General features: G+C 37.9%; 17 protein-coding genes and 2 long non-coding RNA genes across 26 annotated transcripts; 9 read left to right on the top strand and 10 right to left on the bottom strand.

The window, feature by feature from the left end:
* The first annotated feature begins 21,742 nt into the window (after positions 1-21,742).
* Positions 21,743-24,912, top strand: LOC117993742 (uncharacterized). Its single transcript, XM_034981560.2, has 4 exons — positions 21,743-21,898; positions 22,949-23,107; positions 23,535-23,744; positions 24,658-24,912. Exons 1-4 carry the CDS (start codon positions 21,812-21,814, stop codon positions 24,910-24,912), a joined length of 711 nt encoding a protein of 236 aa, XP_034837451.1. The 5' UTR covers positions 21,743-21,811.
* A 4,465-nt stretch (positions 24,913-29,377) lies between these two features.
* Positions 29,378-44,286, bottom strand: LOC117993739 (uncharacterized). 5 transcript variants are annotated; one of them, XM_034981556.2, is made up of 12 exons: positions 44,065-44,285; positions 43,697-43,865; positions 43,347-43,544; positions 41,668-41,790; positions 40,804-40,886; positions 39,419-39,615; positions 38,144-38,239; positions 35,247-35,381; positions 34,165-34,275; positions 33,482-33,687; positions 31,341-31,438; positions 29,378-30,448 (listed from the first exon to the last, which is right to left on the bottom strand). In XM_034981556.2, exons 1-12 carry the CDS (start codon positions 44,182-44,184, stop codon positions 30,404-30,406), a joined length of 1,581 nt encoding a protein of 526 aa, XP_034837447.1. In that variant the 5' UTR covers positions 44,185-44,285; the 3' UTR covers positions 29,378-30,403. The 5 variants fall into 5 exon arrangements, with proteins under 5 accessions (XP_034837447.1, XP_069363051.1, XP_034837448.2 ...); XM_069506950.1 differs by lacking the exons at positions 29,378-30,448; positions 31,341-31,438; positions 35,247-35,381 and adding an exon at positions 36,442-36,576 and having other exon boundaries at positions 33,328-33,687; positions 40,807-40,886; XM_034981557.2 differs by lacking the exons at positions 29,378-30,448; positions 31,341-31,438; positions 35,247-35,381 and adding an exon at positions 36,442-36,576 and having other exon boundaries at positions 33,328-33,687; positions 44,065-44,284.
* A 338-nt stretch (positions 44,287-44,624) lies between these two features.
* sp3 (phosphatidylinositide phosphatase spermathreecae) lies at positions 44,625-72,384 on the top strand. 2 transcript variants are annotated; one of them, XM_034981553.2, is made up of 18 exons: positions 44,625-44,792; positions 44,924-45,303; positions 45,996-46,280; positions 46,986-47,170; positions 47,662-47,773; positions 49,620-49,692; positions 53,312-53,504; positions 54,007-54,172; positions 54,728-54,889; positions 55,117-55,187; positions 55,731-55,854; positions 56,620-56,747; positions 57,888-58,056; positions 58,146-58,308; positions 58,958-59,064; positions 59,974-60,097; positions 61,876-62,657; positions 63,196-72,384. In XM_034981553.2, the coding sequence occupies exons 1-18, from the start codon at positions 44,696-44,698 to the stop codon at positions 63,295-63,297; spliced, it is 3,423 nt and encodes a 1,140-aa protein (XP_034837444.1). In that variant the 5' UTR covers positions 44,625-44,695; the 3' UTR covers positions 63,298-72,384. The 2 variants fall into 2 exon arrangements, with proteins under 2 accessions (XP_034837444.1, XP_069362930.1); XM_069506829.1 differs by having other exon boundaries at positions 55,731-55,869.
* LOC138404023 (uncharacterized) lies at positions 50,891-52,261 on the bottom strand. 2 transcript variants are annotated; one of them, XR_011238124.1, is made up of 3 exons: positions 52,047-52,261; positions 51,500-51,721; positions 50,891-51,121 (listed from the first exon to the last, which is right to left on the bottom strand). It is a non-coding gene; the product is annotated as an uncharacterized lncRNA (long non-coding RNA). The 2 variants fall into 2 exon arrangements; XR_011238123.1 differs by having other exon boundaries at positions 50,891-51,721.
* A 548-nt stretch (positions 72,385-72,932) lies between the features above and the next one.
* On the bottom strand, positions 72,933-85,857 carry LOC117993740 (zinc finger protein 93-like). The gene is made up of 3 exons (XM_034981558.2): positions 84,695-85,857; positions 83,691-83,807; positions 72,933-74,670 (listed from the first exon to the last, which is right to left on the bottom strand). Exons 1-3 carry the CDS (start codon positions 85,772-85,774, stop codon positions 73,621-73,623), a joined length of 2,247 nt encoding a protein of 748 aa, XP_034837449.2. The 5' UTR covers positions 85,775-85,857; the 3' UTR covers positions 72,933-73,620.
* LOC117993741 (zinc finger protein 660-like) lies at positions 77,628-79,865 on the bottom strand. The gene is made up of 2 exons (XM_034981559.2): positions 78,672-79,865; positions 77,628-77,860 (listed from the first exon to the last, which is right to left on the bottom strand). Exon 1 carries the CDS (start codon positions 79,730-79,732, stop codon positions 78,695-78,697), a length of 1,038 nt encoding a protein of 345 aa, XP_034837450.1. The 5' UTR covers positions 79,733-79,865; the 3' UTR covers positions 77,628-77,860; positions 78,672-78,694.
* LOC117993412 (zinc finger protein 260-like) lies at positions 80,392-82,964 on the bottom strand. The gene has a single exon (XM_034981205.2). It carries the CDS (start codon positions 82,802-82,804, stop codon positions 81,791-81,793), a length of 1,014 nt encoding a protein of 337 aa, XP_034837096.1. The 5' UTR covers positions 82,805-82,964; the 3' UTR covers positions 80,392-81,790.
* A 6,171-nt stretch (positions 85,858-92,028) lies between the features above and the next one.
* Positions 92,029-98,878, top strand: LOC138404019 (zinc finger protein 721-like). Its single transcript, XM_069506755.1, has 3 exons — positions 92,029-92,356; positions 92,893-94,344; positions 94,995-98,878. The coding sequence occupies exons 1-3, from the start codon at positions 92,072-92,074 to the stop codon at positions 96,708-96,710; spliced, it is 3,453 nt and encodes a 1,150-aa protein (XP_069362856.1). The 5' UTR covers positions 92,029-92,071; the 3' UTR covers positions 96,711-98,878.
* A 35-nt stretch (positions 98,879-98,913) lies between these two features.
* On the bottom strand, positions 98,914-100,351 carry LOC117993490 (zinc finger protein 723-like). The gene has a single exon (XM_034981292.2). It carries the CDS (start codon positions 100,096-100,098, stop codon positions 99,046-99,048), a length of 1,053 nt encoding a protein of 350 aa, XP_034837183.1. The 5' UTR covers positions 100,099-100,351; the 3' UTR covers positions 98,914-99,045.
* Positions 100,352-101,207: 856 nt separating this feature from the next.
* On the top strand, positions 101,208-102,575 carry LOC117993492 (zinc finger protein OZF-like). Its single transcript, XM_034981293.2, has one exon. The coding sequence runs from the start codon at positions 101,489-101,491 to the stop codon at positions 102,506-102,508; it is 1,020 nt and encodes a 339-aa protein (XP_034837184.1). The 5' UTR covers positions 101,208-101,488; the 3' UTR covers positions 102,509-102,575.
* A 1,254-nt stretch (positions 102,576-103,829) lies between these two features.
* LOC117993489 (zinc finger protein 660-like) lies at positions 103,830-106,260 on the top strand. Its single transcript, XM_069506763.1, has one exon. The coding sequence runs from the start codon at positions 104,098-104,100 to the stop codon at positions 105,439-105,441; it is 1,344 nt and encodes a 447-aa protein (XP_069362864.1). The 5' UTR covers positions 103,830-104,097; the 3' UTR covers positions 105,442-106,260.
* Positions 106,261-109,975: 3,715 nt separating this feature from the next.
* LOC117993411 (uncharacterized) lies at positions 109,976-116,065 on the top strand. The gene has a single exon (XM_069506758.1). It carries the CDS (start codon positions 110,320-110,322, stop codon positions 112,489-112,491), a length of 2,172 nt encoding a protein of 723 aa, XP_069362859.1. The 5' UTR covers positions 109,976-110,319; the 3' UTR covers positions 112,492-116,065.
* Positions 116,066-123,202: 7,137 nt separating this feature from the next.
* Ent2 (Equilibrative nucleoside transporter 2) lies at positions 123,203-178,089 on the top strand. Of its 2 annotated transcripts, XM_034981345.2 has the most exons (10): positions 123,203-123,404; positions 127,218-127,351; positions 151,196-151,309; positions 162,713-162,953; positions 163,214-163,359; positions 164,360-164,592; positions 164,968-165,166; positions 166,688-166,803; positions 168,023-168,234; positions 169,334-178,089. In XM_034981345.2, exons 2-10 carry the CDS (start codon positions 127,252-127,254, stop codon positions 169,467-169,469), a joined length of 1,497 nt encoding a protein of 498 aa, XP_034837236.1. In that variant the 5' UTR covers positions 123,203-123,404; positions 127,218-127,251; the 3' UTR covers positions 169,470-178,089. The 2 variants fall into 2 exon arrangements, with proteins under 2 accessions (XP_034837236.1, XP_069363022.1); XM_069506921.1 differs by lacking the exons at positions 123,203-123,404; positions 127,218-127,351 and adding an exon at positions 149,183-149,227.
* Positions 178,090-184,209: 6,120 nt separating this feature from the next.
* Positions 184,210-185,687, bottom strand: Osi20 (DUF1676 domain-containing protein Osi20). The gene is made up of 3 exons (XM_034981428.2): positions 185,237-185,687; positions 184,968-185,156; positions 184,210-184,591 (listed from the first exon to the last, which is right to left on the bottom strand). The coding sequence occupies exons 1-3, from the start codon at positions 185,631-185,633 to the stop codon at positions 184,305-184,307; spliced, it is 873 nt and encodes a 290-aa protein (XP_034837319.1). The 5' UTR covers positions 185,634-185,687; the 3' UTR covers positions 184,210-184,304.
* Positions 185,688-193,254: 7,567 nt separating this feature from the next.
* Positions 193,255-195,297, bottom strand: LOC138404014 (uncharacterized). Its single transcript, XM_069506745.1, has one exon. The coding sequence runs from the start codon at positions 195,295-195,297 to the stop codon at positions 193,255-193,257; it is 2,043 nt and encodes a 680-aa protein (XP_069362846.1).
* A 2,734-nt stretch (positions 195,298-198,031) lies between these two features.
* On the bottom strand, positions 198,032-199,628 carry Osi19 (DUF1676 domain-containing protein Osi19). Its single transcript, XM_069506773.1, has 3 exons — positions 199,131-199,628; positions 198,639-199,049; positions 198,032-198,167 (listed from the first exon to the last, which is right to left on the bottom strand). The coding sequence occupies exons 1-3, from the start codon at positions 199,338-199,340 to the stop codon at positions 198,033-198,035; spliced, it is 756 nt and encodes a 251-aa protein (XP_069362874.1). The 5' UTR covers positions 199,341-199,628; the 3' UTR covers position 198,032.
* Positions 199,629-206,796: 7,168 nt separating this feature from the next.
* On the top strand, positions 206,797-208,929 carry LOC117993623 (uncharacterized). Its single transcript, XM_034981424.2, has 2 exons — positions 206,797-208,665; positions 208,702-208,929. The coding sequence occupies exon 1, from the start codon at positions 207,036-207,038 to the stop codon at positions 207,822-207,824; it is 789 nt and encodes a 262-aa protein (XP_034837315.1). The 5' UTR covers positions 206,797-207,035; the 3' UTR covers positions 207,825-208,665; positions 208,702-208,929.
* A 33,843-nt stretch (positions 208,930-242,772) lies between these two features.
* Positions 242,773-243,646, top strand: LOC117993410 (uncharacterized). Its single transcript, XM_069506744.1, has 2 exons — positions 242,773-243,532; positions 243,582-243,646. Exons 1-2 carry the CDS (start codon positions 242,773-242,775, stop codon positions 243,644-243,646), a joined length of 825 nt encoding a protein of 274 aa, XP_069362845.1.
* A 15,194-nt stretch (positions 243,647-258,840) lies between these two features.
* LOC138404060 (uncharacterized) lies at positions 258,841-277,496 on the bottom strand. The gene is made up of 2 exons (XR_011238163.1): positions 276,797-277,496; positions 258,841-260,056 (listed from the first exon to the last, which is right to left on the bottom strand). It is a non-coding gene; the product is annotated as an uncharacterized lncRNA (long non-coding RNA).
* Between the last annotated feature and the right edge of the window lie 10,862 nt (positions 277,497-288,358).

Genomic DNA, 288,358 nt, shown 5'->3' with positions numbered 1-288,358 from the left:
AGTGAGAAGGGTTTTGGCCATAGTCTACCACGCTGGCCAATGGCCATGTGCGGATTGGTAGACTTCACACACCTTTGAGAACATTATGGAAAACTCTCAGGCATGCAGGTTTCCTCACGATGTTTTCCTTCACCGTTGAAGCAAGTGATATTTAATTAATTAAAACGCACATAACTCCGTAAAGTTGTAAACTTACCGTAAACTCCGAGGTGCGTGCCCGGGATCGAACCCCCGACCTCCGATTGGAAGGCGGATGTCCTAACCATAGGCTACCACAGCTTCACAGCTACCTACATCAGTATCATAAATGCGAAAGTGTGTTTGTTTGTTGGTTTGTTGGATTATTAGTTTGTTGGTTTGTTGGTTTATCCTTCAATCACGTCGCAACGGTGCAACGGATTGACGTGATTTTATGCATGGGTATAGATAAAGACGTGGAGAGTGACATAGGCTACTTTTTTTAGGCTTAGTAGACTTAGTAGCTTTTTAGACTTAGGCGATTTTTATAAACCTAATTCCACGCGGACGAATCGCGGGCATCAGCTAGTCAGAAATATTAAGTATCCAACCACATGTCCTACGATATAATAGGTGATCTAATCAACAATATTTCTCAACAATCTCTCCCCAGGGCCCGCCATTTCGTTCGTTGCCATATGGGCGGGCTGTAAACGCCTGCCATTAGAACTAACTGACTCCCAACTCTCTGAGGACACGAGTGTCGTGTCGTTTATTTTAAATGATGCAAAATTATATCGCACGATAACATGATAGGGGGCTTTGATAGGACAATGCACGAAGTCAATTGTGAAAAGAGCAACCGCTGAGTTTCTTTCTAATCCTTTCTTTAGAAAGGATATTCTGAATCAGTAGTGGTAGATCCGTAGTAGATCCGCTTGACAATTCAAAAACACTTTGTAAAAGTACGTAAAAAAACTATTCTAAAATGGAAAAATCCTGTTAGGTAAGTATTTAATAGGTAGGTATAGTACGTGACAGGTCGACATGGCAATCGAGGGGACGCCTCGCACACCCGTTCGTCACCCGCGCTATCCCGCACTAGGTCAGCACGGGGGCTGTGAGGGTTTGCGGGGCGTCCCCACCCCGATTGCGATCTCAATCTGTCGCGTGCTAAGTACCTAGAAGTACTTAAGAATATGCAATAGAAGGAAATAATCATATTTAAGTACTGTCAAAATAAAATACTTACTTACCTAAAATACCTACGTCGTAAAAGTATATACCTAATAATAATCATCATCATATAACTTATTATTTCAAACTTTAATAGTAAAGTTTGTAGAGATTTCTGTAACGGCCTCCCCGGTGCTGACTGCTGGTGATCCCAGTGCATATTCTTGACAGTTAACACTGACGAAAGCAAAATTAATGATCCTGACCATTGACACAACTAGAGCGTAACGGTAGGTATTTACTTTACAATTTAATGTTATTATAAGTTCAGCTAAACCATATTAATGATCCTCAGTAGGTGAATACAGTCATTAGGTCCGTTTCTATCCACAATAAGTACACGGCTAAACGTCGAATAAAGCTAAGCGATAAACTAATGACAAAATAAAATATTTTTCTTATTTCATTAATCAAGCTTGTAAACTTATTTAAATTATAAAGCTAGCTTATGCCCGCGACTTCGTCCGCGTCAACTACCTACCTATACAAATTTCAAAGCCATATTACTTATATCCGTGTAGGGGTTGCATTTTTAAAAATCTTTGCCAACATGCCAAATTTCAGCTCGATCCGTCCAGTAGTTTGAGCTGTACGTTAATAGATCAGGCAGTCACCTTTTCGTTTTATAAGTATATTTAGATATTATACCTGTATAAATTATGAATGATTTATGCACACAATTATCTGTAATGTACACTTGACAAAAACATGCAACCCCATACCTACATTCCATTGTCATGTAAAGTGTAAACGTCGAGGCAAAGTGTAAGTGTAGTGCTTCAATAATTCCAAAAACAGATAATTAAGTGTCTTCTAATAAAAACTAGTAACTTTAAACTAAGATATAGATAAGTATAAGTCAATGGAACGATTCTGATAAACAAAAAAATACAATAACAGATGAGTACCTACTATACTTATACTTATTCACAATTTTTATTTTAACTTTTACCTACACTTTTTAAGTAAATTCCTAAAAAAATTTTTAACACAATATCAAAAATACTGCCGGTTCTTTAATTTGTGATATACTTAGGTAAATTATTCAGATAAAAGAGTACCTAGCCAACGAAATTACTTGGTGTAGGTAGGCAAGCTTAATAAAGCACCCCGTGCTCTAAGCTCGGAGCATTACCACCTTGTAAAATATACGGTGGCAACCCGAGAGCTTGAGATTGGCTCATTAATTTAACAGCGAGCAACACTTAAGCCAGTCGTGCCAACATTCACACAAATGAAGTGCTCGCCGAGGTTGCTTATACACGATAATATTATAACCTCCGAATACAGGTAAGTTTTATTTTAGACTTTTTGTAAAATAACTGCGTGCGTATATAGTCCGTACAAAATAAGAACTCACTCGCCATTTTAACTCTGTGTGCTAAGTTCCATGTCATAAGTACGATTTCATTCCTTATTATAAAGGTGAACCGTACATTTGACACAACAGTTAATACATAGAGTTAAAGAGTTAAAATGGCGAGTGAGTTCTCATTTTGTACGCATTATAAGATCAGAACACGCATAGGATTCCATAGTCATGCTAAAAACTTTACAGTAGTAAGTTTAGTAGGTAGTTTTTTTAAACTGACTAACAAACCTCATAATGAATTTAAAATACCTATGGATAAAGATAAATAGGTATGATGACAAAAAATTGACTCTTTTTTCACTTTCAGGAGATACCTTACCTAGCCTTTTTTTATAAATTAATAATGCCTTTGTGGTCGTTTTCGATCGTCCTTTTGAATGAGATTTCGGCTTTATAAAGCGTTGTCTCAGTCACTTACACCTATGTGACGTTTTGTCAGTCTCAACGACAGAGATAATGCTCTACAAAACCGCTATCTCTTTCTAAAAGTCAATGTACATTATTTTCTGCTACGTACTGTACAAATCATATTCAAACAAACTTACGACAACTACCATGGAACACTAAGATTGCACTGTAGTAGTAGAGTAGTTTGCAAGTTGCGACCTACAAATGTAGCAATTAGCCACCCCCTTCCCCCCTTCCCCTGTTGAGTGATAGCCACCAGACCGTGATTAAGACGCTCGAAGATAACGAATGTACGGGGAGGTTCCAATTACGTGTAGCGATTGCGATAGTAATCACCATCATAAAGCCAACGCCGACTCCACGAGGCTCCTCTCGGAATGAGACAATAGGCTTAGGTCATTGGCAGACTTCACACACCTTTGAGAACACCTTTAATAATTGTGGAGAACTCTCAGGCATGTAAATTTCCTTTATTACGGTACCCCACTTTGAGTTTGAGTTTGCTTGGCTGCGTGAGTATAAGACACTTTTACTCACGTAACAACTGTAACACAGTTTCTTACTAAAGCAGTTGTTACCGTTCTTTACTTTTAAGGCAATGTAAAGAGAACAATAAAGTTTTTTTTCATTTTTTTTCATGACACTCTCATGTCTTACTAGACTAGAATTACAAGCGCGATGTGTAAAATGTGAATGTGTTGTACTTACGTTCCAGCTCTTGTTAACAAGCTGTAAGTAATATTTTATAATAGACAATACGTCTCTTTTTTTCAAAAGCTTTTATTATCTCTATTTTATTATTATTATTATTATAGAATATAGATAGATACTTGGTACGCTTACTACAAGTTAGACTCATGACTAATGACTTATAGCTTATACTATTCAAATTCACAGAAGTCCTTATATCCTCTATATATCCTTTTATTCTGCTTCATTTAAAATAATTGTGATTTTTCATTCCGACACGTAATAAGAACTTCAAAGCACCGATTTCAGAGTCCCTACAAGGTTGATAAGTAGTATGGTGAGCTCTTATTTGTTTCGCTAAACAGCTGTTTGTTTCGGAATGACCCTATTAATATTGGCATCGGATAGATTAGCTAATTCGGGGAAACAAGGACCTTTTGCAGTGATTCTCGGGCGATTATTTATTGTTTACTTTTACTTTTCTTAATCAGAACATTAGTTTTATTCAACTTCCGTCTTTGGCGATTACTTTTTTCACAGGCCACAGTGTTATATTTAATGTAAGTACTTAATTATTGTTAGAGCCGATTTTCACGCTATTTTCTAATGCTAGTGAGTAGATACTTACTAAGTACATATAGGCTCATAGTTTAATGAGATATTCCGCTCCGTATGAAATAAATTTTTTACTAGGACTTCTCTTTATTATTCAGTTTTTCATATTATTTTTTGCCAATAGGTTAAAAGTTAAGTAGATACAATTGATTCAGCACTTCAGCACGAACTAATGCTTAGGTACGCAGTTCCGTACTCTCCTTGGTAACAGAAGTTATTTTAGTCCGTGCGAGTCGGACACACCCTGCCAGTCGGTAGAAGTCCGTAGGGATTTTTTCCTACTCCGAAGAAAAAAAAATTGATTGACAGATCTTATTAAAACTTAGGTCTCCTTTATGAATTTTTAGATAGAAAGTACTTATAGGTAGGTATATCATCGAGCATTCATACAAGCCCTATCGATTATTGACTGTACATACAGAATTCCATTTAAGTAAGTGCCATCAAAACACCAACGAGGTACAAAATCCTAACATCCAAACACGAAAATAATCGTATGCAAACGAAAAAAAGAAACCATTGCAAACACTAAAATTTGAGTTCAATTTAAATGGAACCACCCAAAGGATATTACTGTCCGGACTTACAAACTTAAACCCTACTATTAGAATAACTATCGTCAACCTTAATTTCATGAAATACAGTTGAAAATCGTGTATCATTTAGTTTTCCAAGTGTTCAACATTGTCGGTTTGTTGAAGGACTCAATCAATTTTACAAGGCGTGTTTGACCAGACAAGAGCCCTGTTAGGAACTTGCAGTTCAAAGTTATTTTGCATGAAAGGTTTGCGGGTAGTTGATCTATTTGTGGACTAGTGGGATGGGATTTTTTATTTAGCAGAATTACTCTTGGAGGTTTAGTAGTTACTAGGTACAATTGGGAACCTATATGTAAGGATCTCTTATTTTTTGACTAAGCTAGGCCATAGCTTTCTAGTGGTGAAAAAAAATTCTAAATCGGTTCTGTAGTTCCAGAGATTACTTCCTACAAACAAACTTACAAACTTTACCTTTTTATAATATTACTTAGTAGGTATAGAAGTACCTATAGATAAAATATTTGGCCGTATAAATATTTCACGCTTAGTAAAGCTTCATTCAAGGCAATTCAGCCCAAGGTGCTAGACTGGCGACCTCACACCGGAAACCGCAGCGTTGCAGATCCCTCCACTAGGTGGACAGACGGCATCAAACGAGTGTGCTCATCCCTAACACTCTATTCTCTATTTTTACACTTTATCTACAGCAAGACGCCTTCGAAATATCAAAACCACAAAACTGCGGGTAAGAACACATCTTGTGTCGGCCATCTTTTATTATTTAGTAGATGATGCCCGCGACTTCGTCCGCGTGGATTTCGGTTCTTAAAATCCCGTGGGAACTCTTTCCGGGATCAAAAGTAGCCCCGGGATGCGAGCTATCTCTATAATAAATTTCATCAAAATCGGTTTAGCGCATGGGCCGTGAAAAGCTATCAAACAGACAGATATACTTTTGCATTTATAATATTAGCATGAATTTACTTCTTTGATTATTTATTTCTTCTAATTAACCACACAGCGAGTGCAAAGCGTGCTGTAGGTACATAAACATTTGTTGTTGTTCAAATTGGTAGGGTCAAGAGGCCATCAGGCCTGATCAGGCTCATCACTACTATCCTCTGTTTCTACAGCAAGATACTTACGTGTTTTTTTACAGCAAGATGCCTACGTGTTATCAAAACCGGGATTGTCGCGGCTCGCGCAATAATTGATGAGTGCATTAGACACACATGTCGGCCATCTTTTATTCAACGGCGCAGAGCGTCGCGGAAGGAGATTATGTAGAATTTGCGATCGCGTGAATATTTTTGTTGAGACCTGTGAAAACTTTCGGATTTAAACCATTTTCAGCGCAACGTTTTTGTGTGTTTTAGCTACGAAGAATTATTATTTCCTACGTCCATGATGTACCTACACACACTAGACAAATCAAAAATGACTAAGTACTTAGTTGCATTAAATTATTATGTACTAATGCTTAGTTGGAATGGTGCGCTTACATGGGCAATTTTGTAAGCAATTGTCGAACGAGCAATCTGGAGCAATTATTTCGCCTAAAATTGCTAAAATTTCCAGATATTACTGGGTATTGCAGTAAATTGCTTCAATGTGGTCCTTTGAATTGAAAAATAATAATGCCGCTGAATCGGTTATATCTCTGTCTTTCCTCGCGCGGCTTACAAACACACAGACTTACAGATTGCATAGATTATTCTACATGTATGGCAATGCAAGGGTATATAGACGTAGAGTTACCAGTAAGTTAAAACATTTTTTCCGGACAATTTTTTTCTTCCTACTTGCTGATTTGCATGAATCATATCTAAAGGAAAACCATCAGTAGGTAGATACCCTTATTATAAATGCAAAAGTGTGTTTGTTTGTTGGCTTGTCCTTCAATCACGTCGCAACGGCGCAACGAATTGACGTGATTTTTTGCATGGGTATAGATAAAGACTAATTAATAACCTGGATTAGGGAACTTTTTATCCCGGAAAATCAAAAAGTTCCCACGGGATTTTTAAAAAACCTAATTCCATGCGGACGAAGTCGTGGGCATCAGCTAGTAAATAAATATTTTGGTGCGGTGCACTGCGTTGCGGTGTGCAGCGCTGCGGTGCAGTGCGGTGCGATGCGCTGCAGAGAGGGATATTCATATAAATAATCCCTTGAGCCTTCACAAAAACATGGTCACCACAGTTTTAAGCGTGTGAAAGCATGCAGTTTTTCGCCTAAGTCCCTTTTTTCATCGCCGCGGGGCGAGCGGTCCCGGGTATTAAAACTTGTATATCGGATTAGACGAAATTACTAAGTGCTGGATAGAGTTAAGTGTGTTGAGTGTCCCTTGTCCGTAGGGGTTGCGTTGAGCTTGTAGCTTTCAAATTGAGTTTTTTAAAGCAGTTTAAAGTTGCAGGAAACATTAATTTCTCGCTGTTACTTTTTGAGATAATTATAGCTTTCCTTTTTAATTAAATCTGAGTTTGAAACTAGTAATTAATTAAATAAAAATATATGTACAGTAGCTGGCAAAAAATATTGTACATCGACCTTTAGAATGAGATTTCGGCTTTGTAGAGCGTTGTCTCCTGTCACTCATACCTACCTACCTAAAAAAATATTATTTTCACCCATCACCAGCTCATTAAAGAGCTTGGGTCTCCTCTCAGAAAGAGAAAGGTTTAGCTATAGTCCACGACGCTTGCCAAGTGCGGATTGTTAAACTGCACTCCCTAGAACACTTATGGAGAACTCTAACTCTAACTCTGAAAAGTTAGAGGTGCCCGGGATCGAACCATTGACCTCCCGCGTATGACCACTTAAACCATTAGTTCAGACATTAAACTCCAGTCATAAATATCAGTTCAGAAATTCAGAGATGAATTTTATTGTTATCTATAGGTAGGTGCGTAGGTAGGTAGGTATTACTCTGTGCAAACCGCAATCTACAAAAGAAACAAGTCGAAAGTTGCTCCCAGTTCGATACAAAGGGGAGCGACCTCGTTACAATTCATAATTCAGGGAAAACGAAAACTCCCTGTACGTTTTCCCATTACGAATTTTATAAGGTTTTTTATAGCGTGCCGATCCCGCGAAAAGTTGTGCTTGACAGGTGAACGCGGGAACGCGGAAGGATGCGTTCAGAATAATACCGCTTAGAAAATAAAATGATGCCGTATTTTATTTTATTACGAGTGTAAAACGAATTTGCTTTTAAATTTTATATTTTTTAGATTTTTGCTTGAGTCAAGTATTTTGACCGTTTACAAAAATTTTCTTGACGCTTGAGTCAAGCATTAATACGTGCTTGATGCGATTTTATATTTTTGCTTGACGGCGTATTCGGACAGTACCTATTCGAGATATGAGAAAAGCGTCGTTTGCTTGAGCAAGCTGCTTGATGCTACCGCCAAACAGCTTGATTAAGTAAAACAAAACAAACAAAACTACGTGCTTGACTTCAAGCCGCTTGACCGTCTCAGGAGCCCTTAACGTAGCGAAGTTGACGTAACGTAGCGAAGCGTAAGAAGCTGAGTTTGTTGTGGGCTCTTCTCAGACCTGGGCGCGTTTGGAACCCTCGTAGTTTTAAGTTTGCGTAATAATTATCACCACTATATCTTACAAATCCAACAACTGACAATCAAAAGAGTAATTTATTGCCTATTTTGAATAAATTATTTGAAGTTAGAATTTTGAAGAATCAGGTTACTTTAGAAATTCCATCAGAGCAAATCCGGGGCGGGTCAGCTAGTTAGGTATTACCTACATTTAATATCAACTTGATTGCAGCTGTTTAACAAAGTCTTTAACTTTAAGAAGTAGAATTGGCGGAATACAAAAATGGCTTGTCCTCTGAGACCAAAAAGTTAATTTGTGCTCTCACAGCGTCAAAGAATATGAGAAAGTTTTGCAGATCTATCTTATAAATACCTACTAACCTGTAATTTAAAAACTATAACTTATACGTAGTTGTTCAACTTACGTGACTTATCTTTCTGTCTGTCTGTTACAGCCTTTTCATGGCCGCTGAAGTGATCTTAATGAATAAAATTGGCAGTCAATGGGGACTGCCGACAGAAGTGAAAGCTTAAAACTATAAAATAAGTGATATTTTTTGGATTTTCCTGTAGTACTTATCAAATTATAGGTATCTATAAATTATAGGCAGGTACAGGTCGGTATATCAAACACGCGAATCATACGCACAACACGTCATACTACAGCTAACACCGACATGATAATATTAGCATGTCGGTGATCGATTATTTCAACCTTGCCGTTATTATCTACCCATCCCAAAATCGACCAATGCACCTTGAGAAGTTTTTACTTCAATAAACATACGAGCTTGCAATTTGCATCTCGGAGATAGGCTACTTTTATAATCCCAAAAAATCCCACGGCATTTGTAACACTGCTAAATCCACATACCTACTTACCTACTACATCTACTTAGATTTTACAATTAATGTGACTAACACAATGCTCTGTTATCCAGCCTTCCAAGTTTCTACTTAGTTTACACACCTTTTCATATGAAAAATATAGTTACTTAGGAGGGTTTCATTGACGTAGGTATCTACTTCAATACGATATTATAATCATATAGGTACATAAGGGAAACGCTGGTATAGTCGTCAGTGTACCGATACCCGTCAGATTGTAAAAAATGGTCAGCTATTAATTTATAGCAAAAACTAAATGAAAACTTTTTATGGCAACATATTTGTGATAATATTTTCCATAAATTAGTATAACAACATTTAATCCAAACTATAATAGCCTTGGAGAAAAACGCATTCAAAGTTAGCATTTTCAAAATTTGTGTTTTTAGCCAGGTTTAGTCACTCAATCGTAGTCCTACATGCTAGTATTCGAAGAAAGTTTTGAAACATCTATTGGCCACTCTGGTAAATCAGATTATTTTATACAACAGTCAAGTTAATTTTCTAACGAAATAATCTATAAAACTGTGTTTATTTTATTATTATTTATGATTTAACACATGTGACATTTATTGGTACTTTGAAATCCCTACTTGACCCAATACTCGTCAAAATTCATACTATTTTGACGGTTACTGGGACACACTAGAAAAATGAACGTAATACCGACACTGTTCAATTTTAAACCTTATTGCAACGTGATAAGAGTTTCAGTTGCGGTACACAGACATGACTGTTTTGGACAGTTAATCTGTACTTAAATTGAAGATGCAATGTTTTTATTTTTTAATCTGACTACGACGAAGTTAAAGTTTTATAATTTAAGCATGCTGTGTAATGTTTATCTGTTTCCGTATATATTTGACCGAGCGAAGTGAGGTCTCTGAGTCTACTTGAGTGAAATGGCACTTGTCCGTCTGTCCGTCAGAGCCTTATAACTTCTGAATTACTGACCGCAATTACTTCAAATTTAAACATAATATGAAAACTGATGGCCTTCAGCCAAATATTACAAAAATACATACAAAAATATAAAAGCTTTATTTCAGCGGGGCTCTCATATGAAATAGGGAGTTTTAAAGTGGCGATTGAATTCGACGCTATAATATGTCAAAAACGGTGACATATTAGAGATTGAAACGTGTGTATAATTTCAGTTATATCGTGCATCGAGACCAATAATTAATCTATGATATCGTGTACTTGAACAACAAAAATAATATCAGATATATGTTATAAAGAAACGAAATTATTTCATTTTTAATGGGCATCAGTATTTTTAACATAACTTTACAATAATCTTAATATTAGGTTGGGGAAAAAGTTACTTCGCATTTTTAAGAAAATTCAAAAATAAATAAATTGTATAGTTTATTTACATTTAACTAAAGTATGTAGGTACCATTTTTTTCGATAACTTTTTGCCATCTTGTAGGTAGGGACATGATCCCATTGCTATAGAAATTTTGGGACTTCTGATCAAAATACCGCGACAAGTGGTTTTGGCAGTCCTCTAGTGATGTTGTAACCTGACACTGCCTAAAGAATTCTGAAGAGACCGAAACAGCTGGAAATCTGAAGGTGCAAGGTCAGGACTATACGGCGGATGCTTTAATACCTCCCAGCCAAACTTTCTTAACTTTTGCTGAGTGGCTAAAGATGTGTGAGGTCTAGCGTTATTATGATGAAAAACCGCACCCCTTCTGTTGATTAATTCCAGCCGCTTTTTCTCAACTTCTTGCTTTAATCTTATCAGTTGTTCGCAGTAGAGTTCAGAATCGATGGTCCTGCCTGGTGATAACAGCTTATAATGAATAATGCCCACCACACACACAGCATCACCTTGTTGCGAGTTAACCCGGGTTTCGCCACAGTCTGTGAAGCCTGACCGGCCTTTGACCACGACTTTCATCGTTAAAGCAAGTGATTTAATGATTTCAAGCTTATTTCGTGGTTTAACGACATATTATTATGTAGATAACGGCTACATTCCACGATTAGTTTATAAATTTTATTTGTCGATATCTCGACCCAATTGCACGATCTTTGCAATTGGGTCTGGGCGATGGAGAGACTCTGAGCTTTTTTATTAAGTTCATGGTTAGCAATCATGTCTCAGAACCATATGTCAACAGGTATACATACCTACTCGTCTACAATGTCGAGTGCAGAGCTCTTAATGATTACTGGGTGGGGCAGGACATGAGCCTTAGTCATGATTTTTGTCTTACTCATGTCCATTTCTAGGCCCACCTGTTCTGAAGCTCTGCTGTCATTGAGCATTGCATTAAGGTCTTCCAGAGTCTCTGCAATAACGACTATACATTGTCATCGGCAAATCAAAGGTGAGTGATGTACTCGCCATTAGTGTTAATGCCAAGACCGTTCCAATCCTGAAACTTAAAACAGTCTTCTAAAGCAGCGGTAAAGGGCTTCGGGGGGGTTACGACTCCTTGCCTGGTCCTCAATGCGGACTGACATCGTGGCGGTTTTCGTACAAGCACTTCAGCACTTGAATATGCCAGTAGTCGATTTGGCACCTCTATGGCGATCTCAATACAGCCTATGTTGCCAAGGAATCTAAGGCTTTTTCATAAAAAACATTAAACAAAGTGGCCGATTATATTCTTCAGTCTTCTGTATAACCTGCCGCAGCGTGTGGATGTGATCCAGGTCCTGAAGCCCTTTCGGTATTTTTTGCTATCGAATTGAGTGGAGTTTCAAATGAGAGAGCGAGAAAATTTGGGGTTCACGAATATAAATATTAAAATATAACAAGCAACAGAAAAACAATTTTAAAAAGATGTCTATTTGACTAGTAGTCATCATCCCTATTTGAACAATATCTAAAAACAACTTGAACAATATAGTAGGTAATGCTACCTAATACTCGTAGGTGGACCCCCCACTACGTGGACGGACGATATCAAACGAGTCGCAGAGAGCCGCTGGGTTCAAGTGGCGCAAGACCGTGGCGTGTGGAAGTCCCTACAAAAGACTTATGTCCAGCAGTGGACGTCTATCGGTTGATGATGATGATATATCATAGACAACGTAAACGGCCAAGGACGAGGCGGGGATTGCCCGCCATGGCTTGAAAGCCCAGAATCCAATTGTTTTTCATTTAAAACGACTAGTTAAATTTATATTTTACACATTTTCTCAGCTCGAGTGGCGATGTAAAAAAAAATCACAACTTGAAAATGAAATTAAAATAAACCTTATGTCTACGGCAATAGAGTTTAAATTATTGTTAAAAATTGACGAGTTCTGGGACGCATTGACGATAATTAGGACAAATCTGACGGATACTGGTACAAATCACTCATTTTTGTATTTTTTAATTATTTAATAACATTAATGAAACTTATTAATTCCAAAATTATATTTAATAAATACATTATAATATCTGCTTTCTTGTCATGTAATTTGTTTTGTTCTAAATTCACTAACAGCAACGTGGCAACGCTGCAAAGTCACCTAAATTGAGAAACCGACGAGTATTGGGACATTTCCCTTACTCTGTGACAACAACGGGGTAGTAAAATTAAGAGTCGAGAGAATTTCTTTCTTGATTACAGCGAAATTTTGGCTGAATCATTCTCGGAAAATTTTCAGAGTGCTCAACTTTGATAAGAATTTCTTACGTCTCTACATTTTGAAAAATACTTGTATACTTGTATAATACGGTTGAAAAATGCCAAATCACTAAAACTACAAGATGGCAAATGGTTATTGGCATTGGATTATGTTTAGGTAGTATAATAATAACGCTAAGTTATTGCTAGCGTTCTGGTTACATCCTGTAGGTATATTTTGAGCGAAGCAGCGGTGAGTCAGCTAGTTTTCTATTACAACATTAGATAGATACCTACCCGCATAGGAACAATCACATTCAATGCAAATCGTAATTGGCACAAATTCCCAATCCCGGTAATTCATTATGACGGTTATTGCGCGTCAACCCTACACGCCTGTAGGCTGAGAGACAGCTGCCAAATCTTTCATGGTATGAAAACTACAAAATAGGTGTGTACTTATTCTTTATTTCTTTTAATATAGACAATAGAGCAGCACTTGCAACTTTGGCGAGCAGATCATAGAATCTACTTAATGTCATAGATATAGATCATAAAAGCACTGCTTAGTGCTTACCCTAATTGAAATAGATCAACAACCATTTTTCTTAACCTACTAGGTATATAACATTCTTAATATTTAATCTATAGGTAGGTACGCTTCGAATCCTATGCAGCCTAAGAGGAGCTCGCTTGCCTAGAAGATTCACTCTTGATTTCATTTTTTATATTTAAAAATAGCAATTAAACGAGCAGGTGAGGCGAGGCGCCTGATGTTTAAAATTTAAACATTTGCAGCACCAGAGGAATCTTTAATGCATTACAAAAATTGGTTAATCCGTCTTTTAAACAGCCCCATATGAAAATCTATCTAGTGGAAACACCGCCACACAGTAGGAATGTAGTTATAAGTTGAGGGAAGAATGGAAGCCGGGAGAAACGAGGAAGAAATCGCTTTGTATATGCTCGATTCAAAAGAGTAAAGTTTGGCCAAGCAGAAGAGAAAAGAATTTTTTAAATTCAAATAAACTTTTACAAGTAGGTACTTTGAATCGTCAAATACATCTACCTACCTCTGGTTTGAAATGCCTTTCCTATCAAGAAGAACCAGCAAGAAACACGGCACTTTACTTGCTCTTTTTAAAGATTCGATTTACCTACAATCAGATTTACAATAGGTATCTACAGAAGAATGAAATTTTTAGGATAAAAAATCTAGTAACCGTCTCTACGACTAGCGACGAACTCTATTAATTAAAACGCTGTGTAAACCGAGCTTTATCGGGCGGCCGCGGCACCCAATTAGTGCGCGCCAACCAACGCGCGCCAAAAATTATGCGGATTAGCGGTTCCCGCGTAATTTTGACAAACGACCGTTCGGAAATCCCGTTTATGGAGTTTGATCGATTACCGCGTCCATTTATTTACGATATAAGTCCCGCAAATTGCTATTACGCTGGAACCATGTCTCATTAACATCGAATCGAAATGACGTCATTTTGACGTCTCGACAAGGCGCGTACTATACTTACCTACTTACAGCTTCAAGAACAAGCATATAGACGGCAGCCTATGTCACCGTAGGTCTACCGTCTAGGTAGTAAAATCTGCATCCCTAAAACGGAGTTAAATTCATGACTTATCTATTTATGTAGGTACCTAAGTAGATACGATCATTTAAATATGACGTTGTCGTTTTTAGTAGGTATAGGCACAGAAGATATATAGGTACCTTTATTAAACCAGAAGTTATCTTGATTCTAATCTACGCTTATCTGGTAGACAAATAATATCATGAATAATGCAAATAGTATTTCTCTCGTGTAAACAAATGTGCCTCGAATATTATACTCGAACCACGCTCAATAGAGACATTCATAGATAGAGCGTCTCGATAAAATATATTGCAAAGGCGACCGCTCCCGGAGGACGCAGTAACACGTCATACCAATATCCATTCATCAGCCGAGGCGTCACTAAACACCGGCAGCCGCGGGAGATAACCACAGTAAACCGACAACAATGCCGGCCTCGCACTCAATAAAAGATGATAACACATGAAATATGAACTGGCGACAACCCCTCGCGCTTTAGTCTGCACTCACCTTAAAATTCTACCCTACAAACAACAGAATACGGCTGAAATCCTACAACAACATACCAAAAGTTGAGATATTTCAAAATCAAAGAAGTCGCTAGAATAATAAACGCGCGCTTACGAAAACAAACCACAGTCTCCTCGAGTATACAGCCAAATTTTCCAACGAAAACTTTGACAGTTACACCGTTTCAGAACGGAGGCGCGACGGCGCGAAACAAAAGCGCGCGAACGCCCCCCATTGGCGGAGGAGGTGGGCGGACGCCCGGATAATATGGCGGAAATATTACGAGGCGAGGAGGTATTCAAGGTGCAACGGGAGGCCGGGTGGCGGGAGGAAACAGGGGGTCCTCCGAGAGGTTAATTACCCACTGGCCGATAAGGCAGCGGCTCGCTAATTACGTACTTATGGCGGACTGAAATTAAGTTATCGTTGCCGGCGAAACGACGCTCACTTTGTTTGCGTTCCATTTTACGGATAATATGTATTCTGCGGTGCTCGAGAGTAATGGAACAAAATTGGCGGCTATTCCGCCTTTATCTTTTATGTCTAAGTGCCGGCGCTTCGAGATAATGGAATCATTGTTCGGGAGGCTCCCCGAACCCCTTTTTAATCGTTTAACTTAATTTTTACTTTGGATTAATTTAAGGAATGTTTGAAAAATGGAAGGCTTGGGGTTTTTTAGCCTACTTTGCTATGATTAAAGCAGGATTGAGGTAATTAGAGCCCATGATTAGCGGAATTCAGTAATCCGCCAAAAAGAAAAACTTCTAAGTAGTTGTAAAAGAAAATGCGAAATGTGTTGGTTTGTCCTTCAATTGCATCGCAATGGAGCAACGGATCAACGTGAATTTTTTGCAAGGGATCTATCCTTAAAGACCTGGAAGTGCATTGGCTACTTTATTGTCCTGGAAAAATCACTTGAGAAGTCCTCGGCTTCGCCTGGGCCCTGCCTTTTAATTGCTATATTTCAGGCCTGGACTGTATTGTAATATTACGTTTGTATTTGTAGTTAGGTAGGTATCTACTTGTAGTTTTTTATAACTGTAGCATATTATTTTTGAGGCTCTTGTAAGTAATTCTGCGCTCAGGCTCAGAATACAATATCTTAGTACGTACCTAATAAGTAGAGGTAGATACTACCAGGATCAGGTAACATTCAGTAGGTAGGTACTGTAGGTAAGTATTGTGGTACAGATGAATAATTGGTAGGTACTAAATAGTATCTACTGACCTACTTTATTTTTCTATTTATTTATTTTTTGAAATAATGTTTTCGAATATTCACGTTCGGAAATAAAATAAAATATTAATACTTATCATCGAACAATACCTACTCCAATACTCGTAGATATGATCAGCATACAAAGTATATTTTAAAAGTCGCAAACAACAAGCCTGCCAGCTGTGTTTCTAAATAAAATGCGATAAAATAAAAAGCCTCGGCGACAAAACGTAGATACTTACATCCAGACAATGTTATTGCAAACAAAACTTTTGCTATATAAAGCTCTTATTACAATAAACTTAAAGTTCAAATTTGAAAATAAATATGTTTAGGATAGGCATAAAATAGGTTTGTAGGTTTATACATATTTACCACAAAAGCGGCTCAGAGAGAGATCGCGGGATCCGTTCTCCAGTTTTATTTTTCCAAGCTCTAAATGGAGTCGGTGGGGCATTTAAATAAGCTTCGTCGCCTGAAGTATGGTAATGTTGGTAATACGGGAAGTAAGAATGCGTCAGCTGTGGCGTCAGCGATTCAAACATACGCCATTTTGAATTGATAATATTAATTGTGTTCCCGCAATAATTAGTTTACTATGTCACACCTAGATGACCTAGATGGCACAGTCCTTCATTAATTTGCAAATTTTTACTACACTGGTTTGAGATTTCTTGTACGATGTTGCGGAAGGAACCCTTCGTGTGCGAGTCCGACTTGCACTTGACCAGTATTTTTTTATTTTAAGACTGCGGTCAATATAAATAGTTGAAATGGATAGTACTGCTCGTGGTACTGCTCAAGGCGATTCCCTTAGCCATGGCTCTACAACCACTAAAATTTCATCCTGTATCTACCTACCAAGGTAAATGTAAAAGGTATATGTACAAAAACTTAAAGTTCCAAACGATCGTTTTCGTACTTCAATTCTTTTAGATTCTCAAACTATTTGAAAGGAGATAAAATAGCAGCACCTAGAAAAATCTATTGCCTAAAAAATAATGTAGTAACTATGAAAATCGTATATCAAAATCTCGTAGCTAACTGCTACGTTGCTACGTATTTATGTTGCTACGTATTAAATCTACTCGATATTTTTTTACTTTGATGAATTAAGTATTGGTGTCGGAGGATAGATAAGAGTAGATTTTTAGATTTTAAAGTAACTGAAGGGACTTCTTACGAAAGAGATTTTTTGTATTCAAAATATTCTCGTAGCAAGCTCGTAGAAACTACGTGCTAGATTACACTATTACACAATTTTCTAATTTTTTTTTTTTTTGATATTTCAAAGCTATCTGCAATCAGTCATTGGATGGACTTTTATCAGATTTTTATGAGTGCATTCTAATAAAACATAATAATATTATCATTACCTGTGCATTACCAAAAACTCTACTCCTTAGGTAGTATTGAAGTTTGTAATTACCTCCAAAAAGGATAAATCATAAAAAGGTAAAGTAGGTACCTACTTACGGTCGGTTAATTCGAGTAGTAGTAATTTTCTTTCTCGGTAGAAATTGGTGCATTACATTGTGAAGATAGAAGTCAATATACCTAATATGTACCTATATGTTCAGAAATTCTCTTTGATTCTCTATCAATGTAAATTGAGTCGGTTTTAAAACAGCAAACACAACATCTCCCCAACACATGAAAGGGCCGATATCTCATATCACCGTCGGCGTCTTTGTACCATAATTAGTAACAAATTATGACAAAAACGTGACAAGACGAGACGTCTCCACTCTCCATGCGTCGCCGCGCTGTGGACCGTGGCGAAGTGGCTGAACTATAATGATCAGCTAATTAAATACATATTTCTTTGCTGATCACTTACACTGGGAATTTTAAGATATCCATATTCCATACCTCATATAGTCTCAATAGCTCAACGGTTAAGGAGCGGATTGAAATCTGAAAGGTCGGCGGTTCAAACCCCAGCCGTTGCACTATTATCGTACCCACTCTTAGCCCAAGCTTTACACTGCAACTAGGAGGGGAAAGGAGAGTATTCGTCACTAGTTAATCTTTATTTTGTACTAAAAGATGCTCGCGACTTCGTCCGCGTGGATTTAGGTTTTTAAAAATCCCGTGCGGGAACTCTTTGATTTTTCGGGATAAAAAGTAGCCTATGTCCTTTTCCGAGATGCAAGCTATCATCAAAATCGGTTGAACGGGTGGGCCGTGAAAAGCTAGCAGACAGACAGACACACTTTCGCATTTATAATATTAGTATGGAAGTATGGATTATCTCCCAAAGCCACCATGATCCAAACAAACATCCATTCTGAGAGGACACCCATGCGCCGATGGGATGACTATGTTGGTCCTAGTATGAAAGTATGGATGGATATTTTAATATGGATATTAGGAAATCTGTTTTTAAACAGCCGTAATCGCAACTGTCTGCCATAGAAGACATTATGGGTCCTATACATCAGGATAATCTTTAGGGTCCGGTGGGTCATCCATCACGGCGCGGCTCAGGTGTCGACGCCAACGGAACTAAATACGTGTCATTACCGGTAATGTGACGCGACATTACTTATTGTGTGAACCAGTTTGTCTGTGTAGTTGATTATGATTGATTTATACATCTATCTATAAAAAGAAACGAAACTGATTGTAAGTATAACATACGTATAACGTATGAACTTACAGCTCTTGAGATTTTGTATGCAAGTTTTCTTTAATATAACAAATACCCCTCATAAATTCATTTGAGCCTGAGTGGGTGTTAATATAAATTCAAAATTAAAACTTTTTTGAAATTAATGGAGTGCCCACTCCGTTAATTTCAAAAAAAAGTTTTAATAAACCTGCCAAACTTTTGCTGGTATGAGATTTTTTGTACGATGGTGCGGAACCCTTCATGTGCGAGTCCACCTCGCACTTGACCGGTTTTTTTAAACGCAATTCCACTAAACAAAATTGAGACGCTGCCAAAAAAAGCGAGAAATTTACACCATCAATCAACCATTATAAACCGATAGACATCACAATCGCATTCCCATAGCAATCGATCGCTCGTTAGATGCGTAATCCGGGCCCGCCCTCCGCCGGCGTCACGGGCGAGGCTGCGGGGCAATTACTAGCGATACGGAGAATAATTGAAAGGGGATCGCTTTCTAATTGATTGTTTCTGCCTCACTGATTGATATGATAGAACGATTATTGACGCCCACGTATGCGACGATCTAATTATTACAGGAGGAATGAGTATGATAGGTCTGAAACTCTAAAACCGATGACATTAGCCCGCGATTACACCTCAATCAATCAATCAGCCTGTTTGCGTCCACTGCTGGACATAGATCTTCCCAAGAGTACGCCACCACACACGATCCTCCGCCTTCCTCATCCACCCACTTCCTGCTAACTTCTTAAGGTCGTCAGTCCAGCGGGTTGGAGGTCGTCCCACACTGCGCTTGCTGATATGCGGTCTCCACTCCAGAACACGTCTGCCCCATCGGCCATCGGTTCTGCGGCAGACGTGGCCTGCCCACTGCCACTTCAGCCGGCTAATTCGTTGAGCTATGTCGGTCACTCTGGTTCTCATACGGATTTCCTCGTTACGGATTTTGTCCCTCAGAGAGATACCCAACATAGCCCGCTCCATAGTCCCGCTGAGCGACTTTGAACTTGTGGACAAGGCCAGCTGTCAGTGTCCACGTCTCAGCGCCATACGTCATCACCTGTACCTCAGTTATTCTCACGTAATTAGCTTACGTAATTAAATTGACAACTAATTTACTATCTAATGTGTAGATGGCAATCGGGGAGGGAACGCCCCGCACACCCACACAGCCCCCGCGCTAACCCGGTGCGGGTGACGTGCGGGTGTGCGTGCGTCCCCCGCCTCATACCACGATTGCCATCTCGACCTGTCACGGACCTGTATACTTCTAAAAGTGTTTACATTAGTAAAGTCGTTAATTAATCATGTACCTAAGCTTACGTATCAGCAGGTTCAGAAATTACGTCTCCGGAAAAAATTGTCTCCTACTTATTATGAGATCGGTACTAAGGGAGATAGCATCTCATATTAAGTTTGAGTATAGATTTAGAGAAAAAGGAAATAAATAATAATGTATTGCTACATAGTTATAGTACAAGTTTTAAACCTTACATAAAAGGTAATGGTAAGTAGGTACTCATCTAACTAAGTAGGTACAAAAGGGTAGACCAGTGAACCATTCAACAAATTCGTGATTGAACATGATTAAAGGTACACGATTAATACTAAAAAGCTGTGATAGCTTAGCGGTTAGGACGTCCGCCTTCTAATCGGAGGTCGGGGGGGTCGATCCCGGGCACGCACCTCTAACTTTTCGGAATTATGTGCGTTTTAAGTAATTAAATATCACTTGCTTTAACGGTGAAGGAAACCATCGTGTGGAAACCTGCATGCCTGAGAGTTCTCCACAATGTTCTCAAAGGTGTGTGAAGTCTACCAATATGCACATGGCCAGCGTGGTAGGCTATGGCCAAAACCCTTCTCACTCTGCGAGGAGACCCGTGCTTTGTAGTGAGCCGGCGATGGGTTGATCATGATGATGATGATGATGAGATATTAAGAAATACTTATCCCATTAATTTTTAGTATGAAACTGTACAGGAATTCCCGCCACATTTGACATTAAACGCTGCGTTCAGAAACCGCTTATTTCGTTCATTCCACGTTCCGTTTCACTTGCCGTGTGATCAAAGCGGCTGCGTTGACGTCGGCGCAGTATAACTTAGATTTACAGCTTACGGAAGCTAATTAGGTGGGAGTGGGAGGAACGGAACGTGGCTCACGGATCGCTGGTATCGCGCCGCGCGTTCAACGGAACGTGACTGTTTTGGTTTTAACGCTTTCGGTTACGAGGGTGCGACTATACTTAGGCAATATTAATGTGCCGTAAATTCTTAGCTGAGGTGTGTTAGCCCAGTGGTTAGGACATCGGTCTTTCAGGATGTCGGGAGTTCGATCCGGCGGCGCTCCTGTGACAGCCATGTTTTAAGCAAACAGATAAGCGGTACGACAGACACATGTTGCATTTTTTAAATGAAGGAAATATATCTATACCTACTTACAGATACTTAGGCCCAAAAATGCTAGACATGACAATAAAGAACGCATACTTATCTATATTTTAATATGCTTACCTAAGTAAAAATTAGTTTTTTATATTACTCTTACATCCTTAAGTAGATACAAGCTACCTACTTACCTACTAACTTACATAAGCTCAACAAAAATATAAAAGGCGGTCAGAGCTGATTACTGGTTAATTTTTAGATATGCCTATGATCATATGTGCTCCGCACCCACTATTTAAGTACCTCTCGTGGGTGCTGAAGCCCTCGAGCATCCACAGAGTTGGCACCCTTGCCGTATTTACCAAAACAATCGTAGACCAATAGAGTAAAGTTACTGGTGTATAGATAAACCTTTTTAAAATAAATAGATAAAAATATCTGTCATTCCAAATTTGAATTTAAAACTTCAAAGACGTGTCTTATGTCTTACTGACTTGGTGTTTGAAGTTTATTTTTTTATACTTTATATTTTAAGAAATGAATAATTAATAAAAATGTTTTAAATACTAGTGAAGCAATTTTAGGGATACTTCGGAGTCGGTACAATGGTATACTGTGATGATGAACCCGTACGCCGCCGCTGCAGCGGGCTTGGCACTCATTGTGTTGATCCTGTTGGTTTGTTGGAAGCTGAGGAGATCTAAGGTGACGTCTTGTCTTGCCTCTTGTCTTGGTCAGAGTGAACAAGAGCAAGGGAACTCTCGGTTTGATCCTGAATCGACGATTATCTACATATATAAAAGGAAAAGGTGACTGACTGACTGACTGACTGATCTATCAACGCACAGCTCAAACTACTGGACGGATCGTGCTGAAATTCGGCATGCAGATACCTATTATGACGTAGGCGTCCGCTAAGAAAGGATTTTTCAAAATTCAACCCTTGAAGGGGTATAAATAGGGGTTTGAAGTTTGTATGAAAGTCTGTCAGTTTTGAAGTGTCTATAAAGAAGTTTTGTACTTAGTTAATATTTTTGCAATTAGCAGTATGATATATTTTATTAAGCTCATATTATGTTAAAATCTCATAGTTAAAGATCAACCCTAAGGGTGTGAAATAGGGGTTTAAATCTTGTGTAGTCCATGCGGACGAAGTCGAGGGCATAAGCTAGTGACCAATATAAGGCTATGGGGACGTGAAATCAAAGGAAAATATAGGGCTACCTAGCGTCAAATGCACTTACTAATAAGTATTTGACGCCTGGCAGTGACGTCAAAGGCTCAACGTTTTGTTAAAGTTCACGAAACTTGTAACAAAATATCGAGGCTTCACCTACACTGGCATAATGTTACCTACATTTTGACACATAGATATACTTAGGCTATGAAACGACTAGATAGGTATACTAACTTTGATTTCGTACGTCACCCCTAGCCTAATATTAGTCAGATGTCGATTCAGGACCAAAACTGAGAGTTTCCTCACTCTAGTTCACTCTGCCCTTAGTAGGAAAGTTAAGATTATTGTACCTACTCCTACTTATATCTAATATAAAACCTGCATGCCTGAGAGTTCTTCGTAATGTTCTCAAAGTTGTGTGAAGTCTGCCAATCCGTACTTGGCCAGCGTGGTGGACTATGGTCAAACCCTTCTCGTACTGAGAGGAGAACCGTGCTCAATAGTGAACCAGCGATGGGTTGATCATGATGATGACTCTCAGCTCGTAATCCTCGTTAATTAAATGATCTATGCAGTCACCCGAAGCCGAACAACCTTGCCTGCTGCCTTGCACACCTGTGCAGCTGGTGCACGAACTGTGTCCTCACAACGACGAGGTGCAGCGGTCCGAGGTGGAGAAGAAGGACACCCTCGACGAGCACCTGGACGCTCTTACGAGGAAACTTGCTGAGAAAGTTAGTAGTATTCTCCTACCAGGGATCAAGTCAAGTCAAGTCAAATCATTTATTCAAAATCCATACTTCCATACTAATATTATAAATGCAAAAATGTGTCTGTCTGTCTGCTAGCCTTTCACGGCTCATCCGTTCAACCGGTTTTTTCGAAATTTGGTACAGCGATAGCTTGCATCCCGGGGAACGACATAGGCTACTTTTTATACCGGAAAATCAAAGAGTTCCCACGGGATTTTTAAAAACCTAATTCCACGCGAACGAAGTCGCGGGCATCAGCTAGTATTATCATAAAATGTCATCAAAAACTTTTACAAGTTTCTTCAGAAATTTTTCCATTCGCCTCCGAAATATAAAAATAGAGTACCTAAATTATGTTTTGTATTTCAGAGGCAAAGAATTGCAAGGCTCGTTTCTGTTTATTTCCTAGGAGGGCCGCCTGCACATGTCTAAATACAAGATCAGGGAGACTCAAGACGAGATACTGAGTCTTCACGCGATAGACCACGACGTCAGGGCGAAGTACCGGGAGATCATGGACGCTCTGCGATCTGAGTTGACGTCCAATGAGAAAGAGTGTAAGAAGCTACAAGAACAGATCGAGTGGGTGTCGAGACGTCGAGCTGAATTGGGAGACGAGGTAGGTACCTACCTAATTGATTTGTTTTTATGTCCCTATACTCAAAGCTAAAATCCATACCTACTTATATTATAAATGCGAAACTGTGTCTGTATGTCTGTCTGTCAGCTAGCTTCTCACGGTCCACGCATTCAACCGATTTTGACGTACCTAATTTGGTAAAGAGATAGCTTGCATCCCGGGGAAGGACATAGGCTACTTTTATCCTGGAAAAACAAAAAATTCCTATGCGGTTTTAAAAACCTAAATCCACGCGGACGAAGTCGCGGTCATTGCCATAGGCAGGTATTGCCTAGTATAAAATATGAACCGGTCAATGCGAGACGGACTATGTAGGGTTCCGTACAAGAAATCTTAGATGTGTGTACTGTGTACCCGGGATCAACCCATCACCGGCTCAATACAGAGCACGGGTCTCCTCCTAGAGTGAAAAGGGTTTTTGGCCAGAGTCTACCACGCTGGCTAAAGTGCGGATTGGCGGACTTCACACACCTTCGAGATCATTATGGAGAACTCTAAAGCATGCAGATTTCCTCACTATTATTTCCTTCAACGTTAAAGCAAGTGATATTTAATTTGCTTACCGAAAAATTAGAGGTGCGTGATCCCGGACCTAACGAATTTTATCCACTAAGCTATCACTGCTTGCAAATCATCATCATCATCATCAACCGATAGACGTCCACTGCTGGACATAGGTCTCGTGTAGGGACTTCCACACGCCACGGTCTTGCGCTGCCTAAATCCAGCGGCTCCCTGCGACTCGTCTGATGTCGTCCGTCTACCTAGTGGGGGGGTCTTCCAACGCTGCGTCTTCCGGTGCGAGGTCGCCATTCCAGCACCTTGAGACCCTAACGTCTATCGGTTTTACGGCTTGCAAATAGTTAATCCTAACTAAAGTTGTTTTCCCTAGGTGCGTCGAGGTCAACAGCTATACGGTGACGCAGCCATGGAACTGGCGACGAACCTGGCTGAACTCCAACGCGGCCGCTGTGTAGTGAACCACAAAGTCACCGAGAAGCCACAAGAGCGCTCTTCACACTGCCTAAGGCACCGTAAGGAGCCACACCTGCCAAGAGCCTCCAATGTCGATTCCATTGTCATGAAATCATCGCCTCGTCTATCTAACGAATCAATGAGGTTTTACAGACACACGGAGGATACATAATTTGCCTGGTTACATAATTTATAACTATGGCTACCTATATGGATATATTTTTTGATAAAATTTATTATTTATTTTAATTTTGTTGGAATTTTATTTTGATGTTTTAATTTATTCTTTATTTGGATATATCTTTATTGCGTGATATCGTTCTCGTTTTATTTATCTGAACTTCCCTACTTAGGTACAAAAATGCTATTAAGTAGGTAAGTAGGTACCACTCTTTAGCTCTAGTATAGAGCTTATAGTCTTAAGGCTGTAAAAGGGGTCACAACTGTCCAAAGCCTTCCAAAGGTTCTCCTTTATCTAAAAAAGTTCGTCCTATACTAACAATGAAGATACAGAGAAAACTATTAATACAAACTTAGTTCACAATATCATATAATTTATTAAAAAATTAACTAGAAGTAATTAACACGCACACACACACACACACACACACACACACACACACACACACACACACACACACACACACATACACAAACACACATACACAAACACACACACATACACACACAATGTAATTATTTAGTCACAAAATTGAGCATGCAATATTTTTAAACTTTAAATTTTAATCCTATGTTCTTTTCTTTTTGTAATCATTAAACATAATTAGCATAAAATTCTAAAGAGTGAAACAAAAGTCATGGATGCGTCCGAGTCGTATTATCTCGCAAGACGACTGTGGACGCCTATCAATCGCGGTTCTTAGCCATAGCTTACGGACGCGTCCCATGGTTTGTTTCACGCTTTAACCTTGTGTTTTGTTGATTTATTTATTTTATATAGTTGTAATACCTAGCTGTAAAATATTAACTATTCAAATTATGTTTGGGAAGGCACTGGCCCCTAAGACACGGGATTTCCTAGTTTAGGGGTCAGGATTCCAGAGAGTTGATTACTGTACTGAGTTGTTTTAAATAAATAAATAAAAATATAAAAATATAAATATATTTTCGTCTCGTCATTTAAGATAGGTAACAATGGATATTTTTATATTCATAAAATCCTTTAATTTTTATAAACTAAGTTCTATAGGTTTCTTGAGAGATGCGAAAGACAGACAACGAAGTGATCTTAAAAAGCTAATAAAATTAGCATGTCGGGGACGCGACCTAGAAGTTTTTGCCATCCCAAAATCCCCCATACGTGCCTAAAGAAGCTTTCATTTGCCCTAAATTTCCATGATCAATCGGAACTTTTCTGAACGAAAACATAATCAAGTTAACGCAACGTATCAAAGCACGAGACAAAACCACGAGCGATCCTTCCCGTCCCCCTTCCCATATCTCCCGTTAATTCAGAGGGTTAAAATCTCCGAAAAAGTGAGCACTTGCCTTGTTTACAAGGTTTTAGATTTTAATTTAGATTGGGGTCGCCATTTTTGCGCGCGAAACGACGTAAACGTCAGCGTGTATGGCGGTAAATATTGGGTTCTTTTTCATACGCGGTTTGGTTCATAGGTGCTTTATGAGGGGACGATGTGCCCATTAAAATCGCATTCGTATGTGATCACCTAATACAATATCATCAAGTCCGCACCGGGGGTGCTTTTGTGAATAATTTCTCGGCAATCTGCTCCCGTTTGCGTCGGGATTTTATTATAATTCTGTAATTGTTGGTCGAAGATAACTTTTTAATTGTATAGACCTGAAAAGCTTAATAAATAAATAAATAATACGTTTATTCGCTGGAATGTGGGTATTACTCAAGTCATCATTTAGGTAGGTAGTAGGTAACTACTTAAAGGATATTTTGACTTATTATTTTTCCTCATAGCTAACGGCTATTTATACTAAAGATAAGTACGTCCCTCATATCACAAACTCTTAATTCAGAGGAATGAATAAATGAATATTAGGCGGACGTCCCAACCACTAGGCTATCACAGCTTTTTCTCATCTCTGGCTCGCTCCTTACCAATAAATTATCCATGGTTTAAAAACGACCCCATTAGCAATCAAATCAATTTGACAAGTCTATTGACAGAGAGATAAGTGTTTGCAGATCCAATTACAAACATCCCCCCGGCGGAACAAGTGCGCGTGAGAACAAACAAACAGACAGAACAGTGGCCTGTCGGTTAAAAAGCACAGATGTCGCTGTTGTTAATATGGACTTCATTAAAAAGTCTATTTGTTTTTTTTTTTTTTTTATTTGTAGTTTACCTACCTAGTACATCAAGATTCCGGTGTTACCCTAGGGTTATAAATTATAACGTCAGCCTCCTATGCAGAGGGTCGGAGATTCGAGCCCGGGCACGCATCACTAACTTTTCGCAGTTAGATGTGCGTTTTAAGCAATTTAAATATCACTTGCTTTAACGGTGAAAGAAAACATCGTATAAGGAAACCTGTAGGTATGCCTGAGAGTTCTCCATAATGTTCTCTGTTGTGAAGTCTGCCAATCCGCACTTGCCCAGTGTGGCGGGCTACCTATAGCCTAAACCTTTCTCATTACGAGAGAAGACCAGCAGAATAATATAATAGTACTAGTAACACTCTGTTCTCAGTAGTGGGCCGGCGATTTGTTAATCATTGTGATGATGATGATGAAAATAAAAGGCGCTTGCCGTGAAACATCGATGGCCGTGAACGATATAAACAAAATTAAAATCGTAGGTTTTAAAAACCACTAACGTTTTTGCGCTTTTTCCTTTAGACTCCAGAGAGAGCTCGCCAAAAGCAAATTTATTTTTGTGTAACACAGAATTGAAGAGCGCGGCGCGAGCTGTAAATAAAATAAAAATGTAAATGACGTCTCCCGCCCGCGGCCCGTGCCAATGTGCGGCCGGCTTTATACAGCGGCTCACAAACTGTGGAATTAACCTAGGTAGGTAGGTAGGGGAGTGCTCTGAAGAGCTTTTTGACCTCATTCCACCCTCATTTTTCTACAAACGCACTGCACCCCACCGTAAGGAATTTCACCCTCACCACCTGCGTGTCTGGCGCACTTCGACCGTCCGCTGTGCCAGATCTTTCTTTCCACGCACATGCAAACTGTGGAACCAACTCCCATCGGCGGTGTTCCCACTAGATTACAACATGGGGTTATTCAAGGGGCGGACCAACAAATTCCTAAAAAGCCGGCAACGCATCGGCGGTTCCTCTGGTGCTGCATATGTTCATGGGCGGCGGTAATCACTTAAGATGGACGAACTTACCTTCACCGTTAAAGCAAGTGATATTTAATTACTTAAAACGCACATAATTCCCAAAAATTTGGGGTGCGTGCCCGGGTTCGAACCTGCGACCTCTGAATAGGAGGAGGATGTCTTAACCACTAACTAACTAACTTAACCGATCGATGTAACATAAATTTTAATCATCAAAAATTAAAAACGCATTTTCAAAACTTTGAGAACCGCATTAAAGAAATTCCCCACTCGTAATAAGCGCATTAAGGGTGGAAAAAAATTTAAACTCGCCGCGTCCCGAAACTTTTCGCGTTTTCTTTTTACATTAAAGAACAAAAAGGAAAAAGCGCCTACTTAGTAGGGTGGCACAACTTTTAATATCACCAACTCTACAATAAAAAATTAAAACAAGCTATATAGGTTTTATATAAATAGAAATAAGGTTTGTTTTCGCTTGGATGAGATTTTTTTCGTTGGAAAAACAGAAGTTTGTAAGTTTTAATATAAACACGTTGTATATGTGAGGCGCTTAGCGAATTTAAAACCTGACGAGGGCCAAGTCGCGGGGGAGTGTTTTACGCCCAAACTGTTTCTCTCTTATGTACCTACCTACCTACGACTCATACGAGCTTACATTGTAGAGCGTTTTTGTAAAATCGAATTTAATAATCGTTTCGTTTTAAAAAATCTGTTCAGTAGACATCAGTTTTCAGAGATATGAAAAGAAAATTATTAGAAATTTTATTCGAAGTTCGAAATAGTTTTTTTTTTAACTAGTTTTCATTCGAGTCTTCGAAGTGCGTGTTGCCAGTGATGACATATGTATCCGAGACATGGTCGCTAACTATGGGCCTCAGAGGAAGCTCAGAGTCACTCAGCGGGCGATGGATAGAGAGCTACTTATGCTTGGAAAATCAGAAATGAGGAGATCATAAAGATACATTGGTTTTTAGGAGATACAGATTTGTAGCGCATTGTCTCCGTCGTTGAGACCGACAAAACGCCATATAGGTATGAGGGACAGAGACAACGCTCTACAAAGCCGAAATGTCATTCTAAAAGCCGATGTACATTACTTGCTGCCGCGTACTGTACGGTTTCATTGATTTCACGTCACCATTGGCTAATATTTGGCAGATTGACTAGAGTGAGGAATAGAATAGGAAAAGGAGGAGTTGAGTGAATATCGATTCAGGATCAAACCAAGTTTCCTCACTCTAGTTCACCCTGAATGACCGTAGTACCAAATGATTTAGCCGTTAGCATTTCCTAAATAGCTAAACTTTAAAACTGTTTTCATAAAAAAACCCTTTGAAATAAAACAAGAACTAGATTCCATGATAACATTTATTTCTATTCCGTAACAAATAAGTATAACTTACTAAACTTAATGCTAAAGCATCGATTTCGTCAATAGTTCCGTTCCATTCAATAATAAAAAGTACAATGTACATAGTACAATTAAAATAAAAGAACGTCCAAGTGCGAGTTGGGCCTCGCTCTGTTAGGGTTCCGTACATAATTATTAACAACATGATATTTTGGAGGTATGAAATATTTTATTTTCGAGCTAGACCTCGCAACAAACCGTAAAGGAAAAAGGATAAAATTGTTCGTTTGTATTGGTCACAGCTTAGGTAGAAACTTGGTTGGATTTTTAACAAGTAAACAATCTATAGGTACTAATTTGTTATCTCTGGTATAGTTTAATAAAGTTTTTGTTAATTTGTTGAAATATGACGTTATTTGTTGAATATGTCGCAAGAAATCGACTAACACCCCGTTTCCACTTGTCGGCCGTCGGGCCCGGATTTTAATCGTATGTTCCAGTGGCAGAACATTTTATATGAAGCTATTCACACCGATTTTGTGTCAAAATGCACTAGAACATCTGATTAAAATCCGTGCCCGACATACGACAAGTGGTAACGGGAGGTGAGAGCTTACATCGAAAATGCTGTTCAACTCAAAAACTACTGAACCGATTTTGAAAATTCTTTCACGTATAGAAAGCTACATTATCAGCAAGTAACATGGGCTATATTATGTTTTCAAAAAAAATACGATCCCTACGAAAATTGTAATACATAATGTGAAATAAGTCAAAAAAAATAGTGTCATCTGAGAATATTTAACTTGGATACATTTTACATCCCGAATTTTATACATTTTCTATTGCTGTTTAGGAATTGTATAGAATGCCTAGGCAAAGTATGAAATAAAAAATATTATATACCTACTTGGCCTGAATGTTTTATGTATACTAGATTATACAGATTAACGGTGATATATATATGTACAATAAGTATATTATTTTAATTAATATTAAATACATTATTCTAACAGTGCAGCTTTCTAAACTCTGTCCACTACCATGGTGTAATCGTCGTCTATGACAATCTGAAAAAAAAGTATGAATCTCTAAATATATTAAAGGAAAAGATCTGACTGACTGACTGATCTATCAACGCACAGCTCAAAATACTAGACGGATCGGGCTGTTTTACTTGAAACTGAAGTAGCAATGGAAAAAGCGCATACTTCGAAAAACCGATAGACCCCAAGGTCCCAAGGCGCCAGAATGAAGACGACCTCACACCGCAAAACACAGCGTTACCACCCCCGTGTCGTGTGAAATGTGGCATGGATGTCTTCGTCATAATAGTAATCTATTATAACGAAGACATCCGCTAAGAAAGGAGAAAATTCAACCACTAACGGGGTAAAATAGGGGTATAAAATTTATTTATTTATATTTGGGTGATATTTAAAAGGAATTTAATAAAAATTCAATTGTGTCTGTCTGTCTGCTAGCTTTTCACGGCCCAACAGTTTAATAGATTTTGATGAAAGGTACAGAGTTAGCTTACAGTTTTTATCCCGGAAAATCTAAGAGTTCCCAAGAGATTCATAAGCGACCTAAATCCACGCGGAAAAGTCGCGGGAATCAGCTAGTTTATTTTAGCGTTTAAACTATCGTGAGTCGTGAGTTAGTCGGGCTAACGTCGACGAAATACGTGAGTAAAACCGTTTTGTCATAGATGTATAATCAGCTAGTCTAAATATATAAAAGGAAAAGGTGACTGACTGACTGATCTATCAACGCACAGCTCAAACTACTGGACGGATCGGGCTGAAATGCAGATAGCTATTGTGACGTAGGCATCCGCTAAGAAAGGATTTTTCAAAATTCAACCCCTAAGGGGGTGAAATAGGGGTTTCAAATTTGTGTGGCCCACGCGGACGAAGTCGCGAGCATATGCTAGTTACTAATAAAATAATGATATGTTACCCCTTGCATGTTGGCCACGGCTCGGTCTGTCTCCTTCTCCTCAGAATATTCCTCTTCCTGTTCCTCCACCACTTGCATCTGCCCCTCAAGCTCACCGTCTGGAACAAAACCATATTACTTTTGTAAAGTGATTACTAAAAATGGAGAAGATAGAAAACTTTTTTATTTGATCACAATGAAACTTAAACTAATTAAATTAATTTGTTTGATTCTTTCTTTGATCGCCCTCCTATTCCAGTTGTTGCTGAGTTTATAGTCATGAGACTCACCCTCAGAAGTGGTCTGTATGAGTTGCAGTTGTCCGTCCACAATCTGTCCGGTCACGACGCCGGTCAGATTGTTCACGGTGAGTTGTTGTTTGATCTTCTTAGCCTCCTGTTCTAGCTGTTGCTGAGTTTATAGTCATGACTCACCTTCAGAAGTGGTCTGTATGAGTTGCAGCTGTCCGTCCACAATCTGTCCGGTCACGACGCCAGTCAGATTGTTCACGGTGAGTTGTTGTTTGATCTTCTTAGCCTCCTGTTCTAGCTGTTGCTGAGTTTATAGTCATGACTCACCTTCAGAAGTGGTCTGTATGAGTTGCAGCTGTCCGTCCACAATCTGTCCGGTCACGACGCCAGTCAGATTGTTCACGGTGAGTTGTTGTTTGATCTTCTTAGCCTCCTGTTCTAGCTGTTGCTGAGTTTATAGTCATGACTCACCTTCAGAAGTGGTCTGTATGAGTTGCAGTTGTCCGTCCACAATCTGTCCGGTCACGACGCCAGTCAGATTGTTCACGGTGAGTTGTTGTTTGATCTTCTTAGCCTCCTGTTCTAGCTGTTGCTGAGTTTATAGTCATGACTCACCTTCAGAAGTGGTCTGTATGAGTTGCAGTTGTCCGTCCACAATCTGTCCGGTCACGACGCCAGTCAGATTGTTCACGGTGAGTTGTTGTTTGATCTTCTTAGCCTCCTGTTCTAGCTGTTGCTGAGTTTATAGTCGTGACTCACCTTCAGAAGTGGTCTGTATGAGTTGCAGTTGTCCGTCCACAATCTGTCCGGTCACGACGCCGGTCAGATTGTTCACGGTGAGTTGTTGTTTGATCTTCTTAGCCTCCTGTTCTAGCTGTTGCTGAGTTTATAGTCGTGACTCACCTTCAGAAGTGGTCTGTATGAGTTGCAGTTGTCCGTCCACAATCTGTCCGGTCACGACGCCGGTCAGATTGTTCACGGTGAGTTGTTGTTTGATCTTCTTAGCCTCCTGTTCTAGCTGTTGCTGAGTTTATAGTCATGACTCACCTTCAGAAGTGGTCTGTATGAGTTGCAGTTGTCCGTCCACAATCTGTCCGGTCACGACGCCGGTCAGATTGTTCACGGTGAGTTGTTGTTTGATCTTCTTAGCCTCCTGTTCTAGCTGTTGCTGAGTTTATAGTCATGACTCACCTTCAGAAGTGGTCTGTATGAGTTGCAGTTGTCCGTCCACAATCTGTCCGGTCACGACGCCAGTCAGATTGTTCACGGTGAGTTGTTGTTTGATCTTCTTAGCCTCCTGTTCTAGCTGTTGCTGAGTTTATAGTCATGACTCACCTTCAGAAGTGGTCTGTATGAGTTGCAGTTGTCCGTCCACAATCTGTCCGGTCACGACGCCAGTCAGATTGTTCACGGTGAGTTGTTGTTTGATCTTCTTAGCCTCCTGTTCTAGCTGTTGCTGAGTTTATAGTCGTGACTCACCTTCAGAAGTGGTCTGTATGAGTTGCAGTTGTCCGTCCACAATCTGTCCGGTCACGACGCCGGTCAGATTGTTCACGGTGAGTTGTTGTTTGATCTTCTTAGCCTCCTGTTCTAGCTGTTGCTGAGTTTATAGTCATGACTCACCTTCAGAAGTGGTCTGTATGAGTTGCAGTTGTCCGTCCACAATCTGTCCGGTCACGACGCCGGTCAGATTGTTCACGGTGAGTTGTTGTTTGATCTTCTTAGCCTCCTGTTCTAGCTGTTGCTGAGTTTATAGTCGTGACTCACCTTCAGAAGTGGTCTGTATGAGTTGCAGTTGTCCGTCCACAATCTGTCCGGTCACGACGCCGGTCAGATTGTTCACGGTGAGTTGTTGTTTGATCTTCTTAGCCTCCTGTTCTAGCTGTTGCTGAGTTTATAGTCGTGACTCACCTTCAGAAGTGGTCTGTATGAGTTGCAGTTGTCCGTCCACAATCTGTCCGGTCACGACGCCGGTCAGATTGTTCACGGTGAGTTGTTGTTTGATCTTCTTAGCCTCCTGTTCTAGCTGTTGCTGGATATAAATATCCTTGTGGTGCACTTTGTTGTGATATTTGAGGTGGTGGGCCTTTGTGAATTTCTTGTTGCATGGAGTGCATCTGTTATAAAAATTATATTATTAATTAGACATAATTTTTCCTTTCTCGAAATTAATGAATTTTTGTAAATATACCAATTAAGCATTAAATAAATTAGTTTTCTTATATTATTTTTTTTTGGGAAAAAGAATATTAGCCATGTTAAATGACTAATATTCCCCTTTCCTCTCCAACTAAGCGTCAGGCTTGTGCTAGGAGTAGGTACGACAATAGTGCAACGGGCGGGGTTTGAACCGTCGACCTTTCGGTTTTCAGTCCACTCCTTTACCGGTTGAGCTATTGAGGCTCTAATATACTAAATACTAATCTTACATAAATGTACCTATCTATGATTAAACGTGTAAGATAATATTCCTTTATAAAGAGAATCTAATCTAATCTAATAGTGAGCCCGCGATGGTTTGAACATGATGATGATGACATAAGTAATAACATTCGTACTATGGATACAGTTCAGTATGGTATATGAATACTTACGCATACTTTTTCTCGCCTGTGTGCGTGAGCATGTGGTTTGCGAGCACATACGAGTAAGTGAAAGACTTGCCGCACAGAGCACATTGATACGGGCGCAAGCCCATGTGTAACCTGTAAAGTTGATATTAGTTATAAGTAGAAGTTCAAGTTAACAAAATATTACTTACTAGCTGATGCCTGCGACTTCGCCCGAGTAGATTTAGATTTTCAAATGTCCCGTGGGAACTCTTTGATTTTCCGGCCCATGTCACTCTCCAGGTTTTCAACTATGTAAAAAATAAGGCCAATCCGTTGTTCCGTTGCGGCGTGATTGAAGGACAAACCAACAAACAAACACACTTTCACATTTATAATATGGGCCTTCAGACTAGATGGTAATAAGAATAAAGCTTATTACCATCTAGTCCATATAATGGTGATTTATCGTTAAAAAAATAGATTACAGAATGAAAGTGGGCCCTATCCCAGATCTTAGACCAATATTTTGAAAATAGCTTTGAAATAAAATGCTAGTTTTACGGTTTCCGTAAAAAACTGTTGACTTCAGTCATTTTTATGATTTTGTTGGATACTTACAACTGTGAACTGATTAGTGAATGTGGTCGCATATGCAGCACTTCTAGTCCGCATTTGCGCTGCGCTGCGCAACGCGACGCGGCTGTGCCTCAAACTCATATAAACTACATTTACCGCGCCCGCCGCATCGCTGAAGTGCGCTTTGCTCCAAACAAATTCATATTGCGTCGACACCTTAATACTGGACAAATTAGGTCTAGAGCACACATACCGCTCGTGTTTCTGCCACTAGCTTTCTCCTCCGTGTGTTTCAGCATGTGTCCTTATGTAACGTACGCGAGCTATATGAGAGCAGCGGAGTGATTCGCTAACTCAGTGTCTAACACTGAATGATAGCCACCGAGCTCATTTGACATTTATTTTTAATCCATTGAAGGTTTTCACGAAAAATTATTTCGATGTCACACAGTGAAGCAGCAATGTAGAATCAACCGAAGTCAAATGAACTCGGTGGCTATCATTCAGACACTGAGTTAGCGAATCACCCCGCTGGTTTGTCTACATACCGTTCGTGTTTCTGCCTCGTGCCGTAGTCGGTGAAGCGTCGCTCGCATATGCGACATTTGTAAGGTTTCTCGCCCGTGTGTTTCAGCATGTGACGTTTAAGCGCCTCCTTCATCACGCACGAGTAACCGCACACGCTGCCATATTGGATTTTTACTTTTTTGTTTTTTTATGTAAAAGTAAATGCGAGGCAAAGGATCTTCATCAATACAGCTTACTTGTACTTTAGATTTTTACAGAATTCCGAAAACTATTGACGTATTTTTTTCCACAAATTACATTATGAGGCTCCATATAATTATTGAAAAAATAAATACCATGGTATATTTGTGACATTAAACTAAGCTGTAAGCTCTTTTCATTTAAAAAAAACACATGTTCACTGCATTTTAAAGACCCTCTAGCTTCCACAGACCTTTGGGGTTGAATACGCTGGCATTAATCGAAATCGCACATCATAATTCCGCATGTTGGCCCTTTCTCCTTGCGAAGAATTCTCTCGATACTTGGAACTATAGCTGGTAACCTATCGAATAATTAGCGGAACTTTTTGAATTGCCGCCTTCCCGGCAAAATTTTTCTGCGCTTACCGATTTTGTTAAGAAAATCATGAAAACATCGTTTGTCATCGTGAGGACTTAACAGGAAACAGCAGGTCAATTTCGGAAAATCTGCCTCAATCATTATTACAATCGCAATTGTATTGATTGGCTGACTTTATGGTATTGTAGTTGCAACAATGCATTGTAGCCAATAGTGAGCGATTATAATAATTATTGTCGGTCAATCAGAGGTGATTGAAATCGTACCACTGTACAGTACCCGGCAGAAAATAATGTACATCGACCTTCGGAAAGAGATAGCGGTTTCGTAAAGCGTTGTCTTGTCGTTAAGACCGACACGTCACATAGGTATGAGTGACAGAACCAACGCTCTACGATGCCGAAATCCTTTCTAAAAGTCGATGTACACTATATTTTCTGCCGGCTACTGTAACTGTCATTTTACCGTAATAGAGTAACATACATGATAAATTTTCGAAACGAAAAAGAACTGTTTGGATTATGAATTTTTTAGCGACATTCTAAAACTTGAAATTTTTTAATACAAGAGCTATTTTTGTAGAGTTATTGCGCGTTTTTGCAGGAAGGCGACAGAATAAAAAGTCGCTAGTGGCGTTTACGCTTATGGACTCGCCTCTCGTGCTTTTGCCGGCTGCCGAAGTCGCCGAAGCGCCTATCGCAGATACGGCACTTGTATGGACGCACGCCGGTGTGGCGCATCATGTGCCGCCGCAGTTCCATGTTTAGCACGCACGAGTAGCCACATACGCTGCCAAAACCACGCCAATACTAAGGCTGAGATCTATAGAGCGCACTTTGACTTTGCTTAGACTTAAAACAGAGTTAAAACAAGACCAATGTATGTATATCTCTCACATAAATCTGTCTCGTTTTAACTCAATCTTAAGTCTGAGCAATGTCAAAGTACGCTCTATAGATCAGCGCTCAGCCTTAGTGGGAGAACATTCGTCACAGGAACTCACTCAGATTGAGGGGAGAGTCTTGCAATTTAGGGAAAAAGTGCTATGTATTGCATATGCAGGCGATATAACGGCTTTTTAGGCCTCCGTAGCCAATAGGTAAAAAGTAGCCATATTAATATCACTCTTTTGTCTGTCTGTCTGTCCGCATGTCACAGGTCTCTGGAATTTTGGGGTAATTTTACAATTTGGAGAATAAGTTCCTTTTAGAGTGCATTAAAAATGTTTTTCAAGATAAAGGAAGGGACGTCAGACGACAGAAACATTAAAAATAGTGGGCAACAGAGGGTAATCGCAAAAATAGTGGACAACAGAGGGTAATCGCCAAAATAGTGGGCAACAGAAGGTAATCGCCAAAATAGTGGGCAACAGAGGGTAATCGCCAAGAAACAGTTTGCAAGGAAAATAGATTTTTCATTATTCCACTGTCTTAGTAGGCTAGTTATTTAAAAATCTATTGAAACAAAATGTATTTCCAGCTAATAAAGACGTCACAATATGGCGGAGATATATTCCTAATTTTAGTTTGATTGACGCATAAAAACGCGGGTGCGGGTGATACGCTGTGCGATTCCGACAAATTGCCTCAAAATGGGCGCAGGTGTTAAACTTAAGAAAAATATAATCAGTTTGATCAAGTTCAGTGTAATTGAGCTATATTTAAATAACGTCTTGAAATTACTGATAATGTATAATCTAGAAAACATTAATCACCCGCACCCATGTGTTTTTTAGAATTTTTTAATAATTAAGGCTGACATTAATATCCATATCAATATCAAAACAGTTTTGACAAATAACAGTGTTGCTTAGTTATGTAAGTAATAATAATCTAATACGTTTTATATTAATGCCATTTATTGATTTGAGGAGCTCATGCATTATGAGAAATAAGAAATCTTAAAATAAATCAAATTTTTTCGATTTATTTAATTATTTAATACTAGCTTATGCTCGCGACTTCGTCCGCGTGGACTACACAAATTTCAAACCCCTATTTCACCCCCTCAGGGGTTGAATTTTCAAAAATCCTTTCTTAGCGGATGCCCACGTCATAGCTATCTGCATGCCAAATTTCAGCCCGATCCGTCCAGTAGTTTGAGCTGTGCGTTGATAGATCAGTCAGTCAGCCAGTCAGTCACCTTTTCCTTTTATTTATTTACAATTATTAATTTATTATTATTTTATTACTTTGTTAATCTCACGCTCAGACAAGCGCCAAGCTCTTACGAGCACAAAGAAACCAATATTGTAGTCTTTTGTTTTTGTGGAAATAAAAATAATAAATAAATAATCGCTTTTATAACATTTGTGTGGATTATGAAATACTAAAATTAGTCTAACACTAGTACATACCTGCAAACGAAGGGCTTGATGCCTAAATGTCGTCGTATGTGCGCTTGTAAAGACGCGTTAGACGTAAACGACGCGCCGCAAGTTTCGCACACGTGCCTGGAACAAAACACTATGTTTAGGGTTCCGACCTTAGAGTATGTAACTAATAGAGCGTGTAAGAGACTGTGCTGGTTCATTAGATGCTTGTAGGGTGTAGTAAGAAATGTAAGTAAAGTAGTAAGAAAAGTGCTTATTAAGAGAAGCGATACAAACACGTCCAGTCGCTATGGAATTGGGTGTTTGCCTACTTTTGAATTTGATAAATATTATTACTTTATTATAAACTAGGATAAAAATAATGACGTACCTACACTGAAAAAATATTAAAATCCAACAAAGATTTACAAAGTTACATGCATTTTAATTTTAGGAATGGGAGGCTCTTCTATCCCTTTCTCGCAAAACGAAAATTTGCATGAAACCGCACGAAGCTATTGTAAGTGTGACGTCAAACTGCTGTATCGCTATCTCTGAAATATTTAAATGCTTATAACTTTTTTGTTATTTGATCGATTTAATTAGTTTTTTCAGTTTACGTCATTATTTTTATTCTAGTTTATAATAAAGAAATAAAAAAATTGGAGTCAAATACCTAATTCACACATCGACTGAATGATCCAAATAATTGAATTTTGTTGGTGCTCCCAACATAGCTTATGAGCCATTATACGAGTCATGACAAGGTATTCTATTCCTGGACAAGCTATACCTACAGCTATAGACCTAGCGCTTAGATATATACCTAGAGCTTTGTGATTTTAAGGATTACGACCGTAGTACCTACAGTTCATTTTCTTTAAGGCGCGCTCTATAGCTATTACTTACATACTCTAAGGTTCCAACCCTCGATAGGCCTCTTATTGGATAGTTTAGACATGACCATATCAGAAACGAGGAGATTCTTAGGAGAACCAGAGTAACCAACTTCCCAACAAAATAGTGTTACAATGAATTTTTTAACTCCAGATATAATCACTGTAGGTAATTTTTACACCAGAGTGACGGCGGGAAACAAAACGCCAATGAATTAAATGACAAGTGCGTCCACATCGTGAACACTATAGTCACTGCTAGTGGTGGGGTTGCAGAGAGACAGCGCTATTGGATAGAGTGAGATAGATATGTTTAGACGGGGACGGATATGCCTATCTCATGTATTTAAGCGTTAAGTAAGGTACAAACAAATTAATAACAATTTTAAGGTATGAGAATAGATAAAAATATAAATGAGCTCACGTCTTTTCATAAACATATTTTTTCTTGGGCCGCGGCTTCCGTATCTTGGGTTTGGGGTTAAGTATGTGGTCTGGGATGGGCTCCGAAAACGCCATGATGGTTTCCTTCAGCAGCATGTCTTCACCTTCCTCCTCTTTTGGTTTCAGGCTCTCTAGGAGCTTTTTGCGAGGTCTGCCGCGTTTCTTTGGAGTTGGGGCCTAGAACAATATACATATAGCTTTTGATGCCTGGTTTCTTAAAAATTCTCTTCATGTTTTAAATGTTCATAAAAGGTCTTGAACACTAATATTTAACCAGAGCTGAGGTAGAGGTTATTCCACTAGATTAGAACTAGTGATGTGCCGGATCATTAAAAATGTAGATCCGCGGATACGGATACGGATCATTGGCGTCAAGATCCGCGGATGCGGATACGGATCTTAACTTTCTTACTCAATCGGTGTCGGTGCCGGTGACCTTGAAACGATAGTTGACGCCACTTGACGCTTTGAGTGGCAGGACATGTTTCGACTTACATTGCGCTTGTCTTTCTTTTGTTTTGTTTATAATTTAGTGTGACATTGAGCAGCAATAACGTTTGTGTTTGTTTGTTGTGGAGTTATTTAATAGTATTTTATTGCTACCTAATCACATAATAATACAATTTAATATATGTACCTATCAAAAATTAATAGGGTAAAAGATCCGTAAAAGATCCGCCAAAAAATAAACGGATACGGATCTTTTTTCTCCCGCGGATATCCGCGGATACGGATATCCGGAACATCATTAATTAGAACTATTAGACCCGGTATCCACCAACGAGAAGGATAGGTGAAGATGTGTTTAACAAACCTGCCCCTCGAATGTGTAAGAAAAGTATTCATCGTTATCGTAATCGTTAAAAAATTCTGCCCTTTGATTGGTTGATTCGCTGTTTACATTTTTTCACAGCCAATCAAAGGGCCGAATTTGTTGAAGATTACAATAACGATGAATACGTTTTTCTTACACAATTGAGGGGCTGAGATAATAGACAAAATGCGAAAAAATATTACAAGAGATATAAATGGATTTATAAGAGACTTTTTGATTAAGGTAAGAAAATTATTGTTAGACTTAATGCAGTTATGATTATTTTTACAGTCCTTTTCATTACCTACATACTTATCTTTTCTTTTTATACCTCAAATTAGTATTACAATACAGCAATAATTAATTTTGGATTTGTATTGGTCCTTTCTCATAATTTGTTTTTTTTTTACTTTTGTAGATTGTACCTGGAAAGGCAAGCTTTAAACCACTTAAAAAAATTGCTTGAATAGTTATGTAACTTCCACAGATAATAAATTAAGATTTTTTTTAATTTGCTTGCCTTAACAAGTTTAAGATAATCATTGCCTTACCACCTTTTTCACTTCAGTGTCTGAATCTGCATCGTCTGCTCCAGGGGCAAAGTCAGGGTCATCCGCCGACCCTCCATCATAATCTAGAAGCAAAAAATATCTTAATATATAAAACGAAAAGTTCAGACTCACTGACAAGAAACCTATAGGGTACTTCCCGTTGACCTAGAATCATGAAATTTGGCAGGAACGTCTTATAGCAGACATGACATACGTCTTTATATTTTCATATTATTATATTATTGTAAAGCTTGTTTAAATTATCAAACGTACTGTTATAAATTTATAATTAATATCTATTTAAGTAATCTGTAAAAAATTGTAATCCTATTTGGCCTTATTTTCAGTCTGTTATTATGTAAAATTATATTGTATATATCGCTGTTGATTGCAAAAAACGAATAAAATAAAATAAAATGAGGGAGAATCTGAAAACCGCGAATTTGTGGTCACATCACAAGAAAAAAATTAAAATGTGTTCATGAACAAATACTGCTCTTCAACTTTCAAAGTAAGATTAGTATACCAAGTGGGGTATCATATGAAAGGGCTTTTACCTGTACATTCTAAAATAGATTTTTATTTATTTTTATGCATGTAAAATACGACTGTAGTACGTTATTATAATTTAAGAATATTGTAAATATTACATATCTAAGTGAATTAAGTGTAAAAGCGAATTATCTAATAATTATAATAACCTATGTTTTGCTATACCCTTACAGGGTCTCATATGTATCTCATGTTTTTTTATTGTAAGTGGATGCATGTGAAACGCAAAATAAAGAATCTATCTATCTATCTATCATACAGTTAATAAAATATATTGTTTAATAAATCAATAAATAAATAGCTCAGTTTTACCTTCAGTGTATTCGTCCTCTGGTTCTTGTTTAAGCTCCAGGGAATCATTCGCCAGTAGAGTTGTTAACGCTTCAGGCTCTTTTACTTCTTGCTTCGGTTTTTTACGTTGGTATGGTGATAAATCTAAAAGGATATAAAATTGTGAATATGTTTTTTTTGGAAAAGGAAATTGAGAAACATTCATCTGTATATATAAAATTCAAAGTCCTGACTGACTGACTGACTTATATATCAATGCACAGCCTAAACTGCTCGTCCTAGCGACATGAAAGTTGGAGGGTGTATTCTTTGTAAAGAGTAGGTATCCACTATTTTGAATAGTAAACAACAGCTTAATTACATAATTATTAAAGTATAACTTAGTAGTTACTAAGAAAAGGTTTTTCGAAATTCCACCCCTAAGTGGGTTAAATGGGGTTTTGAAATTTATGTAGTCCAGGCGCGAGGTCGCGAGCATAAGCTAGTTATTTAAATAATATTAAGAGAAAGTTATTATTCAAAAAAGGTTAAATATTAATGGTTTTTTTTATCTACACTAATATTAATAAAAAGAGGTAAAAGTAAGTTTGGATGTAGCTAAGGATCTGATTTTGAAGTCTCACAGACAGGTCGCTACACTACCCACAATAGCCAATGGCTATAAATTACATATCACCCAGATAAAGTTGCCGGAAAAAGCTAGGATATAATAATTCTGTATTTGACAAAATAAAATAATATGCTGCTTCTGTTCTTCAAAAGAAGGTTAAGCTATTTTCAAATTAGAGGTGTCTTCAAAATAATTCAAAAGAACATATCTCTAGCATCCAAAGCAACATAAATTAAACTGTAACATTGGCCCCGATTCTCTAGTCTCTTTCTAAACTAAATTTAGAGTATCTGCATCCTTTTCTTTTTACTAATGCTAAAAAAGGAACGGAACATGACTTTCACATTTAAAGACTCTAAATTTTAGTGCACAATACAAATTTAAACAGTAGGTTCGCGAGTGTGTGCTAAAATCACGGGTTGTACCATCTAAAAATTAAATTTAAAACTGTCAAGCTGTGTCTGTCTTTTTCATATTACATTAGTAAGAAGAGCATGCGAATACTCTAAAATTAGGTTGTGCTCAGAATTAGCCCCATTATGCAAGTAAATCTACTTTTACAATAACATGCAACAATGGGCCTCTGCCCATCAGCTTAGTGTCAATCTCAAGCTTCTTCAACACTTCTATACCATGCACATCAGATCACAGATGGAAAGGTTTAAGTGCGGAAACCAGCCCAGAGTAAAGAAAGAAAAAACTCTTCTATCATCATGATCAGCCCATCGCCGGCTCACTACAGAGCACGGGTCTCCGCTCAGAGTGAGAAGGGTTAAGCCATAGAACATGCAAACTGTGGAACCAACTCCCATCGGCGGTGTTCCCACTAGATTACATGGGGTTTCTTCTTTCTTCATTCTGGGCTGGTTTCCGCACTTAAACGTTTCCGTCTGTTGTGCGTTACATGGGGTTTATCAAGGGGTGGACCAACAGATTCCTAAAAGGCGACGCATCGGCGGTTCCTCTGGTGCTGCAAATGTTCATGGGCGGCGGTAATCACTTAACATCAGGTGAGCCGCCTGCTCGTTAACTTGCTATCTCTATTTAAAAAATAAACTCTTCTATAGTTATTCTAATTTCTGTGACATACCAATCTTGCCCTGTTCATTTGGATACTTCCTCGGTCGTCCCCTTTTCTTCTGTCCCGGTGCCTTAGTAACCACTGTGCTAGAGGCGGTCTTGTTGGCCGCTCTCCATGTGTTATGAGGATCATGTTCCACCGGTAACTCATATTGCAGCAGCAAACCGTTTTCTTGCTTGATTGTGATTGTTTCTGTTTCACTGGCTTCTGAAATAATGATTGATTTTGTGATTATTGCATTGCCAAGTTAAGTTGTGAAAAGGCATTGTTTGCATTACACTTCTTTGCTTTGAGTTCTGTTAAAGAGTGGAGCTAAAATCCTTACTTTTTTTTAAAGATTATCAGTTTCCAAGACTTACCTTCATTCTTACTCGCTGAAACAGCCTGTGAAGTCTTAAAAAATTCATCGAGACATTCTTTTAGGGTTTCATTCGATGATAGGCACTGCTTTTTGAACTGACATGCATATGTAAGGCGGTCCACGCAATTCAAGCAGATCAGCGTTGGTAACGAGTCATCTTTGGACACCTAAAAGTAATTTATAATGCAAATCACAGTAAATAACGAGTTGAATTTGCGATATCAAAAACACGAAAATTCTCTGGGATGTCAGCAAAAAATCCCAAATTCACTTCAAAGAAACAATAATAGCAACATTAATGTTGGAAACTAGGAAAAAATTATAGGGTGGCCATCGCAACCATTTTGCAGTGGTAATTTTTCGTACCTCGACGCCGCAACAGTACGCATACTTGTCCCCCAGTTGTTCATTATTTTCGTCCCAATCAAACAGGGAAACCATGTCGCCTGTTTCCAGACAAACGCGACACGTTAATTGCCAATCCATTTTTCACAATCAAACGGTGTAATTATAGAGAAAATAAAACATAATCTTCCACAAATCCACAAAATTCCAATAAAATATAACCGGAAGTTTACATGACAGATGTCGTTGCCAACATGACAACTTCAAAAAACAGCGCGTCAATACCGTTTCTTCACACGCACCAAACTCATAGAGCATAGACTCATAGAGCAAAGTTATAATATAATTCAGTATCTCAAAATTGTTGTACAATAATTTTATAATCAATAAAAAATACACGAGATTTATTTATTTCATAAGTAATTATTAATACAAAAAAGTTAGAATTAATCAATAATTGAGTGCTAATCAATAAACTGTCCGCCTACGTAGAATGAAACAGCATAGTCATGGCCAGTCAACCAATCGCATAACGTTTCCTCCAGTTTCCGCCCCTCCCCTCCGATAAACGTCAATTTGTACAAATTAACAATAACAATAAACACAATGAAAAATGCAAAATAAAGTAAACGTAAAATAAAATTCAATAAAAATGGAACTCTTTCGGTCGGAATCTTATTATATATTCGTCAGGAATGAGTCGAGCCTTTGGTGGAACCGAATAACTGGTGCATTTTCAGTTCGATCAGGTACGTATTTAATTATCGTTTTTCTCGAATTTTGTGGTCTTGAACTAAATTGAAAGTATCCGATTATCTATTAAATTAATCTCTTTAATGGGTAGTCAGTTTAGTATTAAATTAATTTTAATGTTTTTAAGCCTGGGACCTATCGGATATCGAAGACATAGAATGCTTGGGTATAACAGAAGGAATTATAGGGAAAGTAGAACACACAAATATATACGAACCACGGTTAATTATAATAAAAGAAAGCGCGCCCGTCGGTCAGATATATTTCCACCATACAATATATAAAATAAAATCAATATGCTTCCTGAACATGGGAGCTACAAATCAAGAGGTAGATTTATGTCCGTGTACAAAACACGGCTCGTCGACTGTACTCGCGAACCGAGGGGGCGGTAAAAAAATGGGTGCTCGCCTGTTTGAAAATTCTGTGTTTCTTAATAAAACTGTTGGTGCAGTCAAGAATGTGAGCAACACTATCAAAACAACCACACAGCAGGCTGCTACACAGGTAATATTTGTAACCATACAAAATAATTCTTCACACAGAAGGAGAATTATCAATGTATCGTCCACCATTTAAACATCTCACCACCTCAAAATTATAAAGCCAGCTGCTTTATTTATAAATTAGCTGATGCCCGCGACTTCATCCATGTAGATTTAGATTTTCAAAAATCCTGGATAAAAGTAGCCTATGTCACTATCCAGATCTTCAACTATATTCATGTAAAAAATCAGGTCAATCCATTGCTCAACAACAAACCAACACATCATGTCTTTTAATCTTCCAAACTTAGGGTTTCTAACTTAATTTACCTACTTTGTCAATAAGAATTAAAATAATATGAACTTATTTCTTATTATACAAAAATAATGTAGTAAGGTACCATTCAACGAAGTAATCCAACGTTCTGGGCACCCTGCCTCGTTGCGGTGGTTTAGATGATATTTTCGATCTGTAATTTTTATGTAGTAAGTAAATAAAATAGTAAGTAATCAATCAGGTAGTAAAGAATGAAGCATCAGTGTGCATTTTGTAATACCAGACATAATACTTGGTAGTGTTGTAGTTCAATTTTTTACAGTGCTTTAGATGATAGAGATTTACAGTATTGATAAGTATGTAGGTGAAAATTGGCCACACATTAATCCTGTATGCATAATATAAGAACAGCACTATAAGGTATAATTAATTTGAAGGTAAAACAAACAGTCAAAAAACAACGAGACCCAAAATTAGCTGAGCGTTTTGAAAAACGCCTCACTGACGAACTCCACAAGATATTTGATGACTCGGACAGTTTCTACTACTCACGGACACTTGACATCACTAACAGCTTGCAACGACAATATGAAATTGAGAAGGTTCTGGAAACGGAAGAGGGTAACAAGAAGCCAATCACGGATATCACAAGATGGTGGAAACATGTTGACGATAGATTCTTCTGGAATAAACATATGCTTAAGGATATTATAGCACTGGAGGTAAGTTTTTTCAGCCTTCCCTTTTCTAAAAGTTTTAAGAATAATTTAAAACACATTTGCTTCTTTAGGTTTTGAAGATTGAAATGCAGAGTGAATATAGGCACCTTCTGGGCAGGTATTCCACCTTAGGCTGTATCATCTCCAGTTTGGTGCCCAAGCCACCCCGCCCACCTGGGCCGTAGACTTACTGCAGTTACGCACCCATCCGATCCGAGTCCGTAAAAATACGTTCCTTTTTGTTTTTGTCCCTTATGCTCACTCTCTAAAAATAATTTGTAGGGAGTCAAGAAGGCGTCCCGGGAAAATGCTAAGAGCAAGTACCGAACGGGCACCCTCCCGCGATTCGGCCCATATAACCGAGAGGTTGGTGGGGCCATGGAAGGTGAAGGGTTGTTCCTTTTTGTTTTGTATAAGCTCCTTATGACATGATAATTATGTCGTAGATAATCGCTAGTATTCGCACGGATGACGGGTAGAACTCGGATGACGTGCAGTGCGCAATCGCCGTTAGGGTTCCTTATTATAAACCCTAAAAAGATGGCGATGCTTTGTCAATTTTCTGGGTTTGTTTCGCATTTATAAACCAAAAATCATCAAAAATAGAATTAAAAAATTTAACCGAAAACCTGTGATATATTGGGTAACCATGCGTATAGTCCATTTGGGTCACTAGTTGTAATTAAAAACAGTTGTCATTTTGTCTAGAGTCCAGCTTGCGATCAATGGGTCCTACCCATCATCCAAGGCTATGTCCATCTGTCACAAATAGCAGTGGAGCCGCCCGATGCAAATCCTCTGAACACTGAGTCATTGTCAAACTCCAGCTCGTGCGACGAAACATTCACATTGGGACTTATTTCCAGACGATCTAGGTATCAGGCTGGGACTAGGTAAGTTCTATTTTTAAGAGTTTCTTGTATTGTATTCATCATTATAACCCACTAGTTGTAGCCCGCGACTTCGTTCACATAGCTTTTGGTTTTAAATTTAGAGCCTCAATAACTCAACGGTTAGAGGAGCGGACTGAAATCTAAAAGCCGTTTCAAACCCGATCTGTTGCACTATTGTCGTACCTACTCCTAGCACAAGCTTAACGCTTAGAAGGAAAGGGAAGAAGAAGAAGAAAAAGGGGAATATTAGTCATCATTGGCTAATATTCTTTTAAAAAAATCCTGAGGGAACTGTTTGTTATTTTCCGGGGTAAAAAGTAGCCTATGTACTGTCCATCAGGTCTTTAACTATACCCATGCAAAAAATCACGTCGATGCACTGCAACGTGATTGAAGAACAAACCAACAAACAAACACTTTCGCACTTATAATATGAAGTAGTGATAATATGAGTAGTGATTTTATTAATTGAAATTGTTGACCTTTTCAAGGTACAATCGCAGAGGAATCGAGCCAGAGGGCAAAGTGGCTAACTATGTGGAAACAGAACAAATCGTCTCCATCATATGTTCGGACAGCATACACAGGGCTTCCTTTGTGCAGGTTTGTTGTAAATTATAAATTATATTCTATTTTTTAATCCCGGAGACCAAAATGACGTTTCGTGTGTGGTCTGTTTTTACGTGCAGTTTTTAGGGTTCCGTACTTCAAAAGGAAAAACGGAACTCTTATATGATCACTTTATTGTCTGTCTGTCTGTATGTCAGTCGGTCTGTCAAGAAACCTACAGGGTACTTCCCGTTGACCTAGAATCATGAAATTTGGCAGGTAGGTAGGTTTTATAGCAGACAAAAGGGGAAACATCTGAAAACCGCGAATTTAGGGTTACGTCACACAAAAAAAATTAATTGTTGTCATGAACTAATAATTAGTATTTTCAATTTTTGAAGTATCATAACTATATCAAAGCCGGTATAATATGAATGGGCTTTATCTGTGCATTCTAAAACAGTTTTTTTTTTTTTTATGCATCATAGTTTTTGAACTATCGTGCAAAATGTCGAAAAAATACGACTGTAGTACGGAACCCTCGGTGCGCGAGCCTGACTCTCACTTGGCCGGGTTTTTTTTTTTTCATTTTTTTAATCCGAAATTTACGCGGACGAAGTCGTGGGCATCATCTAGCACAGATATATATTTTATCTTTGCCTCTGAGATAAGATAAAAGCTTTTAGCCAGTTTCTCATGGAGTGCATCATTAAAACTAAAACATTGAAGTGTGTTGGATAAAAGCCAGCATTGTAGAGCAAGAATTAATTATTTTTAATTTTTTTGACTGCATTATTTGAATCATTAAAAAGTTATGTTTCTTTAAAGTAATAATAATTATAACTAAACTGCTAGTTAAAGATGAAAAATAAAAAATAAAAAACAAAAAGTATTATTTAAAAATTTTCAGCAATAAAATCAATTTTTGATAACAGCAACCACCTAATTTCTTGCTGGTTCTTCTTGGTAGGTAGGGCATTTAGTATATTGTAATTATCTATTCTATAAAGAGGTAATCCGCTTTTTGTATGAGCATTTATAATAGATCTACCCTCTAACAAATAAACCTGGAATAGCGGTGGAATAGTTATACTCTGTTTTGTCTTTTTCTGTCATCAGTAATTTGACATTCGAAGGCAAAAGACAAAACAGAGTATAACTATTCCACCGCTATTCCAGGTTTATTTGTTAGAGGGTTAGGCTTTATAACTAAGTACAACTCTTTGAGCCAAATAACTTTAAAACATTTTTACGGTAATCTGATAAGCCACAGTGGATTCTGTAACCTGCATCAATCATTATTACAATCGCGATTGTTGTGATTGGCTGAATTTATGCTATTCTTGTTGTAACAATGCATTGTAGCCAATAGTGAGCGTGAGCGTCAACCAATCAGAGGTGATTGCGATCGTGACATTGTAGCTGTCATTCTACCGCAATCGAGGGGCTGTAGAACATAATTAGTTTTATTTCCTGATCCAACACAGATTTTTTTCTAGAATGTGACCACTTGTGTATAAGAAAGTCTTAAATATTTTAAGTTTAAGAAAATATCACTATTCATATTATAAATGCGAAAGTGTGTTTCTTTGTTAGTTTGTTGATTTGTTGGTTTGTCCTTCAATCACGTCGCAACGGATCGACGTGATTTTTTGCATGGATATAAAAAGTAATAAATGTATATACATGTAAAAAGTAACTTATGTCACTCTCCAGGTTAACTAACGTGGAGAGTGACATAAGTACTTTTTACCCCGGAAAATCAAAGAGTTCCCACGAGATTCTTAAAAAATCTAAATCCACGCGGACGAAGTCGCCGGCATCAGCTAATCTGACATAACTTTAAAATCCTTGACATTAGCAATTGACCTTCGAATAAGCGTCTTATGTATGTCGTTAGGTCCGTGGATCCGTGCCAATATTCTGGAGCCAGCCCGACTACAAGTTTCGACCTCCACCGAGACTTGATAAAAGTATGTATCGATTTTTTTTAATATACAGGTTCTAGTCTTAGTATATATTTTCCTATTGATTATAAGCTTATTTCTGGTTTAGTGACATTAGAAACAAAATCCATACTAATATTATAAATGCGTAAGTGTGTCTGTCTGTCTGTCTGCTAGCTTTTCACGGCTCAACCGTTCAACCCGATTTTGACGAAATTTGGTACAAGAATAGCTTGCATCCCGGGAAAGGACATAGGCTACTTTTTACCTTGGAAAATTGAAGAGTTCCCAGAGGATTTTTTAAAACCTAAATCCACGCGGACGAAGTCGCGGGCATCATCTAGTCGACAAATCAAAATCATCAAATTAATTGTGGTGTGTACCTGTTATCTACATTATAATACTTACTTTTCTTCGTTTAACAGAAATTTCAACCCTCTAAACACTCAATTTATATATTTTTCTAATAATTAAATAGGACTATTATTTAAATATGTCGAATAATAAAAGAAAACTTAAAAAGCAAGATGGAATTGTACTGGATTGAACTGAACAAGTGCTGAAAAAGCAAGATTTTTTGAATCATTATCAATTTATACAGTTGCATTAAAACAAGACAAAAAAAAACCAGAATAGCTTGCGTAAAAATTAGTAGGTATGTGGGTCCACCCACGGAACAGAAAGAACAGTGGAAGTGCAATTCACCAAAATTACTATAGGAACCGCTGTCGCCAAACTCATACAAATATACCGATAGTCATATATTGCACTACAAAGACACAAATCATTTGATTTGTCGTTTAAGTTTAGTCAAAACTAGCCTACGTCACAGATTTGGAAATAAACCCTGACGCTCTAGAAATAAGATTTATTTTGCTTTAGCGGAAGAACGTATTTACGAGCTATAGTCACACTCACGTCACACTAGATTCAATTGTCCAATTAATTCCGCTACTTGACCATAGATGGCGGTATTCTAAATAGTAGCAATTATAAACTTAATTACTTTAAACATATGGTTGACATTTGCGTGATCGGTCGATTTTTTTTCCTCCTCAGTTAAGGCTGCACCACGTAGCTCAATGAATTACCTATCGATATCGATAGATACTCGTTATTTTGTTCATTCGCAAAAATAAAATTAAAAAAGGTAATTATAAAATTGAATAAAAGTGCTGGTATGTATGCATGCCTTTTACAAGTATGCACAATAAATACTGCAACGTATGAATATAGATAAATTTTATTTATTGCCCTTGAAATAAAACATATTTGTTAAGAAACTGGCGTTTCGAAAGTCTTATTTTTAATTTTAATAAATGGTGTATGCGAACATTTATGTATATATTTTTCGACTATTGCCTTCATCAAATCGGTAACGTGATTAGACGCAGGAATCTCCGAATCACTTTGTCTTTTTGAAGAACCTGGAGTGACCACATTTATCATTTTGTGGCTGAAACCAAAATTAAATTTTGAGAATAAATCCGTACTAATATTATAAATGCGAAAGTGTGTCTGTCTGTCTGTCTGTCTGCTAGCTTTTCACGGCTCAACCGATCAACCGTTTTTGATGAAATTTGGTACAGAGATAGCTTGCATCCCGGGAAAGGACATAGGAAGTTGAAAAGTTCCCACAGGATTTTTAAAAACCTAAATCCACGCGGACGAAGTCGCGGGCATCATCTAGTACCTATATAAAAATGAATAGGAGAAAAATTAATTAGTGTGTTTATGAATTAAATTTGATATTTAGTCAGTCAATCTTCATACAAAAATATAACTAAGAGGTGTGTTGTTTTGTATTATAATATCAAGTATTTTCAATACTTACTGAAAGTAATAAAATAAAACAAGGTTATTTGATTAAAAGACTTAACGATTTTCATTGATGGAAGCGCAGTAGGTTTCGTATATCTATATCCTTTATTTGATATTATAAAATCGACTTCTAAAAAAATGTTCAGAGCATATCATGCTTGATTTGGTTGGCATCCAATTAACTCTACCCGTTGCATCTATCCATTTCTCTTTGATGCTTGCATCTTTGGGAAACCTAAAAATATTTTAAATGAAGGTTAGAGGAACTACTGATGTCTATTTAGTGATCAATGCAACGTCTCACTCATTAATAAATTATAATTATTGCGTTACTATTTATTTATATCCTTGTATCGATATCAATCGATAAATTCAATATTCTACTTGGCCACATCACTATTTGAGTAGCGAACACGGAGCGAAGTACTTTCGGAATAGAATCAATCCAAAATAAACTTTATCTTAATTGTTTAAGGTTGATTTTGACTAACCGTTCTATTAAATATTAGTAAATTGAAATAAATTAAGATTTTATAGAAAACAATGAAAATCGTACTTACCGATGATACGAAACACCTCCATTTTTAAGATTTTTTCTCCTACTATCATTTTTACACTCCAAAACGGAACAGTAACATTGCTAGGGCAATATGAATTTGTCGCGAGACTACCAACTCCACGCGATGTTAGAACGCGACTGGGATCAGTTTTACGTAACTACGCTTAATTGTGGCACGCGTGCCACGCCTACTTAGCACTTCCACTGTTTTTTCTGTTCCGTGGGTCCACCAATATGTGATGCAATTATTGTTCTGAAAAACTTTGGAACAACCCCCGTGTCAAATTCTTAAAAAAAAATGCTTCGGACATCTTGGCTTTGAAATTAGACGTCATTATTGTTATCAGCGCCACGATAAACCATGGAAGTGGAACTCATCTCGATTTCTTCTGCTTAAAAAAGATACATCAACCATCTTTGATATCAAAATGGACGACATTTTTCAAATAGACAATAGACATTTTTGTCATGCGAGTAGTTTTCTTTTGCATACATTTTGCTTCTTCTTTGTCCTCGCCTTATCCCGTTACGCGGGGTCGGCTTTTTTTATCATACGGCGCCATGTAGTTCGCGTGTTCGCGTCTTCGTCGTTGAGGGCGAGGCGTTTCATGTCCCTTTGGACATTTGTCATCCAGGTTGGTCATCCAGTTGGTGGTCTTCCCCTACCCCTCTTTCTTGTAGCCATGGAAAGGCACTTTTTCACCACGTAATCGTCGGGCCTACGCATTACGTGTCCGTACCATCTGAGCCTTGATTCCGATATTTTGTCGGTTATGGGTGCAACTTTAAAGCTTCCTCTTATATATTCATTTCGCACTTTGTCTTTGAGTGTTACTCCTCCCGCCCATCTCAGCATACGCATTTCGGTGGTGTGTAGCTTCTGCTCGTGGGTCTTTTTAGCTGCCCAAACTTCGCTCCCGTACAGTAATGCTGGTCGTACTGCCGTTTTATAGACCTTGCCTTTAGTTCTTATTGGCATTTTAGCATCACATAGCACCCCTGTGAGAGCACGCCACTTCATCCATCCAGATGTCATTCTTTGTGTTACGTCCGCTTCTATAGAGCCATCCTCGGAGAGAACGGATCCTAGGTACTTGAATGTTTTAGCTCTAGGGGGGGCCGTGCTTCCCAACGTGATGCCCGGGTCCAGTAAAGCGTTGGGATTGAAGTTATAGAACATATACTCGGTTTTAAATACACCTGTAATAAACTTTTTCTTCAAAAATTAGAGTCGAAATGTTAAGTCTTTTTACGTATCCACAATAGCGGAGGAGGAATCGCATACAGCATTCAAAAAGCACTTTGAAGACGAGCTGAAGATGTACAAGCAAGTGTGTATAGTGAACCTGGTGGAGCAGCAGGGCCGGGAGCGCATCATATGGGAGGCCTACTCCAACCACGTGCTGCGCTACAACAGCCCCGACGTCATATACGCCACCTTCGACTTCCACGAATATTGGTATGTCGTAGTTGCGATAGTAAAAACAATACCCGGCTGAATTTGCTGTAAGGTTCCAAGCTGACGAGGTGCAATAATATTGCATTCATGCCATTTGCCAATTACATTGAAATCAATTAAAATATTAAAGTTCCAACCCGCGCTGTCTTTATATAGCGATAACTTTTTCTACACAGAGATTTTGGACTTCCCGCCATAGTAAAAGTTGTAGAACGTAAAAAAAATCTTCCATGATGACATATCAGTTGTCGTTATTGGTCACTAGTTACTGATCTAAAGAAGTTTTATTTTAAAACACAAATCGTAGTATTTTCTTGGAACAAAATCACACTATAGTCGACGCATTTTAAACCGAGTCGTCGAGTTATCTGTCTGTTTCGCGCGCACTTACCTATGACCTGTAAGTGCGAGCGAAACAGACAGATAACTCGACGACTCAGTTTAAAATGCGTCGACTATAGTAACAAGCGACGCTTGTTTAACATTGTCTCTGATGTTTTAGCCGCGGGATGCACTACGAGAACGTCAGCATACTAATAAACGCGATCGCCGACATCATATGCGAGATGCGATTCTGCTGGCGCGACGACCGTGGCGTTATCTGTACGCAAAATGGCGTCTTTCGTGTCAACTGCATCGACTGTCTTGATCGCACCAACGTCGTTCAGGTCAGTTAAGCCTTATTCTCCTATACATTTGGAAAAAAATTGGCGTAATATTGTTGTAACAGTTTATAGCATTATATTTTAAACTGTTATGATTTTTATTTTTAATTTATAGAATAGAGCTTGGCTGCAATCAGACCTGCTGGCAAGTGATGATGCACCTTAAGATGGAGCGCGCTTGCCTAGAAGGCCTATTCACTCTTCACTTCATCACCATCATGATCAACCCATCGCCGTATCACAGAGCACGAGTCTCCTCTCAGAGTGAAAAGGGCTTAGCCTTATGCCATAGTTGTTAAATTCCTTCACCGTTAAAGCTAGTGATATTTAATTTGTTTTAAAAACGCACGTGAACACCCGACCCTTTAAGGTACCCTTATTAACAGTGGAGGGGAAAACTGGCACCGGAAAGGGTTGCAGACCTGTAACATGATATTTTTAATGGTAACTATTTAGCCGATATCAAGATTGTTGTATATTTTAAGCATATTGGAACATCTCATCCTTTTCATTTATGTGTATAAAAAGATATCACAGTGTAAAATATTTCACTTGCAGACGGCAATAGCGAAATATGTTCTGGAACTGCAACTGTGTAGACTGGGCTTGGGCACGCCAGGCTGTGGCCTTCCACCATCTTTAAGACAAGCGTTTTTGACCATGTGGGCAGATAGTGGTGACTTGGTATCAAGGCAGTATGCTGGGACGAAAGCTTTGAAAGTAAGTTTTAGTAAGTTTCAATACCGTGATTAAAGCAGTAAGTGAAGACTTAAAACTTTTTAATAATGCAAAGTTTTTAGTAATGGAATATTATAATGTTGCCTTGCTGTGGTACAGCTAGCAGAATATATGTACGAGTATAAGCTTTATTTCGATGCGCATACGATATATGTCCGAAAATTCCAGCATGCAATGGACAATTGTTGTAACTTCTGTCTTTTTAACAGGGGGATTACACGCGCACTGGTGAAAGAAAGTTTACAGGAATGATGAAGGATGGTGTAGCATCCGCAAATAGGTGAGTATTTAGTACGTATTTTGTTGCTAAGACCTACGATAATTATTTATAAGAAATACCTTTTAACCATCTTCTTCTTCTTCTTCTTCATTCTGGGCTGGTTTCCGCACTTAAACGTTTCCGTCTGTTGTGCGTGCATCGCCCCTCCCCGCCGAAGTCTTCACTCCAGCCATCCAAGCTCGCTCCAGAAGCCGAGTAGACCGCCCAGGTTGCCGAGGGACCTTTTAACCATAAGAATTGTCTCAGTTTTGAGGAATATAATCATTGAAAGGTCTCATACACTGATCACAAGACAGTCTAATTTGAAATTCCTACATGGTGGTCTGCGCAGGTACAGCCAAGGACACAAGCTCCACTGACTAAGATCTATTTCTGTAGACTGCGCAGGCATACGCCTTGTCTTCAGATTGACTACTTGTTTTGCGATGGCTATAATAAATTTTGTCTGTTACAGCTCAACATAATATTATGCCCTGCAGCAAATCGTCTTAAAATCGACATTGTGGTTTAAGTGAACGTTAATTTAAAAAAATATGTTTTCAGGTATTATCTGTCAACATTTAAGGACGCCCTTCGTCAAGTGGCCATAGACGTAATGACCGGCGAATCCCGATTTATTCCGGAGCAGCTGATCGTTCCGGATGGCACCCGCTGCACGTCTGTTAAGGTCCTTACGCTGAATGTGCGTGCATGGTGTAGCTTTATTGTTACTAGTTTCGAGATTCGTTGCCCGGTGTGGAGTACCTCGTGTGATATTATCAGACTGTGGTCACAACATTACAGTCATCACTTTATTTGCTCATTATCACATTACGATGCTCTGCGTCAAGTAGCTATAAAAGTGATGATTGGAGCATCCAGGTATATCTCAGCAGCAGGTTTAAAAGCACTAGTTGCATGTCCGTTAAGGTCCTTAAAAGCTAAATGTGCGTGCATGGTGTAGCTTTGTTGTTACTAGTTTAGAGATTCGTTACCCGGTGTGGAGTACCTCGTATAATATTATAGTTTAGTTTAGTTTAATAGTTTAATTCAAATAACTTAAGTTTACAGTAGCTGTAGGAGGTGTTATCAGACTGTGGTCACAACTTTACAGTCATTACTTTAATTGCTCATTATCACATTACGATGCTCTGCGTCAAGTAGCTATAAAAGTGATGATTGGAGAATCCAGGTATATCTCAGAGCAGGTTATTGTTAAAAGCACTAGTTGCATGTCCGCTAAAGTCCTTAAAAGCTAAATGTGCGTTCATGGTGTGTGGCTTTGTTGTTACTAGATTCTTTACCCGGTGTGGTATTATCAGACTATGGTAACAACTTTACAGTCATTTCTGAGATTGCCACATTAAGATATTTCACATCACGGTGCTCTGCATCAACTAGCTATAAAAGTGGTGTCTGGAGAATCCATCCATGTTTTTGTCTGTTTTCTCAGGACCAATCCGTTCCGGACACCGCAGCGATGGCCCAGCACGTCAAATCTTTGATCGACGACTGTAAGAAGTTACTCGTCGATACTGAACCAGTGCTTGGCTCGTGGGGTCTTATTGATGCCGACCCACAGTATGTGTTCATTCATTTATTAGCTGATGCCCGTGACTTTGTTTGCGTGGATTTATGTTTTAAAATATCCCTTGGGAACTTTTTGGTTTCCTGGGATAAAAAATAGTCTATCTCCGTCTTCAGTATGGAAGCTATCTCTATACTAAGCTGATGATGACCGCGACTTCATCCACTTTAGATTTAGAAGAATCCTGTGGGAATTCTTTGATTTTCTACGACAACAAGTAGCCTATATCCTACCCTGGGATGCATGCTACCTCTGTACTAAACGGTTAAACAGATGGGCTGTGAAAAACTAATAGCCAGACAGATAGACACACTTTCGCATTTACCATTTTAGTATGGATAATAATTACCTCTGTTACATCTGATAGAGTAGTCTTCTTTTAGAATTATCAAACCCTTATGGGCCTTGGCTTCCTTTACAAACTTCGATTTTCGTCTCTTACGTCAAACTTTCTTAATTTCCTTAAGTATTCTTCCAAGCAAGTTTATAATGGTGTTTAGGGTTCCGTACCCGAAGGGTGCCAACAGGCCTTCTTGCTTAGTCTCCGCTGTCCGTCCGTCTGTCAGCGGGCTGTATCTTACGAGATACAGCCGTAATAAGTAGAGTTGTCACAGAATGTGTATTTCTATTGCCGCTATAACAACTACGACTCGCACTTGACCGATTTTGTATTTCACTTATTTTATTAACTAGGTACCAAAATATGATTAACTATATGATGCCCGCGACTTTGTCTGCGTGAGTTTTGATTTTTGAACTTCTCGTGGGAACTATTTAATTTTCCGGGATAAAAAATAGCCTGTCCTTCCCCGGGATGCAAGCTATTTCTGTACCGAATTTCGTCAAAATCGGTTAAACGTATGGGCCGTGAAAAGCTTGCAGACAGACGGACAGACACACTTTCCCATATTTTTTTTAAAGAATATTAGCCATGTTAAATGACTAATATTCCCCTTTCCTCTCCAATTAAGCGTCAGGCTTGTGCTAGGAGTAGGTACGACAATAGTGCAACGGGCGGAGTTTGAACCGTCGACCTTTCGGCTTTCAGTCCACTCCTATACCGGTTGAGCTATTGAGGCTCTACTAATATGGATAAATAAATAATCTTTAGAAAACCCCCTTAAATTTTTCAGCACTGGTGATCCCCAGGAAACGGAAATGGACAGCGTACTAGTGCTAACAAGTGAGGCGTACTACGTCACCGATTATGATGAAACCTCCGACCGCCTGCTATCCGTGCAGAGAGTTCCCCTGAGTGACGTCACCTCGGTCGAGCTGGGGACTTTGGACTCCAGTGCCACGGTAAGCTTCGTCACTTCTGGAAGAATACATCTCATCCCATCATTATTTAAAATTAGACCTTATTACATTGTAAATAAACTCCATTTCAGATCTTCAACGTTGGCCGCAAGAACACGACGGAGCCAGTGCACTGTATACGCATAAACTATGTATACAACTATGAATCCGGCTACTTCCATATGTTCAGATCGACTTCGCTGAGATTCTTCAACAATATGGCTGTGGTTATTAACACTAAAGATGAAATGATTGGTGAGGTTTTTTTAAAATTCTATTCCAAATTTCCAAATTCTAATATCGCGTGGTTTCCTAAAAATAAAACTTCTGAGATAAAAAGTAATTGATTTTCTGAAAATCGGTCAAACGGATAGGCAGTGAAAAGGTACATGGACACTTTCACATTTGGTTTGATACATCCGGCCGCGAAAATTCAAATTTTAGCTAGCTTGTCGAAAATAGTAGACTAATCATACATCGAAAAAAAAAAAAAAAAAGCTTATGATAATGAGTTTTGCGGGCATAACACTTATTGCATCTACATGTTTTTCCATAAAAACTTTAGTCAAAAATACTCATTTACTTCATATTTGTTGCTGAAAGATAATTTTCAGAATTTTCCCAGATTTGCACAAATATGAAGTAAATGAGTATTTTTGACCAAAGTTTTATGGAAAAACATGTAGATGCATTAATGTATATGCCCGCAAAACTCATTACCTCGAGCCTTCGATGTATGTTTAGTCTGCTATTTTCGGAAAACTGACTAAAATTTGAATTTTCGCGGCTGGATCTATCAAAAATCCCGTGAGAACTTCTGAGATAAAAATCATAGATTTTCTCAAAATCTGTCAAATGGATGGAACTTTAAAAAGCCCACAAGTAACTCAGTATTTGTTTTCAGAGTCGTTACATTCCATTTGCGAATCGTTGGTAGTGGCTCGCGATATCGCAAAGTTACCGCCGATTACATTCCATGATGGTGTCAAACTGGAAAGGAAAAAGTCTAAGGTAAATCCAATCGGATTAAAAGATTTCATTTTGCATTCATTTTTAGGGTTCCGTACCTCAAAAGGAAAAACGGAACCCTTATAGGATCACTTTGTTGTCTATCTGTCTGTCTGTCATGAAACCTACAGGGTACTTCCCGTTAACCTAGAAACATGAAATTTGGCAGGTAGGTAGATCTTATAGCTGACATTTGGGATAAAATCTAAAAACCGTGAATTTAGGGTTAGATCACACAAAAAAATTAAATTGTGGTCATGAACTAATAATTAGTATTTTCAATTTTCTAAGTAAGATAACTATATCAAGTGGGGTATCATACGAATGGTCTTCACCTGTACATTTTAAAACAGATTTTTATTTATTTTTATGCATCATAGTTTTTGAATTATCGTGCAAAATGTCGAAAAAATAGGACTGTAGTACGGAAACCTCATTGCGCGAGCCTGACTCTGACCCTGTAGGTTTCTTGACAGACAGACAGACAGACAACAAAGTGATCCTATAAGGGTTCCGTTTTTCCTTTTGAGGTACGGAACCCTAAAAATTGAAAAATATTTGTCGTTTATGGATTGTGACTACATTATACAAATAAGTGAAAGTCGTGATTTTTTTAAAATTCTCTTTAATAATGAATTCTAGCTTCATAAGATGCCATTATACAAAACCACATCATTTTATTACTATGGTCCAAGACCTTATTCCTATTTCTGCTGATAGTCAGTGGCGTGCAGCTCATAGAGGCATAAACGCACTGCTTACCCTCATTGTAATAAGTCAATGCTTATTTTTCATTTTAACCTGCCGTAAAATAAGTTCATACCTAAATGCATACCCTGGCTTGAAGTCCTGTGCACGCCACTGCTGATAGTTGTATAGTACTTTCCTCTCACTTGAGTAAATTATTAATAGGTGCATCCAACGCAAGGCACGTCGGGCGGCGCGAGGTCTTCCCTGTATTTGGATCTCTCTCGCCTGCCCACGCTCACTCGAAACGTGAGTGAAACTCAACTGGTCGCTGACATACGAAGCGTCGGTAAGCTTGAATCCACTTGCACATAAATAAGCCTTACTAATATTTACCTGTGCCAATTAATGACGATTTATGCCAATTTATAAGGTGTAAAATTTATAAATTTATAAAGTGTGAAATTATATTTTTATTTTAGCAAGTTATTTATTTTATTTTTAACTAGCTGTCCCGCCCCAGCTTCGCTCGGGTGGAGTTTAGAAAATTGAGGGGGAGGTTGAATTAAATTTTTCTCTCCGTAAAAACCATCCTCGTATTTCAAGGAATATTATAAATAAAGAATTAGAGAAATCGGTTCAGCTGTTCTCGAGATTTGCGATCAGCAACACATTCAGCGATTCATTTTTATATATAGAGATAAACTCTGTGTACGCTTTTCACGGTATAGGGTACAAGAGTAGGTACTTCTAAAATGGACCGTCTCATTTTCAAAAACCCTTTTTTAGCGGATGTCTACGTCATTATGACGTCTAAATGTCAAATTTCAGCCCAATCCGTCTATTAGTTTGAGCTGTGTGTTGATAGATCAGTCATCCAGTCAGCTTTTCATTTTATTTGTATAGATTTATGTACGCCGACGACGACCTTGAAATGTTTAAATTTTACCTCTCCCAAAATCGCCCAACGCGCCAAAAGATTTCACTTCAAGAATATAATAATCGGCGTAATACGTTTGTATGGAAATGTGCGCAAGATGTGTAACCTTAACATCCATTTTCCTATCCCAGATCCCCAAAGATCGGACGAATCCTCGATAACATATTATTCAGTGTTAGATGAGATCCTGCGCCTCGTTCCTGCGAAGTTCAAGTGTACGAAATATAGGTTCATATCCCCAACCAAATCCACGCAGACTTCCACTCGGAGTGCTGAGTCTATTTGTGTTAGTTATTTAGTAGCATATATATAGTTCTAGTACAAGACGAATTAACACACATAAACGTTTATTTCACATCAAACTAACAGTCTCATTGCTTTTACAAAAAATCTCTTGCAGACCAGAACGCGCCAAACCGCCAAACGTCAACTCTCAGACCCCTTACTTCCCGCGTGACAGCTACGTTCCGTGTTACAATGATCAACCTATAATTTAGCTGCATTCCGTTTAACAATTATCAACCCAACACTAGATAGAAGATCCCGTTCGAATTTCTGAAAATTCTTTCTTAGCGCGCATCTACTTTATAAAGAAAACCTATATACAAAACCAGTTTTTAGATTTACTGATTTAAGATGACAGCACACATGTCAACTCTGAAAGGGATATTCACCGTATCACCTTTCGCCTCGCTGTCAACCAGGCAACAACTTAATGTAAAAGCGGATCTGCAGCTCCGGTAGGAACGTCGACTCGGCTACGGCTAGGCGACGCCCAGCGGACAGCAGACGCCGTGGGAGGGGTGAGAGGGGCAAGCGTAGACGAAGAGACGTGCTGGGGTATGGAAAGACGTAAGTGCGGGGACGACGAGCGGCGCGGTAACTTGTTGTTGACTTGAGAACTTGGAAAAGTTGACCACGTACCACACTGCAGTTCGTGAGCTTGTCCCGAGGCGGGGCGATTACGATATGATTCCGATAAGTGTGCGTTGCAGTAAGGAGTTTCATACAAAGAATACTGGACCGCTCGAGTTGATATGGTGAGAGGATCCCTTTTCGAATTGATATGTGTGCGTACCTTTAGGCTGTGCGTTGTTTGGCAATTAGTCACGCTACTGTTTTAATATGCTTAGACATATTTGTATGTATTGAGAGACATTTTCCTGAAGAAAATTTTAACATTACAGGATCGAAAGCCCTCAACAACATGACCGAACAGTTCAGCAAACTAAACAAGCTGGGCGCGAGAGCTCGACCGAGCTTACAGCTAAAATTCGACCAAGGCGCGTCGCGGACTAAGAAAATTTTCACATTAGGCCAAAACAAATCCGATAGCAAAAAGAAAGGAAGCCAATCCGACGGCTTGAGTTCCGATTACTCCTCAGACGACGAAAACAGAACTAATATCTTCGAACCAACGTTGGATAATTTCGAAAACATGCAACACTATATCGGCGGTCAACAGAAGAAAGACGAAAATGATTGTGATCTAATCGAAAACCCCTTATATTCCTCTAAAATTGAACCTCACGAAGAAACTGTAGAAACGAGTGCACCAATTTCAACAGAAAAGCAAACCCTAAAAACTCCAAGCAATAACTTCAAAAGAAATCCGTTCGACGAATCGAGAACCCCTGAAATCCAAGTCGAAATGGATGGAACGTTTAACAAACCAGCACCGCCCAATTCTTTACTACTATCCCAGAAGTTATCCCAAAGTTCGGGGTACATTAACTTCGATGAAGGGTCGAATATTGCAGAAGGGGTCAGCTACCATATGAGGTCGAACTCTCAGCATGAAATCACGTTTAATATTGCCCAGTCGCATAGTGAATCCGCTTTGAAACAGTTGAAAAATATCGCCAGCCCGGTGTCAAGTGCTACGAGAGAAATGGTGTTGTCACCTCTATCGAAATTAGCGAAAGGCGTGCAGACTTTGGGAGCTAATTTGGACCCGAGGAAGATAAAGGTTAGTCTATGTTTACTCAATAATTTTTAAAAACATCAAAAATCGCGGATGTGGCAGGATTCGAACCCCTTCTCCCCTCCGAGACGAGAGTGATGCGACGAGCCTCGTAGCTTTAGTTTTAAGTTTGCGTTATAATTATCACCACTATATTATCTTACAAATCTAACACTATACCAGACAATCAATAAGAGTAATTTATTACCTATTTTGAATAAATCATTTGATTTGCCCTGTAAATACCTGTGAGTGGCCAAAACTACCATCCGAACGTACATGGATAAGTACCGTATATCCAAGAATGGTAGGGATCGCTCTTGCTCGTGCGTGCGTGTGTGTGTGTGTGTGTGTTTCCGGGTATGACATGTGTGTATGGATTTTAGCGTTTAAACTACCGTGAGTGATATTATTTATAATGTGTACGGATTATTTCAAAGTAACGATCTCTTCCGTGTCACTATAAGAAAGTGCCTTGTATGTATCAGTTTTATACAACACGATAAAGGGATAATTTTAAAATCTATTTTTTTGTACTTTGCAGGGCCCAACGTCAGTGAAACATATTTCTGAACAACAGTACGAAGAGCACAAAAAGTTGCAGGAGAAATGGCAGGATTGCAACACACGGCTCGTCGCTCTGTAAAATGCCAGTAGGTACTCAGTAGGTATAATTCGGGTCACGAAAGTTGAAACGCAATAGTCAAATTTAAAGGAAAGCAACCACCCTCCAGCCACCCACCAGCAGGTACGCTACTTGACCAAAATCGTTCTCTTTGTTCGAGTAAAGTAGTTCAGTAGTTTACGCGCGGAACTCGCTACTCGACTAAAACGTAAGGATCAGATTTGTTTAGCCGATGAACCAGTGCTGCATGGTGGGGGGAGCGCTATTTGTCCAAAAAAAATAGAATAAAATGGATCGACTCTATTAAATACTTTATTAATCTACTTGACTAAATTTTTGGCGTTCAGACAAATTTAGTGAGACTAAATATGCAATAAATAATTTGATTGATTGATTACTCGCTACTCGACTAAAATACTAATGTAGTCCGAACTAGGCTTTAATTTGGAAAAGAAAAGAGACAAAGAAGAACTCTGTCTTAAGTCTGAGCAAGCAGTCCTGAGGATGGAGCAAGCGCACAGATCCGTCTGGAATACGGTATTTGACTATATCAAAAATAAATTATTTCTAAGTGATTATTAAATAGAGGGTCGTCTTCCAAAATACGTAGAATCCACGTCCTTTGAGAGTTTTATGTGTGATTATCGATTAAACTAAAAAAAGCACGTCAAATGATTGTGACGTCACATACCGGTATTTCATGCATTCTCACATACTAAGCGCACGTTTTGGTTTTAGATAAAAAATTACTGATTTGACTAGTTGTCAAATACCGGATTGATGCCGTTTTCTTCTTTCGTGGCACGTACCTGTGAAAATGTTACCAGTACTAAAAACTACATCCACCGATTAGTTTTTAGTCTTGAATGTCACAAATCCTATACTCCCCCTTTGCCAGTGATTTTTTTTAATTCGATATAGTTCAATACTACATTTTTTGGCTTAGACTAAAGAAAAAATAGACGGAATATTTTTTATCAATCTTGATCACAAAATTGAAGTCAATTGTAAGCAGTACGGTACGCGTGTTGCACTAGCGCAAACTTAACTACGTAAATTAGGTGATAGAGAAATTGGCCTTATGAGTCTATTGCATTGACGGTTGGTCTGGTTTATTTCTAAATAAGACCCATTTTAGTTTAGTTTAATATTCTTTATTGTACACCATAAAGAAAAGACACAAAAAAGTAACATATAAAAGAAGAACATACAATTAGCGGCTTTATCGCATTTTGAAATAGGACCAAAGGTTGTAGCATCATATTTAACTATATCGAATTAAAAATTCAATAGAAATAAAAATTATACGTATTTGAGGTGAATGTTCGTTTAAATTATATACCAAAAAAAACTGAGAAAGAGTTGAGAATATATAATTCACCTTAAAATGTTCCAGCGCTTGATATAAGAGAGGCAATAGCATACTTCGCTTAGTTCAATTATTAGAATAATGATTCAACAGCAACTGTATTAAGAAACTTCTGATTGCAATGTGATGATCACTTTGTTGTTAAGGGCTTCCGAGACGGTCAAGCGACTTGACAAGCAGGTAGTTTTGTTTTGGTCGATCAAGCAGCTTTATGGGTCCTTCAAGTGAGCTTGATGTGCCCGTCAAGCAGCTTGAGCCAGCAAAAGGCACTTTTCTCATTTCTCGAACACATCATCATCATCATCATCAACCAATAGACGTCCACTGCTGGACATAGGTCTCTTGTAGGGACTTCCACACGCCACGGTCTTGCGCCGCCTGAATCCAGCGGCTCCCTGCTCCTGCGGCTCGAATCACTCAAACTCAAATCATTTATTCAGATTGGGTATTATTGTATACACCTTGCTGAATTTGCTGAAACAGTCACAGTCAAGTACGTACAGTACGCGGCCGTAAGTAATGTACATCGACCTTTAGGAGATAGCAAATTTGTAGAGCACTGTCTCTGTCGTTGAGACCGACAAAACGTCATATAGGTATGACTGACAGAGACAACATTCTACAAAGCCAAAATGTCATTCTAAAGGCTAATGCACATTACTTGCGGCCGCGCACTGTAAATGCTTGACTCAAGCTTCAAGCAAACATTGAAAACGTTCAACATAGCTCGCTTGACCGTCTAGGAAGCCCTTTATTGATTAAATTTACGATATTGTGCTTATAGTATATTAGCCAATAAAAATATTCAATGAATTGCTTATAAAAGTATCATAAATTCAGCGAATAGTGCTAAATCGGCTATATACAAATATCTCAATTTACAATGCTATTCTTTTCCGCAAGAGACCTCATAAAAAGGATGGCACTATTTCAATTGAGTTGCAATTTAGTTTGCTTTAGAGATTTTTATATAACGCAATTAGCACCAATAACATGAATTTAATCATTGAAGTGGATAATGCATTAATTTCGTAATACAGTGACTTAATAGCGTTAAAGTATTATAATAATTATGTAACCAGCACAGATAAAAGGAATAGATAGATGGCAATTACGAAAACCCGCGTTCATAAAAGAAACGTCTCTGGTTTTAAGGCTCTGATTTTTGAACATACAACAAAGTAATATAAAAGGCAGCCTCTTGCTTTTGCAATCCTTTTACTTCGTCGTCATCAACCGATAGACGTCCACTGCTGGACCGTAGTCCGTAGGCACTTCAACATACGCCACGGTGTTGTGTCGCCGCCATCCAGCGCTCCCGCTGACACGTTTTATGTCGTGTCCTCCTAGTGGGGGGGTCTTCCAACGCTGCGCCTTCCGGTGCGAGGTTGCAAATTCGTTGAGTTATATCAGTTGGTTTTTCTACGGATGTCCTCATTTCTGATTTGATCACTAGATAAACTCCTAGCATAGCTCTCCATCCCTATATTCTTACTTATTGAAATACATTTCAGTAAAGCACCACAAAAGTGGCAGAGTAATCGTCTTATTTCAACCCGCTCAATTTATTGGCGGTCTGTCTATCTTTTCCTTTTAGTCTTTGGTATTATTAGTACCTAGGTACTTTTATTTGGAATCTTGACTTCGAAAATGTATTTGAGATTATTGACTCGATATGTTCTAGTGGACTAGTGTTGTTATGTATTGAGTAATTTGGACGTTAAAATGAGTACAGTACGCGGCAGAAAGTAATGTACATCGCCATTTAGAAGGAGATAGTAGTTTTGTAGAGCGTTGTCTCTGTTGTTGAGACCCACAAACCGAAATCTCATTCTAAAGGTCGATGTACAATATTTCTGGCCGGCTACTGTACAATACTACCACTTTTAGAAGTCGCATCGGCAAAATTCGTTTGCGCCGAAAAGCGCAACCTAACGCCACCTAAAACCGAATGTACACCAATGAAGTACCAACCTTATTACTTGACGTTAAGATTTTAATTTAACGGAAGAACAACAGGGACTCGTGCTATATCGCTCATACTTCGCCTCGCTAATAAAAACATGGCGCCTAGGCCAATAGCGGACGGACGCGCGCGCTATGATTAGCTGAGATATTTTCGCTCCTTTCAAAAATCTGATTTCTGCGCAGGTACATCGACGTTATTTTTTATTCAGATACAAGTTAGCCCTTGACTGCAATCTCACCTGATGGTAAGTGATGATGCAGTCTAAGATGATAGCGGGCTAACTGGAAGGGGTATGGCAGTTTTTATTAAACCCATACCCCTTTGGTTTCTACACGGCATCGTACCGGAACGCTAAATCGCTTGGCGGCACGGCTTTGCCGGTAGGGTGGTAACTAGCCAAGGCCGAAGCCTCCCACCAGACCAGACCAGAAATTTAGAAATAATTATAAAATTCCAAACCCCTGCCAGGATTCGAACCCGGGACCTCCCACTAATAAAACCACAGCGCTCACCACTGCGCCAGGGAGGTCGTCAAAACGTACTTATAAAAGTGGTAGTACTGTATTAAGCTTTGCCGCATATTGCGGGTAACTGCACCGGTGAATAATGTAGAATGCGTCTCGAACTAAGAACAGGAATGACATTCTGCCAAATTGTGATGTCCTAGCTGGATTTAGATTCTAAATAATATTTTCATTAGTATTTGTAGTATTAGTCCCACAAATTTCTATTGCGCTGGAACCATGTCTCATTAACATTGAAATGACGTAATTTTGACGTCATTTCAATGTATGACGTATATTCAAGTAAAAATATACCATCAGCTCGAAACTTCAGTCTAGTGCTGATGTCACTAAAATGGCGGCGACGCGCATTAGCAATTTGTTGGACTTATACCTAACCTGCTAAGACTTAGTTAAACATTGGCCCCGATTCTCTAGTCTCTCTCTAAACTAAATTTAGAGTATCTGCATCCTTTTCTTTTTACTAATGCTAAAAAAGGAACGGAACATGACTTTCACATTTAAAGACTCTAAAATTTAGTGCAGAATACAAATTTAAACAGTAGGTTCGCGAGTGCGGACTAAAATCACGGGTTTTACCATCTAAAAATTAAATTTAGAAATGTCAAACTGCTTCTGTCCTTTTCATATTACAATAGTAAGAAGAGGGTGCGAATACTCTAAAATTAGGTTGTGCTTCGAATCGGTGCCAATGTTGAAAAACATCTCTGTGTATGCGAATTATTTCTAGCTAGCAAATCGTAATTTCCAAGTGACACTTGACAAATAAAGGCACTGACCTCTACCTATACAAGTACGCTGAAGCAACTTGATTTTGGCGCTGATAGCAGCAGTAAGCGTCATGTGAGGGTACTCGGAACTAAATGCGTTAGTGATGAGACATCTGTCAACATAGTGTAAACACGAAGACCATTGACACAGTGTCAATTTTAATACCCGGTACGCTTGGTGTGCCGCTTCGAATCTGCACAAAAATAAATGTCATTTTCTAAAGCACACCTTGTCTAGTGTGCTTGTATATGACCATTTTAGTGAATAAAGGTCTTTGACATGCGTATTCGTATCTTCTTGATAGGAAAAGCATTCCGAACCAGTGGTACATGGATTTGGTGCCTCAAAATTACTTGTGAACATTTAATTGAATAGAAAATATGTTTATTTTGCATTATATGTACTATAGGCATATTTTGCATGCTATGCTTGGCAGGATATGTGATTACCTAATTTTTAAGACCTCCATGTAAATAAGTAATATTTATGTACCATATCTGAGCAAAATAAATAAATAATTATGATTAGGTTTTTAGCGGTGCGTTGCCTATCCAAGTACTATGCGCAAGCTTTCAGTGAAAAAAAATCATCCTACTTGTAATTTAATGAGGTGTTTAATTTATTGACATGTCAGAATTCCTACTGTAGCATATATTTTTTTTCTATTTATCATTTTTTACTAGGTGTTTTTTACACACCTAATTGAATTTATTATATATAAAAATTGTTCATTTGAAAGTATTATAATAGAGTGCAAAATTATACGCAAGTACAATCATTTATTTATTTATAACAGTTGAAATAAATATAGCCACTATTAAAATAGTTAAGTTTTTAATATATTTATTTTGCAATTTTTAAAAAACCTGTTGCAGACACTATTCATATAATGAACAAAAAAATACTCTTTTTTGGGAGACTTTGAATGTTGGAATGTATTTGTACTCAATTGCGTTGCGTTGCTATTAAAGATGGATCGAGCGTTTTTAATACCTACTTGAAGCAAAGACCTACTTATCGCTATCCCACTTCGACAAACAAATTAGAGCGAGAAATCGGACCACATGATGTCCGACCTCTCACTCTAATTTGTTTGTCGAAGTGGGATAGCGTATTAGTTTCAAGTACGTGTGAGGAGCACTCTATCCATCTTTATTCGTACGTACATTCATGGTTACATAGCGCGCAAGACATTGGCACCGATTCCGTTGTCTTTCTCTAAACTAAATTTAGAGTATCTGCATCCTTTTTTTTTAACAATGCTAAAAAGGGACAGAACATGAACTTTACATTTAAAGACTCTAAATTTTAGTGCACGCTACAAACTTAAACAGTAGGCTCGCGACTGTGCGCTAAAATCACGGGTTTTACCATCTAAAAATTAAATTTAAAACTGTCAAACTGCGTCTGTCCTTTTCATATTACATTAGTAAGAAGAGGATGCGAATACTCTAAAGTTAGGTTGTGCTCAGAATCAGTACCAGCGCCATGCTGAGGACTGCATTACAGCGGTGCGTCATTTCGCGTCAAAATGTTCTCCATGCCGCGATTCGCAGCAACGCGTTGTGCAGCGCCGCTCTAGTGCGACATAATGACATGCACCTTACGAAATGATTGAAATAATGTTTTGACGCTTTGTGCCGCGCTGCTGTCATGCAGTCCGGCCTTTTAGAGTAGGTACTCAATAGATACCGCTTGACAGACGGTTTGTAGTGTAGGGTGCGGGTTGCGGCAGGATAACACTGACGAAGAATTCCTTGACTCTTACGTCAGACACCCGTAAGCGCAACACACCTCCCGAGCCGTCACCGGCATACGTATAACTAGTTAGCTCTGTTGGTTTATATTATATGTTGACGTCTTGCCTGAAATAGTAATTAAACTCAGTCCGATGACATTTAACTTGCGCGTAAACAAAGAAAAACGAATACTTTGCAGTTTACTTAATAAAATAAATAATTAAATGTTGTGTGCTATCTAGCGTCTAGACAAAGACTAGGCAGGGTCAATGGAGTTTTAAAGATAGACATAATGCGTACAAAATGAGTTCTCACACGCCATTTTGACTTGTGTCAACTGTCATGTCAAAAGTACAATTTAAAGGTGAACCGTATTTTTGACATGACTGTTGACACAGAGTTAAAATGGCGCGTGATAACTCATTTAGTACGGACTATAGTTTAGTTATTAGCTTTTTAGCGAAACATAGTCATTCATATGATTAATATAAATTAAATTACATAGGTACATATAGTTAATACGGTGAAAAACTTATGAACTTTTAAAACTTTCCGATTCTTTATAGCGATTTTTACGCGAGACATTTTTTTATTGCGGGATGGAAAGTAGGGTAGTAGTAAGAACGGGTTTTTGGATTGACATATTTCTTGTAGTGATTGTTTTGCAAAAAAGGAAATGATAGGGGCCCGTATTAGTTAGACCTATATTTTTTGGAAAAAAATCATTGCTCTAAGACTCTAGAGGCATTATCCACGAAGAAAACAGCAGAATGCGTTTGTATGGAGAAAAGCCCAATAGAGTCCCCTTTTGCGTTCGCTCTTCTAAATATCTTTATTACTTTTTTTGTAAAAAATACTTGAATGTCTTGCATAAATATCGAAATGGAAACAATTTCGACGGCACTTTACCTTTTTGACACGTCTATCTATATATGTACTAAAATCGACACTTTTTCTCCTAAACTAAAAAGAAAAGCTTAATACCTTATTAATTATTGTTGCAAAAATCCCAACAGTATTAATGTATACTTAATAGGCTATCGTATATTGTTATTATTAGGTCTAGGTACCTATTTAACAAGTACATACCGGGTTACTAAAGTATTAGTATCGTAGAATGCCGTCTGTTGGCTTTAAAGACAAAAAAATTGTAGTTTATAGTTTAGTGAAATATTTATCCCTTTTCGACGCATGTACAGAATACAGATAGCTAAACAAATATACAACTGCATAACGATAATTAATTACATAGTATTTAACAGTTGTGACGTCATAAACATAAAATATAATATGTATAGAGGTCGTCACTGCCTACGGGCGCGGGCGTTTGTGCACTCATCCGTATTCAGTTCGTATTCGTGTTTTGTAAGCAGGCAAAAAAACGGATCGCCATGTTTTTGCTTACATAAAAACACGAATACGAATCGAATACGCATGAGTACGCCCTTAAGCTAGTGGCATATTTTGGATTATTTACCGGACGCTCTGCTGTTATATGCGATTAGCATTAATTCACACAAAATTACACGCTAGTTGCTACCATTTCGATAGAGACGAACAAAATGCGCGAATTGAAATGTAGGTATTTTTTTTATTGAGATACAAGTTAGCCCTTGGCTGCAATCTCACCTGGTGGTAAGTGATGATGCGGGCTAACCTGGAAGGGGTATGGCACTTTTTAATAAACCCATGCCCCTTTGGTTTCTACACGGCATCGTACCGGAACGCTAAATCGCTTGGCGGCATGACTTCCGGTAGGGTGGTAACTAGCCACGACCGAAGCCTGCCACTAGACCAAACCAGAAATTTAGAAATTATAAAATTCCAAATCTCTGCCAGGAATCGAACCCGGGACCTCCCACTAATAAGACCCTGTCGCTTACTACTGCGCCATTATGCAGTAGACTTCGAATTAAAACGCTATAAACTGGCTTATTATTTCAAGTAGGTAGGTACCAGGAGTATGGCTTTGATGAAACTGCCATACCCTTTCCAAGTTAGCGTTTCCATCTCTGCATTATCATTTACCATCAGGTGAGGTGAGATCGCTGTCAAGGGCTAACTTATCAGAGTAATAAAAAACTAAATTGACAGGCATAAATCTAACGCTATCCTTTTCCGCGGGGAATATTATGAAAGAGATAGCAATATATTTAGGCCTGCAAGAGTGTGTAAAACAATCTGTCACCAATGTCAAAGTAAACTGCACCTAAACTACATTGTTTTAGGGCTCGAATTTATACAAAAACTGCCTTGATAAGTAAGTGACGACCTCATGTTGAGAACCATGCATTCCTTGTTATTTTTAAGTTAATAAAATTACAGGACGCGGCCGAAAGTAATGTACATCGATCTTTAGAAGGAGAGCAGATTTGTAGAGCGTTGTCCCTCTCGTTGAGACAGACAAAACGTCATGTAGGTATGCGTGACAGAGACAAAGCTCTACAAAGCCGAAATGTCATTCTAAAGGCCGATGTACATTACTTTCGGCCGCGTACTGTGAAGAAGTTGGTCTAGATAATATAATTTGGAATTAATAATGAAATTATTTTAAATATTAAGAAAAGGTTATCATTTTCAATGATAAAAAGTAGGTACCTACCTTTATTATTGTACCTATATATACAAATTGTTTTTTAAACTTTGTTTGTCTGTGATTGTATTGTGTATGAACATTGTTTTTCTATTTATTTAAATAATTCAAAATACTTATGTAAAATAAATTGCTTTGACATACTTAACTATTATTTCTTTATGTTTACTCCCTATCTAGCTAGCTGATCCACCCCTGCTTCGCTTGAGTGGAATTTTTGAAAATCGGTGAGGGGGGCTGAAACATGTATAAACTACACTTGGCAATTGTGCCTTGTGGAGTATACAGCACCTGAAAATGTAATGCTCTGGCGTCATGGTGCGATACATCATATCATACTGCACGTTGTACCATACAGCTTTATCTGTTTTGCTGATGCCCGCGACTTCATCCGCCTGGATTTAGGTTTTAAAAATCCTGTGGGAACTTATCGATTTTCTGGGATAAAAAGTAGCTTATGTCACTCTCTAGGTCTTTACCTATACCCATGCAAAAAATCACGTTGATCCATTGCTTCGTTGCGACGTGATTGAAGGACAAACAATCAAACATACTTTCGCATTTATAATATAGGTAGTGATTAATTTTGTTGTTCCTTGTGATATCGTATCTTCAATGGGTGGGAACATACAGGAAAGTGGGCTCCAACGAGGTGGCCAAATGCAAGCAAGGTCAAAGAAAAAGTAGTTGATAGTTTTTGAATATTATAATCATAAGTTCTATAAATATTCTACCAAACTTTAATACAGATGGTGAAATACATTAAAACTTAGGTCTTTTAAGATAGGAGGATCTTTGTCCCTACTGATGCATGTCTACTGCTGAACATGGATCTCTTGCAGTCATACCACTTGTATCTAGTGTCTGTGACACTACTCGTCTCCAAGTCAATTATTATACATTACCCTCATTTTTCTACAACCGCACCGCGCGCCAATAAAGAATTTCACCCTCACCACCTGGGTGTCTGGTGCACTTCAACCGTCCGCTGTGCCAGACCCTTCTTTCCACGCACGTGCAAACTGTCGAACCTGCCCGTGCACTAATGTACTAGAAGTGGTGAATGCTCATGAGGTGTATAACATCTGCCCCACCACTCTGTCGTGTCACATTTGTTTTGGTCACCCACACTTTCTTTGGCCTAGCGGGTATGCCATGTGATGCTGGCCAAATCAAATCTACTGTAGGCAGCCCCTTGTATAAGTGTAACAGGCTATTTGCCAACAGAAAAGTAGTCACATGATGGCAAAAACGGCTTTATCAAAGTTTGCTGAAGATGAGAAAGAATAAACCCAAGCAAGAATGTGGTGAACTACAGTCTTGACCAAACCAAGGTGTAATGAGGCTGAATCATCAAGATTGATGAAAGTGAATTAAATTCACTCGATATTGTTGCTAATACGTTTGTAAGCTGATCTGCTGAAACGAGGTCTCAAGCTGGCCCTCTTGTGCACAAGTCTTTGATGCTTCAACATATCATATCTGTAACCAAAAGCAGCGCCGCACGCTTCACATTGATGCTTTTTAATTTTTAAATGTGCTGCTTCTATATGACGCTGGAGATTCAAACTGTTGTGATATGCTTTGTCACAAGAATCACACTTAAATTCTGGATCTGTATGCTTTAACTTAACATGGTCATTCAACCTGCCTCTAGAAATATACCTAGCAGGGCATTGTGTGCACAAGTATTTCAACTCTCCAGTGTGTACGCGCATATGCATGGACAGTCTCTCTTTGTAGCGGCCTACGTAAGGACATAACTGACATTTAAAAATATATCGGGTTTCATGCCGTTCCATGTGTCCACTGTAAACTTTCTTCAACTTGAATGCCTTTCCACAAATATCACACACATATTGGTCAGGGAGATTTGGATTGTGTAGTTGCAAATGAATCTTGTAGTAGTATGACTTTCCAAGAAGTTTTTTACATATGGGGCATTCAACTTTGTTGCCCTTTGTTACTGGCTCTTCTTTGCATTCAAAATTTTTAGGTGAATAAACCTGATTCGATTTGTCATCTTCAAATGTTCCTAAATAGTCATAATTGTCGAGATGATCGGGTGATTGTTTCATGAAGCGTTGCCTTAATGTTTCGTTGGTTCGGTGGACAACTTTTCTGAATAAAATAGCACTCTTTAGAAACTTGTAGCAAATATAGCACAAATAGGTAGGATTTTCGACATCATCATCAGTTTCGATGTTACCAAAAATATTAAGGGCTTCGGTCATCTCATTGGGTTTGGTGATATTGGTTATCAGTATATCACCCTCCTGCATGCAAGCCCTACATTTAGTTTTACGCTTTAAATGCTTACTAAACACAGGTGGTGGCATATTGTTTATACCACTGTAGTACTCTTCCATATTGACTCTTATCTTGTTCACCTTCATATTGTACAATGATATTATCACTGTTTTCCAATGGTATTAATAAATCTGTGCCTGTTTACAAAATACAATGCCTTGAAAATCAATGCAGATGGTAGTTTTCTAAATAATATTATTTTGTTCGATAATTTTAAGAAATCAAAGAAAATTATAATACTGCCAAAGAGTGTTACCACAGTCCACAGAGTACATTTAATATATACCACAGATCACTATATACTAGTCTATATATACGGGAGTATAATCATAGTGATTATATTATATGGATTATATACTCAAACCTCAGATTAAGAATCAACGTAGATTTGGCATTAAAATAATAATACCTTGTTAGAGCAAGCTAGGTGTATAGAAAAGCTCTGAAGTGTGATAAAGATGTGAACACAGTTTTTTGTCTTTGTCATAGTTTAGCTTTTTTTTGTTGGGCACGTTGTAGTTTGTGCCCAACAAACCTCTGTGATAATAATTTATTGCGAATATTACGAGTTTTTATTTAGTTTTCTGTTTTAAATTTAGTATTGAAGGTGTGTAGAAGCATTTATGTTGCATTGCTGTGTAAAAGTCAAGGTAAAAGTTGTAGCGAACGCAAATTATGAAACATAATTTCTGGTTAAAAGCTGGATTTCATTTTTGGCCTTGAAGTCTAGACATAAGTGTAAAATAAAACTTTAAAAAATTTAAAATCTTTATAATATTTTCTTATGTACCTACTTAATTAGGTACTTATGTTTATATTACTGTTTGCATAGCACAAGTATGTAGGATTTTCATCATTGTCGTCAATTTCGATGTTACCAAATATATGTAGCGCCTCTGTCATTTCATTAGGGTTCGTGACGCTGGTAATAAGCATATCGCCTTCCTGCATGCAAGCAATGATATTAGAAGAAAAATAGGTAGATAGGTTACTTATATCAAATTCGATGTTTAGTAATGGCACGCTGCGTCAGCGCCGAAAGACTCAACACACATAAACGCATAGATAGTATTTTAACCTCACACAACAGAGAGTAAAGGACGGTGAACTAATAACCTCAGCTTCAGTTGCGCACGAAAAAGAGACGGTTATATTTTGCACTACCTCGTCCTGCACAGAAGAGTGGAAGAAGGACGGATATATGCCTAATAATGCGAGCGTAAAAGAGACGGGACGAGACGGTAAACTAGAAACTCCAAAGAAAAAAAAAACAGTAAAGTCTATTCGGCTAATGCCGATTTATGCCTACACTGTAGTTGTATAGTAAAATAAAAACCTTATACTGTGGTATTTAATATATTACGAACTAGCTTTTTCCCGCGGTTCCGCTCGTTTTTAGGGTTCCGTGCCCAAGGGGTGCCAACGGGACCCTATTACTAAGCCTCCGCTGTCTGTACGTCCATCTGTCAGCGGGCTGTATCTCGTAAGCCGTAATAGGTAGACAGTTGAAATTTTCACAGAATGTATTTCTATTGCCGCTATAATAAAAATAATAAAAATTAAATTAAATTAAATAAAGGGGGCTCCCATACATGGAAAAGAAGTCGAAATAAAATTACTAAATTTTACGCGGACGAAGCCGCGGGAAGGTAGGTAAAGGAATAAAATGTGAAATGAAAATATTTTTTATTTTTGAAAATATTTACTATTACACAATCTACATACTCATAGCCAAAATTCCCTCATTGTATGAAGAGACCCAGCAGTGGACCGTAAAAAGATGTTAGACCATAGTTAATTTATCCTTCCCTAAAACAGGAAATATGCACACTATTTGAATTGTCAATACTCAGAAGAGACCTATCTGTTTATTTTATATTCTTTGATCGGAAACTTTAAAATACGTACAACGATAACTTGATACGTACTTATGGCATGTGACATAAGGTACAAATTGCAATGAGTTGCATTTTACACGAACGTGCACGAGTTTGTTATTGTTAAATAAGTGAAAAATACGAATTATATAAAAGAAATAGTTTTACTTACGAATGAAATGTGATTCCTTGACTTTTGGAAACCTTGCTTGTGTAGTTTGTGCAGAATCTCATCACACACGACGGCATTTTCGGTTGTTTTGGGAGACGAAAACAAAATACACATTACTATCAACGACGTCATCGATAGCGCGACGACAGCGGACGACTGAGCTCAGGTTTGCTAATTAGCTTAGTTTTAACGTGCCACTTGCGGTCCGCGTATAACGTATCTACCTATTTTCTTCTAATATCATTGCATGCAAGCCTTGCATTTAATTTTACGCTTTAAATGCTTGCTAAACACAGGTAGTGGCATATTGTGTAAACCACTGTAGTATTCTTCAATATTAACTCTTTTCTTATTCATCTTCTAGTAATGATCACAAAATATGTTATTGAAGTGTTTAGTGAAGTTCAAATAGATTTGAATATGTTTCAGTAAGGTTTCAGGTTTTAGTCTGATAAAATTAATGAAACAAAATCAAAGAACTTGCATATTTTTTTTTACCACCATTAACCACAGACTAAAAAGTACAAAGTTCAAACCATTTTTTTTTTTTGTGTTTTGCCTTGGATGCGAGTCTGTTGGCCTTATTATGCTGCAACGTCACTTTGTATCTGCAAGACACCTAACTCTTCACCAATTTACAGCAAAGGTATCGTGTTTGGGCTCATTGGACTGGTCTCAACGAATTGGATAAACTGTGATCAGGGTTTGATGAGGGAATAGGAGAGATAAATGCATAAATGAGGATAAATTGCTTAGAGATTCTAAGCTACCTACTTTACTCTTAAACTTAACTTAGGAAGAGTTGAGACAACACTAGAAAACAAGGGCAGCGCAGCGACTTGCAGTTTCAAAGCATTTTAAACTTTATAATATGTATGAATAAAACACAATTGCCTGAATAAATAAAATTAGCTTGTTGATGCATGCATGCATGATGATGCATGTCTCTCTCTGTACCTAAGCTAAGTCAAAATGAATGGATTGATGTATCAAATGCTCAAAGTATTTGGCGAAAATAATATAACAATTTTGTAAAATAAGCTTTATTTGAATAAGTCCCAAAATCACCACAGTTATCCTTAATCTAAAGAATATCATGTTTTACTTTTAACACATCAATTTCTTTACAAAACCTCTAGGTTTTTTTATTGCTAACTACAACTGATTTCTACTAGAGATTGTGGGTTTTCTAAATACATGTTTCCCACTCCACTAATTCCTTATATTATTTAAAAGGTTTGTTGGTTTATCCTTCAATCACTGCAATGGAACAATGGATTAATGAGGTTTTATGCATTCATATATAGTGGAAACTCGATTAACCGGACTAATTGTTGTTGTTAGGGATCCGGATAATCGAATGTATGAAGAAAGTTGGGTTGCATCATAGTTTTTGATTTATCGTACAAAATGGCAGAAAAAATACCCGAGTATGGAACCCTCGGTGCGGTGGAACTCTGACTCACACTTGGCCGAACAATTTTCGGTTGGCAGTCTGGATAATCGCGAATCCGTATAACTGAGGGCTGGATAATCGAGTTTCTACTGTAGTTAAAAACCTAGAATGATAGGTTACTAGTCGAAAAAATATGATTGTAGTATGGAACCCTCAGTGCGCGACTCTGACTCACACTTGGCCGGTTCTATTATCCATGAAAATTAAAGAGTTTAAATAAAAACCTAAAATCACACTGACAAAGTTGTGGGCATCATCTAGTAAACTATGATAAATATCAATAGAAAACTTAAGAGGTAGTATTTGATACTGGAAGTTCTTAGTTAGGATCTATTATACTCTAGCCTCTAGGCCAACAGCTTATTGTTAAAATCTAAATATATAAAAGGAAAAGGTGACTGACTGACTGACTGACTAATCTATCAACACACAGCTCAAACTACTAGACGGATCGGGCTAAAATTTGGGATGCAGATAGCTATTCTGACTTAGGCATCCGCTAACAAAGGATTTTTGAAAATTCAACCCCTAAGGGGGTGAAATAAGGGTTTGAAATGTGTGTAGTGCACGCAGCCGAAGTCGCGAGCATAAGCTAGTGTAAGTATAATTACTTACTAATAAGTGATAACATTATTTCACTATTGTTGCTTTACAGATTTTCTATCCAATCTTCTGACGTTAGGTCTCAAGCTTGTTTTATGAATTATTTTCAGATGCTCCAACAATTTCTTTCTGTAGCTAAATGTTTTGTTGCATAGATGACACTCCTGGTTCTTTATTCCTAAATGTGCTGCATCAATATGCCTTTGAAGATTTAAATTGCTATGATATGCTTTAACACAATAATTACATTTATATTGTGGCTTTGTATGTTTCAATTTGACATGGTCATTTAACCTGCCTCGGGTAACATATCTAGCGGGGCACTGGGTGCACAAGTATTTCAGCTCTCCGGTATGCACCCGCATGTGCATGGACAGTCTCTCTTTGTAGCGGCCTGCATAAGGACATAAGTCACATTTAAAAATGTATCGGGTTTCGTGCCGTTCCATGTGTCCACTGTAAACTTTCTTCAACTTGAATGACTTTCCACAAATATCACACACATATTGGTCAGGGAGATTTGGATTGTGTAGTTGCAAATGAATATTATAGTAGTACGACTTTCCAAGAAGTTTTTTACATATGGGGCATTCAACTTTGTTGCCCTTCATTACTGGCTCTTCTTTACATACAAAATCTTTAGGCTGTTTTTTGCATTTGAAATCTTTAGTCGAATAAATCTGATTTGATTGATCATCTTCAAATGTTCCCAAACTATCCTCATAATCATTGATATGATCGGGTGATTGTTTCACTAAGGGTTGCTTTAACGTTTCGTTCGTGCGCTGTGCAACTTTCCTGAATAAAATAGCACTCTTTAGAAACTTGTAGCAAATATAGCACAAATAGGTAGGATTTTCGACATCATCATCAGTTTCGATGTTACCAAAAATATTAAGGGCTTCGGTCATCTCATTGGGTTTGGTGATATTGGTTATCAGTATATCACCCTCCTGCATGCAAGCCCTACATTTAGTTTTACGCTTTAAATGCTTACTAAACACAGGTGGTGGCATATTGTTTATACCACTATAGTACTCTTCCATATTAACTCTTATCTTGTTCACCTTCATATTGTACAATGATATTATCACTGTTTTCCAATGGTATTAAAAAATCTGTGCCTGTTTACAAAATACAATGCCTTGAAAATCAATGCAGATTGTAGTTTTCTAAATAATATTATTTTGTTCGAAAATTTTAAGAAATCAAAGAAAATTATAATACTGCCAAAGAGTGTTACCACAGTCCACAGAGTACATTTAATATATACCAAAGATCACTATATACTAGTCTATATATACGGGAGTCGGAGTATAATCATAGTGATTATATATGGATTATATACTCAAACCTCAGATTAAGAATCAAGGTAGATTTGGCATTAAAATAATAATACCTTGTTAGAGCAAGCTAGGTGTATAGAAAAGCTCTGAAGTGTGATAGAGATGTGAACACAGTTTTTTGTCTTTGTCATAGTTTAGCTTTTTTTTTGTTGGGCACGTTGTAGTTTGTGCCCAACAAACCTCTGTGATAATAATTTATTGCGAATATTACGAGTTTTTATTTAGTTTTCTGTTTTAAATTTAGTATTGAAGGTGTGTAGAAGCATATATTATGTTGCATTGCTGTGTAAAAGTTGTAGCGAACGCAAATTATGAAACATAATTTTTGGTTTAAAGCTGGATTTCATTTTTGGCCTTGAAGTCTAGACATAAGTGTAAAATAAAACTTAAAAAAATATAAAATCTTTATAATATTTTCTTATGTACCTACTTAATTACTTACCTATTGATTTAATGAAATTAAGACAGTATTTCCCATATAAACACAGATGAGTACCTATTCTAGAAATTGTACAGCATAGCATAAAATAAGATAGATTTTCATCAAGGATGTATAAGGGCCCACAAATCTTTTTTGGCAGTTTAATGAACATGTTACAAATCATTTGCACAACACTGGCAATCTTTACAGTATATTTTTCTAGCTTATTTAACATTGCAGTCTCTATGGAACCCTAAAATCAGCTGTTTGTGCAGGGATGGGGAAGTTGGCTAAACTTCACAAAACCACCAAAAAGATTTATACCTATTACCTACATAATATATTGCAAATTGCTAATGCGCCTGGTGGCCAGCACTAGACTGAAGTAGAGCTGATGGTATATTTTTATTTCGGCTGACGTCGAAATGACGTCATTTCGATGTTAATGAGACATGGTTCCAACGCAATAGCAATTTGCCGGACTTATAACTAAACTTCATTGACTATTTAATTCATGAACATCAGTAAAGAAAAACATTATGAGCTAACATGCATATCTGCTCTACATGTTTTGAAAGGCCTGTGACAACTGCCAATCCCCATTTGGCAAGTGTGGTGGACTATGGCCTACACCCATCTTCTTTGTGCTCAGCAAATAGTGGGCTAGCGATGAGTTTGATAATGATGACCAACACAAAATTCTAGATTTTATCCTAGAATTTGCAGATAAATGTTTCCAAATACAGTTTTTCCATAAACTATGAAAGTTTATAAAACTAAAAGCCAGTGGCTCTACCGCGGTTGTTTGACAGCTACAATGTCACGATCGCAATCATCTCCGATTGGTTAATGCTCGCTCACTATTGGCCACAATGCATTGTTGCAACAAGAATCGAACAAAGTCAGCCAATCAGAACAATTGAGATTGTAATAATGATTGATGCAGGTTTTAGACAATCGCCCCGCTGGTATTTCATTATGTGAGTCAGTGGTTAGGATCCATTGTGTTCTAACCACTAAGATCTATAGAGCGCACTTTGACTTCGGTTAGACTAAAGATTGAGTAAAAACGAGCTTGAGTTAAAGCTATAGCTTTGTCTCTTTTTAACTCTGTCTTAAGTCTACCCTAAGTCAGAGTGTGTTCTATAGACCTCACCCTTAGTCTGAGAATTGAGATCTATAGAGCGAATTTTGACTTGACTCAGACTTAAGACACTGCTAAAATGAGACAGTGTTATATGGCTGACATAAATTTATCTCATTTTAAATTAAACTTAACACTGAGCAAAGTCAAAGTACACTCTATAGATCTCAGCCTGAGTGTTTAATTTTTAAAGAGTATTTTAGGGGTATTAATGATAGCATTATTGAGATTGTTGATTTCTCTTAACTTTTCTGACGTGAGGCCTCACAAATGTTTCATGAATATTTCTTTGATGCGCCAACATTTTTGTTCTGTAACCAAATTTTTTCCCGCATAGATTGCATTCATGGTTCTTGATGCCCAAATGTGCTACATCAATATGCCTTCGAAGATTTAAATTATCATAATAAGCTTTGTTGCACAAATCACATTTATGTTGTGGCTCTGTATGCCTAAACTTCATGTGATCATTCAAGCTGCTTCTATTTATGTACCTAGCGGGGCATTGTGTGCATAAGTGTTTCAAGTCTCCAGTATGTACACGCATATGCATGGACAGTCTCTCTTTGTAGCGCCCTATGTAAGGACATAACTGACATTTAAAAAGATATCTAGTCTCATGACGCTCCCTGTGTCTTTGGTATAAAGACTTTGCCTTGAATGATTTCCCACAAGTATCACACTCGTATGGTTTAGCGGAATCTTGATTGTGGTGTTCTAAATGTTTCTTATAATATGATTTACTGAGAACTTGTTTACATATCGGACATTCAACTTTTCCACCACCTGCTTCTGGCTCTTTTTTACATTCGAAAGTTAAATAAACCGGATTTGCATTATCTTCAAACTCTACGTTGTAGTCATAATCGCTGTGATGATCTGGCGATTGTTTCAGTAAGCTTTGCCTTAATGTTACATTCGTTCGATACGCAATTTTCCTGAATAAAATAGCACTCTTTAGAAACTTGTAGCAAACATTGCACAAATATGTTGGATTATCGTCATCATCATCAATTTGGATGTCACCAAAAATATGTAAGGCTTCTCTCATTTCATTATAGTTCGAGACATTGGTAATCGGTACATCGCCTTCCTGCAGACAAGCTCTACATTTAGTTTTACGCTTTAAATGCTTACTAAAAACAGGTAGTGGCATACTGAGTAAACCATTGTAGTACTCTTCCATGCTGATTGTTTTCTCGTTCATCTTCATAATATAAAATGATGTCACCATATTGAACTGTTTAATTATTTTATTGTCCTTATTTAAATGTATCACAGCAAGTCAAGTCAAAAATCGGAGCACCAGACTTAAAGCACGTCTAATTTCGTGAATTTATTTTGATTTTACGATTTTACTAATAACACTGTATTTTTTTTTGTTTATTTGATCACAGACTAGTAATATAGTTGATTGTTTCCTACAAAGAGAATATAATCACTATTCCTACACTGAACCAAGTAGTGGTACCAAAGAAATTGTATGTACTACTACGTTCACAGAATACCAAAGAATATATAATCACTACGTGCGGAACACCACCAGAACACTACCTTACCTTACTACTTTCCTGAACTTACTTTGGGGGGGGGGGGGGGGGGGGGCGGCTAGGCACGTTTCAAAAATTCATACCCAGATGAAAATAGATCTATCGATCTTTACCCGGGGGTTCAAGGGGTGCGATGTACCCGGGCGCAGAGTTCTAGGGGGCGCAAGCCAATCGCCCATAATTTTACCTACCTACCTAGAAAAGGACCCGAAAAGGAAACAAATACCTATATATTATGCCAGGACCTCCCTTAAGCGTTAAGCGGTATTTGAAAAAAAATCGCGCTCGCTTTGCTCGGGCTTTCTAAGGTTTTGAGTACCTAGATTTTACTTATTTTCCGAGACATTTTTCTATATAATAAGTAAATAATTTCGCGCTCGTTTCACTCGCGCTTGTAGGTGTTGTGCGCGACAGGTCGAGATAGCAATCGGGGTGGGGACGCCGCGCGCGGCTCACACCCGCGTAGCCCCCGCTCTAGCCCGGTACGGGATAGCGCCGGTGACGTGCGGGGCGTCCCCCCGCCTCATACCCCGATTTTTATTTTAATGGGGGGGTGGGGCGCAGACTAACTTTCGCACCCCGGCGCTGAATATGTTTAAGCCGGCCCTGATTAAACTCCAAGTCCGAACTCCTCAACTTTGATGCAGGGTACAGCACTCCTAAACCATAGAGATTCAGGAACTGTTCCTGGTGAAATAATAATGTACATATATGCAGAGCATAGACTTTGTTAGTGAATTCTGCAAGGTACTGAACTCCTAAATGAGCCATGTGGATCCGGAAAGTTTTGCTGGTGAATTGATATTTTAGGATTTTTAGGTACCAATTTAAGCTTTTTAGTGTAAGTAGTCATTACTTGCACTAAAAAGCTTAAAATAAAATCAAATAACGGCCACGTGCGAGTCGGAGTCGCGCACTGAGGGTTCCATAGTACAGTAATATTTTTTCAACATTTTGCACGATAAATCAAAACTATTATGCATAAAAATAACTTCTTTTTTAGAATGAACAGGGTGTGCGTGCGCTCACACTCCTATTTCCATCTCGAGCTGTCGCATACTACATGTATGAAGCCGGGCGAGCATAATAAAAGAAGCTAGAAATCAAAACATGAAGGTACATTCGCAAGTGAATAGGTTTTTTTTTATATCTTAAGCCTGAAATATCAATATCAGGTGGTTCCTCAGGTTCTAGGAAACCCGCGGGTATCTGCAGGATTTTTAAAAAACCCAAAATCCACAGTCGTGTGTCTATTTATTTATATAAGACATAACAGAATATATATGATTAATGATAATAGAAATATATAATCTACCATTTGACCACGGATGTTACTCAAGCATACGTAGAAAAAACGCAACCTCGAATTTGTCTTAGATATTGTACATGTCATCACAAGTTTTCCCTTCTTAACACATCAGTTTCTTTAGGAAGTCAAGAGGTGACATCCCAGGATTTAATACTGTGAGCCCTTGATTATGATCTATTATATTCAAACTACCAAGCTTTAACAGTTAAAAAGTATCTGTTATAGTATATAATACTAATAAAAGTATAATTATTAATATTAATTACTGATCACATTCATTCACTTTCACATTTTTGGTAGATTTCTTATCCAATCTCTTGACATTAGGTCTCAAGCCTACCATCTTATGAATTTTTCTTTGATGATCCAGCATTTTTTTTCTGTAGCCAAATGTTTTGCCACATACATTGCACTCGTGGTTCTTAATTCCCAAATGTGCTGTATCAATATGCCTCTGCAGATTTAAATTATTATGATATGCTTTGTCACAAGAATCACATTTATATTGTGGCTCGGTGTGCTTCAACTTGATATGATCACTCAAACTGCCTCCAGTAGTGTATCTGGCCGGGCATTCTGTGCACAAGTATTTCAATTCACCAGTATGTACACGCATATGCATCCACAGTCTCTCTCTGTACCTGCCGGCATAAGGGCACAGTTCACATTTAAAAATATATCTGGTTTCATGTCGTTCCTTATGCCTATTATAAACTTCCTTTAATTTGAATGCCTTCCCACAAATATCGCATACATGTTGGGCAGGAACATCTGGATTGTGTAGATCCGTGTGTTTCTTATAATAAGACTTACTGAGAAGTTTTTGACATATGGGACATGGAACTTTGGTAGACTCTTCTTCAAAATCGTCCTCACAGTCGACTTCAGTCGAGTTATCCGGTTTATCCTCATCAGGTGTTCCAGAATATTCATAATCTTGAAAATGATCCGGCGAATGTTTTAATGTTTGTTGTATGGGTGATTGTTTAATCGTTTTTGGTAAGGATGATTGCTTTAAAGTCTCATTCGTTCTTTGCGCAACTTTCCTAAATAAAATAGCATTCTTCAGAAATTTGTAGCAAACATAACACAAAATATATGTTTGTTGTTCATCACTGTCGTGAAACTCGATGTCAGCAAATATATTTAGGGCCTCCTTCATGTCATTGTGGTTTGTGACGGTGGTCATGGGCATGTCGCCATCCTGCAGGCAAACCCTACATCTGGTTTTACGCTTTAAATGCTTACTAAATATAGGTAGTGGAGTGTTGTGTAAATCGCTGTAGTACTCTTCCATATTAACTCTGGCCTCATTCAACTTCATAATGTAAAACGAGGCCACCATTTTCACCAAGCAATTATTTTTTAATAAATTAAAATCAGACTTTGTATTTTAAAAAAACAATTTAAAAATAATCTTGTTTATTAAGCATTGGGGCTAATTCCTTTGTACACAATCTCTAAACTAAACTAAAATGGCACGTCTAAATCTATTGCTATCCCTTTCATAATGTTGCTTGCGGAAAAGGATAGCACTAGATTTAGACCTGTTAATTTAGTTTAGTTTAGAGATTGTGTACAAGAGAATCGGCCCCATCAGCCATTAATTTAAAATAATGCTATCAAGGTTTTTTTTTAATTATTGACAATAACAAAGAGTATATAAACAAGGTATGTAATCACTACGTACATTATATATACTCTTATATCTTACTGCACTACGTTTCAATCTTCAGTTTTTTTTAACTGATTTTACGGCTCTGGGTTTCAATTTGAATTACAGTGCGACTCAGACTAAGAATCAAGGAGACTTGGCGTTAAAATAATAATACCTTGTTAGAGCAAGCTAGGTGTATAGAAAACTTGGATGAATGACTTGGACGATCTAACCTATGGACTTGTAACGCGCCTAATATTACGAATAAAAATTTCTGTCACTTTTGGTGCGGGACGAGGAAACACTACATAGACAACTTGACACACTCACTCAACAAAATTTTGTGTCATTATTAACACACACATATCTAAATCTTCAACACTACTACATTTTACGCACACTAATAAGTTATATACATCAACATACCGAGCCTGTTATGGAAGAACATCGTAACCGACAATAATGAAATTTTACAGGAGAGGTTTTTTTTTTGATTACTTTTTATGTATTACTTATATGTCCCTGATTTTTGTATATATTGCAGTGTACGTAATTCTCTGCTTGTAATTAATCGAATTATTACAAAAAGAGTTAAAAGTTAAGAGTTATGAGCATTTTTGTCGCTTACGATAAAATAACAGTTCATAATATCTATATATTTTTCAAAAATCGTTACTTACGCTATTATTTTTCTATACTACTTAGGCTATTTAAGAGAAAAACTGTAGCATTTGGCAAAGTTTTCTCTACTATAAGTCCTCTCTCTACTCATAATAAAACGAAAACACACACATAAATCTATTTTTATTCTTTATAAACAATTTTAATTAACTTTCATACTCGATCATTCGTCATTGCTTTCCTCCGGTAGTACGTCTTTGGTATTGCCACCATACGGTAAGATAAGATATTCCTGTGTATCCAATCCAATCCATCAGCCTGTTTGCGTCCACTGATGGACAAAGGCCGCCTTTCCAAGAGCACGCCACCAAACATTCCTGTGATATTGTGCAGGAATTATACCTTTGTCACACATTTTTTTCAAATCCATATACCTACCTAGGTCTGGCAATTCGTATTTTTGCTGAATATGCTGCCATAAGTAACTGAAGGCGCCGTCGACTTTGCCATGATCTTATTAAAAAGCTCAGATCCACACATTGTATTTCAGTAAGAGTATAAAATCCATAATTAAGGACAATTTTTTTAGGTGAACGCTGAAGCATTGGAAGCAAACTGATCTTAGCTTGATTGGATATTGTAAATGCGAAAGTGTGTTTGTTTGTTAATTGGCTGGTTTTTCGTTTAATTACGCCGCAATGAAACAACAGATCAACGTGATTTTTTGCATGGATATAGGTAGTTAAAGATCTGGAGAGTGACATAAGGTAGGGTTTCAGAAAATCAAAGAATTCCCACGGCATTTTTAAAAATCTATATTCACGCGGACGGCTTTCTAATTAAACATACTTACATAAATCTTCAAACATGGGTAACACTTCCCGACACCATTTATAAATTAGCATGACCTTGACGATTTCTTTAAATCAAAAATATTAGTTTCACTTAATACTTGCAACTGCACTGAGGGACTTGCAGAACTCAGTGCCCAAGATCCCTATTTTAGGAATGCTGTCAGACATGATGATCCCAAAATATAACTTCCAGAGGTCCTATCGTGTGGAAATCCCAGATAGAGAGGAATGTATAAGCATCAAAATCACTTGGTCATCGGGCAGTCCGATGGCTCAAAGTCAGGTAAGGACGTAGGCTATGGAATTTATGGAGAAAAGCCCAGGGTCAAACTGTATCGTAACCTGGATGCTTACGCATCCATTTTCCAAGCGAAGGTATACGCTATAATAATTGTATAACCCATACTGCAAAACAGCAACGTCAATAAAACGATATATACATTCGGACAGCCAGGCAGCTCTACCAGCTCTGTCTTCTGAGGTTGTTAACTCAAGGCTGGTTGAAAACTGCAGAGACACATTATACACCCTGGCCCAATACAACAGGTTGGTCCTACGCTGGGTACTAGGGCATGCTGGAATAGTTGGCAACGAAAATGCAGACATTCTGGCTAAATCAGGCACAAAGAACGACAGATTGGCCTCGAGCCTGTCTGCGATATTCGTAAGAGCCTAGTTCAGCTTACCCTTCTAACCTACTGCTGTTATGATACACTTAACCTGCAACGTTAAGCTCCAGGGCTCGGACATCTGCAGACTGTGCCACGAGTCTGTACTCCATTGCACATAGTCCGCTACTGCCCTGCTCTAATGCATAAACGTAGCATTCGCCTAGCGAAACCTGAGAATGCTACTTCAATTCCAGTCAAAAAAGTGCTGCTGTATCTGGCGGCCACAGGATTTGACAAGGAAATGTAAGTAGAGACGAACACAATGGATCGGAGACGGTCAAAGTGATACAGGGTATTCAAGAACCTGCCCCAAAACCCAACCCCAAAGTATTAGTAGAACAAGAATAAGATACCTACTCAGGGTTCCACATTTCAAACAATCACGGTACTTTTTAATTTATAAATAATAGAATATCCACACACTGTCGATTTATCATCACAATATCGAAGTCAAATTCAAACTTGAACAGTACGGTGCACGTTTTGTTGTTACACAAAAACAGTTCTAATTTTATTATTTTAATTTTCTTTTCATAAATAATTAGTGTTTTTAATATTCTTTAAATATTATTAATTTAATTTAAATGCTAATTACCTCAATATTACTTCATTTAAATAAATAGAAATCATTTAGAATTTGTATAAACAATATACAAATAATATTATCACAAAACACAAGCAGATTTTGGGTACAATAGGCTACTTGACAATTTTTTTAAGTTGGTCTTAAATGGTTAATATTTGTCCTATTATATCAAAAAAATTAACACTATATTTTTTTGCGCCCTAAAAACCGTAAAACTTTAATTTAAAAAAATATTTTTCTTAGACAGGTGAAAACACTGTCGGCCATGTTTGGCCGATAGATTATCTGTGCTCTGACGTCATGCATTTGTAAACAACAGTATAACCACAGGGTTATATTGTTGTTTACAAATGCATGACGTCAGAGCACAGATAATCTATCGGCCAAACATGGCCGACAGTGTTTTCACCTGTCTAAGAAAAATATTTTTTTAAATTAAAGTTTTACGGTTTTTAGGGCGCAAAAAAAATATAGTGTTAATTTTTTTGATATAATAGGACAAATATTAACCATTTAAGACCAACTTAAAAAAATTGTCAAGTAGCCTATTCAAAACTATAATATTTTATCGTAAGCGACAAACGTTACTTACGATAAGTCAGATACGATAAATGTTTCGTTTCAAATTTGTAAAAGTTTTACTTTTGTCGTTTACGATATAATTGATTTTCAGTTGTAATTTTGCCATTTATGCAAATATCAGCCTAAAAGTCTCTGCATTAGGGTTTAAATTATTTTACCTACACGTTACGTTCAAAAAACGAAATACGTGTAATCTGTCGGTTACGATGTTCTTCCATAACAGGCTCGAATTACAAAGACATTACGAGTGTAAGACAGTCAAATTGATTTGCGATGCTACCGTATCGATATTTTAAAATATATCGATAGTTTTTCAGAAACAAAAGTAGAAGTAAGAATTTATTACTCGTATTTAATTACTTAAAACCAGTGTTTGGTCAGCGTAGCGTATTCTTGCATACATTCACCTCACTTAATAGGTAATTATCCCAAAAACTAATAATGCAACGTAAAAATAAGAAAAATATTTATTTAAAAAATATGCACATACTTTTTTACTTATTTTATATCATTTTTAATCTTTTGTATTTTTTTATATAACGAAATTTTCATTTAAAATTTCGATAGTGAAAATGTGCTTATTAATGACTTATATTATTATATAATACAAAATAAACCTGACCGCGCAAAAGCCTACCAAACATAATTAGTAGGTATATCAATCAATAAAATGTTTTTTTCTTTCCAATCAATCATTTATTTATTGCACATTGGGTTTACATGGTAATTCCAATATGGTGTACTCTTTGTCCAAAAAAATTAAATGTAAGTTATTAAATATTACACGTATTGCCCTTACAAATTAGCAATGCAAAAATTTTCTCAATACCTGCCGCTTTTACCCCACAGCAAAATTCCATAAGACAGATATGATACTATGAAAATAAATTAGTAAACACACACGGTGGCCTCTTCTATTTTTAACACGTCATTATTTACCATTAGGTTAATGTTATGTATATTCTTGGCGATTCTCTCTGTAAAAATATCGAAATCTGTAAAAATAAAACGATTATGATAAATTATTACCTAATCCTCATCCTTGAGAAAGGTACACCTTTTAGCTACAAATTACCCAGTTCAGAGACACCCTACCCCGTTTCTCGCCAATCACTAAAATTGCGTTGCTTTAATATTTTTTTAAATGTATTAAGTACGTGAAATCACAGAAATCGACCAGTTTTATTACAAGTATAGGTAGCGAAAAAATTGTGGTAATTAATAATAACTATTCTTTACTTGACTTGAAGACGGTAATTTAGTCGTTAATAATAAAGAAAATGTTTTCATCGATATCGATAATCGAACCGCAATCACTATCACATGATTCTTAAAAATCGAACCTTATGTCCTATGCAATTAAATCTAATACTGAAAAATTTTGTAAAAATAACACTATAGTCTCGTGGGGAGTGCGGTATACTATAGACGGAGAGCCAGGGCCCAAAATACTGTTTGAATTTACTAAGGCTAATTTTTTTATAGTTCATTAGAATGGTTGCGTACACAAACATACTGCGGTCAGTCAAGTGAACCTGAGAACAGTGACTCAGGTGCGCTATCAAAGGTGTCGTACCTGCGAGGTAATAAAATGAATTTACTAAGGCTGAAAATTGATATATAACTTGTATATTGCATATAAATAAAAGTTGTAATGGTTAGACAGCAGAATATGGGGACAGAGCTGGTCAGTATGCGCAAAAAATTAGCCTTAGTAAATTCAAACAGTTTTTTGGGCGCTGGCTCTCCGTCTTTAGTATACCGCACTTCCCACGAGACTAGTGTTATTTTTACTACTACGTAATTTCATGCTGTTCACGCGTATTCAAATTTTAACCTAATTTGTATATAACGAGGGTTGCAATTGTTTAGAAAAAACAAAATATAGTCTCGTGAGAAGTGTGACTCGTTTCTACCGAATTATTACGTACTCAATTACTGAATCGGTAAAGTTCTCGATTGTTATTTTATTATAATAATTTATGTAATTTAATTTATAGAAAGCGTTTATTACACCAAAAATACTTACTTATGAAATGAAATTCCATATTTTTGTAAATTTGATGTGTTTGATTTGTTCTTGCACTCACTAACGGCACAAACAGGCATTTTTCACCCAGCGTGTAAGACGTCGTCACACATCGAAAACGATTCTGACAATGACAAAATCGATTCCGCAAACAGTGTTTATAAACGCAGTGGATTAAAAATCCATTACTATTGACAGAGGGGAATAATCATGCGAGGCGCGTCCTTAGGTTAGATCGTCCAAGATGAATGATGATAGAAAAGCTCTGAAAGCTTGGAAGAGTGATAAAGACAAAAACACAGGTGGTTTTTGTCTTTTTTTTGTCTTTGTCATAGTCACAGCACAGAGTACATTGATCATAGTTTAGCATTTTTGTTGGGCACCTCTTGGGCACGTTCTCGTTTGTGCCCAACAAACCTCTGTCTGTGATAGTAATTTATTCATTATTGCGAATATTACCACTATATGTTATTGGTCTGTGATTACCACAATATTACGAGCAAAGAGTGTATTATCACTACGTTTTAATTACGAGTTTGCTAGCCATTACAGAAATCACAGGGATACAACTAGTAATTAGGAAACCATAGATTAATTAGGATACCATACTTAAGCGGTGCTTAAGTTGAAGAAAACACCAAGATGGAACAAGCCAGTGACTCCAACGATGCCGACTGCCTAGAACCTAAGGAGGAAATGTTAGATGACCTAGAGATATACAGTGATAATGATCCATACAAGAACATTGTTGTACCCAAAGAAGAGTTATCCAGCGCCAGTGTACACTTGAACACTGCAGAGTTAGACCAACAAACTGTCGACATAATGACAAGTAACTCTGAAACTATTTTAAACAAAGAAATTGCTGAGTTACAGAAAGCCCTTAAGTTAGAAGTTATGGAAACAATTACTCTTTGTGTTGCAGATGTATGTACGCATGTTGTTTTTCTGGTGACTACAATCTACATAGTTGATTCCACGCAGCTGCAATTTTCGAATTTGCCTAAACAATAAGCATCTATACATATCCATACTAATATTATAAATGCGAAAGTGTGTCTGTCTGTCTGGTTGATAGCTTTTCACTGCCCATCTGTTTAACCAATTTTGATGAAATTTGGTACAGTACAGTTAGCTTACATCCCTGGGAAGAACATAGGCTTCTTTTTAACCCAAAAAAATTTAAAGAGTTACATCCCAGGGAAGGGCATAGGCTAGTTTTTATCCTGGAAAATCAAAGAGTACCCATGGAATTTTTAAAAATCTAAATCATGCGGACGAAGGATACCATAATAACTATGCCAAATTTCAACCCAATCTGTCTAGTAGTTTGAACTGTGTGTCGATAGATCACTCAGTCAGTCAGTCACGTTTTTTTTATATATATTATAAGTATAGATATAATAGGAAAACTGACTATATAATATATATCATTCTATGTACAGATATATTTTGGTTTACAGGGCAAATCTCAAGTAAGTTTGGACACCAGCCGACCAATTGTTGACAAACAAACAGTTACATCCTCAAACAAACGCACATCACGAGCAAGAGGAAAGAAATCTAACCATACAGATGCCTTTGAAACGGATTTGCATTGCAAAAACGTGTTTGAATGTAGCCATTGTAGATACACAACTAACAAGAAAATTTATTTGATAAAACATTTACAATCACAACACAGCACAGATCATTCTTGCAAAGTTTGCAACTTTAAATGTGCAAATAGAGACGACAGTCTAGTGAGGCATAAGAGAACTCACAGAAAGAAATCTTTTTCGTGTAAACAGTGTGACTATAAATCTGCAAATTCAAGTGATCTTATATGCCATGTAAGGACTCACATGGGAGAAAAACCTTATGTATGTGATCACTGTGACTACAAATGTTCAAAGTCTAGTGTTCTAAAAATTCATCTAAGGTCTCACACTGGAGAGAAGCCTTATCTCTGTAAATATTGTGACTATAAATCCTCCGCAAATTTTACTCTAAACCGACACATGATAACTCACACTCGTGAGAAACTATTATGTGAACACTGTGACTATAAATGTTCAACACCACGTTGCCTTAAAGCCCACATGAGAACTCACACAGGAAAGAAACCCCATCCCTGTACCTACTGTAACATTAAAACTACAACTGCAGGTGGTCTGAAACGACATGTCATGAGAGCACACACTGACGAGAAACATTATCTGTGTAATTACTGTTCCTATAAAACTTCATTATCAAGTGTTTTGAAGCTCCACATAAGGACTCACACTGGCGAAAAACCTTATGTATGTAATTACTGTGACTACAAATCTTCATGTTCAACTAATCTAAAACGACACATAATAGTACATACTAATGAAAAACCTTATCCGTGTAATCTCTGTGACTATAAAAGTTCAACGTTGAGTACTCTCAAAACCCACATGATGACTCACACTGGAGAGAAGCCTTATATGTGTGAATATTGTGACTATAAAAGCTCTCGAGCCAGACGTCTCAAAGTTCACATGCGGACTCACACGGGAGAGAAACCCTATATATGTACATATAATCAGTGCAACTTTAAAACTGCAACATCAAGTAATCTCAAAGCCCATGTGATGACTCACACAGGAGAGAAACCTCATATGTGTAAGTACTGTGACTGTAAATTCTCACGACCCAGCTATCTAGATCGTCACATGAAGACTCACACTGGACAGAAACCATATTGTGATAGTGATCCATGCAAGAACATTGTTGCATCCAAAGAAGAATTATCCGGCACTACGGTACACTTGGACACTGCAGAGTCAGACCAACAAACTGTCAACATAATGCCAGTTAAAACTGAAACTATTTTAAGCAAAGAAATTGCTGAATTAGAAGAAGCCCTTAAGTCGGAAGAAAATATGGAAACAACTATTTGTGACACAGATGTATGTATTTTTTTTTTATGCATGCTTCAGTACTGAGTGAACATACATGTCACAGATTTCATCACTGGCAGCAAGCGAGCCGTAGCTCAGTGGTAAGAGAAGACAGTCGGGCGCGATCCCAGGAGACGTAGGTTCGATTTCTGCCGGTCCATAATTTTTGATATGTATTTAAAATTATTTAGAAATTTCCGTGAAGTGTAGGTAAAACACTAAAAAATTATAAAATAAAGTTTCCTAACTGTCGTGATCTGTGACGGACTTGAAATGTCGCTTGTAGATTATCTTTATAACAAATCCTTTCCTTAATTTGTTAGTCAATGAAGTAATTTTGTTGCAAAAATTCATTTACTGTATAAAAATTATTTGCAAGTAACAAAAATTTTCTACAGGATTGATTAAACTGGGATTTCTGAAAACTTTCTTAGTACCCAGGCATCTATTTTACAAAGAAAATCTACATGCAAAATTTTAAGTTTCTTGAGCCAGTGGTTCGAATTATTGGTTGATATGTCAGACTTCGGCGGGGAGGGGCGATGCACGCACAACAGACGGAAACGTTTAAGTGCGGAAACCAGCCCAGAATGAAGAATGAATGAAGATGTCAGTCTGTCAGTTTGTCTGTTCATATACAGAGATATTTTGGTTTTCAGGGCGAAACACCTCTAGCTGAAGCAAGTTTGGATGCCAACGGGCCAGCCGTTGACAAACAAACATATACATCCTCAAACAAACACGCCTCACAAGCGAGAGGGAAGATGTCTAAACATACAAACACCACTGAAACAGATTTGCATTGCAAAAACGTGTTTGAATGTAGCCATTGTAAATACACAACTAACAAAAAAATTCATTTGATAAAACATTTACAATCACAACATGGCACAGATCATTCTTGCAAAGTTTGCAACTTCAAATGTACAAATAGAGACAGTCTAGTGAGGCATAAGAGAACTCACAGAAAGAAATCTTTTTCGTGTCAACAGTGTAACTATAAATCTGCAAATTCAATTGATCTTATATGCCACGTAAGAACTCACACGGGTGAAAAACCTTATGTATGTACTCACTGTGACTACAAATGTTCAAGATCAAGACTTCTAAAAATTCATCTAAGGTCTCACACTGGAGAAAAGCCTTACCTCTGTAAATATTGTGACTATAAATGCTCAGCATATTATATTCTAAGACGACACTATATGAGAGCTCACACTGGTGAGAAACATTATTTTTGTGATCACTGTGACTATAAATGTTCAACGTCAAGTTGTCTTAAAATTCATATAAGGACTCACACTGAAAAAAAATCTTGTGAGAAATCATGTAATCTTTGTGACTTTAAATGTTCATATCAAAGTATTCTTAAAATCCATCTTAGGACTCACACAGGAGAGAAACCTTTTATCTGTCATGATTGTGGCTTTAAATGTTCAAGTAAAGGGAATCTCACATACCACATGAAGACTCACATTGGAGTAAAACCTTTTTTATGTAATCTCTGTGACTACAAAAGTTCAAAATCAGGTGCTCTAAAAGTTCATCTAAGGACTCACACTGGAGAAAAGCCTTACCTGTGTAAATATTGTGACTATAAATGTTCAAACAATTTTGCTCTAAAACGACACATGATAACTCACACTGGTGAGCTACTATCATGTACCCATTGTAACTTTAAATCTACAACCGCAAATAATCTGAAACAACACGTTATAAGAGCACACACTGACGATAAACATTATCTGTGTAATTACTGTTCCTATAAAACTTCATCATCAAGTGCCTTGAAGGTCCACATAAGGATTCACACTGGAGAAAAACCTTATGTATGTAATTACTGTGGCTACAAATGTTCATGTTCATCTTCTCTAAAACAACACATAAAAGTACATACTAATGAAAAACCTTATCCGTGTAATCTCTGTGACTATAAAAGTTCAACGTTGAGTACTCTAAAAACCCACATGATGACTCACACTGGAGAGAAGCCTTATACGTGTGAGTATTGTGACTATAAAGGCTCTCGAGTCAGACGTCTCAAAATTCACATGCGGACTCACACGGGAGAAAAACCCTATATATGTACACATAATCAGTGCAACTTTAAAACTGCAACATCAAGTAATCTCAAAGCCCACGTGATGACTCACACAGCAGAGAAACCTCATATGTGTAAGTACTGTGACTGTAAATTCTCACGACCCAGCTATCTAGATCGTCACATGAGGACACACACTGGTGAGGGAGTTCATTTGTGTAAACTCTGTGACTATAAATGTTCATCGTCAAGTAATCTTAAAGTCCACATGAGAACTCACATGGCAGCGAAACAATATTGTAATAATACAAATGTTCAACTAAGGCTATTCTAAGGACCCACATAAGGACTCACACTGCTGAGAAATCTTAGTTTTGGAAGTATTCTGACTAGGGTTTGAGATAAATCTATTTTCATACTACCTGATGGCTATGACTTTGTCCGCGGTTTTTTATAAATCCCGTGGAAATATTTTGATTTTTCGGGATAAAAAGTAGCCTATGTCACTCTCCAGGTCTATATTGGGGTTGAGTTAAAAATCACGTCAATCCGTTGCACCGTTGCGAAGTGATTGAAGGACAAACCAAAAACAAACACACTTTCGCATTTATAATAAAATAAGGGTACTGATTTAGCTATTCGCTCGTAATAAAAAATAAAACCATCTTCAATAACAACAAAACAACAAATACTAAAAAGTAAAAAACAATTTAATTTATTATCGAATACATATATTATGTACAAACAACAGTTAATGTAGTGCTTTAATAATATTTTTTTCACACCACTCGCTCTAGAATGCCTTATCATATACCTGTTAGATAAAAGTAAAGTACGTCATAACATCCCTATGACTTAGCCGGGTTATGATGTTGTACTAAAATCCATTACGTCTTAAGGGATATAATGTAATTTGAAGTTAGATCATCCCGCACCCGAAGCAAATTCTGATCCTTCCAAGCAGATTTTAGTTCAAGCTGCTACTGCTGTCTCGCTTCGACGTATGATGGCGTCCCTCTCATGCCACGAATAGATTATTATTGAATATAGGAGGCCATGGTGAGCCGTGGCCTCTTAGATTCAATAATCTATAAGGCCATGGAAACTCGCTCCAAAACTATCTCCGAAATGTTGTATTGTGGTGTTACTTATTAAAATTAATTATTTATTTAATTTGAAATAAAAATGTCGAGTGACGAAAATAGCAGCTGTAATTTAACTCCGGAAACTATTAATGTTCAAAGTATAAAAAAAGATTTTTTCGTACCACTTGCTCAAAAAAGTGACATTCAATGCCACAAAAAGCGTACATAACAATAGTCATTTTTAATCTGTTAAAAACAGGGAAAGAAAATTGTACTGAATTTCATTCATCCCCTAGGGAGAGAATGTGATTTAAATTTGGAATACTTAGGTACCGAAATTTATACTGAACTTTTTTTATTTATTTATTCAGATACAAGATAGCCCTTGACTGCAATCTCACCTAATGGTAAGTGACGATGCAGTCTAAGGTGGGAGCGGGCTAACCTGAGGAGTGTGGCAATTGGTATTGTTGTGGCAGTTGGATGGTACGAAAAGTAGAGTATTTACCTCGGTGATAAAGCTATCTTAGTCTTGGGTGAACTTAAATCCCTCGCTACACTCAGGACTCGTCTTAAATCCCTCGCTTCTAGTTTTTAACACCCTCGCTACGCTCGGGAGTAAACCTCGAGTCCTTCGTTACGCTCGCGATTTAAATCGTCACCCGCGACAGAAGACACTGCTTTATCCCCTTGGTTAATAATCTACTAATTTACTCCCTGAAACTTCTAAAGACAGATAGGTACTTATTTAAGCATACGAAGATTTTAATTTTATTGTCTTGCGAGGTGTGAAAAGCAGAGTATTGAACTTGAGCGTAATACTGTCTTAGTCTTGGGTGCCCCTAAACCCCGCGCTTCACTCAGGATTTATCCCGGCGCGGGTGACGTAAGACATTACATTACCCCCATGTTGAATAATCTACTATTAGAGCCGACGTGCCAATTAGCCGCGCGAACTATTTTTCATATTGTTTTGTGACTGCACAATGCACATTGCCACAGACTCCAGAAAATATTATTAACGAGCAGCCAAAAGCATTCGTTGTTTCATACATTGTGGGTGTAAATTTTCTCAAAATTATAGGGTGTAATAAGCCTGTTACGCTGGCTGACTGCCTTATGATCAGCTAAATGTAGTCTACAAGAGTAAAATGATGCTGTGTAGGTATCTACCGAAGACAGTACACATTCGTGCCTTCGTGTTCTAACATTGATGCGAACGGACGTGATTAATAATTATACCTTTATACCATTTTTGTAAATCTGTACCTAATTAAACCATTTTTACAACCTAAAAGGAGTTCTACTTTCTCAACCAGCTGCCCTAAGTAACTAGCCTTAGTTTATTTTTGCTGCTTTTGCATTATTATTGTACAAAACCACTATTGGAGTGGAGTGTATCGATAGTTTTGCAACACTAGGGGAAGTTATTGTTAGAAATTAAACTTAATGTCTTTATAAATTTTTGTAATATCTACCTATATGTACTAAATATATGCATAATTCAGAAATAATTATATTAGCACAATTCTACAATACCAGCTGCAATACAGTTAACTAACAGGCAGTAATTAAAAGGAATTATTAGTTTTGCAGATATTCAGCATCAAGACTTTTGTTTTCAGCCTGTAAATATGATGGCATCCTAGAGAATGATAATTTAGCCCTTTTATGCACATGCCTTTGGTGCTTCATCATTGCGTTTCTATACCCAAAAGCCTTGCCACATAAATCGCATACATGATTCTTTAAACCTAAATGTTGGGCATCATAATGGCTTTTGAGCATCAATTTTGTGTGAAATACCTTTTTACAGGAATCACATTTATATTGGGGTTCGCTGTGCCTTATTAAGTTGTGACGGTTCAGATTGCTTTTGAACAGGAATCTGGCGGGGCATTCTGTGCACATGTACCTGTAGTCGCCTGTGTGTGTACGCATATGATTTTTCAGAAGCTCTTTATATCTGCCTTTGTATGGACAAAACTGGCATTTGAATGCAAAGTCGGTCCTGTGCCTCAAACTATGATTATGATAGGAACACCTCAACCGGAATGACTTGCCACATATATCACATACATATTTGTTGTGATTTGGATCGTGCATTGTTACATGTTCCTTGAAATATGCACTTGTAACAATTTTATTGCATATAGTGCATTGAACTTTGGCATCTTTAATTTTTTCTTTATCCTTATCAGTATGAGTGGGGACAAATGTGTCCATATTGTCAAGATATTGGTCTGGTGTCTCAAGTTCATCTACTAAACTGTCCCGTGAATCTTGGTAATAATCAAACTGCTCAGCCTTTATGTGTTTCTTTAAAACCTCATCAGATTGCTGTGCTATTTTACGAAAAGAAATCGCACTTCTGATAAACTTACGACAGATGTTACATAAATGTTTGGGATAGTCATTATCTTCATCGACCTCCAAGTTAGCAAATATCTGCAATGCTTCTGCAATTTCTGAACCGTCTTCGAATATTGGGATCGATCCGTGGCTAAGACAAACTCTGCATCGTGGTTGTTTGAGGGACACTTTCAGGCCTTTAATGTGCAAATTACTGTAATATTCGTCAATGTCCATACCTTTGCTTTTTTCGGTCATTTTCATAATGTAGTACGACGTAACCATGTTTTTTTACCACCAGCCGGTTCCAGTTAAATTTACCTAAGTAGATTTTTTCTTTTCAGATTTTGTCTTTCTTTCACGTAAAATACCTAAAAGAACTTTAAATATTTAGTTCCGAGTGAAAGATGTAACGGAACTATATTTAATTTTAATATGTAGGTAGATAAATACAAAATATGAATACAAAAATATTTTTTTTTTTTGACCATTTGCATTTTCTTGTCAACAATTCGACCAAATCACAGAGTACTTTTTACCGTAGACTGCTTTTTACATACGGGTACAAATACAACAAACAAATTACATCTTCTTTTTTAAACTAATTTTATGGCTCTGGGTTCTAGCCCTTTTGAGACTCGATAAGAGCTTCAAAACACCCGAACCGTAAATGATAAAAAGCCTGGCCAAGTGCAAGTCGGACTCACATAAGAAGGATTCTGTACCAGCGTACAAGAAATAATTAGCGGCAATAGAAATACATATTCTGTGACTCTACCTATTACGGTTCACGAGATACAGCCCGCTGACAAACACACGGTAGAAACAGTATTCCGAACCAGTGGTAAATTAAACTATTTGACTATTCAAAAGCACTTGTAAAAGTTTACTCGAATTAAAAATAATATATTTTATTTTATTCTTGACGGACGGCGGAGTCTTAGGGTGAGATCTATAGAGCGCACTCTGCCTTAACTTAGACTTAAGACAGAGTTAAAACGAGAGAGAGAGAGAGACATCTATCCCATAAATCTGTCTCGTTTTAACACAATCTTAAGTCTGAGCAAAGTCAGTGTGCTCTAAAGATCTCAGCCTTAGAGCTGCGGAATTAATTCCGCAGTGCGCACACATCTATATAGTTCACAGATTTTGCGATAAGAAAAAGATCGGAGATTTTCCGTGGTGCACGCTAGCTCTTAGTTATAGGGTCCCGTTGACACATTTAGGTACGGAACCCTAAAAAACCATGACACATTATTCAAGTATGGTATGTTTCATACACAGAGATTATTCTGAGGTTTCATAGAAGATTCATCTGTGGTACGTTTGTTCAGTTGGTTAAGTAGCTCTCATGGTGACCTAGCTAGGTAGAAGGCTCAAAAAGGCTAGAATCCAGAGCCGTACATATAGTAAGTAGATTTGTTAAATTGTCTGTCAAAATTGGTCAAATCAAAATTATAAAATATTCAAAAATCTAAATTCTCTATCTATCTATTTTAAATATTGAGAATACTTAATAGTAATTATTGATAAGCAAATTATCCCGAAAGTAATATTAACAAATTACCGGTACTCTACTAGTAATTTGACTGTCTAGAAGTACTAACTGTGTAAACCGTATAAGAAATAAACTAGGAAAAGCGCAAGCTTATTTAATTTTTCTAAATATTTCAAAATGGTGACTTCTTATTACATTATGAAAATGATTAACAACAAAAAATCCATTGATACAGAAGAATACTACAGTGGTTTGAAAAGTGCGCCTAGATTAGCCGTGTATAATAAACATTTAAAGTGCAGAGTTTGTCTCCAGGATGGTGAAATGGCAATTTTCGGCTCTGACAGGTCTCAAAGTATAAAAGAGGCTCTGGAACTTTTCGGCGAATTCGATGACTTAAACAATGCTGATGAAAATCCTAAATACCTGTGCAATATTTGCTATAAGTTTATAAAGAGTGCTATTTTGTTCAGGATTATTGTTCAGAGAACTAACGAAATTCTAAAACAACCAATAGAAGTACAATCACCCGAACATATTCGAGAACATGACCAAGATTCATCTGAAGACGATAAACTGAATTCAAATTCGATTTACGAAGATTTCTCTCCTCCCGTAAAGCCCCCTAAAGTGCAATGTGGCATATGCCAAAAAATGTTCAGTAAAAGGTACTACACAACACACTTGACAATGCACAATCCTAAGCATCACAACCAGTATGTTTGTGATACATGTGGTAAATCTTTCCGGTTAAGAGTCAGTTATTACAAACATAGGCTCAGGCATAGAACGGATTACACTTTCAAATGTCAAATGTGTCCATTCAAAGCCAGATACGACGAGAGTCTGAAACGTCATATGCGATCCCATATCCGTGATTACAAATATATGTGCACAGACTGTCCAGCTAGATTTTTGTATAAGAGCAATTTAAATTATCACATCATGGTAAAACATAAAGAACCTGGATTTAAATGTGGTTCTTGTGACAAAGCATTTCATACAAAACTTAGTTTAGACAGGCATCATGACGTAGAACACCTTGGGAATAAAAGTCATGCTTGTAATATATGTGGAAGAGCGTTCGGCTACAGAAAAGCAATGGTGAAACATCAAATAAGAGTACACAAGAGGGAAAAATTAAAGTTACGTTTTAACAATTCAAATTACAAGCCAATGTGTGATAGTAAAGAATAATATAAACCAAAAAATCTGTTTTTTCTTTTCTTATGGCATCCCTCATTCAATACTTTGAAATTAAAATACTTAGATATAGTGATATTTTTAATCCCGAACAACTTTAATGAGATAAAACAAAGACATTGTTAAAAAAATCATGTATAAATACAAGTGTCTATTCCTGTAATGCTTTAAAAATACTGCATTCAGAATCTGCAAACTGTAGCAACTTCTGAATCCGGAGCAAGTTAAAACAAGATAAAGTTCAAATCTAAAATCCTAAGGTACTCTTTAAAATAAAACGATTTTTCTACTGCTAAGTATGTTTTTATATGCCTATATTTATTTTGTAGACATACTATATTTATTTATGAAGTCAGAATATTCCCCCTCTTTCATTTAACATGCCACTCTACATAATAGCAAAAAGAAACAAAGACCCCACTTTTTTGTAGGATAACAAATCCTCTAATATTGGATCAGTAGATGGCCACATGAGTAGATATCAGGCGCTATGGCGCAACATACAAAATATAGTACGTGACAGGTTGAGATGGCAATGGAAGGCGGGAGGAGAAGCCCCACCAGGTTTGTGCAGGTGTGCGGGGCGTTCCCTCCCCGATTACCATGACCATGCCCACCTGTCGCGAACTATATATTATATAAGTCCCGCAAATTATAATGCGCGTGGCCGCCATTCTAGTGACGTCAGCACTAGACTGAACACAGACTGAAGTTTTGAGCAGTACCGTTGACAAAACTGGTTCAGTTTTTGATATGAAATAGGTAGTTTATTTGTATGAATATGGGAAGACAAGGTGTTTACAATCTAGTCAGGAAACCTTGACACATAGTAGTTACCTAGTAGAGTGCCCTGTGCTAAAATCAGCTAAAAACTTTTAAAACCTAAATCCACGCGTACGAAGTCGCGGGTATCAGCTAGTCAACAATATTTGTATTAACCGATCAACAATATTTGTATTAAACGTTTTATATGAGAAAACAAGTAAATAACTAATGAGAAATACAATGATGACGCCACGAATTCTCAAAGTTTGTTTTGCATCTAAAGTTGCATTCCTTGTATGTATTCTTGAAAAAAACCAGTTACACGATAAGGGACAAAAATAGGTTAGCTGCTAATAGCTTTTAAGTGTGAATGAGAAAGCAAACGTTCCTGTATCTACCTTTATTACTCTATCTACGATGTAATAGTACATACAATTTCTTTGGTCTCTAGACTAGTATATAGGTAGTGATCCAAAGAGTTTTATCATATGTTATCTGTGGCCTTGACTTGATTCTTAGTCAAGTCTGTGGCACATAAGTGACACCGACCAGAAATAAAAGATGAGTGAGAAAAAAAAATGTAATGTGTATTATTGGCCTTTTATCGGTGATTATTGGTGTATTATTATGAGTACGGAAAACCTGTGCGGAAAACTGTGAGATAATAATAGAAAGAGCTTTTATAAATCTGTAACCGTGGTTAGTATTTTCCTAGTTAGTATTTTCCAATACTAAAACATCCTCTTGTGAAGCCTATAACAAACTTATCGAGTGGGCTGTGTCTGTACTCTGTACGGCATCTTCGTATATATTTTGAAATGAAAATTATTACAAAAATAATGGAAAAGAATATTATACAAATAGAAGTTAAACTTGAACCCGACGATTATGAGAAAAAGTGTAGAATATGTTTACTTGAAGGTACACTATCTATATTTTCCGAAGCACCTGATTTGTTGGAATGGATACAATTTTTTGGTGGCATCAATATTTCAGAAGATGACAGTTTCCCTAAATATTTGTGTAAATCCTGCTATTGTTTGCTCCAAAACGCAATTTTATTTAGAAACAAAGCTCAAGAAACCAATTCACAGTTACTTTTAGAATGTGAACAAAGAAATTTCAGCCATTTCGATGTAAACAATACACTGGAGGGAAATAAAGATATAAAAATTGAAGGCTTTGATAGATCTGGAAATGCTGATGAAAATACATCAGAAGATAGTTTTAAAAGTGAATGCTCCAATGTATCTGAAAATGATGTTCAAAATACTATAAATAATGTTATCAAAATTGAAAGCTCTAATGTATCTAAGAATGTTAAAAATACATCAAAGGGAAATAAATTTACCATCAAAAGTAAAAGCGCAAATATATCTAGAAATGTTAAAAAAACACCAAAGCGAAACAAAGTTACTATCAAAAGTGAAGACTCTAGTGATGTAAAAAATAAACAGGAGGGCAATAAAGATGGCAACAAAAGTGCAGGCTCTACGAATATGTCTAACAGCTGTAGCAAAAAAATATATGAATGTACCAGCTGTAAAATTGAATTCAGTAAAAGAAAAGATTATACCAGCCACCAAAAATCTAAACATAGTCACATACAATGCACCATATGTCAAAAGTTGGCACCAGCTCAACGTTTTAAGAGACATTTAGCGAGTCACCAAACAGATTCTAATGTAATATGTGAGATCTGTGGGCAAATGTGCAAAAAAGGAGCCTCCATGGCCAGACACTTGCTAATACACAGCAACAATCTGCCTTTTCCATGTAAGCTCTGTCCGTACCGTGGTCGGTATTACCAGGCATTGAAGCTTCATATGCGGAAACACACAGGTCAAAAACCATACTCATGTGATATTTGCCAAATGAGCTTCATCACTAAAAGTAATCTAAATAGGCATAGTCTGAAACACAGCAAGCTAAGGCCTCACAAATGTGGCCAATGTAATAGAGCTTTCGGCACAAATCGAGATATGATTATTCACATTAAGAAAGATCACGATGGTATAAAAGAATTTGAATGTAAAATATGTGGCAATAAATATAGTGCTAAGAGAATTCTTAGGAAACATGAAGTAGCAGTTCATAAGAGAGAAAAAATGCCAGGTCGAAAGCCACTGTATTTGCAACCTGAATATAAAATACAACTTTAGATATTTAAAAGTTATCAATTTGGCTAAAATGTCATAAAGCTATCCTAATTAGCAGTTTTTATATGGAATTAAAATAATTATTAGCTAAACCTGGTTATGTTATATCAAACGCACAACAGACGGAAACATTTAAGTGCGGAAAGTTTAAGTGCAAAAAGAGAAGAAGATCAGGAGCAAGCAATTAAATCAGTTTTATAAAATAAAAAAATCATTCAAGTGTGAGTAAAAGGAATCCATTTTCATTTATCAAATCCATTTATTAGGTAAACTTTTGTAAAAAACAAAATTAATTAAATTTAACGTCCGTTTTTACAGTTTTGGCAACAGTAATAACTAATAAGCATTTTTTATAAATCGATCAAATTCAAAACCTGTGTCACTTAAAATGGTGATGAATCTTCCGCTTAAGTTTGGTCCATTACGTACGGGACATGCTGTATAAGTCAATGGTAAATTTAGATTTTCTGTTCTAAGTATGTAGTATGTACAGTTAGCTATGTATTATTATAACTATATACATGTATAAATTATAATATTATATTTCGAGCGCCTGGTCCGAGTGTGTAGTGCTACTATTGTCTATTACAGTTCTATTTATATGGGTTGCCTGGAAGAGATCACTTCAGTGATAAGGTCGCCCTTTGTTTTTTTTAAGTGTACCTATCCTGTATTCTTACTCTCTGTAATTTTGTTATTAACAATAAAGTTGTTTAAATAAATAAATAATACCTAGAGGCGGGTAAGATTAATTAGATTTAAAAAGGGTTTTATTTAGCATAATATGATTTAAATAAATAATAAACAATTTACAGCAGATGATTAAGTTTTTTATAACTTTTTTAAATTAATTCCATAGAACCATCAACTGGCAAAGTTTGACACTTTTCTAGTCACCTGTAGCTACTGTACACGGTACTGTACCAAGTTGGTGATTCTTAAGTGCCCCAAATATAATGTACTCTGTGTGCTGCAACACGCCGTCAATCAAATTGATGAGGAGGAATTTAATGAGGAGGTTTAGGCAACGCTCGAGAAAATTTTCATAGATGGTGCTAAATACTACCACCAAAAGGTGAAAAATAATACCTATATCTGCATGATCTGATCTATGCTTTAAATTTAAATCGGATGCAAAATTAATTAATTACTTCTATTATAGTTCACAGATTTTGTGGGGAAGAAACGTAAGGAAAATTGCAGTGCACCTGGCTCTTATTCTTCATCTGTCATTGATTGACACGACCTCCGACCAGACTAGTCTGGTCTAAGTTTAATGTTTGTCTAAGTTATCGGTCCAAGTTTATAGTTTCTCTAAGTTTGTGTAATGTAATTAATTGTCTAAGTTATAATAATGTTTCGGTCGTGTCTTTTTTTGATATGTCTGAGGTGATATGCGACCTCCGCGCTGTAGGTACCTATACGATCTCCATAGTTATCAATACCAAATGAGTCAATTGTCATACTTTGTTATTATGTCATTAATAATAATTATATTTGTTAAGTGGCATTCTTTCAGTTAAATAAAACCAATATTTCTCTTGGTTTCTCGTTTATTATGCCACACGACCATAGGACACGACCGAAACATTAAATCATAGATCATATAAAATAGGTAGATATAGATATTATTTATCATCTTTAGTAGTGGTAATATTTAGCGCCATTTATGAAAAATTTCTCGAACGTTGCCTGGAAACCCAACACGTTTTGACTGGTTTTGACATTAGTTAATGTCAAATCGTAAAATAATGATACCATATTTAAGATAATAGTAATGTACGTGGTTCAGTTTTGTCATGTTAATGAGGTAATGAACCAGTTCCCGCTTCTCTATTTTAATTTGAACTCACACAAGCAGAGTGAAAAGGAAGCATTATAAAACTAGTAAATAATTACTAAACTAAAATAAGTACCAGAGGTAGGTAAGATTGGTAAAATAGTGCTTTAAAAAAAAAAAGATTCCGACGAATTGAGAACCTCCTCCTTTTTTTGAAGTCGGTTAAAAAAGGGTTTTAAGATATGATTTCCGTAAATATATATTGTATTGAGTAATTAGGTGGTCTTCGATGTTATTAAATAATTTATAGCAAATGATTGAGTTTTTTTAATAAATTTTATATATTACTAATTCCATTGAACCATTGCATCAACTCACAATGTTACCTTTCCAAAGTTACCCGTAGCTACTGTACCAACTCTGCTGTGGTAGCCTAGTGGTTAGGACGTCCGCCTTCCAATCGGAGGTCAGGGGTTCGATCCCGGGCACGCACCTCTAGCTTTTCGGAGTTAGGTATGTGCGTTGTTAAGTAATTAAAATTTAAATAAAATCATTTGCTTTAACGGTGAAGGAAAACATCGTGAGGAAACCTGCATGCCTGAGAGTTCTCCATAATGTTCTCAAAGGTGTGAAGTCTATCAATCCGCACTTGGCCAGCGTGGTAGACTATGGCCAAAACCTTTCTCACTCTGAGAAGAGACCCTGTAGTGTACTCTGTAGTGAGCTGGCAATGGGTTGGTCATGATGATAATGACTGTACCAACTCGTTGGTGATTCTTTTTGCCCCTCCGCACTAATTACTCTTCATAAAAATCTGGTAGTACTGGAAACGTGAAAAATGTTGTTTTATTAAAAATTCGACCATAGTTTGTTTGACAAAAGCAGCTGTACACCTTCAAGCATATTTGACAAACAACACGTACACCTACACGTACGCCTACACGTAGTTTGACAAACACGTAATATTCGACAAACTTGTTTGACCTTATGTTTGACCGTTTACTAGGTACTTTAGCAATCTCTTTTTGCTTTTTTTTTCATAAAAATTTGGTAGCATTGCAAGAAACCGGAAACGTCAAAAAATTTTTACAAAAAAAATAAAAACCGACTTCGATACACAAACACTAAAAAAATTTTTTACAAAAAAAATAAAAACCGACTTCGTTACACAAACACTAAAAATTGAAAAATAATTTAATTTATTTCCGAATATATTATGTATACAAGAGTTAATATAGTTCCATAATAATACTTTTTGGTGCCGGTGCCAATTAGCTTTAGCTGCGCGAATCGTCTAGACTTCATATTTTTATGGGACTCTACAATGGCACCTCATTGGCACCGACCCCAAAAAATATTATTATGGAACTATATTAACTCTTGTATACATAATATATTCGGAAATAAATTAAATTATTTTTCAATTTTTAGTGTTTGTGTAACGAAGTCGGTTTTTATTTTTTTTGTAAAATTTTTTTATTTCACAATTTTTAGTGGCCCCATGGAATTATGCTATGACTGGTTAAAAATCTACTGTTTACTAAGCTATTACACTGATCCCGAGCAATTTACTCTTATCCGTTGAGGAGTTCCAGTATCTATCTTCGAAGATGTTCATCAGATCTTCACCAAATTGAAATGGGACCAACTTTGAAGTATACCCTTTCAAACAAAAAAAGAATTTTCAAAATCGGTCCAGGCGTTTTCGAGTAATCGGGGAACATACATAAAAAAAAAAAAAAAAGATTCCGACGAATTGAGAACCTCCTCCTTTTTTTGAAGTCGGTTAAAAATTGAAAAATAATTTAATTTCTTACCGAATATAATATTATGACCAAGAGTTAATATAGTTCCATAATAATACTTTTTGGTGCCGGTGCCAATTAGCTTTAGCTGCGCGAATCGTCTAGACTTCATATTTTTATGAGACTCCACAATGCACCTCATTGGCACCGACCCCAAAAAATATTATTATGGAACTATATTAACTCTTGTATACATAATATATTCTGTAATAAATTAAATTATTTTTCAATTTTTAGTGTTTGTGTATCGAAGTCGGTTTTTATTTTTTTTGTAAAAAAAATTTATTTCACAATTTTTAGTGGCCCCATGGAATTATGCTATGACTGGTTAAAAATCTACTGTTTACTAAGCTATTACACTGATCGCGAGCAATTTACTCTTATCCGTTGAGGAGTTCCAGTATCTATCTTCGAAGATGTTCATCAGGTGTTCACCAAATTTAAATGGGACCAACTATGAAGTATACCCTTTCAAACAAAAAAAGAATTTTCAAAATCAGTCCAGGCGTCTTCGAGTAATCGGGGAACATACATAAAAAATAAAAAAATAAAAAAGATTCCGACGAATTGAGAACCTCCTCCTTTTTTTGAAGTCGGTTAAAAAATGTTGTTTATTGCATACCTATAATCAGAGAAATCTGCGTAAAGCCAGAAGAGATAGGTAGTATACATAGAGGTAACCATAACGTGTTGCCGCTCTTGTACATCTATGTGTCAAAGAGGTATTGTTATCTCTGTCTTTTTCAGGGAACCTCCATTCGTGTAAAAGCGATAGCTCATCTACTCTATGAGTGCAATGTTGTTTATCGTAGTGACTAGGATTATATTATACCATTATTATACTCTTTGTACTCATTCACAATTCACATCGATGCCGTCTCTTAAAACGTAGTGATCGATGGTAGTCTGGGTGGTGGTAGTGATTATATACTCTTTGTCGATGTATGTAATTATTGTTCTTACTGGCTGGTTCGACTTTAATAATAAAAATGTCTCTTGAGTCTTGCGTAAAAGGTGTATAGTGTGATCACAGAGTACTTTTAACATATGGAAAAGTGTGATTAAAATAATTAGTTGTCCTCTTAAGACCTACAAGTTTAGACAAACTATGGACGTATTTTAAAATATATACTAACTAAGGTAAGGTCCATGAAATTAACAAATTAAATGCATAATATGAACATCGATGTATATGAATGAATACCTATACGACGTCTTCCAAATTGAAATTATATCGAACTATTACGTAGGTAATAAAAAGGAAAAGAATAACGAAGTATATATAAACAGTCAGTGATGGCAAGTAATAATATTTTTCAAATAGAAGTAAAACTTAAATTTCCTGATAATTATGAGAAAAAGTGTAGAGTATGTTTACTTGAAGGTACACTGTTCATATTTTCGAAAGCAACTGATTTGTTGGAATCGATACAATTTTTTGGTGGCATCGATATATCAAAAGATGATACTTTCCCCAAATATTTGTGTAAATCTTGCCATTGCTTACTTCAAAACGCAATTTTATTTAGAAACAAAGCTCGAGAAACTAATTCCAAGTTAACTATGGAACTTGAAAAAAACTTAGTTCTTTTAAATGATGTTAGAAATATGCTACAAGGAAATAAAGATAATATCAAAACTGAAGGCTCAAATGTGTCTAGAAATGATGTTGAAAATACACCAGAGGGAACTAAAGTTAGAAATGCAGTTAAAAATGCATTAAAGGCAAAAGAAAATAAAGTTGCTATTAGTAAAAGTCAAGGCTCAAATGTATCTAGAAATGATGCTAAAAATACATCTGAAGGAATTCAAGTTACAATCCCAAGTGACCGCTCAACTGTGTCTAGGAGTATTGTTGAAAATGCACTCAAGGAAAATGATATTGAAGTTATTAGTAAAAGTGAAGGGTCAAATGATGTATCTAGAAATCATGTCAAAAATACACCAGATGGAATTCAAGTTAGAATCCCAAGTAAAAGCTTGTCCTTGTCTAGGATTGTTGTTAAAAATGCACTAAAAACACATAATAATAAAGTTATTGGTAAATGTGAAGGCTCAAATGTATCTGGAAATGATGTTAAAAATAAATCAGAGATAATTCAGGTTAGAGTCACTAGTGGAAGTTCAACTGTGTTTAGAAATGTTAAAAATACACCAAAGGCAAATAATAGTGTATTTAGAAATGATGTTAAAAATACATCTGAAGGAATTCAAGTTACGATCCCAAGTGAAAGCTCAACTGTGTCTAAGAGTATTGTTGAAAATGCACTCAAGGAAAATGATATTGAATTTATTACTAAAAGTGAAGGGTCAAATGATGTATCTAGAAATCATGACAAAGATACACCAGATGGAATTCAAGTTAGAATCCCAAGTAAAAGCTTGTCCATGTCTAGGAATGTTGTTAAAAATGCACTAAAAACACATAATTATAAAGTTATTGGTAAATGTGAAGGCTCAAATGTATCTGGAAATGATGTTAAAAATAAACCAGAAAGAATTCAGGTTACAGTAATTAGTGAAAGTTCAGCTGTGTTTAGAAATGTTAAAAATACACTAAAGGCAAATAACAATGTATTTAGAAATGATGTTAAAAATGCATCAGAGAAAATTAAATTTATTTTCGCAAGTGAAAGCTCAACTGTGTGTAAAAATGTATCTGAAAATGCACTACAAGTTTATAAAGTAACTACCAAAAGTGATAGCCCTAATGTATACAGAAATGTTGAAATTATTCCAGAAGGAAATAAGGATAGTAAGAAAAGTGAAGGCTTAAATGTACCTGTTAATATGTGTGACAACCCTAGCAAAAAAATTTACGAATGTACCAGCTGTAAAATTAAATTCCACAAAAGAAGAAATTATTACTATCATAAAAAATCCAAACATAGTCATATACAGTGCCCTGTATGTCTAAAGTTATCACCAGCTGCGTATTACCATAGACATTTAGAGAATCACCAAACAGATTCTAATGTTATATGCGAGATCTGTGGTAAATTGCGCAAAAAAGGAGCCTCCATGGCACAACACTTACTAACACACAGCAACAATCTGCCTTTTCCATGTAAGCTCTGTCCATATCGTGGTCGGTATTACCAGGCATTGAAGCTTCATATGCGAAAACATACTGGTCACAAACCATACTCATGTGATGTTTGCCAAATGAAGTTCATCACTAAAAGTAATCTAAACGTGCATAGTCTACGACATGGCAGGCTAAGGCCTCACAAATGTGGACAATGTAGTAAAGTTTTCAGGTCAAACAGTCATATGGCAATTCACATTAAGAGAGATCACTATGGAATAAAAGATTTTGAATGTGAAATATGTGGCAATAAATATGGTGCAAAGCAAACTCTTAGACAACATGAACTAAAAGTTCATAATAAAGATAAAAATATGAGAATAGGGCGAAAGCCACTATATTTGCAACCTGGATATGAAACCTATCTTCAGAATAATTAAGATTTTTAAGTTCTTAATTTTCCAAATTAATTTTACGCTACCCTAACTAGGCTCAACTCTTAGGCCAAGTGTCCATTGGCAAATAAGCAACAATTTCTTGCAGAAGTCAGCTTTATATGATGTTTAAACATTCACAAGTCAACTCTGGTCCAATCTGATTAACGATAGTGTCGAGCTTCTAGAAATCAACATATCATCCAATCTCAATTTTGGACAATGCATCAAATCTAGGGCACTTTTAATAGTGTCAAGTCTAAGAGTGAATAGGCATCTTCTGTGCAAGCGCATTCCACTTAGGCTGCATCATTATTTGTCAGCAGATCTAATTGCAGCCAAGCATTATTAGTCAATAAAAATAAAAAAAAGTACTAAAAACTTGCCTGACGCATTAACTTCTGCAAGAAAATTTGCCACTGGCCTTACATGGAATGTGAATAAAATAATTGGTAAATCAGAAGCTTGCAAGGAAGATCAGTTTTATAAAATAAAAAATTCATCCAAGCATGACTAGAATATTTAATGACTCAGTACACATTTTAAATTCAATAAATAGGTATACAAAATGGGTACAAATACATTTTACAATTATCATTGTATAAATCTAAGCATGTGGTAAATACTTTGTTCTTTATAATAGGTATAAGACTACATTTTTATATAATCTGGAAATTTTGTAAAACTTTGGTGTCAACACGATACACTATTATTTTCTAATATATAATGGAAGATTCACAATAAAAACAATGTTATGTTTTACATCAAGGCCACATATATTATCACTTTAGGTTTATATCAGAAAAATATACAAGTACCTGTATAGATCTAAGGGCACAACCTTGAATGTAGAAGGCGTTTTTCAAGTCTGTTTAACTGCTTTTCGCTTTTGTCTGTCTTATCACCAGATTCTCTTCTCGCGTATCTACTGGATACCGCGCCTTCTTTCCCCGGCCCTAAGTCTGCTGAACACAGATCCTTTCTAGCAAGAGTTTAGTCCTCACTACTGAGCTATGAGCAAAAGCTCAAGGCTCAAGAATCATGCCAGTGCCTGCACGCCATAGTGACTCAACGCCACAGAACTGAATGATTAGGTTTGACAACACACTTGTTCATTCGGGCCAGATAGTGTGTTAGTATGACCATAAAACATGTACTGGGAAGGGGGATATTAAGTTAATATAGGACAGTAAGAAATTGTACAATGTATATAAAATTTCTAATCAGCTATTGATCTTAATGTAAATTTTTTAGTTTTCTACCCTCTTGCTAGTTAATGTAAATAACAGGTACTTACACAAAAAATTGTTGAGTGTCATTTTGGTACAGTATGTGGCAGAAAATTTCCGCTTTGTAGAGTGTTATCTCTGTCACTCATACCTATGTGACGTTTTGTCAGTCTAAACGACAGACAATGCTCTACAAAACTGCTATCTCTTTCTAAAGGTTGATGTACATTATTTTCTACCGCATACTGTAGTCCTGAAAGTTGAAAATATATTGAGCCATCTCAATTATGTGAGTAACGCTTTGAAAGTCAATTATTGCAAAGTTTCAACTTTCATGACAAGATCTTTATACATCATTCATTAAAAATATATATGTCAACATCTATAAAACACACTACTTTAAAGTGCTACAAATATTTTAAAATGCTGCAAATATGTTTGTCATAGTCAAAAGACAATGTAACATTTTGTTTTCTGCATTGTTAAGTTGTTTTTGCTATTATTTCATTTGTTACAAATGTAACTAAACTATAAGCTACAATACTGTACTTACTTAACATAACATTATTCAATAATTGAAGTAATATTATAAACTGATTAATGTAATTTTCAGAAATTAGAAGTTGATATTTTTCTGAGAAATATATAAGGCTAGTATATCAATATTGTTTTTAATTACAAATTAATAAATAACAGTAAAATTAATATGATAAGTATTTTAGTTATACCTACCTATTAAATATCACACACAACACAATAGGATATACTTACTTAATAATTTATAATGCAATCAAAGTAAGTCTCTAGATAATTTAACCATTCAAATGAATAATCAATCTATCCATAAATTGTCGATAAGTTAGGTAGGTACTTAGCGACATTATTAATTGTAAAAAAGGTCATAAGTACAATTTTTGACAAATAACAACAGTGCTAAGTAACCTATCGGTATCGACCATGTATCGACATATTATAAGATAAGATTGATTAAGTATTTATTAATTTCAGGGTTAGTCAAAATAATATAGAGGCGAGATGAATGGCTGGTGTGATTTTGTTCCCAATAAACGATTCAATGACCACAACCTGTCATTATTACTTGAAAAGTATGGTCATGTATAGTTCCCAAGTAAAGGGTCCCCCACACAGGCGCGTTATTATTGGTCGATAATATCGCATGCGTTATTGCGATATCTGTTTTCAGTACATTTTATATTAGGATGGTCATGTAGTTACACACTGCTGTGATAATAACGCCGCAATGGAAGTAGGACGATGCGTTTAGGCTCCCCCACACAGGCGCGTTATTAACAGGTCGTTCCTTCACTAAAGCTATGAATAATTCGATATTCATTTTTAAAATCTGTATATATAAAATTCAAAGTCCTGACTGACTGACTGACATATATATCAACGCACAGCGTAAACCGCTGGTCTTAGAGACATGAAATTTTGAGGGTGTGTTCTTTGTAAAGAGTAGGTATCCACTAAGAAAGCATTTTTCGAAATTCTACCCCTAAGTGGGTTAAATAGGGGATGAAAGTTTGTACAAAAGTACGTAATTTTTCAAGTTATTTGCATGAAAATTGGTATTTGGGTTTTCTGTCACAAATGAAGAAATACGTGTTCCAGGATTTTTGGAAATTCAACCCCCACCTCTATTTTCTAAATTCCACCCGAGCGAAGCCGGGGCGGGACAGCTAGTAGGTAATATAGCGAAAGAACACACAAATACGCGCTGACTTGTTGGAGTCTTCCTTGCATGTGCGTGCGCTGCGTTGACTTTTTTGCATACCTGAGAGATATCGTCGCGGCGCGGCGCTCTCTCGTAAGAAATATCGGACGATCAAAAGGCAGCTGTGTGCAAGGAATCGGGACGCATTATCGCAATACCGCATGCGATATTATCGACCTATAATAACGCGCCTGTGTGGGGGAGCCTTAAAACACTGGATGCATAGGTAGTATTTTTTCTACATTATGTAAGTATTACAAAATCTATAGAAATATTGTATTGTATTAAAATATAAGTATTGACATTTGACCGCTAAGATGTAAAAAAATGGTGGAAATTTCTATTCTTACTTTGATTGCATAATACAAAATACAAAGCAACTAATTGGATGTATGAGTTACTATTTGTTTATAATAAGGATTAAGTAATCCTTTTTACTCATAAATATAAGAAACATAGGCTATAATTACTATGTATGTACATATAGGTGTATCAACTTTCATCCAAGCAAAACTGGGCATATCAGCTAATTTGGTATTTGACTACATACATCAAAAATATGTTTTTTCTCAGTGATTATTAAATAGAGGATCCCAAAATAAGTAAAATGCACGTCTTTTATTAGTTTTAAAAGTAATAACCATTTTAAATTATCGATTAAACTAAAAAAGTACGTCATTATGATGTGACGTCACATTCCAGTATTTCATAGAATCTCGCATACTATATTTTTGTTATTTCAGTTTTAAGCTAAAATATGATCCTATGATCCAATACAATATTACATATCAGATTATAAATGCTCTATTTAAGTACATAAAATAGCTAAAAAATACTATTATCCATTATGTTAGTCATATGAAGGCCCCCTACACATTGTGACAATAAACATGGACGCAAAAACAAATTCGCACACCTGTATAGCCAACATTAGAGTACACCAGATGTACTCAATCCTTAAAACTACAACTTGCCAATTTAATAAGTATATCACTCCCAATATTGAAGGAACAGTGAGTAGAACGGAGAACATTACTGGTACATCTATGGACAAAATAAAACTATTATTTTACTAGATCATGGGCACAAATTTGGCAGTGTGGATTTAGGTTTATAAAAATTCAGTGGGAATTTTTCCATTTTCCAAGATAAAAAGTAGCCTATATCTGTGCAAGGGTTATTCCCGTTGAGTCACACCCCCGTGTGTAACACTGTGACACAAGGTGCCTAAAATTTCAAAACATTCCCGTTGAGTAACACTGTTACACAACGGGAATTAATTTGAACTTGTTGGCACCTTGTGTCACACCTACATAAATACATATTATTGCGCGTGTATCAAGTACTAACTGATTGTGCACTTTTCCGGGATGTTATTTATTTATAAATACAAGATGGCGGACATGAATTTTTTTACAAAAAATTGACATGGGTGTCGTTTTTAGGGTTTTCGAGGGTGCTGAATTTGATGATGACATTTATTCTGAAATCCAAGATGGCGGACATGATTTTTTTTACAAAAAATTGACATGGGTGTCGTTTTCAGGGTTTTAGAGGGTGCTGAATTTGATGATGACATTTATACTGAAATCCAAGATGGCGGACATGATTTTTTTACAAAAATTGACATGGGTGTCGTTTTCAGGGTTTTCGAGGGTGCTGAATTTGATGATGACATTTATTCTGAAATCCAAGATGGCCGACATGGATTTTTTTACAAAAAATAGACATGGGTGTCGTTTTCAGGGTTTTCGAGGGTGCTGAATTGGATGATGACATTTATTTTGAAATCCAAGATGGCCGACATGGATTTTTTACAAAAAATAGACATGGGTGTCGTTTTCAGGGTTTTCGAGGGTGCTGAATTTGATGATGACATTTATTCTGAAATCCAAGATGGCGGACATGATTTTTTTTACAAAAAATTGACATGGGTGTCGTTTTCAGGGTATTCGAGGGTGCTGAATTTGATGATGACATTTATTCTGAAATCCAAGATGGCCGACATGGATTTTTTTACAAAAAATAGACATGGGTGTCGTTTTCAGGGTTTTCGAGGGTGCTGAATTTGATGATGACATTTATTTTCAAATCCAAGATGGCCGACATGGATTTTTTACAAAAAATAGACATGGGTGTCGTTTTCAGGGTTTTCGAGGGTGTTGAATTTGATGGTGACATTTATTTTGAAATCCAAGATGGCCAACATAGATTTTTTACAAAAAATAGACATGGGTGTCGTTTTCAGGGTTTTCGAGGGTGCTGAATTGGATGATGACATTTATTTTGAAATCCAAGATGGCCGACATGGATTTTTTACAAAAAATAGACATGGGTGTCGTTTTCAGGGTTTTCTAGGGTGCTGAATTTGATGATGACATTTATTCTGAAATCCAAGATGGCGGACATGATTTTTTTTACAAAAAATTGACATGGGTGTCGTTTTCAGGGTATTCGAGGGTGCTGAATTTGATGATGACATTTATTCTGAAATCCAAGATGGCCGACATGGATTTTTTACAAAAAATAGACATGGGTGTCGTTTTAGGGTTTTTGAGCGTGCTGAATTTGATGAACCATTTATTTTCAAATCCAAGATGGCCACAATGGATTTCTTACAAAAAATAGACATGGGTGTCGTTTTCAGGGTTTTCGAGGGTGTTGAATTTGATGGTGACATTTATTTTGAAATCCAAGATGGCCAACATAGATTTTTTACAAAAAATAGACATGGGTGTCGTTTTCAGGGTTTTCGAGGGTGCTGAATTGGATGATGACATTTATTTTGAAATCCAAGATGGCCGACATGGATTTTTTACAAAAAATAGACATGGGTGTCGTTTTCAGGGTTTTCTAGGGTGCTGAATTTGATGATGACATTTATTCTGAAATCCAAGATGGCGGACATGATTTTTTTTACAAAAAATTGACATGGGTGTCGTTTTCAGGGTATTCGAGGGTGCTGAATTTGATGATGACATTTATTCTGAAATCCAAGATGGCCGACATGGATATTTTACAAAAAATAGACATGGGTGTCGTTTTAGGGTTTTTGAGCGTGCTGAATTTGATGAACCATTTATTTTCAAATCCAAGATGGCCACAATGGATTTCTTACAAAAAATAGACATGGGTGTCGTTTTCAGGGTTTTCGAGGGTGTTGAATTTGATGGTGACATTTATTTTGAAATCCAAGATGGCCAACATAGATTTTTTACAAAAAATAGACATGGGTGTCGTTTTCAAGGTTTTTGAGGGTGCTGAATTGGATGATGACATTTATTTTGAAATCCAAGATGGCCGACATGGATTTTTTTTAAAAAATAGACATGGGTGTCGTTTTCAGGGTTTTCCAGGGTGCTGAGTTTGATGATGACATTTAATTTTAAATCCAACCCTGAAAACGACACCCATGTCTACTTTTTGTAAAAAAAATCATGTCCGCCATCTTGGATTTCAGAATAAATGTCATCATCAAATTCAGCACCCTCGAAAACCCTGAAAACGACACCCATGTCAATTTTTTGTAAAAAATCCATGTCGGCCATCTTGGATTTCAGAATAAATGTCATCATCAAATTCAGCACCCTCGAAAACCCTGAAAACGACACCCATGTCTATTTTTTGTAAAAAATCCATGTCGGCCATCTTGGATTTCAAAATAAATGTCATCATCCAATTCAGCACCCTCGAAAACCCTGAAAACGACACCCATGTCAATTTTTTTGTAAAAAATCCATGTCGGCCATCTTGGATTTCAGAATAAATGTCATCATCAAATTCAGCACCCTCGAAAACCCTGAAAACGACACCCATGTCTATTTTTTGTAAAAAATCCATGTCGGCCATCTTGGATTTCAAAATAAATGTCATCATCCAATTCAGCACCCTCGAAAACCCTGAAAACGACACCCATGTCAATTTTTTGTAAAAAATCCATGTCGGCCATCTTGGATTTCAGAATAAATGTCAACATCAAATTCAGCACCCTCGAAAACCCTGAAAACGACACCCTGTAAATTTTTGTAAAAAAAATCATGTCCGCCATCTTGGATTTCAGAATAAATGTCATCATCAAATTCAGCACCCTAGAAAACCCTGAAAACGACACCCATGTCTATTTTTTGTAAAAAAATCCATGTCAGCCATCTTGGATTTCAAAATAAATGTCATCATCAAATTCAGCACCCTCAAAAACCCTAAAACGACCCCCATGTCAATTTTTTTTGTAAAAAATCCATGTCGGCCATCTTGGATTTCAAAATAAATGTCACCATCAAATTCAGCACCTTCAAAAACCCTGAAAACGACACCCATGTCTATTTTTTGTAAAAAAAATCATGTCCGCCATCTTGGATTTCAGAATAAATGTCATCATCAAATTCAGCACCCTCGAAAACCCTGAAAACGACACCCATGTCTATTTTTTGAAAAAAATCCATGTCGGCCATCTTGGATTTCAAAATAAATGTCATCATCCAATTCAGCACCCTTGAAAACCCTGAAAACGACACCCATGTCAATTTTTTGTAAAAAATCCATGTCGGCCATCTTGGATTTCAGAATAAATGTCATCATCAAATTCAGCACCCTCTAAAACCCTGAAAACGACACCCATGTCAATTTTTTGTAAAAAAAATCATGTCCGCCATCTTGGATTTCAGAATAAATGTCATCATCAAATTCAGCACCCTCGAAAACCCTAAAACGACACCCATGTCAATTTTTTGTAAAAAAATTCATGTCCGCCATCTTGTATTTATAAATAAATAACATCCCGGAAAAGTGCACAATCAGTTAATACTTGATACACGCGCAATAATATGTATTTATGTAGGTGTGACACAAGGTGCCAACAAGTTCAAATTAATTCCCGTTGTGTAACAGTGTTACTCAACGGGAATGTTTTGAAATTTTAGGCACCTTGTGTCACAGTGTTACACACGGGGGTGTGACTCAACGGGAATAACCCCTGTGCAAGCCATCTCTATACACACTAGTTGATGCCCGTGACTTTGCATGGATATAGGTTTTTAAGAATCCCTATCTCTGTAGCAAATTTCATTAAAATCGGTTAAACAGATGGACAGTAGAAGCTAGCGGACACACCTTCACATTTATAATATCAGTGTAGAGAGGATTAGGATTTGAAGTGAAAGTTTTTCATATTTTTTATGAGCAGCTAAATGGGAAAATTGAATCGTCTTCATCACACATCTTGAACATGACAGTGAAACACACTTCACTGGCTTAATCAGATCATATTCTTATTTTAATCCCAAAGGTCAACTACACTAGTAATGTAGTGTGAACTATACAAATTTCAAACTACACTACACAAATTTGACCCCCTTAGGGATTAAATTTAAATTTAAATTAAAAATTAAGATATTAACATATTCAAATGGGGTAGAATTGATTTTGCACATTTAATTTTGCTATAACAAGCCCTCACTAAGGATTTTCGGAACTCCTAGCTGAACCACCCTGATATCGCACAGCTAGTTAGGACTGACATACCTGTAGCAACAGGGAGGTAGTAGGGTTTTTCAAGTTTATTGACTAGCACTTGGCTGCAACCTTATATTGAAGGTTCGCATCATCCTCGTAAATAAGAACACGAGTGGCCAAAAATAGACTAAAGCTAGCTTACCTTTTTCACTGAGACTCCCCTTACGGCCTAAGAAAAGCCTAGCAGCTTCTACAATGAAAAGGGCCACCAACACTCCATAATCCTGACCCAATTTAGCCCTGCTTGTTTTCTCATCGTCATCATACTTTCCCCCAATCAATACTGACTTGAGAATTAATGTGCCTAATTCACACGTCGCAAAGAGTCCGAAGTAAAATGAATTTATGTACAGAAGTATTTCATAAGCTAAGCTTGAATTCACCATTATATCGGTAAAATTATTTAAATTTATTCGAATTAGAACTCATATAATATGGCACTTTGGTAACTAAAGCAGAAAACAGCAAAATAGTAATAATATTATTTGTAGGTAGGTAACGAAATTTAAAAATAGAACCATAGAATAGAACGGCAATTATAAAAGGGCAATAGAAATAGGTATTAAAGAAAAATTTACTACGAAGTACTTAGAAATTCTTTGTTGACCACCGACCAGAAAAAAATTTGACCACAGACCAGAATTTGACGGCTGCTGATGACGGCTGTCATTTCCAAAATCAGTGTCGCCAACGTAACAGTAAATTTTTTTTAAACTGGTTTCACGGCTCTGGGTTCTAGCCTTTTTGAGCCTTCCAACAGACTACTACGCATCGTCCTCCCCACGATTAAAAACAAGATGGATAATAGTGATTAGATAACTCAGGCATTTGGTTTCCTTACGGTACGAAAGGTACGATTACACCTACCGAGTAGTGAAGCGAGACAGTAAAATGTCACTCGGCCGAGGCAGTGCTATGGCTGAGAAATTGTGGCGAAATTGCACTCGTTAAAGTGTTTATAGATTACACCTAACAAGTACAGTGGCGAGTCAGTGTCCACCAACCGAGTACTCGGCCAAGGACACTGACTCGCCACTGTACTCGTTAGGTGTAATCACGTAATCAACCCATCACGATGTTTTTTTCACTGTTATAGTAGGTGATATTTAATTAACTACCTACTTAAAACGCACATAACTCCGAAAAGTTAGAGGTGCATGCCCGGGATCGAGTCCCCGACCGTAGGAGACGGACATCCTAACCACTGGGCTATCAATAAGCTTACTACAACAGTTAGTTACTTATTTTAAATTAATTCGTCTTCATATAAACTAACTATTTGCCATCATCGTCGTCGTCATTCAGATTGATCAGGGAGAGAAGGATATCTATGTAACTATAATATTATAAAGGCGACAGGGCGACACGCAAAGAGAGCTTATGACCTTATGTATCTGCGGTGGTCCAGGCTTTTCAACGAGCCGGTTACTTTGGGATCGTCCACAATGGTCCCAAGGAGAAGAACCCACCTTTGGATCCAATCAAATGGAAGGAGTTACGGAGCTCCCATTCCTACTATAATTATAATTTCTCTCAGAAAAATTAATTTCACTTTAAACGTCGCACTGTACATGCCAACTGATAACTGCCGTGGCCCGTGACAGCATTGCCAGTAGGGTATGAAAGTGGTATGAAAGGTACAAAATTCTCATACTTTTTAGATATTTAAGTTTATTAAGTCTTATCTTACCTTTTTCAAAAGAAACTTGACATTTGACTTTTTTCAACCTTATTTGACCTCAAAATATTGACAAGGCAAATCCTACTTTATATATTTATAAACACAGTTCAAAATTCAGCAAATAGTTGTTATATTTTTATTTTTTTACTTAAGTCCACGTAAGTCGGCCGCGCACCAGCAATCGGCATCGTACATTTTAAAAGTATTTCGTACCTTTTCAAGGTTTCCAAAGAGTATAATTAATATAGGTTTCCATTCGTAGGATTTGTTATACATTATCTGGCAACGCAACGTGAAATCAAATGTCAAATCGACAGACGCAGACAGACACCTTTTATCAGACACCGACCAGTGGCTCTACCGCGGTTGTTTGACAGCTACAATGTCACGATCGCAATCATCTCTGATTGGGTAATGCTCGCTCACTATTGGCCACAATGCATTGTTGCAACAAGAATCGTACAAATTCAGCCAATCAGAACAATTGAGTTTGTAATAATGATTGATGCAGGTTTTAGACAATCGCCCTACAGAAATAAAAGCAGACAGACGAGACGAAAAGTGAATTTGCGACGCCCGCGGATTGTGGGATTGACTTGCTTGACGCGAATGTAGGTTTCTGGCGGTCGCTTTAGTTAAGTGCACGTGTAGTTTTATTAAAATAACCTTATTAATCGATTATGTGTAATATTTTATAGTGAAAAATCAAAGAACTAAACTCAAATATTACTGACAATAGTTTCTGCGGCGTTCAAATGAATTGGTAAGCATTTACAGTTAATGTTTTAGGCCGACCACGCGCTTTGCATAGCACGCATAGAGTAAAGTAATAGCACGTTCCGAAATAATATGTTCTCAGTTCATAAATGACTTGAAAGATTTTTGGGTTGCTTCGTTTTTATACTCATGATTGAAAGCATTAAAACCATACCTACTGATAGATATTTAGCGATTTAATAAAATAGTTTTATTGACTTTAATATTGACTTTAATGTTATGTTCTGTGAGTGATGTGATGAGTCCCGTGTCAGATATCTATTTACCGTTTTCTTGATCCCGTTTGAACGCTTTTTGTGAAGGGCACTGTAGGTACCTATTTGTTGCGTTATTAAAAGTTGATTTCCATTTGAAATACTATGTTAAACTTATGTTAGTACATTTAACGTAAATGAATAATAATAACGTAAATCACTACCCATATTATAAATGCGAAAGTGTTTGTTTGTTGGTTTATTGGTTTGTTGATTTGTAGGTTTTTCCTTCAATCACGTCCCAACAGTGATTTTTGCATGTGTATAGTTTAAGACCTGGAGAGTGACATAGGCTACTTTTTATCCTGGGAAATCAAATAGTTCCCAGGGGATTTTTAAAAACCTAAATCCACGCGTAGGTACGAAGTCGCGGGCATCAGCTAGTGAATAATTAGGTAGGCTTTTTTATGAAACTAACATTCTATACTTGCATACTTATAAAATATACATATGTGTGTGTCTGTAATACTTATAAAATACCACCTTACCAACCTACCCTAATTTCAAACCCCTATTTTATCCACTTAGGGCTTAAATTTTCAAAAATCCTTTCTTGATGGATGTCATATAGCTACCTGGCAAATTTTAGTCCAACCCATCCAGAAGTTTGAGCTGGGTGATGATAAATCAGTCAGTTATATTTTCTTTTTATTTATTTAGCCCATGCCCATAATTTATAGGCTTGCGCTTGACTGCAATCATGCCAGTAGGTGATGATGTAGTCTAAGGTGGAGCGCACCTGCCTAGATGGTTACTTGAAGGTTTACTCTTGAAGGTACAAATAAGTATGGCACGTGGGGAAAACGAAACCCGGAAGAGCATTCCATTTTAAAAATTAGAAAGCCGATTGCTTTGTAAGAGTCTGGATTTCGAGTTAGAGATGCAGAGCAGACCTTTTGTGATGTCTCACAGCCTAGTAACAAAATGGTAAGGGTCAGATAAAGCACATCCTGACCTTTGAATGTGTGTATAAAGAATAATATTATGACTCATAAGTTGATAATATTGATCTATATATTATGTCAATATGATTCTAAATACATTTTTTTTGTGATCTGACTGCATTATGCATCAGCATGTCTTGTATTCAGTTCAGTACGAAGAAAACGTATGACAAAAACATTGAACAGACAGTGAAAAAAATTCTATAACAAAAATCTGCTAGATATAGATCTGCAAAGTCAGTGATAAAAGTATAACATTTCTGATCAGATTAGATTTTATCATTACATTATCACTACCCATATTATAAATGTGAAAGTGTGTTAGTTTGTTGGTTTATTGGTTTGTCCTTCAATCACGTCGCAACGGAGCAACGGGTCAACGTGGTTTTCTGCATGGGTATAGTTAGCTATACCCATGCTTCATAGAATAGTACAGCTATTTTTTTATCCTGGAAAACCAAAGAGTTCCCACAGGATTTTTAAAAACCTAAATCCGCGGACGAAGTCGCGGGCATCAACTAGTGAATAATACATGTAGAATTATATATGTTTTTGTATAGATTCGTTCTTTAATATCTAAAATCTATGATAGTATACTTAATAAATATTATGTAAAAAAGAAGTACATGTTACAACTTACATGTATAATTATTCTAAAGTAAAGGCAAACACTAGGACACTTACTCATAGTTCACATTTGTAGAGTGCTATATTTTCTACTGTTATGCCTTTTTATCTTCTTGCTTACTTAGCACCTGGACACCAAGTATGAATTAGGTATAGTCCGCGACAGGTCGAGGTGGCAATCGGGGTATGAGCGGAGTAGGAGGGGTGAGTCATCCGTGCTTACCCGCACCCGGTTAGCGCGGGGGCTGTGCGTGTGCGGGGCGTCCTCTCTCCGATTGCCGTTTCGACCTGTCGCATATAATTTCCATGTCTCATTAAACTCGAAATGACGTCATTTGGACGTCAGCCGAAATAAAAATATACCATCAGCTCGAAACTTCAGTCTAGTGCTGACGTAACTAAAATGGCGGCCACGCGCACTATCAATTTTCGGGACTTATACTATACATCGTGTAATATGAACATATTAACATATCTCTGGTATATAATACTTAATTAAAGTCATTGCCTAAGATATAAATCCTTTTCGACCCAACCCTATATGTTTGTATGATAGGGAAAACTCTTTTTTTTAATAAAAATTTAGCACCAAATTGCAGGTCTGCTGTATATAAATTGTTAGTTATCATCGTTATACATCCGTTGGTTTCATCCTGTTTCATGGTTAATAGGAAATTTCATTGCCAAAACACAAGTACATACTTAAATCCCATTTAGCATAAACATTATTGCTATCATTGTGTAGTATCACAGTATAAAGAGACACACAGTAGTCCGATGCCTTTGATCTTTTAGTAAATGATGACCACTGCGACTTTTCAACATAGGGGACTCATCAACCTTACTACGTAGGCTAGTTCGGGTCGCTCATTTGATCCATTCTTACCGCAAATTGCTCTGTCTGGAGTCTAAACGGCTTCGACGTAGGTACCTCTGTACAGTACGCGGCCAAAAGCATTGTACATCGACCTTTATGGCTGTAGAGCATTGTCCCTGTCGTTGAGACTGACAAAACGTCATATATGTAGGTATGACTGGCAGACAACGCTCTACAAAGCCGAAATGTCATTCTAAAGGCAGATGTACCTACATTACTTTCGGCCGCGTGCCTACTTGTATGTAACGAATATCCGTTAAGGCACACTTCGTCCAATTCTCATTAATTAGTCCATTTCGTGGTTAGTCCAATTCTCATTTAGTCCAAATCACATTTTCGCAGTTAGTCCAATTCGCGGTTGGTCCAATTCGCAAAAGGTCCAATTCGCATTCTTTCTCTGTGGTGGGATTGTGTAACTAGGTGTTATATAAATAAGATAAGAAAAGACATAATTATGAGACAGTATAAAGATAAAAGATAACCATATTATTTTTTATAGCCAATTAGTTTAATACAAATTGGAAGATAAAAGTCTAATATGCGATTATTGAAAAGTGAAACTTATCTCAATACTAGCTGATGCCCGCGACTTCGTCTGCGTGGATTTAGGTTTTTAAAAATCCTGTGGGAACTCTGGTTTTCCGGGATAAAAAAATAGCCTATCTCACTCTCTAGGTCTAGGCAACTATACCCATGCAAAAAATCACGTCCATCTGTTCGTTGCGACGTGATTAAAGGACAAACCAACATACCAATAAACCAACAAACAAACACTTTCGCATTCATATATGGGTAGTGATGCAGGGGCATCCTAGTTATAGTCCGCGACTGGTTGAGATAGCAATCGGGGAGGGAACGCCCCGCACACCTGTAAAGCCCCCGCGCTGAACGCGTGCGGGCGAGCGTGGGTGACTTGCGCGTGTGCGCAGCGTTCCTCCGCCTCAAATTCCGATTGCCATCTCGACCTGTCGCAGATTATATGTGCCCTGCATATTGCCACTAGCTTCGCCACCCACTGAGCTATGTCTGTTACTTTTTGACTACGTAGAGTAACTCCAAGCAAGATGTTGATGATAACCGTAGTAAATTGTTCACAGACGCCCCCACAACACAGATGCCAGTGCCAGTTTTATGATAGTGGGCGCTATGGAGATGTCGCACCAGGGCGGCACGGAGGCCGAGAGCCTCTTGCGAGGGGACCGAAGCGCCGTAGTCATGCCGCCGCAGCGACGTAAGTACCTACCTATACATTATACAGTGCTTCTAGGTGTAATACTCGATCGGCGAAGGGAGTACAGGTGGCTTCAGCTAAAAAGAGATCCTTGGAACCTTCGTAGCTTTAGTTTTAAGTTTATAAACTCAAAACCCAAAAATTAATTATCACCATTACATCATCTTACAAATCCAACAATTGACAATCAAGAAGTGTACAATTGTAAAGTCCGCGCCAATTAAATAGTCGTTCTTGAAGTTAACCGCAAGACGCGTCGCAATAACATTTTTTTGGCGTCAGTGGATTGTGGAACGTGCGACGCGAGGGAGCGAAACACACCAGCCGGCCGCACCCCGCATTCGCCATCTGCACTATTGCGAGTGCTACATTCGTATACAGCACACGATCGCACTTCCATCGTAACATCTTTTACCCGTAGTATTCAGTTGTCCGGTCAACCGAACCACGAAAGGTCAGACGCGACTATTTAACTCCCGGAACCTTTGTAAAAATAATAATAATACCTACTTTGAATAAATTATTATTTCACTTTGACTTTGAAAGGAATAGAAAGAGTAGAGCAACTCCCAGCACTGAGATATTGTTAAACAATGGTTATATATACATTACTAGCGACCCGCCCCGGATTCGCATGGGTGCAATGTAGATACTATGTGGTGTCATTGAGATGTCATTGCCTCGGAAACTCAAATGAGAGGATTTTTTTCCGACCTAATTCACATTATTTCAATTTCTCTAGGGATTTTTAATTTTTTGAGCATTAAACTATAGCTATAAGCCTTCCTCTTGAATCACTCTATCTGTTGGTGAAAACCGCATTAAAATCCGTTGCGTAGTTTAAAAGATCTACGCGTTCATACATACATACATACAGACAGCGGGAAGCGACTTTATTTTATACTATGTACAGATATAAACATTATTATAATCAACAATATTCTCACCTGACCCCTTTGCGCCATTTATGTCAGATGTCATTCAGGCCTCGCGAACAGCATAAATAGAATCTGATAACAGCCCCCCAATTGTGTAAGAATAACCATTTCATGGCTATCGCAATCGTCAAGAATTCTGCCCTTTGATTGGCTGGATTGAATTAGGGGGCAGATTGCAGATGACTCAGGATTCTGCGAATACGATTCAACAATAAAGGCCTTGACAGACACAAAGCGTCACGTCCGCGGGACGGTATAGCGTCACCTGAACGAGCGTAAGATTTGTCATGCAAGGAACTGTATGGCATCTAATCCTTAGGTAGCCCGCTGGACCGACGCGCTGAAGAAGGTGGCGGAGAGCGGGTGGATGAGGGAGGCAGAGGACCGTGTTTGGTGGCGCGCTCTTGGAAAGGCCTATGTCCAGCAGTGGACGCATATAGGCTGATGGAATTAAAAAACCGGTCAAGTGCGAATCTGATTTTTAGGGTTCCGTACCCAAATGGTGTCAACAGGACCCTATTATAAGCCTCCGATGTCCGTCCGTCCGTCCTTCTGTCCTTTCGTCCGTTCGTCCGTCCGTCTGTTAGCGGGCTGTATCTCGTAATAGGTAGAGAGGCATTATTCCAATTCGTCTACTGCATGATAGCGGTAGATGCCTACGCTACACTAATCAAACATGACCAAGGTTTTTAGATAAATGATGCCATCATCTTAATTCTGTATCAAATTCGATGACTTCACATTATCTCATTGCTATGCCACAGAATCAGTACCCTTATTATAAAATATGCGAAAGTGTGTTTGTTGGTTTGCTGGTTTGTTGGTTTGTCCTTCACAACGGTGCAACGGATTGACGTGATTTTTTGCGTGGGTATAAATAAAGACCTGGAGAGTGACATAGGCTACTTTTTATCCCGGAAAATCAAAGAGTTCCCACGGGATTTTTAAAAAACTTAATTTCACGCGGACGAAGTCGCGGTCATCAGCTAGTATACAATAATATTAACGTAGCTATGCGGTATATTTTAAGGAAGGCTTATAGTAAGATAGATTTTTTTATTTTATTTAGATACAAGTTAGCCCTTGACTGCAATCTCACCTGGTGGTAAGTGATGATGCAGTCTAAGATGATAGCGGGCTAACCTGGAAGGGGTATGGCAGTTTTTATTAAACCCTTTGGTTTCTACACGGCATCGTACCGGAACGCTAAATCGCTTGGCGGCACGGCTTTTCCGGTACCGACCGCCGAAGCCTCCCACCAGACCAGACCAGAAATTTAGAAATTATAAAATTCCAAACCCCTGCCAGGAATCGAACCCGGGACCTCCCACTATTAAGACCACAGCGCTCACCACTGCACCAGGGAGGTCGTCAACCGAGGGAGGATAGATAGATATTTGACAGACACAAGTAAAAATGTAAAGAAAAAAAAAGTATTTCTCTCTGAATTTAATATTTCTGGATTTTGTTTAGATTTAACATCCGTTAACAGGTAATGTCAAGGTGGCTAGATAAGACGGGTTCACAAACAATACCTATTATGCAGATACGGTAATGCGCTACGTGCCAAGTGCTAACACGATCACATGCTTTGTATTACAAATTACAATGTACTGTACAGCGTCTAATAGCTAGTTAATAATATACGAAATGTACAAGATGATTGTTTTTAAACAATATGTTTATTTTTAATTTAATTTATTAGGGTTCCGTACCTCAAAAGGAATAACGGAACTCTTAGGATCACTTTGTTGTCTGTCTGTCTGTCGGTCTGTCAAGAAACCGACAGCGTAGTTCCCATTGACCTAGAATCTGAAAACCGTGAATTTGTGGTTACATTACACAAAAAAATTAAATTGTAGTCATGAAATTGGTATTTTCAACTTCCGAAGTGAGATAACTATATCTAGTGGGGTGTCAATTGTCATATGAATGGGCTTCACCTGTACATTCTAAAACAGATTTTTATTTATTTTTATGCATCATAGTTTTGAATTATCGCAAGCGCAAAATGTCGAAAAAATACTATTGTAGTAGTTACGGAACCCTCGGTGCGCTAGCCTTACTCGCTTTTGGCCGGTTTTTATAATAGGAAAATCAACAGTGGAATATTACAATATGTTTCTTAGATGCTAATTACAGGAATATTGCCAATTACAGATTTTCTGGAAAAAATTAACAATTTTGTGAGAGTGGACAATTGATTGATGTTTTTAGGGTTCTGTACCTCAAAAGGAAAAAATGAACCCTCACTTCGTTGTCTGTCTGTCCGTCCGTCTGTCTGTTGTGTCTGTCAAGAAAACCTATAGTACTTCCCGTTGACCTAGAATCATGAAATTTGGCAGGTAAGTAGGTCTTATAGCACAAGTTAAGGAAAAAATCCAAAAACAGTGAATTTGTGGTTACATCACAAAAAAATAATCAAAATGTGTTTACGAAAAAATAGATTTACTAAATCACATAAATGTATATTATGTAGATACATACATAGTTTACTTAAGTGTTTGGTATATTTTGTACGATGCTACGGAACCCTTCGTGTACGAGTCCGACTCGGACTTGACTGGTTTAAAAAAAATTGTGATTTTATTTTCTTCAACGAATACTGAAATGGCCAACAAACACTTTTTCATTAATCTTGCCGACAAAACAATACCTATAGTACGTGACAGGTCGACATGGCAATCGGGGTGGGGATGTCCCGCATACCCACCTCATACCCCGATTGCTACCTCGACCTGGCGTACATTACTTACCAATGTTCGCAGCTGAAGATAAAGATGAGACATAAATGGTTATTTCCTTTAGTTTATTGTCTTATTTTTCTTTCTGACAGCCGTGATTGATTGTGCAATACGCGATTTCAACGAGCATCTAAATATACATATAAAAGGAAAAGGTGACTGACTGACTGACTGACTGATCTATCAACGCACAGCTCAAACTACTGGACGGATCGGGCTGAAATTTGGCATGCAGATAGCTATTATGAGGTAGGCATCCGCTAAGAAAGGATTTTTGAAAATTCAACCCTTAAGGGGGTGAAATAGGGGTTTGAAATTTGTGTAGTCCACGCGGACGAAGTCGCGAGCATAAACTAGTTATCTTTATATAATCTTGATACACGGCAGTGCAGAAGCATCGAAGTTATCTATCTAGGCTTCTCGAAAGCCTTTCGTTACTTCATCCAAATTCCTTATTATGTTTTCTTAGATACCACGATAAAAGCAAGGTTAGCCAAATACAGCTGATTTTCTACAGTTACCTTGATGTATCCGATTTAATTTTTTTTTAATTTTCTTTCGATGGCTTATTTCTCAAACTTTATATTATTACAAGCTTATGCGCGCGACTTCGTCCGCGTGGACTAAACACATTTCAAACCCCTGTTTCACCCCCATAGGGATTGAATTTTTAAAAAATCCTTTCTTAGCGGATGCCTACGTCATAATAGCTATCTGCATGCCAAATTTTAGCCCGATCCGTCCAGTAGTTTGAGCTGTGCGTTGATAGATCGGTCAGTCAGCTTTTCCTTTTAAGTATATATTTAGGTTATCTACCTAAAACTTTTAGATTCCCATTTGAACGTCTACATTACGTGCCTAATGAAGACTCCGAAGCTAATCCGTTACCTCGGTTTTGCGGTTAACCTTTACTACACAAGTGATAGAACTCTTGTTTAAACACATCGCCTATTCGCAACCACAAGTTTTCGCTTCGATTTCGAATAGATAGATTGTGTTTCAAAGAATATTAGCCATGTTAATCATGACTAGACTAATGCTCCCATTTCTCCAACCAAGCGTAGCTTGTGCTAGGAGTAGGTACGACAATAGCACAGACAATAGTGCAACGGGGTTTGAAACCGGCCAAGTGCGAGTCAGGCTCGCGCAATGAGGGTTCCGTACTACAGTCGTATTTTTTCGACATTTTGCACGATAATTCAAAAACTATGATGCATAAAAATAAACAAAAATCTGTTTTAGAAACTACAGGTGAAGACCTTTCATATGATACCCCACTTGATATAGTCACTCACATCGAAAGTTGAAAATACTAATTATTAGTTCATGACCACAATTTAATTTTTTTTGTGTGATCTAACCCTAAATTCACGGTTTTCAGATTTTTCCCCAAATGTCAGCTATAAGATCTACCTACCTGCCAAATTTCATGATTCTAGGTCAACGGGAAGTACTCTGTAGGTTTCTTGACAGACAGACAGACAGACAGACAACAAAGTGATCCTATAAGGGTTCCGTTTTTCCTTTTGAGGTACGGAACCCTAAAACATCCGTCAACTTATTTAAAAGCATCCAGAGTAGAATTTCTTATTCAGAAGAGCCTATAGGTACTTAAGTACCAAGTACCAACCTACGGCTTTTTATCTTGTTTGATGCGCCTTTCACCAAAACCTGTTTTAAGGTGCTATGATGTCATACTTGTTAAAGTGTCTAACAAGCCCATTTTATGGTTTATAGAGATAGTTCTTATTTAAACGATTGATGCCCGGTTTCTGAACTCGCCAGTTATGTTCTCATTAGCTATTGATTCAATAAAGTTATGTACAGGATAAATGTTGGTTAACTGTTCATGCGTTTCTGAATACAACAATAACTACGCAACCGATAACCAGTTCATTAATTGTGTTAAAGTTTGCAAAATTCATAATAGCTTTGGTGATACTCGGAAAAGGGGTATTAGAAATTAATTTAACATAATATTAGTAGAACCTAATTATGTACATGCAAGCCAGGTGGAAAGTTCAGTATTATATTACTTATCGTGACATTATCCGAAAACTATAATGTCCTGTAAACACGACATTGCGTTTTTTAGTATAATAATGAGCTTATTACAGGGCTGAATTCATTTGGCGGTCAGAATTATGTGTTTCTTTCAACCACTTGAAGACCAATTCTATGAGAATTGGTCTATGAGCTAATCCTAATAATATTATAAACTAGATGATGCCCGCGACTTCGTCTGCGTGGATTTAAGTTTTTTTAAATACCGTGGGAACTCTTTTTGATTTTCCGGGAGAAAAAGTAGCCTATGTTCTTCCCCGGGATATAAGCTAACTCTGGTCCAAATATCATCAAAATTGGTTCAGCTGTTGGGCCGTTAAAAGCTAGCAGACAGACAGACAGACAGACAGACAGACACACTTTCGCATTTATAATATTAGTATGGATGTGAAAGTGTGGATGTTTGGATGTTTGTTACTCAATCACGCAAAAACTACTGGACGGATTTGGCTGAAATTTGGAATGGAGATAGATTATACCCCGAATTACAGGATAAAAAGTAGCCTATGTCCATGTACGGGATACAAGCTATTTTCCGATGGCGATGATACCTATAGCAAAAATAAATTATTTCTTAGTAGGTAATTATTAAATAGACGGTCTTCCAAAATTTATAAAATCCACATTTGCTGCTAGTTTCCAAGTTTGCTAACCATTTTAAATTATCAATTTAACTAAAAAATACGTTAAATTACGTCAAATGTATGTATTTCATACCTTTTTTTTTTTTTTGAGGGGGAAATCTTCTAAAGATACTCAATCGGGTTATGTGGGATTTCTACCCACTAAAACCCCCTCGGTGGCCCTCCTCAGCGCGTTATTGAGAGGCTCCGGGAACTCTAAAGAACGTACGCCGGTGCCTCTCTCGCGCGACGCCCGTTGGACACATCCTCGAAGTCCTAGCGCCAGGGACTATTGGTTAGACTGATTGACGTTGATCAGCGCCGTGATCATGATCGTTTTGAAGTTTGTTAAAAAGTTGTTGATTTGACTAGTCATCATTCTATTACAGTGCGTGCGACAAGGCTATGTTGGCGCGTGGCAAAAATTGGAACTAACGTTGCCGTCAAGTGTCCCTTTTGTTCTTGTTTGAATTTTCTAAGCCTTTGTTCTCCAACAGCGCCCCCCTGTCAATGTCATTCAAGTGCCAAGAGAGCCTTGTCGCACTGTATGTTTCATCCGTTTATACAGTGTGACGACTGACGGGCGACCTGCCCCAGCACAATGTTCGCATACCCTAAATACTAATAGGTTAGTGGGGCGCTATCTCAATGAAAAGGAGTGCATGCCAACCCCTATCCTCCTTTGTTGAATCACAAAGTTATTCTTCACTGGCAAGCCCTTAGCTTAGGGGTAAAAAGAATGGACTAAAATTGTCACATTTATTATGGTTTTATTTATTTTATTTCTATTCAATAAAACTTTACTATTTTAGCGTTTAAACTATCGTGCGTGATTTCCATTATATTATATATCACACAATGGCTTTACTCACGTGTTTAGTCGACGCGACGTTAGCCCGTTAGCGCGAACTGAGTCCCTGTGAAAATAACCCCGGATGGGTTCGAAACTAGTCGGGTTAACGTCGACTAAACACGTGAGTAAAGCCGGTGTGTGATATATGTCAAACTTGCCTAATTTTAGTATTTGCTCGACTTGGGGCTATTAAATTACATAATATTCCAGTCATAATCATCACCATCATCATCATCATCATGATCAACCCATTGCCGGTCCACTCTACTGAGTACAGGTCTCCTCTCAGAATGAAAGGGTTTAAGCTATAGCCTGAAGCTACGCCCAGTGCGGATTGGCTGCAGGACTCACACACCTTTGAGAACATTGTACCCAAAGAACTCTCAGGCATGCAGGTTTCCTCACAATGTTTTCCTTCATCGCAAGCTAGTGGTATTTAATTGCTTGAAACGCAGAGAACTCCGAAAAGTTAGTGAGTATACTGGGATCGAGAACCGCTGATCTTCCGAATAGATGGGCGATGTCTTAACCATTCTACGTACAGTACGAGGCAGAAAGTAATGTACATCGACATTTTCGACGTTCATTAATCCAGCTATAACTTCGATCATAGTGCAAGAAAAAATACGGAAGAATAGGAAATAGAGTGAGCAACGTATTCAAAAAGGTATTGTCTATGCTAGGCGCTATTGTGCGTTGAAAGGATCGAGTGCTTGTTGAACCTTTGAGGTTCTAAAGAAGTAAAGTCGTCGAGAAAAACCGGTCAAGTGCGAGCCAGGCTCGCACACGAAGGGTTCCGTATCCGTATACCATTGTACAAGAAATAACACTATTTCCACACCTAGCCAACCAGGTACTGGTGAGTCGTGATCTCAGGGATTGTGGGTCATGTTGCACTACTGTCCTACCTACTCCTAGCACAAGCTTTACGCTTAATTGGAGGGGAAAGGGGAATATAAAGTAAGCAATTAACTTGGCTAATATTCTTAAAAAAAAAAATTAGAAAAGGGACCGTTCTCGTCGTAAGAAAAACTAGCTTATGCTCGCGACTTCGTCCGCGTGGACTACATAAATTTCAAACCCCTATTTCACCCCCTTAGGGTTTGAATTTTCAAAAATCCTTTATTAGCGGACGCCTACGTCATAATAGCTACCTGCATGCCAAATTTCAGCCCCATCCGTCCAGTAGTTTGAGCTGTTCGTTGATAGATCAGTCAGTCAGTCAGTCACCTTTTCCTTTTATATATTTAGACTTGTGGTTATGAAATATCATAAAAGCCTGCTGTTTCACCCGTATACTCGTAACTAAACTCAAGGTTTACCACTCCAAACTTTGGACGAGTTGGGAGGTAAGTTTTCAGCAAAATTACCTAAACTTTGCGTCGTAATTTTCACTTTTCTAGACCCTTTTAGCTAATTAGAAATTAGCTGTTGTTCAACATTGCATAAATATGTTAATTTTATAAAAATACTAGCTGCCCCGGCGAACTTCGTACCGCCTAACAGTCGATTATTTTTCAGGATTTTTTTAAAAAATTTCTCTCCGTAAGAACCATCCCCGTACTTCAAGGAATATTATGAAAAGAATTAGCTAAGTCGGTTCAGCTGTTCCCGAGATTTGCGATCAGCAACACATTCAGCGATTCATTTTTATTAGAGAATATATACCGGGGAAACCTGATGCAGACATCCATACTTCCATATCTAATATACTAATACTATTATAAGAGCGAAAGTGTGTCTGGCTGTCTGTCTGTCTGTCCGTCTGTCTGTCTGCTAGATTTTCGCAGTCCAACCGTTCAACCGATTTTCACTACAATTGGTACAGAGCAAGCTTACATCTTGGGGAAGGACATAGGCTACTTTTTATCCCGGAAAATCTAAGAGTTCCCACGGGATTTTAAAAACCTAAATCCACGCGGATGAAGTAGCGGGCATCAGCTAGTTTTAAATATTTCTTCGACACCGTGATCACACAAAAGCCTTTATACTAAAGAAATTTACATTTCAAACGCCAACCTAAAGTCCGTCGTGCAGTTTGAAGTGAACTCCGATACTCTTCCAATACCGTCAAGGAAACTTTGTAAAATGCCCTCATTACCTACGTATAATGATATAGGTATCTTAGTTAATCTAGGTAATAGATTTTATCGTACCCCTAGATGAAAACTGTTTTAACTCAAAAAAACAGTTAAAGCATAGTCAGTAGCATTCGCGTACTGAATATAATCGAGTCGGGGATAAGAACCTGAGGTTATATCATAGGCAAGATTTTTCAGTTGAAACAGTTTTGATGTAAGGGTACATTTTATGGTTGGCAAGAACATCAGCTCAACTCAAAATTATTCTAAACTAGCTGCCCTGGCGAGCTTCGTTCCGCCTAACTGTCGATTCAAATTTTTTAAATTTTGCTCACAGATGGTTCTTAAACCATCCTCGTACTTCAAGGAATATTATAAAAAAAGAATTAGCGAAATCGGTTCAGCTGTTCTCGAGATTTGCGATCAGCAACACATTTAGTGATTCATTTTTATATTATAGTCTAGAATCTAGACTCTAGATAGTCTAACCACAAAAGCCTACAAGTTCGAGGAAAAAAAATAGTTGTTTAAACCCAATATTTAAAAAAAATCTTTGCCCATCAAAATTCCGCCCCGGCATAGTTATAATAATACACATACAGTTAAGAAATAACGTATGAAAAGGTTTATTATTAATTAACCGAAGTCAAAAGTCGACGCTACGAATTACTTGTTGACGCACGAATTCAATTCAATTTCACTATTTTCATAGTACAAAGCCCGAGTACCGAAATTCAGTTCAGGCACCACTTATTTGCGTGGAATGGAAATTGAATTTTGAAATGCATTGGAGTCGAATCGTTAATTAAAAGTTGACAGAACCACCAGTCCTTTTGCACACGGAGCTTGGAATCATTCCAAGTCCAAGCACTTCGCAAAGGAATAAGGACTTTTATGAAAGAGGTATTCAAAACCAGCTCAGCATCTAAAGTCTACAGGTCAATGCGCGTTGTACACTCTTTCAACAGCACTATTGTTTTAGCGCCTTCGCAACTCATGCTACTTTGCAAAATGTTTTTAAAAGTATAATACAAAACTGTATAGAGATAATGTTTTTTAGGTCCGTACCTCAAAAGGAAAAAAGGAAGCCTTATAGGATCACTTCGTTGTCTGTCTGTCTGTCTGTCGTGTCTGTCAAGAAACCTACGGGGTATTTCCCGTTGGCCTATAATCATGAAATTTGGCAGGTAAATACTTAGGTCTTATAGCAGACATTAAGGGAAAAATCTGAAAATCGTGAATTACAAAATGAAAATACTAATTATTTGTTAATGAACAAGTGAGGCTTGCGCAACGAGGGTTCCGTACTACAGTCGTAATTTTTCGACATCCTGCACGATAATTCAAAAACTATGATGCATCAAAAGAAATAAAAATCTGTTTTAGAATGCACAGGTGAAGACCTTTCATATGATACCCCACTTGATATAGTTATCTTACTTCCACATTTTAATTTTTTTGTGTGATATAACCACAAATCCACGGTTTTCAGGTTTATTCCTGTACTTGTGCTATAAGACCGTACTACCTGCCTCATGATTCTAGGTCAACGGTTCCTTTTTTCTTTTTGTGGTGCGGATCCCTAAAAAGCGCGCAAAGGCGGTCATATCACTAGGTGATCTCCTCTAGACACCTTTTCTGCTAAAGAAGCTACATCACTGAAACTGGATCGTGCAACAATAGTATGAAATAATGAGATTGCTTAAATTTTAAATTGTACAGCACATCAGAAAAAGTTTTTATTCTCTGACCGTAAAGTAGAACAGCATTGTCCTAATCAAATCTAATTGTAGTCAACCGCACGCTGATCCAGCATAAATAAACTCTGGCTGCTTGCAACTTGCAATGCGAATGCCAAGTCCAGGGAATATAATATTTACGTTGACTGTTAGTGCCATAGCCCACTAGCGCGGCACGTCGCGTCTGCGTGCGTTTTTACGAAGCGCCCATAACGCGGCAAAAAACAGTCAATGAAGGTCAAGAGATCATTGTACTATTTATATTACGTTTTATATTTTATTTCCACAAAAACAAAAGATTACAATGTTGATTTCTTCGTGCTCGTAAGCGCTTTGCTGCCTGTCTGAGCACTGCACATTCTTCTGTCGTTAGTTATTACGTTCGCCGTCACATGAAAACGAAACGTAGATACTGGGTACACCTATTGGAACGTGCTATAAGGTGATTTTGACATGCTACACAAATACAGTACCCGGCAAGAAATATTGTACATCGACCTTTAGAAAGAGATAGCGGTTTCGTAGAGCGTTGTCTCTCTCATTGAGTCCGACAAAACGTCACAAAGTTAGGAGTGACAGAGACGCTTTACGAAGCCGAAATCCCTTTCTGATCCTTGTCGATGTATTTACAATATATTTTGCCTACTACTGTACTTGCCACCAGCACGATGAGAAGTTGCACGCGTTATCTGATTGAAATACGAGCCGCGCGCGACAACGCGGCTGTCCCACGGTAGATAGATATCTAGATATAAAACTTTATTGCACACAAAACATAAAAAATCTATAAACTAAAAACAATTGTACGCAAAGGCGGCCTTATTATTTAAAGCAATCTTCTAAAGACAGGCGGTAATGGGGGTTGCGCTAGAGTTTACGTGCGACAACCTGCGTCAGGCCGCGCGCGAACGTACCGCGCTAGTGGGTTATGGCCCTTAGAAAAGCGATGTCCATTATAAAATGGACTCCGGGCCCGGGATATTCTTATTTAAAGTAGGTTTATGTCAGGCGGTTTAAAATGCTCTCAGAAATGGCCTGGTTATTGCGAGATATAAGTTATATTCTGTTAAGGATTCAAGCCATACATCCATCTATTCGAGTATATTATGTATTAATATGAATCATTTTATAGGTAGTCACTGTAGCTAAAAGTTCTAAAATCGTGTTATAGGTATCAATGCTCTTCCCTTCCATTACAGAAATTGCAGTAGCTTTTATGACTTGAGTGCAAATCAGATTGAATTATCAAAGCATCCATAGAAAATATACAACACCAACAAGGGTTTGTTTTAAGCTTGGTATATTTACAGCTGAATTTTGTTTTGATGAATAGATTTACCATGAAACCAATAATTAATCTATGAGATTTACATTATATGAACCCTGCCGTCTTGTCCGTTTGAAATCTTTCGATTTTATATTCAAAAAATCTTTTTCAAGTAGGTACTTTTGAAGCGTCTAGTCTATAGAGACCACCTACCACCTGGTTCGGAATGCCCATCCTACGACAAGATTTGTCTATCTGATGTATAGAAGCAGTCGAAATTTTGCGGAAATCTTCGATTTCAGCGGATTATAGCAAAAAGCTTATGCTCGCGACTTTGTCCGCGTGGACTACATAAATTTCAAACCCCCATTTAACCCACCCAGGGTTGGAATTTAGAAAAATCCTTTCTTAGTGGATACTTACTCTTTAATAAGAATACACCTTCTAAATTTCAAGTCTCTAGGACCAGCGGTTTAGGCTGTGCGTTGATATATAAGTCAGTCAGTCAGTCAGTCAGTCAGTCAGGACTTATTTAAAATATTCTACAGATTAAGTTATTTGTCACCGCACTTACTTACTGCAATTTTATAGAAGCACTAGCTTATGCTCGCGACTTCGTCCGCGTGGACTACATAAATTCCAAACCTGTATTTCACCCCCATAGGGGTTGAATTTTCAAAAACCCTTTCTTAGTACCTCAGAATAAGGACTGTTAGAAGTAGCCCTATTGTGACACTTACTGTTAGAGCGAAATAGCTAAATGCATTTAAGTTCTTGTTAGAACGTGACAAAAAGATTATTTTTTGTCCTTATCACCGTGGCCACTTTTTTTTGTTTGTCAAAATGTATTTGAACGTGAGTATTTGACAAACAACGTGAAGTGTAGAAGGAATGACATTTCAAAAGTAAGAAAATCTGCTTGAGCGAGAGGGACTGAAAGGGCCACGCTAATTGCAAATCTGGACATATCTGTGGTCTATACCTAACCTTTTTTTTACATATTTAGATATATTATCGTTTGACAAAATAGTTAAATTTTACTACAACGACTAACTATTCAAAACTGTGCACAGCCCTTGTTAGCTATTTGGTTATGCTCGCAATTTTAATTGCTAGTAAGACTATTAAATCGATTTTATTATTTTCTGTACATTCGATGTCAACTGCTTATTTGTTAATTTCTTTAATCTATATTAATAAATTTTATAAAGGGGAAAAATTGGTAAATTTGAATGTAGGCCCGTAGGGGTCACAACCTCCTATATCTATAGGACGACTGCACCTAACTGGTTAATTCCTTTTTTAGTGTAGCTAGTGTAGTATAAATGCGAAATGTCTTTGTTTTTAGTTTGTTTTTAATCACGGAATAACGGCCCAATGTGATTTTTTGCATTGATATAGGTAAAGTGATATTTGCGATACACGCAAACGAAGTCGCCGGCATCAGCTAGTAACTGATAATTATGACTAGAAATACTTTTGGAATAACAAAATTGATTCCTCGAGTAACTAAGTGATATTTGCGATACACGCAAACAAAGTCGCCGGCATCAGCTAGTAACTGATAATTATGACCAGAAATACTTTTGGAATAACAAAATTGATTCCTCGAGTTTCAATACAATGACCTTTGGTCACTAGTAAGTGGAATAACTGCGTAAATAGTTCAGAGAGGTATTAATTTACTAGAGCAATAGTTAGGGCCGGTTGTTTCAAACCATTGGTCTTCGTAAGATACGTTCGTTAAAATTTAACAGACGTAGACGAACTTTAACATCTGTTAATTTAAGTGCGTTGCTTCATTGTACAAAAAACTGTTCGTCATTGTTAATTTGGTTGCGAAACTAACCCTAAAAATTAACTTACTTCTCCGTATCCTTTTTTTATTTCATTTTAAGTATATTAAATTATATACATAGTTATTAATATTGCTACTTCGCATTTTAAACACTTTTTCTTTCTTACAAATTCTCTTTCATCTTCAAAAAAACTACCATTAAAAGCTTTGAATTAAATTGATTCCATTATAATTTGTAAATAAAATATTCCGTTTGTAAGAAGTATGAAGTTACGAACTGATTTGACGATCACCAATGGCGCCAGCACTGGTTAACGTAAACGTAACTTTTTAACGAACGTTAGCGCTAATAGATGCTGAATCAACGCTTTTTCTTTACTTACGTTCGTTAGCGCCATATTTAAAGGTTACGTGTCCGTCAAAGTTTGTTGAAACAACCGGCCCTTAGAGAGAGCACATCACAAGCATGACACTCAGTGGTTATACAAAGCGAGATATTTTGAATCATCAAAGTTCTAGCGCTGGTATTGACTCTATCTATTGGAAATAGTGGTGATAGTGGTTAAGATGTCGGGAGGTAGCCACCTTTAACTTTTCGGTCTTATGTATGTGCGATACTGAAAACGACGATTCAAAAAGTAGTTTGTAAGCTGTGACCAAAACAAAGGATTTTTTTTTGGGTTTTCTTCTCACGTTGTATTGCAGTGTTCTACTCTGGAAATGAAATATTTCATACACTCAAAAATATGTTGCTCATTATTATGTACGGAACACTAAACGAGCAAGAGCCGACTCGGTTTTGGCCGGATTTTATCATTTACATAATCTTCAATAAAATTGCTTAAATGTTTTTGATAGACTTTTTAACCTAAAATTGACCGTGGAATTTTATTATAAAATATTATCCTCATTCCCACTCTATGACTTACCGACTGTCCTGACGAGGTTTCTCCTCCATTGATATCATCTGTATCTCACTGGTTACACTCAACTCAATAGATAAACCGACGAGGAATGCATAGCGAGCAAACAATAGCGACCTATGCCCCGCGGTCACTACGATCTCTGAATCATCGATCACTTTGGAATGCTAATATTTGCATAGATGTATCGACTTTCATCAAGCTATGATGACATTGTGGCTAATTCCGTTGTACAAAATCTCTTAACTAAACTAAAATGGCACGTCTAAATCTAGATTTAGACCTGATAATTTAGTTTAGTTTAGAAGAGAATCAGGCCCATTATTGAATCAATTGTTTTTGGTCTGACATTGGTACTGATTCTGAGCACAACCTAATTTTAGAGTATTCGCATACTCTTCTTATTAATGTAATATGAAAAGGACAGACGCAGTTTGACAGTTTTAAATTTTATTTTTAGATGGTAAAACCCGTGATTTTAGCGCACAGTCGCGAACCTACTGTTTAAATTTGTAGCGTGCACTAAAATTTAGAGTCTTTCAATGTAAAGCTCATGTTCTGTTCCTTTCTAGCATTGTTAAAAAGAAAAGGATGCAGATACTCTAAATTTAGTTTAGAGAAAGACAACGGAATCGGTGCCATTGTGTAATTGTTCATTGCTTCTATAAACACCATCCAACTTTTTGCAATCTAGATGAGCACTGTCCTAGGTATCTACTTTCTACGTTTCTCATAGGTATTTACTTACTGGTTGACTAGTATTATTTTGAACCCAGTCTCTGATTACTGTACACAACTGCCCTAAAAAGGAGTGTTATGTTTTCAGGGTGTATGTATAGTTCGCGACAGGTCGACATGGCAATCGTCTACTCGTGTAATCGGGGTATGAGGTGAGACGTCCCGCATACTCGCTCAGCGCCCGCGCTATTCTGCACCGGGCGGGTCCCCACCCCGACTGCCATGTGGACCTGTCGCAAACTATAGGTACCATAACTTCTAAATGCCTAAACAGATTTGGAATTTTGGATGTACAACTTTTTTCATTTTATTCAAACAAATTGGAAAAAATTTAATATGGCGGCTGTATGGTGTCATTTTTAAATATGAATTTTTTTACATTTTTAGTTTAGATACCGAGACGAACAATACCAACTTTCGGCTTTTATCTAAATTTACACCTGAAAACTTGTCTTTAACAACTCAAAGTTGATACTTCAACTCGTATAAATAATTTATTGTCAACTTCGTCGAGATCATGGAGTCGGAAATAACTTTCAGAACGTTTCTTACAATTGTTTTAACTGAACTTTACGCTTCGTCGAATCTGTTGTCTTCTTGGAGAGAGTAGCATAAAAACTTTATATGACAGTTTATTATATTTACTTTCTAGTTCGGGATGAATAGGAGGAATGCAGACCTAGATTAGACAAGATTTACTTGAGTTATGCAAGGCAAATAAATTAAATCTGTGCTAGAGACTGGACGTAGCATATATGTAGTGGACGAATTTGACTAATCCATACTTCCATACTAATATTATAAATGCGAAAGTGTGTCTGTCTGTCTGTCTGTTTGTCTGCTAGCTTTTCATGGCTCAACCGTTATACCGATTTTGACGAAATTTGGTACAGATATAGCTTGCATCCCGAGGAAGGACATAGGCTACTTTTTATTCCGGAAAATTAAACAGTTCCCACGGGATTTTCAAAAACCTAAATCCACGCGGACGAAGTCGCGGGCATCATCTAGTATGAAATAAAGTTATTTGAATTAGCTAAGTCCGATTGATGCATTGAAGCAAAATATTATGAGGTATGTACTTACGTATATGACATTCTTTACTGCTTTATATGTAAGTACTTACTGAGAATTTTTTCACAGAAAAACCCAATACCTGAAATTTTTTTCCCCCGACTGGACCCGGGAATCGTATCCAGGACCTCGTCATCTGCAGTTGAACATGCTAACCACTAAACCAACGAGACAGTTATTTCTTGGCATAATAATGCAGTAGGTATTATATAAAGTAGAAACCTACTTTAGCGTTGAAAGTTTTGCGCTCCGAAATTGTTTTAGCCATTAGCATAAAGCGTAAACATTTTCCTAAAATGTTCCGAGTATATTACAAACTAGCTGATTTTTTTTAAAATAGAGATAGCGAGCAAACAAGCAGGCGGGTCACCTGATGTTAAGTCATTACCGCCGCCATTATTGCAGCACCAGAGGAACCGCCGATGCGTTGCCGCCCTAAAATGATGCCCGCGACTTCGTCCGCGTGGAATTAGGTTTTTAAAAATCCCGAGGGAACTCTTTGATTTTCTGGGATAAAAACAGCCTATGTCACTCTCCAGGTCTTTATCTATACCCATGCAAAAAATCACGTCAATCCGTTGCACCGTTGCGACGTGATTGAAGGACAAACCAACAAACAAACACACTTTCGCATTTATAATAAGGGTACTGATTATTTACATTACGTAAATGTTCGAATTTTCCGTACATTACGTAAGGTACTCGTAACTGCGTCAAATATTTACACGAAATTCCGTCAAAGCGACACACGATTCACAAAGCATATTTGTGCCTAATCCCGACATCCTGTGCCGCTGGAACAGAAACGTGCTTCTACAATGTGATGAATTTACACTGTAATTGACATAATCCATTATAGATGCGAAAGTGTGTCTGTATGTCTGTCTGTCTGTCTGTCTGCTAGCCTTTCACGGCCCAACCGTTCAACCGATTTTGACGAAATTTGGTACAGAGAGAGCTTGCACCCTAGGGAAAGACATAGACTACTTTTTATCCACGTCGTCTTTTGTTAGACGTCCACTGGCTGGACAGGTCTCTAGGTAGGTACTTTCACACGCCACGGTCTTGCGCCGCCCGAATCCAGCGGCTCCCTGTAACTCGTTTCATGTCATCTGCCCACTAAGTGGGGGCCGGGAGGGTCTTCCAACGCTGCCCTTTTTTTTGCGAGGCCACATTCTAACACCTTTGGGACACCAATTTCTATCGATACCTATAGTACGCGACAGGTTGAAATGGCAATCGGGGAGGGAACGCCCCGCACACCCGCCCAGCTCCTTTGCTAGCCCGGCGCGGGCGAAAAGGTGTGTGAAGTCTGCCAATCCGCACTTGGCCAGCGTTGTAGACTCCTTAGTAGGAAACACACTGACTATGACCGTAATACAAATACTATTTTTACATGCCATAAAAAGGCATGGCATTTTACAAACAGGGCACAATAGGCATGGCATGGTTCAAATCTTTGAAAAGCGCAACCGCCGATTTTCATTTTATTTTTTTATTTTATGGCCAAAACCCTTTTCACTCTGAGAGGAGACATGTGCTCTGTAGTGAGCCGGCAATGGGTTAATCATGATTATCGAATTCCACAAAGCAACGCCTGCTTCTATTCCAAACTACTTCAACGATGTCATAAATTTGTACACCAATTGGCGTAATTGAATCTTGAATTGTAAATAGTTTTGATGCGACGTTTATTTCATTTAGCTCAGTTACATTCCGCTTAGTGATGCAGTTGCGTTTGTGGAATAAACTTGTGTTTGGTTATTCAGACTTACTATGTTGATAAGTGTGAATCAGTATTTTGAAGGACTCAGTCCAGAGATAAATCTAGCGGGAATTCGGCGAGCGGAAGTCCGCTTCAACAACTACGCGACAAATCTGAGCGGAAAATCTGCTTCGATTATGCTACGTTCGTAGTTGGTACACAACCCGACAGGAAAGACATGAATTTTAGAAGAGGCAGCTTCGTAGAACATCGTCTGCATATCGTCTGTCACTCATACCATGTGACGCTTTATTAATGTCTTGCACAGCTGTCTTGTCAGTCTCAACAACTGAGGCAATGCTCTCAGCTTTACGAAACTGAAACTGCGCAATGTCTCGTTCTAAAGTTCGAAGTGTAATTTTTCCTGCCGGATACCAGGTCATGTGCCGAAAAAATTTGTCGAAATTCCGCCTGAAAAAATGACAAGAATGCGCGCAGACGTTGTTGTCTTGCTTGACCGCCAAGTTAGTGGCGCTCTCCTACAATTCGATACGGCATAGGAGCGAAATTCTGCGTGTTTTTTTTGTTTGCAGATTTACGCTAAATTTGTCCCTGGCTAGCTGTTTTTCTACAAGGGTGTGAACTTGTATCATGCGAGACCCGCAAAAAGGATCGCTTAATTTCACAGATGAGCTCATTTCAAGTCTGGTAAAATTTAAACACAAATCCTTCGCACCTTCGCGTAGGTATCTAAGGTGAAATAACAGCGCTAGAATATCTGCACAACTCCCGGAATTTGTGACGTCGCGTCGTATACACTAAACGGATCCTGAGATAAAACACAAATAGAGTTTTTTTAATTGGTCTCATTGCTAACTCCATCCCAAAGATCCTTGTCCTCTTTACTATGACGATTCAAATCCAAGACTCATCATAGGCCTCGAACGCTTGGAATTTTGAACGAAATCTTGTAACTTTGTAAGTATTTGTCTGTTTATCTCTTAAGTCAGTGGCATAGTTCACGTAATTGTACTATCTTTATGACTTCACTGTGATAATAATAGTAGCTTGTACGGTAATCTGTTCTTTGACCTTTGAGCTCTGACTCTTTCTTTGTCATCATGATCAACACGCACACTACTGAGCCAGGCCAGTTAGGCCGTAGTCTGCCACGCTGGCCCAATACGGTTTGGAAGACTTCACACACCTTTGAAAACATGGAGAACTCTCAGGCATGCAGGTTGTTTGTCTCACGATGTTTTCCTTCACCGTTCTTTGTTCGTTCTATCTTTGTAACTTAATTTGGTGAATGCATTCAGCTCACATTCTTTCTTGTCTCAGCCTTGGACATACAGTTCTGGACACAGGGTTCTTGTAATGATTTTCACATTCGATGCTCTTATGCCATTTGTGTCTAATAGCTCCCCGCGATTCATTAAAATGTCGCCACTCGCCTGTCTACCTTGTGGTGGTCTATCAACACTGCACTTTCCGACACACAGGCCCGCCATTGATTGGACCTTGGGACTCCAACGTCCTTCGAGCTATGTGCCCCGCTCATTGCCACTTCAGTTTCGCAAGGAGTTAATTTCTTCTGAACTTTTCTCTATCTTCTCATTACGATATTTTAGCTTTTGGACTTTGCCACGTAGAAATCAATGAGTAGGTATGTAGGACGTAGGTATCGTATCTTTCTGACAAGTGATCTACACCTTCTTTCTTTCTATATATAAAACTGAATCGCTAAATGTGTTGCTCATCGCAAATCTCGAGAACAGCTGAACCGATTTCACTAATTCTTTTTTATAATATGCCTTGAAGTACGAGGATGGTTCTTACGGAGAGAAATTTTTTAAAAATTGTAAGTAATAAAAAAAAAAAAATTAAAGAATCGACTGTTCGCCCGGTACGAAGTTCGCCGGGTCAGCTAGTACTAAAAAAATAATATCCAAAATCAAAATTTATCAAAGATTATTTATAAATTTCCTTGAAGTGTAGGTAAAAACATCAAAATAATTCTATATTGCTACATCATCGCTTCCTATAGAGGGGTTAGGGTAAACAAAAATTATAACGTAAGTTTTTTAAACAATTCTGTATTAGCTCGTTGTCCCAAAAGTTCCCAGTACATAAAATTTTAAATGGACTGAATTTAAACGCGAAATATATCATCACAAATTAAAAACCAATTTGGAGCAAATCTTTTAGTTGGTTAATTCCTTTGAATGGATTTTTCGCAGCGCTCAAGAGCGACTTAATGCAAATTGCATTTTCATCCTGCTTTTGTGTAAAAAGTGGCTAGGCTGGCATAACGAGAGCCTCCATTTTGAAATGAAGCCTCCCCGAGAGCTCTGTGGAGGATATTCAACTCTTCCTACACAAATATTAATAAAAAATATACACATTTTTAATTTTGTTTTGGAATAACTAAAGAATTTTAATGTTACTGAACTTTTTCATTTATCTGTGGTAACGAATGGTAGACGTCTGGCTTAATGGGGAAGAGCACCTTCTCTTTCAGGGCTTACTTTCATAATTAATTGCTAAATTATGAACTACCGACAATTATTAAATAATTGTCGGTAGTTCATAATTTAGCAATTAATTTTATGGAGTGATTCTGTTGATAAAAAGTACACGTAGTCTACAGGTACAAGTATTATAAACAGAAATAAAGAAAATTCTTTTATGCTCCACTAAAATGTCAGAATAGAAGCATATAATATGACTATGTATAGCACTATGTAAAGAAGCGACACTGACCCTCCGTCAGTCCTTGTCCCGCTCGATTGGCTTCGACGCGCTCCGGCTTTAGCCCTACCGTTACCCACAAAAAGAAACAAATCGTGTGCGGATAGGCCGATGTTCCGGTAGTAGTAATATGGAGTTCGTTTATATAGAGTGTCGGGGGCATGATAGAAGCGTCAGAAATAAAGAACCTTAATAAATAATACGAATTCAGTGTTTTCCCACAAATTGAGGATTTTTACGTCGTCTATAAGTTGTTACGTAGACTTTGTTTTGTTACATCGATTTCAGTCAAGGTTCAAGGAACATAAGGTCAAAGGTACACCAGTCTACAATTCTCCTCGCTATCGACGAATGCCCTGAAGTTTTTACTTTGTTGTTATTGAAAATGTTATTTTTGTTTTCTTTGTTCTAAAAATATATATTCAGTATGTCCGACGTACGTGCCTGTACTAATTTAATGTTGATAAATATAATAGGTGTACTGCAACCAGTGCGTTCGCGATAATAGGTACCCTATTGTTCCGTGGATTTACCTAGATTGGATTTTATAATCGAACTAAACCTCCATTGTGGAAGTGGTGCGTGAAATCGGTTGTTAGAATTGACAAAGAATTAACTTTAGAAATTCTTTCGGTTACGTTACGGTTCAGGAGGAAGAAAAAAGGGAATAGTGTGGTTTTTTAAATCGTGAAGTAGTGACAACAGTACTTTATTATCATTACAATCTAGCCTATGAGAGAGGCTAATAAGTAATATTATATATTAACCTAAACTTATACACGTACTTATATCTAAGAATCGGTCCATTGACTTATCTTAGTTTATAGTTAAGATACTTTATTGGAAGACACTTTGTTCTTGTGTTCTTTAAATTGCACTAGCACTATGCGTGTTCTTTGAATTGCACTAGTGGCACTAGCACTACACTTTCACTATAACTACACTAGCTCAAAAGGCTTAGTCCTTTTAAGTCTACTTCTTCGTCTACTTTCTTTACTTATTACTACCATCCCACTTTCCAACGCAGTGGTGTCACCTATGTGGTGTTCATCACTATATCTACAGTGGGTACATCATTGCTCTACTAAAACACACGCATGTTTCATTCATAAATTTTTGTGCACCTAAGTACTGCTACATCTAAAAAACCGTCCGTCTATTCGTCGTGTCTGTCAAGAAAACCTATACGGTACTTCCCGTTGACCTAGAATCATGAAATTTGGGAGGCAGACCTACGTCTTAAAGCGCAAGTATAGGAAAAATCCGGAAACCGTGAATTTGTGCTTATATCACAAAAAAATTAGAATGTATTTAAATGAAGTAAGATTGCTATACCAAGTGGGGTATAATATGAAAGGTTTTACCTGTACATTCTGAAACAATTTTTTATTTATTTTTATGCATAATAGTTTTTGATTTATCGTACAAAATGTCGAAAAAATACGACTGTAGTACGGAACCCTCGGTGCGCGTGTCTTACTCGCACTTGGCTGGTATTTATTTAACATCATCCTTAAATAAATAACGTTTCCACCTAGCTCCTACGATGGCATTTGGGAATTTTAAATTCCTTAAAATGTCTTTAGTCTGGTCTGGTGGAAGGCTATGGCCGTGGTTAGTTAACACCCTACAAAGCCGCCAAGCGATTTAGCGTTCCGGTATGATGCAGTGTATCGTGTAGAAATAAGGGTTAGGTATGGGTTTAATAAAAACAGCCATACCCCTTCAAAGTTAGCCCGCTACTATGTTACACTGCATCATCACTTACAGTGCGACAAGGTTATCTTGGCGCGTGGCGAAAATCGGAACTAACGTTGCCGTCAAGTGTCCCCTTTGTTCTTGTTTGAATATTCTAAGCCTTTGTTCTTCAAAAGCGCCCCCCTGTCAATGTCATTCAAGTGCCAAGAGAGCCTTGTCGCACTGTACTACTGTGGCCCTACCGCGGTTGTTTGACAGCTACAATGTCACGATCGCAATCATCTCTGATTGGTTAATGCTCGCTCACTATTGGCCACAATGCATTGTTGCAACAAGAATCGCACAAATTCAGCCAATCAGAACAATTGAGATTGTAATAATGATTGATGCAGGTTTTAGACAATCGCCCTACAGGTGAGATCGCAGTATAACTCATCAGTTATTTTATTTTATTTTTAAGTTAATATTAACATGTACTTAAATAAGACTATTTTAGGTTTTCTTTGACATCTTTTTTTTTTAAAGTATATTTTTCCATGTTAATTGTAACTAAATGTGTAACTGACACTATCGAAAAATTGCGCGCCATTGATGGCAGATTGTAATTGGACTTTTATATTTTTAAGACCCTATGTAACAATTTTGCAATTAATAAATTATCTATCTTATCTTATCTTATCTATCATGGGCTAACTTGTAATGAAAAAAACTATATCTGGTGTTCTCCTTATTCTCGAGTCGACGCGGTCATCTCAAATAGGGGCAGCCCAAAAAACCGCAACTGCGATAGTTCGGTCAGTAGCCTCGTGTAGCTAGCTCCTCGTTAAAAGTAATACTTTTTGTTGCAGGTTGGGATGCAAAGGGCGAGGGCGAGAAGGCGCCCTTCCTACGAAACGAGCCCGTGAAATTGACGCCAGCCTGGGAGGGCTCCAACCTGCCCAATGACACACTCAACTTGAAAGGTAAATACCATCACAGTCTAATGACAGTACATTGATGTAGATTAGTAGGTATAGATGACAGATCACGAACAAAATGGTATCGCTCAAGTGGCCAGGTTTGCACATACACACACATCGATGAGTACGCGACAGGTCGACATAGCAATCGGGGTAGGGACGCCCCGCACACCCGCACAGCCCCAGTGCTAACCCGGTGCGGGCGAGCGCGGATGACGTGTGGGTGTGCGGGGTGTCCCCCCGCCACATAACTCCATTGCCATCTCGACCTGACGCAGACTATACAGAAGGCTTCTACAGTCGCATGTTGCGCAAAGTAATTAATTTGAATCTGACCGTTAACGATGCGGGTCCTATCAATACCCCACGCCAAGAGCAACGAGCTTTATTTAGATCTCATGCGTTCACTGACTTCATGATAATATCCCAATAAGTATCATAATAACCTTGACGCCTGACGGTCTCAAGGACAGAGACAACGCTCTATGAACCCGCTATCTCTTTCTAAAGGTCGATGTACATTATTTTCTTCTGCGTACTGTACTAGCTTAAGCCCGCAACTTCGCCCGCGTGGACTACACAAATTTCAAACCGCTATTTTACCCCCTTAGGCATTGATTTTTCAAATATTCTTATTTCGCAGATGGCTACGTCATAATAGCTATCTGCATGCCTCAGCTCGACCCGTCCAGTAGTTTGAGCTATGCGTTGATAGATATCAGTCAGTCAGTCTTTCCTTTTATATATTTTAGAAGACTATAGGAATTTTGATGTTATGAAACCATCGATTTATGTTCAGCAATATGGAATACGATGCAGAGAAGGCCCTAATAAAGGCGCTGGGATTCAATATTACATTGCCCTGGTAATCAATGAAAGGCAACTAGTTAGCCGTTAAATAAATTGCTAGAAGCCCGCCTCGCTCCGTGGCTAATGTGATCTATTTCGAGAGTGCGTGATGAATGAAGCAATACAATACATAAAGCTAATTGAATATTGAGATGTTAATGTACTCATCAATGTAGTTAGTTACTCTTCGATTTTCTTTTTTATTAGTGGTGTGGTGTAAAAAAATTGTGGTATGATATTTACTTACTTAAAACCCACCGCGGAGAAATAGTCTCTGCTTAAAACGCATATAACTGCGAAAAGTTAGGCTGAGATCTATAGGATGTTCTTTGACTTTGCTCGGACTTAAGTTTCAGTTAAAACGAGACAGATTTATGTGAGCGATATAGCGCTATTTCGTTTTAGTAGTGTTAAGTCTGAGCAAAGTCAAAGTAGGTGCGTACTATAGATCTCAGCACCGAGTGTGGATCTCAGCCATGCAGTTGCGTGCCCGTGATCCCGAATAAGAGGCGGACGTCTATCTCTTAACTATACCAGCTCCATATCCATACTATTATTATAAATGCGAAAGTGTGTCTGTCTATCTCTCTTTCTGTCTGTTGGCCTTTCACGGCCCATCGGTTCAGCCGATTTTCAGACGAAATTTTGTACAGAAATAGTTTGCATCCCGGGGAAGGACATAGGCTACATTTTATCACAGAAAATCAAATAGTTCCCACGGGATTTTTAAAAACCTAAATCCACGCGGATGACGTTATGGGCATCATTTAGTTTAGCCTATTTTACTTACTGTAAATATGATATTGTTATACTGTCGATTTTTTTTTTTGTTACCTACAAGATTTCACTAAACAACTGGGATCAAGCGAGATCGTTTTAAATGCGCTTCCTTAATTAGATATGGCCTTACAGCTATTTTATACCACGGCTAACTTAAACTAGTTGCCAATCATTGCTAATTATTGCCGACTATACAGCTGAGTAACTGGCACGGACATCCTATGTTGATTTTCAAGAAGTTTGTCTATCCTGGTCCCCACAGAGAATTCAACCTCAAGAGTTCGCATATACAAGGTTTTGCATGAAAATAAAATCGTAAAATGTTGGTAGGGGACAAGGGAAAATGCTTTGTAGTGATTGGTGGATTCAAAAGTCACGTAATCAAAAATTGTCTTGATTACGTGAGTTTTGAGTCGACAGTCACCTCAAAAAGCCGCAACCACGATAGCTCGGTCTTAAAGGTAGCCGTCGTCGCGTCGTGGTGAAATGATTAGTCAAACTACTGATTTGTTCATGTAGTAGCTGCTTCCATGGACGCCGGGAGTGTGATTGAGTCCACCAATCACAACAAAGCGCACATTGGTGCGGAATGAGGGTACCGAACGGGCGTGGGCCGACTTTTATGCTCAGCATGTAAGCCAAGCTTGGCGATCGGGGGTGTCTGGCTATTAGGCGTTTATAGGTAGTGGTCTGTACCTGCTCCCCAACGTTTTCCATACCTATAAACATAGTTGAATAAAACATACATGAATATTAACCAATCAAACTCTATCTACGTTTGTTTGGTGCGCACTACAAATAAACTCTTGAGAATACGTCTTTTGTTCCTTCTGTTCTTCGATTTTTACGAGAATCTGGTCTCCTCTCAAAATGAGAAGGATTTGGCCGCAGTCTACCACTCTGGCCAAGTGTGGATTGGCAGACTTCACACACCTTTGAGGTCATGGAGAATTCTCAGACATAACGGTCTCATGATGCTATACCGTAAAAGCAAGTGATATTTTGGTAATAGCTAAAAACGCACATAACTCCGAATAGTTAGAGGGGCGTGCCTGGTATCGTTCCCCGGACTACCTGAATAGGGGCTGTCGTCTTAACCACTAGACTATCACTGCGTAATTTATTAGTTACTAGATGTATTAAACATAATTATATTCAAATTGTGTGCAAGGTCAATTTCCTGACAAGATTTATATCATTCAGATTTAGTACAGAGATTAATAAAAATTACATTTTTACAATTATATTTCCTTAGGTCTTTATGAACACATTAATATCTAACCACGAGTAATGTTCAAGTTTATTAAATTGAAAAATATTTTAAAGATTATATGTTTTTCAAATTACCTCTTGGCGACCAGGCCGGTGTCAAGGTTATTCTAACCTTATGATTATGATATGAAGGGTTCATCATCATGATCAACCCATCGCCGGCGCCGGCTCACTACAGAGCACGGGTCTCCTCTCAGAGTGAGAAGGGTTTTGGCCATAGTCTACCACGCTGGCCACGTGCGGATTGGCGGACTTCACACATCTTTGAGAACATTATGGACAACTCTCTCAGGCATGCAGGTTTCCTCACGATGTTTTCCTTCACCGTTAAAGCAAGTGATATTTAAGTACTTAAAACGCACATAACTCCGAAAAGTTAGAGGTCCGTGCCCAGAATCGAACCCCGACCTCCGATTAGAAGGCGGACGTCCTAACCACTGGGATATCACAGCTTACTTGTTCATAAATACATTTAATTTTTTTGGGTGATATAACCACAAATTCACGGTTTTCGGATTTTTACTTGTGCTATAAGACGTAGGTACCTACCTGCCAAATTTCATGATTGGTCAACGGGAAGTACCCCATAGGTTTTCTTGACAGTTACAACAGACAGACGGACAGACAGACAAAGTGATCCTATAAGGGTTCCTTTTTCCTTTTGAGGTACGAAAAGCTTATAAGTATATATGTAGTTTAATTTAGAATTTGCCAGCTGAACAGATGGGCCTGTGGAGGCGTGTTCTTGAATAAAGCGCCATAACCATTATTTATCGCTAGGCACGGCGTAATGTAGCATTTTTCACTGCAATGCGTGAGCTTGCGGCCGTTTCGCTGCGGAAAACGGTTTTATGGCAAACTTTCCTAAATTAAATGTTGCCATTCAACTTCCTACCGCATTTTGTAATAAACGAAAAGAACAAGTAATAAACCATTTCCATAACTTCGCTTGCTTTACTACTGTCTACAAATAACGTTATATTTTAATTCGCTGATACTTGCGACTTTGTTTGCTTGGATATAGGTGTTTAAAAATCCTGTGGGAACTCATTGATTTTTTTCGATGAAAAGTGTGTAAATGTGCCTATGTATATTGTATGTGTATGCTGCTCTTTTCCTCTTATAATATTAGTATCGATATGGATTTCACGTCACCATAGCCTAATACTTGACATATCGTCGATACAGGATCAAACCGAGAGTTCCCTCACTCTAATTCACTCTGGTATGGATTTATAGGCCGAGCTAAACTTCTTTTTTACCGCGCCAGTTTTTTTCTATTGTAGAATTTCATAGAGAATTGACAGTTCAGTCTATGTGACAGTTGGTTTATAAGTCAACTTGAAATTATCTCAAGAAATATTATCCATGTATAATGCGTAAAAAATGACTTCTCACGCGCCATTGTAACTTTATGTGTCAAATTTTATGTCAAAAGCACGATTTTAGTCTCAGAACAAGGACTATTAGAAGTAGCCCTATTGTGACACTTACTGTCAGAGCGAGATAGCTAAATGCATTTAAGCTCTTATTAGAACGTGACAAAATGATTATGTTTTGTCCTTATCACCGTGGCCACTTTTTTTTGTTTGCCAAAATGTATTTGTACGTGAGTATTTGGCAAACAACGTGAAGTGTAGAAGGAATGACATTTCACAAGTAAGAAAATCTGCTTGAGCGAGAGGGACTGAGGGGGCCACGCTAGTTGCAAATCTGGACATATCTGTGATTTTAGTCCATATTTTAAAGGTGAACCGTACTTGACATGACAGTTGAATGGCACGTGAGAAGTCATTTTGTACTGACTATCTATAGCTAATGAATGGTAATTTCATGGGGATTTTCAGTGATGCAAAATGCAAAAAAAATAATTACACTGAGTTCTTCGAAATCCTTATAGTTAGAAAAACAAAATAGATTAATTTAAATAAGGATAGTATAAATCTAAGCTCATTTACGAAATGAGAACATTCGCAAGACTATATCTTTTTGTATACCTACTTAAATAATAACAAAAATATATTAATTTTAATGTAGTTCAAAGATCTTTGGTTTTTGTTTAAAGACACAGTTGTTTAAATAAAAGTGTACCTGTTATTTAATAAAATATTATGTGTCGTGACTTTGAGAATATACTCGTATTTATCCTTCCATACATTTTCGCTCTGATGGTTTTATTAAACGAAGAGCATTTTAAGTTTTTACAGTACCTACAGTAACTAGCCTGTGCATATTTCACACACACAGGCGTACGAATTAGGCTTCCCTTTTGGATTATGGAAATATAAAGTGCAGGATATGCAATATGACTGATCCTAGTAAAAAAGTATTTGATACCAGTAATAAAGTGAAATTCAGCAAAGATGTGCCTGATGCTAATAGTAATAAAGGTAATGAAAGATCGTTTGAAGCCTCCAAATTTCTGAATGTAATTTACGTAGTGATTTTTTAATCTTATTGATTTTTACCTGATATAAATCTCTCTCATTTTAACTCAATATTAAATCTGAGCAAAGTCAAAGTACACTCTATAGATATCTCAGCTTCAGTATAACATAATGTTTTGTAGAGGTGGATCTTTAATATTTCAGAGATTAGTGCCAACAAAAGTATCATAGTCTGAAACCTGGTTGTCATATGATAAAGATAGGTAAACTATTTACTACAGTGCGACAAGGCTATCTTGGCGCGTGGCGAAAATCGGAACTAACGTTGCCGTCAAATGTCCCCATTGTTCTTGTTTGAATATTCTAAGCCTTAGTTCTCCAACAGCGCCCCCCTGTCAATGTCATTCAAGTGCCAAGAGAGTATTATATAAAATTTATAAAAAACTTTCCCACTTTCCAACGCAGTGTCTCAGTTTTTTAAAGCTGTGCGCACATTATCACAGTGGGTAAAGTAACGCTTTACTAAAACACACGCAGGTTTTTTCAATAAGTCTGTGTGCACCTAAGTAACGCGACATTATTATTTTATTTATTGTATTTCATCATCATCATCATCATCATGATCTATCTATCGCCGGATCACTACAGAGCACGGGTCTCCTCTCAGAGTAAGAAAGGTTTTGGCCAAATGCGGATTGGCAGACTTCACACATGTTTGAGAACATTACGGAGAACTCTCAGGCATGTAGGGTTTCGACGTGACGTTTTCCTTCACTGTTAAAGCAAGTGATATTTAATTAGGTACTTAAAATGCACATGACTCCGAAAAGTTAGAGGCACGTGCCCGGGATCGAACCCCCGACCTCCGACTAGGAGGCGAACGTCCTAACCACTAGGCTATCACAGCCGTATTATTGTACTTAGAATTAGAATTAGAATTAGAATTTGTTTATTAATAACTTGGTACACAAATCAATTAATTTACAAAAACCACTATAATAATTAATAATCATTAAAGTAATATGTGTAAACAAAAACAACACAAACGATAGAACTGCATTAGTGAAACACTGCGTCGCAATTCTATCGCCCATCCCTCGAGTAATGAAACACATAATTGAAAAAAGTCTAAATATAACTATTTGCTATAGATTACAAAAAATAATGATAATAATACAAAACATTAACTATAACATTCATTAGATTAATCAAAGTAAGAGCTAAAAATTGAATTACAAAGTTACATGCAAGAACAAGTAGGTAAGTTAATAATATAAAAAGTGTAGGTGTATGGGTGTGTGTGTTGTAAAGTGTGAGTGTAATGTAAGAATTTATATTTGAGATTTTAGAAGTAGTTCAGTCTGGTCATAATTAAGGGTGAGTAGCCAATTAGTCAGTATCACTTTACATTTACTTGATGTGAGAGGGTAGATGTGTAATAGTTTGTTAATTTTGTTGTAGATTAATGAACTGATGTAGTATGAGTGACGACTCGCTAAAGTGGTTCTACACGGCTCAATTAGACAGACTTTGTCAAACCTACGCTTACTCTTGCCAAATTCAGGATCATAAAAGGTTTTGGCATGCCTACGTAGGGTTAACAAAAGTATGAAGAGCTGACGTACAGTTAAGACCTTGCTCAGTTTATATAATTCTGTGGTCGAAAAAAGGATAGGTTTTGACAACATGACTTTAAGAGCCGCTCGCTGAGCCCGTTCCAGCCTCAGCATTATAGTTTTGCCGGCACCTCCCCAGACTGTGATGCAATAGCTCAGCACAGACTGCACGAACGCAAAGTATATGGTTTTCAAGGTTTCAAAGCTAGCTGAATTTCTGAGATTTCTAAAGACAAACAAAACCTTTCTAACTCTAGAGATAACAGATTCAATGTGCTCGTTCCAAGTAAGGCTTTGGTCAATAATGACACCAAGATATTTAAGACTCTGCGCACGAGCAACACGGCTACAGCTACAATCAGGGTTAAGAGGGGCCGAGCAATAATGAGCAGTAATTGTAAAAGAGTCGGATGGTAAGGAACCCGTTGAACCAAATGCAATATATTTCGTCTTTTCAACATTGACTGTTAGTAAATTGTTAGACAGCCAATTTATGACATTTGATAAAGCCAACTCAGCATTCCTACGTGCATCATCCCATGTAACACCATGAACAAGTAAAGTAGTGTCATCGGCATAAGTAATTATTTTGCAGTTAGGCAATGTAAGTTGGCAAAGCTCGTTGATATACACAAGAAATAAGGTAGGCCCAAGTACACTGCCTTGCGGAACCCCAAAGTTGAGAGTACTTTCATGACTAGTAACATTATTCATGGTAGTGCATTGAGTCCGCTCCGAGAGGTAACTTTGGAAAAGAGATAAAGCTAAACCTCGCACTCCTAGCCTTTCAAGTTTATTTAATATTTTGGGAATAGAGACAGTGTCGAAGGCTTTTGAAAGGTCCAGGAATATACCTATAGTCTTTTTCCTGCCGTCCAAATTCCGTATCACAGTCTCGGACAAACTGATAACTGCATCTTCAGTCGACTTATTTGCTCTGAAACCGTATTGATTGTCTGCGAGTAAGTTGTTTTTATTTAAGAATGATATCAGTCTACGATTAAGGAGCTTTTCAAGGATTTTAGAAAGACCACTTAGCACAGAAATTGGCCTATAATTATCGACACAGTCTCTAGGTCCCTTCTTGTGAATAGGGTGTACGATGGCTCTTTTAAAAACTTTTGGAAACACACCAGTTGTTAAACAAAGATTGCAGACGTGAGTTAAAACAGGTGAGAGAACCTTTCTAGCTAATTTTATGATAGATGTTGGTATGCCATCCCAGCCCACAGCACAGTTATTTTTTAGGCCAATTATGAGCGCTTCCACCTCTTCGTTGTCAACACTATTTAAGAACATCGAATTAGGGACTAAAGTAGGACTTTTTTGCGAAAGGGAAGATTCATTGGTTGATCGTTTTTTAAAATTAGATGCTAAGTTCCTACCTATATTTACAAAAAATTCATTAACCTTATTAGCCGAAGAAACTGGGTCACTTGTAAGAGTTACCAGATCATTTAAATCCTTAGATCTATGTTTTTGCATATTTGAGAAAAGATTGATAAGATCCCATGTTTTTTTAGCGTTATTTTTTGCCTTTCGAAATTCTTCACGTTCATAGTCAGTTTTTACTTTTTTTATTAAGTTATTACAAAAATTTTTGTAACGCATGTAAGTAGTTTTTTTATCAGTGTTTGTGGGGTCATTCTTCATTTTTTTATACAGTTTATCTCGGTTACGCATGCAGCGGAGTAAACCTGCGGTAATCCACGGTTTAATTATTCTTTTTCTACTAGGTATATTCACAAAACGTTTGTGGGTCTCCACGACTGAGGATAAGGTTGTAACAAGTTTTTCAGCAGCTTCTTCTGCATCTTCTGAAATTAAGATGGCAGAAAAATCAGTTTCTTCAAGGTCTCGAATGACAGCTGCCTCATCAACACGCTGGATAGTACGAACTGCTTTTGTATATTTAGGTTTTTGATTACAGCATAATATGATTGGAGAATGGTCCGTAATAAGAGAGTCTAATATAATAGTGGTGGCTGATACATTACCTCTCATTATTACATGATCAAGACAGTTGTTTTTCCTAGTGGGAAATAGATGTGCAGGTAGCATACCATGACTGGCAACAAGATTAAGATATTCTTCAGTTTGTCGATCAGTAGACGCAAGTAGGTTGATGTTAATGTCACCAATGATAGCTGTGGTTTTAACATTAGATAATGAAATTAGAACTGCATCCAGACTGTTAATGAAGGAAGTTATATTCGGATACGAGGGCGATCGATATACAGCAACAAGCGCAAGATCACGGCCAAATTTCAATACTAAACAGTTGCCCTCAGAAAAGTCAGGTTCCTTTACATAACAGTTTAGTGAGTCCCGTACATACACAACAACACCATCATTTTGATTCGAGTAACCAGATTTATAAGAATAAAAACCAGCTAATACAGGTATGACAGACATCTTGCTTAACCAACACTCTGATAGAATTAGCACATCTAGTTCATAGTTCAATCGTTGAAGTAAGATTAAAAGATTATTAAAATTACAATTAATACTGCGTATATTGACGTGAAGAATCTTTAATCCGATTATCTTCTTTAGGTATTGTTCACATTGATCAGGAGAATAAACAAAAGAATCCGATACTGATAGTTCGTCAATATCGTTATTTATTTTGGAAGTGTCATCCATTACTGAAAATAGAGATTTTTAACCCAAATTTTATTTTAATTTGACCGGAAAAGGGATCTTTGTCATCATCCGCAAATACATATGACAGGGGAAAATTAAAGAAAATTGCAAAATTGGCGACATGTACGCTGATTGTGACTGTGTAGTAATCGTTGTGAGAATGTGTTAGTGTAAGGTGTCGGTATGTAGGTATTAAGTATACAGTGGACAAGTCATGATTTTTATTAGACATCTTATCGACTAAAATAATATATAAAAATACTGTCAAAATTACTAATTCAAGACTACATTTATTACAAATAAGAGCAGTTGCGATATCTAGTCATATCTGTACTTTTAGATTTTCTAGATCTAATTCAGCCTTGATAAGAATGATTTTACACAATTACTTAATTTATAAAGTGGATTTAGTATCGTGAGCGCTACTCCTTAACCTTTAACCAATTTCGTAACCTTAGCAATTTTTTGTAAAATATATTCTAACATATTCTAGCCTCAATAGCTCAACAGTTAAGGAATGGACTGATTTCCGAAAAGTAGGCTGTTCAAATCTCACCCGTTGCACTATTGTCATACCTACTCCTAGCACAAGCTATACGCTTAGTTGGAGGGGAAAGGGGAAGCAAGGCTAATTTTGCTAACATGGCTAATATGGTTTAAAAAAATCCACCTTTAGTGATATCCTATAATCCTCTACTTAATATTAAAAACACGAAAGTGTGTTTGTTTATTAGTTTGTCCTTCAATCACTCCGCAACAAAGCAACGAATTGACGTTTTTTTTGCATGGAAAATCAAAGAGTTCCCGCAGCATTTTTAAATCTAAATTCACGCGGACGATCATATTCTAGTTAAGTATATTTAAAAAAATAAAACGGCTGGTTAACTTTGTAGTTCACATAAATCATAACATAATAATAAATCAGATACAATTCAGTAAGTTACTTTAATTATTTGCAAGAATAATTAAATTAAATTTATTACAGTAGGTACTAGGTATCTACCTAAATTGTGGAAAAGTAAAAAAAATTAACATATTTTTGTTGAGTGGTTGAATGATAACATCTATGTACCTTACATATGGAATTTTCCTTTAATTTTTGGATTAATTTTCGCACATTACAAGTAGTCCGTGTAATTAGTGTCTGCTGGTTAGTCTTCGTGTTAATATTTTTTCAATATTTCCAAGTAGTTTCTTTAAAACTAGTTCCATTTTAAATCATATTCGATGGTTTCCAAAGGTAACTACGACCAAGATGTTTCTCTCTCTCTCTCTCTCTCAGAGTGAGAAGGGTTTCGGACCTTATTTATATTTCGATGTCACCGCTTAATGACATTAATATTATAAATTCAAAAGTGTGTGTGTTTGTGTGTGTATATATTTATGTATGTTAGTCTTTCACGCAAAAACTGCTGGACGGATTTGGCTGAAATTTGGGATGGAGATAATACCCTGGATTAACACACACGCTAATTTTTATCCCGGAGAATCAAAGAGTTCCCGTGGGATTTTGAAAAACCTAAATCCATGCGAATGAAGTCGCGGGCTTCATCTAAAATTTTATCAACGTACACTATTTCTGGACTTTGAATCCTATATAGACTTAATTTATGAGACTCATGTGCGTTTTTGCGAATTCTGTACTTTGGATCAAGTTCAAATCCCATATGGACTATACATTTCTGAGACTCATAAACTCAGGAAAGCCATCGTTAATTTGTAAAAGTTAGAGGGGATCACAGGCCATACCCCCGAATAGGAAGTCAATGTCTTAACCACTAGATTATCACCTTTATTTATATTTGGATGTCTTCGCTTAATAACTTAATAAACCAAATCTATTACTTGTATTCCAGGTATAGCTATGGACTTAGCGCCGCCGAAAGACAGATGGAATCTGATCTACTTGACTCTACTATTGCACGGTCTAGGGACGCTGACCGCTTGGAATATGTTCATAACGGCGAAGGACTACTTCGTGCTGTACAAGCTGAAGAACGCGCCGCATTACGCTGGCAACTTTATGACGTACGTTGGATGGGCGTGCCAAGTGCCCAACTTGCTGTTCAGTTGGATCAACATATTTGTTAAGATTGGGTAAGTTTATTTTTCTTTTGTACGTCGTTGAGACCGACAAAACGTCATATAGGTATCAGTGACAGAGACAACGCTCTGCAAAACCGAAATGTTGGCACTACTGAAAGCCATAAAGCAAATTAAGAAGAAGAAGAAGCCGAAATGTCATTCTAATGGCGATGTACATTACTTCCTGCTGCGTACTGTACAGTATATTATATAGTCTATGATATACCAAAATTTCATATTTCTATTTCATTTCCCATTTCTCTGAATTACAGGGGCAACCTGACGACGCGAATAGTGTGGTCGTTATGCATGGAGGTGCTGATCTTCGTGGTGACGGTGGTCCTCGCCATGGTGGACAGCTCGCAGTGGTCGGAGGCCTTCTTCATACTGACCGTCATATGTGTCTTCTTTTTGAATGGTAAGCCAACTGTTATCCATACCTACTAATATTATTAATGCGAAAGTGTGTCGTGTCTGTCTGGCTATCTGTCTGTCTACTAGCTTTTCACGGCCCAACAGTTCAACCGGTTTTGATGAAATTTGGAACAGAGGTACCTTGCATCCCGGAAATTGACATAGGCAACTTTTTATCCCGGAAAATCAGAGTTTCCACGGGATTTTTAAAAACCTAAATCCACACAGACGAAGTCTCGGGCATCCTCTAGTAACCTATAAGCTAAAGTTATAGCAATGGGGATCCACACTGCCAATTTATCTCGACAGATGGCGCATAAGCGAAAAGCGAACGACCATAGAGTTAGTATCATCTGTGGAACCGGCTATACTGAGCTGTCAAACACCATATTTGACTGACTGATCTATCAAACTACTGGACGGATTGGGCTGAAATTTGGCATGCAGATAGCTATTACGACGTAGACATCCGCTAAAAAGGACTTTAGAAAATTCAACTCTTAAGGGGGTAAAATAGCGGTTGTAAATTTGTGTAGTCCACGCGGACAAAGTCGCGAGTTTAAGCTAGTAAATAGATAAATAATCAGTCTCATAAATCAATGTGAAAAGAATTATCCCACTTTCCAACGCAGTGGTGTCACCTATGTGGTGTTCACCACCATATATCTACAGTGGGTACATCATTGCTCTACTAAAACACACGCATGTTTCATTCATAAATTTGTGTGCACCTAAGTACTGCTACATTCACTTTTTTGGGGTACCCAAATTAGTTTTCGACTGAGTTGTCGACTGACTGACTGACCTTGTCATTTTATATATTCAGACAATAATTAATTGCAGTCCCGCACATTGCTAGAGCAAATCAAATTCACGCTCTATAATCATTTATCTAATCCTCGATATAATCGAAAATGACGAATTTAATGACAAATTGCATGAAAAAAGCACAGTTTTAAGATTTTTTTAAACGTTTACATTGTTCATTTTTCTTTTCATTACAGGTTTCAATGCAATTTTCCAAAACTCCGTTTACGGACTGGCCGCGCGTCTACCTCCTCAATACACTGGCGCGGTTGTGCTTGGCTCAAACATTTGCGGCACATTGGTCGTGTTCATCAGCTGGGCGTCTGACGTATTGTCGAGCAGCTATAGGACGTCCGCGATATACTACTTCATTGCTGGAATATTTGTGCTGCTGATATGTTTTGACACCTACTTCGCTTTGCCGTTAAACGTGAGTTTTATTATTTTTATGATTATATTTTTCTGCGCATCATACACTCCATTTAAAATGATATGGATTCAAATAGGATATTTGAGCCCATCATCGCTTAAATTCTAACACCACGTAAGTTATTTTTTGGCGGTTTTCACTCAATTTTCCAAAATTCAGTTTACGGGCTGGCTCATAGCTGCGCGTCTTCCTACCCAACATACTAGCGATAGCGCAGTGGTGCTTGCCTCAAACATTTGCGGCACATTGGTCGTATTCATCAACTGGGCGTCTGACGTATTGTCGAGCAGCCATAGGACGGCCGTATGTTATATTTATGTTTTCTATGTATTCCAATTGAATATTCCAATATATTAAATTCGGTATTTATTCCAGAGATTCTACCGTTACCACGAAACGTTACAAGAGCGAACGCTACGTGTGAACCCCGCCTTAGCAGCGACCAATCAGAACGCGGATCCTGTCCAAAAGAAGACGCCATATGGCCTCATAGTGAGGCAGTCCTTCATGCAGCTGTACAACATCTTTATAGTCTTCTTTGTCACTCTCGCAATCTTTCCTGCAGTGCATTCAGGTGAGGGAAAGAGACAAGTACATTTTTAATTTTTTAAATCTGTAAACTACATCCTGGCATGTACATTATACAGTGCGACAAGGCTCTCTTGGCACTTGAATGACATTGACAGGGGGGCGCTGTTGGAGAACAAAGGCTAAGAATATTCAAACAAGAACAAAGGGGACACTTGACGGACACGTTAGTTCTGATTTTCGCCACGCGCCAAGATAGCCTTGTCGCACTGTTCGTCGCGTTGGCAGAGATTGACACTCAGATCGTGGATCTGGATACTGTTAATTAAAAACGGTTATTACACTTTAAACTAAAAAGGACGTGGATTTTACGTATTTTGGAAGATCCTCTATATAATTTTTTTTTGATGTAGTCAAATACGCAATTCGTAGCTTTAGTTTTAAGTTCGCGAAATAATTATCACCACTATATCTTACAAATCCAACAACTAACAATCGAAAAGAGTAATATATTACCTATTTTGAATAAATCATTTGCCTTTGACTTTGACATAGCTATGCTTAGTCCTGAATATAGAAACATATTATCTAAAATTTCAGCACTGGCAGTTAGTGAGCCCGTGGCCTAGTGGTCAAAGGCGCGCCGGGCGGCCCTAGGGAGACGCAGGTTCGAATCCTGCTGGTTCCGTAACATGTGTATTTAAAAATTTCCTTGAAGTGTATGTATAAAAGTATCATAAAAATTATAATTATATGCGAATCATATCTTGAAAGAATAAATTATCCCACTTTCCAACGCAGTGGTGTCACCTATGTGGTGTTCACCACTATATCTACAGTGGGTACATCATTGCTCTACTAAAACACACGCATGTTTCATTCATAAATTTGTGTGCACCTAAGTTCTGCGACATTTATAGCCCCCGTAAATTTTAGCGGTTTTTTAAATTTATTTTTTATTCCAATACAAGTTAGCCCTTGACTGTGATCTCCCATGGTGGTAAGTAATAAATAAATAAATAAATAAATAAAATAAAATAAAAATATTTTTTATTCAATCAAACTTTTACAAGTACTTTTGAATCATCAAATGCATCTACCACTGGTTCGGAATGCCTTTCCTACTTCCTTTTCTACTTCTGATGGAGTCTATGATGTTTCATTAAACCCATACCCCTGATCTGTTTCTACGCGGCATCGTACTGGAACGCTAAATCGCTTGGCGGCGCGGCTTTGCCGGCAGTGTGGTAATTAGCCACAGCCGAAGCCTTCGACGTTAGCTTCTAAATTTTTTTTTCATTTATACTTTTTAGGGTTCCGTAGGCGAATGGAAAAAAACGGAACCCTTATATTATGATGTACATTACAAACTTCCACCGAAAATTGGTTTGAACGAGCTCTAGTAAGTACCTAGTTTTTGATTTATCGTGCAAAATGTCGATAAAATACGATTGTACTACGGAACCCTCAGTGCGCGAGTCTGATTCGCACTTGGCCGGTTTTTTTTAAATTCTAAACTATGAAAGTTCATCAAGATTATTCATTCATAATGTAATTTGGTTTTCAGATATTCAGCCAATGGCAGAGGGCTTCCTTGGCAGTAACTTTGTTCGGCTCACGTGTTTCCTTACATTCAACTTTACGGCTATGATTGGCAACATCACTGCAAGTCTTTGGCAGTTTGTGAGTATAGCTTTTTTACATGACTGCTCTAATCGTACTAATCCTGAATCCATTTCCATAACTAGATAGATAGATAGATAGATAGAAATACTTTATTGCACACAAAAAATATTACATAACATGACAAAAAGAAAGAAACTAAAACTAAAAATAATTACTAATAATAACTAGCTTATGCTCGCGACTTCACAAATTTCAAACCTCTATTTCACCCCCTTAGGGATTGAATTTTCAAAAACCCTTTCTTAGCGGATGCCTACGTCATAATAGCTATCTGCATGCCAAATTTCAGACCGATCCGTCCATTAGTTTGAGCTGTGCGTTGATAGATCAGTCAGTCAGTCACCTTTTTCTTTTATATGTTTAGATTCCATACTTAATATTATAAATGCGATAGTGTGTCTGTCTGTCTGTGTCTGCTGGTTTTTCACGGCCCAACAGTAAACTGATTTTGATGAAATTTGGTACAGAGATAGCTTACACCCCGGAGAAGGACACATGCTACTTTTGATCCCGGAAAATAAAGAGTTCCCACGGGATTTTTAAAAATCCTAAATCCACGCGTACGAAGTCGCGGGCATCAGCTAATATGATACTGTAAAATGAAATTTTGAAAAGAGCAACTGCCGGGTATCTCGCTGGTACTTAGAAAGTATCCAGGGGAAAGACATAGGCTGTCTGTCCAGAAAACCTATAGGGTACTTCCCCTTGACCTAGAATCATGAAATTCGATAGGTAGGTAGGTAGGTCTTATAGCACAAGTGAAGAAATAAATCCGAAAATCGTGAAATTGTGGTTACATCACAAAAAAAAATGTTCATGAACAAATAATTAGCATTGTCAATTTTCAAAGTAAAATAACTATAACAAGTGGGGTATAACATGAAAGGGCCTTTACCTGCACATTCTAAAACAGATTTTTATTGATTTTTATGCATAATATTAAGAGCCCCAAGGTTAAAGGAGCGGACTGAAATCCGAAAGGTCGCCGGTTCAAACGCCACCCGTTGCACTATTGTCGTACCTACTACTAGCACAGGTTTAACGCTTAGTTTGAGAGGAAAGGGGAATATTAGTAATCATGCTTGGCTATAATATTCTTTAAAAAAAATGCAAAATGTCGAAAAGAATACCCGAGTACGGAACCCTCGGTGCGCGAGTCTGACTCTCAGTTCGCCGGATTTTTCTTTTAAAATGTTGTTTTTTTTTTCGTTTACAGCCCACTCAAAAATGGTTGTTCATATTCACGACAATCCGTATCCTGTTCATACCCCTGTTCTTGTTATGCAACTACCAACCAATGTTGGACATAGGCACGAAACGCACACTGCCAATATTGGTCAACAATGATTGGGCGTATTGGGCGATGGCCGTGATAATGGGCTGGAGTTCCGGCCATGGCAGCTCTTTGGGCATGATGTATGTCACTGGGTGAGTGATTATTCAATAGCACAAATATATATTATACCAGATTTGTTTGTATCTTCGTAACTGTAATTAGTTATACCCTAATATCATAAATGCCTAAATAGCTCAACCTTAAAGCCTCAATAGCTCAACCGGTATGGGAGTGGACTGAAAACCGAAAGGTCGACGGTTCAAACCCCGCCCGTTGCCCTATTGTCGTAGCACAGCACAGCTTTAACCTAGTGTGGAGACCACTAGTAACCGACGCCAAATTAACTTGTTTTTGTTAAATAAAGATATTTTATTATTTATTTTTATTTAGAGTAGTAGCAATGAAATTTGAAACGGAGGGAATGAGATGGAGCAATACATTCTTATATATTTTTCTTTTTTCTTTATAATATTAGTATAGATAGTATTTATTAGTATAGATATGTAACTAGCGTGGCCCCCTCAGTCCCTCTCGCTCAAGCTCGCTCGCAATCCACCATTGCAGTATACTAGGCAAAAACAAAAGACAACAAAACAAACCAATAATTTCTTTAAAATACTTGAGTCAACATAACCTCACTTCAGGTTGTTTGTCAAGATCTCACGTACAAATACATCTTGACAAACAAAAAATGTGGCCACTGATAAGGACAGACAATAATCATTTTGTCACGTTCCAATAAGAGCCTAAATGCATTTAGCTATCTCGCTCTAACAGTAAGAACTAAGAGTCACAATAGGGCTACTTCTAAAGGTATTTATTCAGAGTTCAATAGTCATATTCAAATCAGCGACTTTCATCAAACTTCAAAACGCTTAGTATGGGAGCTTGTACTAAATACAAAGATGTGACGTCATAAACATTTGACGTAATTTGATGTACTTTTTTATATAAATCGATCATTTAAAATAGTTGGCAAACCTAGACCCTATTACTGAGGCCTTTGCTGTCCGTCGATCCGTCCGTCTGTCGGCGGGCTGTATCTCGTGAACCGTAATAGGTAGAGAGTAAATTTTCACAGAATGTGTTCATAAATGTTGTAATGGCCACCATATAAATTTAAAAAAAAAAACTTGGATTGCTATTTTTTTAATCAAATAACATTTTTTAACAAAGTTTTTTATTTTGCAGTACCGTAGCCCCAGAGAATGCGATGACAGCCGGTATGATAGGAGGCGCGACACTAGTCACAGGCATCGTGGCCGGCATTACCTTCTCCAAGTTCTGCCCAGCACTGGTCTCTCTCGCCGCGTGGAACAATATGTAGCGCATAGCGTCCTACGTGGGGACGTTCTGGGATGTCCTTGTGCGTATCGGGAAGTGAATAAAGTGTGTAAAAGTGATGTGACGTGAAGTGTTTGACCGCCTTTTATGTATAAGCCTTAGTGACTGTATACTGATTGGATATCATATAAGTCAAGTTCCTGGATATTTACGACCAACAACCTCTGTACTACGCACTATATATACTCTATCCGCGGAAAGAAGTTAGTATCTCGCTGTCTTTGTTACTTAATCCCATACAAATGATAGAGACAAAAATATCAGTGGGTTTTTTTGAGCAACCAACCAATCAAACGAAACTATGTTTTCTAATTGAATTTCGAATGTTTCTTGAAAACATCTTTGAATTGAATTTCAAATGTTTTTTGAAAACATGTTTGTGATTGGTTGGTGTCTCAAAATGGTTAACGCCCACTGAGATTTTTGTCTCATCATGTGTTACATAACAGAGAGAGTGCTAAACTTCTTTCTGCAGATAGAGTACAGATGAGTCATTCTGTTCTATCAAAATTAGTATGGCACTGGCCATCAAGTTAAAAGCATAACTAAGTGACAATTTTTGCTCAGAATTACCCGTACGAATGTCTATACACTATCCGTGAAATGTAGTTAAATAGCGCTCTCTCTGTTTGGCTCTATCATTTGTATGGGTACATAACAGAGAGAGTGCTATACTAACTTATCAACAGAATGAAGTTAGTATTGCACTCTCAGTATGGGGTTAGATGGCAATCGGGTATGTAGTACATAGAAGTTGTTGTTTACAATATAATAGAGTGGAATTTAAAATGCATTTATGACTTTGACGAGTTTGTGACAGTTGTCACCGACTTATACGGCTCAAGCGAATTTTTTAAGCACTGCCATAATGAGGAAGTTTCATGGCAACGTTCGATAAAATTTTCATACACGGCGCTGAATATGACCACCACTAAAGATGAAAAATAATACCTTTATCTATATTATGATCTATGCTTTAATGCAGTGCACATTATGGTATAATAATAACTAATAATCTACACTAATATTATAAAGAGGAAAACTTTGTTTGTTTGTTTGTACTGAATAGGCTCAAAAACTACTGGACCGATTTTAAAAATTCTTTCACCATTCGAAAGCTACATTATCCACGAGTAACATAGGCTATATTTTATTTTGGAAAAAAATAGGGTTCCGTAAGATATTTGGGTTTTTCGGACACAAGGTGTAAAAAATCAACCAGAAAAGTTACTTATTTTGCGTACGCTGCCTAAACTATAAAAGATAGAACCATAAAATGTTCTAATTAATTGTAGATCTTATAAATATCTACAAAAAAGTCCGCGACACACTATACCCATCTATGTCGAGTGAGGCACAGCAACCATTTTTTTATTTAAAAATCTTGAATTTTTTTTGGACTACATTTAAACGCGTTTATTTTACTCATGCTATTAATCCTTATCAAAATAAATGATTTCATCACTAAGAACAGTTTATGGAGATAATATTTGGTCTTTGAATGATTAAAATTGGACGTTTGGTTTTGAAGTTATGGCGAAATTAAAATATTACGATTTCTGCTGCACGGCCCGTTGTATATTATATAAAGAGGTAATGTCGTTAAGTTTGTTTGTAGGGGGTAATCTTTAGAACTACTGAACCGATTTTAAAAATTCTTTCACCAGTAGAAAGCTACATTATTCCTGAGTGACATAGGCTATACGGGATCTTTAAAAACCTAAATCTATGCGGGCGAAGCCGCGGGGATCAGCTAGTAAATAATAATTAGAAGTAATTAACTAATTTTGCATCCGATTTAAATTTAAAAATTTGAAGCATAGATCTATATATATATATATTAGTATTATTTTTCATCTTTATACTTAAGTAGTGGTATTTAGCGCCATCTATGAAAATTTTATCGAACGTTGCCCTGAAACTTCCTCATTATACTATGACTTTTTTCTGCATTACTCAAGTTCGAATTTTTTGTACTATCCGACAATCTTATCGTACGACCTTTTTAATACTTTTTTCACTGCTTGTTAAATTTGCGAATTGTAATCGCTATACAAAATTTAATGAATGTGTGATCACGTGACCATGACAATTTTTACACAAGTTTAAATAAAAAAAATTACAGACTTATGATTAAATTCTGATATGATACTTGAATTATGTATTAAAATATGTTTATTAAAGGCTTATGTTCAGTAAATCGTTTGGATTTTAGAGCAGGGAAGTGTTGTGTTGTGTTGTGTTGTGTTGTGTTGTGTTGTGTTGTGTTGTGTAAGTCAGTGACAACCATTATCATTACCTACTAATAACTTATTAAAGATAAAATTATACTAACATACATCAATAGCTGCAATAATTTACTGTACTGGTAAAGTAGGATTTTTGTATCTTATTAATAATTTATTATTGGCGGAAAATGTTATACAATAGACGAATGTATATTGAATATACTGAAATAGATGTTGGACAAGAATAAGAGCAGTCTTTCAGGATATGATGAAAGCATATAGTCTGCGACAGGTCGAGATGGCAATCGGGGCATGAGGCGGGGAGACGTCCCGCTCACCCGTGCTCGCCCGCACCGGCGGGGTGATTACGTATCTTGCGACAGGCGTAAATCTCGCGATCATTGCTGTCAAACGTCCGGCTAGAGAGTGACAGCAATAGCCACAAAGCAAAATAAGAAGAAGAGAGACAGCAAATGAACTGTCAGATTTACTGCTGTTGCGTTGCTGTCGCTACTGCAACGTTTTACATAATCACCCCGTGGGTTAGCGCGGGGGTTGTGTGGGTGTGCGGGGCATTCCCTCCGCGATTGCCATCTTGACCTGTCTCGTACTATATTATTGCGTGTACATCAATGTGATATATAAAAATGTAATAGAGCATCATTGCTTTTTATTAAGCACTAGATAAGGCCCGCGACTTTGTCTGCGTGGATTTAGGTTTTTTAAAAGTCCCAAGGGTTCAAATTCCTATGACGTACGAGTTGTATATAGGATGCAAGCTATCTCTGTACCAAGTAAATGATACCAACAACATTGTACAGAGTTGTTGGTATCATTTACTACTACCTACCTAAATACAATTCTCTATCTAAAAATCCTGTGGGAACTCTATGATTTTCCGGGTAAAAAGTCCTTTCCTGGGTTGCAAGCAACCTCTGTACCAAATTTTGCCAAAAATGGTTAAACAGATGGGCCATGAAAACCTAGCAGACCAGACCGACAGACACATACTTTCGCATTTATAGTATTAGTATGGATGACTATCGTCAAGCGTAAGCCAATCGTACAATAGAAATATATATATATATATATATATATATATATATAAGAAATAAGGCTGCATTTTGTTATCAGAAATTACTGTCACTCAGAAAAACTACTAGTTTTGTACTACTTTTGTTCTAGACTCTGTGACAGAGTGCAGAATCAGAATTTTGTGGGATCAGACATCCACTTCTGATGTTCAAAGAGTGAGTGAAACAATAATTGAGTGAAAAAAAATTGACACAATTTCTGATAATGTGTACTTCACCTAAGAAAAGCACACTCAAACTTCATAGTTAACAAAGCCACAAGACTGTCACTTTGTTTTTTGTAAACAAAAATCTGTACCTGCAAAAATAAACTTCTCATATTATGTCCACAGTATAAAAACCTCTTTTATTATATAAAAGTATATAAATCTAAAGGAATTGATAATGTTGATATATACCATAGTTTAAATCCATACATAGAATAATAACATAATTAAAAACATAGGATATAACTAAATAAGAGATTTTCAAAATAAAACTTTTAATGCCAGTATTTATAATTGGATCTATTTACACCAAAAGGATTCAACTGACATAGATATTGGTATTCAACTTTAAATTGAATATAGTCCCGCAAATTGCTAATACGCGTGGCCGCCATATTAGTGACGTCAGCACTAGACTGAAGTTTCGAGCTGATAGTATATTTTTACTTAAATATACGTCAAATGACGTCATTTCGACGTTAATGAGACATGGTTCCAGCGTAATAGCAATTTGGGGGACTTATTCCATACAACTTTAAGTCTTTAGAGCCTCCTTTAGAACTTTAGAGCCTCAATAGCTCAACGGGTACTGGAGTGGACTGAAAACCGAAAGGTCGACGGTTCAAACCCCGCCCGTTGCACTATTGTCGTACCTACTCCTAGCACAAGATTTACGCTTAGTTGGAGAGGAAAGGGGAATATTAGTCATGTAACATGGCTAATATTTTTTTTTTAAACTAGCTTTAGTGAGTTGGATCCTTTTTGCATATACAGGTCCAATTATTGTCATATTTTTGCAATTACAGGTTTTGTTGAGAACTGCCTCTATTATTAATATATACTGTAGTAAAAAAGTAATGGACAGTTTAAATTGTTAGATTTATTACAATATTGCATCCAATTTGGTATTATAGGGACTTATGGGTTTTAAAATGAGCATATAATTTATAATATACTACAGATTATAAAATGCCCATAGAAGTGTTACAGTTCTTGCAATTCACGAAGCCGAGTGTCTCGTGCTTGTGTTTAAGTCGTATCGGTATATAAGTAAGGTAGACTAAATGTGTGCGTTTGCGAGTGCTTGCTCGCGACTGATTGGTCCGACATGCACGCACACTTACGCAATGCCCGTGTATCTGACGTAACCACAAGTAAAGTTCACTCGTCTTCGTGAATTGCAAGAACTGTAACAAGATTGAATAATTTAAGGAATTGAGTATGAAAAGTATATACCGAGTATGGATTTGAGTCTTAGTTTGGATTTTGATGTAACCTGAGTTTATATTAAGGTGGAAATGATTATTATTATCTATTGTTAAAGTGTTGAGCTATAAGAACGTTTATATTGTATTAAGTACAAATTGTTAAAATTATAACAAGATAATAAAAGGTGTTCACACATTTACACAGACTCTGCACCAACTCCACTTTGACTCAACTCACAGTAAAGCATGGAAATTGAGCTTTGTATCATGTTCGTTACGATTGAGTTTTCAATATTGAAGCGTGTAATTGGGTATTTGACCCCAATTTTTTTATTACTTTATTATAAACTAGAATAAAAATAATGACGTAAACTGAAAAAACTAATTAAATCGATCAAATAACAAAAAAAGTTCTAAGCATTTAAATATTTCTGATTAGACAGAGAGCGATACAGCATTTTGACGTCACACCTACTAATGGCATAGCCGCTTCGTGCGGTTTCATACAAATTTTCGTTTTGCGAGAAAGGGATAGAAGACTCTCCCACTCCAAAATTAAAATGCCTGTAACTTTGTAAATCTTTGTTGGATTTTAATATTTTTTTCAGCGTACGTCATTGTTTTTATCCTAGTTTATAATAAAGTAATAATATTTATCAAATTCAAAAGTAGGAAAATACCCAATTAAAGTTTACAATCTTAGAGTATGAAACTAATAGAGCGCTTACATAGCTTATAAGGCATTATCTTTCATCGCTTCGCTCTGGGCTGGTTTCCGCACTTAAACGTTTCCGTCTGTTGTGCGTGCATTGCCCTTCCGCGCTGAAGTCTTACGAATCGTAAGCAGGTATTCTATAGACACTGATTTGTAAATGTACCTGTGAAAAAGTGCTGCACCATGATTCCAACGAGGTGTTATATCGATGAATCCGATCCTGGACCATAAATGTTTAGTCGGAATGATTTTGAGAATTACGACCGTGCTACCTGTGCCTATGGTGCATATTCTTTAAGGCGCGCTCTATACCTATTAAATACTTTGTGTACAACGCATGTGACCATATTGAGTAATGAAAATTCCATCACAAGGAATGCAATATAAAGCTCACGTTTCTATGCTTTACTGTGAGTCAAGTCGGAGTGGAGTTGGCGTTGAGTCTGTGTAATGTGCGAAGACCTTTAGTGAATTAATATGTTTTAAGTATATACTACATTGGTAAAGAAGGTAGTTCTGAGTTCTGTTATCTTTTTATGGTTGCATTTTTTGAGGTTGGTTTTTATGGGAGTTCTAAATAAATAAGGCATGATCTATGCTACACTGCGTTCTGGACAAGCATTTGTCATGTGGGCACAGTTTATGCCCTCGTGTTAGATAGAAGATATAATGTAAGGAATCCCACCCTGAATGAAGGTTAGTTACAACTACTATAAAATCCAATCTTACCTGTAGAATAGATTTAAATGTAAAAATATTAATCCAAAGTGCTACTACTAAGCTGTGTACTTATTTAAGGCCGAAATTATAATCAATCTATCTGTAATCTGCAAATAAGTTACTTAGCAACATTATTATTTAACAAAAAGCACCATACTATTTTTGACACATAACAATGTTGCTAAATAACTTATCAACAGGTTACAGATTGATTGATTATTAATATTGGACAGTTATGTTAGAGGTGTAGCAAGTAATGAATCTAATGAATATAATAAGAACCTGTTGTTGTATTGATATTTCAATAGGGACCAGATAGATGGGCACGTCTTGAAATTTTAATTCTAAAACGCTACAAAATTAAAAATATAAGTCAAAACATACAAGTGTTGAGGGGGCAGGGATAACCAACCCCTTAGGTAGGTTCTGGTGATGTGTGGCACGAATTTCAAAAATAAATGTTTTTCTTTTCTTTTTCTTTTCAAATCCTAACTTGTGCCTTATTTTACCTATCAAAATGTCCTAAAAAACAACAGGGCCTAATTGGACATAATATATACTGATAAACTTCCCGACCTACAAGAAAAATTGAGATATTATGAGTTATGATACAAATGATTAGTTAGGCAAATATAGTAAAATAACATATAGCATCGCAACCATATACCATTTTACCGTAATCACCCAGTTGTAATCAGTTTTTTCATAATATCTCAATTTTGAATTGATTGTGGAAGGTACTTTTTTGTACATTTTTCAGAAAATGCATCCAATTATTATTAGATACATTACATGCTACACCTTAGTGAGTACCCAGTTTTATATGTAAGAAATATAAGGCTTAAAATAAAAACGAGAAAAATTAAGATAATTTGATAATTAAATAAAATTTATGTTATGTGTAAATTAATTGAATAACTTTTTATATTAAAAAAGAACTACAGCTGGCTGTAACTTAAGTTGTTTAAATAAGAATGTAAAATAATGTCGTCATCCGACCCCCGTTCCCACTTGTCGTTTGTCGGGCCCAGATTTAAATCGGATGTTCCAGTGGCAGAACATTTTATATGAAGGTATTCACACTATCAGCCTCAATAGCTCAACGGGTAAAGTAGTGGACTGAAAACGGTAAGGTTGACGGTTCAAACCCCGCCCATTGCACTATTGTCGTACCTATTCCTAGCACAAGCTTGACCTTTAGTTGGAGAGGAAAGGGGAATATTAGTCATTTAACATGGTTGATTCTTTAAAAAAAAACTTGTTGGAAACCGGTTTTGTGCCACTGGAACATCAAGAGACAAACGACAAGTGGGAACGGGTGGGGGGGACGGGGGGGTTTAGTTGGGTGACTAAATCGTTACGAAAACAATTTAAATGATGCTTCATTTTCCAAATAGTGTCACAAACTATATCCTATAATTATATTATGTATGTTCCGAGGGGAGTGATTATTCGGTCATTATTCATAATGTCTGGGCAAAGTGATTAATTCAAAAGAAAATGATATTTTTTAGTGGTGGTGGTGTAGTTTGACAACACAGATTAGTAAAGCTAAATCATAAAATGGAATTTTTCCAAACGTCAATCATATTGCCCGGCCATTTTAAATAACATTTTTTGTTTTGACATTGATTGGGTTCATTAATCAATTCCTTGATCCTTCTTATTTGAAGCATCATTTAAGACTAAAAAAAATCAGAAAGTATCCCTTAACCCTGTTGATCTTAGTTTTCTTTACAGACTGATTCACTAACAGTATATTAATTAAATAATTATAAGTTTTTTTTGTATTGGTTTTTTAAATCCTAATTTGGTTATCCCTATTTTAATAGTAGTACCATTCGTAAGTAATAACAGAAGTGTGAAACGCACAATATCTTATTTTTGTTCTGCGATTTAAATATAAATAAAAAGAAGAAAATTCCTCCTTTAAAACATATTCAGAAAAAACCACGCCACCACCACCGTATAATGCGTAAAAAATGACTTTCACGCGCCATTTTAACGTTTTGTGTCTAATTTAATGTTAAAAGTACGATTTTTGTGCTTATTTTAAAGGTGAACCGTACTTTTGACATAACAGTAGTCCCACAGAGTTAAAATGGCGCGTGAGAAGTCATTTTGTACGGACTATGAATCGGTATTTATTCGTCATGAACGTCCACTGTTGGACGTAGGTCTCTTGTAAGGATTTCCACGATTTCGTGCTGCTTTTGTCCAGTATTATAATGTTTGTCATTATGAATGTTATTTTCTTTAATAACCATGAATTTTTATTACTGTGTTCATTATAGAGACCAAATAATAATCCCTGGTATTTTATCAATACCAAATTAATATGAACAAATCACGAATGTTTTTCGGTTTCCTAAACGCTGTATAGCTGTTGTCAATTTTTATTTATTTCATAGTAAAAGTTTTTTTAAAATTAAGTTTGTGTTTTATTTTATTTTTACCTAACTTTGTTTAATACCGTTGGAGACGGTTTGGAGTTAGTTGGGTAGGGTGCGGGTTGCGTGAGGTTGACAGTTTACGTATAAGACAGGCCAAACGATGCGTATCCGCTGCGTTGCGGCGACGCGACGCACCGCTGTGGATTTGTGATTTGAGTTTTGGGTATAGGGCCTCGCAAACAACTTGGGCCTGCAGCAGCGTAGTGGGAGAAAGATGGCGAATCCGGGAAGTGAAAGTCCGACGTATCAAGTATATATATATATATATATATATATATATATATATAATACTCAAGTTGTTTGCCGGGCACTATACCACAGGCACTGCGTTTCCGCTGTCAAAAAATATGGCGTTGCAACGGTTGCAACGCACCACCTCTCCCCGTCTCGTCTCTGCTATCAAGCCCGATACGCGAGCGGCGGTGCGGCGCCGCTGACGTAACGCATCGTGTGGCATCGATTTCTATGTAGGATGCCGCAGCGGCACTGCTCAGGCGCCGCACCGACGACGCAACGCATCGTGTGGCTTCATTCTAAGTTAAGTGCCAAGTAATTCAACGTTGTCACCCTCCCGCATCCTGCACCCTACCCGACGAGGCCGTCTCAGTCAGCGGTAGGTACACCTAAATCTGAGTGTTCTTCATCCAATAGGCTGTGGTAGGCGATATTATTTATTCTTAGACACGAGCAGAATCTAAGTTACAGTCTACAATGTAAGTTGTGGTTTCCAAAATGGAGAACTATTGCTGTACCTAACGATTAAAATTTTATATTGACATTTGTATATTAATATAAATATTATAAAAATTAAAAATATTTAAACACGCCTTAACTCGTAACAACTTTTTCAACTATAGTACCCAAGTACCTATGTAAAACAAATTTCGATTTCAATCTACTGTTTATAAAGTGATTCTTGCCTAATTCCTAATATTATATTATGGTTAAGGTACGTCAGCTCTGTGCTTGTTGTAATCTCTACAAAGCTATTTTAATTTTTATTAAGGCCTGCACTGCGAAATATTAATTAATTCCTAACTAGCGGACACCCGGCGTGTGCTAGGTACTACGCAAAAAAAATTATCTAGACTTCTCTAGATTTGGGACACATCGGTAGGACGGTTTCAAAGTCTATAAACGGACGAAAAATAATGCACGGAAATATTTCACAGTGCAGGCTTGCCCTAATATTTCTCTAAAAGTATATAAAATAGTAAAAATTGTGTATGTATTGTAATTAATATGCTAAAATGCCACTGAATTATATTATGCACTCCTCGTAGAGTCGAAGGCTGTGAAGTAATAGCTTTAACCTTTACCTTCCCACTGTAGATACCACACCCCTTGCACCCTTTTACCCCCTCATCTGTTTGAATGGAAAACGCTAAAAACTATGGTATGCGGCCGAAAACAATGTACCTTTAGAAAGAGATAGCAGATTTGTAGAGCGTTGTCCCTGTCGTTGAGACCGACAAAACGTCTTAAAGGTATGAGTGACAGAGGCAACGCTCTACAAAGCCGAATTGTCATTACTTCTTACTTTTTGACGACCTCCCTGGCGCAGTGGTGAGCGCTGTGGTCTTAATAGTGGGAGGTCCCGGGTTCGATTCCTGGCAGGGGTTTGAAATTTTATAATTTCTAAATTTCTGGTCTGGTCTGGTGGGAGGCTTCGGCCGTGGCTAGATACCACCCTACCGGCAAAGCCGTGCCGCCAAGCGATTTAGCGTTCCGGTACGATGCCGTGTAGAAACCAAATGGGTATGGGTTTAATAAAAACTGCCATACCCCTTCCAGGTTAGCCCGCTATCATCTTAGACTGCATCATCACTTACCACTAGGTGAGATTGCAGTCAAGGGCTAACTTGTATCTGAATTTAAAAAAAAAAACTTTCTGCCGCGTACTTACTGTACCTACGTACCTATAACTAACTAACCGACTGCAGTAGACTGTAATTTCTGAAAATCTTTTCTTAGTGGGGTTAAAGGCCTGTATATAAACTTACTAGCTGATCCCCGCGGCTTCGCCCGCGTAGATTTAGGTTTTTAAAGATCCCGTATAGCCTATGTCACTCAGGAATAATGTAGCTTTCTACTGGTGAAAGAATTTTTAAAATCGGTTCAGTAGTTCTAAAGATTACCCCCTACAAACAAACTTAACGACATTACCTCTTTATATATAATACAACGGGCCGTGCAGCAGAAATCGTAATATTTTAATTTCGCCATAACTTCAAAACCAAACGTCCAATTTTAATCATTCAAAGACCAAATATTATCTCCATAAACTGTTCTTAGTGATGAAATCATTTATTTTGATAAGGATTAATAGCATGAGTAAAATAAACGCGTTTAAATGTAGTCCAAAAAAAATTCAAGATTTTTAAATAAAAAAATGGTTGCTGTGCCTCACTCGACATAGATGGGTATAGTGTGTCGCGGACTTTTTTGTAGATATTTATAAGATCTACAATTAATTAGAACATTTTATGGTTCTATCTTTTATAGTTTAGGCAGCGTACGCAAAATAAGTAACTTTTCTGGTTGATTTTTTACACCTTGTGTCCGAAAAACCCAAATATCTTACGGAACCCTATTTTTTTCCAAAATAAAATATAGCCTATGTTACTCGTGGATAATGTAGCTTTCGAATGGTGAAAGAATTTTTAAAATCGGTCCAGTAGTTTTTGAGCCTATTCAGTACAAACAAACAAACAAACAAACAAACAAACAAAGTTTTCCTCTTTATAATATTATATTATTATAAGTGTAGATAAGTGTAGATGTAGATGGCGATTACGCACTGCATCCGATCCGAATCCGTGAAAATACGTTCCGAAGTAGTCTTAGAACTATTTGTATGGTAGCTTACGCATTAGCTCCGACTTCCGTCATCCGTGAGAATTTCTCGGATGTACCTCGACCTCTCGTCGAGGGTCCCTCCATCCTCCATCCCGCATACCCGCACCGGGTTAGCGGGGAGGCTGTGCGGGTGTAATTTAAATCGAATCACGTCAAGTTTGATAAAGCGTTTTGCATTCAAATTCAAACAAATCCTAATCCATGATTCACACCTTCGAGTACAAAATATTTCCTAAATAAGTACTTATTATTTATGGACCTTAAGATTATTATTATAAGGTAGGTAGGTAGTGCCTGTAATTATAACATTTGTACCTATTGTAACCAAAGACATTGAACTTTTATAATTAATCTCTTTGATTGTACCTGCCTAAGGTACCTTTTTCTGAGTGCACACAATATTATGAGATAAGCAGAATTTAATCCCCCTCGTCTTTAGGTTATTCTAACTTCCTCTCCCTCTGTTCGAACATCACGTCAGTGATTGAAGCACGACCATTTATCTTCGTTCAGTGATCGTAAAACAAGTAGTCGAATCTGAAGTTGCAGCAATTGTAATTACAAAGTATTATAATATTTGTACCTATTGTACCCAAAGACATTAAACTTTATACTTAATTCATCTCTTTGATTGTACCTACCTAAGGTACCTACCTATTTCTGGGTGCACACAATTTATTTATTACACAGTGAAAAATAATATAATCAAAGCAAAATAATAAGTGCCCCTGCGGGTGTAGCGACACTAAGTTAGTGAACAGACTTAAGTCGAATCTGAAGTTGCAACATGGCAGTTTGCGCAGGTTATATTATAGGCAGTGCCAGCTAAATTGCACTTCACTGCGTTGCAACAAGAGTCGCTATTTATTTAAAAATGTCTTTGCGGATTGATCATTCTGTAGGGACGTACGGTCTATTTGTGGTCATACGACTCATGTTCAGATTGGGCTACTTGTTTTGTGCTTCCTACGTGTCACGTCATCACTAGCGTATTTCTCAAGATGGCACAGCTCACGCGCTATTTGTACATCTACTTAATTTTGAATTAGGCGCATTAAATAGTTATATTATATATGTACCCATTAGAAATTATTGTAAGTGCACTGTGCAACACGTTATACGTTCTGATATATTATGTAGCTATGAAGAAAATAATCCGTTCCAGTTTTTTGTCATTTTACAGCAGTTTTATGAAAAAATTAGGTACATGACCGATTAAGGCCACTGGCCTAGGACAAATCTAACGGAATTCCTTTTGTGGAAAAACGCGCATCGAATTTCTTTCGGCATTTTGTCTGCGCTTCCCTAATATTTTAGTAATATGTCATATTGTACAGGATTTCCTCTAGATTTGTCCCTATATGTATTTAATTGGATGTGATAATAATTATTTAGGTGTATACCTGCCATGTTAATGCTAAAAGTATTTGGTTTAAAGTGTTTTTAGTCGGTCATGATTCATAATATACCTTATACCCTATCTATACTTTACCTATGCGTGTACGTAGCTTTAAATTTGTTTACCACTTTTACTAGATTTTGTATAAGTTGTATAAATGAGCGTTAAATAGTGCCGATTATAGTGTTCCATTTTAATTTTACTAAAGGGCTTCATGGCTTCTTACGCCAAGGTACGAAATACCATCTGAGAAGCTGACTCGTTCACGTGTATGATGTGAAATAATATAGAGGAACTGTTGAAGAATGGTTACATTGCTTGCGATAGCAAAAGCGTGGCTTCTACTTGATCAGCAGTACAAATACTACTATCTCTACAACTCTTGTAAGTTGTAGAGATTTCCACACGTCGCGGTCTTGCTCCGCCTGGATCCAGGGACTCACTACGACTTAGTGAACGCCTTCATATTCCAGTTCCTTATAAAGCACATTGGACTCGTTGACGTCGCGCGGTATGTGTGTCCAAAACTTTAGAATTTAGCTTGAACGTCCGTATAGATTACCTCTATAATAATCTTCAGGATTACGACAGTTCCAGTCGGAATTTCGCACCCGTGTAAGCCTTAACAAGAAGTAAGTTTATCAAGTTTCAATGCACTTATAAGATATATGGGATTGTGTAGAAAAGAAACGCTACGCGTTGTGACAATAATAGTAATCCGTACATTATTTACATCCAATTTGTAATATTTTTCCACTTTTCCACAATGTAAAAGTTACAATTACAATATTTCGCGGTTCTACTGGTTCATAGACATACTAGAAAAATAATAAAATACAAATACTTAACTATGGAAAGGCATTTGTTTTATTTAATTTCCCAAAAATCCAAATCTGCCCATTCCCCCCCCCCCCCCCCCCCCCCCACCACGAGTCACGAGTAAAGTTGCGCACTTCATTTGCAAATGTCTTAAACTAAGTTTGAGTATTGCAGCGGTGGTGATAGTCTATCGGTTAGGACGTCGGCCTTCTTTTCTGTAGGTCAGGGGTTAGATCCCGGGTACGCACCTCTAACTTTTCGGAGTTATGTGCGTTTTAAGCAATTAAATATCACTCGCTTTAACAGCAATCGAAAACATCGTGATGAGAAAACCTGCATTGCTTGTCAGTTCTCCATAATGTTCTCAAAGGTGTGTGAAGTCTGCCAATCCACATGGGCCAGCGTGCCAGACTATGGCCTTAGCCCTCCTCACCGTGCTCAGTAGTGAGCCGGCGATGATTATGACGAGTATTTACGAGTGCCTACTAACATGAAAAATGTAGGAATCAGGCACGTACTTAAAACTCATAAAGATTTCAAAATATCATTATATCTTCTACAGTTATTTTTTCTGCGCGCGGCGCGGCGTAGCGGGCTTGCATACGTCAGCACAGAGTACATCAGCCTAAATGTATAATAGAAAGAAGGGCTATTTCAAACGAAAATCATGTTCTAAAGCTTAGTGGTCAACCATATATATCTAATACCTACCCTTGCCTTTCACATACAGGTTTAACTTCTGGTTACTTTGGTACCTACCTATTTTTATAATTATATCCTACTATATACTGCGGTGCACCTATCCTCTCCCAAAGGACCGTTGTTCTATTCCGGAGAAATCATTTTCAATTTTACCTTCATTGATTTGCATGTAGTGTAGACCGATATTCAATTCGGTATTATCAATATTTTTTGCTAATCTTTCCAATTTTTTTTATAAAATCTCAAGGCTACTAAATGCTAATAAATAATTTTTTAAAACCACAGTCTATTTATTTGTGTAAGTAATAAATAAAGTAATAAATACCGTCAATAAATAAACTATCTAACTATACTCTATCCGTTTCGTTCGAGGGCGTAACATATTTACAGTGTTGAAATTATGAGGTAGTGATGTTCAAGATGATGAGGCAGATGATGATGACGAGATTGAGGCAACGCTGGAGTAGCTCGGTGATTGATTTGATGATGATGACGCACTTGAGTCACCAGGGTAGTATGAACTGTATGCAAGTTGGGAGGGGTCCCAAACTCTTGCGTATGGTCCTGAGCTGGCGGGCTCCCATTGTGGGCTGTAGGAGTCCTGTGGTGCAGAGGCAGGGGGTGAAGGGGGTCCGTATTGATTGGCAGGGGGTCCGTACTGGGCTGCAGGCGGCTCTGTTGGGGCCATCATCATTGGCATAGCTGAAAGGAAACAATAAACTATTCATTTTAACCGAAATCAATATTGCCTGAGCGGCATCTCTATCACGATTTTTTGGGATTTTGATGGATGTTACAATTACCTTTTACAATCTTGGAAAAGAATCACATTCAATAGATTGTCAATTCAATGAGAATTTAAGGGTAGCATCTACTTAATTTGCCGCATTCCACGTTGCATTTTTTTATTTGCTGTGTATCTTTATAACCTAGGTAGATACAATTCGTTAATCGAATTTGAAATTTATTTAATTCTGTTTAATGCTAGGTAGGTACCTACTATTTTGGTACATTTTGAGATAACATGTTCGGCCATAGGTACCTAGTTTGTTTTCCTTAACCTAATTTTTAGTCTTACCTCCTTTCTTCATGATCAGATTGTATACAAGGAATCCTACGACAAGAGTGATGGCCAGTTTGCTCAGAATTAGAGCCTTCACAGCCTTGATGCCGATGATGGCGACCAGGATCGGCATCAGTGCCTTCATCTTCAGCTTGAGAAGGAGAAGAACTGGCAACAGGAGTTTCTTCTTAAGGATGCCTCGGGCTGAAAAAGAGATTTTCTATCTAAATATCTTGTGTTTCAGTAGGTAGTGTTTTTGGGAATGTGTTTGGTTAATTTGTTACCTTCGCCATTTTCACCATCGGTTTCAGGGAAATCCACATCGAATCCTCTATCAGCGCGATAAGAAACCTCTGCGCTCTGGAAAATGAACTCAGGCAATTGGAACCTGAATTCGTTCTGGTTCAAAATCCTTCCGACGCGGTCGAAGATCACTTTGTCGATGTTCTTCTCATCCAAAGCCCTCGCAGACTCTGATGATACACCAAGTTTCGTGTCCAAGAACGACAGGACTTTCACTTTGAGACATGACATCGGGGATGCCATTTCAAAACAATCACTGATAACACTGTTCAGGAGATCATCACTTGTGCGCAAACGGGATGTTTCGATTTCATTGTCCTTGATTGCGTAACCGTGGACCAGGGCCGCTGAAGCCAGGAGGAGGCAAACACACTTCATTTTCACGATTTTCACTTTGTCATTAGTTTTGATTAATTAAACGTACGGCCCGGCCGATTAATGGCACAACAATGATTTAATTTTCAATGGGCTTGGTTTTTATATGTGATCCTTTGGGCGGCTAGGCATGCGGTGCGCGCGCGTTTACGGCATACGAATTGCTTTCATACTTGGCGAAGTATTTAATTTCATTTAAGAAAGTCCTGGTGGTGAGAGTGACTATAGATTTATTGATAATATCATATTTGTATTGATTGAACTAGATCAAAGCATTTAGCCTTTCGAAAAGCTTGAAAAATGTGCCAAAAATGTAGAAGAAGTAGACACATAAGTTACTGAAATTGACCCATATTAACAGCAAAACTTTGACACAATATAAAAAATTTAATTGCATTGGTAATTACTGAAGCTTTTCTAAAACAGATTCTCCTGATTGCAGTCACATAGCTAGGGTGTGAAGTCACATAACATTGTTAGTCAATAAATCGAGGCATTGTTATGCACTAGGTTGCAGCTCTCACTGGCCGCCCCTACTTACATACCAATCAATCACATTTTTAACTCTTTTCATGGTAAAACATTTTGGCCATTTGAATTCAAGTCAGCGCTTTTATATAACACGTTATTTCCGAATTACGTAGTTGTTGATGTTAAAGTTACGATATACCTAGGTAGTTTCAATGTTTTGATGATTTCCGAAATGAAGATGAGAAGAGCATTTTTTGCCGTATCTTTTAAATATGTCGAAGAGTACCTACTTAATAATCATAACAGTTATGAACTAAGAGCCAGCGTGTGTACGACCTTCGTTATGTTATAAAAGCTGAAAATTTCTCTACGTATTGTCCCTAACACAGGGTTATATATTATATATATATATATATATATATATATATATATATATATATATATGTGTATCAGCGACTATGAAATTGGGTCATGGTGCTTTGGGAGATAACAGGTAATAAAGGTGTAAAAAATCTTACGTCAAAGTATAAGGTCTAATATTTTATATTTCTTCGGAATATTATTAGAAACACAGATATTTAGTTCCGAGATTAGAAATCACGTCATGCAGAGACACCCTTAAACGTTATCAATTTCAGAGGGTTGCCGCGACACTGTGTCTGACAATGCATGACGTGGTTTCTAATAGTATTCCGAAGAAAATACAAAAAAAAAAGACTTTAGGTATACTTTGTCGTAAGATTTTTTTACTACCTGTTATCTCCCAAAGCCACCTGCATGATCCAAACTTCACAGTCGCTGACCGTTCGTCCGTGTTGGGGACAATACGCAGAGAAACTTTCAACTTTTATATAACTAGCAGTTACCCGCGATTTCGTCCGCGTTATCATCATGATCAACCCATTGCGGGCCAACACCGAGACACCATGCGGGTCTCCTCTCAGAATGAGGAAAAGGTTTAGGGTAGTACTATTATATTCTGTGGTTTAGGCCATAGTCTGCCACGCTGAACCAGTGGGGATTGGCAGACTTCAGATACCTTTGAGAATATTATGGAGAACTCTCAGGCATGCAGGTTGCCTCACCATGTTATCCTTCGTCGCTAAAGCAAGTGATATTTTAATTACTTGAAACACACATAACTCCAAAAGTTACCGACACCCGACCTAAAACTTTTACCACGTCCACGTAAAATTTCTGATTTCCCACTGTTAAAGGCTTCACACACACACTTAAGGTCTGGTCACGGGGACGAGCGGTTAAGCGGCGGGTGGGGCGACAATCCGTGCGGCACAGTTTGAGGGTGCGCTGCCGTTCCCGCTGCCTCCACCACTGCTACTCCCACTCCCGTTCCTGCTGCCTCTCCCGCTGCCGCTCCCGATTCCGCTCCCACTGCCGCTCCCGCTCCCGCTCACGCTGCCGCCCCCGCCGTCGCACCCACTGCAGTTCTCGCTACCGCTCCCACTGCCGCAACTGCCGTCTCTCCCGCTGCCGCGCCCGCCATCGCCCCCGCTACCGCTCCCGCCGTCTTAAGAGGATTTTTTCTAAGTAACACATGTTTTATGACATTATGGTCTAAGAATTATACCAGCATAGGCATTTCTAGGAAAGTGAAACTTGTTCGCAGTTTGCTTAGCAAAAAGCTCGCGTGCACTTGTTAAAGCGTTTACCCAATCCTCATTATGCAATAAGGGTTGTCCGCCATCTTGCATTCACACCACGCACCGCCATTTGCATTCGCCGCCATGTCCGGATTGTGAAATTACTGTTTCACTTCCGTTTTGGCGGCAAAATAGGCGTTTATTAGACATGCTTCGTGCTGTGATGTTTATGTGGACGGCTTAACCTCTATATTGCGTTTTTATTTGATTTTAATTCAAAACAAGGTAGTTTTTATGTCACCAGTGTCAACAACAGCTCGTCCACGTGCTTTAGTAATTTTTTTTGTCTGACTGGTCGTGGTTATCACTACTGTATAGTTTTACGATCAATGCTAAGGTTAATTTTACACCTCATAATACCTAACTGACTGACTGCCAACCCAGCTTTTGCTAGTTGGAAAGCCACCCGAAGAAGATCGGAATCAGAATGTATAAAAAAATATGATGTGTAAAAGTAGGGTTTTAATATTTTTATACATCGAATTCAAAAATTCGTATACTTCTTTTGGTTTTTTTTTTAAACCCCGAGGAGACACTTTGATTTTCTGCCCTAGTTCCTTTCCCTGGGATACAAGTTCTCTCTGTACCTTTCATCAAATTGGTTCATCATCATCATCATGATCCCATTGCTGGGCACAGCTCACACACAGCTGGGTTTAGACCACAGTCCACCACGTTTGTCAAATGTGGTTTACGTAAATAGAAAGAATTTTCTGAATTTACATGTAGGTTTTGTCTATAATGTGGTCTACGTAAATAGAAAGAATTTTCAGAATTTACATGTAGGTGTTGTCTATAATGTGGTCTACGTAAAAAGAAAGAATTTTCAGAACTTACATGTAGGTTTTGTCTAAAATGTGGTCTACGTAAATAGAGAGAATTTTCAGAATTTACATGTAGGTTTTGTCTAAAATGGTCTACGTAAATAGAAAGAATTTCCAGAATTTACATGTAGGTTTTGTCTAAAATGTGGTCTACGTAAATAGAAATAATTTTCAGAATTTACATGTAGGTGTTGTCTATAATGTGGTCTACGTAAATAGAAAGAATTTTCAGAATTTCTAAGTACGGAAAATTCGAATGCGCGCGGGGTTGAGGCGTACAATTTTAATTTGGAACTTTTCTACACTCCTAATCGGTGTATATCGATGTCAATCCGTGCTAATGCGCCGTCAGCTGCCACAGTTGGTCATCAGGGTAGGAAGCTATGCGACGTATCCTAGCGTTCAGCTGGAATGACAATGAGGCTCAGTACATTGGTACGCCGCGTTTATTATATTAAACGTCGTTAATATGATAGCTTACTTACACGGTTGGATGTAGGCCGTTAACGGTTGGCTTTATGATCTACTAGCTGATGCTCGCGACTTCATTCGCGTGGAATTAGGTTTTTTAGAAATTCCGTGGGGACTCTTTGGTTTTCCGGGATAGTGCCTATGTCTTTATCTGTACCCATGCGAAAATCACGTCAATCCGTTGCGACGTGATTGAAGGACAAACCAATACACAAACACACTTTCGCATTTATAATAAGGGCACTTACTAGCTGATGTCCACGACTTCGTTCACTAAATAAATAAATAAAGAAAATAAAAATATTTTTCATTCAACTTCATTCACCCTCCAGGCCTTGGACTATACAGTATACACATGTATAAAAATCATGTTGATCGAAAACTGCCTTACCTCTTCCAGATTAGCCCGCTTCCTTCTTAGGCAGCATCATCACTTACCACCAGGTGAGATTGCTTTCAAGGCCTAACTTGTCATCCAATTTTAAAAAAAACGTTCTGCCGTGCTACTGCCGATGCTGCTGCGCGTAGCTGTTGCCACGCTTTATATCTGTTGAGGCCTTGAGTCAAGGAACTCAGTTGTAGGTATCACAGCCTAAAAAGATTCCTTATACCGCTTCATACAGCCGATCGATGGAGACGTCTAGACAGCAATCCTGCGAGACACAGGGGCGAGACGGGGCAGGATTTTATATACCAGGTTCATAATAACGACCTTTTTTTTTTTTTTTTTTAACGTGGGGAAATCCTCATGGATACCACCGCGCTCGGGGAGGTGCGGTGGTTATGTCGGACTCTTACCGACTAAAACCCCACGGTGTTCTGTCTCATCCGTTGTTGCTAGGCACAGGGACACGAATGTATTCGACTGCAACCTAGCTAACGGCTCCCGCCAAAGCAGGCCTAGCTCTGGGACTTAATGGGGTCCCCAACTCAGTTTTAGGCTCACCGGGGACAAGGGCTTGCCTTCCAACTCAAGGACCTGTTCTCCTGCGGGCAATAGACTCCCCGTGTCTATTACCCGGAGGTCCTATTCAAGGGGGCAAGCGGCGGTCATGCGCAGCTCGCCTGCGCCCGATTCTCCTGCGGCGCATGGGATGAGAGTTCTCGGCTTCCTCTCTTATCCTCTCCGCTGCCTCCTTCTGCGTCATTACTTCCTCGCTGAAGGAGACCATCGCTTTCCAAGCCCTCTCACTGTCCACCATGGATCTGGCCACGATGGGCAAAGAGAGGTCCTGCCCCATAACTTCCACCAGCGACTTGCGTGGGTCCGCCCATGCCGGGCACTCAGCCAGTGTATGCTGTGCTGTGTCTGAAGCACTACCGCAATGGTGGCAATCCTCTCTGGGCTCTCTTCGCGCAACCTTGCACAGGTATTTACCAAAGCACCCATGCCCCGTAAGAACCTGTACAAGGTGGAACGTGAGTGCTCCGTGCTTCCTTTTCATCCACTCCTCAAGGATAGGACGGATAGCCTCAATGGTCATGTGACCGGCTGTGGGTGACTCGAGCCTCCCCTGCCAATGGAAGAGGAGCTCAGCCTGCGCTAATCGCCGCCACCCATCCACTTCCTTTGGAGAAGGGTGTTCCCCCCGTAAACGGGCATCCACCCTCCTCTGGTACACACTGGCCAGTGTCATAGCGTCCAGGTCCCATGGTGGGGTCCCAGCCAAGACGCAGGATGCCTCGTGGGATATGGTTCGATAGCCTCTTATTGCCCTCACCGCCATGACACGCTGCGGTCTCCGCAGCAGAGGTCTTGTTCGGACGGTCAGGGCATTTACCCAGATAGGAGCCCCGTATAGGGCCATCGACCGTACCACCCCTGTGTACAGACGACGGCAGCCTACATCTGGTCCACCCAGGTTTGGGAGGAGCCGGCTAAGCGCACCGGCAGCTCCAATGAGCTTGGGAGCCAGTCGCCGAAAATGCTCCTCGAACTTCCATCGGCTGTCAAGGACAAGTCCGAGATATTTCATTGTTGATCTGACAGCGATGGAAGTTCCGTCCACTACTAGGACTGCACCAGTTGGAGGAGCCCTTCCTGGTCCGTGAAAGCATATAGCTTCCGACTTGTTTAGGGCTACCTTTAAGCCCAACCGCTGAATTCGTTCCACGGTTAGGGCTACGCCCGCTGTGGCAAGCTCACGCGCCTCATTGAAGCTACCAGCTTTCGCCGTTACAAGGGTGTCGTCTGCGTAACATGTTACGTCAACGCCCTGTAGGTTAACCCCCCGCAGCACCCAATCGTACCCAATGTTCCACAGTAGGGGTCCTAGGACAGATCCCTGTGGAACACCGCGTGACATTTCCCGCCGAACCCATTCACCGTCATCATCGTGTACGGGATACTCTACTGCTCTCTCTGATAGGTAGGCTTCTATGATGCGCTGCAAATATAGTGGAAGCGCATGGAACCTTAGAGCCTCTTTAACGCTGCCCCAGGGTAAGGTGTTGAAAGCATTGGCGATGTCAAGGGACACCGCCAGAACCACTTCACCCCGGGACGTTGCATCTTCCGACAAGGCTCTCACCCGAGCGATAGCATCAACAGTCGATCTGCTCCGGCGGAAACCAAACTGGAACTCACTGAGGTCCGGACCCGTCCCTTCCAGGTGGCGGACGATTCGAGCTGAGATTACTCGTTCGAATAGTTTGCCCAACTCGTCTAGCAAGACTATTGGCCGATATGCTGATGGGGAGTCAGCTGGACGTCCCTCCTTTCGCAGCAGGACCAGTTTCCCCGTTTTCCATGGACGCGGAAACTCGCCCTGTCCCAAACAGGTGCTAAATAACGCCCGAACTTGGGGCTCCAGTGGACCAAGAGCCAGCACCCATGCACGGCCAGGAATGCCATCTGGTCCCGGAGCAGCGTTCTTGGACTGGAGTCGCAGAAGAGCTGCCTTCAGCTCGCCCTCGGATACATCTGGAGCAGCCAAATCAGGTAAGTCTGTCTCTCTGGGTGAAGCCATACACGGCGGCTCCTGCTCAGGCATACTTGGGAATAGGCCCTCCACCACCGAGTTCAGCAGCTGGGGCTGAAGGCTTTGAGTCAAAGGTGGAACCTTAGGCCGAAGCTTCCGCATCACCATTTTGTACGGCCTACCCCATGGATCGCCATTAAGGCTTTCGAGCATGGCCTTTTCCGCCAGGTCTTTGGCGGATCTGATGGCCTTTTGCAGCGCTATTTTTGCATTCCTGTATACAGCATAGAGGCGTTCCTCTTCAGCCTCGTCGCGAGGGCGACGTCTTCGGCACCGTGTGTATGGGCGCCTCGCTTGTATACAGGTTCTGCGGAGCTCGGCTATTTCAGCAGACCACCAGTATACCGCACGGTTTGGCGGGTGAGGCCTGATACGTGGCATGGCCGCGTCGCAAATTTGGGTCATGGCCCCACCGAGCCATTCGACTTCCTCGTCCACTTCCACCGGGGTTCTCGTACCGGCTACCCAGGCCTGAACAATCGCCGCTTCAATGAGTAGCTCGCGGTTCATACTTTTTACCGACCACCGTGGACGGCCACCTCGTCGTGATCGTGATCGACTTGGGACGCTCGCGACCATTGCATTTACGGCCAATATGTCAAACTGGATGTAGCGATGATCCGATAGCGTCTCTTCCTCTAGCACTACCCAGTTCTGAACATGGCGTGCCAGGGCAGCATCAGCGAATGTTATATCCACAATAGAGCTTCCCTGGCGTCGCACGCATGTGGGGGTTGATCCCTGGTTCACCACGGAGAGACCCGTAAGCACGGCCCACTCCTCTAAAACCGCTCCACGCGCGTCAGTCGCTGGCGATCCCCACGCCGTGGACTTGGCGTTGAAATCACCAGCAACGAGCACCCGATTAGGGTGGCATTGGCCAATCTGGGCTCGTAGGCGATCCAAAAAATCTTCAAACTCCGATAGATTGCGGTTTGGCGAGAAATAAACACCAATAACCACTGTGCTCCCCACAAGAGCTGAGACGAACCCCCTGCCCTTCACCACTTGTTCGAATGCAGGGGAGCCCGTCGCAGTTTGGGTGACCAAGGCCACTAGGTCATCTTGATCTGCAATCCAATTGTCCCTAGAGGGAACAACGTACGGTTCTGCCACCACAGCGACGTGGATCAACCGCTCTGCCATGCTCTGGAGCAAAAGGTCCTGAGCTCTGGCACAGTGGTTGAGATTCGCCTGTAGGAAGCGAATGGCCATCTTAATCAACGGTCATATTCACTCTCTCTTTGTCCTGGGTAGCACCACGACTGGTGGATGGGCAATCAGGTTGTGATTCGGCCCGGGGGCCAGCACTCGCCTTTTTTCCTTTCTTTGTTTGCGGAGGGTGACAGTTCCCACCACCTATTCTATGATTGGCGGGCTTTCCCGCCGCTGAACACAGCGAACACTTTGGCTCAGCCGAGCAGGTAGCCGCCTTGTGCCCAGCCTGACCGCAACGATAGCACTCACTGCTGCGATCAATTTCTGCCGTGCACACTGCGCGAACGTGTCCGATCTGCAAGCACTTAAAGCAGCGCAGAGGCCTTTGCTTTAGGAGCTCAACCCGAGTGACGACCCAACCAATCGTTAAACGGCCTTCATTCACCACCGTTTTTGCAGCTGCGACGGGGCAGCTGACCCAGGCCGTTCCAGAGCCTCTGGGGGCACGCTGGACTGTCCCCACTTTGACACATTCAATTGGGCAGCCACCTTTAAGTGCTACTGCGGCGGCGATGTCTCTCCCGTCTAGGGAGTCATCTAGGCCATAGATTCTAAGATCTGCGCATCTTGTTGGCCTAGTGACCCTAGCTATACCTTCTGGGATCAGCTCCCTTAACTTTTGCGCCAGGGAGTCAGCTTTTTCATTATTAGCTTCCCCGGGCACCTCCAGGACGCGGGCTCCAGTTGCGGATTGTCGGAATCTTACTCCGGGAACACCTAAGCCAGCAAGATCAATCTTGGTCTTCGCCTGGGTTAATACCTCCTTGTAGGTTAAGCCTCTTTCTTCAGCTTCGGGTTGCAGCGTGATGACCACTGCCGCTGATCGAGGAGGGCGCAGTTTCCTTCTAGCGGCCTTGGCAGTGTTTCTGCTGGCTTTCGGCTTGGGAGCGGCCTTTTTCTTTACTTTCTTGCCACCTTTGCCAACCTTGGTCCATTCATTAGCGTCGGCAACATTCTCCGCAGTCGAAGACTGGACGTCGGGCCTGGTTTGGTCGACAGACATCGGTTCCGCGTTTCGCTTTTTGCCCTTTCGGCCTCTACCCCTCGCCGCAGTATTGGGAGTTGATGCTCCCTCTGGCGCGGCCGCCCTTGCTTGCGACTGTTGAGTCTGGGCGATGTCTTCCCTTTCCATATTTCGCCTCTCCGCGGCGAGCGGAGGGCGAAGTCTCTTTTCAGGAGGGAGTCTCTGTTCGAAAGACTCCAGCCGTGCGTTTATCATGTTCCCAACTTGGATCATGATAGATCTTATAAGTTCGTCAGCCATTCCCGGGCTTGACGAGGGGCCCTGTGGAGTCGCCGGAGGTGTCGCCTTTTTTGGAACAGCACCAGACGGTTGAGGCGTGGGGTTCTTGTCGGCCCTTCTCACCTCCTTACGAAGCTCCGCCATTTCTTTTTTGAGAGCCTCTATTTCGCGTCTAAGGCATGCATTTTCAGCCTGCAGTTTTCCAGCTTCACCTTCAGAGAACTTAAGGCTCAAGGCCTCTACCGCCTCCTTTATCGAATTGCCCGCGTCTTTAAGGGCCCGCGCGAAGGTGCCCTTCAGGTTCTTCGACTTGGTTGCGACCCGATGGATCACCTCCACATCACTGGCAACCTGTTTTGCGAGGGCTGCGCTATCTACTGACGCACATATGCCAAGAGAGGCCCGTGCCACGGTGGCGGAACGGGCCATTTCCTGGATTTCGTCTTCCCCACTATCTACGGTCCTTGGTTTGAGGAATACCGATTTCTTCTTTTGAGCGGACAATGCTTCTTGAGACGGTAACTCATCCGGCTCGCTGGTGGATACGCCAGATGCCAGGCGACGTCTTTTCACTGGCTGTGACTGCCTAGAGCGGCCTTTGGCCTTAGACGAGCGTAGCGACCTGGTATTCGGCTCTGAGTCCGACGTACCCGTCAGGTCCATATTGTCATAAAGACAAATGGCTCCCGACATATCCTCCTTGTTCCCTGCAACTGGAACTGCTCTGTTCTCCCTTTCACACTCTGCTTCCCTTCTTTCATCACCTTCTATGCTTACAATTTGATTTATTTTATCCATTCTAGTCCCACGAGTACAAGGCAAATTTGTGGTCCTTCCCAAGTGCTGCCCCCTACACCCGGGTAAGCCTAAGCGTAACTCGTCACGGGGGTCGGCCGGTACCCTGACGAGGTACGCACTAGCGACTGAACAACCCGTCAGCCATGCATCTCCTCACGGTGCGCCGCCGCTTGGGATTCGGGGTGATTTTTTATAGAGGTTTTCTTCCTCGCGGTCCGGGCGGTTAAGCCAAGACCCTCGGTCCCAGTATGAGGTCGTGAGACATGACCATGAACACTCCTACCGGGATTACGATTTGTGGCGAGGGCCGCGCAAGATTAGTTCCCCCACGGCCTCCTCAGAGGCAGGGTTAGTGCACACCGAGCTCGCCTCTCCCTCCGAGGGATTCTCCCTCCCACCCTCACGTCTCGTCCACTGTGCCCTCTGCTAGTCAGAGGGACACGCGGAGAGACCTTCCCCCCTGCCAGGTCATTAGCCATGACCAACAATATCATTGAAGAGGAATTATTGGCCATGTTACCGGGGCGCACCGGCCCGAACACTGCCCTTCCCCCCGGACGTATCCAAAAGGGAATTGCAGCACCCAAGCACACTGGGAGGTTACCTGGCTGGCGCCCCTCATAATAACGACCTGTTCCAACTAACATCAATGTCCGCACTCTTGTAAATCGTAATCCGTTTTAGACGCAGTCCGTTTCCACGAACATGGATAAATTAGAACAGACGTTGTTTTGGCAAGTACCTGCATCAGATTGCAAGACGGTAGGATACACACCAGAAGATACGGGTTTCACACTTTGGTAGAGTGTGCGGCATGGGCAACTCAGCGGCATAATATTATGTTGTCGACCCTAAGAGGAAGGCTCGCACTCTCGAACATAATAGACGACATGATCAGTAGTGAGACGAGTTGGAGCATAATGGTCTCCTTCTGTGAAACTGTCATATCACTGAAGGAGGCCGTGGAGCGGGAAGAGCTGGATACTGACGCCCACCCGCTCCGCAGAAGAAGACAGGGGAGAAGAAGGAGACGTTATGCTCACCTTCTCCCGCCTTAGATATTGGGTGTAAACCTGTGATTGTGAATCAATAGAAGTCGGCAAAAGCAACAAACAAATTATTTTGCTGCCAGAGGCTCAGTTATTCGGGTATGTGTATTCGTAGCTTGCTACGATCGTAAAGTCGGCTCGTCCGCAAATATCAAGGGTCTAGTCTTACTGTATGTAGCTATAGTACGTGACAGGTCGAGATGGCAATCGGGGTGGGGACACAGGACACCCGCACACCCGTACAGTCGCCGAGCTTCCGCGGATAGCGCGGATGACGTGCGGGTGTGCGCGGTGTCCTCTTGCCTCATACCCCGGTTGCCATCTCCACCTATCGCGTACTGTATTGTATATACCTACGTACGTCGTGATATATACCCACGCTGTGGCAGTACCTACATGTGAGCAGAATACAGAATACCTAAACATAAAGTTTCAAAGTTTTCAATAGAGAAAGTCGCGTGCAAAAGTGTGCGGAGAGATTTTTAATTATTTTTCATACATATTCGACTCATGCGCAGCCACAGGCGTACAATGAGCATATTAATAACATCCTGTTGGTTATTGATTTTCTCTCATTAAATTAATATGGCATTCATTTTCATAGGTAGGTTTCATAATTGATTTTTAATGAGGTCAGGTTATGTGGGTAGAAAAAAATATGATATTCAGTTTTGAAACGAATACAAACTTATTTTATTCTGTAGACAAAGGCTGCTTTAAAAACTCTTGAAAATGCGTATGTCAATTTTCAGGACCTGTTAATTAGGAGTTTGTTTTTCATACAGGAAGTATTCTTTCAGGAAAAACTAGGAATATAAATGAAGACTAATGTTTTATATTTTTGGTGATTTGTAAAATACATAAATAGGTATACATATACAACATAAACATTTTACTAACTAGATTTTATCAGAACAGAACAGATTACTAGGACTGCGTTTTCCACCACGGATTTCGTAGCTCACTTGGAATATAAGTAAAACTCGGCAATAGTGTAGCTATATTTTTATGGCTTTTCAGTTTTCCTATTTCAGCAAAGCTCGTTTTAGCTTATCGGTGGAAAAGTTATAGTAAGCTAAGCAATCGGTTTAGTTATTTACATACATCAAAATCGATAAAAATGTGTTAATTACTTGTGGAAAATAAATAATTAAGGGTACCCTAATTATTTAGGTGCTTGACGGCAATCATACCTGATGGAAAGCAAAGATGTCTAGGTAGAAGCGTACTTAAGATGCCTAGTTAATTCCTTTGAAGGTACTAAGAAATCAAACAATAATATTTTAAAATATATTTTATTTAAACAATAAATAACAATCACGCGTCTCAAGCACACACTCACACAATTAAATAAATAATTAGGTACAATTCACACTATTTACATACTCGGTTCCGAAAAACCTATTTGGTTTCTACCCGTTTGCTTGATGACTCAATACATACGGCTCAGGTTAAATCGATCAGTTTTCGTTTCCCATTCAACATTATATCACGAGAGTTCGCCGTGTTTGTATATGGACATTTACACAATTAGGAAAAGCTACTTATCCTAAAAATAATTGCGTTATCCCAGAAAATAGAAAAATTGCACGCCTTGTTTAGGGTTTTGAGTACGCGCTTGCTTAGAACAGCCAAAGTAGCAGGATCGCAGGACTAGAACAAACTCTCGCGATGTCGTCGTTTTCCTTAGTGGTAGGCGTTGTACGCGAGCTCTTGAGCTAGGTCCTGGGGTTCAGCCTCTCTCCTGTGGCGGGTGGCGGCGTACGCAGCATCCCAGGGTCCGTGAGCGGAGATCTGCGGATGGGAGTTGTCCGCGGCAATCTGGGTAAACTATAACGTTACTCGAGGGTAGAATTATGAAGCAGGTTAGTGTGATCGAGGCCTTATAAGGGGTAGTGCGAGAAAAGTTATTTGATATCGGTGCGAAAAGAGTGCATGGGTACTTCGTTAAGGGAAGTTTCTTTGTGATATTTTAGGTGCATGACGGTGCAAAATGCATAATTTCTAAAAATGATTTTACTCTATTAACTAATAAGTTTTTCTTAAAAACACGTATGGGGAGATGGATTTTTAAATGATGCGCTCAATTTGTTGAACTTGCTTTTCTGAACATGGTTGAAATGGGATTTCCAAATTGAAGTAACACAATTTTAATAATGCAAAAGTGCTACAAAACATTGCAGGCAAAAATTTGACTACATTGCGCTTACAAAGATCTTGCCTTGGTAAGAAAAACCTGAAGTTGCTATTGTGAACTAACCTAAACATACAAGAACAATTTTAAGGACTCACCTTTTTGCACAGCTGGAAGATAGCCAGAGCGACGGAGATGACGAAAGAGAAGAATGACAGTTGCAGGGCGTTCCAGGCCTTCAGTCCGAGCACTCCAATAGCCAGAGGAATCAGGGTCATAGCCTTGAGGAGAACGAACACCAGGATTGGGACGATGATCTTCTTTAGTTTAGCTTTCCGTGCCTCTCCGACGGCGCGAGCACCTTCCTTGTTAAACTTGATGTTTAAGCTAAGCTCATCATTGTCCAAGTTCCGTGGGCTAACAGTGATTTTTGTATCAACAATAGGCATCTGGAAGGTCACGTCGTGAGACTGGATGTAGCTCTCAATAGTGTCCATGAAATCATCGGAAGAACGACCAGTCACTGCATTGCTTGCACCATTCTTCGTCACCTCCACTGCACCGGAGTTCTGTTGACAAATAGCAATTAGAAAACTTTCGATATCTCAAATGTATCTCGATGAAATTTAAGTGAAAGCTTTGAAATTTACCTGGAAAGCTTCCGTTGTAATGATGCTGTCGAATAAAGACATGACCTTGTACTTGATGCAAGCGCTTGGATCCATGCCCTCGACGCATCCTGATCTCATATCTTCGACAACGCTCTCCAAAGATGTGCCTTTGAAGAAGCTTTGTTTGGAGGGCTGGGCTATCGCGCCCCCAAATATGAAAACTAGACACACCACTTTAATTGATGCCATATTGACTCCTGGTGTTCACTGGAAGACGGTTGGTGAGATTGTGATAGTTTTCACAAGGACCCATTGGCTTTTATACAGCTATTTCAAATTCAACACGTAGTCTCCAGTTCCGGTACGGATTGTCTTGGTATGTACTCCTCAAACGCGTACTTACGATCTTTGTCAGCTGGCGATGCAAGTGTAAGGGAAAGCTATTTGATACGAATCCTCCCAACGGTTTCGGAATCGAAAAGGTTTATGTTCTACCATTGTTGGTTGATATACTGACGTTTTAGAAACGTCGACATCAGGCGCCTTTTCTGTTGTTTGTGACACCATACCCTGAATCGTCGAAGGCGTGATCCATTTGTTTTGTCTTTTTCGCACAAAGGGGAAGTTCTTGAGGAAAGAAAGAGAGAAATCACGTATGCATTAGCAGTGTGTTTGATATGGAAGAGGAGACGCAGCGCACGCGCAGGTTGAATACGTAATTGTTCTTAAATTGCTATCATTGAACTTGTCACTCTAGAGATAATATCATTTATCAGAGCTGCTAAGTATTCATTGTTTTATGAGATATGTTGCAGTATTATTTTTGGGCACGATTTACGTAGAAACTCTAAGATTAAGAACCTTTTCCTAAGGATTTGACAATGTTTAGGTTCATACATCTATCCGTATATCAAAGTAGCGCGATCAATATTTTAGGCATACCTTCATAAGTTTTTAGTAAGTCATCGTCCATATATTTGCATTATTTACTTACATTATTTTGAATATTTTACAATTATTTTTTTTACTTCGAAAATATTTATTCATTTAATGTACCTTAAAATAATAATATTAATAATAATACCTTATATTTTATAATTAACTTACGTACATACTTACAACCTTTCTCATTATCAAATTTTTATAAAACGAGGTTTACCTGATAATAAAATATGATGCAAACCTATAGACAAAAACGACTCTGGAGAGGCTTTTTTTTAAAACGTGAGATAACTAAGGATGCTGAATATTGTGCAGAAGTCGTTTTAATCATAGCATAATTAAAGTCAAAGCCCAGTAGCCGATCACTTTCTCCGATGGCGGAACTATTCGATCACAATCGACCATGCATTAGTATGGAAGCTTGTATCATAAGTATTCTGTGCAGTTCTGGGCCCCGCATCACAAAATAATACAGTGGATATTAATTACAGTTATGCAGTCATGAGTGGTGATAGCCTAGTGATTAACACGTCACCCTTCTATTCGGGAAGTTGGGGATTCGATCCCAGGCACGCACCTCTAACTTTTCGGAGTTTAGTAGATGAGTTCTAAACAATAAACATCGAAAATGATTGCCAGATTGACGAATTGTATCGGAAATATTTTTGTCACTTGACGGGGTTCCTATAGTCCGCGACAGGCTAGGACGGCAATCCGGGTATGAGGCGGGGAGACTCCCCACCCACCGCACGTCACCCGCGTTCACCCAGACTAGGTTGGCGCGGGGGCTGTGCGGGTGTGCCGGGCGTTCCTTCCCCGATTGTTATCTCCTGTCGCGTACTCAGAGCCCTTTCCCATTGGGCACTCTGGGCACGTGCCCAAGGCCCACGATCGATAGGGGCTCACTAGTCCCTGCTAGATCACCAAACTATGTATAACCGACCGACCGATATTTTATTACCGAATATCTAGAACGTGACTTATCTACTTTCTTTGCCTATTCTAAGAAAATAGTACCTACTCTGTCAAGATCATAGGGACCCCATTGTTCTAATGTGCCTTGGCCTCCCAATAGGATAAAGACGGCACTACGCGTACTGTATTTAGATTGACGATTCAAATAATTATTACGTCCAGGGTCCGAGGGGCAATTTGGGAATTTAAGAAGCGAAATATAGGACTTTTTCCATATTGTCAGCGGCAGGAATTTACGAATCAAGCAGGCGGTTAATTACCTAATTATTCCGGCATGATAAATAGCTGGGGCAGTCGTACCGTGCGCGCAGACGTATATCTTACTCATGTGGACGTATTCTACAAATGGCCGGGAATTATAGTGTGTTGTACATCAAAAGATATAATTTATGTAAAAGTAGCTGCCGCTTTGTACGGATCGGCTTATCTGTTTACCTAACGGCCACTACTACCACCACTACTAACCTACCTTCATTACCACCGCCACTTCTACCACAACCATCACCATCATCATCTCCATCACTACCACCACCCATCATACACCTGGCTAAGGTTTCGAATACTCTTGCGCGATCTATGTTGCTATACTAAGGCCATTACGAACGTGCGAAGGGGCTCATAAATAATTACGATCATAGGGTTGTGAGAACGCCGCAGAAGTCGTTATCGATAAAGGGATGCCGTTCGGACGCAGATAGTAGATAATAAAACTTAAAGCTAGCTAGTATGTATATTTTACATAAATATTCAATCGTAATCGTATTTTTGTGATTAAGATCTGAAAATAATAACCATACAGAAGCAAAATAAACTTACAACTTTTTCCTAGCTTCGCAATATCATATCTTCCACTGGTTGCTAGCACAAGAAGGAAATGATGCGTTACCATTGATATATACTAGGAATGCATCCGGATAACATAGAAATTAAAAGTAAGTATAACAAAATTCCCCGTGGGGGTAAGTGACCACAACCCTCCATTACAAAAACTCCACATTTGTACATATAACGTCAGATCTCTCCTATCAGATGAAAGATTACTAGAACTCAAAGAAGCAATGTCAATAATTAATTATGATATAATTGGACTTTCCGAAATCAGAAGGACAGGATATTCTATTACAGAGGATAACGAACATGTATTCTGCTATTATGGTGAAACAAAAGGTCTATATGGCGTAGGATTCCTCATAAAGAAAGAATGGAAAGATACTATTGAGAGCTTCATTGCAATATCGGAAAGAATATGTATACTGAATCTAAAATTTAACACTTTGTCACTTTCTATTATTCAGGTGTATGCACCTACTATTGACTCAAAGGAAGATGAAATGAATAACTTCTATGATCAGCTCCAAAATGCTATTGATAAATCATACCATAAATATATCTTATTGGGTGACTTCAATGCCCGCATAGGACAGAGGCGCCCGGAAGAGAATACTATTTTAGGACCCTACTGTTATGGAAAAAGGGACAAAAGAGGTGAAAGGCTACTACAATTTGCTTTTGAAAATAACCTTGTAATAATCAATAGTATTTTCAAAAAAAAGTTAAATACCTTATGGACATGGCTTTCACCAAATAAAACAAAAAGTCAAATTGACTATGTCTTATCAAATGTAAAAGAAAAAATTTCTAACATAGAAATAATTAATCAGTTATCCTTTCCCAGTGACCATAGACTCATTAGATGCACTTTCATATTGTCAAACACTAAAAAAAGTAGAACGAAATATAGAAAACAAAACATAAAAATTACAACAAAAAGTGATGAATCTGTCTTCGTAGAGGCTCTCAAAATAAACACAGAATGTATAAGTTTGGAAGACGATGAAGATGTAGAATCGTATTACTCAAAAATTAAGCAAGCAATAATTTTAAGCTTAAACTCTATCCAAAATGTAAAAAGCCTTAAAGAAAGTATAATCTCAGTAGAAACAAAAAACTTAATGAAAAGAAGAAATGAACTGCAACATAAAAAATCACTTACTAAAGAAGAAAAGCAAGAACTTAGTGGATTATATAAAAATATTTTTAAACGTATTAAGAAGGAATATCAAGAACACAGATGGAATACAATCGAGAAACATTTAATCTCTTCAGGAAGCACGAAGAAGAGCTCCAAAGAGCTCAACACTGGTAAAAAGTGGATACCATGCTTAAATGATAACTCGACCAATACAAAAACTTTCTCTAGATCAGAAATAATAAATATAGCAACAAATTTCTATAAAAACCTATATGCTCGACAGTATATTGAACCAATAGACAAAATACCTGTCTTAAATTCTACTACGTTGGACAGATTCACCACTGTAGAAATTATGAAAAAAATAGTCAGTTTAAAGAATGATAAAAGTAACGGACCAGACGGCATACCTAACGAAGCAATAAAAGCAGGAAAAACTTTACTGACACCTCATTTGACTATCCTTTTTAATAAAATTTTAGACAATGGAAAAATACCCAAAGAATGGGCAGAGTCAGATATTATATTATTATACAAAAAAGGAAATCCAGCAGATATTTCAAACTACAGACCCATCAGTTTGCAACCAAACTTGTATAAACTGTTTGCATCTTGCCTGGAAGATAGTATTAAATTATTTACAGAAGAACACCAGCCAGTAGAACAAGCAGGATTTAGGAAAGGTTTCTCAACTATAGACCATATATATGTTCTAGAACAAGTAATAGAGAAGTATGAAGAATATAGACGCCCACTTTACTTGGCATTTATTGATTATGCCAAGGCATTTGACTCTATATCTCATAATAGTATGTGGAAAGCTCTACAAGAATGCAATGTTCCCAATGATGCTATTGAAGTAATAAAAAATATATATAATAACAGTGTAAGTAAAGTGAAACTGGACAAAAAAGGTAAAAAAATAAATATATGTAGAGGTGTAAGACAGGGCGACCCACTCTCACCTAGAATCTTTATAACTGTACTTCAAAACATCATGAAAGACTTGAATTGGTCCAAGAAAGGTATTAACATAAATGGTAGCTTCCTAAGCAACCTCAGATTTGCTGATGACATTGTTTTATTCGCTGAGACAGCATCACAGCTAGAGTCAATGATAAACGATTTGTATTCTGCTAGTAAAAAGATTGGCTTAGAATTAAACACCTTAAAAACAAAAGTCATGACAAACAATTCCAATAAACCGATACAAATCAACAATGAAACTCTAGAATATGTAACCGAATATATTTATCTGGGAAAACAAATATCATTCAAAAAATCTAGACATCGCGATGAAATTGACCGACGTGTGACCATGACCTGGAACAAGTTCTGGAGCTATAAAGAAACATTAAAATCAAACCTTCCCATAAAACTGAAAAAGAAAATTCTTGACATGTGTATCTTGCCTTGTCTCACATATGCGTGTCAAACCTGGGTCTTTAACAACTACACTAAAAATAAGATACTAACATGCCAAAGAGCTATGGAGCGAAGTATACTAAACATAAAGCGCTTAGATAAACAAAGAAGTACGGATATAAGAAGAAAAACAAATGTTGTGGATGCTTTAAAACATAGTAAAAGACTAAAATGGGCATGGGCAGGTCATATCGCGAGAATGGATACGCAAAAATGGACAAAGAAATTGTCTGCCTGGTCTGGCCCCCGGGGAAAAAGAAAAAGAGGCAGACCGCTGGAACGTTGGGCAGATGAAATAGCTAGCATAGCGGGAGAAAATTGGGTCAATAAAGCTATAGACAGAAAATTGTGGAAAAAAATGGAGGAGGCCTACACTCATAGAGAGGTCCTTAATTAAAAAAAAAAAAAAAAAAAAAAAACTTAATACATAATATTATAAATAATAAATAAAACATATATTTATAGTAACTTAACATTAAATCAAATAATACATATAAATAATAACAAACTATAGACATAAATGAAAGTGTGTGTTAATAAGTGTAAGAAACATTATTAAGGAACAAAAAGGCTATAATAATAAATAATAACAAAATTAGCATGGTTCGGTAAACCACCATGGCGTGAATGCGTGACAACTGACTATGTATTGTGTAAACTGAATGTACATAGACGTGAAACAGACATTATGTCTCACAACTACATAGGTACTTTGGGCGAGCTTATTTTCATTCCTGGCTAGCTGATGCCCGCGACTTCGTGTTCGTACGCGTGGATTTTAAATCAAATCAAATCAAAATCAAATCCAATCATAAATTTTATTGCCTTTAAGTTGCTGACATAAATTATATAAGGAACACAGGAAAGAAAATCTTATTTAGTAACTATTGGAGACACGTAGCGGTTAGCTAAAAATCCGGCCAAGTGCGAGTCCGACTCGCGCACGTAGGGTTCCGTACCAATATCTATAAAAATGGCAATAAAATCACGTTTGTTGTATGGGAGCCCCCTTAAATATTTGTTTTCTTTGAAGATTTTTGTAAGATTCTCCTGGGAACTTAAAAACCTTGATTTTTCTAGACAAAAAGTACCCTATCCTTCCTGGGGACAAGCTATATCTGTACTTCGTTAAAACCTGTTAAACTGAAGCGTCGTCGGTTTAAACGGTTTTAACGAAGCACAGACGCGATGGGCCGTGAAAATCTAACAGACAGACACACACTTTCGCATTTATAATATTAGTATGGATGGATTAAAAATGAGGATCTGACTGATTTTACATGTAGGTTTTCTCTGTAACGTCTCCATTTTGGAAGGGATTTTCAGAATTTCCACCTGAAATTCGACACCGAAGCCGGGTTGGGTCAGCTAGGTAGCTAGAGTTTCCCCCTGTAAAATATATTAACTAAGATAAGGGGCTCGAAAATCTCGGATTTTCAAGCGTAGAACCTAGGCATGATGTCTATTTTTTCATCTTAAAAATAAAATCTCAGAGATTTACATACACATCAGATATTAATTTCAAGAATTTGCCAAGCAAGAAAGCAAGCAAGATAATTTTAGCATAATTTTGCCAAACGTTATTTGTGAAATGGCTGCAGGTCACCAACTGACATAGCTAAATGGGTTGCGAAGCTGATGTGGCAATGGGCAGGCAGGGCACATATGTAGTTCCAAAACACGATAGACGTTGGGGATCCAAGATGTTATCTAGAACGGCAACTTCCTACTGGAAGGCGCAGCGTTGGAAGATCTCCACTAGGTGGACAGATGACATCAAACTAGACGCAGGGAGCCGTTGGATCTGGCAGTGCAAGACTGTGATGTGTGGAAATCCTTACAAGAGACCTATGTCCAACGGTGGAGGTTTATCGGTAGATAATGATGATGATGACGTCTTTCTAAGGATCTTTGATCGAACTATAGCTGGCACTATTTAATTTCTAAATGGGTGTGTATTTTGGATGGATGGAACTAATACTAATCGGGACGCCCTGGCACAGATCCAGATTTCATACTTGTTTGAGCGCGTAGTTTCATTCGGCGTAGCACAGGATAATTATAGGTACAGCTACGGATATACTACAGGATTCCCTATGCTACGCCGAATTAAAATCCGGAAAATGACATATGTAGGTACGTACTTCGCACCTAGCGTGCATTTTTTGTTTTACTATCAGTTAATAATAATTAACCTAGAAATAATTAGCTCAGTTATCTATTGAATTTACAATTTAGTGCAGCCATCAACTAAGCCGGTTTTGCGATTACGTCATGCCGTATCGCTATCCAAACATGCTCATTTCGTTGTTCAAACACTTGACTAAATACCTCGCTTACATAGTCAACAAATATTCAATGCAAACTGCATTAAGGCCTACGCGGTGTTGGCTCTGAGCTCAAACGTAATCAGAAATTCATTGCCACACTTAGGAAGCGCTGACAAACCAAAACTATGGAGCGAAACCTACACTCATATGGCGATCGTAATAATTCAACGCAAACTAACTTAGTTCTTCCATCGTCATCAGGCAGGGCGGACAGAGTTATGTGATAGCAAGAAAAATCAGTTCAACGTGGCCTATTTGAAGAACTTTCTTGACCATTCCAATCCCTTATAAGGAAGAGACATGTCTAAGCTAACTATCACAAATTTTAGCAACAGAACCGGAAGTCCATATAGTAAGGACAAAAATAATGGACAAGAAAGCAGAGTGCACGAAGAAGTCCTACAGAAGACAAGTTATGACTTACAGAAGGAAAAGAATAACGAATTACTCCAGAAAGTTAATAAGAAAACAGCCGAATATCAGTCCAAGCAACCGAGTTCAGGTGTGTTTACTGAAGTTGTAGCTCACGGTGCTTTTAACTCTAAGAGAAGTGAGAACGAGAAATCGCCTAAACTTGATGCATCACCTACAAAAGCGAATAGTGCAAACAGTTCGAAGTCTCTACTAGGTTTTCCATCATCGGCTAACGATTTAGCACTAGATGCAAAATCGGACCTTGAATCTGATCCGAATATTTCCAAGGAAGTCAAAGAAAAGGTTATAGAGAAAATGTTTACACTAGTGTCGATGGTTCAACATGCCTATGAATCTAAAGTGAGGATTATGACGGAATTTGATAAATTTAAAGACACGCATTTGAGGAATGAAGTGCGAAGGGAAAGAGAACATTCGGAGCAGTTGTATAAGTTGAATATGAATTTTCAAAACGAAGTAATCCAGGCGGTACAGCAGTTGAGAAGTGAATTGGATTTAACGAGGAACTTCTCGAATAACGCAGATGACTCAGGCGCAGTGAGTTTTAAGGACATTTCGCTAAATTATGATTCCGGTGTTTCGACTCATACTTTATCTCACGATATAAGTAACTGTGACGCAATAAACAATGACGAGACGGAAACAGCTAAGTAGTGTGTATATTTAGTATATAGTGTAAATGTTACCGCTAAAGTGCGTCAACCACTTAGAGCTTAGGTTAACTAGTTAATTCGCAGATTACTTATTAGGCTGAGGCTACTAAAGTGTGAAAACTTGTTTCGTTTTCCAGGTTAACTAGTTAATTTTGATATTGTGGCAAATAATATTGTACATAATCTCTAAGCTAAACTAAATTTGGTCTAAATCTATTGTGCTATCTTATCCCGCAGGGAGTTTTTTGAAATGGATTTTATACCTATCCATATTATAAATGCGAAAGTGTGTTTTGTTTGTTGGTTAGTTGGTTTTTTAGGTTGCTAGGTAATCTGCAATCTAAGTATAAAATGTAGAATAAATCATCATTAATTTCATTAATAAATGCATAAGATGGTCAAATGTAGCCCAAAAAAAATCTAAGTACTTCACACTGTCTTGTCCATTCTGCATCTAGAGTGTTATTTTGGAAAGGACGAAGGAAACTGAACTGAACTGTGAAGGCTTTGTCTTATAGTCTACGAGATCGAGTAGAGTGAAGGGGGAAGTGGCGAGCGTAGCAAGCCTCCGTCTTTCGTAGCGAAACGAAGGTGAAAGTAAATGAAGGGACAACGGACCGAATCTACTAGCGTAGCATATTCATGACACTTGACTTGACCCCCTACAAACTAATAAGTTGGATTTCTTTAGTACACTACTTACTGTCTTAGGACTTAGCTATAAATGTACCTTAAATAAGCCGTTCCGCGATTTACTGCACATTAACTAGGTAAAGTTCTATTATTGTATCTAGTTAATGCAGAGTTCGGCACTCGATTTACGCACTTTAGCGGTAATATTGGTATTTTTTTAGTAATTTTTATTAGGTAATTTTTAGATCGAGTTATCAAAATTATTTGAGAATCAGGTTGATCTAAAAATACTAGAATAGGTAAATATTAAGTTTAAAACAAAAATAAATAAAATGGTCAGTTTGTTGTTTCATTTTCCCATCACTTCACTCTAAATGTAGGTAAGTAGCTATTATTATAGGTATAGAATTAAAAGTCAAGGTTTTTCTTTAGTCATATTAATACTATTGTAGGTGGTTTAGGTATCTACTAACTAATAACTTATAATAATCATTCTGTGTATAAACCTACTTTATCTAGCAAGAAAAGGTACCTAGTGCCTGATATTTCGCCTTGCAACGGGAGGTTATAGGGAGGGATTTCCGACAGGAGCTATTTCATGTTTCATTATTTCTATATTGTCTTTGGTATGTTCTGGTGGGTGGCTACGGCCGTGGTGAGTTACTACCCTACCAGAAAGACCGTACCGCCAAGCGATTTAGCGTTCCAGTACGATAGCCTACAGAAATGATTAGAGGTAATAAGTTTTACCTATTCTTAGCCCACTTCCATCTCAGATTGCAACATTTCTTACTGCTAGAGCTAGATGTCTCAAAGTTCAATAATCCATACTAGTATTATAAATGCGAAAATGTGTCTGTCGGTCTGTTTGCTTGCTTTTCACGGCCCATCTGAGTTGCATCACAACGACGGACGGCTGCTTTTTATCCCAGAAAATCAAAAAGTTTCCACGGGATTCTTACAAAAACCTACGTGGGTGAAGTCGCGGGCAACATGTATTTGGTAGGAACGACATGCCGTAGCGTACGTGGATTTTTAAAAACCTATCATAGACTTAGTCCAGTCTGTCATAATATTATTAATTGTACTAACTAAATGCCAATTTTTCAAGAAACATACTGCATTAAGCAAAACGTTTTCAAGTGATAATGTAAAAGATTTATTGTTAACAGCGCCATCTGTTTATAATTGCATGATACACGACGTATGATCTACGATCGATATCGGTTTCGTCGATAGTGTTACAAGATCACGCTAGATGTCTCTTTTTATTAGGTCGTTTTAGTAACAAATACTGTAGCTTTAACAGTGAGTTTTACTTGTGAAATTAATAATAAAACTACTTAGAAAAAAGTTTATTTTCAGTGTATATATATATAATATATTGAGGTTTATAATTTTTTGGTGTTTGTAAATGAATAAAAGATTAATTTTAATAATAATTTATTTATTCTTTAAATGTACAAAGGAACTTAAAAGATGCATCCGACTATTCGTAAGTACTTGTAAAAGTTTATTCGAATAAAAAAGATTTTTATTTTATTTATTTATTTAAAAAAAAGCTAGGGTAGGAAAACGGTAACAGTGTTGCTTAAAAACTGTGTACCTACTACCTACTTAATGTTTTTACTACCTAATATTATGTAATACATATAATTCGTAAAAAGTTTTCAAGCCTTAAGTGGACCTTTTGTATAATTTTTGATTGTACAGTAAAGTTAAAAAAGTAGGTACTAAACCTTCATCCTTCTTCTCCAGAAGGTCTAAAGCGCTGGGCAAATCGTGTCACTTTCAGTACGTGGCCAAAAGTGATGAACATCGATCTTTAGAAGCAGATAGCAGATTTGTAGAGCACTGTCTCGGTCGTTGAGCCCTACAAAACGTCGTATGGGTATGAGTGACAGAGATAACGCTCTACAAACCTGAAATGTCATTCTAAAGGCCGATGTTCATCACTTTCAGCCGCGTATACGTGTTTCTCCGAGATGGTTTCTGCGATTTACGCTCCGGAACGCAGCGGACTTAGAATAATTCATCTAAGGCAGCGGAGACCAATCCTTAATCAGAGTTTTGAGCAAAGTAAGGAAAAAGCAACTATACATGGTATACTCCAAGCCTGCGTCTCTCACCAATTTGCCCATAATGACGTGTCTTAACATCAATTTTCTTTTATAGAGTCTTTACATCTTGGCAGCTGCATCAATTGCAATATTCGCATTCTTTGACCGCAATTTATTCCTAATTAGGCCTACTAAACAATTTTAGACAATTTCACGATCGCGGGGACCGCACAGGCCGCCGCAAAAAAATCTCTCAAAACACGTGCAAGAAATTTATAAAACCAACATCTGCGAAATCGGTATTTTTTACCGGAGTTTCTTTTGGTGGTGAGTAAAAAAGTGGGTGATGGCCCTTTCAGATCACATATCGGATATTATTCGGCGTAACTTTGCGACGTGCGATGGCGTTTGGTAGAATACACTGTACAGGATGGTTTGTACCTAACTAGGTTTATCAACATGATAATAATGCATCCGAACCAACAAAGGGAATTGAAAGCCATATTGTCCTTTATCAGTCAACTGTCACTTGAAAATGACTGAAATTACGGTTTGTACAAAACATACTCTGCATAATTATTATCACTGATGAAGATGATAGATATTCTTCAATGAATATCTTAGACACAGTCTACAAAATCCATCAAAAATAAGTAGATGAAAATTGAAAGATGAATTTGTCCCCTACTCCGTGGGAATTTTGAAAAATCTGACCTTATTCAGTCTATAGTCTATATTATAGAGGGAACCTCTGTGCAAAATGACAGCTTTCCAAGGATTTGAGCGTTGATGAGTTAGTCAGTGAGTCAGGACTTTTCTTTTTATTTGTATTACACACATCATGCATGCGCCAGCATTTAAGAAAATATGAGAATTAGGTAAAACCTCTAAATCATAAAGCCCAAAGCTAAGTAAGAATGTGATAATTATATAAAGTGAAGAAATAAATCCCCCTGTAGACGAGCACATTTTTTGATATGTCAGGTAAAGCAAAACGTTTTTTTTAATAAAATGATTCCCCAAAAGCCTTAATTATCTTGGCACGAGATCGTTGTTTTTTACCAATTCGGCCCTTCCACGCCATTTGGCAGAACCGCTTTGTGTTTTAGAATAATGTTATAAATTAGAAATATAATACCTACGCGGAATAGCTCGCGATATTACTTTATTGGTCACTAGCTGATTCCCGCGACTTCATCCGCATGAATTTAGTTTTTTAAAATCCCGTGGGAATTCTTCGATTTTCCAGGATAAAATGTGGCCTATGTCACTCTCCAGGTCTTTAACTATACCTATGTGAAAAATCACGTCAATCTATTCCAAAACAAGAAACAAACACACTTTCATTCGCATTTATAATATGGATAGTGATTTTGCGTAAATGGAGATTTTATATTTTTAGATTAAGAAAACCCATTACAGGGTTATAAACACGGTGTACAACTTATTTTAGGCATCGGTGGCTTAACCTAATCTTGACTGTAATTTTTGGTGAAACGAATAAATAACTTATTATTATTATTTATTATAGTTAAAAGACCCATTTCTCTTCATGGTTCTATTTGAAAAAAGGAAATATTAATGGTTTAGTTTGTAGTTTGTAAAGATTTTTTTATTGATTTTAGGGACTGATAAATTTCAGGCTTACGCTCGATTTGACTTGAGGATTTGACTTGAATTACTATCATCCAATCCAATTGATATTAATTGGATCCAATTGTATAATTCAACTCTCTCTGCGTCGTATTCCTCATTTGAGTTTCGTGATCCCTTTCCAAGAATTACATAATGATTGTTTTCTTGGGATAATAATGCTAAGGATCTGGGAACCTACTCAAATAGAGTTCTGCATTTCAGTAGATTTAAACTCTATGGCATTCCTAGGTTACAAAATTTTCTACTCCGCGGTTTAATGATTGTCAATGAAAACAGCCGACCACAAAGTCAGTCACTGATCCAGTTACCGACTTGGGTCAACGTTGCTTAGCCAGTGAAATCGACTAACATGCACTGTTGCAACTAGGGAGATTCCCCTCTATTCAGTGGGCTATGAATTATAACTAACCTAGAGTAGAAACATACTTGAAGTTTGCTTGAATTGGAGCTAACGAATGTACGTATCTACATGGTGTATTTTTATGTTTTAGCTGGAAAAGGCATCATTCATTAATCATTAAAATTTAAGAATTTGTTTTATTTTTATTATACTTAGATAACTCTAGCGCAAAATTGATAAAAAGCAAAAGTATGTCCGGGCAGCTGCCTGGATAGCACGAGCCATACGCTTCTAATTGTTGCGGAGAAAAAACCGGATAAAAAACCAATTCGGCAAAACAAGACAGGAAGAGGCGGCATATTGCGGGCACTTCCGCGGTTTACTGCCTATGTCCAGGTTAATATGGACCTACCGTCGATCTCTACTATTGTGTACAGATGGATCATTTCATAGCTAGTATATGGGAAAAATTATATGAAAGGCCTTTTCTTTCACGTAACAATTATTGCTTTGTTACAGAAAGTATAGTACGCGACAGGTCGAAATGGTGATCGGGGAGGGAACACCCCACATACCCGCACGGCCCCGGTGCGGGCGAGCGCGGGAGACGTGCGGGTGTTTGGGGCGTTCCCCCGCCTCATACCCTGATTGCCATCTTGACCTGTCGCGGACTATACTTAGCCTGTGAAAAATCACAAAGCAAATCTCACAAAGTCTGAGAAAAGTACTTACTTACTTACTTACATTAATTTGACCCCGCTTTATTTTTAAATTTTGCGCTCACATGGTCCGACTCCAGCTAAGATGCTAAAGGCTGTACGAGCGAGAACACTTGGATCACTGCGTGTTAGAAAGAGAACAATCTATTTAAATCACGGAACAGCGTGATTTAAATTAATTTAGGTAACGATTGTTATTGCAGAGAAGCTGCGAGCGCAGTAAAGAAAAATAAAGTAACAGAAACAGAGAAAACAATAACTAAAGACATGATAAAACGGGTCCAATAGAAATACATATCCATACAGTTCTAACGCCCGAGTAAAACTTTTTCTTAATTTGATCGGCAATTGCTCAGGGCCCTTACGTCTGAGACTGAGATGAAAAGAAAAATTTAAAAAAATGGCTCGTGCTACTTTCGTTTTTTAAGGAAGAGAATTTTTTTTTTTTATTGGACGAAATTGCAGTGAAATTTTTTTTAGTGACATGTGGCTAATAATGACAATTGAAATAGCAGATGGGGTGAATAAAACCTAGGTTCTTTTTATATAATATCGTATTTTATTTCGGTGCAAATAAAATATGTAGAGACTCGAGATGAATGGTAGAGATTTCTCACTCTGGCGATACTCTCAATATGTAAAAGCGATAGAACACGCAAACAGAGCTAACGTCTCTGCGGTGCAGGCTTTCCAACGAGCCGGTTAGTTTGGGATCGTCCACAAGTCGAATATAGCCCGCTTTTGGACCCGATCAAATGGAAGGAGTTGGTACTGGGGTGCTCCGGCCCAAAGGTGTGAGCAATACTCCATACGAGCATTACTCGTATATCTATTAGATATTTTGTATGCCACGTTCCTAAAATGACACAAACCTTAGAGTCTGGCTGGCTGTCCACCGCGGAAATGCAGCCAGTTTCTTCGCACCAGTCCATGATAGGGCTAGTTTTAAGTTTTATTGTAAATTTCAATTTAAATAAACACACACCTACTATTAATATAAATAAATTATTATTATTTTTCTACATGATAATAATACTTAGGTATTTTTAAATTTTATTCTAATTTAATTTTAATCTAGGTATTTTTAATTTTAATTGTAGGAGTTTTTATTAATTTGTATTTATAAATTTTAAAACATTAGTCGTGAAAAATGCATAACTTTTTATACTTAACATAAAGAATAGAAAAAAAACTACCGATATCCTAGCGGAAGTTTGGCACATGCCGCGATCGCATAACTATATCGACACGATAAAAAACCTATAGTTTTATTTGATCTGTAAGCTTTTTAGCAACCAATTTTTTTTTAAATTTTTTATCAACTTCACTTTAGCGTTTTTGTAGTGACCAGATGTTGTATGCAGATGACATTTTTTTCATCAAGTGCGATTTTTAGCGGTTTTTCTGTTTGTAGGTGCCTTTTCGTGGGCAGATGTTTTGCATATTTCTTTTTATCCGATCGATGTATGTATATGAAGGTAGGTAGGTACTTAGTTTATTGATAACTATTGTGGACTTGAATTTGCATAACATTTTTTAATTAAATTTTTTATCTTTAAGTTTTTTATATGTGTAGGCGCCTATCTATATTTTATGTTTTCTTTTTTTCGTTGACAGGTTTACTATCACCCTTGACGATTAAATATTTAAAGATACGAAGCCAGTCACTATTCTCCATCTGTATATTTATATAAAATTCAAAAGCTTGACTGACTGATTTTGAAACAACGCAAGACTACGCTAGTCCTAAAGACATGAAATTTGGAGGGTGTGTTCTTTGTAAAAAGTAGGTAGGTATCTGTTAAGAAATCATTTTTGGAAATTCTACCCCTAAGTGGGTTAAATGGGGTCCGAAATTTATGAAGTCCACGCGGGCGAAGTCGCGAGCATAAGCTAGTCTGCTATATAGTATGAAGTAAAGTGATGTCTGTGTGGACTATATCTTAGAAATCCAACATCTGACCATCAAAAAGAGTTATTTATTACCTATTTTGAATAAGTCATTTGACTTGACTTGACTTGACGTGCTTATCTCTTATCTCAAAAAGTGCTGAATATTTTACGCGATTAATATGCACAGTTCTTATGACTTCTAGCCTCTAGGTCCTAGGAGCCCCGAGCCACAATGGCTAATTTACCAGCGCGCGTCGTTGTTATCGCGGAGTATCCAAGAAGATGACGTGTATAGTACGCGACAGGTCGAGATGGCAATCGGGGAGGGAACGGCCCGCACACCCGCACAGCTCCGGCGCTAACCCGGTGCAGGCGAGCACGGGTGACGTGCGGGTGTGCGGGGCGTCCCCTGCCTCATACCCCGATTGCCAAATTGAAGACTTTGGGTACCTACCTATAATAACACAATATGAAGTTTTATAAGCCAGAATTACACGCTGGGGCATTTGATAATGAAAGTCGGAACCATTTTCGTGGAACAGCTAACCGTGGATTATAATCACATAATTATTATCAACAAGGAATGTTGCACGCCATTTTAACTTAATTCACACTTTTACTCGCCTTTGCTCTCGACTATGTTCGCGTGACAAGCGATTGGATATTATAAAGAACTAGCTTATTCCCGCGACTTCGTCCGCGTAGACTACACAAATTGCAAACCCCTATTTTACCCCCCACTAAGTTACATTTTTAAAAATTCTTTCTTAGCGGATGTCGACGTCTTAATAGCTACCTGCATGCCAAATTTCAGCCCGATCCTTCCAGTAGTTTGAGCGTTGACAGTTGATTGATCAGTCAATCAGTTAGTCAGTCAGTCAGCTTTTCTTTTTATATGTACAGATTTAAGACAAAGTTTTAGGACAAAAGCTTTATCTAAACTAATATTATAAAAAGGTAAAGACAATATAAAGGTATAGATAAAGGTAATTTTGAATGTTGGTGGCTATCTCCAGAACTACTTAATGATCAAATTCTTTCAGTGATAGCTACAATATCCCCGAGTGCTACCTATAGGTAAACTATGAATTACGCAAACGAAGGGGCGGGAAAAGCTAGAAAACTATAAAGGGAAAACAGCTAGTACAGTAAGGACCTCAAAATGTTTTGAAAAGTTGTTACTAGGTAGTTTTCTGAATTTTACGCTGTGTTACTGTCTATTTAGTGACAGTTTTTTTTTGGTGACAAATTAGCATTCAATAATCGTAATCATGGGTATAGGTTGTTGTACTAAGAATTAGTACTTAATTTGATCGTAATCTCCAGATTGAATTGTCAAATACGTATCTACCCCACTGCTCGATTGCGGTAGAATGACAGCTACAATGTCACGATCGCAATGATTGGTTGACGTTTGACGGTTGACTCACTATTAGCTACACTGAATTGTTGCAACAAGAATCGCACAAATTCAGCCAATCACAACGATTGAGATTATAATAATGATGGATGGCTATTAGTTTCTGCGTGGCATAGCGTCGTACCGTAGCACTATATCGCTTGGCAGCATCTCTTTGGCAGTAGAATACTAACTAACCATGGCACTAACCAGACCAGACCTGAACCAATTTAGCAATTATAAATTCTCTAATTGCCCGGTAGGTACCTCCAACTTATCAGTCATTAAACTAGATAGATACAGACAAAAATGTAGATCGATCATCATCACCTCAATCCTGATGTTGTACGGGACCTGCCCCCCAATTGTGTAAGAATAACCATTTCATGGCTATCGCAATCGTCAAGAATTCTGCCCTTTGATTGGCTGTGAAAAAATGGAAACAGCGAATCAACCAATCGAAAGGCAGAATTTCTTGACGATTGAGATAACCATGAAATGGTTATTCTTACACAATTGGGGGGCTGACCACCAAAACTGATGGGATTTAGAAACTGTCAGTTATAAATTATTGATATTGGAGGTACCTACCAAGTAAAGACATTTTGAACTCGAGGACCCAACTCCTCAGCCCTGATGCTGTAAGGAATTGCATTCCTAAATCCACGGGATTTTCACAGAGTCATGCGTTTAAATGTTTTTACGAAATTTGGTACTGAGTTATCTTGCATCCCGCGGACGGGCTTCTACAGATAGGCTACTTTTTCTCCTGGAAAATCAAAAATTTCCACAGGATTTTTAAAAACTTAAATGCACGCGGGCAAAGCCGTGGGCACCAGCTATTATAAAACTCCAGATAGGCAAAGTAAAAGACAAATTCGAACGCTTGTTCGAATTTAAAAAAATATGTATTAACATACAAATTTAGTTATAGGCGCACGCTTGACCACGATCACACCTGATGGGAAGTGATGATGTGGCCTAAGATGTAACGCGTTTGCCTAGAAGGTGCCTATTCACTCTTGTTTTAAAGCGCATACATACGCATAGCGACACGAAGATAATAATAACCTATTAGCGCGGGGTTTACGCATCTACGAGTATTTTGAAACCTTCGAGCGTTTTTCAAAACTGACAGCCAGTTACCAAGGTTGATCCAGGGGCCCTACCGCGGTTGTTTGACAGCTACAATGTCACGATCGCAATCATCTCTGATTGGTTAATGCTCGCTCACTATTGGCCACAATGCATTGTTGCAACAAGAATCGCACAAATTCAGCCAATCAGAACAATTGAGATTGTAATAATGATTGATGCAGGTTTTAGACAATCGCCCTGCAGACTTCAAAAAATAATTTTGACAAAAAAATTCACTAGCTATCTTTTTATCAATATACAGACATGACGCGACTACTTTTTATATGTAGACCTATAGATAACGCGTTTAGTGGTATCAGACGGGATTCGAGGAAACGTTAGGTATTTTGAAAGAAATCGATGCGTTTAATAAAATAAAATATAATTGCTATTCAAAAACAAATACCTCGGGCCCGCGGCCGAGACCACAATCAAAGGGATTTTGATTTGAATAAATCAATCCTTTATAGAAATGCACCACTATACAGGCTGATTAGAATTTAGTTCTTTTCAGTTTTTTAATAAGACGAAATTAGGATTTATTCATGTACCAGGGTGTCCTGACAAAGTTTACGCTTAAATAGTTATTCGTGTATATGTAAGTAATCATCATTATCATCATTAATGGATGGTTAGGTACTTAAAGAAGTACTACATACCTACACGTGAATCACAAGTGTCTAAAAGAATGTGATCAAGTCAAATTAAGATTATGAAGTAAAAACAGTGTCGCTTAAGTTCTAATAATACGTAATTCATCTTTTGGTGGTTTTAACATTTGGAAGCCATTCGCTAAAGAATCGAGAGATGCGTCATTTTGGCCAGTCCAGAGACAAGTATACTTATTATCAATTATCTCTGGGCCAGTCAGAAACTGAAACAGAAACTCAAAACCAACTGCACGGTATCTATATATAACAACCCGAACTTCTGGAAAGCTCAAGTTTATTCGCTCTCCTGTAAAGTTGCTAATATTGACTTACGTGGTGTTAGAATATAAACATAACATGAGGAGATCCGTAGAACCAAAGAAGTTAACTAACATAGCTAAACAATTTACAGTTGTAAAGTAAGCTTGAAGAAACATTCAACTATGTGATCCCTAGGTGCTGGAAAGGCGACCATACACCCACCGGTCTGTTAACGTTTGGAGACCCATCGGGGTTACCAAGTCGATCCCGCATGGGATATCAGTTCAGTGCGGAATTGACTTGTAGACTGCCACTGGACACAAGCTCTCAGTGAATTGCTTAAGATCGCCTGTCCATTTAGCCTAAGCCTCAATAGCTCAACGAGTAAAGGAGTGGACTGAAAACCGAAAGGTCGACGGTTCAAACCCCGCCCGTTGCACTATTGTCGTACCTACTCCAAGCACAAGCTTAACGCTTAGTTGGAGAGGAAAGGGGAATATTAGTCATTTAACATGGCTAATATTCTTTAAAAAAAAAAAAAAAAATAATGGATCGTCACCGAATTGACCCCCCACCCACACTGGAAATTTCCCAAGACGGTGTTCTGTGGAAGTCTTGCAAAACGTAAGGTTGGCAAGCGACGACGACTATGAAGTAAGAGCATCCTGTACAGTGCACTTTTTCAAAACATTTAGAGGTCGGGTTTTTGAAGGGTTTTTTCTTAAGACGGAGGCCAATTATGCACATTTTTGCCGACGCGGCCCGTTTGACGGTTTCTCGCGATGGTTGGACGCTCTCATACTTATGAGGTTGGATTCCTTCAAATAAAAATCGGGAGAGCGGTTTTTGTCCCGCTTTTTGCCGGTATATTGATGAACCTTCCAGATTTTGAAGGAATTCCAAAGACACGGCTATTGTGTTCCAGGACTGTGCTATATACGCTACGTGATCTGTGTTCATAAATAATACATAGGACGCTTATTTCTGAAATACCTGACTTTACCTACGTAGCATTTATAGTAGATGGATAATAACTTCACTTCTACAGCAGCGCCTTCGGAGCAGCCTCAACAGCATTCTGGGTGCATTACTACCCATATATTATCATAAAATATGCGAAGTGGCGAATAACATCTGCCCCCAAACGCACTTCGTGATGACCACGACCGCTCTGCCAAGAGTGTTACAACGAAGAAGAAGATGCGAAAGTATGTTTGTTTGTTGGTTTGTCCTTCAATCAAGTCGTAACAGAGCAACGGATCGCAGTGTTTTTTTGCGTGGGTATAGTTAAAGATCTAGAAAGTGGCATACTACTTTTTATCCAGAAAAGTCATAGTTCCTACGGGATTTTTTATAACAAATTCATGCAAACGAAGTCGCGGGCACCAGTGTTATTTTATTTATTTTTATTTTATTTGTCACAGAACCGCCCACAAAATTACACACTTAAATTACATAAGATTACATTAGGTTTGAGATTTAATTTATTTTAGTTTTAATTTCATTAAATCTAAAAAAAACAACATTTTGTTTTTTTAGATTTAACAGCTTTAACAATTAAAAAAAATTACTTAAATTACATAATATCTTTTTGAGTTTTATAGGTCTCGTGTAACTCAATTTACGGGCAGTCACAATGAGCATTGTAAAACAAGTCGTACAATAAATTAATAACCTGAAGAACATGAACTTAAGCTATACCTAATCTAGATATACCTAAGCTATAAAATATAAAATGAAAGCAAAAGAATTTAATACTAAGTAAAATTATCTAAAATACAATATAATTACAACAAGGGTTTATAATATGGTCCTGTTAACCCATCCAGTTATCTACTTCGATCAGCGTAACTTAACGAGCGCAATCAATAAACACATATTATCGTCGCAACTAGGCCACATTACAATAATCATTATAGTTCCACCAGACACCAAGCATGTAATAGTTAAAAAAAAGTTTGATCATTACATAGGTGCCTATATTTTTAGTATGGACAGTGCAGTCAGGTGGCCGGCCACCTGTAGACATCTTGTTTTGGCAGGTGACTAGTGAGTGGTGACCAAAGGATTATAATGGCTACTGCAAATATGTACTCTTTGTTTTTAGGATCTATTTTAGGATTATTCTGTACACCCGGTGCACTCTTTCGAGATCCCGGAGTCTGCAGACATTTTTTTTACCCGACAGACAAAGACAGGGTTATGTTTTTCACGGCTATCTGGGTATGTATGTATATTATGCAACTAGCTTATGCTTCGTTCGCTACTACTACGAATACTACGTTGAATTTTCGAAAATCCCTTCTTAGCGGGTGCCTACGTCATAATACGCCTTAATTATGACCAGACTGAACTACTTCTAAAATTTTAAATATAAATTCTTACATTACACTCACACTTTACAACACACACACCCATACACCTACACTTTTTATATTATTAACTTACCTACTTGTTGCATGTTAATTTGTACTTCTATTTTTAGCTCTTACTTTGATTAATCTAATGAATGTTATATTTAATGTTTTGTATTATTATTATTATTTTTTGTAATCTCTAGCAATTAGTTATATTTAGACTTTATTCAATTATGTGTCAAGTTTCATTACTCCAGGGATGGGCGATAGAATTGCGACGCAGTGTTTCACTAATGCAGTTCTATCGATTGTGTTGTTTCTGTTTACACATATTATTTTAATGATTATTAATTATTATAGTGGTTTTGTAAATTAATTGATTGTATACCAAGTGATCAATAAACAAATTCTAAATTCTAAAAATAGCTATCTGCATGCCAAATTTCCTGTAGTTTCAGCTGTGCGTTGATAGATCAGTCAGTCAGTCAGTCAGTCAGTCACCTTTTTCTTTTATATATTTAGACTTAAATTTTAATTTAATTTTCTTTTATATATTTATATTTAAACTGGAAAGAGTCTTCAGCAATATGAAATAGGTTCAATGCAGATTTATTATGAACAAGCTTATGTTCGCGACGTCGTCCACGTGGACTACGAACTACTACTACTATGGAAATTTCAAGGCACTATTTCACCCCCTTAAGGATTGATTTTTCAAAAATCCCTTCTTAGCGGATGCTTACGTCAAAATAGCTATCTGCATGCCAAATTTCAGCCCGTCCAGTAGTTTCAACTGTGCGTTGATAGATCAGTCAGTCAGTCAGTCAGTCACCTTTTCCTTTTATATATTTAGACTTTAGATTAATGGAAAGAGTCTTCAGCAATGAGAAATAGGTTCGGTTAGGTAGGTTATGTAGCTTTGATTTTTTTTTTCCATTCAATAATCCGGCACCCTCTGGTTTTTAATTGTGCCTGATTAGTGAGATTCTACTGTAAAGGCCATTAATCAAAAAGTGGAGACATCGAAAAGGTGCATAAGCCTTCAAACGAAAGATGTTATCAAATACGTTCAACAATGCAAACAGCAAAAGGGCTCGTGCGTCTTTTTTCACGCGGAAGACTACGCAGGCGAAAGCAAACATCATTCAGCCACAAAGAACGGCACGCTCCACTCAAGAACTATCGGATTTCTTAAAAAAAAGAGCACATGCCGAAAAATTAAAAAAAAAAAACCAGCAATGTGCGAGTCGGACTCGCGCACCGAGGGTTTCGTACCTTGGAAGGATACGTGTAATTATTTTGTTTGCTTAAATTATCTCCAACTGCAAATATAAGTTTGTATTCGGAAATTTTGGTCAACGTGCCCCATTAGATTTTGATTTCTTTGCGAGAGTCAAAATATGTAGATGGCCGTTTTTTTTAATGCGTTGACTTAGAAATTGGATTTTTTCACTCCAAGGGATTGTAGAACTGAGTATTTCATATTCATCATCATCAACCAATAGACGTCCACTGCTAGATATAGGTCTCTTGTAGGGTCTTCCACACGGTCTTGCGCCGCCATTTCATATTACTTAATTTCGACTTGATACCTCCACACGTTCCTGAGAAAAACGATTTTGACAGACAGTCAGATATACCGACAACCAAGTGATCCTATAAGGGTTCCTTTTTTCTTTTGAGGTATGGAACCCGAAAAAGAGCACAATATGCCGAAAAATTATTTAAAAAAAGATAGCATATGCCGAAATCTGATTACACCGTATTTGATCAAAGGGTTGGATATAAAAACTACGTAAACCTTTTTGAGTTTTTGCACCCGCGGGTTTTTTACCGCGAAAAAATGCAAAATCGATTTCAGCAGATGTCCACAAATAGAAAGGGTTTGATAGGATTTGATAAAAAATGGCGGACCCATCAGTAAACAATGGTTTTAAAAAGTTTATAAACCGTTATGGATCGACTGTTTAAATTTCGCTATTATGAGATAAAGAGTTTGTTTTCAGGACATTATATTAATAGTTTGATGTGTTAAATAGGTTCGGGTTGAGAGGAAATTGATTTTTTTATCATCATTCATACGAATAAATATAATAAAAAGAGACTCATTAATTTAGATACGTTTTTTGGACATATCCATAATAAGGGCTGTTATTTTGAATATGTGTAGCATGTATTTTAAACTCTTGTATAATTTTTATAGTAGGAATATTGATACAAATTGAAATATTTTTTTAATACCTACCTTGATTCCATCTTTGCATTTCTCTGGGTTAATTCGTCCGTACCTACTTATAGTAGGTAATGATTTTTGATCCCATAGCGGTAATTCTTGGTAGGTACATTACAGACTACAGTGAATAAATTTATAGATGTGTCTTACATTTTATGCTTGGTTCTAGCTTCTGGGTTATAATATTTTATTAAAAAAAATATATTTCAATATTTGGCTGCAAATGATACCCTTCTCTTTCCAATACATCACATTATTTTCACCACAACAAAATACTTGTCGACAATTTAAAAACCGAACCGGACCATTACGTCTTCGGTATGTAAGTATGAAGAAATGTCCTTCCCAAATACTTAGTAAAAAGTTTTTAAAACCACCGCTCCACATTCTACCACTATCACATGACCTCTCTTGTGACAAATGCTGTTTAATCTTGAACCTTGACTGTTTTATAATACAGTTTATTTTATACATATGTAGGGTTAAAGATAGTTCTTCTTATACTGGAAATTTCATACTATGGCACGCAACGTAAATTCTATTATCGACTACCTTATTCGGAGATGAAAGGGATATCCCACGGCACTGCTGGCATAAGAAGTAAGAAGTGCTCTTGTTTTCAGCTTAATTTGACGGGTTTTGATGTCACATATTGAGAAATCTGGCACGTATAAAAATTACATAAGGCTGGGAACAAATCTAGAGGAATTTCGCGAGTAGAAACATTCTAATGGAAATTTTCTTCAGCATCTCTTCCGAGCATGTCAAGACGTCCCACGCTTAACATTTAAATTGAAAATCACTGTCTATCACATTATATTATAAATGCGAAAGTGTGTTTGAAGAAGAAGAAGAAGACGTTTATTTTGTAAATTGTGCCACTCTTTACAAGTTACACCTATGAGTTGGTAATCCCGGCACCTCTTGCAGCCAAAATGCCTCAAGCAGAAGAAGTTTTTTGGTTTGCCCTGTCCTTCAACCACAGGAGCAATAAATCGCTGATCGACGTGATTTTTGAAAGGATATAGAGAGTGACATAAGCTACTTTGTATCCTGGAAAATCAAAGAGTTCCCGTGAGAGTTTTAAAAACCTAACCCGGACAAAGTAGCGGGTCGGGTGTCACCTATTGTTACAATAAAAGTTAAATCTAGCCTTGTCTAATTACTGTACAAATTGTGTCCGCGTACTTGCCATAGAATGCAGGCTGAATGTCCACGTCAAACAGCCAGGGATCCTTCTGTCACTAGATGAGGCAACCCAATTGTAACTTACGGTAAAACGTCTCATCCTATTTCATATTTTAGTGGAATTCCGAACGCGTATTTCAGACTTGTTCCTAGCTTCAATGGGTACAAGAAGCAAGCATCATCATCATCGTCTCAGCCCATTGCCGGCCCAATACCTACTGGGAACGGGTGTTCTCTCAAAATAAAGAATGAAAAGGATTTGTCCATACCGAAAAATTCGCGGATTGGTAGATTTCACACACCTTTGAAAAATTATGAACTCTCAGGCATGCAAGTTTTCCTCGCTATATTTCCATCACAGTTAAAGTAATTGTTGTATAGTAAAAAGGTAATTAGTATCCGAAAAGTTAGAGGTCCTGTATACACCCCGGACCCCCCGAATAGAAGGTGGAAGTCTTAACCGCTCGGCTATCAGCACTGCAAGCATGTAAGTTATTTTTCTAAAAAGATGCCATAAAAAGCGCAGACCACTGAGCTGCTGGGTTTGAGGAGGATTCCTTTCGATGACATTCAATCAAAGATAACAAAGCTGAAATTACAAATTATTCCGTATCTCTGTCAGCCGATACCTTGTAAATAATCCTATTGTATTTAAAATCGATACTTCGAATCAAATTCGATCAGCGATTGATCGGCGGCGAAAAATCAGTAGCAAGGTTGAGGTGGCCACATCTGACGAAATTCCGGGATGTTTCCTAGTTTATATCTGTATGAAGTTCATGCTTTTCAGTTTTTGAATACATCTAAAGTGAACACTTAAAAGTTTTCTACATGTGAGACACATTCGTAGATAGCTTCTGTCTCTTCTACTCTCGTGCGTTTTGTATCTTCTTATTTACTTGTCAGCTAGAAAGGATTTTATACGCCATGTAATAGGGTACTTCACAGCATGTAAAATATAGGATCTATTGATGGCATTTTCTACTGTAGCAGCAAAAGAAACACACATTCTGTGAAAATTTCGATTCTCTACCTCTAATTACGGTTCACGAGATACAGCCCACTGACAGACAGAGGGACAAACGGACGGACGAACGGACAGCGGAGGCTTAGTAATAGGATGCCGTTGGCACCTTTTGGGTACGAACCATAAACAGCTGCTCCTCATTGCTCCGGTGATTGGAGGACAAACCAATACACAAACACACTTTCGCATTTATAATAATTATGGGTAAGTAGTGATATTTTTGTCCAATCCTTAATATTTTCGTTTATGTTTAGTTACTCTAATCACCTGGTATGGAATTTCCAACGTTACCTTATATAGGAAGATGCTTAGAATAGGGTCGAAAGATAATAATTATTGTGGGTAGTGATATTTTTGTTCAATCCTCAATTATTTTCTTGTATATTTGGTGACTCTAGTCACCTGGTACGGAATTTTCAACGTTACCTTATATAGGAAGATGCTTAGAATCGGGTCGAAAGAGGCGATGGGTTAACGCCTTTGAAAAATTTCGCCAAGATTAAGCAGTTTTGATTGTTGAGTAATATAAAATGAACTAGCTTATGGCCGCGACTTCATCCGCGTGGACTACACATATCTCAAACCTCTATTTTGCCTCCTTAGGCGAATTTACAAAAATTCTTTCTTAGCGGATGTCTACGTCATAATAGCTATCTGCATGCCAAACTGCCTGATCCGACCAGCAGTTTGAGCTGTGCGTCCAGTCGCGTTTTCTCTAAGTTTATTTAGATGTGGGCTATTTTAAAAATCTAGTAAGTAGGTATATCTTCTGGAATGCTTAACCGTGGGATATTCTTAGATCCGTATCATTCATTACCATAACCTCGCCTTATAAACTATTATTTTTATAAACATTTTGAGTAACAGGCGCCTGGGTCCGGTGCAGCGAAATTTTTAAATTATATAGTCCGCGACAGGTCGAAATGGCAATCGGGGTATGAGGTAGGGGGACGACCCGCACACCCGCACGTCGCCCGTGCTCGCCAACACCGGGTTAGCGCAGGGGCTGTGTGGATGTGCGGGGCGTTCCCTCCCCGATTGCCAACTTGACCTGTCGCATACTATACCTGGTTCATAGTGCGCCGCAATGAAACTTAGTTTGGCTCTCATTTGAATATCAGTAAGTACCCTTATTATACATGCGAAAGTGTGTTTGTTTGTTGGTTTGACCTCCGACCTCCGATTTGAAGGCGGACGTCCTAACCACTATAGGCTATCAAAGCTTACTACCACTCCCTTTCCACTATGTGATAAATGGAAAGGGGTGACGACTGCAGCAATCTAAATATATAAAAGGAAAAGGTGACTGACTGAATGACTGACTGACTGACTGACTGACTGACTGACTGACTGACTGACTGACTGACTGACTGACTGATCTATCAACGTACAGCTCAAACTACTGGACGGATCGAGCTGAAATTTTGCATGCAGATAGCTATTAGGACGTAGGCCTCCGCTAAGAGAGGATTTTTGAAAATTCAACCCCCAAGGGGGTGAAATAGGGGTTTGAAATTTATGTAGTCCACGCGGACGAAGTCGCGAGCATAAGCTAGTCTTATATAAAAGGAAAAGGTGACTGACTGACTGACTGACTGACTGATCTATCAACGCACAGCTCAAACTACTGGACGGATCGCGCTGAAATTCGGCATGCAGATATGAGATAGCTATTATAACTTAGGCATCCGCTAAAAAAGGATTGTTCAAAAGTCAACCCCTAAAGGGGTAAAATAGGGGTTTAAGTTTGTATGAAAGTCTGTCAGTTTTGAAGTGTCTATAAAGAAGTTTTGTAGTTAATATTTTTGCAATTAGCAGTATGACATATTATGTTAAATCTCATTGTTAAACATCAGGGTGTAAAATAGGGGTTTAAAGTTTGTTTAGTCCACGCGGACGAAGTCGCGGGCTTGTGATGAATATAACGCAGACACAGCTCTAGTCTACAAAGACAATGGACGTTTTATATAAATAGCTATCAAAGAATGTGTGCATGTGAAACCACGGTATTATAATTAGAGGACTTCCTCTTTACCCACTGCGTGCAGTGTGCACGCAGCGCATAGCATGGCTACCTAGTTTTTGTATGAAAAAAAATGTTAAACATTTTTGATACAGGTTCATGCTAATGTATTGGACAGCGGTTTCCAAAGTTTGGATTCATTTATTCCATAGACTAGCTTATTCCCGCTACTTTGTACGCGTGGACTTCACAAATTTAAAACCAATATTTTATCCCCTTAAGTTTAGAATTTTCAAAAATCCTTTCTTAGCGGATGTCTACGTCATAATAGCTATCTGCATGGCCAGTCCAGTAGTTTAAGCTGTGCGTTGATAGATCAGTCAGTCACCTTTTCCTTTTATATTTTAAGATAATTGTATAAAGGACTTGCATCCTTTACAAGGTACATAATAATCTCTGCCAAAGAATACTAACCATTATGACACAAAGAAGCCACACTCACTTTCCTCGCGCCCGCTACATAGGGTACGTCTAGAAGTGTTGTATAAAGTGTTATCCTTGTTCCGCTCGATTTACGAAGTCGTTGCCAATGTAGATGAGTAAATGTGTTCCCTTGGAAGAGTCAAAGGCGTGATGATAATATCATTTTGTACTTTGTAGCAACGTTGCTACGTTACTTAACGACAGTTTACGGCTAGATTGATAATTATTTTCGGCCGTAAGTAGGCTCCTGTTGAAGGTTGAGAAGCATTGGATAGAAGACACATATTGCTCGTAATTGGCACAGGTGAATCGCCATCACATAAAACCTATCCAATTCATTTTCATTCTGTATGAATTAGTCTCTATTGATCGGCAATAAGGTTGAAGGTAAAAAAGCGTCGTACGTACGTACTGACACATGCAGCACAATTATTTAGCACATGCTCTGCGGCACGCGCTATTTAAAGATATAGAGTCGAATGTCTTGTAAAATTATCTTTTTCAATTTTTGTTACAGTGTAGATTATTATTTTTAACCGATATTCAAAAAGGAGATGGTTCTCAATGCGGCCTATCTTTTTAACAATCCATACTGATATCATTAATGCGGAAGTGTGTCTACCTGTCTGACGTCTGTTCTATCTTTTCACGGCCCATCCGTTTAACCTAACCAGATTTGATGAAATTTGGAGGATCGTTGGACATAAACTACTTTTCGTCCCAGAAAAAAGTTCCCAGTAGATTTTTAAAAACTTTAATCCACGCGGACGAAATTACGGGCATCAATTTTTCATTCAATTCAAAATTACTACAATTTTCTTTAGATATTGTAAACCTAATTTGGACTGCGTTATGGAATATCGATATTCCTCGACTCAATTTATTTCATAGCAAGCAAGATTATTTATTCTGATTTCCGATATAACTTTTTCAACAGCTTATAAATCAAAAGAAATGCTTTAGGTAGCCCTGTACACATGCCACTGTATCTGTCATGACTCTTTCAAGTTATTAGTACGTATTCTATGATCGTAACATACTATTGGGCAACATAGTAGCAAAATGCAAATGTCAGTACTTAATAAAACTTTTTTCGGGTTTAAAACTATATTTTGAATATGTCATGAGATACCCACGAAACCGATATGGGAAGTTTTAGAAAACCTAGCATAAAATTGTTGTATAACTTTTGATAGTCTACTCCACGCCTCCACCTGTTCTCATGCACTTGTCCCATCAAAATCAGTCTATTAATGTCGATTTCCTACACCTGTTAGTAAAAAAAAATCGAGTAGCTACCGAGTATTTGTGTTTAATCGCGCCATCTATTCCAGAATGTAGAGACCTGTGCCGCATGTATATGCATTACCATATAAATTGACGTTTTTTACTCCTTTATCAATAAGCAACAGATAAAATTTTATATTATATACTTACTTGGCTTGTGTACGTGGCTTTGTTTTAGCGCTATAGGACCTACCCAACTGACTCAAAAAGCTGTCCGTCTGGGCTGGTTTTCAATAGTTTAAAAATTGGATTAATCACTAGATGATGCCCGCAACTTGGTCCGCGTGGAATTAAGTTTTATTAAAATCCCGTGGGAACTCTTTGATTTTCCGGGATAAAAAGTAGCCTACGTCCTTCCCCGGGATGCAATCTATCTCTGTACCAAATTTCGTCAAAATCTGCTAAACGGATGGGCCGTGAAAGGCTAGCAGACAGACACACTTTCGCATTTATAATATTAGTATGGATCATCATCAACCCCACGCTGGCTCACTACAGAGCACAGGTCTCCTCTCAGAGTGAGAAGGGCAAACTCCACACACCTTTGAGAACATTATGGAGAACTCTCAGGCATGCAAGTTTCCTCACGATGTTTTCCTTCACCACTAAAGCAAGTGATCCTACGCACTAAGCTACTCCGAAAAGCTACGCACTTAGGTGCGTGCCCAGGATCAAGGCTCGATCGACTCGCACTTGGCCGGTTTTTTCTCTAAACCGTTTAACAAACTATCAAATTAAAACAGTGTAGTTAACAAACAGATGCCTATATTTGATAGATAATATTAATAAATCATCACTAGCAACGGTTACGCAACCTTATTCGCATCTGATGCTATCTGTGCAGATGAGGTCTACTCTAGAGCCTCTAAAAACTTATGATTAACGATTCAACGCAGGTGATACTTTATTGATTTTTTTTAATGAAACGCGCTAACATTTTTTATTGGGTATTTATGATAGACATAATATTTTACGAGTTTTTTTTATATAATTGAGGTGAAACGAGAGTTGAAGTAAGTTCTATGCATCATAATATAGTGCTATTTAGATTTTAGTAGGTACCTATAGTACGCGACAGGTTGAAATGGCAATGGGAGGGAAAGCCCCGTACACCCGCACAGCCCCCGCGCTAACCCGTTGCGGGCGAGCGTGGGTGACGTGCGGATGTGCGGGGCGTCCCCCCGCCTCATACCCCGATTGCCATCTCAACCATAGATACAATCGATGTATAACTTAAGTACTGAAAAAGGTACTGAGTGAGAATTGAAATAAATGTGACTTGTGTTTTCATACCTAGCTTATGCTCGCGACCTCGTCCGCGTGGACTACACAAATTTCAAACCCCTATTTCACCCTCTTAGGGGTTTCAAAAATCCTTTCTAAGCGGATGCCTACGTCATAATAGCTAAGTATCTGCATGCCAAAATTCAGACCGATTCGTCCAGTAGTTTGAGCTGTGCGTTGATAGATCACTCACTCAGTCAGTCACCTTTTCCTTTTATATATTTATAGATTTAGATGAATGACCTTTTCTCCAGCGCTATACTATTTATAGATACTATTTGACAGACTTCACACAACTTTGAGAACTTATGGAGAACTCTCAGGCATGGAGGTTTCCTTGCGATTTTTCCTTCACCGCTAAATCAAGTAATAAGTAAGTATATTTTAATTGTTTAAAACGCATAAAACTCCAAAAAATTGGAGATGCATGCCCGGGTACGAACCCCTGAACTCCCGCATACGAGACCCACTATAGGGTACCACCGCTTTCGCTCACCTATTTAGCTAATATAACGCTTTAGAACACCTATAATAATATGGGTAGTTACCTACTAGTTATAGTTATATTGAAATAGCTAAGTAGTATAGATTACAGACGTCGCGTCGTGCTTTACGTTAAATCCTATTTATGCCGTCTTAAATCTTATGCATTTGTGCATATCCAATATTGTTGCATCACAATATGACGACACTTTACGCGGGCAGAATTTATAAAATGTGATTTACTATATAGATAACGAATGTCGGTTTCTATGACAAGAGTCTTCGACATGCCCCGCAAACATGGAGATTTACCTAAAAGGTAGATACGCCCATCAAAATGATCGCCGATATACTTTAGTTTTCGTTAGTTGATTTAAAAGGTAATCAAACTGCAGAGACCTTCTCGGAGAGACGCGTAAGTGACGCGATTTACCCCGTGTTTTTTTAAAGAATATTAGCCAAGTTCCTTTTTTGTGGTCTATATATTTTCCTCTCTGTCACTAATATAACATTTATGCATATATCCTCGTCCACTCCTTATTAAAATACAAGATGCATAGATACTCCTGTTCTAAGTTCTCACGATTCCCCACAGACTATAAACATGTGAAATTTCAAAGCAAAAACAAAATATACCGCTAAGCCAAACTACACGGAAACGTACGGTGTTACGAAACTTTTTTTGGAGACTCCAAAAATGCATCCAAACTAAATGGATAGGGCACATTTCACACCCGGAAATACGTCCGCATGTTAGGGTTCTGCAGACCAAATCTTATTCACAATACAGAATGTTAAATACGAACTACTTTTGGGAAAATACCTCTTTGTCCCACTGCTGGCCGTGGAGACGATGGGCAGTGGGCTGCTGGGGCGAGGAGGCGAAGAGCTTCGAGCATGATACAGTGTCATAAGCTAACGTTGCCATCAAGTGTCCCCTTTGTTCTTGTTTGAATATTCTAAACCTTTGTTCTCCAACAGCGCCCCCCTGTTAATGTCATTCAAGTGCCAAGAGAGCCTTGTCGCACTGTATCAGCCGTTGTGGTTGGGAAAGGGACTGCCATCCGCGCTCTAGGTCTACGTCCAAAAGGTCGTCTATCGCCATTGAATGCGGCAATAATGCCAGCTTGATGGGCCCTTCTGCTCCAGGGGTAACCAGGGACGGACTTTTCGATTGACGACGTTATAACCTTCATAATATTTGCAACATGGTAAAAGCAAGTTTTTTAGACATATTATTCTTATTTCTATAGCATGATTAACTAAAATCAAAAGCTTAATTCCTGTTGACTTAGAATCTTGGAAATCGCATTTAAAAATACCTCAGATGAAGGACTATTAGAAGTAGCCCTATTGTGACACTTACAGTTAGAGCGAGATAGCTAAATGCATTTAAGCTCTTATTAGAACGTGACAAAATAATTATGTTTTGTCCTTATCACCGTGGCCACTTTTTTTTTGCCAAAATGTATTTGTACGTGAGTATTTGGCAAACAAGGTGAAGTGTAGAAGGAATGACATTTCACAAGTAAGAAAATCTGCTTGAGCGAGAGGGACTGAGGGGGCCACGTTAGTTGCAAATCTGGAGATATCTGTGAAAAATACCATAACCATAAAGTATAAATTAAACCTTACTTCTACATGACGTGTCAGAAGGTAAGGATATCTACGGAACTTTAATGCCAAAGTTCTATTCGGACTTGACAATCTTTTTTTTGGCAAAACAAAATATTTTTATGTTTAATAATCTGTGCAAGAACCACCCATTCATATTGCGTGGTGGGCTTTATCTGCGCCAGGTTAAATTTTGTTCCAAGTTTAAAATGTAATACGTCATGAGTGTATATTAGGGAGTAAAAAAAGCAAACGAGCCATTTGATCTCTTCACGCGGTATGCGCTATATTGAATAAATCGTGCTGTTCTTGATATTACTACCCATATTATAAATGCGCGAAAATGTGTTTGTTTGTTGGTTTGTGATTCAATCACGTCGATAAAAAGTAGCCTATGTCCTCCCCCGGGATGTAAGCTAACTCTGTACCAAATTTCATCAAAATCGATTAACTGTTGGGCCGTGAAAAGCTAACTTTCGCATTTATAGTATTAAGTATGGATTTTTGATAATGGGTGCTATACTATTGTTATATCAATTAGATGATAATAACCACAAAAATATTTGACTATCGATATTTGTAGACGATCGTTCAAAAGTAATTAGGTGTGTTATCGTTAGTTCATGTAATGATAGTCGGTTGGTCCCAGAAGAATCGTTCAAAAACCCGTCGGTGTCACGGCCGGCGCGCTGCGGTGTCAGGATAGTTATTTTGTCGGCGCCTGTCAGTACGTACTCGCAGGTACCTACGCAACGTCCGAGTATCCTGTACAGAGAGTACACACGAGTTGGGCAATTTAAACATGGAAGTACTTAAGAACTGCCCTGACTACTCCGCAGGTTTAGGGGAGCAATGACCTATATCCTAGCCGGAATCGAGCCATGGAGTAAAGATCGAACCGCAACGACGCCCAGCGTCTATATTAAACTTTATTTTTTGTGTCTTAGAATCTACTTCTAATCATAGATTTTTAGTAATGATTTCCGAACGAAAACGTCACACGTCAGTTTCCCCGCCAATTCCAATTTGACTCTTACAAGAAATAGGATTTGTTCGAAATTCGAAATATTTTTTTAATTTTTAAGGCGTTTTAATATTGCGCTTAGACTGTGAAGTTTATGTTTTTTAAGAATTTATACTCTGTGCCTGCGAGGTGATGCGTTCGCTTGGTTATTTTTAAGCAATTCAAAAGTTTATTACTAACGCTTACGCAATTAATAGGAGTTTTTATTGCGCCGGTGAAGGACTAAACTCTTTGATTGAACTAGCTGTGCGGCTTTCAATTGAAGTTATTTCGGTTTGCTCCATTCATGACGTTAAATTCAACCATAAAAAATATTACTATCGCAAAGTCGTGTACATATTACCGTCCTTCAAGGCTTTGCTTTTGCTCGACTAACATTATTTTAACCAGCCCTCTAATGGCATAGCACAAAAAATTATGAATAAGCACAACTGTTGTGATTGCCGATTGGCTGAATTTAAATCTCTGAATTTGAATCTTGCTGCATCTGTGCAGTTTAAACAATAGTGGCAGAGTATCAGCAGAGTGATAATATCAGACAATCAACGGGGACTGCGATCGTAGCACTGTAGTTGTCAAACTACGCCATGTGGAAAACTTTTTCATACATCTTCTTAAATATATAAAAGGAAAAAGTGACCGACTGACTGACTAACTGACTGATCTATCAACGCACAGCTCAAACTACTGGACGGATCGGGTTGAAATTTGGCATGCAGATAGCTAGTATGACGTAGGCATCCGCTAAAAAAGGATTTTGAAAATTCTACCCCTAAGGGGGTGAAAAAGGTTTGAAATTTGAGTAGTCCACGCGGACGAAGTCACGAGCATTAGCTAGTTAATTATAATTTTATTCCTGAGTTGTTTACGAAAAACTATATGGTCCATATACATTGACTGAAATACAATAAAGTTTCTGGAGGATGGACTGTCATTTTTCACACCTGTGTCCTTCAAGCAGGCAGTAATTCAGATCAACGGATTCACGTTATTTTTTGTACAGGTCCTATAGTTTAAGAGAGTGGCATACTTACTTTTTATCCCGGAAAAAAGTTTCCATAGGAATTTTTAAAATCGAAATCCGTCCAGACAGAATTGCGAGTCAAACTCTCAACTAATTTTCTCCTACTTAATTTGAGTAACACCTAACTTTTAATAACAAGCCTTTTCAGTTTTTTAGTTTTAAACGTTTCCGAATAAAGGATAAGCGTCTGAAAGACAAGCAAACACCGAGATAGACAGTTATACAATGTGATTCTATTTTCTGTTTTTCTATGTTCTGTTTTTCTATTTTATTATATGTTCTGTTTTTTTGAGTATGTATGGAACACTACTATGCAGACGAGGGATTATTGTCCGCGAAGGACAAAAGTCCGTCCTCTTTTACTATGGTTTTTTGGCGTACTTTATGGGATGCAGTATTCAAGTAATAAATTTTTGTCCTCCGCGGACATCCATCCCATCGTCTGCGCAACCCTTACAGCGTTCACGCACTCTTCCGATCCGAATCCGTGAAAATACGGATATAGAAAATATCTACGACATATTATGTCATAAGCTACCATACAAAACAAAAAGGTATTTTCACGGACTCGGATCGGATGAGTAGGTACGTGACCGCCGTTACGGTGGTTACGCACTCAGTCTGTGCTATTGTAATCATTTGTGTCATCGTTTGTCTGTGTGTTCATTCTGTGCCTTTGTAATCTATATGACTGGGTTATATCCCAGACCGTATTAAATAAATTAAAGAAACAAGAAGTATAAATCATCAACGATTTCATTGATAATAATTATATATTATGTACTTACTAAAATCTAAGGTTAGGTTTTAAATTACTAAATGATTGCCTAGGAACTGAATCGACCTAAATATTAAATGTCTAGCTATGTGTAAAAATAGCTCTATATTAAAATGCTAAAATCTAGACCTTGTTACTTAGGTTTCATTACACGCGTATTAGGTACTTCAATGCCAAATGATAAGTAACAATATTTGTTACCTAAAATCTAGGCATCTAGCGATCTAGTTTGTTTAAAATTGCCTTGTATCGAATAAGATATGAAATATATAATTCATTTAAATTAAAAGTAAAAAAAACATTACATTAAGACTAAAATAAATTAAATTATATCTAAAACCTCACCACCGCATTCATTGAGATGTATTTTATGTATTTCATTACAAGTTAGCCCTTGACTGTGATCTCACCTGGTGGTAAGTGATGATGCAGTCAAATGTGGAAGCGGGCTAACTTGAGCGATAACCACTTATTGGTTTCTACACGGCATCGTGACCAGCCGGTTGCCGGTTGAGTGGTAACTAGCCACGGCCGTAACCTACCACAAACAAGACTTTAGAAATCATAAATTTCCCCTTCCGAGAATCGAGCCCGGGACCTCCCACCACAGACCACAGCGTTCACCACTGTGCCAGGGAGGTCGTCGGTTTTCCCCAAATGCCTGAAATTACTATCCAATATGCAAATCCAAATATAATATTATAAATTCGAAAGTGTGTCTGTCCATCTGTCTATCTGTCTGTCTGTCTGCTAGCTTTTCACGTCCGGTCTGTTTAACCGATTTCGATGAAATTTGGTACAGAGATAGCTTGCATTCCTGGGAAGGACATAGGCTACTTTTGATTCCGGAAAATCAAAGAGTTCCCACAGGATTTTTAAAAACTTAAATCCACGCAAACGAAATCGCGGGCATCATCTAGAAAGTAATAAGTAATTCGATTTTTTGAATAGATAAAGAGATCCTCTGTGGAATCTGGCAGAGAAAGTAAAACTAAAGAATCTACAATTTTGTTTAGGTAATAGGTTAGAGATAGTGTACAAAGGAATTGGCGCCATTATCTGTTTTTTATTTGGCAAAGTCACAATTTGAAGATCTGCCAAATAATCCGCCAATTTTATATAAATCTTCTCTATATATAAAAATGAATCGCTAAATGTGTTGCTGATCGCAAATCTCGCAAACAGCTGAACCGATTTCGCTAATTCTTTTTTTATAATATTCCTTGAAGTACGAGGATGGTTCTTATGGAGAGAAATTGTTGAATCGACTGTTAGGTGGTACGAAGTTCGCCGGGGCAGCTAGTTGTTGATATTTTTAAAATAGCTACTTACGTAAAATTACCCATTTTATTAGGTAATTGCGAAAGTGTGGTTTTTTGTTGATTTATCGGTTTATTCTTCAATCGATTGTATGTATATAATATAGTTAAGTGCCGGGAAAGTTACATAGGCTACGTTTTATTCTGGAAAATGAAAGATTTCCTGCGGAATTTTAAAAACCTAATTTGCGGGTATAAGTTACTATTTTATACATCATCATCACGATCAACCCATCCCCGGCTCACTGGTGAGCACGGGTCTCCTCTCAGAGTGAGAGGGCGCTGGCCATGTGCGGATTGGTAGACTTCACACATCTTTGAGAACATTATGGAGAACCCTTAGGAGTTAGGTATGCATGTTTCCTCACGATGTTTTCCTTCACCGTTAAAGCAAGTGATATTTAACTACTTAAAACGCACATCATAACTCCGAAAAGTTAGAGGTGCGTGCCCGGGATCGAACCCCCGACCTCCGATTAGATGGCGGACGTCCTAACCACTAGGCTATCACAGCTATTTTATACAATATCTTTAAAATATTATGCATTCACATTTAACGCAGATAAAAAGTCATTTTCTCATAGAGAAAATCTATGACACCAGATGACACCCTATCAAAACAAACGACAGAGTAATATAAGAAGGAGAAAACACAATAGGACCCTCTCGTCTGAAATATCGCCTTAGATAATGAGCTCATTCAAACTAAATAGGTCATCCACCCCTTAAGGTCAGTACCCCTAACAGGACCTTAAGGTTTTTTTTGAGGAGGGCTCCATTTTTTATCGAGTATTCTAGCGCCTGATTTTTGTTATATGGGTCCCGTTAAAAAGGGATACACACGGGCGTGCGGTCAGGGAGATTTATCTGAAGATATCAAGACTTGGGTATTAATTTTTTTTTCTAAAGTATTGGTAGTTTTCATTTGGTTTTCTGCGGTACTCGTATATACTACATTTTAGATGCTCGTACACTGAGAAAAATGTAATTTTCAGAAGCCATTCCATATTTTGGTTTAAAAAAAATTGTTGGTTAGTTGTTAGTTTCATTTGGATTTCTGCGATGCTCGTAATACGAGCCTCGTGTATATTACACAATAATGAAATGCAGAAAACGCCACTAAATTATCGCTAGGTAGCTACATCTCAGACACACTGTATGAATTGAAATTTGCTTGTTCAGATAATGTACCAAAAATGATACATATCGTCAATGCTACAAGCTTATGAATTCTATGTATTTAATTTATATAAATTATACCTTAATAAGAACAATCGACTGAAATAATATTATGTAAACATACAGATCTACACGTAAACTGCAAAATAGTACCAAAATAAAAAAGTAAATGTTATCGTACATACTTAATTCTAAATAACGTTAAACTGGGCATATTTTTAGTGCAGGTATAACATTAATTGTACATTAATTGTAATAGGTAGGTATGTATTGAGTTGTGTATATTCAAAGTCAAAGCATTTATTTCAAAAGTGACTAGTATTGTACATTTTTGATTATAAATTATTGATTTTGTAAGATAATGATGTTATGGATTGGTGATACTTAATTACGTAAACCTAAAACTAAACCTATGAGGGTTCCAAACACACTCATACCCTTTATCCTGTAAAATCAAACAATTCTCACGGGATTTTTAAAAACCTAAATCCATTTGATCAAAGTCCCGGGTATGAGTTAGTCAGCTAGTATTAAATATAACAAAATTCAACATAACATTATGTTCTGATAAAAATCTAAAGATAAGTCCGCAGTCAAATCCTAGTGCTATGCGGTGTGTAGCGACGGATGGTTTCCGCATTCCTGCGGCCAGCGACCCACTGCGCCACTGCCCGCGTATCCCTGATCCTGCCGCGGGATGCGCCGCGCGAGATCTATCGATATTGGACCATCGACTATCGTCAAAACTGACGACCGCTGCGGCGCTGTCAGTGTGCTTAGTATGAGATTTTACATCTCACCGACGTTTAGAATTCGATCGTCAAAACACAATCATTTCAAAGTAAAATGCATCTAAAGGACGTCCTTTAGATGCATTTTACTTTAAAGTCAAAAATTTACTACTAGCGATTTTTTCCGTAACAAGTCCACTTGGATTACTGTCCGTAGGATGTATGGACGAATTTGATCTTTAAAGCAAAACAGTTAAGGCCCATTTTACTTTAATGCTGAATGTTTCAGTGCTCGAATTCTATCAACGTTTTGGTTACATAATATACAAAGTCTTGTACTGTGCCTATTGGTGCAACAATATAATTCTGTTGGTATAATTTTAAAGCCATTTTATTTTAATTTTCAATGTAGGCAAACCACTATCCATTTCCTGCCTTTCATGGTAGAGGATAATGTTTCGCTGGTCAGTGAAATATACAGAAGTGTTACAGTGTGATAAGGCTCTCTTGGCACTTGAATGACATTGACAGAGGGGCGCTGTTGGAGAACAAAGGCTTAGAATATTCAAACTAGAACAAAGGGGACACTTGACGGCAACGTTAGTTCCGATTTTTGCCACGCGCCAAGAATTTAAAAATATGTGAAAAGAACACCTTTATATTTTCGGGCTGACCTCAGCAAGTAATATTTTATTCAAAAACCAACAGCAATTTCGTGATATAAGTAAGTTAACTTACTTAAGTAATGCGAACTGCCTTGTCAACCTAAAAAGGCAATAAGTTATTTGCCTAAAGTATGTTTCCATGACGATATACGTATATTTCATTCAGGTTAGAGATAAAAATATGGGCCAATTAAGGCAATATTACATATTCACCTGGTACAAAATATTGCTCTCATAACTATAGTAGATATTATACCTACTTACTTATATATTTTTCCTTAATTGACTTATAAGGTAAACAAGTAACTTCCCACATACGCACGCCAGCAATTTCTAACAGAACAAAAATAGAAATTGCTGGACAGTTTCACACTGCTAATTAGATGTTTTTTAAGTACAAGATTTATTATTTTAAATTAATTATCACTGCACTGCGACATGAAACCTCTTTTAAAAAGTTTTAAAAAGAACGAAGGGCGGTTGAATTGGTTTTCAGTATATTTAAGTTGTTTAATAAAAATAAGTATTTATTACTTCATCAAAAAAAGAATTACTTATTATATTTTACTTGGTATGTACCTTAGTGTTCATTGATTCTAAAAGTTTGTGTATTTCTATTGCCGTTTTCCTACTTAATAAAAAATTAAGATATCAAATATTAAAATGGCCATGCAAATTAAAAGTGCATAGTGTTATAAACTCGTACGATGGTAAGGAACCCTCCGTGTGCGAACCGAGCTCGCACTTGACCGGTTTTCACGTTATCATCATGTCCATCATAAAATAATTGACCTTATTTATCTTAATATCTACCATGTCCGCTGAAAAATCATTCAAATTAATACGACCAGCGCTATTTTAGTACTAATTTGTTTAAAAAAACAGATGTTCAAAATACACCTGGCTTGAGCCCTGTCGAAATATCTTTTTCATTTTGCCAGCGTCGGTCTACGATAAAATACCTAGACGGCGGGATATTCTGATACAGGGATCATGTATTAACGTTGTCTATGACAGCCAATTTATTCGCCAGGTGGCGATGAGCCCTTATTAAGCCTTTAACACACTTCCGTGAAATCTTGGAGCGAAAACGCTGAAGTTTCGCCATGACTTGTGTTGGGTTAATTGCGTAGCAGCAGCGACACTATAGAAGCTGGCAAAAAATATTGTAGATCGACCTTTAGAAAGAGGTTTCGGCTTCTTAGAGTTGTCTCTGTCACTCATACCTATCCGACGTTTAGCCGGTCTCAGAGACAACGCTCCATACGAAACTGCTATCTTTTTCTAAAGGTCGATGTACAATATTTTCTGGCGGGTAATGTACCTGTTCTAATGTAAAGATTTAACTTAGAATCCATCTTATTCCCATTCAATTGAGTTTCGTTAAGCCACAAGTATACCAGTGTCTGGCGACTTCGCTGAAATTGCGTGAAAAAGAGATGGACTTGTAATCAAAACTCTGCGTTAGAACAGGCAGTTCAGCGAGTTCAGCTTCCGTTGCGCATGTCATCCAACTGGCAAGTCATGGCGAAACATCAGCGATTACGCTAATACTATGGTTTGAAACTCAAACTCAAAGCATTTATATTTCGTACAAAATGACTTCTCACGCGCAATTTTAACTCTATGGGTCAACTGTCATGTCAAAAGTATGGTTCACCTTTAAAATAAGAACTAAAATCGTACTTTTGAAATGATATTCGACATATCGATACCTCTGGGCTCAAAGGTCGTAAGGGACATTTGGTCGAAAATGACTTTTTGACACTGCTTTACTCAGTTTTTAATTCTCTATCGATCTGTATATTCCGTTTCACGAAATTCGTAAAAAAAATGCCTTTACGACCCACATAATTTGGCACGTTAAACAAGGTTTACCGTGAAAATATGGGTGTAAGTAACACTTGGTTACCAGAGTCTACTCCTTTTGGTAGTAAAGCAAAGTATAAAAAAAACCTTTGGGCGTAACATACAAATAAATTATCAATTGTCTTATACCACCTTAGATGGTTAATATAACACCTCAAAATTTTGGACGTAAAGGACATCACGTTTACAAATTGTCTTGTACACCCTTACAATTTAAAATAAAAAAATGAAAGCGTTCTTTACTACCTAGTTTCATTTTAATAATGCGCTTTCATTTGCGCCCTTAAGGGCGTAAATAAACAAAAGTAGATGAGGAATAGTCCCATAAGTCCTAGAATATACTACCTAACTTGATTAACCCTATTCTTGGCAGTGTGCATTGTAATGCACAACACACTTTCAAAAAATCCTGACACTACACGAAACCTTTTTTAATTTTATTTTTTTAATATTGTATTAGTTCATACACTACTAAATTACAAAAAAAAATATAAATGCGTTATTTGAAACATCAGATTTTCAGCAGAACCTGAAATTGATAAACTGCATGTCGGTGTCTGCGCGTAGTAAAAATATTGATTTTTAATACTATTCTTGTCAAATTTTTGAAATAACCATACAAAATTATATGAACAACAATATTTTATATCGATAAATGTCAATATTATAAAACAATTCCAATGGTTTTATGACGTCATTTTTACATATTATGTATCTTTAAATGTACACTACTCGCTCGACTACAAAAAGCGTTTATTACAAATACTTCAGATTGGCCAACATATTAACATCTTTCACTGTTATCTAATGTAGGTGCTGGCTCAGCATCAATTTTATCATCAATTTTAAAACCTTCAATCCACAATTGCAATTTTGCAATTGTGGATTGTAAGGTCTACATTAAGCTTTTGGTTCATTGTATATCATGGACTTCCGCTGTAGAGGCATGCGGCCTCTTCTAAGACTGGCAGCTGTAAAGAAGACATTTCACATCGCAGCTGCCACTTAGAACGGAAATTTGAATACGGAGCGATTCGAAAATCCTGCGGCCCTGGGCGAAATCCAGGGGCCACATTCGCTCCTCAGATACCAAGACCGACACATCACTGTCGAGCACCGAGCTCCAGTTTTCTTGATTTCGTCTGTTATATTAATTGTGTTTATACTGAATTATATCTTGTAAATATGTGAGCAGCCGTTTCATTCATACTCCGTGCTACCACATATTCTGGTGACCCCTAGAAGTCCAAGAAGCACGCAAGCGCGTTGGGATTACTGCCATAATAATTGGTACGCTACAACTGATTGCATCTGAACCCGACGCGCAGGTTCAGTACATACATGCCTCGTAAGGACATATCCGAGGCGCCCTGAGGAGAATCCAGGTTCTATAAAGACATTATTACTTTTTCTTCTGTGCTAAAAAACATTTTTGAACAATTATTTATCTTGTGACATTTATTTTTCTTTTTGTGTGGTGAAAAGCATTTTAAGTGACATTTTTTGTTTAAATGTTAAATTCCGGAATTAGAACTCTTTTACACGCATAACTAATAGAGACTTTAAGTGAGTTTTAACTATCAAAATTTAAAAACGGAATATTTACAAACATTTTAAATTTAATTTTATAAGAATTTTGTGTACTAGTTTTTATTTTTGTGAATAGTTTTCTTTTTCGTGTATAGCTAAAAAAATGGATAAAAAAATCAAAGAATTAGAGGAGGAGAATGCGGCTCTTGTAAAAAAAATGAAAGAGTTAGCAGGAACTGCCCTACCTCTAATGGAGGAAAATGAATCGCTCCGTACCAAATTGGCTACCGTGACGGAAGCCCCTACGGAGCATTCCAAAATTTGTAAGGTTGCGGCGAAACTTCCTCCCTTCTGGGCAGATCGCCCCGTAGTGTGGTTCGCCCAGGTCGAGGCGCAATTTGAGATTTCAGGTATCACAGTAGACCAAACAAAATTCAATTATGTTATTGCTCAACTCGACTCACGGGTCATTGGTGAGGTCGAGGACATCATCACTCATCCTCCGCCGGCGGACCGTTTCGCGTTTTTAAAAAAGGAGCTCATCCGTCGGTTGTCCACGTCAGAGGAGCAGAGGGTCCGGCAGCTAATCAATGACGAAGTGCTAGGGGATCGTAGGCCGTCCCAGTTTCTCCGCCATTTGCGGTCACTGGCCGGTCACGTACTGACCGACCAAAATATTTTGCGACAACTTTGGATGCGCCGCATGCCACAACATTTGCAAGCCATATTAGCCGCGCAGTCCGAAATTTCATTGGATAAGGTCGCCGAATTAGCGGACAAAATTTTAGAGGTCTCCCCTGGCATCATGGCACCTTCTACCGCTGCTAGTTCATCTGATCCCAGTTTGTCTTCACTTCTCAAACGCATTGAGGAGTTAACACAACAGGTTGCTGCGCTAAGCAGAAATAGGGATCATCGTGGACGTACTAGGAGTAGATCTAGAGGTCGTTTTAAATCAACTTCTCCGCACAGATCGCAGAGCAATGGTGGCGAAGCGATGTGCTGGTACCATCGAAAGTATTCTTCACGTGCCGTGAAATGCATCAAACCCTGCTCTTACACAGAGCAGGAAAACGCCAGAGACAGTCAGTAGGGGCGATGCCTGACTGTCCGGTTGACAGTCGCCGGTTATTTGTCACTGAAGTTAAGTCTAAATTGCGTTTCTTAATAGACACTGGCTCTGATCTATCGTGCTACCCGGTGACCTGGATTGATCAACCTCTTAAGCCTACCGAGTATACCATGCGCGCCGCAAATGGCAGCGATATTAAAACATATGGTACAATTCTTTTATTGTTAGATTTAGGTCTTCGCCGTGAGTTCAAGTGGAACTTTATAATATGCGATGTTAGCACCGCTATTATAGGGGCCGATTTCTTATCGTATTTTAATTTATTGCCAAATTGTAGAAGCGGTCGGCTGATCGACAACACGACCGGTCTTTCTCATATGGCATCCATAGCTACGGATGGCCAGGTTAGCGTAAGGACCATAAAGGGTAAGCATGAAATATTGTCTAAGTTTCCTGCTATTTTAAGGCCTCCAGGTCCTGTGCGTGAGATTAAACATACCACGGTGCACTACATCCGGACGACGGATGGTCCGCCGGTATCGTGTCGTCCGCGCCGCCTGGGCCCACATAAATTAGCCATCGCGAAGAAAGAGTTCGCAAATATGATAGCATGCGGCTCTGCCAGACCTTCCGATAGTCCCTGGTCTTCAGCTTTGCACCTGGCTCCAAAAGGAGATGCCGATTGGCGTCCCTGCGGTGATTACCGTGCTTTAAACGCGCGCACGATACCGGACAGGTATCCCGTGCGTCACATAGGCGATCTTAACCATAATTTACGTGGATCAACAGTCTTTAGCACGATTGATCTGGTGAAAGCTTACCAGCAGATTCCCGTTGCAAAGGATGACATTTGTAAAACAGCTATTATAACACCTTTCGGTCTGTTTGAGTTTCCTTACATGACCTTTGGACTCCGTAACGCTGGCCAAACATTTCAGCGATTCATTGACGAAGTTGTTCGAGGTCTGGATTTCTGTTTTGCATACGTGGATGATATTCTTGTTTTTTCTAAGGATCCACAGCAACACGCAGATCACTTGCATATTTTATTCAAACGCTTAGAACAATACGGCGTTGTAATAAACGAAAATAAATGCCGTTTTAATGTTTCAGAAGTAAACTTCCTAGGTTATAAAATCAGCGCCGCTGGCATAAGTGCGCCAGCTGAGCGCATCAAGGATCTTCAGGAGTTTCCCTTGCCGAAGACGGTACAAGGTGTTCGAAGATTCCTCGGTATGGTGAATTTTTATCGTAAGTTTTTACCGGGCATAGCTCGGTACCAGGCTCCACTCATTGATGCTCTGTCAGCCATTCAAGGTAAAGGTGCGAAGCCGTTTATTTGGACGCCTGACTTAGAGCGTTGTTTCAACTCGTGCAAGGAGAGTTTAGCTAACGCCACTCTGCTAGCTCATCCAGTCGCTGATGCTCAACTCGGGTTATTTACCGATGCATCTAGCTCACATGTTGGCGCTTGTTTACAACAACAAGTTGATAAGGGTTGGCAACCAATTGCATTTTTTAGCAAAAAGCTAACTGCGAAGCAATCCGAATGGCCGGCTTACTACAGAGAGCTTCTAGGCGTTTATGAAAGCGTGCAACATTTTAAGCACATTCTTGAAGGTCAACATGCCACCATTTATACTGACCACAAACCCTTATTATATGTTTTCACTCAACGGCGTGACAAACTTCCGCCTGTACAATTAAATCAATTAGTATTTATTTCACAGTTCACTACGGATATTCAGCACGTAAAGGGTGCTGACAACTTGGTCGCCGATGCTTTTTCACGTGTGGAGAGCATCTCTTTAGAAGACGACCTCGCTGCACTCGCGCAGTCACAAGCTTCCGATGAAGAATTGAAAAGCCTGCGCAAGGAAACGTCCATGAATTTAGACTACATAACGGTACCTGGTACAAATATTAAACTGGTATGTGATGTTTCTACGGGAAAACCCCGTCCTTACGTTACTCCACAGTTTAGGAGGAGCATTTTTGAGAAACTTCACAACCTCAGTCATCCAGGTGTTCGAGCAACTGCTCGCCTAGTCATGGACCGTTATGTATGGCCATCCATACAGAAGGACTGTCGGATGTGGGCACGAGCTTGCCAGGCTTGTCAACGTTCGAAGATTACTCGGCATACATCTGCCCCATTATCAACCTTTACTCCACCATCTGAACGTTTTGCTGTAATTCATTTAGATATAATAGGTCCCTTACCTTATTCCTCTGGTTTTAAGTACTGCCTCACAGTCATTGACCGTTTTACACGATGGCCTGAGGTATTTCCAATGCCAGACATTACCGCAGAAACATGTGCTAGCGTTTTCTTAGCTGGCTGGGTAGCGAGACTAGGGTGTCCAACTACCATAATTACTGACCGTGGTTCTCAATTCAGCTCGCATCTCTTCATGAAGATCGTCGAGTTGACCGGCGCACAGCATCGGATGACGACATCGTATCATCCTCAGTGCAACGGTATGGTAGAGCGGCTGCATCGACAGCTCAAGGCGGCCATTATGTGCCATGCCAACCCACAATGGACCGAGGTATTACCATTAGTACTCCTAGGTATTAGGAGCGCATGGAAGGAAGACCTTGGATTATCCAGTGCGGAGCTGGTCTACGGAGAACCTTTACGATTACCGGGTGAATTTTTCAACCCACCTAATAACGATCATGTTTCTGACCCGGCGTACTTTGCTGATAGGCTTCGCAATCATATGTCAGAGTTATCTCCGACTCCTTCGTCGAGACGTTGTAAACCAGTTTTTTACATTCCGAAGGATTTATCCTCCGCTGATTACGTTTTCTTGCGTCGAGGAACAGTAAAGAAGTCACTGGAACAGCCATACACTGGTCCATACAGAGTGTTAGAACGTGGTGAAAAAAATTTTAAAATTGAGGTGAAAGGCAAACCAATGGCAGTAACCATTGATCGTTTAAAACCGGCTTATATCTTTCAACCCCCTCAAGTTGATTTGCCTGCTCAATTTTCTCACCCTTCTCAACCTTCTCAACCATCTCAACCTTCTGTCACCACGCGTTCCGGGCGTAAGGTTCGCTTCCTCGTTCCCTATCAAGCCGCTTAGCAAATAATTTATTAAATTTTTTTCTTTTCTCTCCTTTCTTACTCCGTAGGGGGGTGATGTAGAGGCATGCGGCCTCTTCTAAGACTGGCAGCTGTAAAGAAGACATTTCACATCGCAGCTGCCACTTAGAACGGAAATTTGAATACGGAGCGATTCGAAAATCCTGCGGCCCTGGGCGAAATCCAGGGGCCACATTCGCTCCTCAGATACCAAGACCGACACATCACTGTCGAGCACCGAGCTCCAGTTTTCTTGATTTCGTCTGTTATATTAATTGTGTTTATACTGAATTATATCTTGTAAATATGTGAGCAGCCGTTTCATTCATACTCCGTGCTACCACACCGCAAAGTAACGCCTGCTTCGATAGAACATATAATTTTGGAGGGTTTATTCGAGTTTTCCAGTGATTTCAAACTTTTAATTTCAGACAAAATTATATCTATGATAGTACTAGTACACCAAACAAATTCACACATCTCACAGAACTAAATAGTAGAAATATTTTAGCAGTAAATAAGGATATTTATAGGAATTTACATGATTGGTCTCAGAATTCCTGTAAGATGAACATAGAAAAAAAGAAGTATAATTACTTTTGGGCATTTTTTATTTAATATAAATGACTTTTTTCTAATGAGGTTAAGATACCTAGTACAAGCAAGTACTCTATTGTTCTTAGAATTAAAGTAAGTAAATTGTAATAAGAAAGATTATATAAATACTGTATATTTTAATGTATATAACGGGAACATACCACAATTAATTTTTGTTTTTATTTGTCGACATTTCAACCCAATTGCACGGGTCGTGGTTACAACGGGACTGCGGTACTGCGAGAGATGAAGTTCGAGTTGTCATGGGCAGTAGCGAACTACCCTCTTTCTTGTTCTTTTCGCTGGAACTTCACAAGCTGTCCGGCAAAATACACTCACAGCGTCACTATTAACTTTCGATGTCGTTCGATGCTGTCTTGATTTGCATAATTCTACCACTGGATTCCACATACCTACTTGCTAGTTTAAAACCATCCTCACGATTGAAATTCTGGTGTTTGCGAATTTCAATCGCTTCGCGCACTAATCTAGGTATATAGTGGAGGTCTATGGAGAGAACTCGAGGATTGTGGAGTTCAATCCAATGTTTTGTGCCTGGCTGTAGAATATGCTCCGCGATCGCAGACTTCTGAGGATCGTTGTTTCGCACCGCTTTGAAATGTTCTAATACCCGAGTTGCTGTGGGTCTCTTCGTTTGACCAATATAGGAGCTCCCACAGCTGCAGTCGATCTTATACACAGCCGGACATTGGTATGGCAGACGATCCTTCGTTGATAGCATCAAATGGACAATCTTTTGTAAGAGAAGAACACGATCTTAATGTTGTATTGTTTTTTTAACAATGTACCTATTTTATCAGTTACTCCTTTTACAAAAGGTAGGTAGACCATGTGTCTTTCCCGTACCCGTACCCGTTAAATACATTAAAATATGTCGTTAAATGACGAAATAAGCTTAAAATCATTAGTTAAATATATTTACCTTTATATTTACCTGATAAGCTAGTGTGGAAATGGAACAACACGTAAAAGATTTGATAACGAATACAGTGAACTTCCATGCGATTATGAGCTACTTGAAACCTTGAACGAAACAGATAAAGAGGATGATGAAGAAAGTGAGAAGGAAGATGAATAAATAAATCATCTTATGTTTATTAAGTTGATTTACGAAAGAAGTGAAACTAATTATAACATTAAAGAAGAGAGTGGATAAAAAAATAATTAGTTACCAAAATATTAATTTATAAGATTTATTGTAAGGCTTCGTGTTCAAATCCAAATAAATGATCTCGGTTTGATTAGAAAAAATACGTTTTATTTGAACAATTATGTTATTTCATTATTATTTTTAGAGAAAATATAACAGTTTATGCATAATTACATACAAAATTACATAATGCGTTTAATACTTAACTGTAATTATTATTTTATCCTTACAGAATACCTTAGCGGGTGACCCTTAAGAACCTAAAAATTATTACACATGTCGGTTATTTCCTTATTTTGTTCAGTTTTGTGCAGTAAAGTAGATTTACGCCCTTAGGTAATATCATAGAACGATAATTTGTAGGGTGTAAAGGACATTTATTTTCAAATTTATGGTCGTAAAGGAAATCTATTTCAGTAAATACAGCACTAGCGCAATTTTTGAACACTGCCTTAGAAAACACTATAAATTCTAAGCACTTTCTTCCTAGGTTTCATTTAAATAGCTAAAGAAACGAAGGTGCTAGAGAAAAAAGAATTTTATTTTTTTCGTTTTTTGCTTCTCCTGAAAAGTAGCGTTTTGTCCTTTACGACCTTTGAGCCCAGAGGTATCGATATAGTATAAAGTTAAAATGGCTTGTGAGAAGTTATTTTTTAGGCATTATACCTATTACATATTCTGTGATTATACTCACAGCTGGTACCATTGTAAATTTTTTGATCGTCAATTTGTTGAATTTGTAAGATAATTAAGTCCCGCAAATTGCTAATGCGCGTGGCCGCCATTTTATTGACGTCAGCACTAGACTGAATTTTCGAGCTGATGGTATATTTTTATTTCGGGGTATTTCAAAATGAAGTCAATTCGATGTTAATGAGACATGGTTCCAGCGCAATAGCAATTTGCGGGACTTGTATGAAGTAAAGCTACGAGGGTTCCAAACACGCAGATCAGTTTCCGCGGCAAAAGTCTACTACGGGCATTATAGGGTAAGCTCTGACATTGTGCAAGCGATACGTGTGACTTGTAAACAGATAAAACCTTGCATTCTTACCAAATTAACTTTCAAAAGGTGATCAAGTGATACTATTCGTGGCATTCAATACCTGCTTTAATTAAGTAACGTACGAATTAAGGCACCCGAATTCTTGTATTATGAGAAAAGAATTTTGTTATTAAAAATTACGAAGGTTACGTTGGCATACTTTAAATTATTGCAAAGTCTTCTCTAGAATTGTCCAAGTGTTTTGTACTACTTTATTTTACGACAAAACGTTTACAAAATTAAACAACTAGAAACATGAATACTTATCTTTTCAATTTTTTTAGTCAAAATAATGACTAATTCAAACTCATTATCTAAATATATAAAAGGAAAAGGTGACTGACTGACTGACTGACTGACTGACTGACTGACTGACTGACTGACTGACTGACTGACTGACTGACTGACTGACTGATCTATCAACGCACAGCTCAAACTACTGGACGGATCGGGCTGAAATTTGGCATACAGATAGCTACTATGACGTAGGCATCCGCTAAGAAAGGATTTTTGAAAATTCAATCCCTAAGGGGGTGAAATAGGGGTTTGAAATTTGTGTAGTCCACGCGGACGAAGTCGCGAGCATTAGCTAGTTTTGACTATAATTTCTTAAACTGGGCACTTTCAAGTAAATATTTTTATATAAGCCTGTAAAGATGATACTGCTAAGGGCTCAATTTGAATGCCATAAGTCTATTTTGTCGTATTAGTTTACAAATTAAATTTGAATTTCGCGGGCAGACCGTGTCTTCCAACTTACATGTAAAAAAAGGAAAAATAATTTGGTGAAACGATTTTGAAATAAGAGTATCGATATGCCGTCGTGAGGTGACGTTCGCATCACTAGACAGCTATTAACGGGCCCGCAGCCCTACATAGACTAGGCACATAGATACCGCTAGGCAATACATCAAATGTTAGTACTTCGGTAATATTAAATCTACGCGTAAGTGGTCGCGATTATACCATATCGGTTCGGTATGTAGGTAATAACGGTACGACGTACCTTTAAGGTGTTCTCTCTGTTAGATTTATTTACTCTTTAGCCTGTTAGGGACACTTTGATACTTGTGTTTGGTAAGGCGAGTCAGAACTCAGAAGATAGTGGTAACTGTAGGGCGATTGTCTAAAACCTGCATCAATCATTATTACAATCTCAATTGTTCTGATTGGCTGAATTTGTGCGATTCTTGTTGCAACAATGCATTGTGCGCGATAGTGAGCGAGCGTCAACCAATCAGAGATAATTACGATCGTGACATTGTAGCTGTCAAACAACCGCGGTAGGGCCACAGGTATAATACCTACATATTTATTATGTTGTTATCTAGGGAAGAAGTAAAATAGGGTATTTTACTACTTTTGAATTTGATAAATATTATTTCTTTATTATAAACTAGATTATGCCCGCGACTTCGTCCGCGTGGATTTAGGATTTGAAAATCCAGTGGGAACTCTTTGATTTCCCGGGATAAAAAGTAGCCTATGTCCTTCCCCGGGATGCAAGCTAACGCTGTACCAAATTTGGTCAAAATCGGTTGAACGGATGGGCCGTGAAAGGCTAGCAGACAGACAGACAGTCACACTTTCGCATTTATAATATTAGTAAGCACGACGTCGTAACGTATCGTTACGTTCGTATACGTAGTTACGTAAGGGCGGCTACCTGGAGCGGGGGTTGAAGGCAGAAGTCCTTTTTGGTTGTGAAAATGATTTTATTAGGACATTCGTGTCGACGTTGGGACACGAAGGCCTTTACTTAACTATATCTTATCTAAATTACAAATACTACTTATGCTAGATTAATGCTACCTTAAAACTAACTCTATCGATTTTATATCGTTTTCCCCTCTACCGTTCTGTGGTCGGTTAGCACCAGAGATCACGTACAGAGGTGGCTGCAGACCTTGATGACTCTATGTGCCGGAACGTGATGAGATGGCATATTTCCACACGTAGCTGGGCTGCTAGACGACATGTTAGCTCCCCCGGCGATGCCTGGGTTTTATATAGATAGGTAAGGATAGCTGTATCCGTAACACCTCCACCCTCAGTGCGGCGACCATTGTAGTAATTTTAACGGAAATGTCGCCGGAACGTCCTCGGAGGTTTCCACCCTCAGTCTGGAGGGCTGCTGCTGGACTTCGTTCGTGAAGATGAAGCATCTGTAATGGGCTAGTCGAATCGTACCGTTGAAAGTGAAGCCGAATATTGCGGCATACTGGTAGTATTGAAGTAGTTCTTAATTCATGGATAATGGTTGAGCTGCTTTCTCTGAGCCTCCTTAGACAGAGAGATAGGCGTGGATTATCACGTTCCATCTATCTCCTGTAACAGTAGTTGATGTGTTCTCCGGATAAATTGGTTCCTCAGTGAGTGATATTTTCTGCTCACGTAGTTTTGAAGAACTGACCTTCGGGCATTCAGCCTCAATGTAAATGAAAACCTTAGAATTGGTTGAGATAAAAATGTGCATATGGTACTATAACTACTACGATAGGTATATTAAAAGCAAAGTGGTATAATTGACAGAATGTACTAATTAATTCGAGCTAAATTGATAAAAAAATCTGAACTAAATGTAATGTAAAAAGAAACCTAAGGACTACAACTGCATGAATTCTGTAAAATGATAAGCTAAATGTCTACTCGTTATAACTAGATAGGTAACTATGACTTATTATATACCTACTTACTTTTAGAAAGAACTCTTTTTTTTTTTTAAATTATATTATAATTTTGAATAAGGTGTAGGTAAGTACATTGAGTTTCTACTTACTTTTGATCTGGGAATGATGTAGGTTCTTGCATATTTTCGGTTCAAGGCACGAAAATTTACAGGAAGTGAGCATTAGGTATACCTACTTTATGCTAAATTTGCTCATTATTCTATAGTCACAATGTGACACAAGTAAGAGCTTTCTTAACTTTTTCCGATTAGTGGTACACCTAGTTTTGCTATAATTTAGAAGAAATAATAAATGCTAAAATGTAAAAGGTCTATAGTAAATAATGTATATATGTGTTGAAATAATTATCTAATTGCAAAAACTAATTATTTTAAAGATATAGTGTTTTCTTGGTAAAACATAGGAATATAGTAGTCCTATCGGTTGGCTGAAACTTGATCGTGTGAAAAGACAAATTCTATATCTTTGTAATTTAATGTCTGGAAAGAATTGCACATACCTATCTAATTAATTTACTTTATTACCTGTCTTTTAAAACGTGATTTTGTAAAGGGACCGCGAATTTTCCTTCGTGTATATAAATGTATAGTATGGTTTTGGGAATTCGAGGTTTGGTTAGGAATTTTGGGAATAGGATTCTGTACCTTCGTATGCTTAGTGTTAATTCGACTTAAACTCGGCTTTTCCTGTGACTTTGCCTGTAATTTTGATTTTTCCAAATGATTAACAGACCTAGATTTATTTAACGGGGTATCCGCGTTCGTTTCTGAAACCTTTTTATTAATAATTGTATAATCGTATTCACTTAACTTTAAATTCCATCGCGTAATACGTGGACCTAATTCTTTGAACTTGAGTAAATTTTGAAAATTAGAAATCAAATTAAACTTTTTACCAAAAAGATACGGCCTAAAGTATTTTGTGGCCCAGACTATTGCAAGAAGTTCTTTTTTATTCGTAGGATATTTAGTTTCACTATCATTCAAAGTTCTGGAAGAGTAGGCAATAGGCATATCGGCGCCAAGAGGGCCTTGCGTAAGCGTTGCACTTAAAGTGGCTTCTGATGCGTATGTGGTTAAATTTAATTCTTTTCCAGAATCTGTATATGCTAGGATAGGCATATTTTTAACAAGAATTTGACACTGTCTGAAACAATTGACGAATTCTGAATCAAAATTTAATTTCGCTCCTTTCTTCAAGCACGATGTTAAAGGCTTGGTTACACTTGCGAAGTCGGGTATGAATCTTCTGTAAAAGCCAAGGATGCCTAAAAATTCCTTAATCTGCTGGCGATTTTTAGGTAATGGGTAATTTAAAATATGTAAAACATAATGTGGGTTTGGTTTTATACCATCTGGAGAATACATGTGACAGAATGGCGTTTCGCGTTTGAAAAATTCAGATTTATCTAACTGGATTATTAAATTGAAGTTTCTAAGTCGTTCGAACGAATCTCGCAAATTGAGTATGTGTTCCTGCAAGGATGTTGAAAAAATTACAATTTTGTCAAAAAGGGTTGTACAATTTGGTAGGCCTTGAAGGACACTGTCCATAAGATCTTCGGAAATTGTATATGAATTTTGTATGTCTAAAGTCGTAAAGTACAAAGACCTCCCGATTTTATCCAGAAAGTTGGTAAAATCACTCGGATTCTTTTTATCTAATTTATTAAGTTGTCGGAAATCGACAGTTAAATTACCTATATTAGAAAGAAATACATCTGGAAATTCTTTACAAAGGTTAATTAAATTCATTGTCTCCTCTGCATTTAACTGTTCTATGGGCAAACGTGATATTATGAAATCGTAATTCTGCCTATCGTCAGCAACGGTGTCAATTTCATTTTCACACCGGGTCGGCACGTATTGTTGGGAATTATAATATTGGTCCGATATATTATTATACACAGGAATTTTACGTTCCGGAGTTTCCAGTGTACTGTGTAGATTTAAGTCCACCGGTGGGCAAATTTTTGCATCAGGGTGAGGTTGGCATGGGATATAAGTGCTTGAAGGGTATTGAGGTTCTGAAGGAATGTGTTTTTGGGACATTGAGTATTTTCGTGATCTAGAAGGGAAATTCGTACCACTATAATAATTTCGCTGTGAATAAAAATAATAAGGTCTACGAGTATGCTTATGATAATTTTGAAAAAATTTAGTTCTGTTCTGTAGATGTATTATATTTAATTCTTCTTTGGAAAATTCAAGGGCAGTTTGCAGTGTGGGGGGTCTCATACACCTTACTCTTGACCCTAAAGGTTCTCTTAAACCTTTTAAGAAGGTTTTAAGGGCTAACTTTTGATAGAGTGTTATTTTTACTTCGACAGTAGTTTTGACAGTTTCGTGTAGCTCTACATACGTAATAAGTGTGCAGAGTAAATTTTGAACTTTTTCGTAAAATATTTGTACTGTATCTGGACCTTGAATTAAATATGATAAGTCTGTAAGTAGGGTTATTTCATCTCGGTAATCGGAAAAACTGTTAACTAATGTATCTTTAATTTTATTCCAATCATCGGAAATTCCGTAGGCTGATATAGTTCTTGCTGCAGATCCGGTAATTTTATTAAGAATTCCGCTAATCAAGGAAAGGTTTGAAAGCTCATACTCTTGACCTGGATTTAAAAATGAGCGCACTAATTGGTCGGCTAAATTAATAAATCTCGTTAAAGTATAAGAATTTCCATCAAAATTCGGTAAAAACTTAAGTGACTTATTTATTCTATCTAACAAATCTACTTGGTTAAGTTCCGTCATTTTTTTTATATTCTTAACTATCTACCTAAAGGTATCAATAATTAAATTAACAAAACTCAATAAAATCAAAGTAGTACCTATACTTAACTACGCGGGTGAGTAAAATCGTAATAGTTATAAAATTATAGTACCCTGCGCAAAAGTTAATATAACAACCAATAAAAAGGATTTCATGTACTTACAAAACCAAAGTCACTGGCGAGCTTCGATCCATCGATTTCCAGTATGACTCGAAGTCTTCAGCGACAGCTCCTATGACAGCTGCTCCTCGTAGGTTCTGTAGTCCTGACAAGGAAGTTGACAGCGTTGACCCGACTTTTTAGGGGATGCACCACGACGACCTTGAATATCCAGGACTATCCTACCGACTGCGCCAGTTACGTAAGGGCGGCTACCTGGAGCGGGGGTTGAAGGCAGAAGTCCTTTTTGGTTGTGAAAATGATTTTATTAGGACATTCGTGTCGACGTTGGGACACGAAGGCCTTTACTTAACTATATCTTATCTAAATTACAAATACTACTTATGCTAGATTAATGCTACCTTAAAACTAACTCTATCGATTTTATATCGTTTTCCCCTCTACCGTTCTGTGGTCGGTTAGCACCAGAGATCACGTACAGAGGTGGCTGCAGACCTTGATGACTCTATGTGCCGGAACGTGATGAGATGGCATATTTCCACACGTAGCTGGGCTGCTAGACGACATGTTAGCTCCCCCGGCGATGCCTGGGTTTTATATAGATAGGTAAGGATAGCTGTATCCGTAACATGTGGTATGTACAGCGATTTCTATGTAGGATGACGCAGCGGCACCTCTCAGGCGCCGCATCACCAATGCAACGCATCGTGTGGCTTCACCATTTAATAACAAGATGCTCTGATTGATTGACTGACGTACTTACAAACGTAGCTCAAACCGCTGCCTGGGTCTAGAAAGTTTTTGCTTGCAGATTTCCTCCATAACGTAGGTAGCTCCACTAGAATTTTTTTCAGAAATTCCACAAATTTTCAGATTCCGTGGCGTGTGGCCCCGAGCTGTATGAGCTACTAAAAAAGTAAAATAAAAACTTCTGCTGATATAATTATGTACAACGTGTCCTAAAATTCAACGATAACTTGGTACCAGAAGATGGACTAGCTTATGACTACCCCAGAAAAAGAAAGAAAAAAAAATATATCTCGTCTTTCTTTTTAGTTAAAAAAAAAAAACTTTGAAAATTGCCAACCCTGAAGATATTGTTACCTACTATGATGACAATTTTTCATATTTTTTTAGGTTTTTTTTTGTAGCGGCTACCTAAGTAACACTACTGTGCTACTACCCTCCACAACCATTAGAAATCCCAGATATTCTGTATTTTTTATGCAAAAAATAATTTACACTTTTTATTTCCCTAAAATTTTAAAAGTTTTTTTTTACCTACCTAACTTAAAATGATCTACCTAGTATATCCCTATCCATAATAATATTTAAAATGCGAAAGTGTGTCTGTCTGTCTGCTAGCTTTTGAAGGCCCAACACCAATTTTAATGAAGTTTCGTAGTAAGTTAGCTTATATCCCGAGGACGGACATAGTCTAAATAATTATATTATAAATACATATCAAAAATTGCGTAACCGCCAGGAATCGAACCTGCATCTTCTGGGTTCGCGCCCGATGCCTTGACCACTCGGCCACGGTCTCGCTTACTGCCATTGACGAAATTGGTTATATGAATGTTAACTCAGTACTGAAGCGACTGTTTAATGCCATCTAGTAGCGACACTTTGCAGTTATCGAAACTACTTTCAAAGGCCTATATTACAATGTAGCTCAAATCAATTCATTCAAAAAGTTACCCGTAAGTTAGTTTTATCCCGAAAAATATTAAAAAAAAACCACGCGGATGAAGTCGCGGGCATCACCTGTTGTAATTAATATAAGTGAATAAATAGATCGAAGTTGTATGCCGTTGTTACATAGATTTAGTGATGTTCCGGATCATTAAAAATGTAGATCCGCGTATACGGATCCGGATACGGATCATTGGCGTCAAGATCCGCAGATACGGATACGGATCTTAAGTTTCTTACTCAATCAGTGTCGGTGAACGTGATCTTTAAACGATAGTTAACACCACTTGACGCTTTGCGTGGCAGGACATGTTTCGACTTGCATTGCGCGGGTCTTTCTTCTGTTTTGTTTATTATTTAGTACTAGCTGACCCGCGACTTCGTACGCGTGGATTTAGGTTTTTAAAAATCCTGTAGGACTCTTAAATTTTCCGGGATAAAAAGTAGCCTATGTCCTTCCCCGGGTTGCAAGCTACCTCTGTACCAAATTTCGTCAATATCGGTTGAACGATTGAGCCGTGAAAAGCTAGCAGACAGACAGACAGACAGACACACTTTTGCATTTATAATATTAAGTATGGATGACATTGAGCAGCAATAACGTTTGTATTTGTTTGTTGTGGAATTATTTAATAGTATTTTATTGCTACCTGATCACCTAAAAATAGAATTTAATCTATGTAAGTACCTATCAAAAATTGATAGGGTAAAAGATTCGCCAAAAAAGAAACGGATACGGATCTTTTTTCTCCCGCGGATATCCGCGGATACGGATATCCGGAACATCACTACATAGATTCATGGATATCATAGATGGCGCTTGATGCAATGACGATCGATCATTCTTAATCCTCACTTAAGATGATTGAATGATGACCTGGGGACGTCCTAACCATCTCATTCAGTATATTGTGTAGAACTAAGTTTATTTCTTACGTTTTTCTTCGCTGGTACTCACGTAGTCCTGAGTGTCCATATTCACTTGGTAATGGTGTAGTTGCATTACAGGCGGTTAAATTAAAGTTGCAGTTACGGTAATTAAACTTTACCACCAATAAAAAGCAAAGTGGGTTGCACAAATTAGTATGCATACCTATAGTACGCGACAGGTCGAAATGGCAATCGGACAGGGAACGCCTCGCACACCCCTAGCTAAACCATCGCGGGTGACGTGCCGGAGTGAGAGGCGTCCCCCCGCCTCATATCCCGATTGCCATCTCAACCTATCGCGGACTATATCTCCATAATTAATCTTAAAGGTGGGTCAAAAATTTATTTTAATTGTCTGTCATGCAACCTAAGGGTTCTTAGGGTTCCGTAACCGAAGGATGCCAACGGGACCCTATTATTAAGCTTCCGCTGTTCATCCATGCGTCCGTCCGTCCGTCAGCGCCGGCTATATCTCGAGAACCGTAATATATAGAGTTAAAATTTACACAGAATGTGTAGGTACACATGATTGCCTCTAAAATAACAAATAACAAAAAAATCAAAATGGCTGTCATTAAATTTAAAAAAAGGGTTTGAAGGATTGGCTTTCTTCTACGATGGTACGGAACCTTCGTGTGCGAGTTCGACGAGCACTTAACCGATTTTGTATAATTTCTTTAAAACTTCTAAACCAATTTTGATAAAATCTAATTGAAACTCAATGATCTTTGTCAGCCCTAGCACAGACTACGGTCTATTTGGCCTGCAAATTGCAAACACCAGTCTCAGTTTTTATCTAGTGCTTTGGTCTAAAAGTGTGGTGTAAAATGTTCACTTTTCATTAAGTCAAAATAAAATAAATAAAAATAAACTTTGAGAGTTGTAATTATGAAAACGGATGTTGCCTTGGTTCTGTTGATATTAAAAAAAGTCTAGCGCAAACGACGGAGATTGAACTACTTACATATTATTAGACTTATTGATGTAAGTGTGAGGTTTGTTGTAAAGGATATCGGAAATAAAAATACTTTTTACATGTATAAGTAATATAAACATCTTTATTAAATCCGTAAATCTATGCGATAGTAGTTAATTACGAATATATAATTTGTTAACACTAGGGAGGGATCCCTTCTAGATTTTTTTAAATAAAAAAAGGCGACGGACATCCTTGGGTTTTAGTTACACTACATAATATAATTTTTATTCAGTCTTAAATGGCAACACTGAATCAAAATTTATTAAGACGGCTAAACACAGTCTTATAAGATATCATTTGTTCATACACAAGTAAAAAATAAAACAAAAGTATAGTAGTAGCAAAAGATCCATTATTTTATTTACATTTTCTTCAAGCAAAGTCAAATTGGTAACTCGAATTATGCGGAAAATTAAAATATAAAATTAAGTAAGTAGCTGAAATTAAGAGATACACTTAGACCTAGAACATATAAAAATCTTTAAATTTATAAATACGGTAAATTTTGAAGGTTCCTCATAAAATGTACAGTCAGAAGAAGAAAACCGTTCAAAAAACCCTTTGCCTCTTTTTGCTTGTCCTTACATTTTTCTTACTCTACAATATAGTTCGATGCTACTTTATTGACACGAAAAAGATTGCATGTTTTATTTTATAATCTGTATTAATTATATCTATTCTATGCTATTTTTAACCGATCAAAATTTAAAAAAAATATTTAGAGTCCGTACACAATGACTCTTCACGCGCCATTTTAACTTTATGGGCGTTTGTGCACTCATCCGTATTCGATTCGTATGCGTGATTCTTCGAAGTGGCAAACAACAACATACTAATACGCACGTCCCATTCGGTTCGTCTTTTTACGGAATCGAATTTCACGAAGCGTGCACAAACGCCCTATGGGTGGACTGTCAAGTCAAAAGTACTGTTCACCTTTAAAATATGGACTAAAATCGCACTTTTGACATAAAATTTGATACGAACTGTTAAAATGGCGGGTGACGAGCTAAATTTTGCGCGTTATACTGCTTAATCTAAAACAATCTAATTCAAAATTGCCAACAAAGCCGCATCAACTTATAATTAAATTATTTTTAAATACAACTAAAATACAAATGCATGAAAGATATGTAAGTTCTCGAGAAAAATATTTATTCAGTCGAATAGCAACTTAACATCTAGTGAGTATTGAATATTAAAAAATGGGGACCAAAGTTGAAGAGTTGGCGAAACTGGAAAGCTCGATGTGCGGAGCGAACGACTTGCAATTACCTGGAAAAAAAGAAATAAAAATTAATCATCACCGTACTAAATGATACAACGATAAAAATCAGGGAATTTTCAATACAAATCGGAGATATTCTTCGTGATTTACGATAATAGTTGAATGATTTTGATACTATATTAATGGCGCAAAAATGCATGATTTTAGTTAAGTAACCAAATACCTATTCATTTTAATAAATTGCGACGGATTGACTTCTTTTTTATTTTTGTCTAAAGTTACATTATCACAATACAGTTGCCAATTTATACCAAACGCAAACATGGTTTGAGCGAAAAATTAAACCAATGGTCTCTTCTTTCCTAATAAACTCAGATGTAGGTCGTACACGTAGGTACTCGTTAAGTAAAAAAAAAACTAAGAAATCATAGAACTTCATCATGTATTAATAAATGATTATTATCTCTACATAGTATAAAATAAAGTCGCTTCCCGTTGTCTATCAGTATGTATGAACGCGTAGATCTTTTAAATTACGCAACGGATTTTAATGCGGTTTTCACCAATAGATAGAGTGATTTAAGAGGAAGGTTTATAGGTATAGTTTACTATTGGTTTGCGTTAATTTGATACATTGCACCCATGCGAAGCCGGGGCGGGTCGCTAGTTAGATTATATTAGCCCACTAATATAATCTATACCCATTTTATCAAATTTTTCGTTGTTCTTTTTCTTTTACTTACTTTGTTTCTGTTGTTCCTGTTATTTTATTTATTTTCTGTCATGTTGTTTTTGTAAACATTTATGAAAAATATGACAACAATGAGATATGTAAATAAATGAGAAAATAATAATTATTATAGAATTTTTATTTATTGTACAAACATGTATCATTTTTATTGACTTATAACTCATAATGGGCTACGATGCATTCATGCCTGTTGACACATTGAAGGGACTTGTTTGCCGAACATATTGCCTTAAATAATACGTGATGTAAGATAATACTCGGTCTAAACTTGACCGGTTTTACATTGGTCAATAAGCGCCTGCAATGCGCGTCAGGTGGTCACTTGGAGTTTGCATATTTCGTTTTTTTTATCTGACCTTAATAACATGCTCTACTTAAGCTGCAAATATTTTTAAGCACAATTTTTTGTAGATGAATAATATGTGTACTTTAATAAAAATGTGTTCATATTAATATTAAGTGTATGACGTATGTAGATATGCAGTTATAAAATAATATTAATAGTTATTTTGACACTCACTGACCACTGTAGTAGGTGTTACTAGGCTCAAGGCTGAAATAATTCTGAAGACTATTCAATTAGCATTGTTCCTATCAAAAATTTTTATGCACAGTTTTTTAGACTTATGTATGTGTTTTAAATAGGACTAATTACTGTAGGCACGCAGTTAAAAAAATAGTTTTTCTTAACCGATAGTGATATTATACCTAATAATTTTGAATAATATTGCAACTATGCATTGTACTTATCGATAGTGATTTTGATGCGCTATTATAGACCTCTTATCAGATTTATAAATTATTCTAAGTAAATAGTAGGTAGCTTGACTCTAATATTTTTTTCATAAGTGTTCCTAAATTTATGAATGTGCAATTCTGCATTGTTCAAATTCGCAGCTTTGTGTCGGGTCCTTCTTTGCTAGCGCAACAATAACACACCTTAAACACAAAAAAAGAATTTGCGTTAAAAAGTGACCACCTAAAAAGAACTAATGCGTGCCTTTTTAATTATTTTATTATGCGTAAAAAGTTTTTTGCAAACATTTTTTTAATTGCAAAAAGTGTACATTTGTTTGAGACAAAAATAGATACCTTTTCTGTTTGCGCAAGTTAATTGTTCTTGGATGGATATTCCTATTGTTGTTTTCAGAATGCGGTATCTTTAAAGCGACGATGTTATGAAATAGCTATGGGGTAATTAAAAAACTCGTCTTGTTTTTTAGGGTTCCTTACCTCAAAAGGAAAAAAGGAATCCTTATAGGATCACTTCGTTGTCTGACTGTAAGTATGTATTTATGTCTATCGTGTCTGTCAAGAAACCTTTCATGAAAATCATGAAATTTACGTAAGCACACGTAAGGGGAAAGATCCGAAAACCGTGAATTGGTGCTTACATCACAATAAAAAAAATGTGTCCATGAACAAATTTCAACTTTCAAAATAAGATTAATATAACTATAAACTAGTTTTCTTTCTTTCTTTCTTAAATGGGGTATCACATGAAAGGTCTTGTACCCGTACAACCTATAGCTGATCACTTCGTTGTCTATCCGTCTGTCGTATCTGTCAAGACCCGTCAAGGAATCAAAACCTATGGAGTATTTCCCGTTGACCTAGGTAGGATTAATTTCATGATTCATGAAATTTGGCAAGTAGCAAAGTAAAGGCACCCGCACTTGTGCTATAAGACAATTATTTTTCCCTTCGGTTTCAAGGTTCAGGGAAAGTCACGGTTTTAAAACGGTTTCACTAGGTAGGTACCTACATCACAAAAAAAGGTTTATTCCTTGAACGATGGTACGGAACCCTTCGTGTGCAAGCCGACTCGCACTGGACCGATTTTTTTCATGTTGGAAGTTTGTAACTTGTAACGCACTTGTTCGCCCGATGACATATTTATGTTGTTACGTTAAGTTAAAACTTACGACGGTAATAAGTAAACTTAATTTATTTATTATGTACCTATTTATAGAGGAAGTTCGAAGATAGATCGGTAGTTTTTAAGATTTTAAAATCCATAGATTTCCATACTAATAATAATTATAAATATTGTGTCTGTCTATCTGCTAGCTTTTCACGGCGGCCTATCCGTTTAATCGATTTTGATGATATTTAGTACAAACATAGCTTGTATCCCCGGATTTTAAAAAAAACCTAAATCAACATGGATGAAGTCGTGGGCATCATATATGTATGTATATTTTGGTACGAAGATAGTTTGCTTCCCGGATAGTTTTTATTCCAAAAAATATTCAAAACGTAAACTCAACGAAGTCGCGGGATCGTACCTAGTAATTTTATATTTGTAATTTACAGTTTAAAAATTAAATTATCGCGTGGGTTGATATTAATAATGTTGTAACTGCATTTTTGTATGTCTTTTAATATTTTCATTTTATTTGCTAGTCTCAAAAAACAGTTGGAGATCTCCTGAAAATATAAATAATTTAGGCTGTTCTTTTTAATTAATAATTAAAACACAATATGACATGTAAAGTGACACTAGAAAGAACATGTATTATTTCCAATTACTAAGGAATATAATATTATGTCTTATCTTAAGAACACAAGGCAGGACACTATAAAGAAGCCGTATAAATAGTTATCTGCACGATATCTATATTGGACGATATTTTCCTATCATTAGGTCAGTAATTATAATCGTCTGATAAAGACACTAATTCTAATAGAAGCGCAACGTATCCCCGGGCAAAAACCTGCTGGCGTACGCCATTTGCCCTAGTGCGCACCGGCCTGTGGTCATCCTTGGCTTGCGCAGGCTCCCTGCACCTGTCACTGTTCAATTAAACTCCGCGACATGTGCCTTAAAATATATATTATTATCCCTCGAAATAACCGCATAACAATATATTTTTCTTATTTTTACAGCTGAAACATCCATAAATAAATATTTGTCTGCCATTCGACAACAGATGGCGCTATGCGTTAATCCGCTTTTAAATTCCATGCAGCAGGCACCTCGCAATATTTCAGCTTTAACGTTATTGGACTGTGAGATATATTCACGCTTTATTGTAATTTTTGGTCATTAGCGACTTTTTAATTCATCTCATGATCATCTATCTATCTTTGAATCCCTTCCTTTTCTCGACGATCCGCACGATCGTCAACTAGAACACTTTGTACTAGGGGATCAGAGATAGAGTAGAGTTTTATACGAATCGCTCTAGCTGGGCTAACAACAGTGAATGAGAGTAATGATGTAAATGCATTAAAATGAGTGGCAGGTTTCCTTGACCTGTCAATCTATTACTTAGTCAATTTTAATTAGAAACAATAGAACATATTCTTAACTCTATTTTATAATAATATTATTTTTAGATAAATCCCCATCATAGCGAAACAATTCACCCTAAAACTTTTATATATAAAATCTGATGCTGTTTTAGACAAGTACGAGCCGTTGAAGGCGAAAAGATACGCGGAAGTACAACAGAATAATGCCACCTTTAGCAGATCAAGAAAAGCAAGTTATCTTCAGCTTATTACGGGGAGACGAGGTACCAGGCTAACAGATATCGCGAGAGGCCAGCTTATGACGTACTTAGTTTCAATGTAGTCATATAGAGTGGAGGAGTGTATCTGTGAGAACAGACGGAGGTGTGCGTGAGCGCGTGTAGGCGCGTCACAATCACAGCCACTGACGACATTTTGACGCATTCCATTTTCATCACCACACTTTTTGTCCTTGACGGGTCTATATACAATCTGCTTCAATAAGACTATCTACATGTAATTTTTATATTCAAGGGTTCACATGGTTCACATAAAAAATGTTTCTGTGAAATCATAATAAGCATTATTTAATTTAATAAGTGAAGATAAGAGTGGCGTTGGGTGACTTTTTTCTAATTTGTAAGGTTGACGATCTCGTGCTCACACGGGGGCACGCTTAACGTGTTCGTTGCCTCTCAGAACTGCCTATGCGGAAACAGCGTCGCTATTAACACACGTTCCATTGCTATGAGATACTAGGTACCACTAACATATTAGCTGTACTACTACTGTCAGGTTCATAGATACTGTGAGAAAAGATTTTCTTAACGTACACAAACACCCCGAAAATACGAATCAAAACTCGCGCCACGTTGTGTAAGTCAGTGAGTTTCGTATGTGTACGAAGGGAGTTACGGACTCACATGCGAAACTTGTGTTGATATTTTGCTGGTGAGCCGTTACTGTGTTTTATGTACTAGGAGAGCAAAGGTTAGAAGGAGGTGAAGACAAAAACTCGTACGACATAAATTTATGATAAACATAGTAGGTATGACCATCATGATTTATTTTTAATACTTGAAAATGTTGTAATAAAACCAATCTAGCCTAATCCAATTACTGTACCAATCATGCCCGCCTAGAACGGTGCCAAAAATGCTGGCTGCTGATTCGTGTTGAACAACCAAACTGACTCTTTACGTAAACAAGAGCAAGCCCTTTTGTTAACAGATGAGCCAGCTTTAATACTTTTATTAATATTTTTATATAAGATGTAATAGGTGTACACTGTACGTGTAGGTAATAAGTAATAACAACCAAACAACATAGTAGGTACCTACTTGTCGTTTTAAGTAGGAAACATATTAAAAGTCACCGCAAATGATAAAGACATTATTATAAAACTGTCAGCGCTATAGATTTTAGTCAATAAACACATTTTATATTAATTGGGATGGTTTTAACAAATGAATTTGGTGATTTTACCTCACTATATTTTAATTACTTATTAGCTATTAGCTACGTGATCAATAAGTAAACCCACAGATTTTGTATTTTAATAATTTGAAATGAAATTCGCATTTCTTTTAATATAACCAATATAAATGTTTGTATGAATAAATTAAAAATTATTACAAGCAGTTGACTTAAAACCCAGGGGTTCATATTTTACCAACCTGTTTTATTATATTAGATTCTAGACCCGTTTTAAGTATATTTTATTAAGCTTTCTATAATATTATTGTTTACCCAATCTACTACATCCTAGCTTATGGTCGAAATTAATAATAAAACCATTCCAATCTTATCTGTAAGTAATCAGTCGATAAGTTACTTATCCAATAAAAACAGGTCAATCCGCTGCACCGTTGCGACGTGATTGAAAGACAAACCAACAAACAAACACACTTTCGCATTTATAATAAGGGTACTGATTTCAGCCATATTATTTCGATACGGGAGGCATTGTTCTGCTACGTCTAAAATAGCCTGCCTGTATATCTAAGATAGGTACAACAATTCTGCTGGAAAACACTATATCTACTTAACATAATATCATTGTTTCATTCAAAAATGTTGCAAATGAATTATTTAATTAGAATATAATAATATTTTTGCATGCACATTTTAGTGATGTTTATTCCAATTATTTTTTTCCGCTTCCGGGAAGCGGGCGACGCGGACGCGACGGTCCGCATGGGTGAATTACTCTGATTAGAGATGCAGAGTTGATTGAACCTCTTCTAGCTCATCATCTCCCGGTAACGCTGGTGCAGCGGTGTCAATGACTTAGATGACGAATCGATAGATTGATTCTTTACATACTAGATAGGACGATAGCGATAGGTAAGAAATACCTACTTAGGCTAATGTAACTTTTTTGTTGTAATTTAAATGCTCCAATTTATGTTGTGCACTTTTTACACTACTAACTTTTATGGTATCATCGTCAGATATATGTAGTGCTTAAAAAAGCGGGTTTTCTCAATTTTGTCCTTTGGTGTAAACCAAAAAGCTACAGATATTATAGTGATATAAGAGTGACGTCAGTCCGTCAGTGAGTCAGTCAGTCAGTCATCTATTCCCTTTTTACTTTTTTTTATTTAGATTTCAAACTATACTTAATAAATCTGGTTTAGAATTCCGAATGCTTGTGTAACAAAGTCGCCAAGTTTCTATCAAAAAGATGTCTGATAAAAAAATTCATTCATAGCAATTATTCATTTTAGAACAATAATAAAATTATTATGCCATGATTACATAAAAGAAAGAATGCTAAGATTTAACAATTTTCAAACAAGGAGTAAGTTTACAAGTAACCGCAGTCAATAAAATTCTCATGAATACAAATAACCATGCGCATAACCGATAAGAGTGGAAATGTTTACTTAGTAAACGAATACAGACTTTTTAACTTGTATGAAGTTGGTAATAATATTTCACACGTGATACCTACGTTGTTTTTATTTTTCGATTCAATACGAATTCCAAATGTGGAAAAAATAACTTTGTATATTTACAGTAAAACTCAGTTATTCATTTTTTCTTTTGTCCGGTCACATATTGTTGTTTTGAAGACAATTATTTTGTGTGCGCTTGCGATGATTATATTTATCACAAAGGATAAACTTTTAGAGATTGAATTATTACGAGTAGTTTTTTTAATACAATAATTAAATCCATACCTACTATTATAAATGCGAAAGTGTGTCTGTCTGTCTGCTAGCTTTTCACGGTGCATCCGTCGACCGATGTTGACGATTTTGGTATAGAGATCCTAGCTTGCTTCTCGGGGTTACACAGGCTATTTTCTATCCCGGAAAATCAAAGAGTTCCCACGGGATTTTTACAAACCTAAATCCACGCGGACGAAGTAGCGGGCATCATCAAGTAATTAATAATGTAAAGCGAACCAATAAAGTTACGTCATTTATTTACAATATTATATTAAAGCTATAGTAATTACCAAAATTGTATTTTTTGCGATCGCGAACCCTTGATATTTTAATTGTCAAGGATTATTAAATAATTCAACGTCTCGGTAGGTTCTTTATAGAGTCGAAATCGATAAAATGTGGCAATTAAACATTGACTTATATATTACTTCGTATGGACAGGGTTATTGAACAAACAAAATGGCACCGACTCTGTGGTGCTTTAGCACCAATGCAACCTCAGTGACGTCTGGATTTTAAACGGGTCGTTCATTAGTATCTAAGAGAAAAGAAAGAAAGAAAATGCATTTATTTGTTGTTGGTGTCACAGATAGAAACAAAGTACAAATGTAACATTTTCATCTGTTGAAAGGTGGCGCTGATTTTTTTTTTTTAAAGAATATTAGCCATTTTTTAAATGACTAATATTCCCCTTTCCTCTCCAATTAAGCGTCAAGCTTGTGCTAGGAGTAGGTACGACAATAGTGCAACGGGCGGGGTTTGAACCGTCGACCTTTCGGTTTTCAGTCCACTCCTATACCGGTTGAGCTATTGAGGCTATTTGGTTCCTAAACCGTGAAAAATTTTGTTCGCTTGACCATGTCCGTAATATTATCTATAATACATGTCTTGTCATAATGGAAATACATTGTAGAATGAAAAAGCACAGTCGACAACGGTCACCGCGGCGCAGGCGTTACGGCAAGAGGTATTATGCAAGTGACTTATGCAACTAAACTTGGCTTGGCATAAGCAAGGTTGTTGATAAAATGTATGTAATGCTTAGTCTGCGTCCGGACTGACCCACTAACTGCATTCGGCCTTTATTTGATGTCTCGAACACTCGACGTTTCGATTCTCCAACGGTCAAGTTGGGAAACTATGTTTCATAATATTTATGCATCTGCAATTTCGATGAAAGGACAAACGTAATGATTTCGGTATCGTTCGTTAATTATTCGATGTTTTATGTTGTGTTTAAAGTATGCATTTAGTGGTATTTTTAATTTTTATTAGTAGGTATGCATCGACTTGGTTAAGAGAGGATTCTCCGTCACTCGCTGTGTCACGCGGTAGAAAATAATGTACATCGACATTTTGAATGAGATTTTTAGAGCGTTGTCCCTGTCATTGAGACCTGTTGTCCCTGTATGAGTGACAGAGACAACGCTCTACAAAGCCAAAATGTCATTCTAAAGGCCGATTTACATTATTTGCTGCCGCGTACTGTAGATTGTTTCTCATTGAATACTAACGAATAAACTCGATGTTATTTTGCAGACACGTTCTAGAAACTAATATCTATATCTGTGGTTTGCCAGTCTTCCGTATAAATAACTAGTTTTTAAATTACACGAGTTTAACGCCGGCTCCACATGTTGGCCCCAACACTGCTCGCCCAACGTGTGTATCGGGAAATTAGCTTTACCAACGTTGGGGCCAGTACTAATTTCCCATTGGTCGATTCCATAAAACCTGCATCAATCATTATTACAATCTCAATTGTTCTGATTGGCTGAATTTATGCGATTCTTGTTGCAACAATGCATTGTGCCAATAGTGAGCGAGCGTCAACCAATCAGAGGTGATTGCGAATTGCGATCGTGACATTGTAGCTGTCATTCTACTGCAATTGAGCAGTATCTAGAAACTAATATCTATGTCTGTGGTTTGCCAACCTTCCGTAAAAATAACTAGTTTTTAAATTACACGCGCTTAACGCCAGCTCCACACGTTGGCCCCAACACTGCTCGCCTAACGAGAAATTAGCCTTGTCAACGTTGGGGCCAGTGCTAATTTCCGATCCACACGTTAGACGAACAGCACATATAAAATTTTGTATAAAGGTAGCTTGCAGTCTGAACATTGACAAAAGCTACCTTTTATCCCGGAAAACCAAAAAGTTCCCACTTCCCAAAGTATTTAAAAAAAAGCTTAATTCTCGCGGGCATCATATAGTTTCGGTATAAATTGTATTTATCGTACGCCACTAGGTACAATATGAAAAGGGCGAAAGTTTAAAACCTTTTAGCTTACACTTCAGTGGCAGCAATATCGATGAATTCAAGTGAATTACTTACTTACCTACAGTAAATCAAGTTTATTACCGACATTGCTTGTCTGATCTTGTCTCAATGACATTTTACTCGAATATAGGGTCAACAAGGGGTCAATAGGGTGAAACACGCTAATTGGTGGCCTCATAAGAAAGCTCAGCGTCACTCAGCGGACGAGGAAGAGAGCTATGCTTGCAGTTTCTCTACGATGCGTGATCTAACCAGAAATAAGGAGATCCGTAAGAGAGCATCGCTGAGCGAGTTTTTTCTTTGATAGCTCTTGTCGCCGCGACTAACAAATGGTTATTTCGCCCACTGTTGACGGGAACTTTCATTAGATAACTATTAATGTATTTATCTCTATTGTTGATATTACTATACAGCGAAAAAATGATCGACAGTGGGACAAGTGCCTAATGAATTTGCTATTTCTTAGATATTGTTGCTAAAACTTTAGTAGATATATTTTACCAGATCGATATTTATTTCACTCTACTTTTGCTTCTTAACTCTATTAAGCAATTAATATGCAAAATAAGACAGCACGCGCGAGATGACGTGCTTTGAAGTTTTTTTAGTTAGAATTGTAATTTGTAACCGAAAGAAAATCCAGACCAAAACGTCATAAAAAAAGAAAATTACGACATCTTTGTAAGGAGTTAATAGATTCTCGAGATATTTATCTAAATCATTAGTGAAATAGAGGCAAAAAAAGTAATTATAGTATTATTGAACTCCAAAAACAGTCATCGCTGTTTGTGTTCGATTACATTAGAATATAGTCAAATAAAATATTTGAGTTCAAACTAATAAAAAACCAGTTCCTTGACTAAGGTTTGTTGACTCCTTGAAAATATTTCTCGACGAAAGATTATCGTTGTAAATATTTCTTTGTTAAAAACATTGAATTAATGGTAAAAAAAAATATATTTTAGACATTTCCATGTGTATACAAACAAATAAATGTATTATAATATAATTTTTATCAAAAGAGCCATAGATAGGTAGCTACTAAGAAAAATGTAGTAGGTAGGTACGCGTATTTTCACAAGAAAATATGTAATTAGTACCTAGATTTTTTTTGCTATAAATTGTGGAGTCGATAAATAAAAAATAGTGATTATTTAAAAAACATAACGTTGCAAAAACAATGTAAACTTATTTTTTATTCTCGTCGTTTCCACAGTAAACATACATACCATTTAAAATTGTTTAAGTAAGTAAAACTTTAATTTTATCTATTATTACTGAAAACAAAATAAACATTTTCTTTGTAAGTCAAGCAACCTCCTAAAGGAAAATCTTGTAAGCAAATGTAAGTACATACTAGGGCCGCATAAATATCGTGCAGTTGCCAATTTAGTACAGCAGGACTGACTATATCAAATGCCGAATATAATCTACAAAGATAGAATAATTCGGCACTTGATGTGAAATGATTCGGATGTAGTATAAAGAGACATCAAATGATCGAAAATATTCGTCTCTAGCTGGGTCTCTACACTATTCATGCCAAATTTCAGCCCGATCCTTCAGTGTTTGAGCTGTGCGTTGATAGATCAGTCAGTCAGTCACCTTTTCATTATATATATGTTTTTAGATTACATATAGATTGATTAATTAATTTCATTAATTACGGCGGTAAAACGTTGATTCCTGTGGAGACAGCATAAATAGCAACTATCCGCTGTCGAATAATTTATCGCCGAACAATGTTAAGAATTAAGATATTAATTCACGTAATTCGGTATTATCTTAAATAATGATTTTATTTCAAGTTAAGTAGCCGTACACCTGCCGGCGCTATGTCTAGTGTTTAATTATTTAAGCATAAAAAACCTTTAATTAGCCTCTACAGCTGTCCTACGACCTTGTATTGCACCTTTGTGTACGACATGTTATATTTTGCATCGGCGAAAAAAAAATGCATATTTTCAACATCAATTCATGAATGCTTTTTGCACGCGAAGTAAAAAATAAAACGATTATTATATTGTTACGGACGCTTTGGTAATATGTTTTAAGTGCTTATTTGCATAGCGGGCGAATGGCATATTATATCAGCCGCCTTTGGACATGTCCTATTATAAAGTTTTGCTATAAATTCACCTGAAATATTTATTCTTTTTAGTATAAAATATGTTATCCGGGAGACGTTAACTTGAAGATAAGTAGAGTTAGTTACATACTTACCAAATTTTCATTTTGAATTTTTCATATTTATCAAAAACTACTATGATTCCTAACGACTTCACGCGTGAGTTTAGGTCTTGTATGGCCTCTTTGCTTTACTGGGATAAAAAGCAGCCTGTGTCCGGTAAAAATTTTGCGAGAGTTCTTTGATTTTCCAAGCCAAGCCTAGCCTTTCTCATTCTGAAGAGACTCACGCTGAGTAGTGTGCCAGCGATGGATGAAATGATTTTGAATTCGACTTAAAGAAACGTATTTCCATAGACAACATAGTAGATAGAAGAAACCAGACCGCCAGACGTGAACTAAACAAAACCTAACAAGGTAAGTAAAGATAAAAGCGTAGCTAGTGTTATCACAATCAAATTACGCCACATTAAGTTACGACACAGCCCGTCTCAGCCATATTAAGTTACCGAAATAGCTGGCATGAGTTTAAATGATCTAAGACTACGGTCACATATCCGACGGTCAGAGTTCAGAGTTTAAAGTTCTGGGTTCCGCGTTAATTTTGATTGGACTAATGAAGTGAATCCATACTCCATACTCCATACTATTCCACACTAATATTAATGTATTATTAATATATGTAATATTAATATTATAAATGCGAAAGTGTGTCTGTCTGTCTGCTACCCTTTCACGGCCCATCCGTTCAACCGATTTTGACGAAATTTGGTACAGAGATAGCTTGCATCCCTTGCATACTTTTTATCACGGAAAATCAAAGAGTTCCCACAGGATTTTTAAAAACCTAAACCCACGTGGACGGAGTCGTGGGCATCATCTAGTATCTAATAAAGTCTGGAGGAAGCTGCGATAACCTAGTGGTTAAGACGTCTGCCTCCCATTCGAAGGTTGAGGGTTCGATCCCAGACACGCACCTCTTACTTTTCGGAGTTATAGGAGGAGACCCGCAGACTAATTACGTAAAAAGTTGCAGTAGTGACAGCAACGCGACAGCAGTAGCAATGCGACAGTTCATTTGCTGTCTCTCTTTTTCTTATTTTGCTTTGTAGCTATTGCTGTCTCTCTCTAGCCGCTGTTACGTGTGACGTTTGACAGCAATGATCGCGAGATTTACGCCTGTCGCAAGCCTGTCGCGAGATACGTAATCATCCCGCCGTTTTCCGTAGTGAGCCGGCGATGATGGGTTGATTGTGATGATGATGATGATGATGATACAATCGAGTTTAGTGGATATGAGAATGTCCATTAGGAGTTTCCGTTTGAACGCGGATGAACAAGAACTCTGAACTCAGAACTCTAGACCATTAGCAGTGGGTTAGACGCCTAAAGTTACCAAAATACCTGGCATGAGTTTAAATGGTCTAACAAAGGAAGAGAGGCCACGTGTGCGGCATATCTTTATGAGCAAAAAATATGGCTAGGAAGGTATAGTGACCTACGATGACGCAATCATTTAATACCTTTAAAAAAACAAATCTGGCTTCTATGTATTTTGGGGCACGCGACCACGACGCGCGACTGTGACGCAAGAGACGTTCGTGCTCATTGTTTTATATCTAAAGGCATTCCGAACCAGTGCTAGATGCATTTGACGATTTAAAAGTACTTGTAAAAGTTTAATTGAATAAAAATATTTTTAATTTAATTTAATTTATTTATTTAAAAGGACTTCCGAGACGGTCAAGCGGCTTGACGTCAAGCACGTAGTTTTATTTTGATGCGAGCTTGATGCTCCCGTCAAGCAGCTTAATCAGCTCGATGCAAATGGCATTTTTCTCATATCTCGAACACTGTCCGAACGTCGCCTCAAGCAAAAATATACAATCGCATCTTCTACCGTCAAGCACGTAAATGCTTAACTCAAGCATCAAGCAAACTTTGTAAAACGTCAAAGTGCTTGGCTCAAGCAAAAATCTACGTGCTTGAGACGTCAGCCGCTTGACCGTCTCGGAAGCTCTTTAGAAATGTTTGGAGGGTTGAAGAAAGAAAATTACGCTCTCGCTGCGCTTGCGATTTTCACTAAATTATTTTTCTGGAACCTCCGTCCTACGCAAATTATACTCTGGTTAGGAATGCTACTATTGCGAGTCAATAACAAGGAAGCTTATGAAATAACTGACTCTACAAGAAATTTGAACTTTAATATCTAAGAAATCTAGGAGAGATCAGGGTGAGAATGGCTATTTTTAGCAAAAGTATTTATAGTATTTTGGTTCTGACATTAAAAAAACCACTTTTCAGATAGGTAAGTCAGCTATAAAAATTTTTGGCTAGGGAGGTAGTGACCTATGATGACGTAATCCCAAAAACAGGCCACACTGCATTGGAAGTATTTGGAACCTCCGCGCGGGGTCAAGGAAGGTCACGCGAAATATCGCCGGCCATGTGCGAATCTTATCATGCCCCTGATTCATCGCCACCGCGCAAAAAATCCAAAACAGAATTCACTTAAATCAAATCACAAGTCACAACATGGCGAACGCATAAATAAATTAAAAATAATAATTTATTTTTAAACTTGTGCTTGAAATGTGTTCTAAAATTAAAATGTAGGATGTAGACAAGCTGTGGAGACATAGATTAATGTGCTCATTTTAAATTATAAACAAGAATATTAAAGTTGTTCGAAATTTAAAATTTTTGTGTCGATCGATTTTTTTTAATGGAAATTAGACGGGATATACTAAAACGTAGTGATTATATACTCTTTGGGGATATACCTACTACGAGTATAAAACTTCAAAATGTGTTCGTGAATTCTAATATTATGTGCACATTAAATTATATTAGTAATATATCAATAATTTTAATAATGAGTACAAAAATCAAAAATGTTGAGCAAGAAGACGTGTTTGGAAAAAGTCTAGGCGTAACCGAATAAGTGTCTAGAGCCAAAGGAAAATTATCGTAACCCACATCCATAATAAATGCATACAGCTAGTCAGTGGAATATTACCACAGATGCAAGTGATTCTTAATCTGTGTATTTGAAGTCAAAGTAAAGAGCGTCGATGAGGTGAATTTTGAATGTCGCCCAAGCGCCGAGGAGCGTCCACGTCTATTTTGAACTCCCGATCGGGCGTTCGCCGGGTTGTTGAACTGGTATATTTCGGCAAACAGGGCACTATAGGCTAGGAGCTTGTGGTTAAGTTTTAAAAGCGACATGAAATAATCGATTGCAAAAGCTGTGATTCATCATCATAATGATCAACCTATCGCCGGCACACTACAGAGCACTAATCTTCTGCCAGAATAAGAAAGGTTTTGGTCATGGTCTACCATGCTGACCAAGTGTGGATTGACATTTGGCAGACTTCACACACCTTTGAGAACATTATTGAGAACTCTCAGGCATGCAGGTTTCCTCGCGATGTTTTCCTTCACCGTTAAAGCAAGTGATATTTAATTACTTAAAACGCACATAACTCCGAAAAGGATCGAACCCCGACCGACGATTAGGAGGCGCTAGGCTATCACAGCTTTTTATGTCACATTGCTATAATATTTCAAATGATTAAATCAAACTGCTCTCTCAGGCAATCTCAATGCTTGTGATTGCCTGATTGTATGGTATTCTTGCTGTAAAATGTATTAAAGTCAGAGAATGTGCCGTGCCAGTCCAATCCAGTCATTCATGCCAGTCCAGTCATTTGACAGACAGTCAATGATAAATGAGTCATTTTTGCGCAACGGATCAGCCTAGCTCTAGTAGCTAGATAGTGCACCACTCTGACCAGACTTTACACACACCTTTGAGAACTATTTGGAGAACTCTCAAGCACGCAGGTTTCCTCACTTTCATTATACTTCTGATAATTTTCCACGAGCTCTCGGATCATTACGTTTCGTTCAACTGGAAGTTGGAAGAGGTCTTATGACACTCGGCCGTGGACTCGTTATGAAATTTGGAATTCACGCATAATATAGTAAAGCACAACAATTATAACAAGGAAGCTTATGAAATACATAACTGTCGCGAGCCAAAATAATTGACACACATTTTTGGGGTTCCGTACCTGAAGAGTGCTAATAGGACCTTATTACTAAGCCTCCGCTCTCCATCCGTCTGTCCGTCTGTCTGTCAGCGGGCTGTATCTAGTGAATCGTAATAGGTAGGTTGGTAGGATCATCATGATCAACGAAGAAACCAATATTGTAAGTGTTTTATTTGTGTGGAAATAAATAAAAATAAATAAAACCCATTACCGGCCCAGTACTGAGCACGGGTCTCATCTCAGAGTGAGAAGAGTTTTGGCCATAGTCTACCACGCTGGCCATGTGCAGATTGGTAGACTTCACGCACCTTTGAGAACATTATGGAGAACTCTCAGGCTTGCAGCTTTCCTCACGATGTTTTCCTTCACCGTTAAAGCAAGTGATAATATTATTAATAATATTAATTGTAGCGAATTTAACGATAACATTCATAATACAAATGAGCGCTATGTTTTTGCGAAACTGGGTGCAAACACGCGGAGATCTGCCGCGCTGGTGTGCGTGCTTACATCTACGTGTACGTGTGTGCGCGTCTGTGTGTGTACGTGGAAGCGCGCGATGAAATAAAATATGTCCGGTCAACGAACCCTCGGTCGGTGCCATAAAAATTGCGATAGTGCCCGAAATTCGGACGGAAAATTAAAAATGACGATTCTTTTACTAAATGAACAAATGGCTTCAATTGCAGGGCAATAATTTTACTAATGCGATTATTATCTCCTATGTGCTTATAGTATCCTAGTACAAATAAAAAAGTATAAGAAAAATATTAAATATATTCAGAGATAAATAAATTATTAAATCAAAAATCTACTGTATAAATTTGTATAAAATTTCAGGGGTTTTAGATCTAAGTACATACAAATAGACACACCTTCCTTGAAAGATTAATTGTATGTATCAGCCATACAATCAGCTAGTTAAATAAGAAGAGACATTTTTTAAATAACTATTTGTTGCAATACGTAAGATACTATGCACAAAAGAAAACGAATATAAATTAATATAAGATAACCTAGGATAGGAAAAGATCATTGATGGGACAAGAAACATTTAGAACTAAAACCACAGAGTAGACTAAAACTTAGCAACCAAAACTAAATTTAAATAATTACGAAACAAGACAGACAAAGTAAAGAAAAAACAACTTACATCATTAGAACAAGGATTTACTGCCGCGCGCGTTCCGTAACTTCTTTCAGAGTAAATCATGATGTTTTTTCGATATGGTCTGCTTTTCCAACGCGCGCGCAAATCAGCTGATCTCCATCCGACCTTGTCAACGCCTCCATCCATTTTTATTTTTATTCACTATGTACAATCGCGTCGTTTTCCTTGAGAATCCAGGCTAGGTTGTGGGGTGAAGCCTCCTTTTCCTGCAGGAAGATGTTTCCTCCGGGCGAGTTCCAGTGGAGATTCGCCGGCTTCCGCAGCACATCTTGGCTCATAGAAGGTGGAAAGATTAGTAGACTTCAGTGGGGTCTAACCCTGTCATCGTGGCTTCTTAGTACTGCCCCGTCGGATCCAGTACCTTAACCTCCATTTTTTCTAGTAAGATTCTAATAAGAAATATCAACATTTATGTCTCGAATGTTTAGTAATTTAGTAAACGCCGGTCGGGTCCAGACTCTTGAATGCCATCGAAAGTCAATACTGACCGGTGGGGTCTAGGGTGAGGACGTCCATCTTGATTATTTCCGTGTGTACAATTAGTTAATAAAGTCCAGTCGGGTCCAGAGTAACAATATCCATCGCGGAGCACAGTTCAAGCACAAGTTCGTAAGATCGTGTACGCGACGCGATGTAAAAGGGTATACTTTCAACACAGTGGTGCGTCCGCGCGTGCGCCGTGAGTGGCTATGCGCGTCGCGGCGTACGCGCAGGTTTATATGTTAAAACCGTCTTCCGGGGCCGCCATCTCGCGGTGAGCGGACAAAACATTAGAAAAGCCTTTTCCGAGCGCGACCCGTGCTCTGTAACTTTGTACGGCAACAGCTACGGTCAAGTTACGTCATTTCGGCGCAATTCAGCACTTCCTTCGCAGTCATTGATAAGCATGGCATGAAAAACGTGCGGCACGCGGCCAACAAGACTGGCTGGCTGCGACGCATGTGGATAACACCTGCCCGATTATATTTGCCTTACAAAGGTGCTAAATTACAATTATATTCATATATTGGCAAATTTATACTTATTGTAAATTATGAAAATGTTATTTATTGTTTCAGTTTTCATGTCTTCTGTAAAGATTTGAATAAAATAAATAAATTATTTTAGCATGTAAACTACCGTGAGTGATTTCCATTATAAATAATATCTTTCCCGGCTGTACTCACGTGTCTAGTCGACGATTAGCCCGACTAGTTTCGAACAGATCCGGGGTTTTTCAAGGACAGCCGGGATAGATATTATTTATTAATTAATTATTACTTTAATCATCCAAGACCCCCAATAGGTGGACAGACGACAATAAACGAGTCGCAGGGAGCCGCTGGATTCAGGCGGGCGGCGCAAGACCGTGGCGTGTGGAAGTCAAAACCCTACGAGAGACCTATGTCCCATCACTCCACGTAATATGTATGACTGGCTTATTCCCGCGACTTCGTCCGCGTGGACTTCACAAACTTCAAACCTTGAGGGTTGAATTTTCAAAAATCCTTTCTTAGCGGATGCCTACGTCATAATAGCTATCTGTATACTTAATTTCAGCCCGATCCGTCCAGTGGTTTGAACTATGCGTTGATAGATCAGTCAGCCAGTCAGTTAGTCAGCCAGTCAGTCACCTTTTCGTTTTGTATATCAAGATGTAGATATAGATGATGATGATGAAACTAAAAATAAAAACACACCTAAATAGCTAAACACACAACTCAGGGAGAGTTGTGTGTTCGGTAGTCAAGTAAATAGTAGGAAAAAGACACATTACAGGTAGGTAATGCTGATTGCTACGCGTGCTCATGATCATTGCGACGTCAGATTTCCTGATTGCGCTTGTGGAAACTGCACTAATATGTTACTATGACAACCTGTCCTGCCTTCAAGCCCTGAGCGGACCCATCGAACCACGATTTCACTTGTAGCTTAGTACCATGGAATTGAAAATGAGGTGATAGAAACAGTATAATTACTTATCTTTAATATATAAAAGGAAAAGGTGACTGACTGACTGACTGATCTATCAACGCCCAGCTCAAACCACTGGACGGATCGGGCTGAAATTTGGCATGCAGATAGCAATTATGTCGTAGGCATCCGCTAAGAAAGGATTTTTAAAAATTCAACCCCTAAGGGGGTGAAATGGGGGTTTGAAATTTGTGTAGTCCACGCGGACGAAGTCGCGAGCATAAGCTAGTTTCTTAATAAGCTTATTCCCGCTACTTCATCCGCATGGACTACACTTTCTTTCACATCCCTATTTTACCCCCTTAGAGGTTGAATTTTCACCTCTGAGAGGAGATCCGTGCTCTGTAGTGAGCCGGCGATGGGTTGATCATAATGATGATCGTACCGGAACGCAATAATCCAACACAAGTTTAATTTTATTTAAATCTTGTCACCCTACATTCCGGCGGCCATTACTGTAGGCGCATATACTAGACGTTTCCTTTTTCCTAAGCGAGAAAACTGCTTTCCAAGTACACACTTGCACGGTTTCCCCTCCCTTTCATTCCCACTGTTAATCCTATTAGACGAAGAGGGACTTCCTGTATCTTTCCACCATGTTTTTCAAGGTATAGCTGTATTCGCATGTATATGTGTGTTTTAGGACAGGCGTACATTTATTACTTTCAGATTCGATTATTTAATGCTAGATAATACCTGCCGATTTCGTCTGCGTGGTTTTTAGAAACCCGTGGGAACTCTGAATTTCCGGGTCAAAAGATATCCGAGATGCAAGATATATCTGTAGCAAATTTCGTCAACATCAAGTATACAACGACGTATAGTACGCGACAGGTCGAGAATCGAGATTGCAATCGGGGTGGAAACGCCATGCACAACCGCACAGCCCGCGCGCTTAGCGTTCCGGTACGATGCTGTGTGGAAATCAAAGGGGTATGGGTATAATTCCAGGTTAGCCCGCTAACATCTTAGACTGCATCATCACATCAATGTTCTCAGCGTACATATTCAAAATCCTTTAATGTTTTATCGTTTTGTATTTTGTGTCTTTTTGTCTTTCTTGTCTTGTACCTTTATTTGTATTTAAATTTATTATTAATCATCTAGTTAGTGTAAGTGGCACTGCCGTTCTAATAGGATATAAAATAAATAATAAATAAATACCACCAGGTGCGATTGCAGTCAAGGGCTAACTTGTATCTGAATTTAAAAAAATTGCCATGTACTATGATAACTATTATGACTTACTTGCACAAGTTAGTATTCTATTGGCAAAAGTGCAATCGTGTGCGCTTGGTTTTAGAAATTAAATACGATTGTTTGAAATTAAGGTAATTTAATCATTTGTAATTTAAAGGTTTCCGTTTCTGAAGAATTCATGTATTATATCGGTTTGCGTACATTCGTTAGTAAGTACAATTTATAATTATTTATTTATTTTCCTAAAAAAAGCTGTGATAGCCTAATGGTTAGTAAGACGCCCGGCCCGGTTCGGTTATAAACTGTAGAACTGTTTGTTTCTAATTTCTTCATATTAATACCAAGATAATAATACCCGAACCGAATTTATAACAATATTTCTTATAATAAAATATAAGAATATTTCTTACATATTCTATTTATAAGGAATAATATAAAATAATATATTCTCAAAGAAAACGCTATTTTTTAAATATTTATCAAGAAAAATTGACTGGGTCTATAAACTTGGTATTTTGCATGAAGGCTTTCTTCAAATGTAGACCTTCACTAAGAAAGGATTTTCAGAAACTCTACATTTCACTCAAACGTAAAGCAAAGAGCATAATTTAGTTTCTAATATTAAGAATTTGGTGCCCAACGGTAGGGTCAATGCCCAATTAAACAGAACCACTTAAAGTTCGCCCCAAACGCACCTGTCATCAGAATCTAATATAGAAATACACATAAATCTGGATTCGTGGTAAAATTTCACTGTTAATATGCAAGACTTGTGCCATGTGGCTGGATGGCAGGCACGAATGGTTGCGTCACATTCTTATAAAATATTTATGTACTCGGGTAAGCATTTAGTTACTCTTTTACTAGCATTGATAGAACAGATATATCAATCAATCAATCAACCTGTTTGCGTCCCCTGCTGGACATAGGCCTTCCCAAGAGCGTGCCACCACACACGATCCTCTGCCTTCCTTATCCACCCACTTCCCGCTACCTTCTTAAGCTCGTCAGTCCAGTGGTTTGGAGGTCGTCCCACACTGCGCTGGTATATCTCTATATATAAAAATGAATCACTAAATGTGTTGGTCATCGCAAATCTCGCAGCGGGGTCTTCTCCGTTTGACCTAGGCCAAAACGGGGGTACGGGCCTCGAGGCATGGCCTCCTTGCCCGGGTGTGGCGCGGGGAAGAACGCTTCCCCGGTAACGTCCTTTAAGCCGTTGTCGGCTAAGGCCTGCCTTCTTGGCTTAGGGCCTCGAGGTCTCGGTTTTGTGTTGGGTCCAGGGCGCCCGTACTGTAGGCTGTGGGCTCGTCATTGTGCACAGGGGTATTATCAACGCCGGTAAAGCTTGCGTCGTCCTCATCGTCGTCCTCTTCATCAGCACGTTGCGCTGGTGTGGGTGACCGCAGAAGCTCGCGAGGTAGAGGACGCCCGTTTGGTGGTCTGGGTTGAAGCGGTGCTATCCCGTGGAGGTGTATGTACGGTCCATGGTCCGCGCGGGCGAACATTCGCCGCGCAAGTGCATGGACGTACTCCTCCACGGTGGGCGTCTTGGTATCCCGATGAATGACGTCGTTTCTGACGTACCTCGGAGCTCCAACAATCAGGCGCAGGCACTTGTTCTGTTGAACCTGTAGCCGGCGCTTCTGGTAAGCCGAACAAAGAGCGTACCACGCAGGTGCCGCATACGTCAGGCGTGAGCGGACATAGGCTCCGTAGATACGGAGTTTGGTCTTCGGTGATAGTCTTGAGGTGAGGACCTGGTACAGCATCGACGTGGCCGCCTTTGCGAATCTCGAGAACAGCTGAATCGAATCGACTCTAGCAAAATGTAGAGGTCGCGACCATCGCAGTCTGCGCCAAAGAGAGAGTTGCAATAATGTGATGCTACACCTAAGTTTGTTTACGAGTAGACGCAGGTTAGAACAGCAGCACGTATAGAAACTACTTCTCTACATAGTATAAAATAAAGTCGCTTCCCGCTATCTGTATGTAGGTTTGAACGCGTAGATCTTTTAAACTACGCCACCGATTTTAACGAAATTTTCACTAATAGATAGAGTGATTCAAGAGGAAGGTTTATAGGTATAGATTAATATTGTTTTGTGCTAATTTGTTAAAATATGACGATAAATGGTCAAGATTTCGGAAGAAATCAAGCTGACTGCGAGCTTTCATCGAAAATGCTGTCCTGTTTTGAAATATAACAAAATAACCACAGTGAGACCACATTAGTTTCTACATTGCACCCCGTGCAAAGCCAAAGTTTAGTACCCGAAGGGTGCCAACGGGATTTTATTACTAAAAGCCTCCGCTGTCTGTCCGTCTGTCTGTCAGAGGGCTGTACCTCGTGATCCATAATCATCATCATCATCATGATCAACCCATACCGGCCTGTACTGAGCACGGGTCTCATCTCAGAGTGAGAAGGGTTTAGGTCATAGTCTGCCACGCTGGCCCAATACTGATTGGCAGACTTCACACACCTTTGAGAACATGAAGAACTCTCAGGCATGCAGGTTTCCTCACGATGTTTTCCTTCACCGTTAAAGCAAGTGACATTCAATTGTTTTAAAAACGCACATATAAGTCTGAAAAGTGATTCTTCGAAGTAGCCGTCATACAAATACGTACTCATACGATTCGCATTTTTACGGAATCCGTGATTTTACGGATGAGTGTACAAACGTCCTAATAGCTAAAGCATTGAAATTTTCATAGAATGTGTATTTCTATTGCCACTATAACAACAAATAATAAAAATTTCAAAAAATCTCGCCGCGTAAATTAAAAAAAGTACATAATCCTGTACGATGGTACGGAACCCTTCGTGTGCGAGTTCGACTAAGACTTGACTTGTGTTATTTTTAAATGATTTTGCTTGGTTTTACGACACACTTAACATTATTATAACTTTTTTCACAAAATAGTTTAAGTATGCTGAAAAAGAGTAGTCATCAGCATACTTTGTTCACGATGCACATTTTATTACATATTAAAATAAAAATTTGTATGTTGAATACCTACTCCACGCAATCTCTATCCGCAAAGTGGGTTACAGTAAGAAAGCGTTTTCATCCGCACCTGTTTACGACGCATAGACGTTTATTGTCTGTGGCGACAGTGACATTTGAAATTCGAATGTCTTTTTAACTGTATGTATGATTAGATATCTGTGACAGATTTTGTGGGTCAATGGTCGATTCCTATTTTAAAGAACTTTAGTTTTTCAAAGTTTTCAAGTTTTCAAAAAAATAATTAAGAAAGGATTATGAAAAAGGAATAATTATTATTTAAATACTTCTAGGTTTTCTCTAGGTAGGTGGGGACTAAGAAATATTTTTTTAGTGGGAAAAAACCCGTGCGAACCCGAGAGGGGAGAATTATTATATACTAGCGATCGCTAGACGCTAGTATATAATAATTCTCCTCTCTCGGGTCTCGTCTCTCCCGGCTTCGCAGCGCACGGGCAGCTTATTAAATTTTTTTTGAAAATAAAAATATATAACCTATGTTACTCAGGATAATGTAGCTGATTTTGAATTTAGCGGTTCAGTCGTTCCAGAGATTACCCCCCACAAACAAACTTTACCTGTTTATAATATTATAGTATAGAAGAATATATAAGTTATGGAGAGGTCGTTATAGGCGTCTGTGCTTTAGCGCTCGTATTTTCCGAAAATGGTAATTAATTTCGCTTACTTTCTACGATTGTAACCATGGTAAGTATCGCGTGAATGCTCATAGAGTGCAATGGAAGCGTCTAGGCTTTTCTCGACCGCGAGTGAAAGGTAACGTGGCGAGAAAACCGAGTTTCCGGGAGAAAACTCGATGCGGCTATAAGTTTTATTATCGAAGCTCTTTTAGCTTCACTTGTTTTATCATTCTGATTTATTGTCATATGTCATATAAGTACAATAGGGTCTTGGACATTAGTAATAAAATGATGTGATGTTTAGTATAGCGGTAAAAATATGACTTTTATTCATTTTTAACATGAACGCGCAGTACGGAAGGTGATTAATGACGTCACAATCCATAAACGACAAATATTTTTCAATTGTGATCACATCTGTGAGTGATGAACTCTCAGGCGTGTAGATTGTTATAGGTTTCCTCGCGATATTTTCCTTCACCGTTAAAGCAAGTGATATTTAATTGTTTTTTTTTAAACGCACATAACTAAGAAAAGTTAGAGGTAGGTGCGTGCCCGGGATCGAACCCCCGACCTCCCGAAAAGAACGCGGTCGTGTTAACCACTAGGCTACAACCGCTATTCCGCATTACAAGTTACAACGTAAGCAATATTTGTTTTATTACACGTATCTAGCGTGAAACAATTAGGAACAGATTTTGTCTTGTCTAATAAAAAAATTGCGCAGTGGCGATTAATGTTGGCAGCTGACATATTGTTGATAACTCTATGTTATAAAGACAACACGCTCTGTCATCTGTGACGCTGGTGCCGCGTACTAGTTTTCACTTAACTTTATTATGGACTAAGAGCCAGCGCGTGCCAGACCTTCGTTATTTTATAAAAGCTGGAAGTTTCTCTGCTTATAGTCTCCAAAACAGGTAGGAAAGATCAGCGATTATGAAGTTTGGATCATGGTAGCTTTGGGACAGGTAATAAAGATGTAAAAATAATTTTTAACAATTTATTAAACTTTAAGGGGTATTTTGACGAAATTTGGTACAGGTATAGCTTGCATTCCGGAGACGGACTAAAGATTTTTTTAAACCTAAGAACTCGTAATTAAATATTTTGATACCTATCGAACTATGCCTTTGAATATTATTCCCTATGGTTTATGGTAATTGTGTAAAAAATGCGGGAACATTACTAGGATATTGAACCCTAAATTATTAAAAACAAAATATCTAGTTTCTTTCGTTAGTTCGTTAACACCAACACTAAAATATTAATATGTTTTAGAATAAAGTGCCGAAATGAAAACCTTCTATATGTATATTATTATAAAAATCGGTCAAGTGCGAGTCGAACTCATACAAGGGGTTCCTTTTAATTTTAATGGTGGTCATTAAAGTCTGTTAAAATTGCAACTCTCTATCTACTTAATACGGTTCACAAGATTCAGCCAGCTGACAGACAGACAACGGAAGCTTATAATAGGGTCCTATTGGCACTCTTCTAATACGGTACCCTAAAAAGTTAGTTAGGAACATTCATATAATACAATCTATATTATTAAGTAATCCATACAAATAATATAAAGTAGGTATGCGAAGAACTTACCTCTAAATTCTTTCAGTAATTACTAATATTGCATTTACATAGGTAGGTAGGATTATGTTGATGATTGTTTAATAAATTTCACAATCTTGAAGTCAGATGAGCGAGAAAATTAAAAAATAAATAAATATCAATAACAGATGACAAAATGCAAACACGCGTAAAAATTATGAGAATACAAAATGATAAAAGTACAAAAAGGGCCTTTGTCATTGAACCTCAAGATTCCCCTCTGTATACCTACCTATAGTTCACAAAATCCATAACATCTGAATCAGTACCTAGTGTAGTCTGAAGAAATTGTAACTAAGTTTAACACATTGGCTCCGTGTCATATCAGGGAGACAGCATCAACATCGGGAGCCGCAGCAGAAACAGCTGAAAACAGCAAGCGGCGCAAGTATGCCTCTCTCGAGAGTTACATTTTGTTCCGTTTGTCGTGGAGACCCTGGGACCATGGAGTATTTATAAAATTAAAAACGAGACATTTCACCGAGATTTATAGCCTCATCTGGTGACAGAAGGGCTGGCTCATTTTTTGCGAAATGGATCAGCCTGGCTGTCCAGCGCGGAAATGCAGCCAGTATTCTTGGCACCATTCCACGCGGCCATGATTTGTATAGTAATTAGATAAGGCTAGCTTAAAGTTTTATTAATATACTAATTATTAGTTCATGACCACAATTTAATTTTTTTCGTGTGATCTAACCCTAAATTCACGGTTTTGAGATTTTTCCCCAAATGTCAGCTATAAGATCTTCCTACCTGCCAAATTTAATGATTCTAGGTCAACGGGAAGTACCCTGTAGGTTTCTTGACAGACAGACAGACAGACAGACAACAAAGTGATCCTATAAGGGTTCCGTTTTTCCTTTTGAGGTACGGAACCCTAAAAAAAGAACACAAACCTACATATGTACATACACCTAGCGGAAATAGAAATACACATTCTGTGAAAATTTCAACTGTCTATCTATTATAGTAACTCTCTGCATATGAGATACAGCCGCTGACAGACAGACAAACAGACGGATGGCCAGACGAATGGATAGCGGAGGCTGGAGGTCCCCTTGGGGCCCTTGGGACCCTATTACGGGTACGGAACCCTAAAAATGAGTCTTTATAGTCTGACGTGAACAATTGACTAATCTTGTATCCTCTTGGTTACAGACTTGCGATAAAGGAGGAAAACCGAAATCGCAACTTCAGTCACTCGGAATTTTAGGTATTATGCCAGTATTATCCCCATATCAAAGGTTACGTATTGGAACGGCCTAACCTAACCTAAATTGATTACCCAGAATTCGATCTCTACTCGTATTCCAGTATTATAAGAAGTGTCTGTTTGTTGTACATTACGCCTCTAGTTAATCGTTTGTCAGGGTTCCGTACTCAAAGGCTGCTAACGGGACCCTATTACTGTCCTTCCGTCTGTCTGTCTGTCAGCGGGCTGTATTTCATGAACCGTAAATTCAAAGTGTCACAAATCGTACAAACTATCTGGAGCAGGACACTTTTTAAGTTTTAATCCCGCAGAATAAAGTATTTTATAAGATTTGAAAAAAGCTTAAGTTGGACGAAGTTACGCTAAACCTTACCTTTTCAATGCACAACCCCTGCGGGATGATTTGCTAACTCGTTGATCAAAACTGAATGATAGCAACTATTTATTTTTAATCTATTGAAGCTTCTCTACAAAAAATATTTTAATATCATACAAAGAAGCAGCAATGTACTACTGACCAATGAATGTCAAATGATTTAGATGGTTATTATTTAGTGTTGTTGATCACTGAGAGCGAATCATCCGCTGAACCAATCTTGACGAAAGACACGGAGATACCTAACTTAGATCCTGGAGATAGATGTAGGCTACTTTTATTCCCGGGAAAACGAAGGATTCTTAAGGAATTATTTTTCTTCTTCTTCTCAAAAGTTTGTTGGTTAGTTGCTGGGATTTTCCAAAATCTAAATCATTGTAAACGAAGTCGCGGTCAAAAGCTAATTTGTGATAATACAAGGAATCCCTAAGCGACAGCCTTATCAAAATTGTAATAATTGTAACCGCAATTATAACTTGCAATGCAGCTTTGTGGTTAGTGATCGATCAGTCACCATTTATCTGGTGGGATGCTTCGGCCGCGGCTAGTTACCATCCTACCGGCAATATAATAATCGAACAAACAGAACTATAACTATAAATAGCTTACCAAGATATTTATAATTGTGGTTCATTTTATTCGATGACAAAAATTAGCCCTTTACTGTGATCTCACCTGATGGTAAGTGATGATGCAGTCTAAGAGGGAAGGGGACTAACCTGGAACGGATATGGCAGTTTTTAATCAACCCATACCCCTAATTGATAAGCGGCGATAGCTTAGTGAGCTTAGCTCTTATACGGGAGGTAGGAGGTTTGATCCCGGGCATGCACTCACCACTTTTCGGAGTTATGTGCATTTTAATTACTTAAATATCACTAGCTTAAAAGGTGAATGAAAAAAAAAAACTACTGTACCAAATCAGTTGGTAAGTAATTCTTTTTGCCACCCGTATTGTTTATTTTTCACTAGCTGATGCCCGCGACTTCGTCCGTGTGGATTTACATTTTTCAAAATCCCGCGGGATCTCTTTGATTTTCCGGGATAAAAAGTAGCCTATGTGTTAATCTAGGGTATAATCTATCTCCATTCCAAACTTCATCCAAATTCGTTCAGCCGTTTTTGCGTGATTGAGTAACAAACATCCATACATCCACACTTTCACATTTATAATATTACTAGCCTAGTCGGAAAGGATTAGTATTAGTAGGATTAGGATAAAAATCTGGTAGCACTGGAAACGTCAAAAAATGTTGTTTCACTAAAATTTCGACTATAGCTTATGTTTTCAAAGCTTTTTAAGAGTAGCTACTGAGTAGGTGCATATTGCTACATAGGTAATCAGTATTGAAATAGATATTCATAAACTAGCCACTGCTCTTTTCAAAAGGCAAAATGTTACAAATTGAAAAGAGATTTTTCCGGCTTTTCTCGGTAGGAGTTGCTTTCCGAACCGGTGGTATGTCATAAAAGCACACAGTTGGCCTACATAAAATAAATATTTCTATGATTCTGCGTTATTTCTATTGACTTCAA

This window comes from Maniola hyperantus, chromosome 24 (assembly GCF_902806685.2).
Source record: "Maniola hyperantus chromosome 24, iAphHyp1.2, whole genome shotgun sequence".
NCBI classification, from domain to species: domain Eukaryota; kingdom Metazoa; phylum Arthropoda; class Insecta; order Lepidoptera; family Nymphalidae; genus Maniola; species Maniola hyperantus.
Note: the sequence above shows the minus strand (reverse complement) of the source record. Positions and strands in the feature narration are given on the sequence as shown.

What these genes read in the sequence shown, in the direction of transcription:
- LOC117993742 (XM_034981560.2), top strand. Translation starts at nt 21,812, where the DNA reads ATGATGAACCCGTACGCCGCCGCTGCAGCGGGCTTGGCACTCATTGTG. An exon ending in GGAAGCTGAGGAGATCTAAG is followed by an intron (nt 21,899 to 22,948) that starts GTGACGTCTTGT and finishes TGATCTATGCAG; the next exon opens with TCACCCGAAGCCGAACAACC. An exon ending in GAGCTGAATTGGGAGACGAG is followed by an intron (nt 23,745 to 24,657) that starts GTAGGTACCTAC and finishes TGTTTTCCCTAG; the next exon opens with GTGCGTCGAGGTCAACAGCT.
- LOC117993739 (XM_034981556.2), bottom strand. Translation starts at nt 44,184, where the DNA reads ATGGATTGGCAATTAACGTGTCGCGTTTGTCTGGAAACAGGCGACATG. An exon ending in ACACTGAAGTGAAAAAGGTG is followed by an intron (nt 39,616 to 40,803) that starts GTAAGGCAATGA and finishes ATATTGTTCTAG; the next exon opens with GCCCCAACTCCAAAGAAACG. An exon ending in AAATATGTTTATGAAAAGAC is followed by an intron (nt 38,240 to 39,418) that starts GTGAGCTCATTT and finishes GTTTTGTTCCAG; the next exon opens with GCACGTGTGCGAAACTTGCG.
- sp3 (XM_069506829.1), top strand. Translation starts at nt 44,696, where the DNA reads ATGGAACTCTTTCGGTCGGAATCTTATTATATATTCGTCAGGAATGAG. An exon ending in CACAGCAGGCTGCTACACAG is followed by an intron (nt 45,304 to 45,995) that starts GTAATATTTGTA and finishes ATTAATTTGAAG; the next exon opens with GTAAAACAAACAGTCAAAAA. An exon ending in TTAAGGTCCTTACGCTGAAT is followed by an intron (nt 55,870 to 56,619) that starts GTGCGTGCATGG and finishes CTGTTTTCTCAG; the next exon opens with GACCAATCCGTTCCGGACAC.
- LOC117993741 (XM_034981559.2), bottom strand. Translation starts at nt 79,732, where the DNA reads ATGAAGGTGAACAAGATAAGAGTTAATATGGAAGAGTACTATAGTGGT.
- LOC117993412 (XM_034981205.2), bottom strand. Translation starts at nt 82,804, where the DNA reads ATGGTGACATCATTTTATATTATGAAGATGAACGAGAAAACAATCAGC.
- LOC117993740 (XM_034981558.2), bottom strand. Translation starts at nt 85,774, where the DNA reads ATGGTGGCCTCGTTTTACATTATGAAGTTGAATGAGGCCAGAGTTAAT. An exon ending in AAGTGAATGAATGTGATCAG is followed by an intron (nt 83,808 to 84,694) that starts TAATTAATATTA and finishes TTATTTCACCAG; the next exon opens with GAACAGTTCCTGAATCTCTA. An exon ending in TTCAGCGCCGGGGTGCGAAA is followed by an intron (nt 74,671 to 83,690) that starts GTTAGTCTGCGC and finishes ATTTATTAATAC; the next exon opens with CATTGGAAAACAGTGATAAT.
- LOC138404019 (XM_069506755.1), top strand. Translation starts at nt 92,072, where the DNA reads ATGGAACAAGCCAGTGACTCCAACGATGCCGACTGCCTAGAACCTAAG. An exon ending in TTACTCTTTGTGTTGCAGAT is followed by an intron (nt 92,357 to 92,892) that starts GTATGTACGCAT and finishes TTTGGTTTACAG; the next exon opens with GGCAAATCTCAAGTAAGTTT. An exon ending in CAACTATTTGTGACACAGAT is followed by an intron (nt 94,345 to 94,994) that starts GTATGTATTTTT and finishes TTTGGTTTTCAG; the next exon opens with GGCGAAACACCTCTAGCTGA.
- LOC117993490 (XM_034981292.2), bottom strand. Translation starts at nt 100,098, where the DNA reads ATGGTTACGTCGTACTACATTATGAAAATGACCGAAAAAAGCAAAGGT.
- LOC117993492 (XM_034981293.2), top strand. Translation starts at nt 101,489, where the DNA reads ATGGTGACTTCTTATTACATTATGAAAATGATTAACAACAAAAAATCC.
- LOC117993489 (XM_069506763.1), top strand. Translation starts at nt 104,098, where the DNA reads ATGAAAATTATTACAAAAATAATGGAAAAGAATATTATACAAATAGAA.
- LOC117993411 (XM_069506758.1), top strand. Translation starts at nt 110,320, where the DNA reads ATGGCAAGTAATAATATTTTTCAAATAGAAGTAAAACTTAAATTTCCT.
- Ent2 (XM_034981345.2), top strand. Translation starts at nt 127,252, where the DNA reads ATGATAGTGGGCGCTATGGAGATGTCGCACCAGGGCGGCACGGAGGCC. An exon ending in TGACACACTCAACTTGAAAG is followed by an intron (nt 151,310 to 162,712) that starts GTAAATACCATC and finishes CTTGTATTCCAG; the next exon opens with GTATAGCTATGGACTTAGCG. An exon ending in AACATATTTGTTAAGATTGG is followed by an intron (nt 162,954 to 163,213) that starts GTAAGTTTATTT and finishes TCTGAATTACAG; the next exon opens with GGGCAACCTGACGACGCGAA.
- Osi20 (XM_034981428.2), bottom strand. Translation starts at nt 185,633, where the DNA reads ATGAAGTGTGTTTGCCTCCTCCTGGCTTCAGCGGCCCTGGTCCACGGT. An exon ending in CGATGGTGAAAATGGCGAAG is followed by an intron (nt 185,157 to 185,236) that starts GTAACAAATTAA and finishes TCTCTTTTTCAG; the next exon opens with CCCGAGGCATCCTTAAGAAG. An exon ending in TCTGATCATGAAGAAAGGAG is followed by an intron (nt 184,592 to 184,967) that starts GTAAGACTAAAA and finishes GTTTCCTTTCAG; the next exon opens with CTATGCCAATGATGATGGCC.
- LOC138404014 (XM_069506745.1), bottom strand. Translation starts at nt 195,297, where the DNA reads ATGGATAAAATAAATCAAATTGTAAGCATAGAAGGTGATGAAAGAAGG.
- Osi19 (XM_069506773.1), bottom strand. Translation starts at nt 199,340, where the DNA reads ATGGCATCAATTAAAGTGGTGTGTCTAGTTTTCATATTTGGGGGCGCG. An exon ending in TTACAACGGAAGCTTTCCAG is followed by an intron (nt 199,050 to 199,130) that starts GTAAATTTCAAA and finishes ATTTGTCAACAG; the next exon opens with AACTCCGGTGCAGTGGAGGT. An exon ending in TCTTCCAGCTGTGCAAAAAG is followed by an intron (nt 198,168 to 198,638) that starts GTGAGTCCTTAA and finishes TAGTTTACCCAG; the next exon opens with ATTGCCGCGGACAACTCCCA.
- LOC117993623 (XM_034981424.2), top strand. Translation starts at nt 207,036, where the DNA reads ATGTCTAAGCTAACTATCACAAATTTTAGCAACAGAACCGGAAGTCCA.
- LOC117993410 (XM_069506744.1), top strand. Translation starts at nt 242,773, where the DNA reads ATGGATAAAAAAATCAAAGAATTAGAGGAGGAGAATGCGGCTCTTGTA. An exon ending in AAATAGGGATCATCGTGGAC is followed by an intron (nt 243,533 to 243,581) that starts GTACTAGGAGTA and finishes TTCTCCGCACAG; the next exon opens with ATCGCAGAGCAATGGTGGCG.